This window comes from Bubalus bubalis, chromosome 15 (genome assembly GCF_019923935.1).
Source record: "Bubalus bubalis isolate 160015118507 breed Murrah chromosome 15, NDDB_SH_1, whole genome shotgun sequence".
NCBI classification, from domain to species: domain Eukaryota; kingdom Metazoa; phylum Chordata; class Mammalia; order Artiodactyla; family Bovidae; genus Bubalus; species Bubalus bubalis.
In genome coordinates, this window is record NC_059171.1 from 1,325,874 (window position 1) to 1,614,231 (window position 288,358).

The 288,358-nt window shown below is 41.7% G+C and overlaps 6 protein-coding genes across 23 annotated transcripts; 1 reads left to right on the forward strand and 5 right to left on the reverse strand.

Annotated features, from left to right (window-relative positions):
* Nucleotides 1-1,348: 1,348 nt before the first annotated feature.
* On the reverse strand, nt 1,349-32,915 carry IMPA1 (inositol monophosphatase 1). Of its 4 annotated transcripts, none has more exons than XM_006074707.4 (9): nt 32,853-32,915; nt 21,315-21,377; nt 20,809-20,942; nt 18,960-19,064; nt 17,662-17,707; nt 15,236-15,344; nt 11,744-11,852; nt 3,988-4,139; nt 1,349-2,922 (listed from the first exon to the last, which is right to left on the reverse strand). In XM_006074707.4, exons 2-9 carry the CDS (start codon nt 21,375-21,377, stop codon nt 2,807-2,809), a joined length of 834 nt encoding a protein of 277 aa, XP_006074769.1. In that variant the 5' UTR covers nt 32,853-32,915; the 3' UTR covers nt 1,349-2,806. The 4 variants fall into 4 exon arrangements, 3 of the variants coding, with proteins under 3 accessions (XP_006074769.1, XP_006074767.1, XP_006074768.1); XM_006074705.4 differs by lacking the exon at nt 32,853-32,915 and adding an exon at nt 26,650-27,766; XM_006074706.4 differs by lacking the exon at nt 32,853-32,915 and adding an exon at nt 24,214-24,335.
* On the reverse strand, nt 30,635-36,465 carry SLC10A5 (solute carrier family 10 member 5). Its single transcript, XM_045162768.1, has one exon. The coding sequence runs from the start codon at nt 33,172-33,174 to the stop codon at nt 31,858-31,860; it is 1,317 nt and encodes a 438-aa protein (XP_045018703.1). The 5' UTR covers nt 33,175-36,465; the 3' UTR covers nt 30,635-31,857.
* Nucleotides 36,466-36,622: 157 nt separating this feature from the next.
* ZFAND1 (zinc finger AN1-type containing 1) lies at nt 36,623-60,145 on the reverse strand. 2 transcript variants are annotated; one of them, XM_025264966.3, is made up of 8 exons: nt 60,034-60,145; nt 56,642-56,684; nt 55,669-55,708; nt 52,628-52,755; nt 52,453-52,544; nt 51,064-51,185; nt 37,052-37,207; nt 36,623-36,960 (listed from the first exon to the last, which is right to left on the reverse strand). In XM_025264966.3, exons 1-8 carry the CDS (start codon nt 60,086-60,088, stop codon nt 36,790-36,792), a joined length of 807 nt encoding a protein of 268 aa, XP_025120751.3. In that variant the 5' UTR covers nt 60,089-60,145; the 3' UTR covers nt 36,623-36,789. The 2 variants fall into 2 exon arrangements, with proteins under 2 accessions (XP_025120751.3, XP_044784432.2); XM_044928497.2 differs by lacking the exon at nt 60,034-60,145 and adding an exon at nt 59,156-59,464.
* A 10,205-nt stretch (nt 60,146-70,350) lies between these two features.
* On the forward strand, nt 70,351-102,913 carry CHMP4C (charged multivesicular body protein 4C). The gene is made up of 5 exons (XM_006074709.4): nt 70,351-70,728; nt 94,489-94,666; nt 97,167-97,281; nt 100,457-100,619; nt 101,171-102,913. Exons 1-5 carry the CDS (start codon nt 70,368-70,370, stop codon nt 101,233-101,235), a joined length of 882 nt encoding a protein of 293 aa, XP_006074771.3. The 5' UTR covers nt 70,351-70,367; the 3' UTR covers nt 101,236-102,913.
* On the reverse strand, nt 97,168-115,118 carry LOC102395080 (metacaspase-1B). 8 transcript variants are annotated; one of them, XR_006544807.2, is made up of 6 exons: nt 114,356-114,564; nt 112,760-112,845; nt 112,306-112,477; nt 99,927-99,972; nt 98,517-98,639; nt 97,168-97,446 (listed from the first exon to the last, which is right to left on the reverse strand). XR_006544807.2 is itself a non-coding variant. In XM_044928498.2 (6 exons), exons 3-6 carry the CDS (start codon nt 113,629-113,631, stop codon nt 112,430-112,432), a joined length of 480 nt encoding a protein of 159 aa, XP_044784433.2. In that variant the 5' UTR covers nt 113,632-113,682; nt 114,356-114,467; nt 114,984-115,118; the 3' UTR covers nt 108,734-112,429. The 8 variants fall into 8 exon arrangements, 2 of the variants coding, with proteins under 2 accessions (XP_044784433.2, XP_025120752.3); XM_044928498.2 differs by lacking the exons at nt 97,168-97,446; nt 98,517-98,639; nt 99,927-99,972 and adding exons at nt 113,055-113,291; nt 113,523-113,682; nt 114,984-115,118 and having other exon boundaries at nt 108,734-112,477; nt 114,356-114,467; XR_006544809.2 differs by lacking the exon at nt 98,517-98,639 and having other exon boundaries at nt 114,356-114,561.
* A 12,358-nt stretch (nt 115,119-127,476) lies between these two features.
* On the reverse strand, nt 127,477-164,523 carry SNX16 (sorting nexin 16). 7 transcript variants are annotated; one of them, XM_044928500.2, is made up of 9 exons: nt 164,385-164,523; nt 161,735-161,982; nt 161,508-161,647; nt 151,617-151,703; nt 144,129-144,277; nt 135,193-135,262; nt 130,866-131,002; nt 130,215-130,334; nt 127,477-129,497 (listed from the first exon to the last, which is right to left on the reverse strand). In XM_044928500.2, the coding sequence occupies exons 2-9, from the start codon at nt 161,880-161,882 to the stop codon at nt 129,404-129,406; spliced, it is 945 nt and encodes a 314-aa protein (XP_044784435.1). In that variant the 5' UTR covers nt 161,883-161,982; nt 164,385-164,523; the 3' UTR covers nt 127,477-129,403. The 7 variants fall into 7 exon arrangements, with proteins under 7 accessions (XP_044784435.1, XP_006074775.1, XP_044784434.1 ...); XM_006074713.4 differs by having other exon boundaries at nt 161,508-161,982; XM_044928499.2 differs by having other exon boundaries at nt 161,508-161,982; nt 164,290-164,400.
* Nucleotides 164,524-288,358: the final 123,835 nt, after the last annotated feature.

Here is a 288,358-nt window from a genome sequence, read left to right on the forward strand (position 1 = left end):
CAAAATATTGACATTTACTGCTTGACAGTCAGAAAACTGACTTACTCATGATCCTTGCTCCCAAAGTGCTCAGAGTATTGTGGGGATACAGACATACAAACAAAAACTCTTACTCACTGAGACAAATTCAATACGGGTTTGCATACAATCCTAAAGAGGTGAGCCAAAGGGGTGGAGAGGCGGTGACCTTTGGCTTATGTTTTGGAGGCTGAGTCTGGTAGGAGGAGGGGATTCCAGGCAGATGAAGCTTGGGTTGGAGGCGTACTCTGGCACTTTCTGGTGGTGGCTTGGTCACAGACTGCCTGTGGGGCTTTGGCCAAAAGCAGCTGGAAGGAGCGAGTACAGGAGTCCAACGGTGCAAGGAAGCGGGCATCAGTGAGGGATTCAGGTTCGCATGTTGGAAATGATGGATCAGAGATAAATTCAATCTGGTGAGAGGTAGTTGCTCTTGCAACCGTAGCTGCAGCCCACCAGGCTCCTCTGACCGCGCGATTCCCCAGGCCAGAACACTGGAGTGCTTCCACCTTCCAGCTCCTCCTCCGGGACCTTCCCCGCCCAGTCGAACCCGGGTCTCCTGCACTGCAGGCGGCTTCTTTGTTGACTGAGCCACAGGGAAGCCCAGGTGTATGTTACATGGGCTTCCACCCCAGGATCCTTGCCTGGGGAGGGACTGGATCTGAGAACATGCTTTCTGCAGCTGCGCTGTCTCAGTTGCAGCACGCAGGCCCCTCTGTTGCTGCGGGCAGGCATCCCTCTACCTGTGGACTGAGCTGCCCCACAGCAGGGGGATCTTAGCTGGGTCTCAGTCGAGCACACAGGCCCCTCTGTCGCTGCGGGCAGGCATCTCTCTAGTGGACCTCACTGCCCCACAGCAGGGGGATCTCACCTGGGCTCCTCTGTCACTGTGGGCAGGAGTCTCTCTGGTTGTGGACTTGCTGCCAGACAACAGGGGGGATCTTGGCTCCCCGAGCAGGGCTTGAACCCGAGTTCCCTGAATTGCAAGGGGACTTGGAGATTCTTAACCACCGGACCACCACAGAAGTCCTTTTTTTTTTTTCATATTTATGTGAGTGATTAGATTTTAAGTGAGAAATCTGGGTGTTGGCGTGGAGGCGAGACTGGAGGGGGCTCTAGTGACCCGACTGCTGTAATAACTCAGGAGGTGACTGTCCAGGTGTTGCAATGGAGATGCGGAACTGGAGGAAACTTCCAGAGAGACTTTCTTGTACATCCGAACACGACTGATGGCCACCTGCGTGTAGGAGGCGAGAGGCAGGGGAGGGTGAAAGTACCGTCTGTCTGCCTGGGTAAACGCTATTCACTAAGAGAGAAATGTAAGAGGAACAGAGGGAGCATGGATTGAGTTTATTTGGAGACACGTTCAGTATGAGACATCTTCCACACATTGAGAGAGAGTTCACTTGGCCTCTGGAAGCATGAGTCTGGAGCTCAAGAGAGAGAATTCTAGAATGATGCTATCTATTCGGGGAATTTCCCAGCCTTTGAGTGTGGCTGACTTAAAGAGTCACATCTATTGAACAGAAAAGAATGGAAGTGATGGTGATACTTCACAGACTAGGTTACAAGAGGCACAGCCGTTTCCTGCTTGTCTCCGCTCTCGGTTCACTTCCGGGGGAAGGCCGTCGCCAGGCGATGAGGACACTCAGCTACGAAGATGGAGAGGAAGGCAACCCTCCGGCCGCCAGACAGCAAGGAGCTGCCGCCACCAGCCACACAAGCGAGACTGAGGAGGAGCTTCAGCCCCGTCGGACTCTGAGATACTCCAGCTCCATTCAACGTCTCGACTGCAAGCTCACGGAAGCCCCTCGGGACAGGATGCTCGCTAAGGTGCCGGAACTCCTGACCCCAGAACCGCGCCACAATAAGCAGGCCCCACTGGACGCTACTAGGCCTGCGGACCGCGTGTTCTGTGCAAGAGGAAACCGACACACGCGGCCCCACGCGGGCGCGAGGACGGCGCCTCTGGCTCGCTGGGCTCTCCTCTGCTCTAACTGCGGCCACTGAACACTTAAAAGCACAGCCCGACAGTGGCGAGGCGAGCTCTGTTCGGTGCAGTCGCTGGAATGGCATGGTAATATGAAATGTGAGCAGGAACGGTAGTGTGAAATATAAAAAGGATGACCAGATAGTTCTTACGTCCAAACCTGAAGTAAAATCACAGAGCGATCAGCTCATTACTTTCTGTAGCAACTAGGAATTCCTGCCTTCAGAATATCACTCTTCCGATGCTGCTTTTTGGATCGCCTCCTATTTGACAGGTACCATGCTGGGTGCTACACTGATGAATAAAGCAAGGTTTTCTGCAGAGAAAGAAATCTTGGTCTTGGTAGTATTCATTATACACTTCTTACAAATTTAATTTACTATGGCTTTTGAAACTAAAAAAAAAATTTTTCCAAAAAGTTAACCATCTCATTAGGAATGCATATCCACAGAAATAGTAAGTCAAAATTTCACAGGCTCATAAATACTTAGAAACTCTAAATTGCTAACTGGCTATTTCAGTTGACGTGATAACCTGTCTCACCAACGGCCTGCGTACTTTCTCAGAGGACATTCTTACCACGCAGACATTTTGAAAACAATGGACTGTTTCATCCACTCCTGCACACCTACTCTTAGTAAAACACAGAACAAGTTGTAGTTTTTAAATATGGACGCGGAAAGCAATTTACACCAATCATATTATTCAAGTGAAACAGAAGTCCTGAATTTTGTAACACCATGAATGCATCAGAAAACCTGGAGAGACGCAACTGTGATTGAATGTGTGAAGCCGTCGGAGTTAATCTTCATCATCTCTTTGAAGAGGTATTATCTGAATTTCTTTGGCTATCCTTTCTGCTAATGTTTTATTGCTTGAAGCAATTACTCTTCGTGACATCAAATCAAATGGTCCACCTAAAATCAAAAATGGAAAATAGTTATATCTTGTAAAAAATAATTTCTATAAAACAAGCATAACAGTGTAAACTATGGTTGATCATAACATTTAAAATTTTCTATTATCTTGAAAAAAAACTACACTGTGTCATAACCAGAATGTCTAAGCTTTGCTAGTACATAATGAGTTTCTAAGCATCTTTTAGAAACCCGTTTTGAAGGGAGTGCGGGTCTGCACCGCCATCTTTCTCCTTTGATGTGCTCCACTCTTGCTTTCATTACTCTCACTGCCTCTTTAATGTTTGGAACCTCTCGACAGAAAACCCGAGGCCAGGGATTGGCACACTACTCTCCTGCCCACCTCCTTAATTCTTTGCTGCTTTTCTCCCAGACTGCTGGTAAACTGTTTTAACCCAGGCTCACTCTTTACTTTTAAACATGTCATCATCAGTGCAGAGAAAGTATGTAACTCCCCCAGGGCCAAGGCAGAAAGTGCTGGTGGAGGAAGCCCATACTCAGCTGCCACCACGGTCACCACTCAAAGGGGTCCTGGTACGACCTCAGATCCGGTGCCTTTCTACACTTTTTCTACAGCCTCTCAAGAGTTCCTGGTACTCACAGTTGAAGAGGCTTGAGAGTGAGAGTGAAAGTTGCTCGGTCATGTGTGACTCTTTGTGACCTCATGGACTATACAGTCCTTGGAATTCTCCAGGCCAGAATACTGGAGTGGGTAGCCTTTCCCTTCTCCAGGGGAATCCTTCCAACCCAGGGATTGAACCTGCATTGCAGGCGGATTCTTTACCAGCTGAGCCACCAGGGAAGCCCTGAAGAGGCTTAGCCATTTATTATTATTAATTGTACACTACCATTAGCTTCTCATTTTTGCCTCTGTCTCCCAATATCTGCTATTTTGATTCTGCAGAAAATTACATGGTTTGTGTTGCCTGAAGAGCTGAGGTGTAAACATTGAAAAAAATATTAAAGGGAAACATTAAAAGATACATCTAAAAAAAACTGCCATATTTGGAGGACAGTCCCATAGGTATGGAAAGAAAACAACGCCTTCCTGTTCCGCAGTTTTACCTGTGACATCCAGGAGCACTCCGCCAGCTTCAGTCACAATGATGCCGGCGCCTGCAACATCCCAGCAATGGATCCCCATTTCATAATACGCGTCCGCAGCCCCAGCGGCCACCAGGCACATGTTCAGAGCTGCTGTTCCAACACCCCGGATCCTAACAGACAAAACGGGGAAAAATAATTCTTCAAATAAGGCATTCCTCCTTAGCTGCAGTTTCAAGTGTGGACTGAGATCACTTGAACCAATCCACAGACTGTTAAAAAGAAAAAGGTGGTACTTAAATTTAAAATCAAAATATGTAAATCCTAATTATCATGATATACTATATAAATGACAGAATGAAGCCTAACAAAGCAATCATGTGTAAGATAAACATTAAAATGATGATACTTTGGGAAGAAAAACACTGAAGAAAATGCATTAATTCTGCCACCATGGCATGCATGCCTTGTCACTGTGATCTAAACCCAGGGACGAGAGCCCCACAACACAAGGAGTCTGTAGGAGTTCCGTGCAAGTGCGCCCTGGCCACCCCCAGCGGCGCGGGCATCGGCGCGTGTGCCCAGGAGGTGACAGCCCTGCTGGGCTCTGCTGGCACCGAGGCCTGCCCGCGAGGCCTGCTTCACATCTGCTTCTCACTGAACCTCGTCCTCGGAAATATACCAAGTTAGGGTAAATACAGACATCACTTTATCAGCCATTATAATAATAACTGATGCAGGAAAGAATCATCAATAAATGCTAAAATGATTGATATTTACACATCAGAGTATCTCCCTATAAGATACATAATAATTATGATGGAAAAGATGGCAAGATCACTACCAAGTGATCAAAGTTAGCATCCAGTAATGGGACAAAGGGTGTCCCTGGTGGCTCAGCTGGTAAAGAATCCGCCTGCAATGCAAGAGACCTGGGTTCATCCCTGGGTCGGGGGATTCCCTGGAGGAGGGCATGACAGCTCGCTGCAGTGTTCTTGCCTGGAGAATCCCATGGACAGAGGAGCCTGGTGGGCTACAGTCCATGGGGTCACAAAGAGTTGGACACGACTGAGCAACACACACAATGGAACAAAGGTCCCCGTGTCTCCTGACAGAATGCACTGAGGAGGAGGACATAACAGTACTTCTGTTGCATTCCTGCCAAAAATGCATAACTCAAATCTAATCAAGAGGAAACCAACAAACTCAAATCAAAAGGCGTGCTGTAAAGCAACCACCCTACAGTTTTCAAAAATGTCAAGGTCATAAAAGATAAAGGCTAAGCACCTGTTCTAGATTAAAAGGCACTGCTGAGGGCTTCCCTGCTGGTTCAGTGGTAAAGAATCCGCCTGCCAGTGCAGGGATACAGGTTCGATCCTCGGTCCGGGAAGACCCCACGTGCCAAAGAGCAACTAAGCCCAAGCACCACAACTACTGAGCCAGGGCTCTAGAGCCTGGGAGCTGCAACTTCTTCACCCGTGAGGGGGACTGTGCGCCCGGACCAGAGGAGGCCCTGCAGGGAGGAGCCCCCGCACCCCCGTGCAGAGCAGCCCCCACTGCCACAACCAAGACCTAGCACAGCCAAATTATATAAATCTTAAAAAAAAAAAAGCTTGATGAGAATAACACTTAAAGTGCAGCATATGATTCTGGCTTGGAGCTTGGATTAGAATTCTTTCAAAATTTAATTGTCACTATATTAGACAATATATCAAAGCTAATTTCCTGATTTTTATAACTGTGTTGTGGTTATCTTAGCATATGTCCCTTTTATCAAAAATATACACACTGAAGTATTTAAGAAAAAGGAATTGTCATGTCTGTAAATTAACTACTTTCAAATGGTTTTTACTCAAAGTTCTTTTTTTAATTGTTTGAAAGTGAAAGTGAAAATCACTTAGTCTTGTCTGACTCTCCATGGAATTCTCCAGGCCAGAATACTGGAGTGGGTAGTCATTTCCTTCTCCAGGGGATCTTCCCAACCCAGGGGTCGAATCCAGGTCTGCCGCATTGTGGGCAGACGCTTTACCCTCTAAGCCACCAGGGAAGTCCTCTGAAAATAAAGCAGTCAGGTCTGTTCACTGAGACCCTTCATTATTTTTTAAGAAATAAAAGGATTCCACATGTCAGTGATATTGTATGATACGTGGAATCTAATTTTAAAAAATTGAGACAAATGAACTTACAAAACAGACAGATACTGAAAGCAAGCTTACAGTCCACAGGGGAAACATGGGGGAGGGATCAATCAGGGCTGAGATGAGCACACGCCACTGTACGTAAGACAGACAACCAACAAGGGCCTACTGTCTAGCACAGCGAAGTCTACTCAATATTCTGGATAACCCATATGAGAAAAGAATCTAAAAAAGAACGAATATGAGTGTGCGTAACTGAATCACTTTGCTATACACCTGAAACTAACACAACACTGTGAATCAACTATACTCCAATAAAATTAAAATTAAAAAAGAAGCAATGGCAAAAAAAAAAATTAAAAAATAAATATAAACTAGTACTGTGCCTAGTACAACCTTCATGCGAAAACAGTTTAACAACAAAAAAGGACCAGAATTACATGATGCCCTTGATTTTTAAATACATTTTACTGCCTACAGTTTTATTATATATCAAAATTAAGAACTAGCAATTCCAAAAATGTCCATAGATATATAAACCCAAATTAACATTATGGCTTTTTTCAGTTATCAAGAATGGTGCACTTTCCCCACTTTCTCAGGGGATATGTGATAGTTCATATCTCACATCATAGAAAGAAAATACCAAGATCTTCCACAAATCATCTCTTGGCATTCTATTCAGACACGGAATAGAATGGTCTTCCTGGGCTGGAAGACCAACGCTAGATGCAATGCTTCTGTCTACTTCTGATGTATCTCAACAGCTCTCTGGCAAGAGGTCTTTTGATCAGTAAGTATATTCTTTTATGGGTAAGTATTACTAAAGATAGTACTTAATCACCAAACAACTGAGGCTGTGGCCTAGATTTTGCAAATGTGTTCTGTCTGAACCCTGTGTTAGTCTGATCCTCCTTTACAGTTAGGGTGGTTCTTGCCTGGAGAATCCCATGGACAGAGAAGCCTGGTGGGCTGCAGTCCATGGCGTCGCACAGAGTCGGACACGACTGAAGCAACTTAGCAGCAGCAGCAGCAGCAGTGCTAAGAAGAATCTATCTTCAGAATCACAAAGCTTTGAGTTTGCTCCCCTGCTCAGCTGCTTAAAAGCTGTAATTTTGAAAGAAGTTTCTTCTTCAAGTTTTAGTCTTCTTGTCATCGAAATGGGGATAACCAACTTGGCTACGGCTGCAATGATTAGAAACAACAGAAGCAAAGCGCCCAGCAGAGGGCCTAGCAGATTAGAGGGCCTCAAAAGAGGAGCATGTCATGATCAAATCATTCCCTAAAGCAACACAAAAGAAACATCATTGAAGTAAACAAACATAGTGCATTTCATTAAATGAATCCCAAAAAATTAAAAAAAGGAAATTGATCCGTAATGATTTACTTTGCCTCATTAATCTCACTTACAATTAATATACAATTATACTTCAACATAAAATAAAGGAAGTGGTGAGCTTCCCTGGTTATCTAGTGGTAAAGAATCCACCTGCCAATACATGGTATGCGGGTTCAATCCCTGGTCTGGGAAGACCCCACACGCCACGGAGCAGCTAAGCCTGGAAACCACAACTACTGACCCACGTTCCAGAGCCCGAGAGCCACAGCCACTGAGCCCGTGAGCCACAGCCACTGAGCCCGAGAGCCACAGCCACTGAGCCCGAGAGCCCCAGCCACTGAGCCCGAGAGCCACAGCCACTGAGCCCGAGAGCCACCGCCACTGAGCCCGAGAGCCACCGCCACTGAGCCCGAGAGCCACAGCCACTGAGCCCGAGAGCCACAGCCACTGAGCCCGAGAGCCCCAGCCACTGAGCCCGAGAGCCACCGCTACTGAGCCCGAGAGCCCCAGCTACTGAGCCCGAGAGCCCCAGCCACTGAGCCCGAGAGCCACCGCCACTGAGCCCGAGAGCCCCAGCCACTGAGCCCGAGAGCCACAGCCACTGAGCCCGAGAGCCACCGCCACTGAGCCCGAGAGCCACAGCCACTGAGCCCGAGAGCCCCAGCCACTGAGCCCGAGAGCCACAGCCACTGAGCCCGAGAGCCACAGCCACTGAGCCCGAGAGCCACCGCTACTGAGCCCGAGAGCCACAGCTACTGAGCCCATGAACCACAGCTACTGAGCCGGTGTGCCCCAGAGCCTGTGGCCCACCGTGGAGAGCAGCCCCCGCTCGCCACAACTAGAGAAAGCCTGAGCACAGCAACGAAGACCCAGCACAGCCAGAAATAAATAAATAAGTCTTTAAAAAGTAAAAGAAATGAAAAACCCTGAGAAATGAAAGAGAAAATGACATGCCAATCCCCGCCTCCTACACCTAACAGAGATTCATAACAGAAACTACACAGAAGAACAGAACTAACGGAAGAAGAACTGAAACCAGGAACCCAGATCACCAAGTGAACAGAGACAGAAAGAAGCAGACACGGCCGCACGTAGCTACAGTGAAACATCAAACATCATCAATAATTAAGTGTTTGGGTTTTTTCTGGCTGATAAAGTTGCTCTGCAAAAGGAAAAGTAAGCCCAGAAGTGAACAAAATAAAAGAAGGATAAAATAATATAAGAGATAATAGAACTCAGAAATGAAGGGGAATAAAAAAAGACAAAACTTTATCAGAAATTAAGACTGAATCACAAGGTACCCTTAAAGAGAACAGATGCAAATGAAAACTTGAAAAAGGGCAGTGAGAAAAAAAAACAGTAAAAGTAAAAAGGGCCAGGGAGAAAGGAACAGAAGAGAAGATACAAAGGAGGTTGAATGTTCCTGCTGGTGTCTTTGAAGAAGAAAATGAAAACAGCATAAGTGAACTAATATTTAAAATTCAAGAAAACTTGCCAGAAAAAAAAGAAAAGAGACATTAATCTACCAATTAAAGGGAGAAAACCATCCCACACAAGCAACTCTAAGAATTCCAAGATATACCCTTATAAAAGTGTCAGCCATGAAAGATTAAAAGAAAACAAAAATGTCTCAGAGACTCCAAACAAAACATGAAATAATTTAAAAGCCAATAAAATCAGACTGGCACCAGATTTCTCAAAAACAACATACAAAGCAAAGCAACAGTGAAATAGCATTTTTAAAGAAATATTCTTCATACTTTCTTTCACTAAGGATGTTCTATTCAGCCAAGCTGCCCTTGGAGTTTCAAGACCATAGGAAAACAGTTTGGAATATGCCAGAAATCATGGCATACCATGCACAGGTGCCCTTCCCACGGAATCTACTAGAGGATGAGCTTCACCAATCCAAAGGTGATAGGTGTTAAAGCAAAAAACAGAGACCAGTTTTGAAAATTCCCTGAGCAGACCAAATCAGTTTAGTCATGAAAACAAAGCTTAATTTAGCACATTTTGCAAAAGTAACTAGACCTGGATCATCCCTTGCTTATGCTTCTGAAAATTACAAGCAAACCTTCAATTGTTTCTCAAGGTAGATATGAGTTAACCACTAATCAATTCCCTGTCATTTAAGAAAACTCTATTATAGCCAATCGTTTTGAAGAATAAGTAGTCACTGTCTTCTCACTGTATAAGCTGCTTTATAACAACACATGGCTGAGCCTCATCCCATGTTTTGGTCTGGGTGTTCCTGGTTTGCAAAGTATCTTTTTGGTGTGTGCACAATAAATATTGAATTCAGTGATTCAATGGTTTTACTTCTATTATTTCTGAACTTTTGACACCAGGAAAACGTCACAAGACAGTGACCATTTTATAAAGGAAAAACTAAGACCACAGGATGGGACTATGGGTGAAACAATACGTAGTAATAATATGCCCGACAAACTAGAAAGAATGCAACTTAAAAAAAAAAAAAAAACTAGATTAAGAGGGAGAGAAAAAGAGAAAAGCAGAGTAAAATCACTGAATGTTATATAGCCAACAGGCGGAAGCTAAGCAGTTCTGGAGTCTTTACAGAACTAACAGAACGGTTAAGTAAGAAAAGAGAATATTAAGGGCATTATAAAGAGTTTTAATATAAAAGAAACCCATGAGAATAAAATTGAAACTTTTATAAATAGAAAAAGAGAAAAAAGAGGATACACTATCACAATACAATTACAGCATAATACAAAATTGAGACCAAACAAAACGGTCATATAAATAAATGAACAAGCCTAACTTTTTTATTAAAAAGAAAAGATTTTCAAATTGATTATAGAGCAAAACTCCACTCTATGCTGTATTCAAGAGGTGCACTTAAAATGCACTGATTTCAAAAACACTAAAAATAAAGGTGGACAAAGATTAACCAGACAAATGGAAACAATGAGAAGAGCAGGGACTGCAATTCTGATGTCAAAGTAGATTTCAAGCCCAAACATCAAAGTACAAAATGTACTTTTTTCCAGTGCATATAGAAGTTCCACAAAAACTGATCATATACTGGGCACAAAGGAAACATAAAGCTCCATAAAATATATTTATTATAATGTAATAAAACTACAAATTAAAAAACAAAACTAAGAAAGCACAAAAAGCATTTCCCCATGGAAGTTTAATACAACTCTTGGGTAAAAGGGGAAATACAAACAGAAGTTACCAGAAAAATAACTGCAATGAAAACACATCACAATCTGTGAGATACATTTAAAGCAGCAATCAGATAAAAACTCAAGCCTAAATACTCACCTCAATAAAAATCAAAGCATAAAAATAAATTCTCTACTTAAAAAGGAAAAAAAAAAACAGGAAACAACAAAATGAATGACAAGAAAGCACAATGATGAAAATAATAAAGCAGGGAGGATAAAGACAGCAGACCAGATTAATAATCAAAATCCTGGCTCTTTCTTTGAAAAAAAAAAACTGACAAACTGCCAAGTAATTTAATCAAGATTTTTAAAAAAGAAGAAGAAATAACATAAAATAAGAAGTGATAAGGGGGGAAGAAAACTACTGATACAGACAGGCCAGAAATAAACTGTGAGTCTACCTTGCATACCTTGTGCAAATAACTTGAAAACTCAGAGAAAGTGGGTAACGCTTAGGCTACGGAAATGTTCCAGATTAAAGGCAGTGAAATAGACATGACAACCAAATGTAAAGCTAACCCTAGACTGAATCTTGCCCTGGAGGAAAAAAATGCTATAGACGACATAGTTAGATCAACTGACAAAACTAAGTATGTATGGATAGATAAAATTATGAAGTCAATAGTTGTACTGTGATTATGGAAGAGAATATGCCTATTCTTAGGAAATAACAAACTGAATTATTTAGGGATAAAGAGCCACACACTAAGTAATTTACCATGAAATAGTTGAGGGGAAAAAAAGGAGAATATTTACACAAACACACACACATACACAAAGAAAAAGACAGAGAAGAAGGAGTGAGAAAATGATAAAGCAAGGGGTACAATGTTAACAATAGCTGAATTGTTTCTTATAGGTTTTTAACTGCATACTGCTATTTCTTATAGGTTTTTATTTCTGCAAATTTTTTAAAATTTCAAATTATTTTCAAATAACAGTTTTAAAAATCACATTTTAAAATTAGAATTATGGTACTGACTCCATGTCTATTAATTAAAAGTTCATTTCTAAATAAAAATTCATTCCTTAGGATGTCAAATTATCTATAGCATTAATATAATAGAATGTTCAACTTTAGGGATAAAGTGAAGAGAGCTTACCCATGGATGGGAAGGCAAAGAAGCCTTTCTATATTAGAAAGAATAATTCTCACAGTCTCTGGTGTTCTGGAAGAGCCCAACTCTGTCACCAAGAGAGATTTGGTAATATCTAAAAGAAAAAGTTTCAAATAATTACTACAGTTTATCAATAAGAACCTGATAAAAAAATTCGACACTTGAAGCTCACCAAATTGGACAATTTTATCCTTCTTTCTAGTTGAATATTTCTTTCTTTCTAAGGCTTTAAATATTTATGAACTTTTCTTCTCTTCTAGTCATTTTATCATCATTTTTATGATCATCAAAAGGCGTCTAGCTTCTTAGACTACCTCCCCAAAAGTGCAGAATATAACCAGTTTGGCTACACGCATGATACATTTAGCCACCAATGCCTTATATATTTTTTTAAAAAGTAGAATTTAGAAATAATTTATATATAGATTTGAAATAAAACAAAAATTAAAACTAAATCGTACCACTGTTAAGTGAAGAAAAACTAAAGAGCCTTTTGATGAAAGTGAAAGAGAAGAGTGAAAAAGTTGGCTTAAAACTCAATATTCAAAAAATTAAGATCATAGCATCCGGTCCTATCACTTCATGGCAAATAGATAGGGAAACAATGGAAACTGTGAGACTTTATTTTTTTAGGCTCCAAGATTACTGCAGATGGTGACTGCAGCCATGAAATTAAAAGATGCTTGCTCCTTGGAAGGAAAGCTATGACAAACCTAGATAGCATAATAAAAAGCTGAGATATCACTTTGCCAACAAAGGTCCATCTAGTCAAGGCTATGGTTTTTCCAGTAGTCATGTATGGATGTGAGAGTTGGACTTAAAAGAAAGCTGAGCCCCAAAGAATTGATGCTTTTGAACTGTGGTGTTGGAGAAGACTCTTGAGAGTCCCTTGGACTGCAAGGAGATCCAACCAGTCCATCCTGAAGGAGATCAGTCCTGGGTGTTCATGGGAAGGACTGATGCTGAAGCTGAAACTCTAATACTTTGACCACCTGATGCGAAGAACTGACTCATTGGAAAAGACACTGATGCTGGGAAAGATTGAAGGCGGGAGGAGAAGGGGATGACAAAGGATGAGATGGTTGGATGGCTTCACTGACTCAAAGGACATGAGTCTGAGTGAACTCCGGGAGTTGGTGATGGACAGGGAGGCCTGGCGTGCTGCAGTCCATGGGGTCTCAAAGAGTTGCACACGACTAAGTGAATGAACTGACTGACTAGACTGACTGACTGTTGGTAGAAAGGTAAACAGGTGTAAGCACTATGGAAAATATTACAGAGGTTCTTCAGAATACTAAAAATGGAGTTGCCATATGATCTAGCTGGACGTATATCCACACAAAACTGCAATTTGAAAAGATACATGCACTCCTGCATGCACTGCAGCACTATTTACAACAGCCACGATATGGAAGCAACCTAAATGCCCATCAACAGATGAGTGGGTAAAGAGGATGCGGTACATATACACAAGGGGATACTGCTCGACCGCAAAATACTGCCATCTGCAGCTACATGGATGAGCCTAGAGGTTATCATACTAAGAGAAGTGAGAGAGAGAAAGACAGACATCATAAGGCGTTGCTTACACGTGGAGTCTAAAACATGGCACATAAATAAACCTGTGAAGCAGAAGCAGGCTCAGACACAGAGAAAGGCTTTGGGGTCGCCCAAGGGGAGAAGGGTGGGGCAGGGAGGACTGGGAGTTTGGGATTGGAGAACACAAGCTACTACATATAGAACAGATAAACAAGGCCCTACTGTACAGCACAGTGAGCCACGCTCAAGATCCTGTGATCAACCACAATGGAAAAGAATATGGGAAACAATACAAATATGTACAGTGGAACCACTTTGCTGTATAGCAGAAATCAACACACTGTAAATCAACTATACGCCAATAAAATTAAAATAAATCATCTGACCTCCATTTACTAACTTGACAAATTATCCTGTATTTTCCATTTTCTCTTTGAAACATCGTGACCAACGCTCACGACACACTCAACCCTCCTGGCTCACAGGCTACTCTTGGGACACCTCACACTTCATCTCCACCCACAGCTGAGATGTATGCCCACCACCTTGTTCTGAGCCTTGTTTATAACTGTGAACTCTTCTAACAATCACATAACCTGTTTAAGTGAGATAAAATAACAGAAAAGGGGAAAGACTTCTTTCTATGAAAGCTGCCACATTCCTTCAGTTCTAAAATGCACATTTGTTTCACGTTAACATCTCAAGAATTAGGATGTATCTTCTAATCTCTGGGGTCTTAGAGTTCAATAAAAAGAAAACAAATTCAAAATCTGCCCTCAAATTAAGTGCCTGAGGAGAAATATTATAAAAGCGGAGGAGTATTCTCAAGTTTTTGCTGCACGTAAAAGAATCTGAAAAAAGGAGAAAAGAAACGAATCTACAAGTGTAAACTGTGGGAATGTTGGGACTGCTTTAGGGAAGGTAAGCACCTCCAAAACCCAGGGAGCCATCCCAGAGAAAGCAGACTTAAAAGGCCAATCACTAAGCTCGTTACAAAAAGTTTTATGCCTCATTTAAGAAAAATGTATTATGGTGACTTTTTATATGCCCTCTATCCCAAGACTATGGCCAGAGGGATGTTAAGGTCACCAAGGATAATTTGGAGGTGACCAAGGACTTGTTTTTAAAGTGTTTTCAAGTCTTACTGATAACTCTTGACATTTAGAAATGAATAAGATATGAATGTTTAAAATTAAAATAAATAAATAAAAATAAAATAAAAAAATGTATTGAAGTATAGTTGATTTACTATGTTGTGTTAGTTTCTGTTGTACAGCAAAGTGATTCAGTTATAGCTTTATATATACACACACATATATACACACACACATATACACACACATATATACACACACATATCTAGGTATTCTTTTTCGTATTCTTTTCCATCATGGTTTACCATGGGACCCTGAATATAGTTCTCTGCGCTATACAGTAGAAAGGTGCTGTTTACCATCCTATATATTTAATAGCTTTATGTCTCATTTTTAATGATTCCCAACTTGAAGGGCCTTTTCCCTTTCAATTTACTAATAACTAGTCCCAATGGCATCAGAGCAGAGGAATTCTAGAAAGAATCTGAGACGCAGGGGCTGAAGCAGTGACCCAATACCGCAGTGAGGCTGGGAGGCACTCTGGCTCCTCCAGGTCCCCTGACAAAGCTGGAGCCCCGTGTACACACCGTCTGCTCCACTGCCCTTGCCGGAGCCCCGTGTACACACCGTCTGCTCCACTGCCCTTGCCGGAGCCCCGTGTACACACCATCTGCTCCACTGCCCTTGCCTCCCCAGCCTCCACGACCACATCCACAACCGCGGTCACGATGAGAAAGTACAGAGAAAACAGACACACTTATGAGTCAGTAACACTTGGAGAGCTCTAAGGTTACCATACGAGTACATGGTATGAATCACACCAAAAATTAGAGGGTAAACCTACCTTCTTGGTGTGAAACCTGTAGTTTTTGACCATTACAAAAGGCACCTTTTCCTTTCCGGCCAGTGTACATCTTATCCTCCAGGCAACTGTACACAATTCCAAACTCCATCTGTGGAAGGAACGCAAGCTTTCTTTACCAAACCTGAGTCTTTTTCTTCATTCAATCAATACTTTTTCTAAGAAAGCAGCAAGAATATGTGGTATGTTAATGTTTTTAACATATGGTTAGACCACGGTTAGACCGTGGACTATGTAAAATGCTAATTCCCAACCGAGTCGAGGAAGAGCTCATCAGGTCTGAACCCTGACTCCCCTCCCATCAGTTTCCAAACTCGGGGCATACGTTTTGACCTCTTTCCTTCCCACCTCAGATGAAGGCAATCTTCCCTGTTTTCTAAGGTGAATCCTTCTCTGAAACACTGCTCCATCAACGGCTCCCTGCCTCTTGGGCTTTGGTTCTGGTACTTTCTCGCCACAGTGGCCCTCCCTCACCAAGCCTTCATTACCTTCTCCATTTCTCCTCATTGCCACAGAGTGGTCGAGACTTTGCGTCTCTCATTCTCTTTCTACATTACAATCTGGCTTCTGCTCTGACCATGCATCTCTTGAAACTCCCTGCAAAGAGATCATGAATGGACTCTTACGGACCAAACGTCTTCTCCGAAGACCTGGAGGCTGCGGACCACCAACAGTTAAGCCCGTACTCTGTGTTCCTGGTGGTGTCCTCCTACCTCCGATCTCTCTTAGGGTCACTTTTTTTCTGACTTTCTTCTCTGCCTAACCCCCAACAGTTGTGTGTCTCAGGGGTTTTCACTTTTCCTTTTCTTCCAATTCCCTTTTAGCTCTCTCGATTCTGACAGGTTTTTCTTTCTGGTCCCTCTATGTGGCTCCTACCAACCCCATCAACACAGGTTAGGACTGTGCTTCGGAACCTAGGCATGCAGAACTTCAGCCAAAGAGGCCACACTCACTTGCTACCTGATCACGCACGCCTCAGTCCTTCCCCATGAGTCAATTTTATCTTGAAAACACTTCCTGATTTTGGCCATTTCTTCAGTTATTCTCACCACCTCCATCTCAGCTCAGAACTACCCACCCCTCTGGTGTGACCTCTAATGTTGCTGGAATTATCTGGCACTCTGCACTGAAAAACCTCTCCTGATTTCCAACCACCTCGAAGCCACTAAGTGTTCCAGCACAGACAGGCCACAGTGCCTCACAGCCTGACCACAGCGAGCTCACCTCACCAGTTTTGCTCCAACCATTTCCAGAGTTTCACGCACAATGAACATCTCACTGTCGCCCATACACATCCTGCTCGTCCCCAAACTGTTCTTTCTGATTAAAATGCTTTCCTTTTCTTTTTTACCTGGAAAATTCCCAACATGACCCAACTCACATGACCAAATTCTAAGATCCCTTCTATTTATTATGAAGATTTCCTCAAACCGCTGCTGGCAGGAGGTGTTATACCCTCTTCATGTTCTTAGAGTAGTTTTTAAAAATTTTTTCATAGTTCGACATCTAACTTTTGCACTGAACTGGGAATTCAACAGCCCAGAACTGATGATAAGAGAAATGCTCACTTATCTCCTTTTGAAGGTTCTCACTGATGAATACAATCCTGTGCCTAAGATTTCGTTTGCACTAATTTATGTTTTTATTTTCAGGGTTTTCTTAACTCTTTTGTGTACATGTTGATCAAACATATCGCAAGCTCCTTGAAGACAGTTACATAAGGTATTAGTAAACATTCTTTTTTTTTTTTTTTTTTTAATTTTCTTGGCGGGCGGCGTGGGGACAAGGGGGGCGCCTCGGTAGGGCAAAGGGGTGGGGCTGAGGCGCTCCGGTCGACCGCGCCTCCGTGGCTCCAGGTGGGTTTGGGCAGCGGGCAGGTGCCGGGCAAGTTGGGCGCTCAAGATTCGCTGCGCCCAAATACTCAAATAGCATGGAAATGCAACAGGTGTAGAGTGTACTCTACTGGGCTTTAAATACAGCAAGTATTTAGGTTCCTGAATATACTCTGTATTTTCTCATCATACTTGGCCCCTACCACTTCCTGGTCTTTCCCTTCACTAAAATGTCTACTAAAGCATTCCTAGCTCAGCACCCAACTCTTCCATTACACATTTCAGATCCTACATCAATTCCTATCATATTCACATATATAATGGTGATTAAATACTGAATTGTATTTCAGTTACTTGTGCATATTTTTTCCTTGTAAAATCTTCTCGGAAGACATTATATTTTCTTCACTGGAAAAAAGTATCATAACAAGTTTAGCAGGTTTGTATTTTATTTCAAAATAATGCAGCTACATATATTGAATAGAGACAAACCTAAATTTATTACAGAGACTCATTTACTCTTTCTCAGAAAATGAGAGCAAGGCATTCTACCAACCATAAATTTAAACAACATACCTTTTTATTTACCACAAAGCCAATTGAAACAGCTACAAAAGGAAATCTTAAAAAAAAAAAAAAAAAACACAAATTTACCAAGATAGAACTTCTTTTCAACAAACTTGTTTTCATAATATAACTGCTTACAATTTTTTTCCTGTGAACAGTCTCATCCCTCCCCAGAACTGTGTATACAACATGCAGTTCTCTGTGTAAGTGCAGGGGTTGGGGGTTGTGGGGGAGAATACACAGATGCATACACGCATAACGCTCCTCCAGGCAGGAGACATCTCTGAAAGGATTCACAAGAAACTGATAACAATAGCTGCCTCCAGAAATGGGCTCTGAGAAGCTGGGGTTGGAAGTGGGAAGGCCACTTGGCACCGCATGCCTTTCTATACTTTTGGAATGCCAAGTTCCACGAATATAGCTTAAATGTCAACAAAAATGGGATCATACTATCCACTGTACTATAATCTTCTGTATGTTACCTCATATCATGAGCATCTTTCTGCACTAACATTCCATCATACATAGATCCTACCTCTTAGCTTTATGGCTTTAACAGTTCTATTCGTAAAGATACGTACAGCCACATACGGCAACTTCAAACATAACAATTACGTGTCATCCCACCAAACTCGGCTACTTGTTGAAACTCTTAATTCCATCAGGCTTTCTTCTATATATCTGGACTTACATACTTAATTTGTGTGTGTGTATGTATATATATATATATATTTTTTTTTTTTAACATATTCTTCTCAGCATATACTGAATTACATACTTACTTTGTGCCAGGCACTATATTAAGTTTTTATATAAATGTACAACTCATTAGGTCCCATAAACAATCCTATGAGGCAGGTACCATCAGTGTGCCCATTTTAGAGAATGAAAAAAATAAAACTGCAGCTTAAAAAGATTAAGTAACTTGCCCAAGGTCACAAGGTCACACATTCTAAACTCATGTTCTTTTTAACAGTTTTTTCTCCTGGATTAAATGCATTCTATAAAGGCACACACTAGTACTGAGTTAGTCAGTTCCTTAATTGATTTCAAAGCAGCAATGTTGCTTGCATACATTTTTATGTGGTTTCAACAATGAGGAAAAGAACAGTGAACAGGGCACTTGACTGCGCATGTCTATAACATTAATCGTTCATTACCTCATCCACAGCTGATGAAAACTATACATAACATATTTTACAATCACAGAATTCTCTAAAGTATATGTGATTATGAAAACTATATTGAACAGTCCATTCAGTTAATATACAAACAGTAATTACAATATTAAAATTTTAAAAACATACCCATGTACAAAGTTAGTTGTTCCATCAATAGGGTCAATGATCCATGTAGGGTTGTCGGTTAAGATACTTTTTTCCCCAGCTGCCACAGATTCCTCACCAATGAAACTAAAAGCAAATATGACAAATTCTGAATCTTTATACTGTTTTCAACAATTTTCAAACTTTTAGTCTACTATAAAACATAACAAAAGTCTACACAACTACACTTTTCTATTGTTTTTCCTTCAGACAGATCAAAGTGAGAAAATTTTATTTCCCCCAGAACAAGTCATGTGAAAGATGACAGAATTCAAAATTCTCAAATGTATTATCAAGATAAGAAAAGAGACACGCTGAAAAAGGCTTTTATTGCAGATGATAACTTACTAAGGAAATGTGGAGGTTTAAGTCTACCAATTCTCTCATAACCCTGTCTTCAAGAGGTAGAGCTTAATGTCCCTGCCTTGAGTGTGAATTTGGACTTAGAGACTCATTTCTAGCCAAAAGAACAAAGTGTACGTGACAACGTGCAATTCTGAAAACTCTTTGACAGAACGACACTGAGGTTTCGTCTTATTCACTCTATTTCTGCCCCCTTCCCCTCCCCTCTGCTTCCTAGGCGAAGCCACTCACCACACCGTGAGCCGCTCTGTGGAGGGGCCCGCGTGGTGAGGAAACTGGAGGAAGCTGCCAGCAGGCAAGCCACGAGGAACCGAGGCCACCAACAGCCACAAGCGAACAGGCCCTTCAGCCCCGGCTGAGCCTTGAGGAGACCCACAGTGTGCCTGTGACTCTACAAGACCCTTGCCAGAACCACGCTCTCCAGCTACTCCCATATTCCTGATCCTAGAAAACTCTATGTTATCTAGAGCTGTTAAGTGTTTAAAGAGTAACTTGCTATGCAGCAACAGATAATACAGAGAACATGAAATAAGTTAAAGAGAAAGAAAATCACCCACCAAAATTACTGTTATCAATATGCATTCCTAAAACATACTGCGCAGTAAATGTCAGGCAAACTCTGTAAATGGTGTCTGAATTCATAGGATTTCTTCTTCCCTTTCCTACTTTCTTTGTTATTTATGTCCTTTATTCAAAACTGAAAAGTCCTAATAAGCATTACCATGAATTTCTTTTATGTCTTTTTCTCTTAGCTATAAACCTTTTTACTGAGAGAAAGCATATGCAGCTTTAAATAATATTTTTTTCTCCTCAGTGGCTGAAATACCAGGAAAGGCTGATGGCATGATCAAGAAGAACTGGCGAATGACAATGTTAAAACTTTAAAATGATGACAATATTTCAGTTGTATTTCTATGCCCATAAGAGAGACAGATTTTAGTATTTTCTCTCAAACTCAAAGCTACCACTTCTTTAGCACCTAAAAATGTTTGCAATGTAGAGACTAAAACTGAACTTTCAAATCTTCTCCATGACAGACATTTGTCACATTAACTTCCCAGCATCCAACACTCCTCTTTCTATAAAGGAATCCAAATATCCCCTGTTCACTGCTCCCTGAAAGTTTGAGCTTAGGGGGAAAAAACCCCTAAGTTCAGCAAGGGATGTTTTTGCCCACGATTTGTAACCTTGAGCTAATGGGGTAAGACATCCAAAGAGAACAGTCAGGAGTGAGGCCACCAGCAGCTTCTGAACGATGGCGCCTAACCCTGACCCAACCCTGACCCAACCCTAACCAGCTCTGCCTTCCTCGCTGGTTGCTCAGTCCTACTCTCAGGGATTCTGACACCCTCCAAATAAATTCCAGTTCAGCTTAAATTAAGCACAGTCAATTTCTGAGTCTAAAGGCAAAATCTTGGAGACCAACCTAGATTTCATTTTTATCACACGAAACTGACATAAGCAGTACCTGTGAGATGGATACTTTTCCTTTATGGATGTGATAAGCATTTTTTCAACTTTTTGGTCAGTAGCAGTTACCAAATCAGCCGGAGAACTTTTAACCATAATATTCATTTCATTCTTGAGCGCTTCACGAACCACCTAAAAAGATTTTTTTGGTAAGCAAATAAGAAAAGCATATAAGTCATTTTAAATCGAATTAAAAGATGAATAATAGAAATGATTTGAAACAATCAATCTGTCTGGAATGGTATTCTTAAATATTTCTTACCACAATGTATATAAAATAAACCCTTAGTGGTTACGACTTTCTACGTATAAAACCATAGAATCTTACAGCCATTTTAGATACACAACCGTTATTACAAAATGTTTAATGACATAAAATGGAAGTATTCACCCATTAAGTAAATTGAAAACAAATCCAGATCAATAAAAATACATGTTTTGTTTAAGAAGACAACCACATACTGCCCACATCCATCACATCGTGGCTGAGATTTCAGTTCGTACCTCTCCAGCTTGTCCTGCCAGGGTTACTGCATAATCCATGCATTCCTGCCAAGGATCAGCCATCTTCTCAACAGATTCAACACATACAAAGACAAAGCAGTTACAAATTGCTTACAAAGTCTTAATTACAGAAGTTTGTTCACAAAAACATCTCAATTTGCAAAATACTTCCATTCAGGATTCACCCTCCTTCCTGATTCTAGAATTCATTTTTTTTTTTTTCAATATTCATTCACAGGTCCATTAAGAAACATTTTTAACCTAGCTTCATTCACTTCTATTATAGAAACATTTTCATAACAAAAAGTACTCTATGAAAGTGTTTCTCAAAGGGCCCATACCATATCACACTTTAAAAAACAACAATCATTTGAGGAACGGAGAAGAAATGACACAAGAAATATTCTAAAAGATAGATGCATATTTGGGTTTAAGAATAAAGTAAAAATTAGAAAAAGAATACAGGGAACAGTCAGCCCTCAGTATCTGCAGTTTTGGAATCCATGGATTCAACTGACCATGGATGGAAATTAAAGAAGTTTTAAAGGGAAGGGGGAGAAAGCACTAACTGAGTATCAGGCAGTATGGTGCTTTGCACATGTAAAATTATTTTTAAAGAGATTGTAAAGATGAAGAACTTAAAGCTCAGTGAATATAACTAATTTGCCCAAGGTTTTATAGACAGATGACACAACTAGAATTTGAACTCAATTCTGAATTGAAAGTCCACTGCTCTTTCCACTGTGACATTCTGAGGGAAGAAAATTCCAGGACTAAAAAAATGTATAAAGCTAAAAAGGAATTGCTGCAGGTTTCAGAGAGGACAAAAAATAAAACAGTTTTGTCTTCTGAACTGTCCAACTTTCCACTGACTTTCGCAGAGAAGACTAAAATAACTCACCACAGGCTTAACCACATTCTAAAATCTGTACCTAGGACAGTGAAGCCTTTTAAGCTGTCAGAGTCAGAAATGTGTGGCATCATTTATAAAGCAACCCTAATTGTGTAATCTTTACAGTTGAGAATAACTGACAGAATTTCACCCTGGAGACTGGTCTGAAATCCCAATCATGGTGCTCACAGTATCTGAATGGGGAGGAGAGGGAGTGGGGGTGGGGGCAAAAGACAGATACTTTGAGCTGTTTCTGCTAGCTGTTTCTTCTTAATATATATATATATTATATGCATGCGTGCTCAGTCGTGTCCGACTCTTTGCAACCCCATGGACTGTAGCCCGCCAGGCTCCTCTGCCCATGGGGTTCTCCAGGCAAGAGTACTGGAATGGGTTGCCATTTCCTTCTCCAGGGGATCTTCCGGACCCAGGGATCGATCCAGGGTCTCCTGCAACGTCTGCCTGGCGGGCAGGTTCTTTTCCCACTGAGCCACGTGGGGAGCCTGTTTCTTAATATAAGCATTTAAATGATTTTAGAAGGAAGCCACTTTTTGAGTTACTCAGAGCAGTTCAAGAATTGTTTCTAAGATTTTCTTTTCATTCTTACTCCCGTTCCCTTCTTCTAGGCTTCAACAGAACTGGATGTTCTCACGGTGAATCTGCTTTCTAGCGGGAAACTGTGCATAAGCCACTCACATCTCCCCCTTCTCACAGCACTGATATGTGTAACTCCTACCAATTCTTCCAGGCTCATTTCAACCGTTACCCTTTCTTTTGGGGATTCTCCACCCAGAGTCTGTACTTGTTTAATCATTCGAGAGCTATGCACTGAGTATTTATTCAATGAGAAGCACCTAACAGAGAACACTGACCTGGTCTTAGGTACCAGATGTCATTTCCCTAAGAACACGATTCAACCAAGATTTGAAGGACTAACTCAACTGCAGGACTCCCGGTACGTGAAGAGGAACCAAAAGGCCTAAGTGACACGACAGCTCGGAGATGAAGAGGAACAGGAGGAGGGATGTGGCTGGGGGTCATGCCATGATGATCACCCCTTAGAGGCATGACTTCGATTTGGGAGCCATGAGGAAGCATTACATGGGGGCTGCAGGACAAGGGACGGGAGGGTGGAGGGAGGAACCGACGGTAGGGAAACGGCTCTGGGAGGAAAAGGTGAGGGCACTCGGCAATAGAGTGCATGCGGGGCTTGAGGGCGGGGGAGAGTTTAACGAGGCCCAGGTTTCCCACTTAGGCAAGTAAATGGATAACGTGACATTAACCGCAGCATGGAACGATAGAAGAGAGTCAAATCTGAGATCTGGGTAGGAGGTGGGGAGATCGAAAGTTGAATTAGGAGAGCGTGAGGAGCCTTTGTGAAGCAAAAGGCGAGGTCCATCAGGCCGCTGAACACACGATCCTGACCTCAAAAGAGAGGCACGGCCTGCAGATACCCACACGTAAGTTCCGTGAGCAGGCAGCCCCCGAGCGCCGCCTCTGACGGACCTCTGAGGAGGCCGCCGCGCCTGGAAGCCCACGGGCCGCCGTGCGTCAGCCCTGGGCACCCGGGGGTCTTCCCCACACTGTGCCCCGCTGTGCGCGCGCCTTCGCCTTCAACCAGTCTCACAACAAGCCCAAAGGCAGCACCGTAGTCCGCCTCCGCCTGCTCGGAGACGAACCCCTGAGGCGCGGCGGGCGTCTCTGCCCCGCTCGCCGCCTCCTGCCGCCCGTCCGCGGAAGCGCGACACGCGGTCGGGGGCTGGCGGGGACCGCCCGCCCCGGACACGGACCGGGCCTCCGGGACCGGCGGGACGAGAGCCAGTGGGTCGCCCCGCACGCGCCGCTCAGAGGCCCCGCGGTGCGGGGGCCGTCCCGGGCCCTCAACCGCTCGACCGAGGCCTCCGCGCCGGGTGGCCCCGGCCGAGCCCACCCCCTGACCCGCTGTCCGGGGCCGCAGGCGCCAGCCGACCCCACGCCCGCCCAAGTGCAGCAGGAGACCGGGCTCACCTCAGGGCGGCGGCGCACCAGCCTGTCAGACGCGCGGCGCTTCCGCAGCGAGAGGGCAGCGAGCGCGGCCGCCCGACAGGAAGGCCCGCGCCCGCGGCCCGCCCCTGGGCGGGGCCTGCTCACGCCCCGCCCACCCCGCTCACCTCTGCGCCCAGCCCCCAGCCCCCAGCCCCCAGCGCCGCGGCTCAGGTCTGCCGGGGCCGCCCCGCCCTGCCTAGGCCTTCCGGGTCTGCACCTTCTCTTTCATCTGTGCTTCTTTCTCCTGCCCATACATTTGTCTGTAATTAAAAGAAAATTCCTCTCTTCTATTTTGCCATCTCTCGCGTTTTTCATTCCTTCCAGTTTTCCTATTTCCATTTCTTTCTCCTTTTTATTCCATACTACTCTTTTGACAAAACACAAACTGGAGGTATGTCTCTAGCTTTTCAACTTTCATTTGTTAAACCCATGTTGCATGAAGGCAGTGGCAGCCCACTGCAGTACTCTTGTCTGGAAAATTCTATGGACGGAGGAGCCTGGTGGGCTGCAGTCCATGGGGTCGCACAGAGTCCAACACGAGTGAGGCGACTTAGCAGCAGCAGCATGCTGAGTGAAAGTGAAAGAGAGTGAAAACGTTGGCCTAAAACTCAACATTCAGAAAAGGAAGATCACGGCATCTGGTCCCATCACTTCATGGCAAATAGATGGGGGAACAGTGGAAACAGTGAGAGACTTTATGCTTTTGGGCTCCAAAATCACTGCAGATGGTGACTGCAGCCATGAAATTAAAAGACGCTTGCTCCTTGGAAGAAAAGCTATGACCAATCTAGACAGCATATTTAAAAGCAGAGACATCACTTTGCCAACAAAGATCCATCTAGTCAAGGCTATGGTCTTTCCAGTAGTCATGTATGGATGTGAGAGTTGGACTATAAAGAAAGCTGAGCCCCAAAGAACTGATGCTTTTGAACTGTGGTGTTGGAGACTATTGAAAGTCCCTTGGACTGCAAGGAGATAACCAGTCAATCCTAAAGGAAATCAGTCCTGAATATTCATTAGAAGGACTGATGCTGAAGCTCCAATACATTGGCCACCTGATGTGAAGAACTGACTCACTGGAAAAGACTCTGATGCTGGGAAGGATTGAAGGCGAGAGAAGGGTGAGACGGTTGGATGGCATCACCAACTCAATGGACAGGAGTTTGAGTAAGCTCTGCAAGTTGGTGATGGACAGGGAGGCCTGGCGTGCTGCAGTCCATGGGATCACAAAGAGTCGGACATGACTGAACTGATGCTGTGTAAACCTACACTATATGTTTGCATGTTATAGGGATTCATAAGGAGCCTCTTCCAAATGTTCCACTTTTGCAAGAGGATTATTTTGAGCTAAAGGCAACTGAGACCTGGTGAATGCAAGAGAAATTACTGTCCCTCCCTTAACTACCTAGAAGAATTTAAATTGGGGGGTTTTCTCAGAAAACAGTTTATTACTGGAGATATACTTTATCTAAAGGGCCCATCTATATGGTAGGGCAAATATCTAATTACCAAACATCTGCTTTTCTTCTTATCATTTGCCTATCCTTGGAAGCTTCCAGGACCCATCCCATTCCTTAGCTCAGGATGGTGTATCAGTTCAGTTCAGTTGCTCAGTGGTGTCTTGACTCTTTGTGACCCCATGAACCTCAGCACGCCAGGCCTCCCTGTCCATCACCAACTCCCAGAGCTTACCCAAATGCATGTCCATTGAGTTGGTGATGCCACAACCATCTCATCCTCTGTCATCCCCTTCTCCTCTCGCCTTCAATCTTTCCCAGCATTAGGGTCTTTTCAGATGAGTCATTTCTTCACATCAGGTGGCCAAAGTATTGGAATTTCCACTTCAGCATCAGTCCTTCCAATGAACACCCAGGACTGATCTCCTTTAGGATGGTATATAGTCCTCATTTTACTTTTCTGCCTCTGACCCTCTCCTGCATGTGGGGTCTCTGGCCCTCTTATGTTTGTGGAATTCTCCTAAGTATAAAATTAAATTTGATTTTCTCCTGTTACCTCTGTCTCATGTCATTTTAAGGCTTCCCTGATGGCCCTGCTGGTAAAGAATCCACCTGCAATGCAGGAGACCTGGGTTCAATCCCTGGGTTGGGAAGATCCCCTGGAGAAGGGAAAGGCTACCCACTCCAGTATTCTGGCTTGGAGAATTCCATGGACTCTATAGTCCATGGGGTTGCAAAGAGCCAGACATGACTGAGCAACTTTCACGTCAATGTAATTCTTAGTCCAGCCAGAAGAACTTAGAAGGTTTCCTAGAGGCAAGTTTTCTTTCTTCTGAACAATAAACACTATAGTTAACCCATGATTAATAGATAGTTGATAGACAGATAGGTATTTGTTGGCCAGAACCAACTGCCCCTATTAAGAATTATTTTGGTTACTTACCATTTACTGAGGACTTACCATGCTTCAGGCACTTGTTTTTTCACATGCATTATTTTACTTGAATGTTGCAACAGTTCCATGAGAAGATATAATCAGCTGCATCATATGGATGAGGAAACTGAGGCTCAGGGAGTTTATTTATCCTCAAGTCGCACAGCAAGAGCAAAGCGTAGAAAACACTGACTCCCAAGTCCACACTCAGGGAATATGGAGTGTTGGCATGATGAGGCTGCATCACATGAGGTGCAAGGACTAGTCTACAGTCCTTCAAATGTTTCCTCTTCTTGAAATAACACATCTGGCATCATATACCATTATAATGCAAATGGCACAGATATAAGATGTCACAACAGGATCAAGGAAGCAGGTTATTTGGCTTTTTGTATTTGCAGTGATTTCTTCTCTTAGCTTGAGCAGAAGATGGGATATTGTCACCAATGTATTGCAAATGAGAATTCTCAAAGGTAAATGACATGAAGCGTGGGACCAATTCTCAAATCTCACAAAGAGCCAGAACGTTGTCTCCTTTGAAAGAATGATGCTGTATCTGATTTGACAACCTTGATTTGTCTAATAAAAGTTGCTTTTGTTTTCTTGATGGAAAAAAACTTCAGAAATTAGATTTTTGGTTCTTCATTGTCAGTTATCTTAAAATAACAATCTTGCCAACTATGTGATGACAAGTGTTGGGTTTTAACCAAATAAAAATTTCCAGGCATTTGCAGAAATGTGATGAGTCCTCTTTAAATCTCATTTAAATAAACGTGGTCCCACTGCTTTGGCAAAGCTGCTAAAATCAGAGTACTGGAAGTGAAATAAGATGGATGGACTATCTCACTCCTTCAAATTAAAAACTATTTCAAGCTCCTTACCTCAAATGAGCAGAACGTACGGCCTTTTTCTAGTGGCCTCAGCTGCTAGTTTACCATTGTCTTCAAGTAACTTGGAAATTTCTCAGTCCAAGGAAGCTGTTCTGCTTTCAGATGCCTGACCGAAAGTGAAATGAAGAGTCCCCTAGTGCACAGAGAGGTCTAGTGCTCAGATCTGGTTTTGGCAGTGTTGCACACTGGTTCCCCGCTATCCACAAGGCTTCTGTCTTTCAGTGCTGAGCGGTTCAGATGGCTGCCAGATGGCTGCGGAGACTGGTGCCTGGAGACTGGTGCCTGGTGCGTTGCTCTTCGTTTCCCAAAGGGGTAATTTTTAAAGTTACAGTCGCGCCTGCAGGTTTTGTTCCCAACTCTCGATTGTGTACTATGCCAGAGTGCTTGGGGGTTATAGAGGGCTCAGCTTCCACTGCCTCAGGATGGAATCTGCTCCCTGGCATGGTGTCCAGGTCACCACTCCAGGTTTCCCTAATGAGATCCCTCTTAGGGGCTGTTGATACCTTTTCCTACTAGCTGACTTCCATCCATAAGAACCTGGAGGAGAGGTGAGATGCAGTGCCGATGACACCTGCTGAGACCTGAGTGTTCATGGAGAGGTGCCGGGAAGGATGGCCTTTGTCAAGCAGAGTGCTCCGTGGTCACCTGCCTGAGTGGTGGGCGTCCAGCTGCATTGTATTTGTGTAATAAAGAGTGACCTTCATCGTGATTCCTCCCCCGGCAGTCCTGGGTATCTTGCTAACTCTACTTAGTCTCTGGAGTGGATTTCTTTTAAATGGAATCTCCTTTCTCTCTCTCTCTCTCTCTCTCTCACACACACACACACACACACACACACACACAAACATTCTACATACCAAGATTTTCTTAATTAATAATTAATTGTTTAGTGGACTTTGATTAAAAATGACAAGAATTTATACACACAAAATGGGGGTCTTCATGAGTGGAATCTTCAGGATTTTGACATAACATAGGCTGAAATTGCTGACAGTTTTTAGTTGCAAAATATATATATATATATATCAATATATATCATAGAATCATCTCTATTAAAGATTGGGATGAAACTTTTTTTTAAACATGACTTATCTCTTTACCCCTGGATCTTTTGTCTGACCAATTATGGCTGTGTGAAATGTGTGAAAAGAAAATCAAGATGGAGCTGGTAGTCAGGATGCCATCGAGGAAGTGTGATTTACGTCTCAGCCCAAATACACCTCAATATCTTAACACATGCACCCAGAACATCTACCCAGTGTTCCAGAAACTCAAGATATTATTGAGCCCTTAACCTAAAATGACTCACAACAGCCTGTCCCTTAAGGACAATTATTTCCTTTCTTGAATCAAGGTTAGTCAAAATTTGCAAACATCCTTGTAACTTTCACCTGTATAAGCTCCTGACTCTTTTTCTCCCCTATGATACTCTTTCAAGCTTACCCAAATCTGTGTCTCTTGAACTGCAGTCTTAAAACCTCAAATAAAGCTCCTTGTTCTCTGCAGCCTTGATACTGATTATTGCTGGACAAGTTGTTGGTCTGAACTCAAACAATTAGGTAGACTGCTTTATGTCTCTCATTCTTAAAGAACAAGTAAGTAGCTTGAATAACTTCATCCCCATCTAAATCAGACAAACTGTCTCATGTAAAATTTCAGTCTTTCCCTGATACATCTGTAAGATAAATGAAATACATTTCAAGTTCCATTCATACACATTTGTCTGCTTTTAGGTGCAAGATCAAACATGCATAGAGTAACCATAATAATTAGAGTTTACTGTGTGTTAGGCATTATTCTGAGGATCTTACTAATGTTAACTCATTTACTCCTCATGAAAATACCATTAGGTATGTATTATCATTATCCCCACTTTCCACATCAATTTAGGCACAGAGAGATTAAGTAACTTGACCAATGTCACCCAGCTGGTGATAGAGCTGGAAATGAAGACCCAGGCATAACCTGGCCCCTAAGTATATGATATTGACTTTTACAGACATTAATGATTAATTAACTCAATGTTTTCTGAGCACCAACTTGATTAAAGGCATTGGTTAAAAACTACAGGGAATTCAAAGAATAATATGTGGTCTCTGCCTTCAAGAAACTCCTATTTTGGTTTTTGCCTCCAGTAGAAAGCAGCTGCTGTGGGTGGTTATTACTGTCAACCTGAATCCATCACCATCTATGGTGTCAATGACCCAGAGTTTCATGCCAGAATTACAGGCGTAGGAGTTGAGCAATATCTTAAATTTCAACTGAATCTCTTCCTTTTACAAATTTGAAAACTGAACTGCAGAGAAACGTCTTGTTTCTCTGCAAGGTAAAGGATAAAGTACAACTAGAAAGGCAATTTCTTATCTCCCTATCAGTAAAATATGTTCATGAAAATGTGCAAAAGTCAAATGTATGCAAGCTTAATTATAATTTAATGTCCTAAGTGGAGATTTCTGTTTTAATGGAGTCAACAGTAAAGTGTTTCATGTAGGCAATTATCATTTTATAAAATGAATAATAACCATCCACCAACCATGCCAAACCAGGGCGTTGATAAATCTTGGTATTCAAATACTGGATTTGGTAAAATACGAAAAAAAAAAACCAAAAAAAACTATGGTTGTCTTGTCAGTTGGCAAACTGAACAAAAGTTCCCAAATACTATAAGTAAGATGGTGAATGACACTGACAGGAAAATGTTCAAAGTTTTAGCTTCCATACTAAAGTCATCAGATTGGTATTTCAAAACAATAGTAGGTACACCAGGGTCAAAAGTTTGAAGTGTGGTAAAATAATTATAGCAGCTAACACTTGAGGAGCATGTACCCTGTTCTAAGTACACTGTCCATAAGATCTCAGTTAACTCCTATGACAATTTGATGGCGTTTACACTATCATCTCCATTTTTTAGGTGAAAACATGGTACTACAGAGTGATTAAGTACTTTGCCTACAACTACAGGCCTGTGAAATGTGGGAAGCAGATTTATTTAGTGATGTTTCTCTTTCTTGATGCCCACACTCTCTTTGGAAAAAAGTGAAAACTGAAACTAGATACTAAAAATTGCCTTTAAAAACTCAATGTTAGTATAAAAACAAGCATACTATTCATTTGGGCCCTAGTCTGTGCTTCAACACTTTATTTGAATAAGCACATAGGAAATGTGCTAGACATTATGTAAAGTATCAAAATAAATATTATTTGCATTAGCATATTCTACTGTTTATATTCTACTGTTTATGCTATTATATAAACTTATTATATTGCATTGTTTACATGTTATGTTTATAAAATACATGTTCAAAGACTTATAGCAAGATAAGGAGGATACAATAGCAACACAAAGAACTGTAATGCAAGCCAGACTGGCTAAATACTATGAATGTAAAAAACTGATGAGAATTTAGAGGAAATTTCAATTCCCAGTAGCTAGCAGGGATTAGTTAAAGCTTGTGTTTGAGCCAGGTCTGTGAGAGTGGTCCGAGTTTAGACAGAGATGATGTGGGCCCCTCAGGTTGCAGGGACGATGTGAACAAAGGGCACAGTCATGAGTGACCCAGTTATCTGCTGATTGGAACAAAGCCTGCGTGTAAAAAGTAGGAGAGGAGATAAAACCGGAAAGCTAAAGTCAGCAGAGTAGGAAATGCCTCACTAGGAATACAGACTTTATTCAAGAGGTGACACGGCTTTGCAGCAGGGAAAGCACATGATCAAAGTTAAGTTTTAGGAACATTAATCTGCCAGTGATTGGAGAGTAGACAGGCCAAAAGCTGGGGAAGAAAGGTTTAGGGAGGCAGCAATCTAGGGCAGAACAAAAGCAGGACTGAGAATGGAGAGGAGACGGCTAGAGAGCTATTACAGGAGACGGTCTGTAGGAAACAGCTACTGCAATGAAGGAAAGAGGAGGGAAGAAGGGAGAAGAGTGGGGAGAGAGGACCCTGTGCCCCAAGGCAAACGGTGGAGACGACGGGAGGGACACCGAGGAGACCAGAGGTGCTGCATTTAAGATGGACTGATTTCAATAGGAATTTACATGTCCCTTCACTGTGTGAGTGGTTACCAAATGCCTATTGTGGAAGGGCAGCCCTCCTATAAATACTTGGGATATATCATAATAAAGTATTATATTCCAATCCAATGCTATAGTAGTCTCCTTCTGAATTCCTACACATTTAACAGTCTGGACTGTCCATTGGGTGTTAGGCACATATGACTGTATTTCTCCCCTAATGTCAAGTTTTCAATCAGAGCATAAGTGAGTTGAGAGCAGGAATCATCTTGGATATTCTTTGCATCTCCCACAGTATCTCATTCAGAGTAGGAAAATTCAGGAAAGCTTTAACCGTTAGACTGGGGGATTTTTCATTCTTTTTTCTTCTATGTTAAGGATACATCTTTTCTTAGCCTTGTAGAACAGAAGGATCAGTAACATTTCACATCCAGAACACATGGCCACTGTAAACGGAGCCACAGACGCTAAGTCTGCATCAGACTGTGAAAAGGAAAGCTGAATAATGGCAAGGGCTAAGAAACTATTCAGTACCCCACCTTCAATAGCAACAGTTTTACAAACAGGAAGAGGCAGCATAGAAATTTTAGCAAAAAAGTACCCGAACAACAAGCCCAAAGCAGGAACTAAGACACCCAACAGAAGCACGTCTAGGTTCACTGTTTTCAGAAACACCAATCCCATGCTGAAAGTCACATAAATCCCTATAAACATTAAAATAAAACTCAGAGGCCTAATGATCCTCTCCAAGAACTTTGCTTTGTCAGGTAGTCTATGCTTGATGACTATTCCCACTGACATTGGTGCGAGGATGAAAAGGAGGGTTGACATAATTTTAGAAATAGGAATATGCAGTGTACCCGATAACCCTAAGATTCTACTGTATATGTACGAATTGGTAGGCATCGTGACCAGTGCCAGAAACGTTGACGTGCAAGTCATCAGAATGGCCAAAGTGACATCTCCTTCTAGAAGCAGAGCAAAGAGGTAGCCCCCACCCCCACCTGGGCACGTACAGGTGACTATAAATCCAAACGCCTGGGCCTCAGGCAAGGCCAAAATCTGCGTTAGAAGGAATCCACAAAACGGCATAAGAAAAAACTGTATAACCGCCCCAAGAACTACCGGCAAAGGTCTCTTCCACACTGTTTCAAACACCTGGAACTCAATCTTGCAACCAAACGCACATTTATTTAACAGTATCATTGGCAGAAACAGCATTAAGATGTTTCTGTTGATGAGGTTTGATGCCTGGAAAGGACTGCCTTGTCTCTGTCTGAGCACTCTGACTCGGACATTCTTTATCTCTTCAATGAGCCTTTCGCGCCTACCTTCTGAATCCCACAGCTGAACGGTCAGATTTGTCTCTCCGTCTCCACCCATCACCAGGTGTATGGTAAAGTTGGTCACATCCGATAAGGCCTTGGTCACATTCACCACTTGGAGCATTTTATCGTCTTCCAGTTGCACACGGAGGTAGCTGGAGTTTGGTTGTTTATCTCTGTAACTTGACCTTACAACGACAGTTTCTTCCGTCTTTGTGATAAACAGTACTTCAGTCTTCTCTATGTTCAGGAAACTGAGAAAGGATTTCCTGGCTTCTCCAAGAGTCACAGATGACAAAAGCAGGACGATAAAAAGTTTTCTAATCATTTTAAAGTTTAAAAGAATCCCGTACGCAAAGCTAAACTGAAGGACATTCTTCGTACAGGTGTTCCAGTGATGGTCTGAAGTTGTTAGTTAACAGTTGTTTCTGCCGGATCAAAGTTCAGTAGGAGGGACTGTTGTACTATTCAAACAAGTGCAGAGCTGTCCAAGGAGTGACACAACCGGTTTAACCCAGTTATGAAACGTAAAAGACACAGCATTTAACAGGTTCAGTTTATCACCATCGAAACCTAGCTCTTTCCCGCCCAACCCCACCCCTTTCCTCATTTCTGCCACTGGAAAAACAGCCTCCTATTTACCTGAATTTAACACCTTAGTGTCATCGTCTTTGAGTTCTGTTCCCTCCTATGCTAAAAGCAGACAGGATCCAAAAATTTAAATAGATGGTGAGGAGGCCTAAAGTTGAGTACTATTATTTTATTCATTCAGGTCAAAATCAAATAAAAATTTACTAAACGCATGTGCTGGGGGCCTGGGCCAGGAGCAGGGTACACCACAGTAACCAAGCCAGCTGATTCTTCTCTCCTGGAGCTTAGTCCTGGCGGCTCTTTAACATTACTTACGAAACTGCGGAGCCCATAACCTGGCCTTGCAGCAACCTTAGGCTAGTAAGTTTTCCCACAACTCTAAACAGTGATCCTATCAGTGAGGCAAAAACTGAAACTGTCTGTGGTGTCCTTAGGTAGAAAAACAATTTCCTGGGTGGTTACCCCATAGCTTGGCATCTAGAGAAAGCATATAGCCGTATGCACGGCCAAAGAAACAGTCTGGTTAGTGGACCACTGCGGCTGGGCGCTCGGACTCTGATCCAATGGGGTGACGGAAGGCCACTGGGACTAACTCTGAACTCTTCTTCCCTCCTTGTAACACTACTCCTGGTTCACAGCTAAGAACAAAGATAGTTCAACTGACCCAACTTAGGCCATATGCTTGAGGGCTGCCAAAAATAAGGAAAGGTATCAGGCTTTTTGGACTGCAATCCATAGACTCACAAATGCTTTCAATTTTCCAGACAAGAGGAGGGGTTTGTGATGCTAAGCAGGAAAAAAAAAAGACAAAACAACAAAAAACCCTTTATAGTTATCTACTACCGGGCCTATAGAACTAGTAGTCTCTGATCATATAACCATTTCAGCAGACCCTTCATGTAATCATGACAATGTGTCTCATCTAACAATGACAGTTATGTACTGAGTATTTCAGATCATAAAACATTTGCTCTTCAAAAACTCTCCAAGCAATTTTTATTGCACATTTTTACAAGTTTTTGAAAATTTGATTTATGTAGGTTAATATTTCAAATGCAATACATTATAGTTCATAAATTTTATTTCCATGTATCACATTAAGAAAAACAAGATACAGTGTACCAATACTGAAAATAGCAACTGGAACTGTTTCTGTGATATCTCAATTAAATTCTCAGGGAACTTCCCTGGTTTAAAAAGATGAGAACAACAGACATGAAGGACTTGAAGCCAAAGCTGCCTTCATGTTATGTGACCAAATATCTTCATTCACAGTCATTGTCTCCCACGTCAAAGAGGTATGACATGTAAATTTTACTTTCCTCAGATTCTTCCATCTGCAGCCTTTCCCCTTCTCCTTAAGAATTATCTAGAATAGAATCTGACAAATCTGGGGAAAATCTAGTAGTTCATCATTCACATGTCTTTACTGGCTGCTTACATGACAACTCATTTCCATCATCATGTACGTTAAATATTTATCTGAGTTTAAAACTTATTTCAATTTGTGGGTTTTCTACTTTTAGTTCTAGTTGCCTGTGAGCAGTGAAAAGATTCTAAAGGGCAAGGTGGGTACAGTCAACCTTAGAACTCCTCCGCCCATGGGATTTTCCAGGCAAGAGTACTGGAGTGGGGTGCCACTGCCTTCTCTGTATTAAGCAGACACAAAGCCTTAAAAGAAAGCCTGAGAAAGGGGTCGGATTTCAAGAGTCATTTGGAAATGAGACCCTCGAGGGACTTCCTCTCCTGCCCACAATGCATCTGGATCCTCCCAGCATCTGGATCCATAGAGCCTCCAAGAATGCTGGCAACTGTGTCTCTTCCAACTAGTCCACTCAACTATCCGAGATAAGATTTCTGATGATTTAAGTAAGTCCTTCCACCACACTGCTTTCTCTTTTCTAATCATGACAGGCATGACAGGACCTGTTCTTTGGTCTCCTCAAGTTTAGCTCAATCTCTGCAGCCTCTCTCTTTTCAACCCCATTGGTATTTTTTCTGGCACATTTAGCTTTTGTTCAGTTCATGGTCAGCTTACTCTGTGCAAGTAATTATGACAGATGCTAAGGTATTAGTTGGTATTAAAACTTTCTGGTATTTGGTAATATATTTAAGGATTATTTTTACTTCTGGTCTTCTGGTTTCTGATAAAAGAGTTATTAGAGCATGACGACACTTACTATATATTCATTTGGCACTTGCCATACTGCTTTGTATTTTAGTTTTAATTAAGTATGCATTTCTTCATTGTATCCACCATGGCAGTTAGAATCAAATCCTTACATTTAGAAGGTACTTGAATAACTTGGTTAATAAATGAATGTATAAGCAGCTGATAGAAATCAGAAGTTATCTCCATTCACTGCATGAAAACAGTATGAAGAAAGAATTAGAGATGAAATAAACATTCTGAGTTTATTCCCTTAATTAAACCTAAAGCCACTACCCCTGTCTATTGCAAAGTAGGAAAGGGACAGATAACAAACAGAAATAATTTCCATTCCTTCTCTATAGTGGTACTTTGTGGAGTATAGATGGAAGACATGAGTCAGGAGCATTAATTTTAATGTGTTGGTACAAGGTTGTTACTTTTGGCATGTGTTGTGCTTGGGTATATATAAAGGGCCTGTAATGAACTTCAGCTATCCCATCTTCCTTTTTATTGTAATATATCCATACCAACAAAATGATGAAGTCACTGGAGGGGGTTTTTATCAGAGATATGCCCCAAAGCACTTAGGTGGCAACAAAAAAATAATTTCTTCTTCCTAGGCCTGAGATTCCTCATCTACAAACTTTGTAGAGTGAATGAGATGACCTCTAAGTTTCTATGATTCATGTATACACACCAATTTACACATCATAATGGAGGCAGATACTAAGGCTATACTTCCCCACCCCATGAGACTAGGCTTGGTCATGTGTCTTGCTTAAAGCAAAAGGTCATGCATCTTATCTTCTAAGAGCCATTTCTTTCTTCTACCATAAGAACAGCAATGTCCCCCAAAACGGTCATTGCCTCATCTTAGGTTCTGGGTAGAGCAGACTCACGGCCCATCAAAGCTGACATTTAACCAAATGAGAAATATATCTTTGTTGTAATTACAGCATAAACTAATAAAAGTTAATTAGATACAAGCATGTGTTTAACTGGATGTCAGTTCATGGTTACACATGAAAACACAAAAATTCAAATTCAATTTAATAGAAGACTAATAATATAAATTATGACATAATGGCATTCGAAAGGAACTTTTATACACACACACACACACACACATAGTATTTGTAGTAAAAGAAGTTGACGAACGATGAATTTTCCTCGTGATTTCTGGCTTGAGTCCCTGCATGGCTATTCCAAGTAAGAATCAACATTTTTTAAAAACTGTTCTTCATCACTCAGATATTCCAAGATAATATTTCCACCACTGTACAAAGGACAATCCTCCTTAGCAATCCACGTTTCCAAAATATGATCCAAGGGTAATGCCTCTCCTGAGACACTGTGACATAACCTCAATTTCTGTTAAGACAGAAATACATCATATGCAGTAAATAAACATGCTTTATAGAGTATTCTACAACTTCCAGGGAAAGTTACACCCTGTTGTTACCTTAGCTGTTAGTCTGTTGTTGTCATTTTTAAGGCTGGCTAAAGAAGCTGCGAAGTCTGTGGCCTTTCCGACGCTCCACCCTCGGCAGAAGAACATAGCTTTCCTCTTCTCTTTGCTCCCCTTAGGTAAGAAAACCTGAAAGTAAATTCTTTCCGTCTGTAAAGATAAAAAGTTAAAATACAGGTTATACACATGAGGTAGACATCTGGTTTTGTCTGGTGACATCTCTTCCTTGCTTCTCCTGGCCAGAGAAGGCTTATCCTCTGATGACACACCTTTGAGTGGGAAGACAATCATAGAGCCCAGCATCCATCTAAATGCATGGGCAGAGGACCCAAGTCCCTAGTGAAAGGTTGTTGTTGAATCATGTGAAGACACCGGGATTCTTGGCCCCCGGAGTAGAAGATTTCAATCCGGGGCCAGCGATGAGGCTTGACTGCTCAGAGCTTTTGTGTAATAAAGTTTTATTAAAGTATAAAGGAGATAGAGAAAGCTTCTGACATAGGCATCAGAAGGGGGCAGAAAGAGTACCCACTTGCTAGTGTTAGCAATGAAGTCTTATACTCTCCAATGAATCCAAAGAATGTCTGGAGGTTGTAAAGACCTCACCAGACCTACTCCCATAATTTACATATTAAGATAACAGAATTAGCCAGAAGGTTTAATCCAGAGACTGTCCTCAGGCAGGATACATTAATGTTATATAATCCTAAGGAATGTAAAGAAGGAAAAAAAACATTTGTCCTTTCTTCCTCCTTGAGAATTCCAGACCCCTCTCTCCTTGGGGACCCCTAGACTCCTTATCAACCTGCCTAGGAAATGACTCTCTCACTAGTCTGGATGATCTGTGCAAAAATAGGCATGTGACCTAAATTAGGCTAACCATTTCCTGGGATTTTGCATTCAAAACCTGGGGGTAGGGAGGAGCAACATTTTTTTCAGAGGGTTTTTTTTTTTTAAGTCTTGCTAAATTACATCCAAAAGTTTCTACAGTTATCCCCCATGCCTCTCAGCCACTCCTGAACCAATGTAGAAAAGTTTTTTCAGAGGAAAAACAGTGAGTCTAACAGAAAGAGAGAAGTTAAGAAAACAGATGGCGTCTCTCAACAGCATTTGAGTCCTGGACTTCAGTCATCCCGTGAGACCAGATTAATGCATTACTTCTCATTATACAAGAGAAGATATGGCTAGTGAGTTTCAGTCACGTTTCTGTCTCTTACAACTGAAAAATTCCTGATACATATACATTTCTGTTCACCTGAAAGACCTTGTTGGGAAGCATAGTACAAAATAGCCGAATTAGGAGAAAGTCCTTGGGAAAATGGCAAAGGGCCAGAAGCACCCCGGCTTTGTGTACTGCGGACAGAAAAACATCTCCTGCCTTTGGTTATGTTCAGCGCCAAGATTTAATAATAAATAGGGATGTTACTTGAGAAAACGGGTTGTAGGATAAGCACATGAGTCACTTAGAGTGCGCTGTCCTTGAAATGTTTTTGCCGATTATGTGTTAACCCTGTATGCACTCTGCTGGCCGTATACTTTAAGCTCTTTGTTCCTGCTTATATAAAAAGGCTTGACGGCAGAAATAAACTTGTCAGTCCTTGCAAGAGACTGTCCGAGTGTCATTCTTTCAGGTTCGTCGCTTCCAAGTTCCGGGGAGAAAATCCCCAACAGACCTCACTACATACTTAGATAGCAGGGCCTTTGAGAAAAAAAGAAACTTTAAAAATCAGAAAAGTACCACATCAACAAAAGAGAAAGACTCAGAAATTCAGAGATGGTTCCTCTAGTATTCTATACCCTATATGCTTCCTTTATATTGCATTTTCTTGCAAAATTACAAATGTAAGAAACAAGAATAGAAGCAAGGGTATTTAGCTTCTGAGCTACTCTTTTTTCCTAAAATCACTTTTAAAAAGTGCTGGCTTTATAGACCAATTCCTGCTACAATAAATATTTTGGCATAACTGGAAGGTCTCTCAGTTATAGGGAAAGATCACAATTATTTTAAGAAATACTAGATTCAACACAATTTCCATCTCAGCACTAAGAAATTTAGATTTGTTAAAGACCAGTGGAATGTGTTATTACATATAACAGGCAAAGAAGAAATTACGGGAAATTCAAGCTTTGGGACAACTCTGTAACCTCACAGTTCTTGCTCCAGAAACATGGCAATAAAAGCATACACATGAAAAGAGAAATTTTAAAAGATATACCCTCACCTAAAAGTAAAAAAATAACTATGTCTGAGTATCCAAAATGAAACAGAAATGCAGAGTGACAGCAGGAGGGCTGAGCCACAGGCCCCAGGGCCCAGAAGAGGCGGGTTAAGGAGAAAAAGCAAGGCCACAGGGCGAGGGGCCCCTGCCTCTGGCTGACTGCCTGGAGGCAGCGGCCTGTTTGGGATGGGCCCAGCAGAGGAGGCTGAGGAAGTCACTGCTGCAGGCCGGCTTAGGCTGCTGCTCACAAAGCTGCCATTCAGGGAGGCGAGACAGCGCAGACACAACCTCCTGAGGGGGAACAAAGCCAAAGCCTTCTAGCTCAGTAGTGGATCTGCAGTAGGCTGAAAATCTGTGCAGAGCAAAAGCAAAAACTGTCAGTCTCAGACTTGGGTTTGGAACAGAGGGCGTGGGTAGGTGAGCCTGTGGAAGAAAAGGCAAGACTCGGGGAGAGGTGAGTGAGACAGTTAGGAGAGACACAGAATCTCTTCCTCAACACAAACATGCAGAAGCTAGAAGCTGAAACTTCCAAACACATCAGAGCTTAGCTTATTATGGGTAGGAGAAACTAAACTTGAAAAAGACATTTTAAAGAGTTGTTTAGGATATCTGTGGGTCCTCAGTCACTTAGTCGTGTCTCTTTGTGACCCCACGGACTGTAGCCTTCTGGGCTCCTCTGTCCATGGGATTTTCCAGGCAAGAATATTGGAGTGGGTTGTCCTTTCTTCCTCCAGGGAAGCTTCCTGACCCAGGGATCGAACTGGCATTTCTTGTGTCCCCTGAATTGGCAAACAGATTCTTTCACCACTGAGCTACCTGGGAAGCCCCTATTTAGGATGAACAATGAGAAAAATTAAAGAATAATATTCATAAAAACAGAACAAACAGTTATAAAACCAAAACAGGCAGAAATGAACCATGAAAAGCTATGAAGAACCAATTAGAAATTTAAAAAAACTTAAAAATACAGTTTCTGAAATAAACTTAAACAATAAATTTCTATAATATTCAATAAAAAGGTTTAATTAATTGAAAGATGGATTTGAGGCAGTCATCTAGAAGGCAACACAAACAGACATAAAGGTAGAAATTATAAATCCCCAAAACATGTCCAATAAGAATTTCAGAAAAGAAGAGAAGGAAGCAATGTTCAGAAAGAAAACAACAATAATTTTCTAAGGGTAAGGGATCAACAGCTAAAATGTACCTCAAGGGTCAAGCTGTGTCATTGAAACAAATCATACCTAGAAACCTTGCACTGAAACTGCAAATATCATAGACAAAAATCTTAAGTTACAAAAAAGGTATAGATTACCCATAGAGCAACAAGAGCAAGATCCACAGCACATACTTCCCAAACAATAAACAAAAGAGGCCAGTGAACAGTCTATTAGAAGAGCTGAGAGGCAAACGGACAATCCAGCTCAAGTGAGGGAAAATAAGCACAGTTTCAGACAAAAAAGACTGAGTTTACCACAATGACCCTTGACGAATGAACTACTAAAGAATGTGCTTGAGCCAAATTAAAAGTGAGTCTTAAGAAAAAAAGAAACTCAAAAAATATACTGCAAATTTAAACAGCAACTGATTTAAAAACAATCATGTGTAAACAAAGTCAATGAGATGGGAGATACTCAACTGCAGAAAACATGTCAAATTCTTGGTCTTATTCAAGAGGATACAATCTCAAGTAACTTTAGGTTTTGAGAGAAGAATTGGTATTTAATCATTAAAATTTTAAATACAAGCACATGCCTCTTATCACCATTATTACAAAACATTATATTGGAGATTATATATAACATAGTACAAGAAAATGAACTAATTATTGAAAGGTGAAAACTAAAGCTGTTTGTCAATGGGATGTAATTGTATACCTAGGAAATCAAAGGCAAAAACAAAACAACTTATAAAATAAATAAAAGAACTTGATGATTCGATGCTGTGACTGAATACAATGAATATACAGAAATCAAGACCTTTTTTCCTCCTATGTGAACAGTAAGTTCTGGAAACAGGTACAGGGAAATATTCTGTTCACCAAAGAAAGAAAATCTGTAAGATAATTAGAGATGTTTTTATGTGTGCTCAGTGGCTTCAGTCATGTTCGACTCTCTGTGACCCTATGGACAGCAACCCACCAGGCTCCTCTGCCCATGCAAGGAGCCTCTCCTCTCCAGGCAAGAATACTGGAGAGGGTTGCCCCTCCTCCAGGGGATCTTCCAAACTCACACTTCCTGCATTGCAGGCAGATTCAACAAGGAATAAGACTTAGATGAAGAAAAACATATAAAATGTTACAGATGGCAATAAAATATCTAAATAAAAGAGAAGACATAAAGTTCGTAGACAGGAAGATAATGTTATAAAAATGTCATTTCTCTCAAAATTAATATATATCATGTAAAGCAAAATCAGAGAAACCCTCAGGAATGATCCTCAGTAATAGACGCTGCTGGGAAATTGAGTTTACTTTACCTAACTTTGCAGAAATCACCTAATAATACGAAGGAGGTCTTGTACCAATTACTTACACCTGGTGGGTAGGGAGGGAGCCAGAATCCCCAGCACAAAGAGGAGGAAGCCAACAAGGTAAGAAATCCTCCTGAGAAGGCAGTCAGGCTTCTGTAGGCACTGTTATTCACAGCCTACATCCTTGTGGGAAACAGTGACAGATAAAAGAAACTACATTCTACGATCAAGCTGTGTTCTTTTTTGCTTTTCATAATGATTTCTCTCCGTTTCTCCATTTTGGCTTTTAAAGAGCCTACATCCTTCAGCAGTATTTGCTGGAGTCTGTCACTGACAACCTTGTCCCATTATGACAACCATAGAGATCCCAAGATGGATTTAAAAAAAAAAGTGTATATAATAATCGTAAGGTTCATATGGATGAATAAACCAAAAGAAAAAAAAGAAGTGCTAAGACAAAATATGGGAAAATATGGATGGGATTTACATGGTCATATGTTAGAACATTCTATAAAGTTATTACATGAAGTCAACTTGGTATTAACATACAAGTAAAAAACAGATAAGGGATTAGAATAGGAAATCCAAAAACAAACCTAGTAAAAAATAAATCTTGAACTTAACATGAAGGTGATATTTGGTATTTCAATTTACTAGGACAAAAATGATTTATTTAATAATTAGTGGGCAAAGGAGCTAAACAACCGGAAGAAAATATCCTTAGCTCATAGAATATGTTAAAATCAAATTCCAGACCAATTAAAGACAGATGAACACAAAAAATTAAAACCCTAAGAAAACCAAACCAGAAATGAAAGAAAAGACAGACCCTAGAAAAATTTAGAACACTGATATGTCAATAAGGTACATAAGTAAAATCAAGATTATTTGATAGATTTTGAAAAAAAGTTTCCAAAGCAGACTGATTATAGGTAAAGGATCAATATCTATTCTATTCCAATATCCACAGTTGACCAAGCAAAATAAAAGTGAAATAAAAATAACAATGTAAAAGAAAAATGATCACAAGATATGCACGGGCAGTTCAGGGAAGAGCATTCATATATGGCCAATGAACATAATAAGATACTTAAACTGAACAATACTTTGGCTACTGAATGCAAGGACCCAAAGAGCCGACTTATTGGAAAAGACCCTGATGCGGGGAAAGATTGAGGGCAGGAGGAGAAGGGGGCAACAGAGGATGAGATGGTTGGATGTCATCACTGCTCAATGGACATGAGTTTGAGCAAGCTCCAGGAGACAGTGAAGGACAGGGAAGCCTGGTGTGCGGCTGTCCATGTGGTCACAAAGAGTTGGACTCGATTTAGTGACTGAACAACAACAACAAACTCAACAATGGTCAAGGAAACCCACAGTATACAACAATTAGAAGATATCTTTTCACAGCCATTAGACTGAACACATCTAAAAAGATTATCTAAACGGTTACTGGACACCACGGGAGGGGCGAGGTGTGCTCATGAGCGACCACAAGAGGCAGTGTACCAAACAGGGCAGATGGCAGGTTCTGACCAGGCAAGTGATCCTAACACTTCAGATTATTCATCTGTAAAATGAGGATAATGATATATCATGGGATAGTCATGAGTATTAAGGGAGGTAAAAAACCCAGAGCCACAAGACAATGCTTGGCATGATACAGTCAGTCAATAAAAGTTCACTATCCTAATTACTGATGGTAAAAATGTAAATTGTTGCAACTTCTTTGTAAAGCAGCTTGACAACATCTATAAGGATTTAAAATCGACATACCCTTGGACTCGGCAAACATACTCCAGGGAATCTATCTCACAGACAAAAGAAATCAGAAATAGGAAACTAGTCACCCAAATGGGAAACGAAGTGAATGTTCATTAACAGGAAAAGGCAACGAAACTCAGGATACCTTGGATTATCCATCTTTCAAAGAAAATGATTTAAAACCATACTATTTCCCTTGGAGGAACTGCTGTTAGAAACTTATAGAGGAATATACAGAGCTGAAAGAACATATTATCTATCTGAAAACTGCTTTATTTTCATTTCTAGGCTTTATCACTATCTAAAAATTGTAGTATACATTAAATAACCATCTCCTCCTACTAGAATATAAACTCTATATGGCAGGGACTTTAACAATTTACTGTCATATCCCCAGGGCCTGATTTATAGCAGGTATTCAAAAAAAGTGTTGACTAAATGAATATGATGCCCTTTTTATGAAATAATGATCCTAAAGCACTCTTTATATCTTTGCATACATATACCAGTAGATACTTTGCTTTATGTAAAATATATATACATATATAAATATATACATGGGTGTGGATATATATAAATAACTTATGTCAGTACATACATGTATACACACACACAAATCTTAACGATGCAGGGGGAAAAGTTCTATGTACAGACCTGCACGCTCTGTGGTAAAGTGTTAAGTGTGCTAAGAACATGGTTTCTGAGCCAGTCCACCTGATTCCAGTTCGCAATTTTCACTTACTAGCTGTGTTACTACCAAGTTACTTAACATTTTTGTGCCTCAATTATCTCATCTATTAGGCAGAGATAATAGTATATATTTCACAAGCCTGCTGCGAGGATGAAATGTGTTAGAAGAGGGCCTGGAACAAAGTAAGTGCTACAGAAATTTCTGCTACTATGTTTTAAGTCATAAAAGAACTGGACACTCTAGAGCAGGCCTCTCAGTTATGTCACTGCTGACACCTCGTGCTGGACAGTGCTTTCCTGCGGGTGCTGTCCCGTGCCGAGAGCACCCCTGGCCTCTGCCTCCTGTGCCAGTAGCGTCCCCGTGCGCAGGGGTGACAACCAAAACTGTCTGCAGACACTGTCAGGCCTCCCCGAGGGGCACAACCACCCTCACTTGACAACCATGCTTTAGTGGGATGAACGTGGACACAGGAGGGTGTGTTTGGCTTTTTCCCCGATATAGCTTTTTAAATTACCCTTGTTAAAAGTATGTAGTATTTCTATAACTGAAAAATAAGGAAGGCTTCGAAAAAGAAACATTAAAAAAATTATTGAAAGAAGTTTATAATCAATGGTTTCTAGACCAGCAGAATAAAAGAGAATATAGAAAATTCAATCACTACAAAAGATGACTGGAAGGAAATAAATAACAACAGCAAAAGGACAATCAGCAAAAAAACGTAAGACAGAAGAAATATATTTAGATGCTCGTGATCATAGTAAATATAAATGGGTTCAACTCACCTATAAAAGACAGATATTATCAGATTGGATTAAAAAAACAAAGTCCAGCTACATACAGCTTACAAGAAACACTCTAAAAATAAAACAACACAGAAAGTTGAATACAAAGGAATACACACATAGTAGTAAATATTCACCAAAAGAAACGTAGTGAAACATCATAATTCAAAATAGATTTAAGGCAAAAAATTCATACTGAGGACATAATGATGAAAAAACTACATGTACTTGATAATATAGAACTCAGCAAAACTATTAAGAATTATAGGGGAAAAACTGACAAAACCACAGCTACAGTGAGAGATTTTATTTAATACCATCTGTTTCAGAACCTGATAGATCAGGCTGACCAAAAGTTAGTGAGCGCACACACACATATACACGTGGACAAACAGAATGACTGCACATTAAAAAACGAACACGACAAAATGTAAGTGATTGGAACATCTGGGTAACCAGTATGAAAACATTCTTTGTACTATTCCAGAATTTTTCTGCGTTTGAAATTGTATTAAAATAAAGTTGCATGCATGTGTGCTAAGTCACTTCAGTCATGTCCAACTCTTTGTGACCTCATAGACTGCAGCCCGCCAGGCTCCTCTGTCCATGGAATTTCCCAGGCAAGAATACTGGAAGGGGTTGCCATGCCCTCCTCCAGGGGATCTTCCTGACCCGGGGACTGAACCCACATCTCTTGTGTCTCCTACAGTGGCAGGCGGAGTCTCTACCACTAGTGCCACACGGGAAACCCAAAATAAAGTTACCTCCCCTAGGAAAAACACCTAAATAAGTAGGTTGAAAAAGTAAGCTCACCATTCAATGTGAGAAGTTAGAAAAACAACATCAGAGACAATCTGAGCAAAGCAAAAAAAGGAAATAATAATATAAAAACAAAATCAGTAAAGCAGAAAGCAAAGAAACGATAGAGAAGTCAATAAAACCAAAACATGACTCTTTGAAAAAACTAAAATGCAAATTAAAGAAGTAAACACAAACCCCTAGCAAGACTGTTCAAAGGGAAATCAAAGTACAAGTGAAAAATATGAAGAAGGACTAATGAAAGACACAACAGAGATGTGGGAACGTAACAATAAGCTGAAAAATCTGTATTAAACAGAAATTTTTAAGAAAAATGTTATTTACCAACATATATTTCAGAAGACATAGATTATCCAAATAAACCAAGGAACTATTTAACAGATTAATTAGTATTCAAAACTCTCCCCCTACAAAAGGCAACAAACCTGAAGGTTGTAACAACCATTACCAAACCTTCAAGAACAATATGCCTCTATTTCAAAGAAGAGAAGAGGAAAGCTACTCAACTAGTTTTTTTTGTTACTAATGTCAGGACAAAACAGTAAATAATATATGAGTGAATCAGTTTAGCAGTACATTTCAGAAGAATTATATACCAGAGTCAAGTGGATTATCTGAGAATATGTGGGTGATTCACAACAGAAGATGATCAATGTAATTCATTACATTAATAAGGGAAAAAAACTATATAATCATCTTACTGCTGCTGCTGCTGCTGCTAAGTCGCTTCAGTGGTGTCCGTGAGACCCCATAGACGGCAGCCCACCAGGCTCCCCCGTCCCTGGGATTCTCCAGGCAAGAACACTGGAGTGGGTTGCCATTTCCTTCTCCAATGCATGAAAGTGAAAAGTGAAAGTGAAGTCACTCAGTCGTGTCCGACTCTTAGCGACCCCATGGACTGCAGCCCACCAGGCTCCTCCACCCATGGGATTTTCCAGGCAAGAGTACTGGAGTGGGGTGCCACTGCCTTCTCCAGATAATCATCTTACTAGATGGAGGAAAAAAATTATAGCAATATTTAATACCCATTCCTGATACAAATTCCTAGAAAACTAGGAATAGAAAAATACTGTTAACCCAAGGAAGGCTACTATCAAAAATCCACAGCAAATATAATATTTAGTGATGAAACTTTAGAATTATTTGCACTGAAGTCAGAAACAAGACGGGAAAAAAAAAAAAAAAAATTAAAAAAAAGAAAGAAACAAGGCGGAGAGCCTGCTGTCACTTCCGTGGTCTGACCCTGTGGCGGGGGCTCAGCCAACGCAGTGACACAAGAGTAGTAAGGAGGAGCAAGAGTGACGGAGAAGGAAATTTGAAAACAAAAACCACACAAAATTACCATTTGCAGAAGATGTGACTACACAGAAAACCAGACAGGAAATCTACAAAATATGGGAACCATCAGAGTTTATTTGCTAGATAGAAAGACATTATACAACAACCACCAATAACCAAATTAGGAAAATGTTAATTTAAAAAAATTACCATTTATAATGGCAGCAAAAGTTATGAAGAGCCAAATAAACTTAAGACATCTAAATGTGTATGGTAGGCATTATAGAATGTTATTTAAAGACATAAAGACCTAAATAGAGTTGGGATAGACTATGGAGATGAATAGGAGGAATGAAATTTTAAAGATGTCCACTGTCTCTTACTTAAAATTTAGCACAATTTCTATCAAAATCAGCATTTCACAGAACAGGACGAAGTGATCCTAAAATTTTTACAAAAGAATAAATGGCCAAGAATAGACACAGTTGGAAGCCAAGAATGAGGAGGACAGCCTTCTACTTACTACTGTAAAAGCTACTACGATTAACACAGTACAATATTGATGCCGAGAGTCAGACCAAAGGAGCACAACTGAGATGCCCAGATGAGTCCCACATTCACAGAACAAGCTGGCGTGTAGCAGGAGCAACATTACAAGGATGAACGCTTCACTTTCTTACGTTATGACAAGTAGCCCATTGGTTGAGAGGGGGAGGAATAAATCTCTACCTCTACTTACTTACAATTAAGTTCCAGATGGAATAAAAAGCTAAACAAAAAAATGCAATAAAACTTTTAAAGGAAAATGTAAGTAAAAAACTCATTTTAAGAATTACAATCCTAAAGAAATAATTAATAGATTTGAGTGCATTAAAATTTAAAAAGTCTGTATCACTAAAGAGATCAAAAACAAAGTAAACACAAGCTATAGACTGAGAGAAGATATGTGCAACGTATTTAATCAAGAAAAGATCAGAACTTAGAATATACACCCTTATCAGTTCAGTTAGTCGCTCAGTTGTGTCCGACTCTTTGCGACCCCATGAACTGCAGCACGCCAGGCCTCCCTGTCCATCACTAACTCCCGGGGTTCACTCAGACTCATGTCCATCGAGTCGGTGATACTATCGAGCCATCTCATCCTCTGTCGTCCCCTTCTCCTCCTGCTCCCAATCCCTCCCAGCATCAGAGTCTTTTCCAATGAGTCAACTCTTCGCATGAGGTGGCCAAAGTACTGGAGTTTCAGCTTTAGCATCATTCCTTCCAAAGAAATCCCAGGGCTGATCTCCTTCAGAATGGACTGGTTGGATCTCCTTGCAGTCCAAGGGACTCTCAAGAGTCTTCTCCAACACCACAGTTCAAAAGCATCAATTCTTTGGTGCTCAGCTTTCTTCACAGTCCAACTCTCACATCCATACATGACCACAGGAAAACCATAGCCTTGACTAGACGGACTTTTGTTGGCAAAGTAATGTCTCTGCTTTTGAATATGCTATCTAGGTTGGTCATAACTTTCCTTCCAAGGAGTAAGCGTCTTTTAATTTCATGGCTGCAGTCACCATCTGCAGTGATTTTGGAGCCCCCAAAAATAAAGTCTAACACTGTTTCCACTGTTTCCACTGTTTCCCCATGTATTTCCCATGAAGTGATGGGACCGGATGCCATGATCTTCATTTTCTGAATGTTGAGCTTTAAGCCAACTTTTTCACTCTCCACTTTCACTTTCACCAAGAGGCTTTTGAGTTCCTCTTCACTTTCTGCCATAAGGGTGGTGTCATCTGCATATCTGAGGTTATTGATATTTCTCCCGGCAATCTTGATTCCAGCTTGTGCTTCTTCCAGTCCAGTGTTTCTCATGATGTACTCTGCATATAAGTTAAATAAGCAGGGTGACAATATACAGCCTTGACATACTCCTTTTCCTATTTGGAACCAGTCTGTTGTTCCATGTCCAGTTCTAACTGTTGCTTCCTGACCTGCATATTGGTTTCTCAAGAAGCAGGTCAGGTGGTCTGGTATTCCCATCTCTTGAAGAATTTTCCACAGTTTATTGTGATCCACACAAAGGCTTTGGCATAGTCAATAAAGCAGAAATAGATGTTTTTCTGGAACTCTCTTGCTTTTTCCATGATCCAGCGGATGTTGGCAATTTGATCTCTCGTTCCTCTGCCTTTTCTAAAACCAGCTTGAACATCAGGAAGTTCACGGTTCACATATTGCTGAAGCCTGGCTTGGAGAATTTTGAGTATTACTTTACTAGCGTGTGAGATGAGTGCAATTGTGCAGTAGTTTGAGCATTCTTTGACATTGCCTTTCTTTGGGACTGGAATGAAAACTGACCTTTTCCAGTCCTGTGGTCACTGCTGAGTTTTCCAAATTTGCTGGCATATTGAGTGCATCACTTTCACAGCATCATCTTTCAGGATTTGAAATAGCTCAACTGGAATTCCATCACCTCCACTAGCTTTGTTCCTAGTGATGCTTTCTAAGGCCCACTTGACTTCACATTCCAGGATGTCTGGCTCTAGATGAGTGATCACAGCATCGTGATTATCTTGGTCTTGAAGATCTTTTTGTACAGTTCTTCTGTGTATTCTTGCCACCTCTTCTTAATATCTTCTGCTTCTGTTAGGTCCATACCATTTCTGTCCTTTATTGAGCCCATCTTTGCGTGAAATGTTCCCTTGGTATCTCTAATTTTCTTGAAGAGATCTCTAGTCTTTCCCATTCTGTTGTTTTCCTCTATTTCTTTGCACTGATCGCTGAAGAAGGCTTTCTTATCTCTTCTTGCTCTTCTTTGGAACTCTGCATTCTCTTCTTTTCACAGCTATTTGTAAGGCCTCCCCAGACAGCCATTTTGCTTTTTTGCATTTCCTTTCCATGGGGATGGTCTTGATCCCTGTCTCCTGTACAATGTCACGAACCTCAGTCCACAGTTCATCAGATCTAGTCCCTTAAATCTATTTCTCACTTCCACTGTATAATCATAAGGGATTTGATTTAATCAAGAAAAGATCAGAACTTAGAATATACAGACCCTTATAGACCTTTTTAAAAGTTCCAAACAACCCAGCAGAAGATACGCAATTCACAGGAGAAAGTCAAAAGCCAATAAACATATGCAAAGGAGCTGAACCGCACTCATCACAGGGAAATTCAACTTTAAACCTCAGTGATGTGTCATTTCAATCTGTCAGACTGGTAATAATGAATAATACCCAACACTGTCAGGAAACTCAGACACTGCAAGAAGGAGATAAATTAGTACAATTACTGACAATAAAAAACTGACAATATCTAATAAAGCCAAAGATGAGCAAACCCCATTCTCCAGTTTTCTATTTCTAGGTATGTTCCCTGGAATATCATTTTTCAAGTTGATGGTCTCAATCCTTCAGGGGCTATAAAGTCAACAGTCTTTAAATATCAGAGTAGATACACATCCTCATGAGGCTAGATCTTACTTACTAAAACTGTGTTAAGGTATGTATGTAGGTACATATGCACTGGATAGTTATAGAAAATGTAGTTGATAATACGGAGCTTGAAAGAAACTGCCTTAGAGAAATGTTCCCATGTATACACAGGGTGTTCATTGTTGAACAGTTTATAACAGCAAACAGCTTGGAAAAGGAATCTGAATCGTGTTCACTAAGAGAATAGATAAACTGGTACATACGTACTACAGAAAAATGTGAGCTACCAAAATGAATGAAAGAGACTAAACATATCAGCACGGATATATGTTTAAAAACATGATACCAAGGGTAAAAGAAAAAGGTTGAATGATACACATGGCTTACAGCCATTTCTACAATGCAAAAAAAACTTGCAAGACTATTATTTATGCAGGCTTATACCTTCTAATATCAAAAATGATACACATCGAGTTCAGGTTTAGCTGTTACTCATGAAAGGGAAGACTACAAAGGGGGCTCCAATCGTATCTGGAACTTTTTTGTTTCCTAAATATCTAAAACCAACCTGTGGCAATGATTTGTCTCCAGCAGCATGCATCTTTAATTTCATCAGTGCTACCTTTGCAGCTGTTTCACTATTTTTTGCACCTTTCCGTCGTTTACTTGTTGTCTCTCCTGTCTTGGAATCTAAGAAGCAAGCATAAGGATATAAGCAAATAGGAACTTGCACATTTTCCAAAGTTTTATTAACTGTGGCCTTGAAACATATATGAATTACATATACTAGAGTCGGACACGACTGAAGCGACTTAGCAGCAGCAGCAGCAGCAGCAGAGATATATGGAGACCACATTCATTTTGTAGATATTTACAAGAACAATGGAAAAATAGCACTGAGTGGACGTGAGCTGCACATTAAAAAACTTAAGTTACATGTGCTTCTTTCCAACTTAAATCTATTTAATCCAAAGCAATCACTAACACTTCTACAGAGAAGTGTTACAGAAGATTTTTTACTTAATTAATAGAATTTAAATTATTATGGCATCACTGACTCGATGGACATGAGTCTGAGTGAACTATGGGAGTTGGTGATGGACAGGGAGGCCTGGCGTGCTGTGATTCATGGGGTTGCAAAGAGTCGGACACGACTGAGCAACTGATCTGATCTGATTATCCTTAATATAAAATGAAAATTCAGTTGAGTATGTTGGCAGTGACACTGGTCAACATCACAAATACTATTCTTTCCTCATATGTCAGATTATCAGCAGCATTCAGAGGACAGCTGACTCGGCTTAAACTTTAGTCTTTTTATTTAAAAGGGATCTTTTTCTTTCATTTTCTTAGATTTTTTCTAATAGTTTTACATTTTATTTTTTCATTTAATTTTTACTTATTTATTTTTTGGCTGTGCTGGGTTTTCGCTGTAGCACACGGGCTTTCTCTAGTTGTGTTGAGAGAGGGCTCCTCTCTAGTTGCGGTGTTTAGGCTTCTCTTGAGGAACACAGACTCTAGGGCACACAGGCTTGGCTGCCCCACAGCATGTGGGATATTCTCGCGTCAGGGATTAAACCCGTGTCCCCTGCATTGGCAGGAGGATTCTTAACCACTGGACCACCAGGAAGTCCTAACTTTAGTCTTTGGAGAACGTAAACCACTACTTTAGCTTCATGAATGTAACTTCTAGCCAAGATGGTTAACCAGCTGATAGAAGTGGTCCAGCAAAAGAGAACATCTACCGGATATTTCCATGGAATTTCCAAATTTCCACTGGCTAGGTAAGACTTGTGAAAAATACTGTCACAAGAATGTCCTCAAAATCTACAGCAAGTTATAACCATCAGGGCTGCTAACAGCACCTTCCATAACCGGCAAGCTGACAGAAGCAGGGCTCTGAACTCAAGAGTATACGGCAGTAAGTCAACAACAAACACGCTTTCCAGATACTTGCCAATAATGTCTTTAACGAGTTTCTGAGTGGCAGCCATACGAGGCTTAGGGACTTCCAGGTTTTCACATTCGTGATCTGACTGGTGACGGTGTCTGCGAGCGACAGGAGAGGGACAGTAGTTCATGTGCTTGCATGTGACTTTAACAGACACAGTTTGAACGGTCTTAGTGGTCACCTCAGGCAAAAGCTCTTCTCACAGGAAGGACACATAATGGGCACAAGCCCTCTCTCAGCACAGTCCCTGAAGGAGCATGGGTGAGATGTACCGGTGTCTGACTTCAGTCTCTCGTTGATTACAGTCACCTGAAAAGGTGGAAGGGGGGTATGGCATCATATTTCACATTAAACGCAAATCAACAAATCTATTCTCGATATCCAGAGCATTTTTGCTTCAACTTGTAAAAGCAACCCACACAATCTTGCACAGATTAGAACAATTGTGTGCAGAACGATTACTATGCTGACTGCCCCACATTTTCAAATTTTCCCTACTGTGGCGTGTTTATCTTCTAAGTCAGGTTAAAACGACTACTCTGTCCTCCTCCACGATTTTAGTCTTCTACTTTGTAACGTACTACACAGCAATGGCCCAATAATAGCTCAGTTGGTGAAGAGTCCTCCTGCAATGCAGGAGACCCTAGTTTGATTCCTGGGTCGGGAAGATCTGCTGGAGAAGGGACAGGCTATTCACTCCAGTATTCTGGCCTGGAGAATTCCATGGATTGTATATAGTCTGTGGGGTTGCAAAGAGTTGGACACAACTGAGTGACTTTCACAGACTGGGAAATCAGCCCATCACTCCTCACATGAAAAGTCATATCCACTTTCCACACTGATTTTAGAGGCTTAAATATATGTAAAAGAACACTTAAAATTATATTTTTCCATGATACACAGAGTTAAAAACAGTTTCCACAAAGATATAATATTCTTTGTGTGTATGCTCAGTTGGTTCCTATCTTTGCAACCTCATGGACCGGGGATCGCCAGGCTCCTGTCCATTCGATTTCCCAGGCAAGATTACTGCAGTAAGTTGCCATTTTCTTTTTCCAGAGAATCCTCCTGACCCGGGGGTAGAGCCCACGCCTCTTACGCCTGCTGCACTGGAGGGTTACTGGAGGGTTACTCTTACGCCTCCTGCACATGACCCGGGGGTAGAGCCCACGCCTCTTACGCCTGCTGCACTGGAGGGTTACTGGAGGGTTACTCTTACGCCTCCTGCACATGACCCGGGGGTAGAGCCCACGCCTCTTACGCCTGCTGCACTGGAGGGTTACTGGAGGGTTACTCTTGCGCCTCCTGCACATGACCCGGGGGTAGAGCCCACGCCTCTTACGCCTCCTGCACTGGCGGCAGGCTCTTTACCACTAGTGCCACCTGCTGCATTACCAGCAAATATTACACCAGAGGAAAGAGACTTTATGAAATTAAGAAAAAAAAATCCAGGTCACTTAGGCTATTGTGAGTACTAAGTAACCAGGTTTCTAGAGTTAAATGAACTCAGCTGACTCTTGGACAACTCAGGAGTTAGGGTACAAACTCCCCACACTGTTAAAAATCCAAGTATGTCTTCACAGTTAGCTTTCCATAGCTGCAGTTCTGCATATGCAGGTTCATCGCTTTGTGCAGCACATATTTAGTGGAAAAAAAAAAGATCCACGTGTAAGGGGACACACACAGTTCAAACCTGTGTCATTCAAGGGTCAATGGTAATTGCTTGAAATCCATGACCAAAGGGTATCCTCTATAAAAATATAGTTACATCTCATTGGAAGTAATTTCTTAACCATTTTTCCAAATTCATTTCAATGGTCTAAAGGTAGAAGATTTTTATTTCACTATTTAATTAATAAGATCTAACTGAGAGACATTCTATGAGACATTCACAGAAAGCAAATTATATCACAAGAAAAAAGAAAGCACAGAGATTTATAAGCTACGTGAGAAATAATGTTTACTATATGACTCTGAGTATTTCTCTCCAGTTAATCCTGAGTAATACCAGTATGTTAATTAATTTTTATTTCCCTCAAATCACCAAAACTTCAGAAGGCCAGATTTTGACTGAAGCTCATTTAATCTTAATTTTTAAAATTGAGAGAACAGATGTAAAAATCCTTGGTAAAGTGTTTGGTAAATGGTGGGAAGGAATAAATATCAACTGCAAAATGGCAGGCAAATGCTTCTTTCCAAATGGAGTGAATTCAGTTTAACTTCCAGCCGACCTCTGACCCAAAGGAGGTGGAGCAACTTCTCTGATTACAAATTCAGGAAAATTAATTAGGCTCAGCTTTCTCTTTATTTCCTAAGAGGCCTAACCTGGTGCAGCACTGCTGTGACAGGTGGCAAATCCACCTAATTCTGGATTTTCTTTGAAGATCTTTTTGGCTCTACATTAAGCTTCATCATTCAACTTATTCTTTACATGTCATAAAGATGGTATTTTGGCTTTTATCTAACAGCTCTTTTTAATCTTTGACGTGGTCAGAATTAGGGTAGGGATTTTGCTGGACTGCAGGTTTGCTCCTGATGATCTAAGGCTGATGGAGTCAGCACAGTTTATTACCACAAAATCCTAACCCCGGGCACCGGTGAAAATGAGCACAACAGTGAAGCGAACTGGAGGGAGCACATGAGGATGTTAATTCCATTACATATTTAGAAATACAGAGCCTGAAGCTAAAAGCGGGCTACCTCCACAGAACGGTAGTATAAAGGAATGAGAATTATAAGAATAAAAATTTATAAATACCAAGTAGGCAAGTTTATTTTTAAAACAAATTGGGAAAAAATATTAAGTAACAGTCTCTTATAAATCAGTTTAGTATGCCAAATTTTAATCAGAATCAAGACTTCCCTGGCAAAACAGTGGACAGGAGTTCGCCTGCCAATGCAGGGGACGTGTGTTCGATCCTTGGTCCAGAAAGACCCCACAGGCCGTGGAGCAACTGAAGCCCATGCGCCACAGCTACCGGAGCCTGTGCCTTCTGGGGCCTGGGAGTCACCGCCACTGAAGCCCACGAGCCCGAATCTGAACACAGCACCCACTGCAGCTCGGTGCCTAGAGCCCACGCCCTGCAACCAGAGAGAAGTCCCTGCTCTCTGCAATTACAGAAGGCCTGTGAGCAGCAAGGAAGACACAGCACAACCAAAGTAAACAGATAAATAGAATCTAATTCTGAAATACAAACACGTTTGTAGGAGATATTAACATACCTCAGGACAGCTATGGGACTCTCTGCTCCTGTGTTCAAGGCTTAAATAACAACAACAAAAAAGTGTTTATTTAAATGTAATCAAATAACGTACTTAAAGATAACTGCAGAAATTTGAGATATTTTAATGGTTAAATCCTTAAGATTAATTACACTCACACCACATTAACAACTCTGCATACAAGAATTAGCTGAAAAGACAAACAAAAGACAGAGTGCCTATAGTCTCATAAGTTTTAAAACCCAACTACTGTTCCACTTCAATGTGAGTGCAAATAATTCACCTCAATTACCTTTTTACTTTGAGTGTTCTAAGGTATGTGAAAACACAGAGGCTCTTTTGATTCCTTTTATTTCTCAAAAATAACCAATAATAATATGTCAAAGCAGTATTCTAGTTCTGAATGACTTAAACATATGTACTATATTTATTTACTTCTAATAAGTCTTTCTGAACTATTGTCTGAAAAGAATTTATTTTCAGTGCTCTATTAAATATATTAAATGCCTGATACTTGAGAGTTTAATTGAAAATACATTTTCCAAAATTCTTGTTTCTTCCCAGGTTTTACATTGCATGTAATATATATGCAAAGGCCATATAGTACCCAATTTAAGAAATATATAGGTTGGACTCTTTTCATTGTACTAATAAAAATAAAAACTAATAATCATAATTGGATTTTAAAAGCCATATTCTTTATATTCTGGATATATTCTCTCCTTGTGATTAATACACAGAACTTTTACATAAAACTCACACACGTAACTCTAGAAAGTTTAAAGACTAGCCACATATATGCATAAGTAATCAGAGCCTATGACTAATCTGTTTTTCCCTCAAGTGATTATTCTAGTGAATATCAGATATCAATGGCTAAAGTACAAACTATTTAAATCATTCTGCTTTTTAGAAATAAATCTCATATCAACACTAAAATTACTCCTAAATCCTGCATAAAAACTTAACTTACCAAAATACTCCTGAACATCCATCACATACGAATGGAAGAAAATCTAAAATAAAGGGAAAATGTTATATGTTCTGGTCAGTAACTGATTTTGACTCAGGTTTCTTAAGTAAAAAGGAGTCAGGCACTGAACTGTGGCTACAGAGCTTTCCTTTTGAACAGAATCCTAGTGCAGCGAGCGGTGCTGCAGCAAAAGCCAACACAACCTCAAGTGCTCTGAATAACCAGATTATCAGGAGAGAAATGTTACTTGCAGTAACAGACTAAATCAGAAAAAAAGAAGTTCTGTGAGTGTTTTTCCCATATTTACCAGATGTTGCTTCTGAGGAACATATATCACAGAAATCCTGCATTTGAAGTGACAATCTTGGATTTCAATTTTGATTGCACTGCTTACTAATCTAGCAATGCTAGGCAAGTTACTTAACAGTAGAGCTCTGGGTTATATATATATATACACACACACTAGATATATATATGGATATAGATACAGTATATGGTATTGTATATGTATACAAAATCAAAAATATATTGTTAGGTAATATAGATAAAAATAGGATATAAGCACATTGCACCTGTGTAGATATGTATACGTGTGTGTATGTATATCTATTGTGTGTACATACCTGTGTTATATGCAACACTTACTTCATAGGGTAATTGTAAAAACTAAATGAGATATGTAAAAGATAATAGTAAGATAAGAACTGTAATTAACAAGAATAATTACAACAATTCACTTGTTTTGAATAGACTCAAACTCTGAGAAAAATCCTGGGGTGACTAGGTAGAGACATGTTCAAAGACATTCCAGAAATTAAATAGATGGATTGATAGTGAAAAATTTAGTCCTGCATTGTTTCTTTCCTTGCTGTTAAGGAACAACTAAGTTAGGACTAAGCAACAATTAAGTCAGGAAATGAATTTTTGGAAAGCACACGAAAGTATCTGTTTTTAGACGTGGCAACTGACCACAAATCACTGAATATAATCATCCATTCTCTAATCTGTTTTCAATGTACCTCATAGTAAATTACAGAACACAGACAAGTGAGGCTGGATGTATCTAATCACACTGCCTTTACAAAATGAAAACAGAAAGTACTGCACTCACGAGAAAGCCACTATTACTCCAAAAGATCTCATCCCACAGGGTATCTTAACCCGTAAGAAAAAAGAGGTCCTACTGTAACCCAGGGCTTCCCTGTTGGTGCTAGTGGTAAAGAGCCTGCCTGCTAATGCAGGAGATGTAATAGACACAGGTTCAATCCCTGGGTCAGGAAGATCTCCTAGAGGAGGGCATGGCAACCCACTCCAGTATTCTTGCCTGGAGAAACCCATGGACCGAGGCTGGAGGCTATAGCCCATAAGGTCACAAAGAATCAGACATGAAAGAAGTGACTTAACACACATGCACAGTAACCCAAAGGGACCCGTGGCTACTTGCTGCTTGTGGGACAAGAGGACTCTAATATAGTTCCTCCCTCACCTGAGAAGTGAGCTTAATGCATTGTCACTATTGTCCTGAAAGCATGATATTGTAAGCATCTGTTCCATACCAGGTATGTAGATAAACATTTGTCAAAGAGAAGAAAACTGAAATATACATTACTCTGCAAAACTCGTATGTCTCTTTAAAACGGGGAAAATGTGCATGATTGTTACTTTTAGAGACTTTGGTGACCAACTAAGTATTAGATGGAAACTAAGAGGACCCAGGGGTAAGAGTTAAGGTAACTTCCTAACACTTGACACCATGCTTCTATTCATCCGGAAGCTAAATGAAATCTAGTACACTCACTGCTAAGTCACTTCAGTTGTGTCCAACTCTGTGGGACCCCATAGACAGCAGCCCACCAGGCTCCCCTGTCCCTGGGATTCTCCAGGCAAGAACACTGGAGTGGGTTGCCATTTCCTTCTCCAAAGCATGAAAGTGAAAAGTGAAAGTGAAGTCCCTCAGTCGTGTCCGACTCTTAGTGGACCCCAAGGACTGCAGCCTTCCAGGCTCCTCTGTCCATGGGATTTGCCAGGCAAGAGTACTGGAGTGGGGTGCCATTGCCTTCTCCGAGTACACTCACAATATCCTCTAAATCTTAACTGCTCTCCACTAGAGACTGCGAGAAATCCAAACTCCAAAAGAGCCAGACCCTGGCCTCATTTCAGTGCATACATTTTAAGAGACACCTGAAGTTGGAAGGGAAGATGAACTATGTCACAGATGGTAGATATCATGGACTTGATAATCAGGTATACCAGAATTACATCACTTATGGTCAAAACCCAATAGGCTAAGCTTCCCTATGAGAGTCTGCAAAGAAACATCGGTCCTTGCCTACTGAATGGCAGAGGATCACAGCCAGTGGTGAAAGCTACAATCAGAGTCCTGTAAGTAACAAGAACCTGGTAGGGATTGAGCCCTTTAGCCCATCGTCCACAACAGGTCATCACTGATCAACTGGAGCACCCCCACTAATTCTGGGCTAACCCCCAGAGCCCTTCTCAATAGTGACAGGGTACCTGCTACCAACGACTGAAGCTGCAATGGGAGAGAAAACTTGTTTGGCCCCGAGATGTGTAACAGCACGAGCCAGATGTGATAGCACCGATTTGGAGTGCAAGCCGGGTACCAGAGACAGACGGCGTTGTGTGTGGCTCTCGGCTTCAGGACTTGCCTGCTGCACATTCCTAGGGCCTGTGCCACACGCCCACTGGCCGTGAGCTTGGACTCCGTGTGTCACAAGGCCTCTCAGTTCAGCAGAGACAGAACATCACCTGACTAAAGCTCTAAAACGCAGCGAACTACCCTGAGAGCTTTTCTGTGGAAATGGCGATGTCTTGGACCCTTACGTGGGCCAGAAGCAAGGCAGGTGCTCAGTAAACGTCTACTGAGTCAGATACAGTCAGAGCCGAAGAAGACAGAGCTGAGAGCGCACAGACACGCTCCCAAGGCAATGCTTGCGGCCTTTTCACTGGAAGTCCGTCCCCTGAGCAGCCAGCAAAAACGAGGCTCAAAGCTGACCCAGCCCAGTCCTTCCCTGACAACGGAAGGGCTGTGGACGACCCAGATCGCCGCGGCGGGACGGGGCACCTTCCCGGTTTCCACACCGAAACGCGCTCCCTCCCGGGCGCGCGCGGCTCGTCGGCGAGGCGGCCTTGGAAACCGGAGCGGGCGCTGCCGGGTATGCTTCCAGGAGTCGCGCAGGCCCCTCAGGGGGACAAGCCGCTCCCAGGCCCCAGGGCCGCCAGAAAGGCTCCGACCCGGCCAACTGCAGGGCCCGCGGGACACGCCCTGCCCCTTCTCAGCCTCCGCCCCGCGCCGCGGCCCTCACGCCCCGCCGCCCCGGAGGCAGAGCGCGGCCCAGACCCCCGAGGCCGGGGCTGGGGCGCCGCATCACCTAGCCGCCTGCAGCGTTCCACCTGGCAGTGCCGCCCGACGTCCAGCTCCGCCATCTCCGCGCGCGCGAGGGGCAAGGCGAGGGGAGGGGCGGCGGGGCGAGGGGCGGGGCGAGGGGGCGAGGCGGTGCGCGGCGCCCGCTGGGAACAGGCGGGGAGGGGGCGGGGCATGAAGGTGGGGGCGGGAGGAGGGGGAGGGACGGGGGCGGGCTGGTGCAGAGGGGGCGGGGCGAGGGGAGGGGCGGCGGGGCGAGGGGCGGGGCGAGGGGGCGGGGCGGTGCGCGGCGCCCGCTGGGAACAGGCGGGGAGGGGGCGGGGCATGAAGGTGGGGGCGGGAGGAGGGGGAGGGACGGGGGCGGGCTGGTGCAGAGGGGGCGGGGCGAGGCGGCGCGCGGCGCCCTCTGGGAACGGGCGGGGTGGGGCGGGGCCTGCACGTAGGGCGGGGGCGGGGCGAGGCGGTCCCCGCGGGGAATGGGCGGGGAGGGGGCGGGGCCTACAGGTGGGGGTGTGGCCCGTGCCGAGGGGGACTGGGCACTCCGAGCGTCCGGAGCCAGAGGAGGGGTTGTTGATCTGTTCGGCGTTTCTTCGGGTGGAAGTCCTGTCGCCTAGTCCTTAGAAAAAATACCCGGTTTTCTGGGAGATTGCGTGCTTGTGTGCCCTCTGTGCTTATCTTCCTTCCGCGAAATTGGAGTTGTGGAAGGCTTCCTCAGGAGTGTGTGTGTGTGTGTCTGAATTCCTGACTCATTCTACACCAGTGTTACTTGATGATATAAGAACGTTCTGGCAGAAAAAAAGGTCTCTAGCTCTTCAAGTCCTGAGTGTGCACTGAGCTGCCTAGGGCCCCTCAGTTGAGAGAACACAGACTCATTTAACACATATCCTGAAGAAAGCTTGTGGTCATTCCATGGGGAGGTAGGAAGCTTCATGTGCTTGATGAGTCACTTCAAAGGTACTGAGAAAAGAGAGGCTCTTCTAGGTGGGGTTAAAGGGATGCCATGCCACTGACGTGACACCACACGACTCAGAGTGGATGAGTGACAAAGCTGTGCTAAGGACAAGAACTGTAAAAGTATCCAGTGCACCCTATATAACTTTGAATATTTCCCAACAAATATTCATTGAGGAAGGGGGAGTGTGGATTGGGAAACACGTATCCTTACTTCAAGATTTGCTCTTCAAAAATCTGTTTAAAATTTTCATCTCAGGCTTGTTTGGGTCTGGAGAGAAACTTTAGATTTTAGAGCTGGAAGTAGCAGAAGATATCTAGCTATCCCAGCTTCCTTCTTTTTTCTTTTTTTAAGATAGATAAACAGGTTCAGAGAAATTCTTTTTGTGTGTGAATTCTTTTTTAAATTTTAATTGGAGGCTAATTACTTTACAATACTGTGGTGGTTTTTGCCATACATTCACGTGAGACAGCCATGGGTGTACATGTGTTTCCTGTCCTGAACCTCCCTCCCACCTCCTCCCCATTCCATCCCCCAGGGTCATCCCAGTGCACCAGCCCTGAGCACCCTGTCTCATGCATTGCAGGTTCAGAGAAATTAAATGATTTGCCCAAGTTAGTAGAAGAGTTCGGACTAAAATCCAAGCGTCAACAGCTTCCGGTATTTTGAAGAACCAGTGGCTTGGAGGAGATTGGTGATTTAGTCACTAAGTTGTGTCTGGCTTTTGTGACCCCATGGACTGTAACCTACCAGGCTCCTCTGTCCATGGTATTTCCCAGGCAAAAGTACTGGAGTGGGTTGCCCTTTCTTTCTCCAGGGGATCTTCCCGACACAGGAATCAAACCCCTATCCCCTGCATTGCAGGCAAATTCTTCACCCACTGAGCCACAGGGAAGCTCAGCTTGGGAGAAGGGATAACTTGGGAGGTTGGGATGACATGCTCACTGCTATATATAAAAGAGATAACTAGTCAGAACCTACTGAATAGCTCAGGGAACTTTACTCAATACTCTTTAATGACTTATATGGGAAAAGAACCTAAAAAAAGAGTGGATATATGTATAACTGATTCACTTTGCTGTATAGCAGAAGGTAAAACAATATTGTAAATCAACTATACTCCAATAAAAAATAAAGAAATTTAAAATTAAAAACCAGTGGCTTATATAGATTTTGTATGTTTCTTTATCTGATAGCATTAACCAAGGGCAGATTTTCTAGAATTTTACTGTTAAATGTTCTAGATGGGTGGCAAATATTTATTTATCAGTGCAATAATAATGGAAATGTTTTTGTTCTTTCAGTTCACTAGCATGGGAGTATAGGAAGCATTAGATGTTTCCACAAACCGGAGAACAATTATACCAAAGAAGTTCTCACACTGTTGTGAAAGTTCTAGGACCCACAACAGATTTCCCAACCTGGGGATCTGGCAAAGGGACTGAGAACCTCCAGGGAATTTGACTTTGAAGGCCGGTGGGATTTGTTACAGAACTTCCGCACGACTGGGGAAGCAGAAGCAAACCCTCGTGCGCACCAGGACCCAGGAGAAAGGAGCAGTGGCCCCAATGAGACTGAGCCAGACTTGCTGTGAGTGTCCAGGAGTCTCCAGCAGAGGTGTGGGTCGGTGGTGGCCTGCTGTGGGGTCAGAGGCAATGAGTACAACAGTCCTGGCATAAGCCCTTTTGAAGGAGGTTGCCAGTAGATGGTGAGGACAGCCGAGACCACAGTTGCTAACTCTTCCGTCTCCATCGAGTCTCTTTGCTGATTTCTCCCCTTGTTGCTGTTTGGTTGCTGAGTTGTGTCCTGCTCTTTTGTGACCCCGTGAACTGCAGCTTGCCAGGCGCCTCTGTCCATGGGATTTTCAGGCAGGAGTACTGGAGTGGGTAGCTGTTCCTTTCTCCGGGGGATCTTCCCGACCCAGGGATGGAACCTACATCTCCTGAGTCTCCTGCACTGGCAGGTGTGTTCTTTATCACAGAGCCACCTGGGAAGGACTTCTGTAAGTGCTACTTAAACATGCCCATTTCCCCTTAATTTTGTGCTTGGACCATTTATCAATTTACATCCTCGTACAAGTGACACTCCCATGGTTCCAATGACTTCCTTAACCATATTCTCTGCCTTGAGAACTTCCTCCCAAATTGGAGGTTTCTCCTTCTGTATTTCTAAGTCTAAAATGGAATGCTTTCTTACCACATCATCTGCTCCCTAACAAAGGCACTCTGCCACATGAGAAGCCTTGGATTCATTCTCCACCTCTCCTTTCTCACTTCTCTCATAAAAGTAGCCATTAAGCACTCTCAATTATTTCTCAAAAATGTCTCTCAAACCTGTACTTTTCCATTTCTTGAATTATTTCCTCCCCCAAACCTCACTTCCTTGCCTAAGATCTTCCATTGGGTCTCCATCATTCACAAGATTTTTCAGCTTAGCGAGGACAAACTTTACCAGTAAAGCTTTTCACAATTTCCAGCCTCAGTAACAACCACTTCCTCTCAGACGCCCTATTCCCCAGTCATTTTCATAATATACCTTCTGGCTCTTTCAGATGTTCATACTTCTGCACATGCCTTTCCGTTGCCCTTAAAGGTCCTCCATACCAGAGTTTTCCAAACCTGCTTGAGAAGAAGAATCAGGTAAAGTGCGTGTCAATAAATACAGCTGCACACAGCTTTTCCGGAGTCTTGTTTACAGGGTCTAGGATGGGTCCTGGGAAGCTATGTTTTTAACAAGTGGCCTCACTGTCATTCTTATCATTGGACCAGTTTAGCAGACAGGTTTCACTCTTACTCCACCTTCAGAGTGTAATGCTTTTATCCTTTCACCTGGGAAAGACTTCTGAATGCACAGGCAAAAATTCAGTCCTCCAGGACATTAGCTGTCTGCTATAGTAAGTAAGTGGGACTTGAAACATATGTTTCTTACTAACACTAACCAGGCAAGATTATAATTTACCTGTCCCCCCTGCCAAAAAAAACCTTCAGTGGCTTCTATTAGCTACAAAATGAAATCTGCACTTAAGTCAACTTAGCAAGTCCTTTGAGTATCTATTATATATCAAAAAAGATTCTAGGTTTGATATAGAATCAAAGATTCTAGGTTTGATTAAGACCCAATCTCAAGGAGCTCACATGATCTGGAAAGGAATGCCTTTGCTTGGCATTTAAAGTCTTACAAATCTTGGCCCAACCCGTCTTTCTCTTCTGTTTATCTCCCCGGGGCCTCTTCATATTCAGTCTCAGGCCCTTCACACTTGGTGCTCTTCGTGCCTGGAACACTCTGCCCTCTCCCATTTGATCTGGCCCACTTCTGCTGCTCCTTTAGCGGTTCCCACAAGCACGTTTTCCTTAGGAAATGCTTTGTTCTTCCTGTCTAGGACAAACCCTGCTATTGTGACATTCACCTCGTATCCCTCCAAGACAGTTGTCCCAGATTTGATTTTCTACTTGTTTATACGATTATTTGATTAATGTTTGTCTTCCCCTCTGTACTGCAAGCTCCACGAGGACAGGGGGCTGTGCTGTGGTTACACAGATGTTCACTGTGTAGCTGTTCGTTAATCTGTCTCGTATGTTTATGTAACATTCAGTAGATTTGATCTATCCCTAACACTAATCTTGCACAATATATTCAAAATCAAATCTTGAACATTTATTCAAACCTAACAATACTGGAGAAGACTCTTGAGAGTCCCTTGGACTGCAAGGAGATCCAACCAGTCAATCCTAAAGGAAATCAATCCTGAATATTCATTGGAAGGACTGATGTGGAAGCTGAAACTCCAATACTTTGGTCATCTGATGTGAAGAGCTGACTCATTGGAAAAGACCCTGATGCTGGGAAAGATTGAAGGCTGGAGGAGAAGGGGACGACAGAGGATGACATGGTTGGATGGCATCTCTGACTTGATGGACATGAGTTTGAACAAGCTCCAGGAGTTGGTGATGGACAGGGAGGCCTGGCCTGCTGCAGTTCATGGGGTCGAAAAGAGTCAGACACGGCTGAGCGGCTGAACTGAACTGAACAATAATAACAGCTAAAATTTTGGATTATTTTATTATGTACCAGGCTCCTAAATGAATTATTTAATCTTTATCATGAAACTTTAAGATATATTCTATTATTACTCCCATTTCATAGAATGGCTTAAAAAATTACCCACCTCCTGCTTCCCTGTCCCTAGCATCTGAAACTACTCTCCTTCTCTGTCTTCCCACTGACGTCTTAAGTAATTGTACTCATCAGCTATTCTGCTCCACCACATGGACTAGTCTCTCAGTCTGGGATGCTCTCTCCTTTCCTCACTTACTTACTTTTCTCCTCCTCATCGTCCAGCTCTCAAAAGAGTTTCTAGGACCCGCCCTAGATCAGATCAGCTCCTTGTTATATGTACTAGTTTTCTATTGTTACTACAATAAATTCCCACAAATTTAATGGCTTAAAAAAACACAAATTTATCATCGCACAGTACTGGATGTGAAAACTCCTACAACCAACGTGTTGGCATAACTGTGTTCCTTCTGCAGGCTCTTGGGGGAGAATCCAATTCTCCAATGATCTTTGTTAAGAATCAGGGGCTTCCTAGGTAGATGTAAGAGACGCAGGTTCAATCCCTGCATCGGGAAGATCCCCTGAAGGAGGGCACAGCAACCCACTCCAGTATTCTTGCCTGGAGAACCCTATGGACAGAGGAGCCTGGCGGGCTATAGTCATAGACTCACAAAGAGTCAGACACGACTAAAGTGACTTAGCACGCATCAAAAATCAACTTTGGGAAGCTTATGTGATAAAGATGATGCTGAGGTAGATGGGTTACCTCTCCTTTTATATTCATTAAGTGGCTGGTGTAGAAAACACTTTATAGCTCAATCTGAGAACCCTTAGATTCTTTAATTTCTTTCTAATCAGGCATGGACAGAGATATGAGAAAATATGCATACAGAGCTATGCAGGCAAAACTCAGTCAGAGGCACCGTAGATCTTCATTATCAATTAGGGCAATAAAACTTATTTTTTCAAAATTATTGTTTTTCATAATGGCTACTTTTGTATTTATTACTGTGATTGTGTTATATACAATGAATATCTAGTTCTGAGAAACAAACAAAAAACTGCTGATGGAAAGAATGTGTACATGCTCGTTGAGCTGTTTAATAAATAACTATTTGATGATTCTTCAGTGTGTTTAAAGGGTAATTCTTCTGCTGCTGCTTTGGAGAGTTCATTTGGCATTCTAAAAATGGATGTAATTTCAAGGGGTGACCAAAATGTATCAATTAGCCTGACATCTAAGTCTTTTTAACAGATCTATAAATTTCCAATTTCCTTTGCCATCTTAACCATGGTAAATCATTCTGAACAAGATCATTCTTTTGAACAAGAGCCTCCTTATTAGCTGAGATCAATTGAGATTAAAAAATGAAAAACACACTAGCTGCTGAGAACTCTTTATGAAACCACATTTATAGGATGAGTATTGAATGAAGATTAATGTGTTATTTTCAGCTTCTACATCATTGATTTAAACATTTATTCTCTAAATCCCACTGCTGGATTAAACACTAATATATATTTGGATGGATGGCTTGCTTGCCAGTAGTATTTTTTCCCTATTGAATTTACATATTAATGGAAGGGAACAATTTTTAATTCAAATGTAGCTTGCTTTGCACACCACGTGTGTTTCTGAAAGTGTGACACACTAAATTGAGTAAAATAGATTTTTCCATTGAATTTTAAATTAATAATTACATCCTTTCTTTTAAATTCTGACTGATTTTCATTTGCTGTTTGGATACAAAACAAGATCCTTAGAACATCAGGTGGCCCCTATGTGACCAGGACTCAGCTGACGTTTAGAGACAATCTCACAGCTCTTCTGTCACCAGAAACCTGGCTTTATGTCAAAACCTAATTCTTTAGACTCGATGTTTTTCCACATATTGTCTGGATCATTAATTCTCTAACACTACCTGCTTTATTTTTCCCATCGAGTACATTGCTTTCTTAATTAATTGTCCATCATTTCCTGACTAGAAAGTAGGCTTCAAAAATGCATGGATTTTAGTTTCTCTTTCTTCACTGCTGAGTCTCCAGCATCCGGATCTGTACTGGCTACATCGTATGCACTCAGCCAAAAATAATGAATGAATGATTCCTTATCTTGGAATACCAGTTTCCCTTCTCTATACCAAGCTATTCTCTATTCATCATTCAAATTCCAGGTTAAATGTCACTTTTTCAAGCCACCTTTTTTTGACACCCAAGACAAAATCAACTTTATCTACAATTTGTTCTGACAGGTCTCTGTCCTTCCGAGTTCTCCATAGCACTTATTAAAACTTTAACTTATAAAATCTATTATTTGTGGGATAAGTTGCTTACGTCCTATCTTCTCTCCTAACCTGTAAAATGCCTTCATCTTGTTCTTAATCATCTCCTCACTGTCTACCATAATGTCCGAAACAGAGATGCTCCATAAGTAGCTGTTGAATGAAACTATCTATCCAATGGATAGATGGATGACTAAGTAGCTCATTATAACTTTCCGTCCCTCTGTTCTATTTCTTCAATGTTCTGTCAACAAAAATACAGAGTCTAGTGAGCCAGAAAGGAATGTTTTTTTTCTATACTGGAGAGGTTCTTATCTAAACATACCCCTCTATGGACTCAGTAATGCTTGTATGATCTCTGAAAGTTGATACCTCATATCAGCCTCTTTACTCCCCCTGTTATTTAATTAAATAAATGCTCTGTGAGTTTCTCCTCTGGTCCGAACCACACAGAGGGAAAGGTCATGTAAACAGCAGAAAGACCAGAAGCTTTAAAACAAAAGGATCTTTTACACTCACTACCTATGTGAACTTGTCCAAGTCACCAGCTGAGCCGGGTTGTTTATCTGTCAGAAGAGTGGCAGTACCTGTTTTGTGTGGTTGATGTAGGGGTTATTAAGAAGACATGTGGCATGCTTGCCATATAATAGGTGCTCAAATATGGCACCTGTTGCTACAATTACTATAAGCTGAGCTCCCAGATGGCAGACTATACTTGCATTCCCAGAACCTTATGTGTAGAATACTCTCAGTAAACTTTGGTTAAACTGACCAACAGAACATGTGCGATTTCTCCACTCTCAAAGGGCTTAAAATCTAAGCAAGAAAATAAGTTCCAAAACAGATTTATGAACCATTTAGATAATAACAAAAGATAATGCTTATTATAGTGTAATATACACAAGATTAGATGTATTACAGTTCATAAGTGCTTTGGATGGCCAGGCAGGAAATGGTAAGAGACGGCAGGCTATAGTTATTGGGAAATTATAAGTTCACATGTTTGTGTGTCTAAGATATAGGACACTAAGCCTCTTACAAAATTTTCCAATTTCTTTGTCAAGATGTAATGCTGGATCTACCAATGTTGGGTAAAATGGACTGAACTGATGCTTCTGGGTTGGTGTGATAGCGGACAAAAGTGGGTTATTGGTCTTGAATAGCAAGGTGTGTCTGTCAGAGTAATGGGTGCTTCCCCCCCTTTAATAATCAGTGGGTAGCTAATGATCACAAACAGGTCCTGATGGCAGTGGGTAATGTTGCTCAAATAGGCCTGTATTATGTGGAGGCCATCAGAGCCCTGGAAAAGTAGGACACAGACTCAGTCCCGTATCCCACATCTTTGTAACATGCTCTGCACAGATTCTCAGTTGAATTGCATCATCCATAATCATTACCCACTGCTGTGCTTTCATCTTACCAAATTCTTTGTTTGCAGCTCTAATAGACGGGACTGAGATATTGAAAAGGAACAAGAGAATGTTGCTTTTCTCTAAGACATTCTTTCCCTTTTGTTACTGAGGTGTCTCTGCAAAGGCATCTGATATAGATCCAAACACAAGGACGCCCCATTAAAGGCTTTGTATATACTAACAGCTGGAGCAGGAAATGGCAACCCTCTCCAGTGTTCTTGCCTGGAGAACTCCATGGTCGGAGGAGCCTGGCGGGCTACAGTCCCTGGGGTCGCAAGAGTCGGACCTGACTTAGTGACTAAAGAGAGAGAGATACTTAAAGTGACGCTGAATTGAATGCGGCCACGAAACACACTCCCAAGTCCCCACGTTAGGAAAAGAGATGCTCCCCGCCTCCCTCACTGCAAGCCGTGTGTGGGGGGTGGTGATCTAGAATCCACCCGTGCCCACGGGCAGCCAGCACACATCAACATGCCCAGTCTACACCTGCGGCAATGCGCCCAGTCAGACCAGGTGCTCTGAGAATAAGCCACTTGCCATCACACCTGCATCACAGAGGCACACAAACGTCCCTGCAAGCCAGCGTCCCCCACCCTCCCTACCCGCACCATGCACCCCGGCACGAGCCTACCTGAATATTCTTATTCACAGAGACCTGGCCCTGTGCTCATACGCAGTCACAGACAAAAACACAGGACGCACGCGTGGGGCACCAGCATCTTGTCCTTCCAGGCCAGGTCGGCAAGGTGCACGTACATTACACACCGGCTTTCAGGGAAACAGTGGAAACAGTGTCAGACTTTATTTTCTGGGGCTCCAAAATCACTGCAGATGGTAACTGCCGCCATGAAATTAAAAGATGCTTGCTCCTTGGAAGAAAAGTTATGACCAATCCAGAAAGCATATTGAAAAGCAGAGACATTACTTTGCCAACAAAGGTCCGTCTAGTCAAGGCTATGGTTTTTCCAGTGGTCATGTATGGATGTGAGGGTTGGACTGTGAAGAAAGCTGAGCGCGGAAGAATTGATGCTTTTGAACTGTGGTGTTGGAGAAGAGTCTTGAGAGTCCCTTGGACTGCAAGAAGATCCAACCAGTCCATCCTAAAGGAAGTCAGTCCTGAACATTCATTGGAAGGACTGATGCTGAAGCTGAAACTCCAATACTTTGGCCACCTGATGCAAACAGCTGATTCATTGGAAAAGACCCTGAAGCTGGGAAAGATTGAAGACAGAAAGAGAAGGGGACAACAGAGGATGAGATGGTTGGATGGCATCACCGACTCGATGGACATGGGTTTGGGTGGACTCCGGGAGTTGGTGATGGGCAGGGAGGCCTGGCGTGCTGCGGTCCATGGGGTCGCAGAGTCGCACACGACTGAGCGACTGAACTGAACTGAACTCAACTTCGGGCCCCGCACTAGACCCCCGACAGCGGTCTGGGCTTCTCTGGGCCGGCATCAAACCGGTCACTGGCCCCGGGTGAGTCCCCAGCTTGGGTACAGCAACCCTGGGCTACGGCCCCGGCGGCCTTTCCAGCTCTTTCCTTCTCTTTCCTCCCGATGCCCGGGGCCCGGGCGGGGCCGCCGCGTCCGCCTGCGGTACCCTCCCCTCCCGGCGCGCGGGGCGGGCTCGGCCGCCAGGAAATGCCCGGGAGAGGGAGTCACCTGCGCCCGACGGCGTGTGGACTCGGGGGCGCCGCCTCCCCGGGCCTGGCCGAGACCCGGGCGGACGTCGCTCACCTGCTCGCAGGCGCGCCCGGAGCCCCGAGCCCCGAGCCCCGAGCCCCGCGGACCGCTGCCCGGCCCCCCAGCACCATGAGCAAGTTAGGCAAGTTCTTCAAAGGCGGAGGCTCTTCCAAGAGCCGCGCGGCCCCCAGCGCCCAGGAAGCTCTGGCCCGACTTCGGGAGACGGAGGAGATGCTGGGCAAGAAGCAGGAGTACCTGGAAGGCCGCATCCAGAGAGAGCTCAGCCTGGCCAGGAAGCACGGGACGCAGAACAAACGAGGTAGGCACCCCCTGGCCTGGGGCAGCCCCGTCCGCCCGGCGCCTGGCCCGGCCTTTCTGGGAACCGGTGATGATCCCCCGGCCCGGACTGGGAGAGGGCTGAGCGCAGCACCATCCTCGATGGCGAAAGAGGAAGACACACCAAAAATCTCAGTGATCAAGGCGAATCGCATTTTTAATGCAATCTTTAGAAAGCTCAAAGTTGACACAGAAGCATCTGTGATGAACAAAACATCAACATTTAAAGTAAAGACTGGATTGGTGTTATTGGTTCTTTTCTTTTGCAGTTGGCTCCTATGTGTTCTGGAGAAGGAAATGGCAACCCACTCCAGTGTTCTTGCCTGGAGAATCCCATGGACAGAGGAGCCTGGTGGGCTCATAAAGAGTCGGACAGGACTGAGCGACTAACACACACACCTATGTGTTCTGTACAGACTTAAAAAAAAAATCAAATTCATTTTAAAATGTGATGTTTTGTTCATCATCGAGTTTTTTGCCTTAATTTTGAATTTCAAAAATATTCCAATAAAATCTTACTTATCTGGGTTATAAGATAATCTTTTTTTTGGGGGGGGTGCCGCTTTAAAGTTTGCCCCCGGCTTGTCTCACCCTGGTCCAGTCCTGCTGACTCCAGCTGCACGTATCAACTTTCCTGCCCTGCGTTTGTGTTTTGACTCACACAGTTTAACTTGCCTGTAAGTCTCCAGGGACGCATATTCTGGTGTGTTCCGGTTCCCTTCGCTGTGGAAGACTTTAGCTGGTGGTGCAGTTGAGATATGAAAAAAAAAAAAAAAAAAAGAGAGATTTAAATATTAATTCTACCACTGGCTATTGCCACTTGGGAAGGACTTTGAGTCAGTAATCATTCTGGGTGCTTCTCTTGCACCTTGAACCCTTTGTTCTTTGCCAGGGTGAATTGCTTTCTTCAGTGAATGGCTGAACAAATCTAAACAGCCCCCGTGGCGCATATAAAAACCCAGCAAGAAGTTGAAATGATTTGCTCTTGTAACACAAGGTCAATGGCAGACCCAGAAATAGGGCTGGCAATTCAGGACTCTGCTCACCACCGAACCCTGAACTTGCATCCCCAAGAAGTTAGGCTTTCTGAGTCATAATGAAACCTTGGGAAGGTTTAGTTTGCCCTAAATGCCCTGCCATTGTTTAATGCTGGAAAGGAACCACGTCTTGGAATTGGCCTTCAAAGTCTTGCTCTCCCCCAAGAATGTGCGTGCTACACTTGAGCCCGTTTTATAACCAACAATAAAGAAACCGAGTTTCATTTTCCTCTGCTCTGGCGTACAACTCTTGTCCCCATTATGGCCTGTTTTAGAGTTAAGTGCTGGTTTCTATTTTTACTTCATGTCTGAAAATATTTTGGGGTGTTATTCAATGGCAGTTTATGCGGAGAGACTCTGACATTAAGACTTGCTAAAAAGCCATTGGTTGTTCTTTTCCTGGGTCCCTCCTCTTCAGTTTGATAGGCACTCCGACATTTGCTTAGTGTCTGTCAAGGTTTGTTTTGTTTTGTTTTGTTATCCATTTGGATCTGTTTGTAGCTTTATCCACAGTGGTTGTTAAGTAAATATTGGCTTAAAAAATCTGAAAAATAAAAAACATCTGCTTCTGTGAAGTGGTGGAAATATAGATTTGCTTTCAGAAGAAAATAATGTAAAATAATATAGAAATGTTCTTGAGGTGGCAATACGCTAAAGTGTCTATAAGTAGACTTTATAGAGATTCACACAAAGACAACACTCATAAGAATGTCAATCTAACTTCCTTAAATCAGAGGAGCTACAGATATAAGTCTCAAGTTCAAATATTAATAATCAATTGATGTCAGAAAGGCCATTTATCTTTTGTCATTTATCCGTGGGACCTTCACTGGTGTGGCCCTCACCTGGTTCTGCAGTGGGCCTTGAATAGGGAGAGTGTGGTTGGCTGAGGCCATCTGTAATCTAAGCTGTGAAAGAATCTGGTCATAGACCGCGCGCTGGATACACTGCCAGTATCAGCATCTTCCAAATAAACCAGTAACTTCACATGCTCATGGCTACTATTTTCCATTAGCCACTAAGAAATATTTTCACACATGTAATAAAACCAAATATACTTAGTACTAAAAGGGCCTCGTGCTACACAATTTCAGTGTTAGAACAGCTGTAAATTACCTGGTAATCCGAGTGACATATGTACCCGCAGTGAAAGTTTTACTTCTAGAGGTGGTTAGTCCGATAACATGCTGTCAAGAACACTCGTTGGGTGTCCAGTTAATATCATTTCAGAAAGGGCCACGCTCCCAGACAGAACAATTAAAAAAAAAAACTTTTTATTTTGTATTGGAGAATAGCCGATAACAATGCTGTGATAGTTTCAGGTGAGCAGTAAAGGGACTCAGCCACACGTATCCATGCATCCATTCTCCCCCAATTCCCCTCCCATCCAGACTGCTTATGACACGGAGCAGAGTTCCCTGTGCTCTGCAGTAGGTCCCTGTTGGTCGTCCACTTTAAATACAGATGTGTGTACACATCAATTCCAAACTCCCTCACTATCTCTTCCTCCTGTTCTTATCCCTCTGGCAACCATAACTATGTTCTCTAAGTCTGTGAGTTTGTTTCTGTTTTGTAAATAAGTTCATTTGTATCATTTCTTTTTAGATTCTTTTTTAGATTTCTTTTTATATTCTGCATATAGAGAATATCATACTATTCCTCCTTCTTTTTGTTACTTCACTCACTATGACAATCTCTAGGTCCATCCTTGCTGCTGCAAATTATTTCACTCTTTTTGATGGCTGAGTAATATTCCACTCCAGAAGGAAATGGCAGTCCACACCAGTGTTCTTGCCTGGGAAATCCCATGGGCAGAGGAGCCTGGCAGGCTAGAGTCCATGGGATTGTGAAAGAGTTAGCTATGACTGAGTGACTAAACAAGAATGATATTCCACCATATCTTCTTTATCCGTTCCCTGTCGGTGGACACTTAGGTTGCTTCTGTGTCTTGGCTGTTGTGAGCAGTGCTGCAGTGGACACTGCACATTCCTGGCCACTTCACTTTCTTCCATGGTCTCCACAACAGAAGTTTTGACAGCTGGCATCCTCAATGTCAAAAATGGGTTTTATTGGTAAAATGAGTAACTGTTGTATTAGCATAATAAACATTAGAAATGGGGTCTCATTGGTGAAATTGTGGCTATCCTAAACATGTGGGTTGGCTAAGAGTTTAGAGGTACTTCCTTGCTCGCAATGTCAGGACAGGCATCAAGGATGTATGAGGTTTATAACTAACATTAGGATGGCGCCTGGGGTTTGGTCAGATCAGTGCAGCGTCCAGTCCTGGGTCCAGGTGGGTGTCTGACCTTCCATAGAGCATGGCACCCTGCCAGTGAAGGTCATTGTCTGTGTTCAGTGAGCCTTGCATATCACGTATATTGGACTAAAAGACATGGAGCTGGGGCTTCAGTGAGCTGATAAAACTGGTTGACGAACTGTTTTGGCCCACGTGGCCAAGATGTGTTTGTTTAATAGGCGTGTCTGCAGATCCGAGTCTGAAACTCGCTTTCGCTGTAACTCAGAACAAGGCCGTGCAGTGGAGGCTGATGCTCCCTTCAGACTTCTCTGGCAGTTTCCATGTTCTACCTAGACGAGCCTGAGTGAAAACAACCATGATATCAAGGCCCTGTTGACCTGAAAGAGTAACATTTGGAAGCAAGGTCTATAGTCTGGTTAAAAACTGGAGAAGAGTAGAAGGTCTTTAGCACAGTTCATTCACATTACTATGACAGAACTCCTTTATAACCAGCAATCCACTTTGTGGGAAAGCACATTTTTTAGATACCACTTAATTCCTTTTTCTGCTTCTGCTGAGCACTGTCCTCGAGAGCAGTCTTCAATCCTGGCTCTATGTGAAAGTCGCCTTGATGCTTGGAGGATCCCACCCCCACAGATTCTAGTGTAACTGGCTGGAGTGGGGCTGGGACATCCGTTTTTGAAAGTGCCTCCAGGGGTGACTCTGCCCTGTGGCCAGGGTTAGGGATGAGGAAACCGAATCCATGGTCATGTTAATGGGGTGGAAATACAAGTGCTTCCTGGCCATTTTCGTATCAGGGCAGCCGTGAGCACTGATGACACTTGTGTGTCAAGGGGGCGGCCGAGGACCAGCGGCTGGAGGGCTTTAAAAAATTGTTTTTATTCATTTATCTAAAAAATGTTATTGGAGTATAGTTGCTTTACAATGTTGTGTTAGTTTCTACTGTAAGGCAAAGTGAATCAGCTATATATGTATATATATATACACACATACATATCAGAGAAGGCAATGGCACCCCACTGCAGTGCTCTTGCCTGGAAAATCCCATGGACGGAGGAGCCTGGTAGGCTGCAGTTCATGGTGTTGGAAGAGTCGGACACGACTGAGCGACTTCACTTTCACTTTTCACTTTTATGCATTGGAGAAGGAAATGGCAACCCACTCCAGTGTTCCTGCCTGGAGAATCCCAGGGACGGGGGAGCCTGGTGGGCTGCCATCTATGGGGTCGCACAGAGTCAGACACGACTGAAGCAACTTAGCAGCATATACACATATATTCCCTCTTTTTTTGGATTTCCTTCCCATTTAAGTGAAGTTCTCTGTGTTATTCAGTAGGTTCTCACTGCTGCTGCTGCTGTTGCTAAGTCGCTTCAGTTGTGTCCGACTCTTTGCGACCCCATGGACTGCAGCCCACCAGGCTCCTACGTCCATGGGATTTTCCAGGCAAGAGTACTGGAGTGGGTTGCCATTGCTCACTAGTTATCTATTTTTAAAAAATGCATTTTAATTGGAGGATAGTTGCTTTACGGTGTTGTGATGGTTTCTGCCGTACATCAGCATGAACCAGGCACAGGTGTTCACGTGTCCCCTCCCTCCGCCCGTCCCATCCCACCCTCCAGGTATTGGCAGAGCTCGGAGTGGGGTCTCTGTGTCACCCAGCAAGCTCCCACCCGCTGTCTCTGTTACACGTGGCCGTGTGTTTGCACGCTGCTCTCTCAGTCTGCCCCACCCTGTCCCTCCCGGCTGTGTCCACAAGTCTGTGCTCCGCATCTGCGTCCCCACTGCAAACGGACAGTAACAGCCCTGTGTCCAAGGACTGTTGACCCCGAAGCGGGGGCCTCAGCGTTTCAGTGCCTTGCAGTCCCCTCCTGCGGCACCTGTCGGTGGAACCCTTAGACCTTAGGTCCCGGTTCTAACCTCCCTTATGAGGCTTTTCTTTTCTTTTTTTTTTTTAAGCTAGTGTCATTAAAAGATGGTACGCAGGGATTCACTTAACTGTAATACACCTCTTCAGCTTCCATCAAACGTGTAAACATTTGACAGAAAGTAACTTGTTGTTGTAGTCGGGAGCCTGGGCTTCCGGGCACGTAGCCCTGGATGTGATCCTGGCCCCGTCCTGCCACTTAGAAGCTGGTGAGTTTCAACCTTTGGCTGGGCCGGCCTGAGTCTCAGTTTCGTTACCTGCGTGAAGTTCAAGATAAGGTTGATCCTCAGGGCTGAGGGCGCTTGACTTTACTGTTTAAAGCCCTTAACTCAGTGCTCTGTAAGCATCCGCCTTTGTGATACCGCGGCGGTTTGTTAAAGGTGAGGTCGGCCCCACACGGGCTCGAGTCTTTCTGAGACGACGCGGTGAATGCAGCCCTCGGTCCCTTGCAGGCGGTCGGCGTCTGGAGGCCGCGGTCGGCCAGCCCCAGGCTGCCTGCGCTGCAGCCCCAGGTCTGTCACTGTCTCGCCCCTCGCAGGGGGTCGCTCGGCCCGAGAGCGGCGCGCGGCGCCTGGGCCCTCTCTGCCCTCTCCTCTCAGCCTGGGGCGGCCTCCCAGGCCGAGCAGGAAACCAGACTCGTCTCCATGCGGGAAGGGGCGGCCCGGGGCGGAGGGGCTCCGGCCACGGCCGTCCGCGTCACAGGGCGCTGACCGCGGGGCTGAGGCCGGCCACCCTGCTGCAGGCCTGGGTGAAATGAGAGCCCCCGGGTGGGGAGTCCGCTGTGGGCGTCGTTCGCTCACGCTGAGCCCCGCTGCTGGCGGCAAGGATGACTTGGTCTTGAGTCAGGATGCGGGCCGGGCTTCCTCGGAGTCGGCTGTGCGCACAGCCCTCCCGGCTTAGCTCCGTGTTGGACTCCCTTTGGGCTTTTTGTGACAGTGGTCACAGAGCTGAACCCTGCAGCCGCACACCAGGGCCGCGAAGAACTGGGCGAAGAGAACGACCCCAGTGCCAGCGGGGCCAGTGCCAGGGGCTCAGGTAACAGGAGACAGACCGGCGGGGGGGGAAGGTCCCCGGGGAGGCCTCACCGAAGGGGCGGCCTCCTTTCTGAACAAAGCTCCCACCACGGGGGCCTCAGTCCAGCCGCACCGGAACCCCGAGGGTCCTGGTGAAGGGGTGCACTTACAAGGAGGCCCCTAAAACTTTCAGTTCAGTGGGTGAGTGGAGGGGTCGGAAACCTGAACTCTGAGCAGACAGCGCGGTGACTCGGATGCCGTCTGAGGGTCTGTGACGTGTTCAGCGGCCGGGAAACGGGGGGCACCGTCTCCGCTCTGCTTTTCCGTCATCCGTCCCTCTGTTTCTCCCCTCAGCCTGCCGCCTCTCAGATACTAGGACGGGAAACGTTCACTGCCCCCCGCAGGAGGGCTGTCAGGGGACATTTCCCGAGCTCCTGGCAAGGCCTTTCAGGCACCCGCATTAGCTTCCAGTAGGAAAGCCACACGGTCCTGTAACTCCACAGTCATCGTGAAGGGCCTCAGGGACCCCCAGTATTCAGATCGCCCCCAAGCATCTCAGAATGAAGCGTTCTGTTGGTCTCTGGTTGTCCGATTATTTTTACCACACTATACTCCGAGTCAGGGAAAGGAACTTTATTCCTGGAGCACTACGGGGCACAGTCGTGTCCGACTGTTTGCAACCCCGTGGACTGTGGCCCACCAGCTCCTCCGTCCATGGGATTCTCCAGGCAAGAGTCCTGGAGTGGGTTGCCATGCCCTTCTCCAGGGGATCTTCCCGACCCAGGGATCAAACTTGCCTCTCCTGCATTGGCAGGTGGATTCTTTACCACGGAGCCACCTGGGAAACCCCTAACAAACAGTATCTAGGTTTTATTCTCCTGTCGACTGCCTCGCTCTCTCTTGGAAAAGACAGATCAATATAAACGTGATATTTTCTTAACCCCTACGCTCAATTTCCCTCCCTCACCTCTGGAGCCCGTCGGGCTTTACCCCGTGGGGTGTGTGATGTATGCTAAGTCACTGCAGTCGTGTTCAGTCTTTGCGACCCCATGGACTGTAGCCCGCCAGGCTCCTCTGTGCATGGGATTCTTGAGGCAAGAATCCTGGAGTGGGTTAACATTTCCTCCTTCAGGGGATCTTCTCGACCCAAGGATCAAACCTATGTCTCCTGCATGGGCAGGCAGGTTCCTTACCGAGACCTAAAATACCTGAACCAGCCCTGGGAGCTCTATTCACTTAAGCTGTAATTTTAAAAACTTCTTGCTTTCCTAATCTCTCCTTCTCCCATCTGGCCCTGCATAGATTTACATACTTACTTACACACTTAGGTACTGACCAGCTCAGAGTCATGTCTCTTTTTTGCTGACACAGTTTGAGTTTGTATCTGCTTTTTCCAGATGCCATTTTAGTTGCTTTTTGTTCAACTGGACTTGGAAAGAGTTAAAAAAATCCCAGCCAGATTTACCTTTGCCCCTTTATGTAAATCAATATGTTAAGCTTGCATTCCGCATTTTATATTTGTCTATTCAATATCATCTTATTTTCAGTTGTCTTAAAATTAAGATTTTTAAATTGCAATTTCATTATCTTATGTATGAGACATAAGACATATTGATAAACCAGTCAATCTTAAGGGAAAACAACCCTGAATGCTCACTGGAAAGACTGATGCTGAAGCTGAAACTCCAGTATTTTTGTCATCTGATGCAAACAGCTGACTCATTGGAAAAGTCCCTGATACTGGAAAAGATTGACAGCAGAAGGAGAATAGGGCATCACAGGATGAGATGGCTGGATGGCTGCCAGGGTCCAGCCCCGGCTGATCCAGGGTATTCGAAGCGGGGACGGCGTCGGCGAGGATCAGGATACAATAGCTTCAATTAGATATTAATTAGAGATGTTAAGAGTAATAGAATGAAGATAGCTCAGTAGGAAAATTCAGTGGAGAAAAGAGGCTGAGTAGCCTGGTTTACACGGGAGACCAATAAAACTTCAAGACAAGAAGTTTGCACCACTTACGTAGGCCACAGGCGTCCTTCTGTTCTCCCGAAGGAGAGGAGACACTGAGGCCTCCCTGGTCGGATCTTAGAAGCCCAGGCAAAATTAGTAAGCATGGTGGGTTCCGTGCTCCAGATGGAGACTCAGCCAGAGTTTGAGAAGGAGAAAGACATTGGGAGACCAGTATTTTGAGGAACTGATCCCCATTCTTTATTTTCCATGGTCTACTTTTATACACTGAGATGTTATGCAAAAGTCACGCGGGGTCAGCAGACCTGACTTTTATCAAAGTCAGGTGCTTCATACAAATGTATACAGAGGTCTTAGGGGTGTTACATCATCTTTTGGCCAGGGGGGGCTGCTGACAATTTATGACCCTCTCCTTGTGACAGCGGTCAGTCAACCAGAACACTTATTTCTCCAGGGTGATTATTCTCAAAACAGACGCCACCCAAATAAAGTTACATCCCTATAGGGTGAGGGTGTAGTGGGTTTTAGTTAAAGAAAGAATTTACTTAGCGTAAGGTCTAACATGATTAATATCAAAGGTTAATACTTATTTCTTCTATATATTCATTAATGTGTGTAAGGGCAGGGGATATGGAGACTTAGCAACAAACATTGGCTCAACAAATGAAAAACCCCTCACCAATACAATTTCTAATCAGCCCACTATACTTATACCAATAGTTTTCTAACTTTTCTAAGGAACCTGTTTTTAGAAGGTTTAAAGCATCTCGTGCCTCTCACGGTTGGGAGGCTGTGAGCAATCACATGTGGCCGGACAAGCCTGTCAGGCAGGCTAGAGAACCTTCAGAGGAGTTTGTAGGTTGAAACACTCCTGTCACGCCCAGGAATTATTATTAACTGGAGCTCGAAGTTAACTCCTTCTCCAGAAGAGGTGGTGGGGGACAGCCCCCCGTAAAGTCAGAGGTGTTGGTGAGAGCACAAAGTAGTAAAGTAGGCAGGCTCTGGTTATGGGGGTAGATGCTCGAGGATTTCCAGGGGGACTCCTGAGGCTCGATCCCGCCTTTGCGTATGTCGAGCCTCCTTCCTCATGACCTTTGCCACGGGCGGAGTGCCTCACTCTGGCCCCCAACAGATGGCATCACTGATGCAATGGGCATGAGCTTGGGCAAACTTTGGGAGATGGTGAGGGCCTGGCGTGCTGTGGTCCATGGTGTGGCAAAGAGTTGGACACGACTGGGCAACTGAACAACAAAAAGAATGTATGAGCGATTTCTTTTAGTTGAATCAGCTGCCCTTTTCTTCTTGTTGTTGTCAAAGTATTTGTTAAAATATACTGAATAAAACTTCCCAGGTGGTGCTAGTGGTAAAGAATCACCTGCCAATGCAGGAGATGCAAGAGATTAGATCCCTGGGTCTGGAAGATCCCCTGGAGGAGGAAATGGCAACCCCCTCCAGTGTTCTTGCCTGAAAAATGCCGTGGACAGAGGAGCCTGGCGGGCTGCAGTCCATGGGGTCACAAGAGAGTGGGACACGACTGAAGCGACTGCGCACACACTCACAAGGACAGAGCCTGGTGGACGCTCCCAGAGCCTTCAGTCCAGGGTCCTGTCTGCACGGAGCAGCTGTTTCACGTGAGGTTCAGCTAAGGCGACATTACCAGTTTGACAGCTCAGCACTCAGTGAGTTCAGTCACTCATCTAGCTGTGAATGCACCTGACCTCTATCTCTGGCCCATATACCTTACTCCTCTGTTTTTTTCTCTTTTCCCTAACAATGCCTCAGCATACCTTGTGAATTATCTTCCTAAAACCAAACTATATTCACACGCCTCTGGTTCACAAATGCCAGTTTATGAATAGATAGTGTGTTAGCTTCATCAGCTTCACCTGGAGAGCTTTTAAACTGCCCCAGCAGGAGATTCTGAGATCTGGGATAAGTGGTACTCATAGCTTTCTGGGTGATTTTGATATATTCAAGGTTAGAAAGCCAGTGGGTGGTCCATATTTTTTCTTAGGGTCAGCTTTGAGTAACCCAAAGAAAAGAAGCCTATAAGATTAGGTTTTGAACTCATTTTTCATCTTTGTGAACTTGAATTGACTTCTAGTTACCACTGGCTTCTTTTCTACTTCCTCGGAAACTAGAGTATATAGTGTTTCTCTTCTAGAATCATTCTTTCAAGTACCTGTGGCACAAATTTTGACAGTTTGCTGATGTATTATAGTTCCTTATATGAGGCTAATTGTTGCTATTTTTGTATTATATAACATTTTATATATACAGTTAACTTTTTCTGTCATGAATTTGAAGCAATATTATAAATATAGGAGCATGCATTTGTTATTATTCTTCATCTAAATTCCACAAAGCTGAAAAAAAGAGCACCTTATTTTAGGAAATATTTCCAGTCAGCAAAAATATAATTTTCCATTATTTATGCTATCTTACAGTTTATTGAGTCAGCCACAATAAAATAGAATAAGATAGAAAAGTTACTGCTAATACCATGATTATGCCAAAATCCCATGACGTGTTGTAGCTTTAAGAAACTGGCAGGAGAAGACCCTGAGCTTGTCCTCAGGTGTGCTTAGTATTATTAGTACGTTTCTCAGTATTTAGGACTACTTATTTCAGATCAGATTTTATTTTCAAGATAACACAATAAAACACAACTCAAAACATATGAGATATAAGGCAAGAGCTCCAATTCTGAGTTTTAAAGTTTATGATGCCTTGCTTTGGGGCTCTGGTTTGGAAAGGACATAATTAATCCAATTTGGCACTCAATTTTTGTTATATGCTTAAGTACACATGGATTTATTTGTGCTTTTAAGGGACAAAATTACCACCAATGCTTAAAATATATAGATAACATTGAGGATTTATTTTCTAAAGTCACACTCTCAGTCTTCTGCTTTAGGAAGCTGTAGTCATAACTTCTAGTATATACTGGTAATTTTAGTTTCTCCTACTTTTTCTATCATTTGATAGAAGTTCTAATATACACAATTGGCTCAAAAATTTGCAGAAGGTGAAGGAACACCAACAACAAAAAAACAATATGGAATAAATATAAAGCAAATAGTAAACCATTTCCTGAGTAACTAACTTTCTTGTACCAGAGATTTTAATTACTTACCTCAAAGAAATGGTGCTAATAGGGAATTGTTGTTGTTCTATTGCTAAGTTGTAGCCAACTCTTTGTGACCCCATGGACTACAGCACATCAGGCTTCTCTGTCCTTCACTATCTCCTGGAGTTTGCTCAAACTCATGTCTATTGAGTTGGTGACTCCATCCAACCATTTTATCCTCCATGGCCACCTTCTCCTTCTGTCCTCAATCTTTCCCAGCATCAGGGTCTTTTCCAAACTCACTGGAAATATCTAGTACTTAGTCTGAAGTTTATATGTTTATACTTTAAAGCAGTAAGAACTCTTAAACCTGGACCAGAGGCTTTCTCAGCTCACGCTAAGCCTTTGTCTCAAATAGTTCTACCTTGTGGGTATTTCCAGTGAGGATGGGAAAAAGCTAAAGCCCCACCCGTCACCTGCTCTGTGCAGCCTCCGTCAGCTCTTCTGAATCCAGCAGTCTAGTGACTGAAATACCAACGGTGTAACTGCTACCCTCAGACAAAACAAGCTCTCCAAGAGCAAGCAAGCAAGAGTGGTGACTTTAGAAGTATAGGAAAGGAAAAGTGGGTTATTCTCTGCTACAAGTTGGGAATCCCTGCATTAGAAGTTCTTTATTTGCAAATTAAAATTTAATGCCAACTATCTAGTTTAAATGAATGAAGTTTACACTTTTGTATTTGATCACTCATAAAAGAGACAATTGTATGGCCAAACATTTGGCAAGCACTTTGGATATTCCATTCTCTGTTTGAACATGAGCTTCTAGCAACTCTGTTTGCTTCTCTCACATAGTGCTGCGTGTTGCTTGTCATAGTGGGTGTGCCTTTTTTGCCTTAGCAGGAACCTTGTTCAGCAGTCTTTCTCAGTGAGCAGAACTATTTACATTACCAGTTCTTTCCATCTATTTCATTCCTGTAAAGTGGAAGTCAATATAACCTTGGAGTTTGAATAAAGATATTATCCTAACTCAGAACTTCTACTGTGTTAACTGCAGGAAGAAAAAAAGTTGCGATTATGTTAAGCCAATTTATACTGATATGTAGCTCAAAGGTCATACACCCAAGAACCTGTTTTATCATTTTTTGAGCAACTGGACTGCTTTATTTTTGTGAACTATATTTGCTGAGTGTTTTTCTCTCACGTTTGAAAAACTAAAGAATAGTGCTTATCGTTCATCACCGATGTCAAGTTAAATGTGTTGTTTAAGAATTAAAGGTATTGATAGTGGTAGCTTGCTTTGGGGATAGGAGCTATGGAGTGCTCCAGATTTGCTGATCACAGGATCTCTGGGGAACAGTCATTGAGTCACAGGCAGTGGGAGCAAAGGGGGCTCTAGGGTCAAGGTCTGTTGCCTGTGAGGAGCACCTACAAGGCACAGCGACAGTCGTTGGAAATACTGGTTCATCATGTGAACAAGCAATACTCATTGACAAGTATAAAAGAGAGGCACATCACACACACATATATACACACACAGATACGCACAGGCGTATACATGTATGCACATGCACACATGTACACATGCATGTATATACATACACACATGTCTTCATATGTACAGACGTACACAAATGTACACACACACCACACAAAGTTCCATCACAGGTGCCTGTGTCTACCCTGTAGAATGGAGCGTAATCAGCTGTTTCAGAGTTTTTCTGCTCAGCGTTGGCTGGGGCCAGGTTTCTCCTTTTCTCCCTGTACTCTCGGCAGTGGCCCACGGAGCTGCCAGCGTGTAAGGCTACGAGTAATACTAGTGCGAGAAGACACATTCATTCAGTTGGTTGTGTATTCTGCCGGTCACTTAACTGGGTTTTTACAAAGAATATCAAGTAGCCCTTAATGAATAGTTCGGTATCATGTTCCAACATCAAGTTAATTTACTTGCCTGGAAACTGACCTTGGAAGCAATTAATTATTTAAAAAAAAAGGAATTTCAGTGGATATTTAAAATGAGTCTTTTATGCAAGCCTTTCTTCCTTTTTTGTCAACTCAAGGCTGATGGCACTTTGAGGTCATGACCTTCTCCTCTCAGATTTATCTCCTCTCATGATCTCTTGGGTGACATCCTGACAGTAAGCACTCACTCATCTCCGAAAGAGTCTGAGCTTTCTAGGATGACAAGATGGACATTTCTATTGGAAAACAACTTCCGCTTCCCTTGTCTCTTTCTTTCTGCGGATGGGTGAGGACACCTCACTGTAATCTTTCACACTGTAGAGTATTAATCAATACTCTTTTTTTTTTCTTTTTACACAAAATTCAGCCCAACCTTACTAGCTGCTTAGTAACATTCTTCTTCCAAATGCCCTTTCCTCATAATGTCTCTTACTTACTTTGTCCAGTCTCATTCCTCTTTACTGTTTTCTTGGGCATCTGCTTTGCCACTGTATAATCCGCTACATCATTTCTGTGGGCTAGTCTCCTTTTAACTTGCTGCTGCTGCTGCTAAGTCACTTCAATCGTGTCCGATTCTGTGCGACCCCATAGACAGCAGCCCACCAGGCTCCCCCGTCCCTGGGATTCTCCAGGCAAGAACACTGGAGTGGGTTGCCATTTCCTTCTCTGATGCGTGAAAGTGAAAAGTGAAAGTGAAGTCACTCAGTCGTGTCTGACCCTCAGTGACCCCATGGACTGCAGCCTTCCAGGCTCCTCCGTCCATGGGATTTTCCAGGCAAGAGTACTGGAGTGGGTGCCATTGTCTTCTCCGTTTAACTTGCTGGTCATCCTTTTTTCGTGACATTTAATATTGGTGAGACCTCCAAAAATGGGATCTTGCTTCTAAGTTTCAGCTAGTGTGGCAAGCTGGCGTGATTTGCTCTGGTGTCTAATGTATCTCAGCCAGAAACTTTGCATCATTGAGTAGGAGACTTGCAATAGGGAAGAGGGTGGAGGGCCTTTGTGTAATACCTTTCCTCACTCATGGTCCTTACTGGGCTGTGTGTTTGAGAATCCGTGTAGACAGTCACCCTGACCCTGGCTTCATCTGCGTCACCTCCTCTGTGAGAGTGTCCCTTGCCCTCCGGAGAGTTGATGCGCTCCTCCGTGTACCTTCTGTGCCTCGTACTTGGCTCATTCTTTTCCTCTGTGCCTCCTCTGCTGCTTGAAGGGAGCGTGTTAGTCGCTCAGTCATGTCCGACTCTTTGCGACCCCATGGACTGCAGCCGGCTAGGCTCCTCTGTCCATGGGATTCTCCAGGCAGGAATACTTGAGTGGGCTGCCATTTCCTTCTCCGGGGGATCTTCCTGAGCCAGGCATTGAACCCTTGTCTCCTGCATTGCAGGCAGACTGCTAACCATCTGAAGCACCAGGGCAGTGAAGGAGGCACCTTATACACACTAGTATCCATTGAGACAGTTCTGTAAGATGGTGCTGTTGCTGAGTGATGGATAAGTGATTGAACGCCCGTTTTATCTTTTGCTTCCTCTGAGATCGTAGCCTTCTTTCTTCGTCCCTGCAGTGGCCTAACACAATGATGCTTCAGTACATATTTGTGGAGTGACTGAAAATGAACAGATGAGCAATATATATTTTATATAAATATAAAATATATATATATATTAACGAAGAAGGCCAGGGAGAATTCATTAAGGCCTGGCCCTGGACAAATAAATGAGTGTTAGAATTCTGTAATATTTCACGGCTGTTTCCCATCTAACCTGTGACTTTGAAGAGAGACATTTTGTTTTTATTCCGTTTATGGAATGCTCGTGGTGGTGCTTACTCAGATTGTGTTTTTTTGAGAACAATAGCAGGGAGCCATAAATTGAAGCTACTGGATAATAAATCAAGTGAGTTTTATGTGAGTCACAGGACTTGCGTTAAAGTTTCTCATATAAAACAGCACAATTATGAGACTACTCAGTTAAAAACAAAAGAGAACCGTGAGCAATTATGCGTGGCATGCGTCAATTAAGCGCTGTCTAGGATTAAATCTTCAGGCTTCGTCTTTTTAGGCCGTCTCCAGAAATCACCCATTCCTGGGAGACAGAGGAGCTGCATAACGCAGTTGCATATTTCACAAACAGTTTTGTCTATAGTTCCTGGGTATGATGGTTCCGAAAAGGTTTTTTTGCCACCTGATGGATGAACAATGGACATGTTTCTACATCTGGAATGAGCAAAGAACAAATCGACCTTTCTAACCGGGATGCCCTGTACCTTATCTGAGCAGTGAAACTGCCGCTCTTCTCGGCTGTTTGAAGTTATTTTTTTAGTGGGTGACTGAAAGCCTTCCTCCTCTGGCAATGTGATAAAGTCGCATAGGGCTAGTTGAATTTTGGTTCAAGTGGGTAGTTCTTACATTTCAGCCCCAAATGCTCAGTGCATGTACAAGAAGGGCTCTTCCTGGATCCTTCGGCAGAACACATACGGCGCGTTGTTCCGCAACTCCATCGCTGAACGAACATCACTGTTAGGCAAAGAGACAAAACCCCTTCAAGATTTTCCCCTCAATGAGTACAGCAGATTCCTTTGCTTTCAAAACGATGTTCCCCAGGTTTCATCAGCTGTCTGAAACCACATGTAGGAGCTTGGAAGATTGAGTTGCACATTTTACGCAGGTTAAATTACAGGATTCTAAAAGTGTCCTTCTTTGCGGAATCTGGAGGCATGGTTGATTTGCAACATTTGTTGCATGTCTTTGGGGAAAAAAAATACAGCTGTTTCCTTCCTAGATTGGTTATTAGGAAACAAAGCCTGTCCAACTCATGGTGGGCGGTAGCATCATCATTTCATGAGAAACAGTTCACAGAGAGACTCCTGACATGTACACCTCTTGGCTCTGAAACAGAAGCCTCTTGTCTTAGCTTACTGTGCCAGATGGAAGCTACAATGAGTGCCCGTTGTCCTGGGGCTGGGTTCAGCCATGCAGACCTCATCAATTTGGCTCACACAAGGTTTTTTTGAAAATGTAGCTTAGTTTTTAAATTTGAAGGATTTGGGATGCAAACCCAGATGTCCGGCTTGTTTTGAGCGTGCGGAGAGCTGGGTGTGCAGCTTGACGGCAGCGGTGGGCGGGAGCCCAGCTGTGTGGCCTCCAGGGGTCGGGCTCGACCTCTCCTGAGGGCCCACTTGTTCCTGCGGCCCCGGGTGCTGGGCAGCGTCCACTGCCGTTCACTGTCACTCTTGCACTGTTTTGTGATAGCCGTGAAACACCGCCCTGTCTCTTCCTCAAAGGTGAGAAAACGAAGAACGCTCTTCCCCTTGACCTCTTTCTCAGTCACTTACCTTCATTACCTGCTGGCTTTCAGAATTTAGGATTCTGATTCAGGCCACTGTGTAGCTTGCAGTATGTGGATTATAGTGTAAGTTGAGACCTCACATACTGGTGAATTTTCAAATTTCTCCCAATTACTTTGAAGAGCCAAATCCATATGTGAACACAAACATTGAAAACTGTGTCCAAACCAAAACTTATTATTATTAATTAAAAAACATTGGCAAGGTTGGGCGTGACAGCATGTGGCTTCCACCATGTGGTCTGACATCTTGTGAAGGAGATGGTGATAATGATGAAGGTTTCTAATATTTATGAATCACTCACCAGGCGCCAGTCTACGTACTTTACATACCTTATTTAATTTAATCTTCAACAATAATGTGAGTTTTATTCCCATTTTCCCATAAGCAACTGTGTAAGGCCACGCAGCAGTGGAGGGGTGGAGGCTGATTTGAAAGGAGGCAGCCTGACTCCAGAGTACAGTGTCCTGTTTACATCCTCCGTATGTTATTGTTGTTGTTCGTGGGGGCTTCCTAGGTGGCTTAGTGGTGAAGAATCTGACTGCCAGTGCAGGAGATGTGGGTTTTATCCCTGAGTCTGAAAGACCCCCTGGAGAAGGGAGTGGCAACCCACTGCAGCATTTTTGCCTGGAGAACCCATGGGCAGAGGAGTCAGGCAGGCTGCAGTCCATGGGTTGCAAAAGAGTTAATGTGACTTAGCAACTAAGCACAACAGTTATTGTGCAAGTGAGGAAGCATCGTTTAAGCCGAGTTAAGGTCACACACTAAGGGTATTACACACAGGTTTTAATTGGTATAGGTAGGATTAAAATGTCGATCTAGTGACCCCAAGGAGAAGGCAATGGCAACCCACTCCAGTGTTCTTGCCTGGAGAACCCCAGGGACAGAGGAGCCTGGTGGGCTGCTGTCTATGGGGTTGCACAGAGTCGGACACGACTGACGTGACTTAGCAGCAGCAGGAGTGATCCCAAAGCCCCGTCTTTTCTACCAAATTATATTTCTAGATTTGTAGAAAGTAATCTAAAATCAATTCTTACTAGGAAATGTGGCATATTTTTAAATGAAAAAGTTTTGTAAAGTTCTCAAAAAGAAAATGTCTTGGGGTTGGTGGTCCCAAAAGAGCATAAACACTGAGCCTGCTCGGCAAGGCAGGGAGGAGGCGGACGCTGACATTCCCCTTCGGGGCTGTTGGGTGGAGACGTGTGTTTAGAGTTTAACTTCTGAGGATACTCTGCTGTATCGCAGTGTTTCGTACTGTACCACTGAAATGTAGAGCTGTTCCGTAATAGTGTATTCCTGTTATGGTGAGCTATGGTGAAAAAACAGGTGACTTGTTGCCCCGAGGGTCTCAGAAACAAGATATCCACGGCCTGAGAGTTTGAGATTAGCGGATGCAAGCTGTGATAAGCACGGATAAACAACATGGTCCTGCTCTCCAGTGCGGGGACTGTACTCAACACCTCAAGTAAATCATAATGGAAAAGAGTATAAGAACGAACGTGGAAGGGTGTAATGGAGTCACTTTGCTATCCAGCAGAAACTAATGCAACATTGTAAATCAACTATTTTGTTGTTTAGTGGCTAAGTCATGCCAGACTCTTTGCTACCCCAAGGACTGTAACCCGCCAGGCTCCTCTGTGCATACTTCAGTAAAAAAAGAAACAAAAAAGAAATAAGATATACAGTCTCATTAACTAAGGAATGTTATATAAATCATGGTTGTTAGTAACAATATTTAGTTGCTCAGTCTAAGGCGGTTTCCATAAATGATCACTAATTCTTAGAATAATCGCCCAGCCTCTGGGGGATTCTGTCTTCCTTTTCCAGCACAGCAGACTGAAGCTCAGAGAAGGGAACTGACTTATCCAAGAATATACATCTATTAAGTCACGGAAGAAAAATTCACGCTCTGGCCTTGAAGGTCAAAGCCTTTCCAGTATACTGTGCTGTCACGGCGCACACAACTGTCAGGTTTATTCACTTAACATTCCTTCATCCTGTCTTCTGTGAAATGGATCCATGACGGTGTTTACTCCTGCAGTTTTTGTGAGAGCTAACCGTATCGCATGATGCGCTCGAAGCAATTCACACCAGCTTGGCGTGTAACAAACTGTGGCTCAGCTGCTGCAGAATCCGCCTGCATCGCGGGAGACCTGGGCTTGATCCCTGGGTCGGGAAGATCCCCTGGCGAAGCATAGGCTACCCACACCAGTATTCTGGCCTGGAGGATTCCGAGGAGTGTATAGTCCACGGAGTTGCAAAGAGTCAGACCCGACTGAGCGACTCTGACTTCACTTGACTTCAAATGCTCCATAAAAGTTGGTTTTTGTTTTGTGTTTCGTTTGGCCGTGTGCCCTGAGCTGGGTCAGGTGCTGGGGAGAAAGGGGAATAAGATACTGTATCTTTCCACAGGGGCTTGCACTCAGTGTGGGGGAGATGGGGTCGGATAGATTTTATTAACACAGAATTGTAGTCCTGTATGAGGCCCGCTCACAGTTGTGGCCCCCGGACGGATAGCACGGCTCTGCTGGTCCACCGTGCTGAGCTGCTCCGCAGAGCAGCTCTGTGTGATTTTGTAGGAAGGCCCTTGTGCCAGAGGCCTCTTTTTTTTTTTACTTTCCTTCCTAAAGGAAAGATTAAATAAATACACAAAAACTGTTCTTAAAGTTAGGAGTAAGTGCTGTTCATGCGATCCTGGAAACTGTGGTGTTGGCCCCGGGGAGGAGGCGAGATGACCCTGGACCTTCCCCGCTGGCGGAAGGGCTGGGGAGGAAGAGTTACCACCACGAGGGAAGCAGAAGAATGTCCACACCTACAGCGTCCTTGGCAACTGCAGGAATGCCCGGCCTGTGTGCTTCCTCCCCACCCCCGAAAGCAGGCCTGCGCATTGGCGCGCCCTGCCCAGGTCTCTGGGGAGGCCTCATGGAGAAGCACGCCTCTGTGCTTCTGATCACAGCAGCTATTGACATCAAACCACGGTGTCTGCTGGCTCATTTCCTTAATGTTGCTTCCGATATCCTAGATTGTCCTAAGACTTTTTTTCTTTTTCTTTTTAGTTTTACTGGAGTAAAACCTAAAAGAATTCTTTTTCAGAAATGGTTCATAAATATAAACTCTCTAAATACCTATGCGTCTCAAGATGACTTCATTTGTTTCAAACTTAAATAATTGCTTGGATTTTTACAGAATGCTAGCTTCAGCACATTGCCAAAGTTACAATGCTGTTGCTGTTGGAGAGCCAACATGTCTTAAGTTTACTAATAGTATCAGTCTCATCCGTTTGTCAATAAACGTTTCGTTTGTTTCCTCTCTGGAAACATTTAAGATTTTCTTTTTTTTTTTTTTCGCGGTGGAGGTCTAGGTATGTGCCTTTTATTTTTTGTTTTCCCATCTATGTGTTCAGTGAGTATTTTTATTCTGAAGAATCATCTTCCTTCGTCTTGGGGAAACTGTACTCTTTAATTTCTTTTTCATCATGTCATCAGCAGTAACTGTCTTTCATTTATTTGGCCACAGGACATGGCTCCCAGGGTCTTAATTCCCCAACCTGGGATCAAACCCCGGGCCTCTGCAGTGGCAGGCTGAGTCCTAAGCGCTGGGTGTGCAGAAAAAGTTCCAGCGCATTCTGTGATTTCTTTATTGCTACTTCCCCTCCATTATTTCTGCCTATTTTCTACTAAAACTGCTGCTTATTTTTATATTAGTATCCACACTTGCCCTGAAACATTCTCTCTCTTTTGAACTTCCTGTAAGATGGATGTTGGATTCGTTGGTTCTGTCCTCTAATTTATTAAATTATCTGTCTTTTTGTTCTCTGTTCTGGGAGAATTCTCTAACTTTATATTCCAGGTCACTAATTTGGTCTTCAGCTGTATTTATTATTCTACCTTTTAAACATTTTAATTAATTTTTAGTTATGTCTTTAATTTCTAAGAACTGTTTCTTATTTTCTAGTTGCTCATTTTTAAGACAGCCCATTCTTGTCTTATAACACAATAGCCTCTTGATCTCCCTGTAGGCAGTAATGTAACTTTTGTTTTTAACAGATTTTATTTAACATATTTTATTCTCTACATTATCTCTCTTCTCTTGGGTTCATGATATTATAGGATACAAGAAGCAGTAGTAAGAAAGCAAGCCAGCAGACACACTCAGTTTAGTGTAAGTAACTGTTGAAATTGTGTCTATGAAGCTTAATGCAGTTGTTAAGAAATATTTCCTTAAAAATTGAAAGAATAATTTTAAAAACTGGTAGTCATCTGGAACTAATAAAAGTAAGATTATTTTGTCACGCAAGTGTATGTTCCTCGGTTCTATGTCTCGTCACAACAAAGATTTGGAGCAACGGACATTAAAGCCCTCGGCGCATCACAGCTCTCGGGTCTTGGACAAACCGTGTTACAGCTTTAGGCAAATCAGTGTTACAGCTCCATTTTATTTAGAAGATAGCAGGAGAGTGAGTGACAGAGAGAGAGAAAGAAAAGAGCACAGGCACGCGGGAGAGAAAGTCCGAGAGAAAGCGCTTTGGCTCCTCCTTTTATATGTCTTTTCCTCCACCTGGGCCTGCACTATGCAAGTTGGGCTTAGCCAGGAGTGCTGTTTGTTCTGCCTGAAGTCTTCACTCTGGTCCTCGGACCTTCCTCTGACCTTCCTTGTCTTTTAGCCACTGCCATTTTGGACTCTTTTTCCCTATTCTACCTACCTAACAATTTCAATCAAACACTTGGGGTTTTGGGGTGTTAAGACAATCTTGCTTAGGAACAATTAGTTTTATGATGCTGCTGTGTCGCTTCAGTCGTGTCCGACTCTGTCCAACCCCATAGACAGCAGCCCACCAGGCTTCTCCGTCCATGGGATTCTCCAGGCAAGAACACTGGAGTGGGGTGCCATTTCCTTCTCCAATGTGTGAAAGTGAAAAGTGAAAGTGAAGTCGCTCAGTCCTGTCCGACTCTTAGTGACCCCATGGACTAGCCCACCAGGCTCCTCGGTCCATGGGATTTTCCAGGCAAGAGTACTGGAGTGGGGTGCCATTGCCTTCTCCAAATTAGTTTTATAGATACTGATTAATTTTCAACATGTATAGAAAGCTTAAGTTTAATTTTAAGCATATTATTTAAATACAAGAGTATCCAGTAGGAGAATAAATTTAGTATGTGTAACTATCATACAATTAAAGGGGGATAAAATAAACAAAGGAAAATTAATCTTTATATAGACAAGAAAGCAAAAAGAAAATAAAAAAGCATAATAGAAAACACAAAAAATGATGGTAAAAAGACCATTTTGGACCAATATCAGTTATTATAATAAATAAAAATAACTTAAAAACTTACCTTAAAAGTTGGAGACTATCCAAATGGTTAAAAATAATCATACACATTAAACATTCAAATATATTCTACCTGTTATAGGCATACCAAAAAAAAAAATTAGAAAAAATTTTGAAATTGAGGTACACATAGAACTATTACAGGTAAATTAAAAAAAAAAGTTGAAATATTAATTTTCTTTAATCCTAGTATATAGTATATAAGTATTAATTTTATATTAAGTATTAATATAAAACAAAATGGAATTTAAGGTAAAAAGGATTAAATGCACAGCAAGTAATAGGTCAGCCCACTCTAGGATTCTTGCCTGGGAAATCTCGTGGACAGAGGAGCCTGGTTAGCCACAGTCCATGGGGTCACAAAAGAGCTGGACATGAATTAGTGATTAAACAATAAACAATCACAACAAAGAAATATTTATTTATTGATCACTAATAAAAATCCAACAAGAAAGTATAATGGCTAGGAGTCTTTGTGCACCAAACAAAAAGCATTGGAATAAATATACTAAATCTGTTGGAAGTGCAAGAAGAAACTGTTCAAAACAGAGAAGAGCCTTCTCTCAGAAATCTCTGTTGCAATCCCGTTTCACTCTGAAACCATAAAACTGTTTGCGTTCTTTTGTCAGCTCCATTTGATTATCTTCACGTTGGCATTCTTCTGCTGCTCTTTCCTGTACTTTCTGTAAATGCCTTTTCAAAACTCACATTTTAAGGCCTGTTTTTCAGGGTGCCTTCAAAGGTGCTGTAGTCAAATGGACTCGTTAGCTTTGTGATTTCTGAAAGATGCGTGTTAAGATTTTGCTGAGTGCTGATGAGAGGGAATTTGGATATCATTTTTCTGAAGGCAACAGTCTTTTCCCTCAGCAGTCCGCCATCTAATCCTCGAGGATGACTCTTGATTTCATGACATTTAAGATTAGATGTAACCTTACTGATTGTCTCATAGTCACTTCAGATCAAGACACGGTTGGCTTGCTAGGTTTTGGACTGTTACTAAATTCAGGCAACTCATAACTGTTCTGGGTCTCAACTAACTTGTCTTTGAAATAAGAATAACTTTGCACAGTGGCAGTATCATAGCCAGTGACGCTTATTCGAGGCGCCATTATTGCTAACTGAAATAAGAATATAGGGCTCAGATAGATATCCCTTCAGGCTCTTTCTTTCTCTAAAGCTTTATTTTCATATTGCACAATAGGTACTTCTATTTTTACCTAGTCTTTTTCTAAAATCCAACTTTAACAAAAATGTTTCTGTGGTATATATTATAGAATATGGCATTCTGACTTTTCATCCTCTGACACCTGGCAGATTTTTGGGAGAATAACAAAATGTTTTAGGGAGTGATAGTTTGTGCAAGCAATTGCAAGGACAGATGCTGCCTCTACGTTCCTCAGGTTTATTTGGAGTCCACTTTATAGGCCTAGCCGCTGTTAACGGAGAAGGCAATGGCACCCCACTCCAGTACTCTTGCCTGGAAAATCCCATGGACGGAGGGCCTGGTGGGCTGTAGTCCATGGGGTCGCTAAGAGTCGGACACGACTGAGAGACTTCACTTTTGTGGGTTTCTACAGTGCCGAGTCCATGGTTCACTCACTCACTCATCTGGCACTCGGTTGTGTCTGACTCTTTGCATCGCCATGGACTCTAGCCCCCTGGGCCTTTCTGTCCATGGGATTCTTCAGGCAAGAACACTGGAGCGGGTTGCCATTCTCTTCTCCAGGGGATCTTCCCCACCCAGGAATTGAACCTGGGTCTCCACGGTTGATGCTGAGTAAATGTCTTTTGAGTAAGTGAGCTTATGTAAAGCTCCTTATAAATGTGGCTTCTCCCTTATTTAGCTGCATTACAGGCCCTGAAGAGGAAGAAGAGGCTTGAGAAGCAGCTCACTCAGATTGATGGCACACTTTCCACCATTGAGTTCCAGAGAGAAGCCTTGGAAAACTCATATACCAACACGGAAGTGTTAAAGAATATGGGCCTTGCAGCGAAAGCCATGAAAGCCGTTCATGAGGACATGTGAGTGACCGCGATCTCCCTCTGAGTCTTACGTTCCCTCAGAGCTTTGGAACTCTGATGGCTTGGGCAGGGATGGGCTTACTCATTTGAGACTCTTTGACATGTTGGAATGGAATGCTCCCACAGAGAAAGAGCAGAAGTTTTAATATATTAGCCAAAGAAGAAAAGATCATGAGAAAATAAAGGGCACTCATTTTGCCTTTAATGTTTTCCAGGCCTCACTGTTCTCTGATACTCCACCTGCAAATATTTTCATCCTGTAGTTTCAAAAAGGCTTAAGTGGTAACATCCGTGCGGGTATTAGAACTGTACATTGTGGCTGTCAAACTTGGCAGAAGTGAAGCTGCTCAGTCATGCCCGACTCTTTGCGACCCCACGGACTGTAGCCTACCAGGCTCCTCCATCCCTGAAATTTTCCAGGCAAGAGTACTGTGAGTGGCTTGCTGTTTCCTTCTCCAGGGGATCTTCCCCTCCCAGGGTCAAACTTTGGGAGGACTCAGAAATCATTACTAAAGAGAAATGAGATGCCCACGCTCCTTTGAGGAAGCTTGGGACTGGGCCTTTTTGTTTTCAACCAAGTTCTCCAGGTGATTCTGATACTAACAGGGTTCGAGAACCACTGGCATACAATATAATAGATACAAACATGGATTTGGGGCAGATTTTCTGGATTGTAATCCCAGATCCTGGCTGACTGCCCTTGGACAATACTTTGTCTCTTCCTGATTCAGTTTCCTTGTCTATAAGTTGAAGATAATAATCATACTTACCTCATGTGGTTCTTGTGAGAGTTGATGAGAAACTAGATTCACTGCCGTTAGGAGTTCCTGGCATAAAGTAAGCACTCAGTCATCAGTAACCATAGCGATAGTGGGGCTCGTGACTGTTTGCTTTTTATTTGCACAGAGAATCTAGTCCTTTCCTGAGCTTAAATATGACGGTGAAGTTTGGGCCAAAGGCGTACAAGGGCAACGAGTGTCTGAGGGACTCGTGGAGAAGGTTCTGTGGATTGGAGAGGGGGGAGAGAGGCTGCGACCAGTGAAGGCGGCTTTGTTGACCTTTTCCTGTCCTGATAACCAGCTGACCACCAGCCGTCACTCTGACAGCTTCTGAGGGATCATCGATTCACGCTCAGAGTCACCACCCACTGTCGTTGCTGTGAGTGAGGTGCTAACTCTGTTCCAGAATCACAGCCCTTCTCCCAGGCGGTTCAGCCGCATCCTCCCCGGGTGTTCCTTTTGGGAAAAATTTACTGCTGGGCCCACATTTTAGCTGTACATTTCACATATGATTTTTAAATACATGATCCTACTATCTTTGTTATGAATATAAGAAGTGGAAATAAGGGGTGGGTGGAGGGCGGCTGGAGGAGGAACTGGCGGCCCACGCTCGTGTCCTGCCTAGAGATCCAGGGACAGAGGAGCCCGGTGGGCTGTGGTCCCTGGGGTCGCAAAGAGGTGGACACGCCTGAGCAACTTAGCACAGCACAGCACGGCACAGCAAGATGGCAAAGTTCTCTTTTTGATTACTGCGTGAAATGCTGTCAAATATTCAGCTTTTCCTATATGTGGAGTCTGGAAAACATGCAAAGCATTTAATTCCACTAGGAGTGAAAATGTCAGCGTTAGCGGCTCAGTAATGAGTAACCTTGTCACTTCCCCGGTACCCATCAGCGTGGCCTGGCCTCAGAGCTGGAGGGATGATTTGGAGATGGGATGCAGACACGGCTGCCGGGACACTCGGACCCGAGCCCATGGGGCTGCAGGGGCCAGAGGGGCTCGGGCACCAGGAGCTGGCTTGAGAGCTCTCTGCTGAAGCTGCTGATTCTTCTGAGGCCTTCACAGGCCTAACCCTTCTGTCGCCCGTTGTCTCCCGGCCCCTCAGCAGCCGTGGGGAAGTTCTCAGGGAGTCAGAATCTCAGGGCTGTGTGGCATTCTGGAAAATAGATCTCTGGTCTCCAGTCCATCTTCTACAAAAAGCTGCCCTGATGGCGGCTCCTGCTTATCTCACTCACCGTGGTCCTTGATGACCCGGGCGTCGCTTCCTGCAGTTAATACATAGCATGTATTTAACCGTTTCATATGCCCTTCCACCCTGGAGCAGGAAATGGCAACCTGCCTAGGAAATCCCGTGGACAAAGTCTGAGTCTGGTGGGCTACAGTCCATGGGGTCGCAAAGAGTCGGACACGACTTAGCACCTGAGCGTGCCCTACCAGACAAAATTTCGAAATGGGTCTACAGATATACCCCCAGTGACTCCCAAACGTAATGGCTATCAATTTAACTTACATAATTTAAAATATGTGCATATACAGAATTATTAATTTCTTGAAATGTAAATTCTTCAAGTTGATAAATCTTACCACCAGGGACGTTTATAATCCTAGTGAAATAACCAAGAGTTTATGTTAAGTTGACTCACTTTTCATAGGGGATTGTGTCTAAATTCATACTTTTAAAGTAAAATTCTACAATATTTTAACAAAACATTGTTTCCCAGGGACCTGAACAAAATAGACGATTTGATGCAAGAGATCACAGAGCAACAGGATATTGCCCAAGAAATCTCTGAAGCATTTTCTCAACGGGTTGGATTTGGCGATGACTTTGATGAGGTGGGTGACGCAGTGTAAAGAATGGAGCACGTGGCTGCTGAGAGGGACAGCTCTTCCCTGGGACTTCCCTGGCCCGCTGGTCACGGCTTCACATCCCAGCGCAGGGGCTGTGGGTTCCATCCCTGGTTGGAGGGCTAAGATCCCACTGCTTCAGGGCCAAAAACCCTAGACATAAAACAAGCAATATTGTAACAAATTCAATAAACACTTTAAAAGTGGTCCACCTCAAAAAAAAAAAAAATCTTGACAAAAAAGATAGCTTCCCACCACATGAAGCAAGCAGGTTTTCTTACACATGTCCTTTAATATCACTAAAGAATAAATGATATGTTAGAGAAACACCTGTCTTAAGAGGGAAATGAAGTGTTGGCAGCTCTGATTTAAAGGAAAGATTAATATAGTTTGGCAAACAGCCCCCAATTAAGTTCTCAGCTATTAAAGAAAAGCAGCATGTGCTTATGTGAAGTCAGTGAGTTTTAATTGTTGACGGGTGCGTAAATAGCCCCATTGTGAGAAACTGAGTGCTCACACATCTGGGCGAGAGAGAGCAGACTGTGTCACTCTGCACGGGACAGGCAGATCACGCTCCTGTTAAATCACGGCTTATGCTGCCTCTGTTTATTACCCGGGCTATGAAACAAATGTGGAGTGGCATTATTAACACACACATTCCATTGAGATTAATCAGTCCAGTAATAACAGACTATAATTATACTGGTGAAGTCTGCGCTGTGAATTTCAATTGTCCTCCTCAAAGCACACACAAGAAGGACTGGTGCATGTTCTGAAACGTTTCAGATTAGCGTGGCAAAGAATCTGACCTCCTGCATTCACGTACTGTTAAACACAGCACGTCTAGGAAGTAAGACGTAGTTCCACAGAGTCCTTGAAAGTGAGGATTGGGTGTCAGCAGCTCTTTTGTTTCTATACTTATTTTATTTCATCTCATTTTCCTCCATTCTCCTTTTTAAAAAAAATTGAGGTATAGTTGATTTACCAATATTATCTAGTTTCGGGTGTGCAGCAATATGATTCTGTTATACATACACATAACTATTTTTTCAGACTCTTTTCTCTTATAGGTTATCATAAAACATTGAGTAGAGCTCCCTGTGCCATGATGCTTGTGGGCCATCTGTTTCATTTATAACACTGTGTCTACGTTACTCCCGACTCTATGTTACTCCCGACTCCTCATTTAACCCCCGCCCGCTTTTTCCCCTTTGGTAACTAACCATGAGCTTGTTTGCTGCGTCTGCTGGTCTGTTTCTTCAGCAGCTTTTTAAGTGATGTAGGCCATGGCTTGGAAAAGGGTGGCTTTCAGGCCAGATCTTTCCCGAGTTCTGTTTCTGTTTGGCCTGTGGAGCCAGATGGTTTTTATATGTTTAAATGGCTGCGGGAATCCGCAGCGGCAATGGCAGCAGCGACCAGAAGGCCGCTCTACAGGACCGTCTGTGGTCTGCAGAGCCTGAGCATCGCTGTCCGGGCCTTCCCAGACCTGCGCCTGCCCCCGGCCGGCTAGTGAGCGTCTGGAGCCTTTAGGCCGCTCTGGGGAGGGCCTGGGCGCCTGGGGACACCCCGCTCTGCCACGTACGCTGAGCCCGTGAGGCCCCTTCACTTTCGGACCCTCAGTTTTCTCATTCATAAAATGAACGACGATCACTAGACGATTCTGACGAACCTTAAATTCTAAAATTCTTTTACCAATGAATGAATGAGTGTTCACTACCTGAAATCTGAAAATGATGGAAATGATTATTTTGTGATCACATATTTGTTACAGAAAATATCAGTCTTTTCAGTGCTGGTAATGACCGTCAAGCAGTGCTGGCGATTCTGGGGTACATTCAGGGTGGGGTGGTGTGTTCTGCTATTACTACATTTGCTATATTCACTCCTAATTGTTCTTTTAGCAGAAATAGGATGTCAGAATATTCATCCTGAAGGCATTTTATTTCTTCAGCCTGTGGAGAACTGAAAAGCCAGCACCTAGCCTCAGGCACTATTTCACATGGCCTCCTGCTGTACTTTTTCGTATTTATTTCCTTTTTTGAGGTAGATATACCAGTTCTCAGACAGCCCAGCTCGCGTATGTCTGATACATGCTGACTTGATCCAGTGTTGTGCTTGGCTTCAAGATCTCCACTCTTGGCCATGGTATTGTTACTCTCATTTTAAGATAGAATAATTATTTGTTTGTGAGCCTTACTCCTGCGTTCCAAAAAGCTCCTTACATGTAGGGACTGTTGATTGGACTTTGTCTCCCGAGCCCTGAGTTCATGCCTGGCCTGGAGTAAGCTCTCAATAAATTTGTTCAGTGACGAATGAATAAATGAAGAAATCTCCTTGGTGGAATATGAGTGTCTTAGGTCATTGCTCATGACAACGGCCTCAGAATTATAATGATGACAAGTTTAGTTTTGACTCCCAACCTCCCTCAGGGGGTTGGGCTCAACCTGAGGACTCTTGGAGCCAGTTAGACCTGAACTAGTCATCTCAAGTCATATCATTTCTGTCATAAGGCGGCTTTTACCCTCAAAGTCTCAAGCTGGACTTGCTTTTCAGGGTTCTTGGGACAGAGTAATTTAAGATTAAGCCAGACTGTCGGGGACTATTGCTAACAGAAAGAAATACAATTTACCCACCTGGAGTTATTCTTCACTCAGACACACAGCATGGTTTTCATTGGCTCTGGAAATTTAACAAAGGAGCCAGAGTATCTTTGATTCTTTTTACATTTGGTATGTTAAGGTTTTGCTATATCTGTTTTCTTTTCAGTAGCATTAGCCAAAATGAAAATATATATTTCCTGTAATTAAAGTTTCACAGATTCTGAATTCTTAACAGTAGAACATAAAAGTTACATTGCAAAAATGACAGGCAAAGTGTAAAATTTCTAGAAGCTCTGGAGGTTATATATTCAGCTAGCACAAATTACTTAAAAAAAAACTGTTGACTGAAGTATAAGATTAGCTACAACAAATTTGCACAGCCCCAAATATTCATATTTTAATTATTGCTCAGTGTTGCAAAAAAGACTTAGTCTTAAAATAAATATTCCATTTCACTGGATTCTCACATATCAATTGGGTAGCAGATGTTTTTGTTATTGTGTTTGAGGAAACCCACGTCTTGAAACGTTAACTCCATAATTCTTTCTTTCTCCTATGTTCAGGATGAGCTGATGGCAGAACTTGAAGAACTGGAGCAGGAAGAATTAAATAAGAAGATGACAAATATCCGACTCCCGAATGCGCCTTCCTCCTCGCTCCCGGCTCAGCCGGACAGAGGGTCGGGCAGGATGCCCAGCGCGCCCTCGGCACGCCGCTCTCGAGCAGGTCTGTGCCTCACCCCGGCCCCCGTGGTCAAGCGCTGGCCTGAAATCATGGCCAGGCCCATCTCGGGGGGTCCTCTCCTGTAGACTTCCCTGGTGGCCTAGTGGTTCAGACTCAGGGCTTCCACCGCAGGGCGTGGGCTTGATTCCTGGTCAGGGCAGTGCTACTCCTCAGGCCCTGCACAGCCAAGAAAAGCAACTCTCAAGAGTACTGACATGCCTGGGCCTCCAGGTGGCGCTAGTGGTGACGAGCCTGCCTGCCCTGCAGGAGACGGAGGGACGCAGGTTTGTCCCCGGGTCGGGAAGATCCCCTGGAGGAGGGCACGGCGACCCACTGCAGTGTTCCTGCCTGGAGAGTCCCGTGGACACAGGAGCCGGGTCCATGGGGTCGCAACGAGTCGGACACGACTGAAGCGACTTAGCACACATATCTCTTTTAGCACTTATTTTCCATTTCATAAATATACACCTTTTAATGAATAATTCTAATTTGTTTTCTGTGCTGAAGGTGTGAATTCGCCAGTGACTGATTTTTATCCTTTTTTGTTGTTCCAGCATCTTCTAGAAGGACAGAAGGAGAGGATGATGACATCCAACATTTGGCAGCTTGGGCTACTTAGAACGGAAGTTTTGGACACGGCTGTACATAAGACACGAAGATGTTTTTGCCAAATACAGAAGCTAACACAGATTGTTTTATATTTATACTGGATGAATGATTGTCTTTTAAGCCTCATAGGTAAAAGTTAAAGGAGTCGTGTGTAGATTTAGGATCCCTTTAAGATGAAAAGGGACGTCCCGGCAGCATTTTGGAGGATCTCTTCCTCCCGACAGGAGGGACCCTTCTGCCTGGTTCCCCGATGTATTTCCAGTCCTGGCACGTGTTGGTACTCTCTATGTATTTGTTGAAAGAAAACGGAATCTTATTAACATGTGAAACCTATAATCAACTGTAAGCCACTTCAGAGTGACGTGTTCTGCACTTTCCTCCCCGTGCGAAGGTTTGCAGTGTGTCCGTGTTAGGAGATTTGTAGCCCAGAGTAAATGTACAAGAAATACAACTTTTCTTGTAAAGAAGTCTTGTGTGAGTTTACACATAAATAGTTTCATTGAGTTTTGCGATTTAAAATCTTAAAGGCGTTTTAATTGACATTTATTATGCCAATTAAGCTTGGAATGGGCAATGGCTGCGTTTCCCCAAATGTCTGAAAGCGCTAACGCTTCCACTGCTGAGCGGGAATCTCCTGGGTGTCATCCAGCCACTTAGGGAGCTGCGTTACCCTTCCCGGGCCATTATGATGCTATTATGGCTTCAGCGTGCTAAATGTGTGTGTTCATTCTTTTCTGTTTTGGGCTCTCTCGTACATTTATTTACAATTTGTGTCATATTCTTTGTAAATACATAAAAATATAGGCAATTAAAAATATATCTTAGATAAAATTTGACCATAATGATTTTTAAATGGAGGTAAAATTCAAAATTATGTGTTGCCCATAATGTATCATGGGCCATAAAATGACAAATGTCATTATAGAAAATGATCTAGTAATTCCCAACATTAGCTTAGGGAATACAAGGTCAGTGGAATGGAAACAACACTAGACTTGGAGGTAGGAGTTCTGGATCCTATTTCCTGCTCTGCCATGAATACAGTACGACTAGGCAAGTCATAAACTCTGTTTTTTCACTGAGAAATCTAAGGGCTGGACGGTTCCGTCCTGCCACAGGCCTTTTGCGTATGACATCCTTCGTAGCAGTCTTTCCACCCCCCGCAACACAGATGCCACACCTTACATAGTTCTTCAATCTCAGTTAAAACGTCCTTTGTTTTGGGAAATATTTTCCTGATTGCAGACTAACTCAGGTCTTCCTTCTAAATGCTTTCACAGCCATCTGCTTTCTCCCCTGTCGCCTATCACAGTTTATGTTGCATATTTACTTAAATGATCACTCTTACTGTTTTTCCTCTCCTTTGCTGTTGTTCTTCAGTCCCTAAGTCGTGCCTCACTCTCATGGGGTTCTCGTGGCCAGAACACCAGCGTGGTCCCCGTTCCCTCCTCCGGTGGGCCACGTTTCGTCGGAACTCTTGAGTACGACCCGTCTGACTCGGGTGGCCGTGACCAGCATGGCTCTTAGCGTCACTGAGCTCCTCGAGGCCCTCTGCCACGACAAGGCGGTGATGCTGCACCGTGCTGCTTCGAGGGCAGGGACTGTGTCTCCGCCCATTCGATCCAACCCTGTATCTCTGCACAGCCTCTTTCAGGCAGCTGTCATTTAATAAAGATTTATCAATATTACACGAAAGACTATTTTTACCTCTTTTGGGTCATGATAGAATAACAGGAACTGGATTTACCTTCTACTGTCAAATAACTGGAAAGCTGGACAGAATATATGAAGCAACGGCTTTCAGACATTGGACAGAAGGCAGCAGAGAGGAGGGAGACAGATGAAACGCAGACTTGTGGTTCCCGCTCGCTGCCTCCACGGAGCCTGGTGGGCTTACCAAGGGATGAAATCCAAGGGGGAGATTTCTGGAAAGGAGGTTGCTACACGGAGAGGGAGAGAGCGTGCTGGAAATCCGCAGAGCCGCCCCTTCAAAGTTTGTGGCTCAGAACTGATCTGTATACACGTCTGAGGAAGCGACTGTCACAGGCGGGACAACTGGAAAGAAGCAAGCAGGTCAGTCCCGCGAGCTCACACAGGGCGGGCGAACGTGTCTCCATCAGCCACAGGGAGGACGTCCTACCAAGGGTATCAGATTGAGTCCTTGGAAGGATATTGCCTCATGCAGTTCAGTTCAGTTCAGTCGCTCAGTCGTGTCCGACTCTTTGTGACCCCATGGACTGTAGCCTGCTGGGCTCCTCTGTCCATGGGATTCTCCAGGCAAGAATACTGGAGTGGGTTGTCATTTCCTCCTCCAGGGGATCTTCCCAACCCAGAGATTGAACCAGGGTCTCCTGCGTCTCCCGGATTGGCAGGAAGATTCTTTACCACTGAGCCACTTGGGAAGCCCTACACAGAACGAGTATTTCTAATTAAAATTTGCATCTGAATTGAGATGTGCTCTGAGTGTAAAACATATATTGGATTTCAAAGACTGAGTATAAAAAGGATGCAGAAAATCTTATTAATACCTTTATATAGAGTTTATGTTGAAATATTGTTTTAAATGTATTAAGTAAAATATATTAACATTAATTTCAGCTGTTTCTTTTCACCATTTTAAAATGTGGCTACTTGGAAATTAAAAATTACATATGTGGTTCACATTATATTTCTATTGGTTAGCCTTGGGCAAGAAGACCAGTTTCTCATTATCAATGAGTGCACAGGTAGATTTGAAGTACTAAAATACTTGTGTTCAAAATAAAACAAATTTTGTAGAAGGTGACCTCTTATTCTGAAAAGAAACAAAATACATTGAAATAAAATCATAATGTTGCCCCTCTGTTGACAATAAGGAAGGAGTGAAAGGCATGAGAGAAAAGGTATAAAAGTAAACCATCCTTAGATTGAAGAGGTATTGAAAAGAATAAAGGTACTAACCAGTCAGCTAAACATGCTTCCAGCAAGGCATCTTAGAATGGAAAAGCTTCTGTTTGGAAGCTACGAAGTCCGGGATGTTTGCTAAGACCTGGCTTCACTGCAACTCAGTGGCACCTCAGGGGTGGATCTCCATTTGGTCAGGGCTGTTTTGTATTTTTAAATAAAGTGTTTTCCAATATATCCCTCAGGTTTTTCTCCTTCTTTTTGGTTATAAGGAACACCTGATGGCTCAGCAGTAAAGAATCCACCCGCCAGTGCAGGAGACAGGTTTGATCCCTGGGTCGGAAGATCCCCTGCAGGAGGGCATGGCAGCCTGCTCCAGTGCTCTTGCCTGGAGAATCCTGTGGACAGAGGAGCCTGGAGGGCCACAGGCCATGGGGTCGCAGAGTCAGACACTACTGAAGCAACTGAGCCTGCGTGCATGCAACACATTCAGCGTAACTTACGATTTTTTAGAAGTGATTTGGATAGTTCCCATAATCAAAGAAAATGCTGGAAATGCAAATCAGAGGAATGCTAGAAGCCAGAGACTCTGGAGCTCAGACTAAGGGACTCCATTTTCTCAGTCCCCCACAGCAAGGAAAGGTAAGCTGCGGCCATTGTGAAGAAGCTGTTATTCTGTTCAGGATCAAATTTCAAAGCCAGAATATTTAATTGGCCAATCTCCCTGGATCCTCATGAGCTGAGAAGCAGGAAGGGAGGTTTGCTAAAGCGTAATCAAGGTTCTCTTACCTGAAGAAGACGGAATGGATGTTGGCCTTCTCGATCTAAAATACCACCTCAAACAGCAAATGCCCACAAACCCAATGAGAATGATTAAGTTGGAACTGCAGCATTTCCTCCTTCTTGGCAAACACTGAGTCTGAGCACTGATTTATTTAGCAGAAACTGGAGTAGTAGATACTTTACACACCACAATCGTATATGTCTTACTAAAACAAACTGAATAATCTGTTAAAGTTAGGCATCCAATCAAGAAGGAAGAAAAAGAGAAAGGAAAAATTCCAGAGAAGCTAGGACCAATAAGGACACCTTGGTAGCATTACATTATAGCCCAGTGGAACCAACCTATGAACTGTTGGTCAAAGTCTAGTTCATGTCTCTACTTCTTTTTGTTTCTTCAATTTAAGATACAAACTGATGTTTCTTCTGGAGAAAGTATTTCTTATTGCTGTTCAGTTGCTAAGTAATGGCTGACTCTTTTTGACCTGGACTTGGCATGCCAGGCTCCTCTGTCCTCTACTACCTTCCAGAATTTGCTCAAATTCATGTCCATTGAGTAGGTGATGCCATCCAACCATCTCATCCTGCCTTCTGTCGTCCCCTTCTCCTCCTGCCTTCAATCTTGCCCAGCATTAGGGTCTTTTTTAATAAGTCACTCTTTCCAACAGGTGGCCAAAGTATTGAAGCTTCAGCTTTAGCAATAGTCCTTCCAATAAATATTCAGGGTTGATTTCTTTTAGCATTGAATGGTTTGATCTCCTTGCTGTCCAAGGGACTCTCAAGAGCCTTCTCCTGTACGTCAATTTGAAAGCATCAATTCTTCAGTATTCAGCCTTCTAGTTTATGGTCCAACTCTCACATCCGTACATGACTACTGGAAAAACCACTGTTTTGACTATAGGGATCTTTGTCAGTAAAGTAATGTCTCTGCTTTTAAATATGCTGTCCAGGTTTGTCATAGCTTTCCCTCCAAGGAACAAGTGTCTTTTAATTTCATTGCTACAGTTACCATCTGCAATGATTTTGGAGCTCAAGAAAATAAAATCTGTCACTGCTTCCACTTTTTCCCCTTCTGTTTGCTATTAAGTAATGGGACTGGATGCCATGATCTTAGTTTTTTGAATGTTGAGTTGTAAGCCAGCCTTTTCACTCTCCTCTCTCACCTTCATCAAGAGGCTCTTCAGTTCCTCTTTGCTTCCTGCCATTGAGTGGTATATCTCACACTTGTGTTTGTTGGTATTTCTCTGGGAAATCTCAATTCCAGCCTGTGATTCATGCAACTTGGCATTTTGCATGATGCATTCTGCATAAAATGGGCTTCTCAGATGGCTCAGCAGCTAAGAATCTGCCTGCAATGCAGGAGTGGTAGGAGTCTCAGGTTCGATCCCTGGGCTGGGAAGATCCCCTGGAGGAGAGCATGACAACCCGCTCCAGTGTTCCTGCCTGGAGAATCCCATGGACAGAGGAGCCTGGTGGCTACAGTCCATGGAGTCGCAAAGAGTAGGACCCGACTGAGTGGCTTAGCACGCACTCTGCGTATAAAATAAATAAGCAGGTGACAATATGCAGCCTTGTCATCCTCCTTTCCCAACTTGGAACCAGTCAGTTGTTCCATTTCTGGTTCTAACTGTTGCTTCTTGATCTACATATGGTTTTCTCAGGAGACAAGTAAGGTGGTTGGGTATTCCCCTCTCTTCAAGAATTTTCCAGTTTGTTGTGATCCACAGTATTTCTTAAATTAGCTAAAATACCCCAACTTCAAATTTACTTTACATCATTTGTTTCCTGGCTGGCCAGAAGTTTTATTGAACTTTATACAAGACATTGGAACTATTGTTTTGGAAAAAGAAGACAGTGTATATTGACGGAGTACAGACAGGGCAAAACAATAAAACTGCTATTCAGAAGAGAGGTGTTCAAACGCTGAGCAAGTAGGCAATGCCTCTGTGAATCCTTCTCCTGAACATTTCTGATATTCACAGGCTACTGAAGGCTGTCTATACACTATTACTTATGCTATCAGGAGGGTTAAATGTTCCTTTTCAGCATCCAGAAAGTCTCCAATTCAGACTTCTGCGTGAAGCACCAAAAGGGTGACATGTGGGTGGTGTGTGGCATGCTTTTATGTAATATGTATATCTGAAATGTGTCTAAGTGGATCATATATGCTCATGTACAAATTATACACGTGTGTTAAGACACATATAGCTGCGGTTGTGTCTGACTCTTTGTAACCCCGTGGACTGCTGCCCACCAGGCTCCCCTGTCCATGGGATTCCCCAGGCAAGAACACTGCAGTGGGTCACCTTCTCCAGCAATCACACTCACTCTCTACATTAATACAGTGTGCGTGTCCCGGACTCTTTGGAAAGTCTGCCGCTTCTCGCCCTCCAGAATTCTCCTGTACTCCCTCAATCCCAACTCTTGCATCTTTTTCTCTTTGGAGGGTTCAATCTTCTTCCTGGCTCATAAATGTGAATCTTTCCCAGATTTTTAATAATTTAGTTATTTGCTCTCTCCTTTCTGTACTATTCATAGGTATCAAATTATAGCTTCAACTATCCTTTCTATGAAAAAGTTGGCTTAAAGCTCAACATTCAGAAAACAAATATCATGGCATCCGGTCCCATCACTTCATGAGAAATAGATGGGGAAACAGTGGAAACAGTGTCAGACTATTTTTTTGGGCTCCAAAATCACTGCAGATGGTGACTGCAGCCATGAAATTAAGACTCTTACTCCTTGGAAGGAAAGTTTTGACCAACCTAGACAGCATATTCAAAAGCAGAGACATTACTTTGCCAACAAAGGTCTGTCTAGTCAAGGCTATGGTTTTTCCAGTGGTCATGTATGGGTGTGAGAGTTAGACTGTGAAGAAAGCTGAGTGCTGAAGAATTGATGCTTTTGAACTGTGGTGTTGGAGAAGACTCTTGAGAGTCCCTTGGACTGCAAGGAGATGCAACCAGTCCATTCTGAAGGAGATCAGCCCTGGGATTTCTTTGGAGGGAGTGATGCTGAAGCTGAAACTCCAGTACTTTGGCCACCTCATGCTAAGAGTTGACTCATTGGAAAAGAATCTGATGCTGGGAGGGATTGGGGGCAGGAGGAGAAGGGGACGACAGAGGATGAGATGGCTGGATGGCATCACTGACTCGGACGTGAGTCTGAGTGAACTCTGGGAGTTGGTGATGGACAGGGAGGCCTGGCGTGCTGCGATTCATGGGGTCGCAAAGAGTCGGACACGACTGAGCGACTGAACTGAAGTGAATCCTTTCTGTGAGAGAATGACTTAAATTGCTCGTATGAATTTATTCATTCAATCAACTGATGCTTACTACACACTGCCCTCTGCGCTCTGAGTCAGTGTGGGCGTTAAGCTTGAAGCAGTGCGGCAGCCGCGTGCATATCTAGCTGCGGCCTCTGTCCCAAGCTCCAGTCAGCTAGAGGCCAGAGGTTCACTTTAGTTTTCCGGGCGTCACTTACATATCGACATCTTTGTCTCAAAGTACACTTTGTCTGGTGTTTGTAGTAGCTACTCTCCTCAGCTCTCTTTTGATTACATTTTGCATAGAATATCTTTTCCCATCTTTTTACTCTCAATCTATATTTGTGCTTGAATCACCGTGAGTCTTTTGTAGATAGAATAAAATTAGATATTTCTTTTTTTAAATCCATTCCCCAATCTCTGCCTTTTAATTGGAGAGGTTAATCGTTCCTATGTAATGTATTTACTGTATTTGCCATTTTAGTGCTTGTTTTCTATAATTTATGTCTTACGTCTTTTTTCCCTTAATTTCTCCATTACTTCCTTCTTTCAAAAAGTTAATAAATAAATAGCAAATAAATACATTCTAGTGTACTAATTCCCTTGCAGCTTCTTTCACTATGTAATTTATTTTCTTAGTGCTTTCTTTGGGGATTACAAATAACACTTTAATTATAACAAGCTAGTTCAAATTAATACAAACAACTTCAATATTACATAAAACTTTGCTTCTATATATCTCCCATCCCCCTTTATGGTGTATAAACTACATCTTTAGGCATGTGTGCCTGTAAACACAGACTTATAGTGATTACACCTGTCTTTTAAATAAAATGGAAAACAGAGGAGTTACAACTAAAGCCCTCAGGCTGGCTGCGTTCGCCTCCGCAGTCACCTGTGCTGCTCCTTGTTGCCTGCGTTGGCCCAGGTCGCCGTCTGGCGCCCTTCATCGCTGCTTGAAGGTCTCCTCTTACGTGTCTTGTGAGGCACGTCTACTAACAATGAATTCTTTCAGTTTTTCCTTATTAGGGAGTTCTCAATTTCTCCTTCATTTTTTTTTTTTTAAAGAATAGTTTTGCTAGTTAAAAATTTTGGATAACAACTTTTTTCTCCTAAAAATTTGAATATGCTACTTTCTTCTGGGCACCGTGGTTTTTGATGAGAAAACATCTGTTAATCTTATGGAGGATTCTTTGTATGTGATGAGTCTCTTCTGTCTTACTACTTTAAAGATTCTTTGTCTTTGGACAATTTGATTAAAATGTGTGTAGATGTTTTGAGTTTTTCCAACTTGAGTTTCATTGAGCTTCTTGGATTTGTTGATTCATATCTTTCATCAAAGTTGGGAAGTATTTGTCATTATTTTTTCAAATATTCTTTCTGCCCCTTCCTCTTCCTCTCTCCATCTCTTTCTCTTTACCCGGGCACCCAATTACACATGTTACTTTGCTTGGTGGTCTCACACAGGTCTCTAATGCTCTGTTCATTTTTTCCCCCATTTTTTTTTTTTAATTTTCAGACTAGATAATCTTAATTGATCTGTCTTCAAGTCTACTGATTCCTTCTCTCTGCCTGCTTGTTTGTTGCTGATTTCCTCTAGTGAACTTTCATTTCAGTTATTATATTGTGTTTTTCAACTTCAGAATTTCCATTTAGGTCTTTTTTCATGAAATCTCTCTCTTCATTGATATTTCCTATTGGTGAGAAATTATTCTCATGATTTCCTCTACTGTTTTAGAAATGGTTTGTTTTAGCTGTTTGAAGATATTTTAAATAGCCAATCTAAAATATCTAATAAGCCCAGCATCTGGTTTGTTCTGGGGACACTGGCTGCTCTCCCGTGTGTTTGGTGCACACTGGCTTATTTGTGTGTCGTATTATTTTGTTGTTGTTGAAAACAGAGCATTCTGATATCATACATGCGAATGTTATAGTCCTTCCCATAGTGTTGTTGTTTCTTGAACTTGTCTGCTCCTTGCTTACTTTCCTGAACTCTTTTTTGTCTGCAGTCTCTGCTGTGTGTCCAGTGAAGTCTCCGTTCCATCAGTGGTCAGTTAATAATTGAACACAGATCTCCTTAAGTACTTGGAACTAAAATATGTTGTATAAAACAAAACATCCTGCACAAAGTGGTGGGCAGCGCTCTCTCTGTGCCTTTTATGAGAGCAGAGTAACAGGCCACGTGGTTTGCTAACATTTCAGCAAGGCTCCTGTTCCTTGAGTGTGACGCATGCACAGCTGCACTGCATGGGGAAATAAGGTTCATATCTACTTTAAGTGTCCCCCAGATTACTCACTTTTTCATATATTCTTTCACCAAAGACTACTTAATGATAGATATTGTGAGTTTAAGCAAGACACAGATCCTGCTCTTAGGTAGGTCACAGTCCAGCTCTGTGACCTTGGGAAAGTTTCTTAAGTTCTCTGAGGCTGAAATACCTTTATGATATAATAGGAAGACTATATCCTTGACATCACTGGATTATCATGAGAATTAAACAGGAATATATATGTAAAACTAGTACAGTACCTGGTACAAAATTAATGCTTAATAATTACTTTCTTCCTCCTCTTCCAATTCTCAAAGCAACAGAGGCAATTTGGGTAACACTTGGCACCATCTGTCATGTGCTAATTCTATGCCAACTGAGTGCAAAAGGTCTTATTCAGTATTTCACTAGTTTGTAAAACATGGCTTTGAATTAGATATTAATTAATTGATATATGTAGTCATTAATAAATCTGAAAGTGGCTCAAAAAGATGAAGCAACTTTCTGAGGTCATACAATTGCTAATTGGGATGAAGAATTTGAAATCAAGTTTCCTTGGTGGCTCAGATGGTAAAGAATCTTCCTGCAACGTAGGAGATGTGGGTTCCATCCCTGGGTCGGGAAGATCCCCTGGAGAAGGGATGGCAACCCACTCCAGCGTTCTTGCCTGGGAAACCTCATGGACAGAGGAGCCTGTCAGGCTACAGTCACGGGGCTGCAAAGACTTGGCAAAACCGAGTGACTAACACTCTCACTTAGTTCAATACCTACATCCTTAACTTCTTCCCTGTATTTCTGCTGATACAAGTGCTTTCGTCACAAGATGACACGGGCATAAAATCCTTAAAAAAAAAAGTTCCAGACAAGTAGAACCTAAGAAAAGACCGTTCGTTGTCTTTCCTTGGCTGTAGAGGGCAGCAGAGGTCCAGACTGAGAAAAAAGGGGCAGGCGTCCCTCTAGTACAGCTCCAGGAAGGTTATTTTGTCCGCAGTCAGACATGACTTAGCAACTGAACCAGAACAAGAAGATTATTTTACTTGGGACAGTGCAAAATAACAAAATTACATAAGCCTAAAACTGTATCAGAAGCTCCTGGGAAACTGGGCCAGATTGGTTGCATTTCTAATATTAATTATTTTTCTGACAGAGTTTTTATTTTAATGAACATGTATGCTTTTTGCAGAGAAAGAAAGCAAACTTTAGCTGAGAAGACTGAGCCAATAATAGCTCAAACGCTGAGTCCCCTGAGTCCCTATTGGAAAATGTAGCCCTTCTGTAGTTCTTGGTCAAAATGGACAAGTTCAAGATGGTGTTTTCCAATGAAGGCTCAAAGGCATGTGAGTTGCTTTGGCTTTGACTTCTTTCCTGAAGATGCCAGTGGGCAGGATCTGGGGCACGGAGCCGTTGCCGTGGCTTCTGACGTCTGCAGCGCCTGAAGTCAGCGCCAGTTACAACATGCAGGACAGGATGTGTGTGACGCACACACCCTCCAGGCCCAGGGCGCTCGTGACTTCTCTCTCCTTCTCTTAAAACATTCCGTTCTCAACGGCTTTAAAGATATTTAGTTAATAACATCAATAAGACTTGGATCAGCCTTGTTATTTAGGGAGGAGAAATGTAATTGCTAAATGTTTGAGTTTCTGAAAACATTGATAAAGAAAACAAAGTCTAACATTAGAGGGTTTGGGTATTGCTTGAAGCAACTAAATTGACCACTTCTGACCTGATCCTAAATCACGAATTTAGAAGATCATTTGCCTGCCCCCTCGAGGCAGCAGACTTCATTGTGAGGCTTCTGAGGGCGAGAACTGTCAACAAACGAGCCTAAGCAACCAAGCCAGAACACAGAGCGGAGGCTGGCTGACAGATACTTGTTGAGTACCTGCACAGAGTCCCGGGGATACAAAGAACAGAAAGGCCTGTTTATCACAGGAGGGGGTGCAGTCCAGGGAACCACAAGCAGAGCGCTGAGGTGGGCCGCTGGTCTGGTCCCCGGGGTCCATCAATTACCGGCTGCCAGACTCCTCCCGGCGAGGCTCCCTGGGAAGCTGACTCTGAGACAGAAAAGAAATCAGGAAGCTGAATGAGGCCAACTGGCATCAATGCCCCAGGGAGGGATTGGACAGAGAAGCCGAGGGGCAGTGCGGTCTCACGGGAGGCCTTAGTGACTCCACGAGGGGACCAGGAAGTGGCGCCTGAGTGCGGGCGACCCCGTGGCGCTCACTCAGAGTGCGGCTGCCTGGCAGAGGGCATGGTCCTGGGGTGAGGAGAGCCAAAGGCAACGCTGCCAGGAGGCGAGCCCGTCAGTCCTCTGCTGGAGGGGATTCGGAAGTTACCTGACAGCTTCCACCGCAGTGACCTTCCATCACTGAACTTTGTTGATCTTCCTTTTCTTCATGTGTCAGATAAGTATTGAAGATATCTGTACATGGTCAAAATTAGGATTAAATATAACAATACAGGCAACAACATCCGTGTTGTGCCCGGCACATGAGACAAAAATTCTCCATTGTCATCTTGCTCACAGCTTCTCCAGTGCATACAACCAGCGCTCTGGAGGGTACTAGGTTTTCAGAAACGGGTAAGCACAGTTCCATGCCCTCAACGTCTGGTCAGGGGAGGCTGGCATACCCAAGGCAGCCCAGTATGATGTGTAAGGGTTCCAGCGTTGCTTGGCTGCCTTGGGCTGGCCTTCTGGACCAGCTGTTGCCTGGTTGCGTGCTGAAGGGTCTGGTCTGCGCTGCTGATGGGCATCGTGAAAGAGAACGCTGGGCTCCAGGGGGACCGGCACACCGGGAGGGGAAGGTGAGAGACGGCAGGTGGGGAAAGATGAGGTTCCTGGGAGCGGTGCTAAAGGCCTCAGAGGTCCTAGGGGAGGGTTTGGGTTAGGCGGAAGGTACTGGGGAGGCAAGGGAAGACTTTTAAGTGCTGATCAACTCGCGGTTCACAAAGTCCAGCCTGTCACAAAAACAGAGACACAACTGGAGAGGGCAAAGTGAACAGAGGAGGCCCACCGGGGGCTTCGTGAACCGAGCGCAGGGCACTGGGGTTTGGAAATGGAGGGCGGTCTGGAGGGACTGCAGAGTCAGATACACTCACCTTCTGGTTCAAGAGGCTCGGTGGACGCGGGGACCCTTTCCTGGGGGAGAGGGTACCCGGAGGCGGGCAGACCTGGGGGTGGGGCGGAGACCGGTGTGGGCTGGGCCATCCACACCGGGGTTTGGGGCCTGTTGGTGACCTCAGGGCTGCAGAGGGCGATCTGCGGAAAGGTCAGAGCATGGAGCTCGTGATTGCAGCCGTGGAGAAGGCGGTGGGCTGGGAGAGGACCAGCCAACAGCCCGGCGGTGGGAATCCCAACGGAGGAAGGAATGGGAGTAGGGAAAGTCCAGGAGGCTTTCTAGCTTCTACCGTGTATTTTGACAGTGTGGAAAAACGTCCTATTTCCTTGCAGTCAGGAAGCAGCTTTCTGTCTTTTAATTATTTGAACAAAGCCACTTTGTTCTGAATATCAACTTCTCCTTCAAAAGGAAGAAATGGAGTAAAGAGGAAGAACTTCATTTTTTCAAAATAAGGTGACAAAAGTTGTCAAGCATACAATGTTTAGAATACTAGCTGAGTAAAAAAGGAGCTAAAGCCCAAGAAAAGTTTTGAAAACAGAGTAAAGAGAATGTGAGAAAATGAAAAAGCTAATACAGGGAGTAGACTTATGAAAAACTTTTAGAAACAGACAACTTTCAAGCTTGTGTAGCTGGCATACTAAGTGAAAAATAGGTAAAAATACAAACGGACAGTCTGAAGTTTGCTACAGTGAAAAAGTAGTTGATAATGACTTTTGGAATTTCAAATATAAAAGTAAGGCAAAAGTCAATTTTATGTTCCTACCTTGTGAAGGTAACAACAATTCACCAAAAATTCTACAGTAAATAAAATACCTTCCTCTTTTGCTCTTGGAGGTCTGGATGGGATGGTGGCCCCGTTTTCTCAGATGAGACAGTCACTCAAGAGAAGCCTTCTGGGCTTCACCTCCTTTCGGTCAGACAGACCCTGGAGCAGCAGTCCGGCCCAGACCGCGGACCTAAGTTTGAGGCCTCCCGAGCCTCAGCTCGCTTCCCCGGGAGCCACGATGCTACCCGGGGCCGCGGGCGCCCCTCCCACCGGCGCCCCTCCCACCAACGCCCTTCCACCCGCGCCCCTCCCATCAAAGCCCCTCCCACTGGCGCCCCTCCACCCGGCTCCCCTCCCGCCACCGCCCCTCCCACCCCCTCCCTCCTCCCCCTCCCCCCTCCTCTCCCATCCCCCCCCACCCCCGCCCCGCCTCCCGCCGGCGCCCCTCCCGCCCCAGCCCCTCTCACAGGCGCCCCTCCCCCACAGGCCCCTCCCACCTAGGCCCCTCCCACCACCACCCCCGCCGCCCCTCCCTCCGGCGCCCCTTCCACCAGGCGGTCCTCCTAGCTCATCGCCAAGGCCAAGAGGAGCCTCTGGCTAAACTTGGCCAGAAGCAGCTCCTTTCCTGAAAAAGTGCTGTTTGTATTTTACTCATCGAAACTTTAGAACGGATACCTGCTTCTTTATAACCTAGGCAACAAGGCTGGCAGGATGGTTTAACTGAGCCTGAAAGTCGGCCGTCTTTGGGACCCTCTTTTGCTTCATCTCACGCTCCGTCTTGTGCACCAGTGAGGCGAGGCGGCCGGTGACCACCCCAAGTTTGCTGTGAGAGCGCTGGGGGCTCCTCCCCAGCACAGGGGCCTGCGACTGCGCTCCCTGGGGGTCGCCTGGGCTGACTGCTTCTCAAGGAACTGATAGGAGCCAACGTGCTTGCTCAGCCATGCGAGAGGCACCAGTAACTTCTCCAACAGGCGGCTCTCAGGGGCGGGGCTTTCACAGCTCAGGGGCAGAGAGGAATCAGGACGGCATGATTGCAGCAGCAGTTGAGGGCTCAACAGCTAAGCGCTTGGCTGCGAGCTTCCAGCGTTGGAATGGGCAGCGATTCTCAGCCATCAGGAAGGAGGATAGCATGCATCTCGGCTCAGGCTGGACGCTATTGACCCTGCTTATGAATACTGAGCTTCCCAGGGGGCGCTAGTAGTGAAGAACCCGCTTCCCAAGGCAGGAGACGTAAGAGACGCAGGTTCCATTCCTGAGTCTGCAAGATCCCCTGGAGGACGGCATGGCGCCCCACTCCAGTGTTCTTGCCTGGAGAATCCCATGGACAGAGGAGCCTGGTGGGCTACAGTCCCTGGGGTCGCAAAGGGCCGGACAGGACTGGAACAACTTAGCACGCACACACTCACACTTACTGGTATTAAAATGTGATGCGTGAAACCCAAGGAAGAGGGACTATATATATATATATGTGGCTGATTCACTTTTCTGCACAGCAGAAACTAACAACATTGTAAAGCAACTACACTCCAATTAAAAAGAATAAAATGTGCTGCATGAAATACAAGGAAGAGGGTATATATATATATACATATATACATACATATATAGTCTATCCCATATATACACACACATATATATATATGGCTGATTCGCTTTGCTGTGCAGCAGAAACTAAGACAACATTGTAAAGCAACTACATTCCAACTAAATAAGTAATTACTTAAAATATGTTGCATGACCTTTCTTCACCAACCTCTCCAATTGATGTAAGCCTGAAAGGTAGAACTGGAGTCTGGAATCCAGGACAAAATTGGGAACCTCTCTCCAGTGGCTGTGAAAAAGTTAACACTCAGATAGTGGCTATGATCCAATATTCATGCCATCTTTGTGGATATAACCAAACACAACAGCACTGGGCTGGGAACCAAAGAGACCTGTTTTCCACAGGGTTCTACTGCTCCACCAGCATTCAGATAATCTTCCTGGTGTGAGGTTTTACCTGTAAGATGAGGGGTTTGGAGCAGAAGACTTACTTGATGGGCTCCATCAGGCATGAAAGTCCTAGGATTCGGACCTAATGAAGTAGAGTCTGTCTGCAAACTTGCACCCCTCAACCGCTGTGGAAGAGCTTTTCGAATCACAGTAGCTTCTGGGGGAAAGGCAGATTTGATACCTACGGGATTCGTGCTGAGGGTCAGTTTAAACCAGCCAATTCTCAAAGTACTTCTAGTTATAATAGACCCTCTGAGTCCATTTTATTTTTTATTTTTTTCCATTTTAATCATAAGGTATTAATTGTCTGAGGGCTAAGAGGTTCAAATACCTTATTTTTAATTTCTAAGATTAATCCATCCATTCATATGAAACACATATCCGTAGAGCCTCTGGCGTGCGTATGCTTAGCGTCTACATGGGGAATGGACTTAAACAAGTACAACCCAAAGCAGTAAGTGCCCTACTAGAGGCACGCACGCGGTGCTGGGGCCCACCTGCCGGGGCGTCCTACTGGAGACGCGCCTTGCAGAGCTGGAAGACAGCGGGGCCTGCGGAAGTAGCTGAGTCGGGAGGGCCTTGTCCATTGAACGCATGTCAAGCGCAGGCTCGTTCAGGTGGGCGTACAGACCACAGAACGCTGGGTACTTGAGAGCAAAGGCTAAAATGTTCCTATGATGTTTCTGTAGACAGAATCCAAGGCCAGCATAGATTGTGCTTTTGTTGCCATAATTTTTCCAGAAATGCTATAGGCATGGGCAAGGCTTTCATGATTAAATTGGTTAAATTTAAGGAAATTCTTAGAACTTCCCAGGTGGCGTGTGGTAAAGAACCCGCCTGCCAATGCAGGAGACATAAGAGATGGGGGTTTGATTCCTGGGTCGGGAAGATCTCCTGGAGGAGGAAATGGTAATCCATTCCAGGATCTTTGCTTAGAGAATCCCATGGACAGAGAAGCCTGGCGGGCTACAGTCCATGGGGGTCACAAAGAGTCAGATACGACTGAAGCGACTTAGCATGTACACTGAACACAAGGAAATTCTTATTTACATATCTCAAAATACAAATTTCTCAGATGATGTCACTTCTTAGCAGAAGCTTGTGAACAAAGAATGGAATAACACTACTCAAATGATATTTGCTTTCAAACATTTTAGAATGAAAAACTCTCTATGCAGTTGAGTGAGGCACCGACCAAGGCACAAGGCATTCTGTCTGTCTGGTCACGGTGGCTGTTCTGTGCCTTGAAAATGAATTCAGGAAGTGACTTCTGTATCAGCTTCTTATGGCTTGACAGCACACTGAATCAATGGTATTCCTCTGACATATTTGAAAGGTGAGACTAAACCGAAAGAAAAATGCTTCCAAGAATGTTTGAAGGAATTTGGTATCTGACAACAAATAGATCAACTTCTCTCATTTCCCTATTTCTTTGTGTCCTTAAACAATATGCCTATTTGCTTTATGTATTTATATTTACATTTTAAATTTCAATGTTTATAGAACAGTTTGTAAGCATCACTCATAAAACAAGACTTATTGGGCAGACTGCAGAAGCAGGAAGTTGAGGTTTCCGTAGGTTTTGGCTTTATCCTTCTATTGAAAGAAAATGTAGCGATAATGTTGTCCCTGAAGGTTTGCGGTAGGCAAGTAGAACATTCCAGGTGCTGAGAAGGCTAGTATGACTAAGAAGTGAGCAGCGTGAGAGGCGACCTTGAGGAGGTGACCTCAGATTAACTGTCAATCAGGGTGCCTTAAACGTGCATGTCCGTGAACGTATTCAAACAGAGATCCCACCATCACCAGAGAAAACTGTGACTGGTAGGAATATGGACAGTTCAGCATTTCAGGGAGCTTTCTCTGCTCCTCTTAACTCTCCGGCTGTGGCTGAACTGCGACCTCTCAGGGACATAGCTTGGTGGGCACTGTGTGAGGCGGCAGTGTGTGCAAAAGAGCACACTGGGCACCCGTGCAAGCCCCCCGCTGCCCTGGGCTCGGCTGCTGGTTCCAAGCCACGGGTAATGCCAGGTCTGCAGCTGCACGCTTGACACACACTCCCAGGTGTCCTCCTTGCAACAAAACGAACTGGTGAGCACTCCCATTATCTCTATTCCAAATGAGCGCTGAGGCTCAGAGAGCTGAGGCAATTTGCTTTACTTGGTAAGAAGCAAGAACCCAAGCTTAGGTCTGTTTAATTTTAAAGTATATTCTTAACTAGCTTCGGATTAAGAGATAAGTGAAGAACTGGAGAACATAAGGAAACATTTTATAGATATGACATATTCAGAAAAGTAAACCCCACAGATTTTTACAAAATATTTTGAGGATGGCATTATGAATATATCCACGTAAACTATATCAGGGGCTTCCCTGGTGGCTCAGATGGTAAAGAATCTGCCTGCAATGCAGGAGATCTGGGTTCAATCCCTGGGTAGGGAAGATCCCCTAGAAAAGGACATGGCAACCCTCTCCAGTGTTCTTGGCTGGAGAATTCCATGGACAGAGGAGCCTGGCGGGCTACAGTCCATTGGGTTGCAAAGGGGCAGACACGACTGAGTGACTAAACACACACACACACACACACACAAAGGTTCCTCCATAAAGGAGAAATTAATGTATTGCCTAGCTAAAAGCTGGAAGACATTTCTAAACATCTATCTTTCAACACATACAGTAAAATGTTACTTTGAACATAAAGCCGTTCACGTACTATAAAACCAGTGTCTCCAAGATCCTGTAAATAAATCACTGATGGACTAGCTAAAGGATTGCGGTCTGAAACTGTGAATCATCAGCCTCCCACACCGAGTGCCCTCCTGTCTTTGTCTGTTCCACTCTTATCCACCATGCTTTTCTGCTCATCTTTCCTTCATTTCTGGGGCGTGGGCCCATATGGTGTTGTCACTTGCTCCTCCTTATGCATGCTTTCATTAGTTCACCTCGGGCCATCTTTCACTTCTTCCTCTGTCTTCCAATTCCTGTCTGTTTATCATAATCAAAGCATTATTAATCCATTTTAGGCAAAAGCACAGCCCTTATTTTGATTAATGAGTATAAAATTAGAGCTGGTGATTGATAGACTTTTGTGAAACATGAATGCATGAAGACATTAAAAAACAGAACGAGCCGTCAGATAATGGTGGCGCAGCAAGGGGTTCCCTTGCATGGTGGTAGGTGGGCTGATGGCGGACCGAACACAGGGCGGGAACCGGCGGTTTCTCTGCTTCCGTGACTTCGTGTGGTTGTTGCCTCGAGTGTGCTGCGTGAGTCGCCAGGCTGGAGGCTGGCTTGGAAGCGATCTGTATCCCTCTGGCAAACCGTTTGCCCTGCTTGTGGGCCCATTTAGTTGAGGTGGCCCGACGTGTCATTTTTGAGCAGACTCCAAATCTGTATCATCTCTTTGTGCTTGGCCTGGCTCACTTGGAAATCTCCCATTCGATTCTTTACAAAAGTCTCCACTTACCTTTCATCTCTAACTAATCTGCTTTCCTCAAGCCCTGTGCACGCATGCTAAATCGCTTCTGTCCTGTCCAACTCTTTGTGACCCCATGGACTGTAGCGCGCCAGGCTCCTCTGTCCATGGGATTCTCCAGGCAAGAATACTGGAGCGGGTTGCCATGCCCTCCTCCAGGGGATCTTCCCAATCCAGGAATCGAACCTGAGTCTCTTATGTCTCCTGTGTTGACAGATGGGTTCTTTACCACTAGCTCCACCTGGGAAGCCCCCTGAAGCCCTGTTTGTCCATACAAATATTTGCTTTAAATTATTCGTGCTTAATCACCAGTTCAAACTTTATAAATTGTCCCATTGCAATCATTATGCAGATTTCCATTATCTTATATATTGAAAGGCATTTTAAGATTAATCTGAAAGACCATCGTCTACCACAGGTGGCGCTAGTGAGTGTCCACCTGCCAACGCGGGAGACAGAGGAGAGGTGGGTTCGGTCCCTGGGTGGGGAAGATACCCTGGAGGAGGGCATGGCAATCCACCCACTCCCAAGGACAGAGGAGCCTGGAGGGCTACAGTCCATGGGGTCGCACAGAGTCGGACACGACTGAGGGACTTAACATGCAGTCTCAACGGATTAAGTATGGCGAAGCGTGGTTAGAACAAAAACCATTTGTAAACCAGACAGAGCCTACTCAAGCTTTCAAAATGTAAAATATAGAGTAAATGATGGAATAACAAGGTTAGTTAACGAATGACTTTCAGTCCGTCCACCAATGTCAGTTTAATGAAGGATTTCCAGTGTTTTTCCTGTTCACAGGTAGACTCCTGAAGGGCCAAGATGATGCTATTCAGTGCAGGGGGTCGTTTGTCAGAGTCTGTTCATTTACAAGTGCCTACTATGGGATTGGGGGCAGGAGGAGAAGGGGACGACAGAGGATGAGATGGCTGGATGGCATCACTGACTTGATGGACGTGAGTCTGAGTGAACTCCGGGAGTTGGTGATGGACGGGGAGGCCTGGCGTGCTGCGATTCATGGGGTTGCAAAGAGTCCGACACGACTGAGCGACTGAACTGAACTGACTATGGGATAGACCGAGTTGAGGATTTTCACACTCCATTTGGACCACCATAGTGCCATAGTGTGGACGGCACTGTCTCCCTTTGATAGGAGAAGTAGATGAAGGAATGGGCCTTGAGGCAAACACACTGTAGATGATGGGGTAACACACATACTAATTACTATTAGTTTGAAAATAATTTAAAAACTACAAAGACTTTTTTCAGTACATGCTTATTATAGAAAAGAGAGAGAATACAGATTCATGACAGGAAGGAAATAAGATTCCTTCATAATTCCATCAAGTAGATAACCATGACTATGATTTTATTTTTTTCTGTATACAAATGCATAAATGTTGAACACCTTTTTACTTCTAAAAGTGAGATAATACTATCTTGAAGTCTGCTTCTTTTAATTATATCATGAATATCTTTAAATCTTCTGTAACATTGCTTTATTGGGTACAAAGCAGTCCACTTTTTATCTATCATAAAATATTTGACAGAATCCCCTCAGTACTGGAAACTGGCTGACGTGTTCAAGATAAGCGTGATGTATATCCTTTAAACATCATATATATTTCTTTTGTATAAGTTCCTCAAAGTGTAATTTCTAGATTGAAGGCTATGAACCTTTTTAGTAGTTTGGCTGTATGTAGTCAAATCAACTCCAGAAATGCTATTCTTGAACCAGTCCACACTCCTACCAGCAATACACAGACTTCATTGCTCCAACTCTAGTGAAAATACATTAAAAAAAATAGCAACTATATCTGATTACTAGTGAGGCTGAAGGATTTAAATTTTACTGTATATTTGACTTTTTCTTAACCTTTAGTTTAAATGCTAAATACTAAAATTAGCCAAAACAAGACCAAACTGTGGTATGCTGCCCTTATTGTATCCCCTCTAAAGGAAGACGAGAACACAGTTCTCTCTGGTTACAAATTACTTTTGGAATGGAAAACAAACTACCTGGATGAGACAGCTGGGCCCAGGAAGCGTGTTTCTGTGATGCTTGTCACAGTGGTTCACCCGGGACCATGCGCTTCTGGTGTTCATTTTAGCACTGCTAACATACGAGGCCCTGACGGGGCTTAGATCAATGTAGACTAGGCAACGGGTGTGAAGAACAATTAGTCCTTATGAATCTGACTTGAGTTCTGCAAGGCAGACCGCTCGTCTGAATTCTGGACGCCTGCTCGAGAGCTCCACTTGGATGACCTACCTGCTCGAGTCCAGCGTGCCCCGGGCTGAGCCTGCCCCAGCCCCTCTTTACCTGCTCGAGTCCAGCGTGCCCCGGGCTGAGCCTGCCCCAGCCCCTCTTTACCTGCTCGAGTCCAGCGTGCCCCGGGCAGGGCCTGCCCCAGCCCCTCTTTACCTGCTCGAGTCCAGCGTGCCCCGAGCTGGGCCTGCCCCAGCCCCTCTTTACCTGCTCGAGTCCAGCGTGCCCCGGGCTGAGCCTGCCCCAGCCCCTCTTTACCTGCTCGAGTCCAGCGTGCCCCGGGCTGAGCCTGCCCCAGCCCCTCTTTACCTGCTCGAGTCCAGCGTGCCCCGGGCTGAGCCTGCCCCAGCCCCTCTTTACCTGCTCGAGTCCAGCGTGCCCCGGGCTGAGCCTGCCCCAGCCCCTCTTTACCTGCTCGAGTCCAGCGTGCCCCGGGCTGGGCCTGCCCCAGCCCCTCTTCCTGGCTATTCTCTTCCTCAGTTGGCAGCACAACCACCCACAAGAATCGATCCCCAAGACTTAAAATTTCCTTTCAAATACCTCTGTTTTCTCTAATATTGTCCTAACTTAGGTTATTCAATAAATATTTTGAGCATCTGCCATTTCTTTCTAAGCTTGGTAGTTGTGGGGCAGGCAGGGATTACAGGAAAACAGGCAAAGCCTTGCCTTTTGGGGCAAGCTTTGGGGAGGCGGGCAAGCGGAACAGATAATAAGAAAATAAGAAAATTGACATCGAAATTACTGTTTTGAGGAGTATTTTAGGTTGCCTGAGGTAACAGTTAACCTGAGACTTGGAGGAGAAGAGCCAGTTAGGACTTGGGGTATGGCTCTCTAGACAGGGGTTATGGGAAGATCAGGCAGCAGCAGACCTGAACCCGTCAAGGAACGGAAGGTGGCCCGTGGCGGGCGTGAAGGAGAGGGGTTGGCAGAGTGGAACCATGTTTGGAGACCACAGAGAGAGGTTTGGCTGTTCTAATATTAAAAGTGATGAGGAATCTTTGAAAATTTTTAGGTAGAGAGAAAAACATGGTATGATTAATGTTTTTCAAAAAGAACAGTAAGGCTGCTCTGGGAGACTGGATTAAAGTGGGGCAAAGGTGGAAGCTGACAGACCCTCCCAGTGCTGTATTTCATGAGGTGTTTTTGTGATTCGGGTCAGGGCGATGGCAGTGGAGACGGAGAGAACTGGATAGATTCAAGGCATAAGACAAGTGCTCCGCTGTCACCTCCAAGCTCAGAATACAGACATAATTTAGCCACTCAAGTTTTCCATGTTCTCTATAGAATGGGCTCACCAACACCCGTGATGAGCTGAATGGTCACGGCTGACTGCTTAGAACACCTACACTGCTGTGACTGATTACCAAACGATCAGTTTTGTTTTCAAAACTGTGTGTATCAGCCGTACTTAAACTAAGTTTAAATATATTTATTAATAGTATATAAAACAGTGAAATATGAGAATAAATAATTATTTCTAGGAAAAACCAGGTCAGATGACACTTGGTAAAATAAAGGTAAAATCACATTACAGGATTGAAAAAAACAGTAAGAAAATATGTTTTACATCACAGATTCCAAACCAAAGCTAAGATTCAGACATAAGCGCTGGGGGGGGGTGTGGCTTATCAAGAGAGAACCAGAAACTCTCATCCTAGTGAAGCTATACCAGGTAAAAGTTTGAACCGCTGTTAGAACACTGGTAAATGGATATACAGTACGTGCCCCACATTAAAACGCTTACCGTGTGCATCGCAGCATGTCTCTATTACATCAGGGAGGTGGACTTTTGCATTTCGTGGCTGTATCTAAGGCACGGGAAGAGGGAGGAGAGTTAGGGCTGACACTGAGCCTTGTGCAGGCTGGGCTGACACTAGCGCTTGGTGTGCCCTTCCTTCCACGTGAAAAAGCAGCTAAGGCACTGGACTCGTGCTGCTTGTCACTATTTGCCCCCGTCCAGTCCTCTCATTCCCCAGTTCATCACGAGTATCTCTATTATCACGTTTACCTCATGCCACCATAGATTATAAAAAAAATCCATTCACTCTAAACTCCTGGGAGGGATCACATACTTCTCAACAATTTTTATAGCCCAGAGAAGATACACAGTAGATACTTAGTGTTGTTGAATAAACAAATAAAAGAAAGAATAGGCTGTTTTTTTTTTTTTTTAGTGTATCTCCTTTTATCTTTTGAACTGAGAAAAATCTTTGTAGACATGTAATGATGTCATATTCATTCTGTACTGTTCGGGACTGAATGTTTACGTTCTTCCCAAATTCATATATTGAAGTCCTACCTCCCGAGTGTTGCCTGTGTTTGTAAATGGAGCCTCTGGCTTCTGAAGTGGCTCAGCAGCAAAGAATCCATCTGCAATGCAAGAGCCGTGGGTCCAATCCCTGGATTGGGAAGATCCCCTGGAGCAGAAAGCGGCAATGCACTCCAGTATTCTTGCCTGGGAAATCCCATGGACAGAGGAGCCTGCTGGGTTATAGTCCAGGGGTTTGCAAAGAGTCAGACACGCCTGAGCACACACACACACAGGCACGCATACTCACAGGGAGTAATTAAGGTTAAACGAGGTCACAAGGGTAGACCCCAATCCAACAGGACTACTGTACTTACGAGAGACGCCCTAAGGAAGGGCCACGTGAGGCCACAATGAGAAGGCAGCTGACCGCAGCGCCAGGGACAGTCTTCATCAGACGCCAACGCTGCTGGCCCCCAGATCTTGGTGCCCAGCCTCCACTGTAATTCACTGTCTCAGCCATCCAGTCTGTGCTGGTGTTTTAGTTACCTGACCAGACTAATATCTATACATAGAATAACAGATCTTTTCATTCATATTTGATTTGTCAAAAGGAGCCTCAAATGTAAAGTGACCTTTGATATGTCTAATAGACTTCTTATCTTCCCTCTAGCTTTCAAAACTTTTTTCTCCTTTTTTTCTTTGGTGATATACAGTATCATCACAGGAAGGGCTTTTATCTTCTCCTGAAGCCACAACCTACAATCCAAATTTAAGATAACTTTTATCTTGGCATAATTAACAAAAAGCTACATCTCAGGGTGGTTTAAGTGGCTGGAGTCTCTGTGATTCTCTTCCTCTTCCCCCACGCTTGTCACACACCTCCTCTGCAACGTGGTTTTCATGATACCTTTGGATAGCATCTGAGGTCAAAAAGGAGGAAGCTGGAGAGGCTAGGTCAGTGACACGTTTACCTTCTTACAAGAAAAGCGAGCCCTCTCCCAGAAGCTACCAGCAAACGCCCGTGAGGGTCAGTGACTGTATGTGTCACAGGCTCAAACCGAGCTGCAAGGGGCGCCGAGACACGTTTCTCCAGTTCTTATTTTGGAGGTGGCGAAGAAGAGGAACGGAAATACCTGTTGGGTTAGTCATTGCATGTTTGTTATATAGGGAACTGGAAAACTAGACTGGCAGATCAGGTCATTCCTGACTCTCTGCTCATGAGCTTAATCTCCCCGAGATGGGTTTTGTATTTCGCACTGCAGCAAAGGGTTTCAGGTACTAACACGAGTGGCCCTTTGACTGTAATTAGCTGGGCTGCAAACATTACACGAGGACGTGTGACGTCTGTATCTAATCTTCCCTCTATCTAAAATGCTGCCTTTCATCTACTGAGTACGCATTGGCTGTATTTTTAATTATTTGTTTTATCTGGAGATAACACAACACTGTTCTCTTGGGTTGGCCCAAAATTTCCTTCAGGTTTTTCTGTAACATCTTATGGAAAAGATCACTTTTGTCACTTTCTGAAATGGTAAGTAGCATCTGTTCTAATTTGAGGCAACAGTTCAAACCATAACTTGAGTTTATTAATATTGTGCTCTGGCCAAGAAGCTACCAATAGCTACCAACAGACAGCATGTCTAAATTTGCACTCACGTTTACTGATTTTACTTAAAGGCACCTTTTAAAATAATCTGTATAGTTACTGGTATCACTTAAGGGTGCAGTAATTGCTTCAGTGCAGGCTATGGCAAGTTCTTATCGAATGTAGTCTAAAATATTCAGATCTGAGACTTTAATTGCTCTAATTGAATAAGTTAAATAGTGAAGAAAATTTGAGTTAAGAGAAAATGAGAGAAAAATAAAGTCATATTCACTACACAAAAGTGTAACTCATAAGCTTCTATACAGTAGCTATAGGTGAACCACAATTTGGCTTAGAGCTGCCCAGAAAACAAAACAAGACAGTAATATAGTCTTTAAGATAAAAACAAATCACTTGTTTAGGAGAAGCACAGGTTTTACTGGAACTGAGACCTAAGAGAATTCTCTCCCATGAGTTCTCATAAACGGTACATAATGTGACAGAGAAGACATCAGTTTTAAACACACATGTATTGAAAATACAAGTTTTGGTGACCATTTTTGCCAGTACAAGCCAACAGCGTCGAAACAAACAGCAACGGAACAAAGCAACTTCTATGAAGAATCAAAATGTGGACCAAGTATGTAGCTCTTTGAAAATCTGCCAGAAAATTGATTCCTTTCTTTACTAGCTGGGAATACAAACTTGTTTTAATATCACTGGAAGTAATAAAAACCCATTTCAAAACCAGACTAATTATTCTTGGACCTAAGGCCACTGCTCCCTTCTAATCTCACAGACATGTGTAGTAAACTACATGATTTCTCTCAGGACCATGTTTTCTTCCTTTAAATAAACATTTGTTGATTAAAAAAAAAAATAGTCGTTACTGATTTGCCTGTGATGCGTCTCAGTTGTGGTGGGCGGAGCCTTTTAGTTGTGGCACGTGGGTTCTTAGTGGTGGCGTGTGGGAGCTAGCTCCCTCACCAGGGATTGAACCCAGGACCCAGCACTGGAGTGTGGAGTTGTAGCCACTGGGGATGTCCCCAACCATGGTTTTCTAAATGAATGTGCTTTAAATGGCTAATCTAAGTTTAGTAGATAGAAGAACACATTCTAAATGCTTAATTTTATGGCTGTGTTTCTTATACATGGACTTAATTTTCAAAAGGTTAAAAAACTATTCATAGAATGTTTTCTGTTTCAGTTATGTTCAAATTTTTTATTAATATTGGTTACATTTGAAGTGCACTGCACCTATTCACAGATACTTAAAATGACCAGTAATATAAAGCATAAACTTAAAAAGAAAATCTCAGACTCAGTCCCCATCTGTGAAATGCAGCAGACGCAGCTACCAGCGAATGTCCACGTGTGTCACTGACTATATATGTCACAGACTCAAACCTGGCTGCAAGGGGAGCTGAGAAAACAAGCTTCCCCATCTCTTATTTTGGAGGTGGCGAAGAAGGGGAACGCAAACACCTGTTGGGTTAGTCATTACAGTCCACTACAATTCGATTTACAAAAATTGTAGGGACAACAAGAACACAGAAACTGGAGGGGAAAAATGGCATTCATGATCTGACAAGACAGCTAATATTTACTGAAAAAATAATTTATTAAATGAATATAATACTGGGAATAAAATGCATTATAAAAGTAAAAAAAATTAAATTCTAAATATATATAAATAATAGTGATTTCCCTAATTAACAAGAGTTTTTCTTCACCCATTTAAGTTTTAAATACAATCTTCTGAAAGGCCAGATTTTGAAAGTGTATGGTTCATTTTAAAACAGACATATATGTAGCACTATAATACCTGAAATTTATTATCATGTTTTATTAGACTAAAAATGATATTAATTTAAATGATTGTTCTCTTTAAGACTTTTTAAACATTTTGAAATGAACAAGTAGACCATTTTATTATACTCTTTCTGTTTCCCAGGATAGCAAACCAATTTCTAATACAATTTGTCAAAAATATTCTGAGATAAAGCATACCTGTCCATTTTGATGAAAACTTTAAAAACGTTTTGGTACTTTGGTGAAAAGCAGTCTCCTTTTCAGGTCAAAGACTAACAACAGCCATTGTATCTGTTTATCTATGTCAGTAGAATTTTAAACCACCGCATCTTAATATGCTGTACATCAAGACACTGATACATTTTAGAGGAGGGAAAAAATGGAGATTGTTATTCTAATTCCCCAATAAGTTTCCTTCAGTTTCTAGAAAGCATATGCAGTTCAATATACCAACTGGAATTTCAAAATGCTAGAATGATTACCATGCTTATTAAGAGCAATATGCAAAACAGTAGAAATAAAAAATAAAATGAGTAACTTCATACTATAAAACGAAACAAGGCACTTTTGACAACTATATGCAAAGCTGAAATAAATATCTTTTTCGTAAAGCAGACTCACAGGACTCTAGGAGACTTTTGTAAAAGGTGAAATAGTGAAGGCAGTATATAATTCTTTTTCCTAACTCCACTTACTAAAGAAATTCACCCATTAAACTTGGCACAAAGGAGTTTAATTATCATAAAGTGCATCACTTAGCTAAATATATTAAGAAGAAAATCAGCATCAAGACATTATAGCAACATGTTTACATATACAGAAATAAAAACGCAATGCCAGGAGCTGACATAGGAACTCTGCAGGATATATGGCTTTTTGTCTCTTATTTTTTTGTATGACTGCCTATTTGCTTAGAATCTGTATTTTCAAAAGAGTATGCCCTGATTAGCTAAAAGAGGTAGTATTCTGAAAAAGGCAAACCCATTGATTCTATAGGTAGAGATTTAAGATAAAGATTACATGGAAAATAAATAAGTGTAACATATAATACATTGGTACACTTATTATAGTATTTGGATATTAATGGATTTGCTTTTCAAATCAAAGCTACTTTATCACTTTAGCTACGTTATTACAGCTCTTTCAGAGTTTTGCTTTGGTACTAGAAAGTTTTCTTCTTGTAAATAGTAACATTCCAAATAAGCAACTTTCATTTAGAGATAATAAACACATCAATATTTAAACTCATCTTTGCCACTCATTTAAACCATTAATAAAAATATATCAGGTCAGAGACATAAGGAAGTATATATTCAACAGACAGCAACATGCAATTTATGTCCACTGAACTAATACAACTGGTGATTTAAACACATACACACACAGTGTGCTCACCCATGTTAGTCTGGATCAATATATTGGCAAAATACCAAAATAATTTATGTACAGTATTTAAGGATGTGGGCCTTGATGACAGAACTCTTAACTAGATTGTTTTTAGTGTATTAAATACAAAGTTTGTCTAAAAGACAATTTAAAGCAACAGTGAATATATTTCCTACACCAATAACTTAAATTTTCCTTTATGTAAACTTTATACATGTGCAATCTGGCTGTTTAATGTAGATGCTTCAGTCTCTTTTTTTCTTTTTAAATATTTGTCACTCTATTCTAAATTCCGAGGAACGTAAAAATGGAAGGGACCGCTGGAGCTGCGTTAGTCTTCTGCATTATACGCCACTTCTGCTACTTCTATGTCTGATACGGAATTTTTAGGTTCATTAAAACTTGAGTATTGCTTATTATCAGCCCTGCAAAAAAAGAGAAACACAATGAAGAGACCAGATGCACACTTCTTCACTTATTACCTTATAATTTTTTTTACCTCCTGTAAAGAATATTAAATGGAAAAATACTCAATAAAAAAGAATATCTAAATATTCAATCAGAAATTTAATAAAGTTATCATTGCCAGATAACACCTTTGGGGATGTATTTTTAACTCTTTCAGCTTTCTGACCTATTATTTTTCAATAAAAATCTAGTTTGTAATGACCTTTACCAACATAAAATTTGTTCTCATGGTTATAAGCTTAACGACTATCACTGAAGTATTAATGATGACCTTGGATTTACATGCAATAAAAATTCTGTGTTCAAATATACTATTCATGATTCCTATTATGTAGACAAGCTGGATGCTATCACAGTGCCCCACTTTTTGCACGGAAAAGCCTGACACTGAGAGAGATTAAAGTGACTTGTCAAGGTTACAAAATCAATGAATTAATCGAGTCACACCCCTGTTAATTCAGACATATCTTCAAAATAAGTGTAATAAATTGTATAGCCTGGATGCCAAAGGTTCACTTTTAGGGACAGCCTAGAATATGTAGAGTCTCCCTGTGTTTGCTCATCAGATTCATGATACAGTGATACTGAATTCATAAAAAAAGACCCCATAGAGCATGACTATTTCCCACCAATTACTCAGATGATTAGGCTACAGTAAACCAAACGTTATATACCTAGATTCTTCATCCAGGACACCCTGATCAACCTCAAGCGCAGAGGGCTCCACCTTCAGGGTCTGTCTGCCTTCTGTTCCTGACGTGAGCAGTGATTCTTCAGGTTTCAGAGATAATGTCCTAGAGGTAAAGTACAGTGAAAAGTTGTTTTTTATGAATAAAATAGGTATATATTTATTGTTGTCGATGCATGTAGCTTTAGCAGCTTTTAGCTGCTCTAAGTGGAGTCATATACTTAATAAACTGTTGACTCTAAGTGTCAACAGTGAAATCAGTACTTATGATTAATTTAAAATGATTTTAACATCAATTTGATATATGCTGACAAGAGGGCAAATTAGAAGTTTCAATATGTGAAAAGTTGGTATAAATGACTAGAAACAAACATATCATTTAAATAGGTTAAAATAGATAATGTTTGCCTTGGTGAACAGCTACAGCCTTATTTTCCCGGTATTTCCTATCCTTCAAATTTTCAGCCTTCTAAATAAATAATCAGACAACAGTTTTCCCCATCTATGAGGATGTACACCATGAGCCTAAGACTTCTGGAGTCAGAAATTTCCTAAATTATATTAATGGACAAAAGGTATTTAGTCCAGAGTACTGAGCTGAACTTGTTGGACTGAAAATGCAGTCCACAGCACATACCTGATTCTGTTTTCTAGAGTGTCTATAAGAAGTTGCTTCTCACTGAGCAGTTTCTTCAGTGATTCCAACTCTTTTTGTTTTTCAAGTAGTTCTTTTTGAAAACGGTAGTTTGTCTCTTCTAAAGTTTCACAGAAAGCCTTAAAAACAAACAGCAAATAAAAACCACATGCAGAAAGAGAATAACATGAACTACTTATGCAGTACACTTCTGAAGAGTGTAACTGAAGAGTTCAAGAACTCAGATAATCAAAATAATATGGATACAACCCAGGTGCTTTGTTCTCCACTCTCATCTTTTTAGGTCTCTGCTACCTTAGCTCTCACTTACTGGGGAAATCATAAATAAATACAAGTCCCTTTTCCTGAGAATTATTAAATAGTAAGTCAGGGTGCCAGAAATGAATATGTGATATGTCTCCAGTGTACAACTTGGAAAAAATTACCAATAACCACTGTTTTAGTTTCTATTCTACTCAGTCTGCTTTTGCCCACTCTGAGATAATTATACTTAAAAAACAAAATGGAAACAAACTGTGGTTATTGATTCCATTTGTGTTAGCTCAGAAGACATATCCGATAATCAGAATTTCCATCATAGTACCTTCAATATTATTTCCCCTTACTTCTCCTTTCACTATATTCATGCAAGGACATTTTATCCTTTATACGAGGAAGCTAAAGTACTGAAATAAAAATTAAAATCATACTGACAGAATGATGTCATGAAAAAAATCTGGGTCACTTATGCACTGAAGTTTTCAGTATTGCTGATCAATTCTTTGAATGATCTCTTGTTATCTACCATTCCGTCTCCTGTGTGACTGTTTGAATTCTTCATTCCTGCAAACTTCCTACAGTATGTTACTCCTGGTTATCCCAAGCCCAGCAGATGATCTTTATGCCCATCCCAGAAAAAAAATGCTACCCTCCCAGAATCCTTTGGATGAAATTTTTTATCATCCAAATTTACCTCCTCCCTCCCATCCCTACTTATGGCCAAATTCACTAAGAGTCTTACTCTCTTTTCTATACTAACTGTGCCAAGGCAAATGCTAATAATAACTTCTAATTGTCAAATCCAAAATGCTGGTTTTCTCAACTACACAGCATGTAGTTAAAAAGTAAAAAAAATATACTTAAAAAGTAAAAAAAAAAAAAAAAAAAAGGCATCTGTGAAACTCTGTAGTTCCCCTAACTTTACAGTGAGATTTCTACTCGTTCTTTGCATGTGGGCATTCACAGTTTTGGCCTTGATGATATATTCTCTTGCTCTATATGACATCCTTGGGCAATTACTGTTACCACTTCAACTATAACGTATACTATTTGATATCAATTTTTTTTTTTTTCCCTGATAATCTCCAGCCCAGACCTTTCCTGAGTACACAGTTGTCATTCATATGCCTATTGGTCCTCTTCAACTGGATGGACCAACAGTAGGTTAGAATCCAAGGGAACATCTGCTCTACCTCCTAATCCCTCACCACCAACTCCACCAGGCAGGCCTTAGGCCACGGCATTTCACTGCTTTGTATGACCCAGGTAGCCCAGTCTTTTCCACTCCCCTCTTCTCCTCCTCCCCTGCTGTCTCATTAACATCTCGTATGTGTTTGTCATTTACTCATTTCCACTGTGCAGCACTGGCAGCATAAGGATAATTAATGAGGTCAATGAAAGAAGACCGTCCAGAAGTGAGCCCTGTTCTTTCACATTCACTTGACTTTTGATAAAGGTGCCAACATAACTCAACACAGGGCACTGACAAGTAAATATTTATAGAAACTCAAGATCATTATTTCACACCTTATACAAAATTAGCTCTGGATGGATGTAAGAGTTAAAACTATAAAGCTTCTAGAAAAAAAATAGGAGAAAATACTTGTGGTCATATGTTAGGCAGAGTTCTTGTGATACAATACCAAAAGCATAAGCGAAAATAGAAAAGTGATGAAATGAATATCTTAATAATTAAAAACATTAGTACTTTAAAATATACCATTAAGAAGATAAAAAGACACATACAGACTATGAGAAAATATATGCAAAATGTATTTGATAAAGGACTTGTATCTAAAGAATTCTTACAACTCAGTAAGACAAACAATCCAACTAAAAAAATAAGCAAAAAGCTTCATCAAGGAAATCATACAAATGGCATAAAAAGCACATGAAAAAGCAATTAACATGAAAACCATTACAGAAATAAAATTCAAAGTTTAATGAAATACCATGACATATCTACAAGAAAGGCTATAATCCAAAAGACAGATAACATCTAATGCCTGTGAGAATCTGGAGAAACTGGAACTCTCACACACGACAAGTGGGAATGTAAAATGGTATAGCCACTTGAGAATATTCTGCTTCTTAAAGTTAACATAAATGTTTGGTTACATGGCAAACATAATTTGTCATATAACCAGACATCCTACTCTCAGGAACCAACCTAAGAGAAAAGAAGACATCTGTCCACATTAAGTCTTCTTGAAATTGTTCATAGCTGCATTATTCGTAATAGTACAAATATGGAAATAATCCAAATATCCCTCAGCTGGTGACTGGATAAGCAAAATGTGGTTTATGTATACAATGAAAAACCTTTCAATAATAGAAAGTAATGAAACACTGAGAGACTGTAACACGGATGGGCTTCCCTGGTGGCACTTCCCAGTGGTAAAGAATCTGCCTGCCAGTGCAGGAGATACAAGAGACCTGGGTTCAATCCCTGGGTTGGGAAGATCCCTGGAGTAGAAAATGGCAACCCACTCCAGTATTTCTGCCTGAAAAATTTCACGGACAGAGGAGCCTGGGGGGGCTACAGTCCATGGGGTCACAAAGAGTCTGACATGACTGAGCACATTATTAGCACGCATAACATGGATGATGCTCAGAAACATTATGTTAAATTAAAAAAAAAAACATGCAAAGATTTTATACAAAATTTTTGCATCTTTTTTTTATATGCTATGCATATTGTACATATGGTATTATGTATTTATATAGACACATATACATTTACATGCATGTGAGCTGGTGATGGACAGGGAAGCCTGGTGTGCTGCAGTCCATGGGGTCGCAGAGTTGGACATGACTGAGTGACTGAACTGAACTGATATATATTTATATACACACGTGTGTGCTAAGCTGCTTTGCTGTCGCTGCTGCTAAGTCGCTTCAGTCGTGTCCGACTCTGTGCAACCAGTAGTGTCCAGTTCTTTGCAACCCTGTGGACTGTGGCTGCCAGGCTCCTCTGTCCATGGGATTCTCCAAGCAAGAATACTGGAATGGGTTGCTATGCCCTCCTCCAGGGGATCTTCCCCATTCAGGGATCGAACCTGTGTCTCCTGCATTGCAAGCAGATTCTTTACTGCTGAGCCACTGGGGAAGCACTATATACACACAATATGATTCTATCTATATGAAATAACCAGAAAAGATATTCGCAGACACTGACAGCAGAACAGTAGTCATCTGAGGCTGGCACTGAGGAATGACTGCAAAATGGCTTGTAGAATTTTTTTTGAGGTCGTGGAAATTTCTAAAACTGGAGTATGTTAATGAAGGCACAGCTCTAAAGATTTACTAAGTTATTAAATTGTACATTTACAATGAAATAGCAAATAACAAATTTTATGGATGAAAATTTTACTTCAATAAAGCTGTTTTTAAAAAAAGCTATGGCATGCTTCTAACACAAAAAACTGACTCAGTTTAACTGAAAACATTAACAATTAAATCTGTTCCACTTAAAAATCATTAAACATTTAGGGAAAAACTTGCATAAAATCCTAGCTAATCTATTATTACCAAATCTGTGAATCTAGCCAATTTCTTCAAGAAATAGGCCACTCTAAACGTCAATTAGCGTAATTCGAGTAGCATCAAGCTTGAGCTGAACTGATAACAAGATAGTAACTTCAACTTCTGGAGATTGGATTTTTAAATTTGATTTTAAATGTAGTTTCCTTACTTTGATACTTGGATGGAAGAAAATTCAACATACACATATTGCTTTTGAATGTAAAATAAATTTCCAAGTAGTTTTCTTTTTGTTTTCTGAAATGGTAAAAACACAGAGAATAAATGTAGGATTTAATTTTAGAGCTTCACTGACTATGTGATATGTACGAAATTTTACTTTTTTACTGAATTAGGTCCATGTACTTCAATGAAAGAAAGCTTTGACTCAAACATTAAAAGCTTTCTGTGCAAAACTACCAGTCTGAAATTATAATTTTGCTGTTTGCTATTCCATTCAAGAAACAATGAAGTTATTGTATGGTATTATTCGTTCCTCTTTTCATGTGATATATAATACAGCACTTACCCTGCTTTCTTCTAAGCTATCAAATGGACCTGGTGGATCATCCAGACAAAGAAAGTCTCTCACTGCAAGGCTTTCATAGGGGAAAAAAAAAAAAAAAAAAAAGCTGGGGTACAAATACGTTTACAAAAGACAGCAGAAAGCAAAAGGTATTCCGAAGCTATGTGTTTTAAGTAAGTTGGTTCTTTTGATAAGCAAGAAAATAAGCAAGATGGCTTATGTGTTTTCACACAGGTAACAAAATACAAATATAAAATCTATAGAAGATACAAAGATTTTAGGTTATTTCTAAGATCCTATGAACATAAACAGACATTCTGAATTTGTTACATAGTTTATATGACATAAAACATAAATCTGAATAACAGTACAAGAGAGCAACTTAAATGGTGAACAGGCATAGCATTCAGAGAAATGTTTATTTGAACTAGTCTAAAAAAGCCATTATCTTGTTATGAAGAAATACAATTTCTAATTTATACATCATTGTTTCCTCTTTAGGAGATGATTCTAAAGTAATTACAAATTAAAGGTTTTTCTTGCAATTATGTTTATTATATTAATTTACTTAAGTATTTTCTCTAGAGAGTTCAAGAGAAAGAATTCTGACCATACCATTTATGAATTACCAAAAATTTCAAAATAATGAAATGATAGTTATATTTATACTTTTCAATGATCAGAAACAGGTTAAGAAGGTAAAAACTGAACTTGTTATATGACATTCCTCTTTCTAAAAAGTAATTTAGGATTTAGAGACAGCTCTATGTGTGTGTTAAAAATTCGGATACTCAAAAAGTATGACTGGGCTTCCTCACTGGCTCAGCAATAAAGAACTCAGCTGCAATACAGGAGATGGTCAGGAAGATCCCCTGGAGAAGGAAATGACAATCCACTCCAGTATTCTTGCCTGGGAAATCCCCTGGACAGAGGAGCCTGGTGGGCTACAGTCCATGGGGTTGCAAACAGCTGGACACGACTTAGCGACTAAACAACAGGAGTTCTACTCAAATGAAGTCCAATGGATTCTCTAATTTTTTTTTCCCACTATAATTCTAAGGTTATATTCTATGTCCCACTTTGTTTAATCTGTGGCGTAAGAATGAAATTTAAAACTGGCATCACAACTGTAATTTACAAAACACTTCAGGGGTTCAATACATTTCTTCTGTTTCAATAGGACTCACTTGATGGAGGAAGAAAGTTAATACTCTCAAGCTTTTTTGCTTATCCAAGAAAAGGGGCAGTTAAGAATGTCTGACAGAGAGTAGTGTTTGAGAAAACAATTGCTTTATCAAAAACTCTGATATGTTTTTCCTGTCTAGAAAATCAAGCTCTTAGCCCTTCTTGAGAATCACTGACTAGAGAATTTTACTTAGATTTGATAAACATTTGATTGCCTATATGTGCCATGGCCTGCTCAGTGATTTCTTATACATTATCAATGTATAATTTATAAACAAATCAAGTAAATTCAAATAAAGTATAAGTACCAAAGAGTCTATATTATTAAATGACCTATGGATTAAATAAAAGTTAATTCTTTTAAACAGGTTTTATTTACTTGTTCACTGATAAGTTCAATATAACCCCTAATCTCTCCTCTGTATTCAATGCTTAATACTTTTCATTTGACCATGATAATAAAGGTAATATCAGGATAGGAGAGAAATCTATCTAAGACAAAATCCAATAATCTGGAATTCAAAGGTAAGGAAAGACCACCTTTCTGCTCTCTTTAGTACCCAGAGTTAACTTTTTAGAGTGGTTGGGAAATCCCTATTTTAAAATTGTGATCAATTGTTGACTTAATGTGCCCTACGATAAGGAAACCAGAGATGGTATCCCTCAGCATTATTTTTATCAGAGCAAATTTGTCCTGTAACTTAGACTCTTCCTTTGAGTCTCCTGAAAAAGTTTCCTTTAGAAGAGTTTCACTGTAATTTTCAAATTTCTTAAAAAACTATTTCACTCAGTGAATCTTCACCTTGTATTTCATAATGTATCTTTTTTCTTTCACGGGTATGTATTTGTTTACATCCCAGTTTTCTAACTCTTTATCTCAAAATTTATATTAAAAAAAGCTAAAACTAATGCCTACAATTCATTAAAAGGTCAATAAAGAGCTAAGTAAAAAATGTACTAAAATACTAGATACTAATTGTCAAAACCAAATTAAGCACAAAAAGTCACTGCATGAAAAAATTAATGAGGGATTTCAGATAGAAATGTTTTATCAGTTACTACTTCTCTTCAGTATTCTCAACTAGTAAAAAGAAAATAACAAAATTTGACATTGACTGTAGCCCTGAGGACAGGGACTCTCAAGGCTGGTGGTGGTGAGGGCTGCCGTGCAGGAGCTGGGCTGGTGGGTGGTGGGGCTGAAGGGCTCACGCTTCCGTTCCTGTGGCGGATGTGTGGGCCTGGTTTACACCTTGATTATGTCTCACCTGGTTACTTTCAGCTCATTTGTGTCCCGACCTACAGTTTTATTCCTTCTAACATGAAATGCTTCCAGAACAAATGTTTTATGTCAAACCCACCTTGAAACCCATCTGTGCGTCCTCTAACAAGAGGGAACAAAGCTGAGGTCTTGGTGTTGGCATAAAGTACCTGCGCACATTCAAACTTTAACTGCCTTCCTTATTTGACACTTCAGAAATGGTGTCGTCTCACGCCTGCCGCTATTATCCTGGCCCACCCTCTCCTCCACACGCTACCAGGCCCAGTGCTCTTACATGCATTACGACACCACCTTGAAGACATCCCTTTCACAGGACTTCCACACGGTCTTATTAGCATTATCTGTTTAACCAAGCAGTCTTCTGCTTCACCAAAAAGTAAATGACAAGTTTCAGGACTGTACAGAATCTGAACCAATTAATTAGCACAGCACAGAGTTAGTGTTCAAAAATAATGAATTTATTTGTAAGAGCCATGCAATTAGGAAAAAAAAAAAGGAATGAAACTCTTAAGAGCATCAGAACAAACTTCTATCCACTGTTGTAGATAAATAATACAGCAGAACTCTCAAATTTGAGATGGATTTTAGTTTTCAACAGATATTCCTACTTTCATGTGAAATTAAGCTTAGACAGCAAAATGTAAGACCAAAAGTCTTAAAAGAAGGTTAGAATTTGGTTGCTTCTGATGGTATGACTTCAAGATTTATAAAGAAGCACAACAAAAAGAGTAAGAAACTTAGAGCTAAAAGGGGATATTTTCAGAGAACATTTAGTCTAATTACTTCATTTTCTAATTGGAGACATTGATTAAAATCAGTTAAGTAATTGCTTAAAATTATTTCACTACCAAGCTCAGGAAACGGAATTTTGTGTAAGATCTTTGAGACCCAATTAGGTAAGAGTTTACATGTATCTGAATACAACATATTTAGCTTTAATGCATTAAAAGGAAAATTGTCCATAATTAAATGTCTACCAAACTAATATTTTGTGTAAAAATCACCCAACCAACCTTAGCAATGTGTTCATTCTCATGAGCTGGCATTATATAAGCTATTGCTTATATATAAGTTATTGCTTATATAACTGAATTCCTTCATTTTATAAAAATACTAAGGTTAACTCAACCTCTCGTGACAGTCTCTTTATATATAAAAACTTAAGACACATGAGAAGATATGAAAATGTATAAAAAAGTTACTTTAGATATTCTTCCTCAAAAATTATAATTTATTGACTTTTACAACTAGAAGAGACACCTAAGAAGTCATTAATTCAATATATCCCATGTAATAATTCCCTCTTTAATACCACTGGTAGTTACCTAGCCTAGTCTCTTCTAATACTTCAGGTAAACTCACTTACTCAAAAGGCAGAACACATTTCTATACCAGACAGCTTGAAAGGACATGTAACTTTTTTATCTGAGTTTACTGGGGGCTTCCTCTAACTTCTCATTTATTCTGAGTTTTACATGTTAGTCTTGCTATTCAAAATGAGGTCCTAGGCCAGCGGCATCGGCATCACTGGGAAACCGGTTAGAAACGCTGCATCTCCACTTCAGACCTTGCTAATTCAGAATCTGTGTTTGAACATGATGTGCCTGACAGTGGAGAAGCCTGGCTTTAGAGCTAACTATCATTTGATTAATTCTTTTCTGAATGTTTATTTATTTACTCATTTTTGTCCGTGATTGGTCTTCCCTGCTGCGTGGTATTTAGCTGTGGAGAGTAGGGGCTACTCTGGGTGCGGGGGTCTCTCTTGTGGAGCACTGGCTCTGGGGCAGGTGGGCTTCAGCGGTCGCAGCTCCCAGGCTCCAGGGCACAGGCTCACTAGCTGCGGTGCCTGGACTCAGTCGCCCGAGGCGTGTGGGATCTTCCCGGATCAGGAATTGAACCTGTGTCTCCTGCACTGGCAGGAGGATTCTTTACCACTGAGCCACCAGGGAAGTCCTCATTTGATTAATTCTTTTCCCCATCACAAGACTTTCAAACACCTGAATATAGTTACCATGTCTCTCCAAGTAAGTTTTCTTTTCAAAAGGTAAAGATTCTCATTTCTTTCAATTGATTCCTCATGTAAAATGTTTGGATAGTTATTTGTTTTAAATAATGAGCTTCCGTTAATTCAGATATACCTGGACTTTTTTCTTTTAAAATAGATGTAGAGTTTAAAACACTGAATTCTGGCACTGAACCTCTTATAGATGAATGGTAATATAAGGAAAATATATATAATTTTAACCCTTGCATTTTAAAGCATTAAGAAGAAAAATATGGTAAATCAGGATATATGTGTAGTAATTCTGAAAACATGGAGTAGTAAGATATTTGCTGTGCTGATTAAATGATGTAATTATTTCAAAATAGCAGAAGCTAGGATAAAACAATAGCTATATTTTAACTATACAGCTATGAGAGACCTTCCCCCTCCATCCATCTTTACACATTTGACAAGCTAAGTTAGATGCTGTTTCGGGTACAGGACTGTGCCTGCTTGCTTCTGCATTTTGATGTAATATTCCTTTTCATTTGGAAAGTCCTTCTTTACTTTCTGTCAGTTCAAATATCAGTAATTTTTCAAAACCCAGCTTAAATACTACCATCTAGGAAGCCTCCTCTAACTCCTCCAGTTAAAATTTTTCTCTTTTCTTCCCCTGCTGAAAAAGGCAGATATCCAACTTTTAGTTTTATGGTGTGTCTTTTTTCTTCCTATTTAGTTTTCTTAAATAAAGGATTAGCATCTAATGAACCTTTGTGTAGCTGCAATACCTTATATACCATAAAAGACCTAAATAAACATTTATTGAACAAACAAAACCAAAGATTTTATCATGAAAATATTAACATTTTTGTTTTATTCTGTATTCTCTAAATGTACCTGAAAATATTATTCTCTTAAAACACTTAAACCAACAATTCTTAATACCCCTTGGATCTCAACTGCGTTGTGAGGTGCTAAGGAATCAAAAAGAAAAGTGAAAGAACTGCATAAAGAATTAATCTCAAACAATTATTTGGCCATATAAAGACAGTAACTTTCTGTGCTGCCATTCCAACTGTAACAGGATGCTAACAGGCGTACCAATAGGTAATGTAAACTAACTGACACTTTAAATAGTGATTCTTAAATATGCAATTTCATGTTTGTATAAAGAAGAGTTGGGATTCTGTCTTTTCCCTCTTCCTCCCTTAGAAGAAATTCCTAGACGGACCTGTAATCTTAATCTATCATTCACAGTTTCAAACCCCACTCGCTACTTGCAGTGCTATTTGGTTCACTGCAAACAGGACTGATCTTCCCCTTCTCTGAATTCCTTTTACTTTTACCATCTGTATCATGTCAAGTAGAAGTTTATAATCTCCCTTATTTTGTTAGAAGAGAAGCCTAATGTCTTCAAAGGAATTAAGATTAGTAAATAGATCCTCAATTTCTGTTATACCCTTCTTAGTATGAAAAGGGACAAATTCTTAAGATATAGATTAATAACTCTTCCCTCTGCCAAGTCATGTTTTAAATACTAATTAAGAAACTGCTTAAAATGTGAAATAAAAAATGCTACTCATCACTCACGAAAAAGACAGTACCCTAGAACAAACATAAGGTTTCTAAACTTATCTTACTTCCATGGAGTTGCAAAGAGTTGGACATGAATTAGCGACTGAACAACAATAACAACACATACATTATTTAGAGTTCTACTTAAATTATCTTACCAAATTCCTTCAGTATCTCAGATATATGACCAAAATACATAGGCAAGTAAGCGTGAGGCACACTATAGGTTTTTGTGCAAGACTTTAGAACCTTTAATATTCTAGGAATGTCAAAGGAAACCTTTCCCCAACTTACTTGACCAAGCAATCTTTCTTTTCCTGAAAACATCTATCTGTGAACTGAGCAAGACCACTATCACTGTTCTAAGGACAGTTTTAGAAACAGGATCTTGAATGTTTACTCTACAGAGATCTAGTACCAATAATTAAAAAAAGATACAGCTCAACTAAGATACACTTTTAATGTTTAAAAAAATCAATAAATCATGAGTTTTTCAAGTGGTTCATACTATATTTCATTAAATAAAGATGATGTAGTCATAGAATAAATTCAATTTTAATTTGCCATATTTTCAATACAAATATATAAAGATTTACTGAATAAGGAGTAAGAGAAAAGGGATAGGATTTGTTGATTTCTTAGAGATAAAAGTCTTTTATGGTATGGTATAAAATATATTTTCTTCAAGGTTTTCTCTATGATTTTAGAGTTTGTTTCCCTTTGGAGAGATATTAAAAAAAATACAGAAAAGTAGGGAGCATCCATCTGCCCACCACCTAGACAAGAACACACAATTGCTAAGTTTGATCATATTTGTTTCACCCTCTTTTTCTTATAAACAGTATAATAACAACTATCAACAGTTCTGCCACTCATTCAACAAGGACTTTTCGACATGGACTGTTGCATTATGCTAACAGGCCCTGCACACTGAATGGTGGGTCAAAGAGCCTCATGACCTACTCCTGTGTATGTACCTTTCAGACTGGTGGGAGAACACAATCAAATAATCACAGAAATAGTTACAAACTGAAAGGCTACTAAAGTAAAGTTCCAACCAGCCTTTTTCAACTGGGACTCCACATGAGGATTAAATCCTATTGCCAATGATATGAGTGACTATTTTCTCAGTTCTCTTAAGACTGGTGGTATATGGCTAGTATCATCCTAAAGAGAAGTTAGTTATATGCAACGGGAGTCTTAAGGCATTAGGAACTGAGTTTCAGAACCAGCAGAGAAGATACTACGAGAAAGACTTGACCTAATTTTTAGTGGTGGTGATGGATGAGGGGTTGGTCAGGAGACCAACCTAAGGAAGTGAAGTCTGTTTGAAGCCTGAAAGAGTCATCTAGGCTGGGGCTGGGGGAGCAAGGGCAGTAGTGTGAAATGCCTTTCTAGGAACAGCTTATTAAAAAAGGAACAGGCGACTGTGAAAAAGTACAAGACCAATTCGGTCTGATGTAGAGAACAGGGGCAGGGAGGAATAATGAAACATAAGGTTGGAAAGACAGACATGTATAGTCAGGGCCCAGAAAGGATGACTTAAATTGCCTTACAAAAGGTCACTGTGGCTCCAGTGGGCTACAGAAATAGGAGTGGATGAGGAAGACAGTGGTGGAAAGGAGTGATTTAAGTGAGAGGCAACCCTTTAGACTAGAGTGGCAATGGCAGGATGGAGAAAAGCTGACAGATTTGAGTTGTATTGTATAAAGACAGGGATGTGTCCAGATGACTGGGTTTTGGGTAGACAATGAGCTGAATATTGGAGGAAAGTGAGACAATGAGCTGTGACGTCTGTTCTAGGTTTGAGGTCACACTGAGACGTCTGAAGGAGACGGCAGGGAGGCAACCGCAGCAGTGAGTCTGGGAACGGAGGAGGGGTCCGGCCTGCAGTTACCTTATTAGAGGAAAGTGAGGAGGGTGGCAGAGGTCTCACGTAGTCACTGAGCTTAGTGCACATTGGGAAGCAAGGTGTGTTTGTATAGTACGAGTGTCTTGCAATGTGAGGTGATATAAATAAAAGAAACACTAAGGAAAAAGGGTGAAGAATGCTGAAGATCGTTCCAAAAGCAGGTCTCTACACAACATGCTATTGCTGCACTGTAACTGCTCTCTGCTGTTGTTTGGTCACGAAGTCGTGTCTGAGTCTTTTGCAACCCCATGGACTGCAGCCCGCCAGGCTCCTCTGTCCATAGATTCTCCAGGCAACAACACTGGAGTGGGTTGCCATTTCCTCCTCCAGGGGATCTTCCTGACCCAGGGATCCAACCCCTGTCTCATATACTGGCAGGTGGATTCTTTACCACCGAGGCACCTGGGAAGCTGTAAATGCTAATTTTTTTCAAAATGGTTCTAATTTATCTGATAATGTAAGTGCCAAGATTAGATACCCAGATGCAATCAGATCATATAGCAATTTTCTTGTAAATATATTCAGATACAAAAAATAAAGAAAGGATATTGATCCTTTCTTTCTCTAAAAGTTTCTGGTATTTTTACTTCACTCTCTGTATAAATTAACCTGATTTCAAGATTTTTGTATTACTTTGGAGAATTAAAAATATTGTCAAAATTATATAGTGTCATAGTTACCAAAAATCTACCAATATGTTAGCTACTGTTTTAAGTTATTACTAAAATACCAAAATCAAGTTTACAGCTCAGTGGATGGTTTGACTATATGGCACACAAAGTCTCACTTTGCTAGACTTTTTGGAAGTGTTAATATAAATCAAACACCAAATAAGTCCTTACTGAAAAAAAGCCAAGAAAATCACAGTTACTGCTTTTAGACAGGATAAGTAATTATACTCCTACCTTATATTTTTTGTGCTTGAATAAATATGGTCCTAGATTTATTCTCTAGTTTAAACCAGTTATTGGAATGCACAAACTCTTATTCAATTTGTTACATACCAGTTAGCAATGTCCTTGTGAGCTACTAAATTCTGAAGAAACGCTTGTAATCCTAATTGCCTATCTTCTAAAAAGTCCGCATTGTAATTATCTCTAAACCAGCGTTTTGGTGGAAGGGCTAATCGAAAGCCTGGAAACATCTCTTTTAACTGAAAAAGAAGAAAAAAGAAAATACAATGTTCAACTAAATCACTTGAATTCTACAAAATCTAACCTGTCGACTCTATGAAACTATTCATAAAACAAGCTTACAAAAAAAGATTTAAATTCAGATGCTTTTTACGCCTTGCCTGTTTTACTTTGATTTCTACCAGTTGTGTATGCACAGGAGTTACAGGTGCTCCTTGTCCCTGCTAACACTTGGTATTGTCCATCTTTTTAATGTTAGCCATCTTACTAGGTGTGTAGCAGTATTTCATTGCGGCTTTAATTTGCATACCTCTGTTGACAAATGGTGTTAAGTATCTTCTCATGTACTTGGATCTATTCAGATCTTCTGAACCCTCTGCTTTTCAAAAAACTGGGTACTTGTCTTTGAATTAAGTTGTCAGAGTTCTTTATATAGTCTAGCTACAAGGCCTTTGTCAGGTATATGTACGATGAACATATTCTCCCAAACTATGTTTTGACTTTTCATGTTATTCTTAACAGAGTACATTAAAAAATCTTTACTGTTTCCTAACTCATCCTTTTTTTTTTTTTCAAATTTTCTGGTTTATGCTGTTTTACACACTATCTAAGAAACCTTTGCTCACTCCAGGGCTGTAAAAACTTTCTTCCATGTTTTTTCCTAGATGTTCATAGTTTCAACGTTTACATTTTGGCTTATAATCCATTTTGCATATTTGGCTTACATTTTACTTTCTTAGGGAGGCTTTTCCACCTTCTAAGCTGGGTGAGATGTCCCTTTATACACTCTGATTAACTGACTATATTAATATAACTGGATAACAAGGTACCTCAAAATTCAGTGGTGGAAAATAATCATTTATTAGGCTATGGACTCTGTGGGCTGGCAATTCCTAAAGGGGAGGGTGAGGATGGATTATTTCTTTCACAATGAGTTAGAACTTTAGCTGGACACCTGAGGTTGAGAAGCATCTGAAGTTCACTCCCACGTATTTATACGGGAATAGGCTGTTTGCTGCTGAGACCTTAGCTGGGGCTGTCAATCACAAGCCTGACATGGACTCTCCATGTATTGTGGACTTTCTCACCACACAGAGACTGGGTTTCAAAGAGGGAGCATCGCAAGAGAGAAAGCCAGGATGAAGCCGTATACTTCTTACGATCTAGCCTCATTCACACAGCATCAGTTCCACTGTCCTCTTTAGTTAGATCAGGCATAAGCTCAGCCATGTTCGAGATGGAGAGGAAACAAGATCCTACCCCTTGATGGTAAGTGGGAAGGTTCTGGGAGAGCATGTGGGGCTGAGAGTGCTGCTGCAGACATTTTTGGAAAACACAAGCCGCCACACATTGTCAAATCCTTCACTTATTTCTCGAATGATATTTATCATGAGGCAAATTAAGTAATGTTTACTTAATTTTGGACTCTCATTCTAAATGTTGGCTGCATACTGGAATCACCCAAGGAACTTTTGAGTAGGAACTCACAGAGATTCTGAGAGGGCTCCACTGTAGAACAGCTCCCTTTTGTCTGAAGATGATTAATCAGGATTTATATTAATGACTGTGTCCTACCTCTGACATATTTGGATTTTAAGTGGTTGGGATACGGCCTGGGCATTGTAATTTTAAAAAGCTTTCCAGGGAAGTGCAAAGTACAGCTAAGACTGAGAACCATTTTACACACAGTTGCACCCCCCAATGCCTAACATAATGCCTGCTACATTACAAGTAGTCAACAATCTATGTTCAATAAATGGATGAATGAAATGGAACCACGTACATTCACATTTCTCTACTTAAATACAAGACAAAACATTACAATGTAAGAAAAAAGACTTAGCAAAGGAGAAAAATTCACAGGGTAAAAAGCTAAATAAAAATATAAAACATTCTGTCAACATTTCTATACTAAAAATTCTGATTTGATTTCAAGATGTAAATATTTTTGGCCTTGGAGTCTGATTTTTTACTGTTTGAAAGTAATAAAAGCTATAAGGATGAAATAAAAAGTCTTTTTTAAAAAAATTAATTTTAAGCTTTAAAATTTAAACATAACATATGTCCACATGCATGGTTAGATTTTTTTTCCCCTTAAAAAATAAATCCTCAGAAAAGAGTGAGTTGTTCCATAATTAGGCCTTCACAAAGTGTTTATAAGTGCTTATTCAATAACTTTATTTTGAACAAAGTACAATTTGGGAACTATACATTAGCTTGAAATAACCAATAAATGGTAGCTTTTATATTTCATTAAACTTTAATAGATTTCCTGTGAAATGACATCAAAATAGGCATTTGATATTTCTATAAAAAAGCCTTTAAAAAAAGGACACACATGCTGTGGGATTAAGATGCAGAACTGAGCACATTCATCTAATTCTTTCTTTCTGAGTTCTGCTAATATTATAGTAAAGAGGAAAAACACTTAAAACAACATATTGGAAACTAAAAAGCACCGAGGAGAGCAGCAATGACTCAAGAGAGCCAAGAAACCTGAGGTGTAGAAACACTTACTCCAAGTTTGTAGTTACCGAGACCTCAAACTGCTCACAAACTGGCAGCACAAGGCAGGAGACTGGAAAGCACCTCTGGAGGCTGATCAACTCAACAGGAATGACTCTAAGATCCTGAAATCACAAGTTCTCCAGCAAAAGCCCACCTTTCCCACTATACAGTGAATCTTGAAGTCAACACAAGACTCTACCATGAAGTAAGAGATTCCAATCAGTTATTAGTACCCAACTTTTAATCATGAGCAAACAACCAAGAATTACTACACACTAGTACTAACATGGAAGACAAAGACAAATATCACAAGGAGAAAAACAAAGACAACACAAAGAGGAAAAAGTATGAATAAAAATACAATCACTGATGCAGTCAATGGATTAAGATACTACATTAAGAAATAAGAATAAGATGACCAAAAGAGAGGACATTCAGAGAAAAGATGGTCTTAGAAAGAGAAAGGAAAATTGCCTTCAAAATAGCAACAACAACAAAAAATAGTAAATGGGGAGGAAAAGATCCAGAATCATATAGAATCAGCCCAAAGGTCTGTTTTACAAGGTGACAGACAGAACATAGAAGGGAGGAATTCATTAATAAAGCAATTCAAAAACACTTCTTTGAACTGAAAGACATGGACTGCCCACAGAGTGTCTAAGTTAATACTAGAAAAGAACCTACAAAAAGTCATCATGTGTCCCCTTCCTCTTGAACCTCCCTCCTCCCTCCCTCCCCAACCCACCCTACAGGTTGTTAGAGAGCCCTGGTTTGAGTACCCTGAGTCATACAGCAAGTTCCCATTGGCTGCTCATGTTGATGGTTAGCAGAAACCAACACAATTCTGTAAAGAAATTTTTCTTCAATTAAAAAATAAATTTAGAAGGTGGCAAAAAAAAAGTTACTGTGAAATTTCAGATTAATTACACAGAGAAGATTCAAAAGACTTCTAAAGAAGAAAAAAACAGGTGACATGCAAGTGATAAGGAGCAAGAACAGCTTTGGACTTCTCAAGGGCAATACGCAACACCAAGAACAAGATAAAACAGCTTAATGTCTTCAAAATTCTGAAAGAACATTTTCCAACTTAGAATTCTATACCCAGCCCACGTTTCAACCAAGTGTGAAAATGGAGTGAGCATTTTAGACGTGTGGGGTCTGAAGGACACCACTTCCCATGTGGTCTTCGTCAAAAAGCCACTGAAGGGTTAGTTCTGCCACGAGGAGACCGTGATCCAAGAAAGAAGACACAACACAAAGGAAACAAAACCCAACAACGGAAAAAGTGAACAAACCCTAGAAAGATAGTGAAAGGCAGCTTTGTAACCGCCTGATGTCAGTCAGTTTGGGGCAGTTCAGGACAGTGTGACCCAAGAGACAGACATGTTGAAGATTACCATGAATTTCTTTTTAATAGAAGGACTGAATGCTTGGTTGAGCTTAGCCCAGATTTTCATATGAGCTCTGCTTGTCTTGACAGTGGGCTGATAATGGTTCTGCTTCCTCTCTATGTTCTGCTGGGTGGGACCAATTGAGAATAATCATTTTACCTCAGAGAATTACTCAGCTTTAAACTACTTCTGCAAACTGGAAGTAGAAAATAGTGAGTTTTCTAGTAGAAAATAAAGAAAACCCCACTCTCACAGCCACATTTCTGCAAACTATTCATCACCAGTCTGCTCTACAACTCTGCCAGATGCTGCAACTCTGAGAACTGTGTTTCAGACCTTGCTCATGACTTTGCCCTCTAACTTTCTCAGAAGAGGCTCTTAAAAACTCCTAGAGAAGCTGAAGCCAGATTATAACCCAGTAAGTTAAAATAAGAGGAAGAAAAAATTTCTCTTTCTAAACAGTGTTATTTTAACTAAAATGATTTTCACATTGTCAACTGGCTATTTTTTTCTCACTGCTATAGAACAATGAAAAATGTAAACTCCTCAAAGTTAGAATCAGATCTGTATAGTTTCTATATGATACCAAATTCCTAGCACAGTGATGAACTCAAAAATTTCATGATTTAAAGATGCTAAGATTTTACTTTAACAATTATAAAAATAATAACTACCATTTAAACTGTGTGGCTGCTGCTGTCTGACACACATTTTTGACTCTTGCCAGTAAAATCAGGTGATGAATGGAGCTCTTTCTGGTACCTAGAAGACTGACATATACACTTATTAATTTTAAGTGCCCAACTTAAGAGTATCAAGGAGATATTTACAAGACTTAAATTAAACTTCTATTAACATCTTTTTTCAAAAACTTAAGAGCAATCTAAATCCCAGCTTGCCTAAGGCAAGAAATATTTTGGCAATAAAGATGAATCCAGAGAGATAAAAGGAAGCAAACACTAAATAATAGTTGAGTCCTGAGGAGAACAAAAGTCATAAAGGATGAAATAGCTCTGAACTGAGACTGTTAGAAATGAGTCTGTATAAACAAAAATTATAACAATTTCATAAGAAAGCTAAGAATTTCAATTAAGTATGTGGTAACTTAATGAATCACTTTGGTATTCTTGTGTGTTTTAACTATTTAAAAAGATGAACAGAAGTAAAGAATTACAGGTTTTTAAATCAACCATGTAAAATAAAAATTCAGGTACAGAAAATAAAATTTATATATTATGTAAATATCTTAGAAATAATATTAAGTACTTTGGCATGTTGCCATAAGTCATCTTAACAATACCTTAATTAAGAATAAAACACTTTAGCATTTTATATTTTACCTTTTCATTGAAACTGAGGTTTAAGAATGGTGGAAGCTTTTTGGCATCCTAGCGGTTGCCAAGTCACATAAATGGAATTTCCCATAACCAAAAGTTTTAAGAACATACCAACCTGAGAAGTTCTGAGAGTCCAAGAAAGCAATAGGAAATATGGCAGGTGGGAAAGTAGGACCCATGAAGTTCCCTCTACTCAACATCTATCAAAATTAGGGAGTAATCCGTGGTCCAAGGTCATCTTATTTGGCCTCTCCGAAGCATCATAAACTGCTTGCTTCTTTTGGAAAAATGCTTTTTCTCTTGGTTTCTTAAATACCAGTTACCCCTATCTGTCCTACCTGATTTTCCTCCAGCCCTGTGAACACTTCAGCTGCTGTTTCTCTACTGAAATCTTACTGCAATTTACTCAATCAGTTCCCTAGTGTTAGAAATTTAGGTTGGTTCTAAAATTTTTAACTATTTAAAACAAAATAAAAAATGAAAAAAGAGAAGAACAATACATAAAACATCATGAGAAGTATCCTTAGGGCTATATCCTGCCCATATGAATAATTTATTATATAGGATAAATCCCAGAAATGTAATTATCATGTCAAATTATGTATAGCTTTAGGATGTCCTCTAGGAAGACTTATATTTCTAACAATAGATATACCACTTCAAGGCTGTCAACCTGACAGGTGAAAATTAAAATAGTTTTTCTTTCTTTTCTTTAACTGTAATTTTATTTACTTATTGGTGGTGCTGGGTCTTCATGGCTGTGCCGATTTTCCTCTAGTTGCAGAGAGAGGGGGCCGCTCTCCAGTGGCAGTATGTGAACCTCTTGCTGGGGCGGCCTCTGCTGTTGGGGAGCACGGGCTCCAGGGCACACTGCCTTCAGCAGCGGCAGCACATGGCCTCAGCAGCGGTGGCTCCCGGGCTATGGAGCACAGGCTCAGCAGCTGTGGTGCACGGGTTCAGCCGCTCCATGGTGTATGGGATCCTCCCAGACCAGGGCCTGAACCCATGTCTGCTGCAATGGCAGGCGGATTCTTTACCACCAGGGAAGCCCAACAGGTGAAAAATAGTGTCTTAATTTTCTTTTCTTGGGGTACTTGTGATAGTAAATGGTTTCCAAATTTAGTGGTCATTTGTATTTCTTCTGTGGATTACACTGTTCATATCAATTGCTGAATTTTCTATTTTGGGGTGCTTCTTGTTACTTATTTTTAAGGGTACTTAATGTACTGCAGTTTATTATTATTTTGTCTGTTTCACATGTGCAGTGAAAAAGATTTTGTACATGCAATTAGGGTTACTATTGAGTTGACCTTAAGACAGGAAAACTATTTACATGAGCTTAATCTTATCACTCAAGCTCTATAAAGGTAAAGCTTCTTCCTGGCTGGTGACAAAAGAGAAAGCCAGAGATATTCTAGCACAAGAAAAACTTGACCAACTCTTGCTGACTTTAAAGATGGAAGGGTCATGTGCAAGAGCTGAAGAATAGTATCTATGGGCCAAGAACAACCTTTGGCTGACAACCAGCAAGGAAACAGGGACCTTGTCTCACAATCACAAGAAACCAAACTCTGCCAACAACGATACTGAAAGCTGATTCTTTCCCAGAGCCTCCAGATAAGAGGCCAGTCAATATTTTGATTTTGACCTTGTTTGACCCTTAGCAGCAAACCCAGCTGAGCACTCCAAATCTCTAAATAACGAAGAGGTGTGTTTTAAGCCACAAAGTTTGTGATAATTTGTAACACAGTAAAGAAAACTAACCATAATGTGTTAAATTTTTTTTTCATTCTTCTACAGTCGTATGATTTTGGGGTCTTATACACATACATTTTTTCAAAGTTATAAGATTATGTAAATAATCGTATTTCTGTTGCCAATTTTAAGGTTTTCATATTTTTAATATTAAAAATAATTTTTTGTTTCCAACAAAAGGAAGTTATATGTAGAGATGGGAATTCAGACTCTTAAAATTAAATGAAACAGTTGTTAGGAAATAGCAAAGATTCGACTTCACTTAAATAATTAACAAAGGAGAAAAAGCAAGTAACAACAGGAGAACTCCAGGAACAGATTATAATTCCAGACTGAAAAGTCAGGTTTAGATTTATTAAAGTACTTACTTTATCATTAAGCCTAGAGAAATCAGTGTATCTTCTAAAAACTACCCAGCTTTCTTCTGGGGTCTTCTTTACTAATATTTTATATACCTATGGAGAGAGTGAGAGACAGAGAGCTTTAAAATATATTTCTATAAATATTTTAAAATTTAAGCCAAATAATTTTAAAACTTTTATTTGAAAAAGCAGATGGTAACATTATGTTAAAAAATTCAGAAACTATTTAGGCCATCAAATGTTCAATCAAATGTAGGAACCAAAAGCAAAGATTTTTTTCTCAGGACTGACAAATTTGAGGCAAAATGCTTTTCTGAAGCACGCTAATAATAAATAAACTCATCAGCCTCTAAAATATATTTTATGCTGCTGCTGCTGCTGAAGTCACTTCAGTCATGTCCAACTCTGTGTGGCCCCATAGACGGCAGCCCACCAGGCTCCCCTGTCCCTGGGATTCTCCAGGCAAGAGTACTGGAGTGGGGTGCCATTGCCTTCTCTGATATTTTATGCTAATATATTCTAAAATTAATATGAAAAGTAGCCACTATTGTCTTACACAGTCAATTTAATTTTTAAACTCAATAACTGCCAAGCAAAGTTTTCTAATAAATTAGATGTTTTAATCTTCAAGGATGAAATACAAGGTAGAAAATATCCATATTAGATGAAAGTTTACATTTCTATAATTATGTACAATTTTCTAGGCTACTGCATAGAAAAATTTGGTTGCAGCAAGTCAATATTTTAAAAGGTACTTAAGAAAAAGCTAGATTCTATATTTCCTAAGGATAATTTTAGAATTTATTGAGAGGAAATACTATTTACAACGGAATCTCAGAGAAACAATTCCTAGTAGTTTTTGGTACAGTGGTTTGAGCTAAGCTAAATACGTGACACACAAAATGTACTCAATAACTATCTACTGAATGAGTAAAACTCTCTTAAAAACAGTAACTTTTTCCCTTCAAGTTAAGGTGTGGAATAACTTTCAATTGTAGTTCTAGAGCTGCACTCTAGCTGCAAATGGCTATAGAATACTTGAAATGTGACTTTGACACATGCTGTGAGTATAATATAGACCAGATTTCAAAGACTTAGTATGAAAAAAGATGTAAAAATACTTCATTAAAAACATTATATATTGATTAATGTTGAAATGATCATACTTTAAATATATTAAACAAAATACATTACTAAATATAATTTCATCGTTTCTTTTTACCTTTTTTAACACTAAAAATTAGGAAATTTTAAATTACAAGTATGATCCAAATTCTAGTGGATGATCAAGAGACAATTTATTAGTTAGGGATTGTTGATCATCCTTACCATTTGATTCTTCTCCCTTACAGACTTATTTTTCAGCTTTGAAGGGAGAGAATCAGCAAGGGTTAGATTGGATTCTTTAGTTTTCAAGTAAAAAGTAAATAATTTATCTTTGCAACATATAAAGGTGAGGATGGAGATTATTTGGATGCCCTGTAAAGTATCCAGAAAGTCCTGATGTAAAATAGTCATGCAGGGAATAAAAAGTAAATTTTCTTTTTTAGTTCAGTTCAGTCGCACAGTCGTGTCCAACTCTTTGCGATCCCATGAATCGCAGCACGCCAGGCCTCCCTGTCCATCACCAAATCCTGGAGTTCACTCAGACTCACGTCCATCGAGTTGGTGATGGCATCCAGCCATCTCATCCTCTGTTGTCCCCTTCTCCTCCTGCCCCCAATCCCTACCAGCATCAGAGTCTTTTCCAATGAGTCAACTCTTCGACCAGGTGGCCAAAGTACTGGAGTTTCAGCGTTAGCATCATTCCTTCCAAAGAAATCCCAGGGCTGATCTCCTTCACAATGGACTGGTTGGATCTCCTTGCAGTCCAAGGGACTCTCAGGAGTCTTCTCCAACACCACAGTTCAAAAGCATCAATTCTTCGGTGCTCAGCCTTCTTCACAGTCCAACTCTCACATCCATACATGACCACTGGAAAAACCATAGCCTTGACTAGACGGACCTTTGTTGGCAAAGTAATGTCTCTGCTTTTGAATATGCTATCTAAGTTGGACATAACTTTCCTTCCAAGAAGTAAGCGTCTTTTAATTTCATGGCTGCAGTCACCATCTGCAGTGATTTTTGGAGCCCCCCAAAATAAAGTCTGACACTGTTTCCACTGTTTCCCCATCTACTTCCCATGAAGTGATGGGATCAGATGCCATGATCTTCGTTTTCTGAATGTTGAGCTTTAAGCCAACTTTTTCACTCTCCACTTTCACCTTCATCAAGAGGCTTTTTAGTTCCTCTTCACTTTCTGCCATAAGGGTGGTGTCATCTGCATATCTGAGGTTATTGATATTTCTCCCAGAAATCTTGATTTCAGCTTGTGTTTCTTCCAGTCCAGCGTTTCTCATGATGTACTCTGCATATAAATTAAGCAAGCAGGGTGACAATATACAGCCTGGACGTACTCCTTTTCCTATTTGGAAACAGTCTGTTGTTCCATGTCCAGTTCTAACTGTTGCTTCCTGACATGCATACAAATTTCTCAAGAGGCAGGTCAGGTGGTCTGGTATCCCATCTCTTTCAGAATTTCCCACAGTTTATTGTGATCCACACAGTCAAAGGCTTTGGCATAGTCAATAAAGCAGAAATAGATGTTTTTCTGGAACTCTCTTGCTTTTTCCATGATCCAGCGGATGTTGGTAATTTGATCTCTGGTTCCTCTGCCTTTTCTAAAACCAGCTTGAACATCAGGAAGTTCACGGTTCACGTATTGCTGAAGCCTGGCTTGGAGAATTTTGAGCATTACTTTACTAGCATGTGAGATGAGTGCAATTGTGCGGTAGTTTGAGCATTCTTTGGCATTGCCTTTCTTTGGGATTGGAATGAAAACTGACCTTTTCCAGTTCTGTGGCCACTGCTGACTTTTCCAAATTTGCTGGCATATCGAGTGCAGCACTTTCACAGCATCATCTTTCAGGATTTGAAATAGCTCAACTGGAATTCCACCACCTCCACTAGCTTTGTTCGTAGTGATGCTTTCTAAGGCCCACTTGACTTCACATTCCAAGTTGTCTGGCTCTAGGTCAGTGATCACACCATCATGATTATCTTGGTCGTGAAGATCTTTTTTGTACAGTTCTGTGTATTCTTGCCACCTCTCTTGATATCTTCTGCTTCTGTTAGGCCCATACCATTTCTGTCCTTTATCGAGCCCATCTTTGCATGAAATGTTCCTTTGGTATCTCTAATTTTATTGAAGAGATCTCTAGTCTTTCACATTCTGTTGTTTTCCTCTATTTCTTTGCATTGATCGCTGAAGAAGGCTTTCTTATCTCTTCTTGCTATTCTTTGGAACTCTGCATTCAAATGCTTATATCTTTCCTTTTCTCCTTTGGTTTTCGCTTCTCTTCTTTTCACAGCTATTTGTAAGGCCTCCCCAGACAGCCATTTTGCTTTTTTGCATTTCTTTTCCATGGGGATGGTCTTGATTCCTGTCTCCTGTACAATGTCACGAACCTCAGTCCATAGTTCATCAGGCACTCTATCTATCAGATCTAGGCCCTTAAATCTATTTCTCACTTCCACTGTATAATCATAAGGGATTTGGTTTAGGTCATACCTGAATGGTGTAGTGGTTTTCCCTACTTTCTTCAATTTCAGTCTGAATTTGGCAATAAGGAGTTCATGGTCTGAGCCACAGTCAGCTCCTGGTCTTGTTTTTGCTGACTGTATAGAGCTTCTCCATCTTTGGCTGCAAAGAACATAATCAATCTGATTTCAGTGTTGACCATCTGGTGATGTCCATGTATAGAGTCCTCTCTTGTGTTGTTGGGAGAGGGTGTTTGTTATGACCAGTGCATTTTCTTGGCAAAACTCTATTAGTCTTTGTCCTGCTTCATTTCGTATTCCAAGGCCAAATTTGCCTGTTACTCCAGGTGTTTCTTGACTTCCTACTTTTGCATTCCAGTCCCCTATAATGAAAAGGACATCTTTTTTGGGTGTTAGTTTGAAAAGGTCTTGTAGGTTTTCCTAGAACCGTTCAACTTCAGCTTCTTCAGCGTTACTGGTTGGGGCATAGACTTGGATTACTGTGATACTGAATGGTTTACCTTGGAAACGAACAGAGATCATTCTGTTGTTTTTGAGACTGCATCCAAGTACTGCATTTTGGACTCTTTTGTTGACCATGATGGCTACTCCATTTCTTCTGAGGGATTCCTGCCCGCAGTAGTAGATATAATGGTCATCTGAGTTAAATTCACCCATTCCAGTCCATTTTAGTTCGCTGATTCCTAGAATGTCGTCATTCACCCTTGCCATCTCTTGTTTGACCACTTCCAATTTGCCTTGATTCATGGACCTGATATTCCAGGTTCGTATGCAATATTGCTCTTATAGCATCGGACCTTGCTTTTATCACCAGTCACATCCACAACTGGGTATTGTTTTTGCTTTGGCTCTGTCTCTTCATTCTTTCTGGAGTTATTTCTCCACTGATCTCCAGTAGCACATTGGGCACCTACTGACCTGGGGAGTTCCTCTTTCAGTATCCTATCATTTTGCCTTTTCATACTGTTCACGGGGTTCTCAAGGCAAGAATACTGAAGTGGTTTGCCATTCCCTTGTCCAGTGGACCACATTCTGTCAGATCTCTCCACCATGACCCTACGCCTGAGACCAGGGGTGGCGGCCGGGAGGACCAACCCCACGTCCAAGGAGCGGTGGCTGCGAGGGCGCAGGAGGGCCTAGAGGAGCTATCCCACGTTGAAGGTCAGGAAGGGTGGCGGTGAGGAGATACCCCTCGTCCAAGGTAAGGAGCAACGGCTGCGCTTTGCTGGAGCAGCCGTGAAAAGATACCCCACGCCCAAGGTAAGAGAAACCCAAGTCAGATCGTAGGTGTTGCAAGAGGGCATCAGAGGGCAGACACACTGAAACCATACTCACAGAAAACTAGTCAATATTCTTTTTAGAAGTTACTAATTCAAAAAGGGATAAACTGACTTTAATACTTTTGACTGTGAATAACTGATGCATGATAAAAGTCAACTTCATATGATAATTACTTCAACTGTACACAATACACATTGACTTTATTTTTTCTGTTTTAAAAAAAATGAGCCCTTTTCTAACTGCTACCCTTCACAGTGGTCTCTAAACACTCCTTTTTTCTCTAGGAAAAACACAGGATAGATTTTTGCTTTATTTTTTCTAGAAAGCTCTCCTATCTACTTGTTTAAGTAGTACTTCAATGAAAACTATGTACAATACTGATCATTGCTTCCTCTAAATTCTAACAGCAGTTATTGTCTCTACCCTTTATTTGAAACTTAGTGTATACTACACTTTGTACTCTTGTTTTAGGTAGCCTGTGCTTTAAGTAAACAAATGTAGACACATACACTGATCATAAAATATATACAGAAAAGCACAAAAACTTCAGTATACCCCTTAATGGATTTTCACAGAGTAAACACACCATGTACCGAGTAAAAGAGGAAGAAAGAAAACATTACCAAAGAAGTCCACCCCGTGACTCTTTCTGGAACCTGCTCACCACCCCTCTCTACTTTTTGTTTTTAATCACTTTTCAAAGATGTGACACTCTCTCTATATATAAGACCTTGCCAGTTTTTCCTAAACTTTCTTCAGTTAAGAGATCAATTCAAAGAAATATACCAAGGTGAAATTATTTGACAAACCTAACACTCTCAAGCTTGTAACTCTAGCTTAGACCTCTCCCCTAAAGTGAACACTGAATATATGACTAAAAAGTCTGTTGATGAAAGTGAAAGAGGAGAGTGAAAAAGTTGGCTTAAAGCTCAACATTCAGAAAACGAAGATCATGGCATCTGATCCCATCACTTCATGGGAAATAGATGGGGAAACAGTGGAAACAGTGTCAGACTTTATTTTTGTGGGGGCTCCAAAATCACTGCAGATGGTGACTGCAGCCATGAAATTAAAAGACGCTTACTCCTTGGAAGGAAAGTTATGACCAACCTAGATAGCATATTCAAAAGCAGAGACATTACTTTGCCAACAAACGTCTGTCTAGTCAAGGCTATGGTTTTTCCTGTGGTCATGTATGGATGTGAGAGTTGGACTGTGAAGATAGCTGAGCGCTGAGGAATTGATGCTTTTGAACTGTGGTGTTGGAGAAGACTCTTGAGAGTCCCTTGGACTGCAAGGAGATTCAATCAGTCCATTCTAAAGGAGATCGGTCCTGGATGTTCTTTGGAAGGAATGATGCTAACGCTGAAACTCCAGTACTTTGGCCACCTTGTGCGAAGAGTTGACTCATTGGAAAAAACTCTGATGCTGGGAGGGATTGGGGGCAGGAGGAGAAGGGGACGACAGAGGATGAGATGGCTGGATGCCATCACCAACTCGATGGACGTGAGTTTGAGTGAACTCCAGGAGTTGGTGATGGACAGGGAGGCCTGGCGTGCTGCGATTCATGGGGTCGCAAAGAGTCGGACATGACTGAGCAACTGAACTGAACTGAATATATATATATATAGTGAGATAAAATATATATATATGCGTACACCCTCATACATACACGTAACTGACATCTCCACTTGACGTCTAACAAACATTTCAAACCTAGCATGTGCAAAAACAAATTCTGGTCTTTCCCTCAAAATCTGCCATTTCATTAAATGGCAACTCTACTTTTCACATTGTTTAGGTGAGAAGCATTGGGATCATTTTTGCTTTCTCCATCTCCCCCATCCAAAGGCTCTCTCTTCAAGACATCTCCAGAATCTGACAATTTCTCAGGCCCCCTTCCCTCACCTGGTGCACATCACCATATGTCCCATGGATTACTGCAAGAACCTAATCACCTCCTGCCTTCCTTTTTCTCCCACAAAATCTAGTCTCAATTCAGCAGCCAGAATGAGCCTTTAAAAAGCTTAAGTCAGATCATCTGATTTTCCCTTTTACAATCTTTTTGAGATTCCCAGCTCAAAATGGGGGAAACTCTAAAGGCCTTATAAAGGCTTCTGTGCTCTATTTGAACTGGGGGTCACACTCCCTTGCTGTTACCTCAGTTCCTACATCTCTCCCCACTGATTATCCTGCTGTTAGCCATGAGGGTCTTGGCAGTTACACCACCTGTATGGGAAGCCCCTCCCCTCCCCTCTCAATGTCCTGGGTATTGTCATGGCTCATTTTCTCTTCAGTTCAGTGGCTCAGTTGTGTCCGACTCTTTGCGACCCCATGGACTGCAGCATGCCAGGCCTCCCTGTCTGTTCCTGTCATTTTCTCCCAGTGCTACATCTTTCCTGTGAGGCCATGGCTGGCAGTGCCACTTAAATTGCAACTCTGGTTTCAAGAAACTATTTCTTTCCCTCTTTTGATTCTCCTCTATAGCACTTATCACCATGTGACAAACTAATATTAAGAATAAAATTGCTTATCTATCTTTCATACGTTCAGTTGAGCTCCTGTACCACTATTACCTGGAAGAGGGCTTGGCACATAACTTGTACTCCAAAAACGCTAAATTAATAAATAGGTGAATATGATTGATTTTATATGTGTCATTTATTTCTTCCTCTGTATTGTCTTAAAAGACTATATACAAACTTTTCACACATATTACCTCAGTGAATGCTTATTCTTGCATAGAGAAGGTAGGTCACCGTACAGAAATGAGCTACCAATTTATTATAATTTCCAAAAATCACTCACAAAAAAGTCAGATCCATGCAGATTTGCCATCCATATCATGTCTTACAATATTTTAACTCTAAAAACTGCCTCTTTATAATTTCAATATTCTTTTTCCTAGAAGATCCTTCCATACTGTCATTAACTATACAACATGAAATGTTGAAGTAAATATGAAATCATTACTTCCAGAAAATCCAAGAGAAAGAAAAAACAGTTTCAAAGAACAAGCTTATACGTGGATTTAACAAGGTCATTGGATATATAAATACGTAATATATAATGAGGACAAAATAGATTAAACTAGCAATGAACAAACAGAAACATTAAAAGATGTAGAGAATATCAAACAATATGCATACCCAGTAATCAATCTTAGCAAAAGAGGTTAAGATTTCTGCCCTGAAAACTATTATTTAAAATATTATTTAATAACTTATTAAAATATTATTTAAAATTATTTAAAATTAATTAAATATTATTTAAATAAGTTAAAGACTTAATGACATGGTTTAGGTTCATAGATTCAAAGACTCGGTACTATAAATATGTCAGATCTCCCTAGATAGATTTAATACAATCTCAATGCAAAGGGCCAAGACAACCCTGAAGAGGAACAGCAAAGCTACAGTACTTAGCTACCAGATGTCAATACTACCATCGGGCCTTAGTAATTAAGACAGGGTGAAACCAGTAAAGAAGGGAGAAATGGAACACAGAATCAGACCCATACATTTATGGTCACCTGATTGTGACATAGGCAACAAAACAAATGCAAAGGAGATAGAGTTGTCTTTTCAATAAAAACCTGATTTTAGGGAGGAAAAAATGTGTCTTGACTCTTACTTCATACCATGGACAAAAATCAATTCCAGACAGTTTATAGCTCCAACTTTGAAAGGTCCAACAATAAAGCTCTTAGAAGAAAACATAGGACAACATACTTGTAACCTGGAAGGAGGCAGATTTTAAAAAGGGCTAACTGTAAAAAAAAATTTAATATGCTGGACTATATTAAAACTAAGAACTCTTGATTATTGAATGAACCATTAAGGAAGGCAAATCACAGAGTGAGAGATGCTAGTCACAACACATGTTCTGAAAAAGGACTTATGTACAAAATGCACAAGAAACTATAAATCAAAGTAGAAAAGACCTCCCAAAAGAAAAATGAACAAAAGTCTTGAACAGACATTTCAGAAAAGAGAATACTCAAATGGGCAAAAAAAAAAAAAAAAAAAAAAAAAGTCTTAAAGGCACATTAAAACCACAATGTATCATTCTACTCAGTAGAAAAGCTAAAATGAAAAAAAAAAAATACTACATGTTGGGAAGGTGTGGAATAACTAGAATTCTGAAGGTGGGAGGAGAAGGGGACGTCAGAGGATGAGATGGTTGGATAGCATCACAGACTCAATGGACATCAGTCTGAGTAAGCTCCAGGAGTTGGTGATGGAGGGAAGCTTGCTGCGGTCCATGGGGTCACAGAGGACATGACTGAGTGACTGAACTGAACTGGGAAGGTGTGGAATAACTAGAATTCTCATACACTACTTAAAGGAGTATAACTTAGTATGGCCGCTCTGGTACATTGTTCATCAGTATCTTCTAAATCTGGGCAGATGATCCAGAAACTTTATTCTTAGGACTTTAACAGAAGTGAGTACATGTGTTTACTGAGGGACAAGTACTAACAGGTTTGCAGCAGTATCTGTAAAAGTCCCAAACTGGAAATGATTAAAATGCCCTTCAGCAGTAGGACGGATAAGCTGTAGTATATTCACATAAAGGAGTAACATCAGTAATAAAAGTGAGCTGCCTACAATTACATGTCAGATCAAGGATGAATCTTATAAACGTATGCTGAAGAGACCATATCCAAGAGTAAATACTCCATAATTCCACTAACATCAAGTACAGAAACAGGCAAAATTAACCTAGGCCATCAGGAGAGTGGGTATTGACTGACAGAGCATGAGGGGAGGCCTTCATGATGTTGTAATGGTCTATTCTTGATTTGTGTGCTGGTTTCACAACTGTGTCTGGTTTGCAAAAATTCATTCAAGTAAAGCAAAAGTATATCAACAGCATGACAACTTAAGGGGTATAAACCAACTGACTTTTATGTTCAAGAAATTACAAGTATAGGCTAACATTATTCAACACAAGTTTAGAGCACTGGTTAATAAATCTTTCATCTAATGATGGATAGTAGAAGTCAATACTCACAGTAAATTTAGCTCTTTCTTCCATCACCTCATAACCCAGGATAATAGGTGTTGAAGGTCTATCTTCAAAATTCACTGTTTCAGGACTTTGTTCTTCACTTTCTCTTGGTCTAGCAGAATACTCAATGGAAGAATCTGCACCTGTAAATTTAGTCCTAATGAGGGGACTGCTACAGACAGATGAAGTGCTTTCCATTTGGTCAGATACACTGGTCTGTTTAAAATTACCCATATTTGAGTCTTCTAGCTGGCCTTTGGAAGAATTTGAGCTTGTTGAGATACTCCCAAAAGAAGAACTTCTTTGGTTTCTGGTGGTTGCAAAACTGGAAGCAGAGTTCCCTAGGGGCATAGGAACTGGAACATAAGGAGTTGCCATCTTCTTTTGGCTTTTGTAACAAACTTGCACACTTCTGAGTCCGAACAATTAGAGAACAAGTAATAAGCAATGCATTATTTTCTTCTTAGGAATTCACTCTCTAAAAATGAGAGGAACACATGAAAGATTAGTGTTTGATCAGGAGCATTATCCAAAAGAAAACAAAATGCTCATATCCATTTCTTTTAATTTTGTGACACTGTATTATTTTGTTTAGAAAGAAAACACACCCTAAACTTCTGTCTTTAATCCACAAACATCACCTCTAAGAACTCCTGTTTGCAAGATGAGGAGAGCAGAAGTATTCTACACTCTTTTTCTTAATCCTAATATTACATGTTATCCTTTTTCCCTCTCTTTCTTCGTGATGGATTGCTGTTAAGGGTCATTGTAACCTGACGTCAAGGACATAAAGGAGTTGAAAAGAGGAAAAGTGATAAAGATGGTCCTGAAACTTTATTCTCTTTATTATGATCCTGACACTACTAAATATCGTACAGGCAGTGGAGGGTAAAGGGAAGGAAAGAAAGGGACAAAAATTATTTATATTTCCTTCCGATTTAACTAGGGAAACTAAAAAATTACCCAGAGTAATGACAGTCAACCAGAAGCTTAGATAGCTTGTAAGGTAAATAATAAATAGTTCTTCAAGTAACAGTTCATTAAAACCAGGATCAAACGGATTTGGGGGGAGGGGAAACTTGGTCAAATTAAATTAATCAAATAAACTGCTGCTGCTGCTGCTGCTAAGTCGCTTCAGTCGTGTTCGACTCTGTGCGACCCCATAGACGGAAGCCCACCAGGCTCCCCAGTCCCTGGGATTCTCCAGGCAAGAACACTGGAGTGGGTTGCCATTTCCTTCTCCAATGCATGAAAGTGAAAAGTGAAAGTGAAGTCGCTCAGTCGTGTCCGACCCTCAGCGACCCCATGGACTGCAGCCTACCAGGCTCCTCCGTCCATGGGATTTTCCAGGCAAGAGTACTGGAGTGGGGTGCCATTGCCTTCTCCAAAATAAACCGCAATGAACGTTAAACATATCGAACAAGATTAAACAATTAAAAAGTTTAAACGTTCTTCCTAGTTTCCAGACCATCCCTAATTCCGCTACACCATAAACTGCAGGTACTGAACAAATGTTCAAAACCTATACTTCATAAGCTCTGCTGTCAAAAGGAGGAGTTTATCTTGTCTCATAATTTCACAGTGATACAGGAAAAAAGGTTTCCCCGAGGCTGCGAAATGGCAGTAAATTACAGATCCGGGAAATGGCACATAACAACGGGTCTACCTATCCAACTACGTCTACGCAACTCTACTGGTGAGAAAGGTAAAGAGACAAGCCGCTCAGAGTCCGAGAGACGCGGAGACATTTCTAACCCAGCACGTGGCTCTGGGCACCCTTCCCCATCATCAGGCACTCGGGAAGCCCGAGCTGCTGATTCACCGCTCCTCGCTTCCGCCCGACGGCTTCCCCCCAAAGAAGTAAATGACAGCCTGAACTCTCAGCCTCCTGACGGCCGGCGGGGTCGCCCCGCCCTCGGCCACTCGGCCACCTGAAGCCTCAGGGCCGGGGAGCACCGGACCCGCACAGCCTCTGACCTCGCGAGGCCCTCAGCGCTGCCCGGCGGGAAGACAGCAAGCGGGGCTCGCGCCGCGGCCTCGACCTGCTCTGAGAAGAACCTCTCGGTCCTCTGGAGGACCACGGGCAGGTGAGGTGGCCAGAGCAGCTCGGCGAGCGAGACAGGTCGCGCGTGCTGGCAGCGCAGAGCCGGGACTACCCAGGACGGTCTGGTCCGGTCTGCGCAGGCCAGGGCCCCTCGGCTCGGGACGGCGAGCCCCCGCTCCCGGGCTCCCCGGGGCCCCAAGACGCCCCCGCCTCCGCCCCGGCGCGCGGCAGAGCCGGCGGCCGCCCGGGCTCTGTCGCACTCCCGGCCCTCCGTGGGAGTTCCCCCCGCCCGCCACCGGGGCGCAGGTGTCAGCCGCCGCGCGCTCCCCACCTCAGCGCGCCCCCTAACTGCCTCAGCGCGCTCCCCACCCACCTCAGCGCGCTCCCCACCTCAGCGCGCTCCCCACCTACCTCACCGCGCTCCCCACCTCAGCGCGCTCCCCACCTCAGCGCGCTCCCCACCTACCTCAGCCCGCTCCCCACCTCAGCGCGCTCCCCACCTCAGCGCGCTCCCCACCTCAGCGCGCTCCCCACCTCAGCGCGCTCCCCACCTACCTCAACCCGCTCCCCACCTCAGCGCGCTCCCCACCTCCCTCAGCGCGCTCCCCACCTCAGCCCGCTCCCCACCTCAGCGCGCTCCCCACCTACCTCACCGCGCTCCCCACCTCCCTCAGCGCGCTCCCCACCTACCTCAGCCCGCTCCCCACCTATGCGCGCTCCGTACGTCAGCGCGCTCCCCTCCTCAGCCCGCTCGGGCGCGCTGCCCCGGGAGGGTTAACTCCGACCCTGCCTCACCGCAGCTTTCCGTCTCCACCCACAGCGCCCGGAGAACTCACGTGACCCCTTCCAGAAAACAGTGGCTCCTCGCCCGCCTCGGCGCGGGCCGCGGGCCCAGGGTCCTCGCCAGGAGGAGGGAGGGGCTGGGTTGCCGCCGCTCCCGGAAGTGACGTCACGCGGAGGGCGCCCGCCTCAGGGGCATGAGTTGTGGTCTCAGGGGTCCTCGGCGCCTGGGTCGAGCCTAGTTTTGTGGTAAGGATTTTACCTTCTTTCCCATAGCTTTATTTTTTATCAGTTAACTTTGAGAAATGGAGGCTACGGTCCCTGGTTTGAGCGACAGGTGATGAGAAGACTACAATTCCCGGGAGCAACTGCGGCCAATGTGGGCCGGGGCTCGCTTTGCGTCATGGGACTCGTAGTCATCCCCTGCGGGGCTGGTTCTACCGGCTTACAGGCTGTTTTCCAAAAGGAGCAGCGTTTCAGGGGAGGACAGCTGATTCTAAAAGGGGGGCGCAGGATGCTTCACTACAGCCTGTTCCTCCTCCTACTGTTCCTCACTATTCCTCCAATGAGGAGGAGTAATTTCAGAGAACTCCTGAAGTTGTTCAGTGTGGCGGTGTTTTTTTATTTATTTTTTATTATCTCGAGAGAAATTTTGATTCAAATAATATAGTATTAGGCTTGTTAGGGGCTTCCTTGGTGTCTTAGATGGTAAAGAATATGCCTGTGGGGACACCCTGGTTCCATTCCTGGGTCCCGTGGAGAAGGCCATGACAACCCACTCCAGTGTTCTTCCCGTGGACACAGGAGCTTGGTGGGCTACAGTCCATGGAGTCGCAAAGAGTTGTCAGGACTGAAACAACTTAGCACACAGGCTTGTTGGACGTGCATGTCTAAAGACCTGAAGATTATCAGAAAAATGGTTCTTTGATCAGATCAGATCAGATCAGTCGCTCAGTCGTGTCCGACTCTTTGCGACCCCATGAATCGCAGCACGCCAGGCCTCCCTGTCCATCACCAACTCCCGGAGTTCACCCAGACTCACGTCCATCGAGTCAGCGATGCCATCCAGCCATCTCATCCTCTGTCGTCCCCTTCTCCTCCTGCCCCCAATCCCTCCCAGCATCAGAGTCTTTTCCAATGAGTCAACTCTTCGCATGAGGTGGCTAAAATACTGGAGTTTCAGCTTTAGCATCATTCCTTCCAAAGAAATCCCAGGGCTGATCTCCTTCCGAATGGACTGGTTGGATCTCCTTGCAGTCCAAGGGACTCTCAAGAGTCTTCTCCAACACCACAGTTCAAAAGCATCAATTCTTTGGCGCTCAGCCTTCTTCACAGTCCAACTCTCACATCCATACATGACCACAGGAAAAACCATAGCCTTGACTAGACGGACCTTTGTTGGCAAAGTAATGTCTCTGCTTTTGAATATGCTATCTAGGTTGGACATAACTTTCCTTCCAAGAAGTAAGCGTCTTTTAATTTTATGGCTGCAGTCACCATCTGCAGTGATTTTTGGAGCTCCCCCAAAATAAAGTCTGACACTGTTTCCACTGTTTCCCCATCTATTTCCCATGAAGTGGTAGGACCAGATGCCATGATCTTCGTTTTCTGAATGTTGAGCTTTAAGCCAACTTTTTCACTCTCTTCTTTCACTTTCATCAAGAGGCTTTTTAGTTCCTCTTCACTTTCTGCCATAAGGGTGGTGTCATCTGCATATCTGAGGTTATTGATATTTCTCCCGGCAATCTTGATTCCAGTTTGTGTTTCTTCCAGTCCAGTGTTTCTCATGATGTACTCTGCATATAAGTTAAATAAACAGGGTGACAATATACAGCCTTGATGAACTCCTTTTCCTATTTGGAACCAGTCTGTTGTTCCATGTCCAGTTCTAACCGTTGCTTCCTGACCTGCATACAAATTTCTCAAGAGGCAGATCAGGTGGTCTGGTATTCCCATCTCTTTCAGAATTTTCCACAGTTTATTGTGATCCACACAGTCAAAGGCTTTGGCATAGTCAATAAAGCAGAAATAGATGTTTTTCTGGAACTCTCTTGCTTTTTCTATGATCCAGCGGATGTTCTCTGCAGGCCTATTTATCATTAGAATTGAGCAATTTGATACAAAAATCATTCCATGAGTTCTAAGCCGTTGGAATAGTCCCAAGACTGGGAAAACATGATAACTTGTAATTTCAAAGTGAACATAGGAAGATAATCTGGCTTGTGGCATATTGATGGTTTTCGATTGATAATATTGCTCTTTCAGTGTGAATGAGACATAAAAAGAGAATTCTAGGGACTTCCCTGGCAGTGGAGTAGTTAAGACTCTGTGCTTCCAGTGCAGAAGGCAAAGTTTCCATCCCTGGTGGAGAAACTAAGATCCCACATGCTGCCTCCTACAGTGGAAAAAATAAATAAAATTGAAAAATAAAAAAGAATTCTGTAGAGATGGTAAACTAAAACATGAGGTAGTTTTCAGGATAGACTTGGCAGCCTTGGCTGAGAGGTGGCAGATATATCCTTGAGTTCTGTAAGTTAATAAATGTGTAGAAAAGAAAAAAGAGCTTTGGAATATTTCCCTCACTTGTTGTCAGGACTGCAGCAAAAGATAAGTTTGAAAATGGAAAATCTTATAATCTAATATCCAGGAAGCAAAGGAATATTAAACTTTCAAGAAGCAAAGTATACACATACCTCAGTTAGGGATAGAGAAAAGATTTAGAAAAGATCATTGGAATTGTCCAAGAAGAAACTCCTTCACAAATTATTTAAAGGCGCATACAGGACATGCATACTATATGTATCCTTTGTCTTCCAGAATATCTGGCATAGATGAATGTCTAGATTTTACTTGTAGAAAATGAACTGAACATTTCTTAAAAATATTTTAATGAGATTCCAATTAACAGTATAAATTATACTAGTTTCAAGTATGCAGCATAATGACTTAATATTTGTACTCATTGTGAAGCGATCACCATAGTAAGTCTAGAGAATTCCAGAAAAATATCTACTTTTGTTTCATCGACTATGTTAAACCCTTGACTGTGTGGATCACAACAAACTGTGGAAATACCAGACCAGAGTACCAGGACCACCTTGCTTGTCTTCTGAGAAACCTGTATGTGGGTCAAGAAGCAACCGTTAGGACTGGACATGGAATAACTGACTGGTTCCAGATTGGGAAAGGAGTATGTCAGGGTTTTATATTGTCACCCTACTGATTTAACTTCTGTGCAGAGTACATCATGTGAAATTCTGGGCTGGATGAATCACAAGCTGGAATCAGTGTTGCCAGAAGAAATATCAACAACCTCAGATACGCAGATGATACTACTCTAATGGCAGAAAGTGAAGAGGAGCTAAAGAGCTTCTTGATGAAAGTGAAAGAGGAGAGTGAAAAAGCTAGCTTAAAACTCAACATGAAAAAAATTTAGATCATGGCATTCAATGCCATCAATTCATGGCAAATAGAAGGAGAAAAAGTGGAAGCAGTGACAGATTTTTTTCTTAGGCTCCAAAATCAGTGTGGACAGTGACTGCAGCCATGAAATTAAAAGATGCTTGAAAGGAAAGCTATGGCAAACCTAGACAGTATATTAAAAAGCAGAAACATCACTTTGCTGATAAAGGTCCATATCGTCAAAGCTATGATTTTTCCAGTAGACATGTACAGGTGTAAGAGTTGGACCATAAAGGAGGCTGAGCACTGAAGAATTGATGTTTTTGAATTGTTCTGGGGAAAACTCTTGAGAGTCCCTTGGACTGCAAGGAAATCAAACCAGTCGACTCTAAAGGAAATCAACCCTGAATATTCAGTGGAAGGACTGATGCTGAAGCTGAAGCTTTAAGTCAATTCTCTGGCCACCTGATGTGAAGAGCTGATGCACTGGAAAAGACCCTGATGCTGGGAAAGACTAAAGGCAAATGGAAAAGCGGTGACAGAGGAGTCCATGGTTAGATAGCATCACTGATTCAATGGATTTGAGTGAACTCTGGGAGATAGTGGAGACAGAGGAGCCTGATGTACTGCAGTCCATGGGGTCACAAAGAGTTGGACATGACTTAGTGACTGAAAAACAACAATAACAATATTCTTGGCTCCTTTGTTATAAATTAATTGGCCATATGCATATGGGTTTACTTCTGAACTCCAGGACATCCTTAACAATCAAGAAAGAATATCTGCGATTGTCAAAATAAAAGTTATATTAACACAGATAGCATCTAATGGCTAGTCTCTGTGTATGGAATATTTTATTTGAGCTATGATGACTTTATACAGTGCACACAATCAAATTGAATTGCATTCATTTTAATTTTTAAAGTAACAGAAGACCATTTTTTCTGCCCTTTCATCATTTTAATTTTGTATAAAACGTATACACGTAGCAGGACATATGGAGCCCGCTCAAGGTATGATTTTATACAGTGGTACGTAGATATTGGTACATAGGGGTAGAGGGTTTAAGGGAGAGGGAGAATGAATGTAAGAAAAAACACAGCAGAATAAGGTATGTGCAACAGGCGTAGCTTCTCAGATCCCAACATTTCCCCCTTCTGTGATGTTTGTCCCTCTTCTACAAGGATGGGTCCTCGTGGTCATGCTCATAATATGTCACTCTTATAACAGAAGTTGTTTGGTCATAGTTGATTGTGTCTGAAGAGGATTTTGAGCCAGTTGTGGCCAAACGACACTCTCTTGTACTGTCTTGTGGGAAGGCGAGCATACAGACTGGAAGTCACAGGAGCTGCAGTCAGACAAAGGGAGTTTTGTGTGAAGGCCCATAAAGTCCCATGGCTGAGGTCCCTGGAGTTGGTCTGGTTCTTCCCCATTATCCACTTTTTTTGGAGTTCATGAGTACCTTAATGTTCTTCCAGTAGATTTGCTTTTTACTTAAATCTAGCCTGAGTTGCTTATTTTGCTTATAACTGAGAGTACAACTAATATGGCACATTGAAATGAGACAAGCTGAATGCTCAAAGTAAAAGTTGATAAAATACAAACAATCCCTTATCAATGATTTGAAATAACTGAAATAACATAAAATGACTCTTTTCCAATTATTGTTGTTGTTGTTCAGTCGCCCAGTTGTGTCCAACTCCTTGGGACTTCTTGGACTGCAACACACCAGGCTTCCCTGTCCCTCACCATCTCCTGGAGTTTGCCCAAGTTCATGTTCATTGTATCAGTGATGCCATCCAGCTATCTCATCCCCTGATGCCCTGTTCTTCTGTCCTCAATCTTTCCCAGAATCAGGGACTTTTCCAGTGAGTCGTCTGTTCACATCAGATGACCAAAATCCTGGAGCTTCAGCTTCAGCATCAGTCCTTCCAGTGAATATTCAGGGTTGATCTCCCTTAAGATTGACTGGCTTGATCTCCTTGCTGTTCAAGGGACTTTCAGCAGTCTTCTCCAGCATCACAGTTCGAAGGCGTCAATTCTTTGGTTTTCTGCCTTCTTTACGGTCCAGCTCTTAACCGTACATGACCACTGGGGCGACCATATCCTTGACTATATGGACCTTTGTTGGCAGAGTAACGTCTCTGCTTTTCTACGCACTGTCTAGGTTTGTCATCACTTTCCTGCCAAGAAGCAATTGTCTTGTGGTTTCATGGCTGCAGTCATTACTTTGGTATAATTTCATGGATTCCTTGTTTTCCATAGGCAGTGTTTCTATAATCTTAATAGTCAGGATCTGAACTCCACCTGCCCTCTGTTTTCTCCCTGTCATGAAATTTTAAAAGTTCAGAAAAGGAACTATAGGTAGTCTGTTCTTAGAGTGACAGGAGGTGACCAAAGTAGCAATGGAGCAACATGATAGCCAACTTTATTACAGTGAATTTGTGACCTGTGGAATATCCTAAATCCAGGGTAGGAATTACATGGCATTTATAATGGCACAGAGAAGAGCCTTTCATACTACTAGCATGGATTTGTGATCTTTCTACTCCTATTACATAAGAAAGACTTTGAAAGCATGTGTGGAAATCCTACTGGAAATATAACAAAGAGACCAAATTGCTTCACAAAATCACAGTTAGTCTTCGAACTGAAAGGGACCATAATGATCTTGAAGATAAGTCTCCATTTTAGAGCTGAGACTCTAAAATGACTCTAAAATTACTCTTTCATTTCCTCAAAAACTGAAAGGAAAACAGAAGCTAAAAGGTCTGCTTGTAATCATTTCCATTGCCCATGAACTCTTGGTTCTCAAACTGATAAGCTTCTTATCCAGGATAGTAAGACACCCTTTTCTGAGCACTTTTGCACTTGGGTCCTAAATGTCTGTCATCCTTCCCACAGTGCCTTGCCCCTGGTACGTTCTCAGTTAACATTTGATGCCTGGGAAGTCTTCATGGATTTTGTGCATGAGGAGGACCTACATTGGGCTTAAAGGGTTGCTAGGAATTGAATAAGTAAAGGATGCAGGCAGGGCAAAAAACGAAAATGAAAGTGAAGTCACTCAGTTGTGTCTGACTCTGTGACCCCATGGACTGTAACCTGCCAGGCTCCTCCATCCATGGGATTCTCCAGGCAAGAATACTGGGGTGGGTTGCCATTTGCTTCTCCAGGGGATCGTCCTGATCCAGGGGTTGAACCTGGATCTCCTGCATTATGGGCAGACTCTTTATGGCCTGAGCCACCAGGCAGAACACACTGGGCAAAGTAAAAAACTCGAGAAAGGGTGTAACTGTGTGGAGTGTTGTGAAACACTGAGGAGACCAGCCTGATTGAAGTGAAGGGCCTTTGAATGTAGCTGGAAATAGAGATACGAGCTCCTACTCATCCCTCAAGTCCATCTCAAATATAACTTCATTAGTAATACCTTCCTGCTTTCTTCAGATGGAATTAAGTAAGCACTTATACAAGCCTCTGTGAGTGCCTTGTATTTGGTACATGAGTGGAGGCAGTCATTGCATTATTTGTGAGGACTTCCTTGGTGGCTCAGACAGTAAAGACTCCTCCTGCAATGCAGGAGACTCGGGTTTGATCCCTGGGTTGAGAAGATCCCCTGGAGAAGGGAACAGCAACCCACTCCAGTATTCTTGCCTGGAGAATCCCATGGACAGAGAAGTCTGGCGGGCTTCAGTCCATGGGGCTGCAAAGAGTTGGAAATGACTGAGCAACTAACACTTTGACTTTCATTAAATGTACAGCATAAGGGCCAGGATTGTGTATTGGACTTCAAAACGAAGATCATGGCATCCAGTCCCATCACTTCATGGGAAATAGATGGGAAAACAGTGGAAACAGTGTCAGACTTTATTTTTCTGGGCTCCAAAATCACTGCAGATGGTGACTGCAGCCATGAAATTAAAAGACGCTTACTCCTTGGAAGGAAAGTTATGACTAACCTAGATAGCATATTCAAAAGCAGAGACATTACTTTGCCAACAAAGGTCCGTCTAGTCAAGGCTATGGTTTTTCCTGTGGTCCTGTATGGATGTGAGAGTTGGACTGTGAAGAAGGCTGAGCCCTGAAGAATTGATGCTTTTGAACTGTGGTGTTGGAGAAGACTCTTGAGAGTCCCTTGGACTGCAAGGAGATCCAACCAGTCCATTCTAAAGGAGATCAGCCCTGGGATTTCTTTGGAAGGAATGATGCTAAAGCTGAAACTCCAGTACTTTGGCCACCTCATGCGAAGAGTTGACTCACTGGAAAAGACTGATGCTGGGAGGGATTGGGGGCAAGAGGAGAAGGGGACGACAGAGGATGAGATGGCTGGATGGCATCACTGACTTGATGGACGTGAGTCTGGGTGAACTCCGGGAGTTGGTGATGGACAGGGAGGCCTGGCGTGCTGCGATTCATGGGGTCGCAAAGAGTCGGACACGACTGGGCAACTGATCTGATCTGATCTGATACTGACCTTATATAGTACCTGAATAAGGCAGGTACTTTGGGTATAGTCTCCATAATAAGTACTTTTTAAAATACCTGGCTCATCTTACTGGTGCACATTTCCTATAATATTCTTCTAGATTTACACATTTTCCACTCCTGGTTTAGAGAATAAAATCTAAATTTTTGAGTAGGTCCATGAGTCCCTTCATGTAATGACTTTTATCTCTTTTATGGTCTATTTCTTCTAGATGAATTAATTAGTTAATTAATTTACCAGCCATTTATTGAGTACCTATCATATGCAATGCATCTCAAAGTCCAGCTTTATCAATAATTATCTTCCATTCTAAGCTTTTCATTTTTCTGTTTGCTAGCTTTTCCTACAACTTTTGCCTGGAATTCTACTTCTCTTGTCCCATTTCTGAGACTCAGTTTTAGGTGCCATGCTCTCCAAAGGTGGTCTGACTCCCTCTCCACCATGTTCTCACAGTCCCCTTTTCAAGCTTCTGTTATGGCTTTGCCCCCGTTGAACGTGGTTATCGCTATATGACTGCCTTTCTGACTAGAACGTGTGCTCTTTGAGGCAGAGACCATATCTTTTTCTTCTTCACTGGCTCATAGAACCTCCAGCATCTGCTGTGGCTATATCGAATACATGAATGAAAGCGGCTGACTACAGTCTTCTTACTGGATCAGCTCGGTAGTTTAATAGAAACAAGCAAACACACATGCACACATTCTCAGTGGAATTTGGTTTCAAAGAAATGTAAAAGGGAAATTTAGTCTGTGAACCAAAGTGAAACAACTCTGCTTAGAGAGAAAGGATCCCTTCATTTGCCCAGAGTAATCTGTCAATCACTGCATTAGATAGATATCTCCAATGGCAACCCACTCCAGTGTTCTTGCCTGGAGAATCCCAGGGACAGGAGGGCCTGGTGGGCTGCTGTCTATGGGGTCGCACAGAGTTGGACACGACTAAAGCGACTTAGCAGCAGCAGCAGCAAGGTCCACTTCAGATCTAATGTTTTATGAGTTTATGAGTACCATTTGAAACCTTAAGGAGATACTGAAACAAACACCACAGCCTGGTTCAGATCTATCAAGTGCATTAGGCAGAGCAAAAATCAAATGAAATGCAAAAAAGCTGAACTATGAAATTAAACAGACCAATGAGTCAGGTGTTATTGTTCTTTTAAGTCTCTGGCTTAATTAAGTTTGGGATGTGCTGCAATTCCTGGGATAAACATAGAGAAGGAATTCTGAGGTCCTAGTTCCAGGTTTCAACATCCCGCCATGCAAGAGATCCTTCCAAAAAAAGTAAAAAAATGTATTCAAGGAAAAACTATAGTGTTGGAAGAAGTAGCAAGTCTTTGGTCCATCGACACCAAGATTCCTGCTCATCTTTCAGGTGAGGTATTAACCTCTTCAGTGAGGGCTTAAATTATCTGGGTTATCCATGGTCTTTTGTTTGGATTACTTCCAGCTTTTTTTCATCTGTAATATGTGATGATAATAGTCCTTCCTCATAGGGTTGTTTTGAAAAAAAAAAAAAAAAATCGATCTTGTTTGGTAAGTGCTTAGCACAGTACCTGGCAAAATGAACAATAGATATTATTATCTGGGGTCAACTGGGTAGCTCAACTACTTTAAGAAGATAGACAATATTGATAGTAATGAATATGGATATTTGTTGAATGAATGACTGAATAGTAGTTAACTATGAACAGAGATCTGCACTATATATTTTATGTACATTAACTTATTTAACCCTCAAAATAATCCCATGAGTCAGATAGTGTTGTTATGATTGATTCTTTCCAGACTGAGTCTCTAAGAGGCCAAATGGCAGCTCTTTATATATGAAAAGTTCTTCTCTGAGAATTTATCTTGTTTGGAGGAGAAGGAAATGGCAACCCATTCCAGCATTCTTGCCTGGGAAGTCCCATGGACAGAGGAGCTTGGTGGGCTACAGTCCATGGGTTGCAAAGAGTCAGACACGACCCAGCAGTTAAGCCACAAGAACAGCCTTGTTTGGAAAGGTTAAAGGACTCAAGCCCGGTTCTGTCTGTCTCGGAAGCCCATGCTCAGATTTCTCCTCCACCATCCTCTCTCTGTCATCTCATGGGATGAAGCCTCGCCCCTCAGAAGGCCATCCTTGGCAAGACAAGAGATTGAAAGTGAAGTCTTTAGACTTAGTTCCAGAAACGCATGGGGTCCCACTTCATTTAACGCTATGGGAGCTGACCCGAGTGATTTCGTTTCTTTTATCTTTCTCTTTGACTCTTACCTAGCTGTAGTATAATTCACGCATCCTGGGTTTGGCTCCTGGGTGATCTGTCTTGGTAGACTGATGTTCTCCTGTGCCTCTCCTGTCCTCAGATGCCCTCCTGTTGGCATTTGCTGTTTATGTTGGTTCTGAGCCCTGGCTTCTCTCATCCTTTGTGAAAGACTGGATGGACCAGAAGGATTGGGAAGGAATTAAGCAGGTAGAGTATGTGTCTGGATAGGAATGGGGGGGGGGTGCAGTTGGGAAGAGGAATATCCTAGGCAGAAAAGGTGTAGAGGATTTTATACAGAGATTTTTTAATAATGAGAGACACAGTTGTTTGAATTGAAATAAAGACAGACCTGCAGTTTTAATGTTTGTGTGATACTGAATAGCCTTAACTCTGAGGAGCCCGCCCTCCTCTTCATTTGACAGGGCTTTGTTGCCCGCCTTCTGTACGCTCCAGTTATTGTTCTAAGCCTCTAGGAATTTATCAGGAACAATATAATTTATCAAGAACCACTCTTCTCATGGAGTCCACATTTGGTAAATGTTTACATGGGGAAGGACAATAAACGTAACAAGAAATAAGTGTTAAGAATTTATCTAGGTTTATATTCTTTGAAGACAATAGAATGAGCTGTATGATCAGAGTCGCTGGGGCCAGGGAAGGCGCAGCAGTTATCCACTGGGGCATCGAAGCAGACCCCTCTCAACATGTGTCTTGATTGCTGAGATTTGGACGTGTAGAAGAAAACAACTTTACAAACCTGAGGATGTAGGCAGAGCATTCTAGGAAGGCTGCCTCACGTGCTCTGTAGGAGGAAAAAGGAAACCACTTAGCCAGAGCGCTCTTTCTTCCTTTTCCTAAGAGCGCTGGTCCCAGAAGTAAGACGCCAGATGTTTCTGCAGTTGCATATGTGATCCATGTGTTTCTGACACGTTGAATTTTAACACTAATATCCCAGTCTTGCTAGTTTCAAGCTCCCACTTCATTTTAAGGAAGTCTAGTCTCGTGTCACTTTTCCCTTTTCTGCTCCTTGAACTCCCCAGGAGACGTCTTCTGTGCGCCAGGGGCTCTGCTTCGGTTGTCACTCCCGGCGTGGCTGGCTGAGCTGCTGCCCCTGCTTTGCCACCAGCAGGATCTTGCTTGTAGGGACAGCTCCACAGCAGCCTTTCCATGAACAGGGCTGAGACACTCAGGGCCGCTGGGGCCAAGCTCTCACGCGGACGCCAGCTGGAGGACGTCCAGCAGGGCTCCCTGCCCCACTGAGCAGGAGGCCCACCGAGCAGCAGTCTGCTGCCAGCTGAAATGGAGAACTTTCACTTTTGCCTAAATCCCCACATGTTGCAGAGTTAGTCGGGCACCCCCTTTGAGCTTTGTTCATGTAGTCCTCTTTTCCCCAGGGAGTGTCATCCACGTGGGTGGCTGAGTTGGTTGAAGCTCCTGTAACATTTCTGCAGTGGACTTCATCGGACGCCAACTCTCTGAGTGTCTTTCTGCGTCTAGGGAATTCCTGCTCTGTGAATCTTGGTGAGAGGTCAGAGCCCATTTCCCACTCTCAAATTCTAGATTGCCGTATCCTTGCTTTCTCAGCCTCATTCCAGCTAGGGTACAGAACATGCCTCAGCATTACCAATCAGAGGACTCTTCCCACGTCTGCTGTGTTGTTTGAAGTGCAGGGTCTAATGCTCAGAGGTAGTGGCTTGCTCACAAGACTCATTTTATGGTTTGGTTTTGGGCTTTCCGGGCCAAGAAGGTGGAAGACCAGGTCTCAGAGGGCCCTGAAAGCAAGGCTGAGAAACAGAAGTTTCCTCTTGGGAGTGGGCAGTGGGCAGACAGAGAGAAAGTCCCAGGATCACACCTGCATTTCAGATGGATTCCTCTGTCTCTGGCATCTGGAAGAAATGGAGAGGTAAGACTCAAGGCAGGGGGGTGATTTGCTAGGGTATAGAGCAATCCTTTGAAGGCAAGGGTTGTTATTTACCTTGATTTTCCAGGTGGAAAAGCAGAGCTCAGGGAGGTGTTTGGCAGTAAACAGGATTAAGACTTTGGACTATGACTCCAAAGTCCACACCTTTTCTTAGTAGGTCACACTGTCCCTGTGTACTCACTGTACTCCTCCTTAAAGGAAGAAGCTGTGTCTTCTTGTTTATGGGTTCAGTGCCTGTTCTGGTTATCCATTAGTGAGTGACTAAACATGCAAATGTAGTGGCTTAAAGCGACAGCATTTATTTTGCTCATGCCTCTGCAAAGGGAGCAGGCATGGCTTGGGAAAGACAGGTTGGCTCTGTTCTACTGAGCAACGCCCAGGGCAGCTTGAAGGTGGGACTGGGGTCACCTGTGGGCTCCTTCACACACATCTGCCAGCTGATGCTCATTGTTGCCTGGAACCTTAGTTGGGGCTCTTGCCCAGGACACCTCCACCTGGACTTTCCTTGTGTCTTATTCCTTGTTTCCTTACAATATGGCATCTGGCTTCCAAGGGTGAGCATCCTAAGAAAGAGTGGACCATGCTGAGGTTGTATTGCTTTCTTAAACTAACCTTGCATTTCTGCTTGTTGGGAATACCTTATTAAGGCTTGCTCATACCTAAAGTGGAGAAGGCAATGGCACCCCACTCCAGTACTCTTGCCTGGAGAATCCCATGGACAGAGGAGCCTGGTAGGCTGCAGTCCATGGGGTCACGAAGAGTTGGACACAACTGAGCCACTTCACTTTCACTTTTCACTTTCATACATTGGAGAAGGAAATGGCAACCTACTCCAGTGTTCTTGCCTGGAGAATCCCAGGGACAGGGGAGCCTGGTGGGCTACCGTCTCTGGGGTCGCACAGAGTCGGACATGACTGAAGCGACTTAGCAGCAGCAGCAGCATACCTAAAGAAATGAAAATAAATATTTTGATGGGAGGAGTGTCAAGGAATTTGCTGATGTGATTTAAATTAACTACAGTGCCTAATTTTATAGCTAATACTTAAGTACTTAAACTTAGAAAGTGCTCTTTTATACTTTTTACTTATGTTGAGTATTTGATTCTCATGATAACCTTGTATTGGTGAGTGGTGGTTTAGTAGCTAAGTCGTGTCTGACTCTTGCAACCCCATGGGTTGTAGCCCGCCAGGCTCCTCTGTCCATAGAATTCTCCAGGCAGGAATACTGGAGGGGTTTCCTTCCAGTAGGAGCCATTTCCTTCTCCAGAGGATCTTTCCGACTCAGGGATCAAATCTGGGTCTCCTGCGCTGCTTGCAGATTCTTTACTGACTGAGCTCCAAGGGAGGCTTATATAGCTTGTATTACTGGGCCCATTTCATATGTGAGTAAATATAGGTACAAGCAGTTAAGTATTTCTGAGACACAGATAGTGAGGTGGGGGAGACTACTAGTGGAACTTGATAATTTGGCTCCAGGGTCTGTGTTCTGAACCCTTCTGTTATGTTGACTATTGCAGAGTCTGGAGTGTGGTCAGAACCAATATATAACTGTTGCATGGATGAATGTTTTGTATTGATAATTTGGGCTTCTCTCAAATGTTAGTTAAGACATTCCTTAAGTAAATTATTTCATATCTGACATTTTGTATCCTATATCCAACACTGAATTGGAAATACACTCTTGGAAATATACAAGTGAGAAAGGTTAAATCATGGATTTTCAAGTCAAGTTGCCCTCTCTCCTCCGCCATGAACACACCAAAATCATTGAAAGAGTATGTAGTTGAATATATTATATTTTTCTCCTTTCCCAGACTGGCTTTATTTCAGTAGTATTCATTTTAAAAGAACATATAAGAAATAATATAATCTCTATGGAAATTGTTTTTTCAGTGCTACTTACATGATACAGTTAATTTAGAATATAAGAAGAGCCACCTTGTGGTAATATTTAGCATTTCACAGTTATAAATATATATGCTGAGCAAAAAATTATAAGCAGCTTTAAAAGGAATCACTGGATAGCAAAACAAAAGGTATTTGAATATATATTAATATATGTTATGTGCAAGTCACTTGATATGGTTTCTGATATGTACAGTTTGCTTTTAACATTGGAAAATTTTATCCAAAAGTATTTATCAGGAATTCAAAAAGACTAGAGTGATTCATTAGTATATTGCATACAACACTAATGGATTTATATGTAAAATGCTTGTTTCAAGGTTTCAGCTGCTTCCTAGTATGCTCAGTTTCAACACTGATTTGGACCTTAAAAATGACACTTTACTTATATTTTAATATATTTATATAATAGTAGTTGTATACTAAATTTCCTTTTTGGTTCAATTATTATGTTGACACCTTCGCAGTTTTTCCTGTTTCTTTCTTACATCCCAGCAACTCACTGAATTCTCCTTCCTTTAGCTGATTCTCACATGTTCATGTCTTCCGTAAAAATCTTCCCCATTTAATTGAACATGGTAGTAAAGAGTCTGCAGCTCTTAATGAGTGTTCATGATGTGTACTGACGTATGAATTGGCACTCCATTTTGGTAGAGCTTCCTCTCTTTTTCCTTCTTCACTGACACTTTGAGAATTTATGGAAGTTAAGAGGTTAATTTGGCATCGCACTGTCTGTCCGTTTCTCGTTTCCTTCATTCCTGTTCCCAGATTTCATCTGACAGTCTGATCCCTGTCTGGCAGTGGTGGAGTTGAGTGGGAGGTTGATGGCCTGGAAGTGTAGCAGGGGGATCTGAAGGGTAAACTACCCTAGTCTGGGGGAAGAAGTAGGTGAGCGGGACTGAAAGGAGGAGAAAAGGGAGGCAGCGGCACAGGCAGCTGTTCCTCACTAACAAAACCCTCTCCCCCGACTCCTGCTTCCCCTCTCATTTCCAAGTGTATTTATCCCTCTCAGATCCCCAAAGATGTGTGGCTTTTGTTTGGGCTTTTTGTTTGTGTATGTCTGTTGGCATTTCTGAGTTGCCAGTTCTTCACCTCCAAATCTGGGGCATATGAGTTTAAAAGAGAACACAGGTTAACTCTTCTCTGGTTCCTCTGTCATATGTACTTAGCTAGTTTGCCTTCTCTCCACTTTTCAGAGTCTTCTTAGGTTTGTTTTATGTACAGTTTCCAGGGTTTTCAGTTGTACTTCATGTTAGAAATAAGGGGAAGAAGATCTCCTTTTTCTTTTTAAAGCAGAAGTTTCAAATTACTTTTTTTGTTTTCAAATTTACTTTTTATAAATTACTTTTGTTACTATGTAGAGAACAAATTCAGGGGGGAAGGGAGTAGGTTCCACTTCAAGAAGAGCAGTGTAGGAAGACCCTGAATTCACGTGCTTCCATGGACCCATTGAATTTATACTCACTTAATAGAGCTGCTTCTCCTGAAGAAGCGCTAAGGACTAGCTGAACAGCTTCTGCACAATAAAGGAGAGAGCGACTGCCTCCAGAGGGTAGGAGGGATGGAGGCGCAGCCTCAGTGGGAACCCCTCCTCGTGGTACCTCCAGGGGGAAGGGATAGCTGGGAGGGCCGATGTGCAGACTTGCCTGGGCTGGGGTATGCGGCGAGAGGACTGTACATGCAGGAAGTCCACTCATGGGTGCTAACCCTGGAGCATCGGCCTGTCGGTGTTGCCTGCGCTGGGGTACGGGGCGAGAGGACTGTACATGCAGGAAGTCCACTCATCGGTGCTAACTGGAGCATCAGCCTGTCGGTGGGGGTTTTCTGGAGCTCTCCTGGGCAGACGAGACGTGCTGGTGAGCAGAACGCTGTTTTCCTGTGTTCCCCTGCCGCTTTGTTCGCGTAAGCAGGAACGTGTTTGGGCTGGCATACCAGAGCCCTGTCAGTGTGCCTCCAGGCCCTGGCTCAAACCAGCTCCCACTGTCCCCCAGAGGGGGCCCTGGTGTGCCATGCTCTGCGGTCTCCCCCTAGTGTGCCCACCGCAGTCATCCTGCCAAGGTGGGCCTCACGTGGCATACCCTGGACCCTTCCCCGCCCTGTCTGCACCTGCCCCAGCTCCAGCCGTCTTGTGAAGGCAACCCTTGGACGCCACCCTCAGCTGGGGCCCACTTCAGCGCCAGCCAACACATGCGGTCTACATAGGAGGCTCGCCTACACACACATGTCAAGACTGGGAGAGGTAATTGTTTTGCTTAATTCATAGAAACAGAGAAAGACAAAATGAAGAGACAGAAAATATGTTCCCTATGGAAGAACAAGGTAAAACCCCAGGAAGAAATCCTATGGAAATGGAGATAAATAATTTACCTGATAAAGTGTTCAAAGTAATAGCCATACACACGCTCCCTGAAATTTGGAGGAGAATGGAGAAACAGAAGGAGATGTCAACAGGGACTTAGAAAACAAAAGAAAAAACCAGTCAGAGCTGAAAAATACAAAAATTGAAATAAAAAATACACTATGGGGAATAAACAGCATATAAAATGATAAGAATCGATCAGTGATCTAGAAGATAAAGTACTGCAAAGCACCCAATGAGAACAGCAAAAAGAAGAGAGAACTTGAAACGAGAGTAGTTTAAGGGACTGCAGAGACAACATCAAGCATACTAACATTCGCATTATAGGAGTCTCAAAAAGAGAGGAAAGAAAAAGGGACAAAAAGCATGTTTGATGAAATAGTGACTGACAACTTCCCTAACCTGGGCAGGGAAACAAATATCCAGGTCGAGGAATTACACAAAGTCCCAAGTCAGATAAAGGCAAAGAGATTCACATGAATACATATCATAATTAAGATGGCACAAGCTAAAGAGAACGTTTTAAAAGCAGCAAAGGAAAACAGCTAGTCCCATACAAGGGAGCCCCCATAAGGCTAACAGTTGATTTCTCAGTAGAAAACTGGCGGGCTAGAAGGGAGGGATAAAAGGGAAAAAAAATTGCAGCCAAGATTATTCTACCTGCCAAGAGTATCATTCAGAATCGAAGGAGAGAGAGAGTTTCTTAGACAGGCAAAGACTAGAGGGGTTCACAACCACTAAACTGACCTTACAAGAAAATTTAAGAGAGTGTTCTTTAAGCAGGAAAGAAAAAACCATAACTTGGAAAAAGAAACTATATGAAAGAAAAAAAATCTCACTGGTAACAGCAAATATATAGTGAAGGCAGTGCTTCAGCCACCTAAAAAGGTCGTATGAATGTTGATAGACAAAGTCCTAGCATCCACTCTCCTAACTAACTAAGAGACAAAGTCCTAGCATCCACTCTCCTAACTAACTAAGAGACAAAGTCCTAGCATCCACTCTCCTAACTAACTAAGAGACAAAACCCTAGCATCCACTTTCCTAACTAAGAGACAAAGTCCTAGCATCCACTCTCCTACTAACTAAGAGACAAAGTCCTAGCATCCACTCTCCTAACTAACTAAGAGACAAAGTCCTAGCATCCACTCTCCTAACTAACTAAGAGACAAAGTCCTAGGATCCACTCTCCTAACTAACTAAGAGACAAAATCCTAGCATCCAATCTCCTAACTAAGAGACAAAGTCCTAGCATCCACTCTCCTAACTAACTAAGAGACAAAGTCCTAGCATCCACTCTCCTACTAACTAAGAGACAAAGTCCTAGCATCCACTCTCCTAACTAACTAAGAGACAAAGTCCTAGCATCCACTCTCCTAACTAACTAAGAGACAAAGTCCTAGGATCCACTCTCCTAACTAACTAAGAGACAAAGTCCTAGCATCCACTCTCCTACTAACTAAGAGACAAAACCCTAGCATCCACTCTCCTAACTAAGAGACAAAGTCCTAGCATCCACTCTACTAACTAACTAAGAGACAAAGTCCTAGCATCCACTCTCCTAACTAACTAAGAGACAAAGTCCTAGCATCCACTCTAATAAGTACATGAGACACAAACTAATAGACAAAGTCCTAGCATCCACTCTCCTAACTAACTAAGAGATAAAGTCCTAGCATCCACTCTCCTAACTAAGAGACAAAGTCCTAGCATCCACTCTCCTAACTAACTAAGAGACAAAGTCCTAGCATCCACTCTCCTAACTAACTAAGAGACAAAGTCCTAGCATCCACTCTCCTAACTAACTAAGAGACAAAGTCCTAGCATCCACTCTCCTAACTAAGAGACAAAGTCCTAGGATCCACTCTCCTAACTAACTAAGAGACAAAGTCCTAGCATCCACTCTCCTAACTAACTAAGAGACAAAGTCCTAGCATCCACTCTCCTAACTAAGAGACAAAGTCCTAGCATCCACTCTCCTAACTAAGAGACAAAGTCCTAGCATCCACTCTCCTACTAACTAAGAGACAAAGTCCTAGCATCCACTCTCCTACTAACTAAGAGACAAAGTCCTAGCATCCACTCTCCTAACTAACTAAGAGACAAAGTCCTAGCATCCACTCTCCTAACTAACTAAGAGACAAAGTCCTAGCATCCACTCTCCTAACTAAGAGACAAAGTCCTAGCATCCACTCTCCTAACTAACTAAGAGACAAAGTCCTAGCATCCACTCTCCTAACTAACTAAGAGACAAAGTCCTAGCATCCACTCTCCTAACTAAGAGACAAAGTCCTAGCATCCACTCTCCTACTAACTAAGAGACAAAATCCTAGCATCCACTCTCCTAACTAACTAAGAGACAAAGTCCTAGCATCCACTCTCCTAACTAACTAAGAGACAAAGTCCTAGCATCCACTCTCCTAACTAACTAAGAGACAAAGTCCTAGCATCCACTCTCCTACTAACTAAGAGACAAAGTCCTAGCATCCACTCTCCTACTAACTAAGAGACAAAGTCCTAGCATCCACTCTCCTACTAACTAAGAGACAAAATCCTAGCATCCACTCTACTAACTAACTAATAGACAAAGTCCTAGCATCCACTCTAATAAGTACATGAGACACAAACTAATAGACAAAGTCCTAGCATCCACTCTCCTAACTAACTAAGAGACAAAGTCCTAGCATCCACTCTCCTAACTAACTAAGAGACAAAGTCCTAGCATCCACTCTCCTACTAACTAAGAGACAAAGTCCTAGCATCCACTCTCCTAACTAACTAAGAGACAAAGTCCTAGCATCCACTCTCCTACTAACTAAGAGACAAAATCCTAGCATCCACTCTCCTAACTAACTAAGAGACAAAGTCCTAGCATCCACTCTCCTACTAACTAAGAGACAAAGTCCTAGCATCCACTCTCCTAACTAACTAAGAGACAAAGTCCTAGCATCCACTCTCCTACTAACTAAGAGACAAAGTCCTAGCATCCACTCTACTAACTAACTAAGAGACAAAGTCCTAGCATCCAGTCTACTAACTAACTAATAGACAAAGTCCTAGCATCCACTCTAATAAGTACATGAGACACAAACTAATAGACAAAGTCCTAGCATCCACTCTAATAAGTACATGAGACACAAACTAATAGACAAAGTCATAGCATCCACTCTAATAAGTACATGAGACACAAACTAATAGACAAAGTCCTAGCATCCACTCTAATAAGTACACGAGACACAAACTAAAAAGACATAAAAAGATATGACATAAAAATGTGGAAAGGTGAACTAAAAATGTAGTGCCTTTAGAAAGCATTTTAAGTTATGCAACTATTAGCTTAAAGTAAACCACTGTATACAGGTTGATATATATGAACTGTGTGCTAAACCACAAACCAAAATGTGCAATAGGTTCACATGGACAAAATAGAAAGGAGTCTAAACAGCATAAAAGAAAGTTATCCAATCACAAGGGAGAAGATCACAAAAAGGACGGAGCAGTTATAAACTAACAACAGTTGACAATATGACAGTAAGTAATACCTGTCAATAGCACTTCAATGTCAATGGGAGAAACACTCCAGTCAAAAGACAGAGGGTGGCTGATTGGATATGCTGCCTACAGTAGATTCACTCCAGATCTAGAGGCACGCAAAGACTGAGAACGAAGGGAAGGAGAAAGAAGCTCCATGGAAATGGAAAGAAAGTTGGGGTACCAATATTCATATCAAACAGAGTGAACTTTAAAAGAAAGACTGTAGCCAAAAACAGAGAAGGGCATTACATAATGATAAAGGAGGTCAGAGCAAGACGTGGATATCGTATTGGTGTTTATCCACACAGCACAGGAGCACCTGAACGTGTAAAGTGAATAGTAACTTTAGATGTAAAGGGAGAGATCGACAGTAATGTAATAACAGTAGGGGACTTTAATAGCCCACTTATATCCGTGGATAGATCATCCAGACAAAAAATCAGTCAGTAAGCATTGGCCTTAAACAATACATTAGATCAGATGTGTTTCATAATACCTGTAGAATATGCCACTCAAAAACTTCAGACTGCTATCAGGGGTACATGGAATGGATGTTGGAATGGAGGACTGGAACAGAGACTGGATCTATCCAGTCTCCTGGATAGATCATGTTAGGCCTCAAAACAAGTCTCAGTAATTTTTTTTTTAATTGAAATATAGTTTATTGATGTTATTAACTTCAGGTGTACCTCATAGTGATTCAATATTTTTATAGATTATATTTCACTTAAAGTTATTAAAAATCGGTGAGTATATTTTTCTGTGCTGTACATTATACCCTTGTTGCTTATCTATTTTATATATTACTATGTATTTGTATTTCTTAATTCCATACCACTCTCTTGCCCCTACTCTCTCCTCACTTTGTTCTGATGAGGAAATTGGGTGTTCTAGTTACTCTACCCTTGTTACAGATTACATCAATCAACCATTTGTTATGCTCATGGATTTGTGGACAAGAAATTCAGATGGGGATGGCTTATCTCTCCATTCCACAGTGTCCAAGACCTCAGTTGGAAGCCTGGAAAGCAGAGCCTGTGGTCATCTGAAGGCTCGTCCACTGACGAGTTGAGTAGTTGGTGCTGAGGGATGCTGAGGACTGTGAGCGTGGTGGGTGGATTTCAGGGGTGAGCGTTAGGAGTGGAGAGGGAGGACGAGATGGAAAGAGACGGAGGGAGAGGGCGGGGGGCGGAGGGAGGTCGCTGGTGTCAGCAGCCTTGAAAGGAGCGGCAGTGCAGCTTGCAGCATTCTGCTCCCTGGGTGACTGTGTGAGTATGGGGGCACCCAGATGCAAGGTGGGGAGACTGGCGTCTCCTCTTGGTGCAGAAGCGACAAGGTTCTGAAGAGAAGTGGTGGTGCGATCACTTTTATAAAACCCAGTTTACCACGCGGAGGCTCGGAGGGTCTAGATGATGCTCCCAAACAGCTGGTGAGTGGAGCTGCCTCAGCGGATCCGCCTCCCTTGTCTCTGACTTTGTGTGCTTGTCCCTTGGTTCTGTCGCAGAGTAGAGTGTTGTGGGATCAGTACCATCTTAAAAGAACTGTTGTGAATAAACAAGCAAAGAAAGTGACATGAACAACTTGAATTCGGAGTTTTGACTCTTACAAAAGACCCCTAGGCTTCGAGATTTGCACATCATTGAGACCATAGTTTGTATGTTTTTGGTACCTTTTTGATGTCATCTATTCCCTTTTTCCTTAAATTACGTTCTTTGTGCGTATATCTTGTAACTCACTGCTTCTCCCAACACATACACTCTGGTTGCTCATTTTATTCAGTGTAGGATCTTTGTCCAATCTGATTCATCTTTCTACCCTGACAACACATATTATGAGGAGCAGGCTCATAGTAAACCCTCCATAAATGCTTGTCAAATGAATAAATATGAGTTTATATTAGCATAAAATGGCAGAATAGTATAACATGGCTTTTGTCTGCTCTGGGATACTTTGGTTATGGATATTGTGAGAACTGAGCAAAAGTGCTTTTGGTAAATGTCAGATGTATTTTACAATGAATATAGTAGTCGTGGATTCAATCTTGAAGCTCCAATAGACCCGTGAGGGAAACATTTTAACTCTTGGTTTTTAAAATGTAATGTGGGCTCTTTTCTAGGAATAAAGATAAATCAGGTTGCAAGATCTTTGGATGGTAAGAACGTCTCTTTCTCAATATGTCTATCAATTTATCTATCTCAATTTATCTATCAATATTCTATTTGTAATTTAACATAACTCATAAATAAGATCATGTTACTTGTAATATTCTATTTTTCTTTTAAAGATACATCTTAGAGATGTTTTTATGTACGTACGTGTAGAATCACCATAATCTTACATTGTTATGTAAAATTTTGTGGTGTAGGCACACTTTATGAATGAAATAGTTCCTTATTTCTGGACAGTAAGGTGAGCCTACATTTTATTGTTGAATATTATAATTAATGTTGCAATGGTGTACTTGTCCATAACAAGAATTTCTATAGGATGGTTCCCTAAAAGTGAATTACTGGGTAAAAGGATAAACGTTTTTTATGTTTAAAATTTTGATAGCTACTAGTGCATTACTGAGTGACTTCACTTTCACTTTTCACTTTCATGCATTGGAGAAGGAAAGGACAACCCACTCCAGTGTTCTTGCCTGGAGAATCCCAGGGACGGGGGAGCCTGGTGTGCTGCCGTCTATGGGGTTGCACAGAGTCAGACACGACTGAAGTGACTCAGCAGCAGCAGCAGCAGCAGCAGCAGCACATTACTCTCTTAAATGGCTATCAATATTTTCTTATGTCTTTTCAGTGCTGGCTTCATTGTACTTTATCTAGGTAAATTATAGTATAGTACGTTAAAGAATCCTTATGTCAGTAAGGGAAGGATTTTTAATTGATATCTGGTTTGAAATTTTTACTTTGCCACAATTTGTATGATCTTGGGTAATTTGCTCCTTTTTTTTCTTTTCAGCTTCACTTTCTTCATCCATAAAATAAAGGCAGTGATAACAACCTTCCTTACTGAACTGTTGAAAAGATTTAATGACTTAACTGCATATGTAAAGTGGTGAAATTCTTGGAGCTAAGAATTATAGTTAAATTTTTTCCTTTCCTTTATTAAATTTTAATATATTTTAATTTATATTATTATATGAATAATATATAATAATTTAATTATATAATAAACATATACTATTTTATTAATATATTATTGAATATTATTTTAATTTAATATATTTAATATATTTTAAATAAAAACTTGATAAAGGAAAGGAAAAAAATTTAACTATAATGTATAAGCTCTATTTTGGCTCTTCCACATGGTGTTATAAAGTCCTGCTTGATTACTAAATTTTCAGGGAGTAGCATTTCCTCTGAACTTACAGCTTAAACACACATACACACACATGCATAGACATATGAAGAATACATTTTTATTTTCCTGACTTTAAAAATCCACACACCTGGGATTGTTTTTTTTTTAACTTCCTTTAAATTGCTCTCTTTGATCATACACCAATCACTGTTTCTTGACAACATTCGTGTCTTACAAAGCATGTTTTAATGGTGCTATATTATGCTAATCCTGGAGAAAAATTATGGTTTTCCTGAATATTGTTTTTCACTGCAAACGTACTACCCTAGGGAAATATTTTCAAAAGCTGGAGCTTCTACCTGTTAATGTACAATGTTCCCTAGAAAAAGATACACTAAAAATTAAAAATTCATGTTTATACTGTAACTCTTGATTGTGTTTTCAGAAATTGCCTGGTCTGAATGAAATAATTTAGTTTATAATGAGTTTTAGAAGAAATGAAGAAAATGGAGGTATTGGAAAATGAAATGTCTCTTAATTGAAAAGTGACTATGATTGTTTCTTTCCAATCTAAATCGAATTATTATGACAGTGGTTTCAAGCAATTGGACAGAAGAATTATTGTCTGGAAATAATGACTTCATTATATAACCTAAAAACACAAATAAAAAACTTTAGTTGTCTTTCTACTGAAATAAATGATTTAAAATGAACATATTTTTATTCCTGTCCCTCTGCAGAATCCATTTTTAAAGTAATATTTATATTACTTTGAGTATATTATATATAGTATATATTATATTATACTATATTATATTATAATATTTATATTACCATTAGAAGACAAGTGTCTGGTTCTGTACTGAAATTTTCATTTGGGCTACCAAGAGATATAAGCTACCTAGGTAAAAGAAGTGAAAGTGTATGTATATATATACTATATATATATCACATATGTATTAGGGTAAATAAAATATATGTGATTTTAATTGAGTTGCTTTCATAGGAGTTTTAACAATTTTTAAGTTTACTATTTGAGATGAATATAATTTAATTTTTCAGAAATATAATTTTCATTTTGTATCATATATACACACATGTACACAATCCCAGTACATGAAAAGGCTCTACATTGGATGTAATAGGATGCCCCAAATGTTGATGCTTATAAAAGAAGCATGATGAATTCATTTTTCTCACATGATGAAAGAAAGAATACTTTTAACTGTTTTTTTACCTTTTAGGGAAAATGATCTCCCCAACTCCAATACTCACTAGATTTTTAATATTGTGAAATAGTACCCAATTTTCACCTCAATAACAAATGCTAATTGTCCAAATCCAGATGTTAGAAATAATTACTAAAGCCTTCAGTCATTTTCCTTTTCCCATTTACTGGTACATGGACCATGCAAATCATTATTCAGGCATAGCCCTTACACTCTTGGAGTCTTGATTGGGTTCTCACATTTTGGAAATTGGGAAATTTGTTAAAAAATGTAATAATACTTATCTGCCTATTTGCGTGGATGTTCATGTATCTAGTTAATATCTGCCTATCGTATGAAGGGCTTTCCAGGTGGCGCTAGTGGTACAGAGCCCACCTGCCAATGCAGGAGATGTGAGAGATGCAGGTTTGACCCCTGGGTGGGGAAGATCCCCTAAAGTAGGGCCTGGCAACCCGCTCCTGTATTCTTGCCTGGAGAGTCCACATGGACAGAGGATCCTGGTGGGCTACAGTCTAGGGTTGCAGAGCTGGACATGGCTAGAGTGGCTGAGCACGCGTGGATCCTAGGAATCTCTGTCCATCTCTCACCAGCTTACCTATAGTGTGTGTACTGTGTATGTTGCTCTTTTACTAAACATTTACTATCTACTCTGTGTGTGTGTGTGTGTGTGTATGTATGTATATGCTCTGTCAGTTACATTTCTTTCCCATTTTTGTGTGACGTTGAGTAGATTAACTTTTAGAATATAGGAATTTGGGAACAAATGCCCATAGAATCACACTTGTGGAGTTGTAATTCTTTGAAAATTCTTTCTTGTTTTGAACTGAAATTTCTGTCCATTGAGCTCACTTTACTAGTAAGCAGCATGCCAGTCTTTCCTGAAACACTGATCTCATTTCATAGTCCTACTGTTCCTTCCTTCTTTCATCTTTAACTTAATCCGCTCCTATAGGGTTTCACCCTCGGCTTTGGGGCTTTGTCGTAGATACCTATCTCTAAACAAGAAATATTTATATGTTCAAATATCTGTGTGTATCTCCCTCCCTGGTAACTTTCTTTTTCTACATTCTGATTGTTAATCTTATTCTCCATAAATCTCAGTTGCAGGCAATTCTAAAAAATGTCACCTACATTTATATCAATGTGTAGAGTAAAGGTAGCAAGCATAATGAATTAGAGATTATAAACCAGTACGATTAAAACAACCTTTAAGTCTAATTCTGACTCCTTCTGTATGCTTCTCTCAAAGATAAATCTTTTGAAAATAAGACTTGCCCAAATCAATATCTCAAAACCCCTCACTAAGTCTGTGCCGTGTCGCAAATGAAGTATGAATGTTGTATAAGGTATTGCAGACCCTTTAATCCATCTTGCCAACTTTATCTACAGCTATTCTCCCATCAAAAACTTGACCAAAATAAATCTGCTCATTATTCCCTGATGGGCAGTGTATTTAGATAGACCAGGTTGTCTGTATTTTATTCTTGCTCTGCTACTTTCTCACTGTATAGCTTGGGTAAATTAAGTAAACTATCTATGTCTCACTAAAAGAGAACTAATAACAGTATCTACTATGTAGGGTTATTATGGGGAGTAAAATGTTCTTACATAAAAATCACAGAAAACCATACATGACATGTGGATAGAGTTCAATACATTATATCAGCAAAAATGCCAGATTTGACCTTATTTTCACATGCCACTTCTTTTTCTGATAATCATTACATTTTCCCTTTATTTCAGCTCTCTTTTGCTTCAAGACGCATTTCAGAACCGATCTCCATTCTTCAGTGATGTCTGCTCTCCTGAAGCAGCGTGTTTCTTTTCTTTGTCACTGATGCTGTGCTCAGTTAGAGAAGTTGCATTATTTATTATTCAAGCTGGGACTCTTTTGATAGTGAAAGTGCGTACCACTGCTAATTACGCTGGGACAACTGGCATAAATTGGGACTGACCTGGGCAAAGAGACAGACGGTTACCTTCTGAATAGTGCAGCCCTAAGTTATCAGATCTGTTATTATCAAGTCACAGCAAACTATCTTTATATGCAAATTGGTATGGCAAATCTCCCATAAATTTCTGTGACAGAAAATGAGATTCATTAAAGAGAACCTTTAGAGTCAGACACGGCTGAGCGACTAAGCACTCAGCACACACAATGAACCTTAGCTATCTCTGGCCACTCCAAGAATACTGTTTCTCGACTGTTCAGACCCAAACACCCCAGTTTCTTCTGCTCAGTCTTCTTCATGAACAGAGCTTGATCCTTAGGCGTCTTCTGCCTTCCTGATCACTGGTAACTTAGGAGATAGCCGCTCCACGTGGTGCTCCTACGTTGCCCAGCCCCCTGACTCCCTGCCTTACCCCTCCTGATCCTCTGCAGGATGGGGAAGAACTACCCTCATTCCTGTCATTCTTTCCCACAGTGCTTGTGCTAGGTCTTTCTAAATGATCCTCAACCTAACTGAGACCCTTGCTTTTTTGATGCACCATGGTAAAAGAAAAAAGAGTAGGGAGGTTTAAGTTAGAGAATTCCTAACAGTCATTGCCTAAACCTCTGCTCACACCTCTGATCACTTATAGCCTCATTCATTGCCTAGCTCTCAGCCTGTGTCCTCTGACCAGGGACAACTCACGCCTCACTGTTAGAACCACTCCAGAATTCTCAGTCATCTTTGTACATCAGATGCCCCTTCCCAGAAAGAGACTAGTGCCCCTCATACCCAAGTTCCCTACCACCCCCTTCCCATCCCAGCTCTCTGGTTTAACCTCTTTTTGTATGATTGGCACAGGAAAACTCCTTTTTTTCTGGAAAAACTATACCAGTACTCAAGGATGTTGGTTTGGTTCTATTATTAAAATAATTCTACTAGCCCCATATTGGTTTATTTCCCTAAAACTGGGATATTTGGCTTTCTTCATTATTGCCTGTTACATACTTTTGAACTTTGGTATTGGAGAAGACTCTTTAGAGTCCCTTGGATTGCAAGGAGATCCAACCAGTCCATCCTAAAGGAAATCAGTCCTGAATATTCATTGGAAGGACTGATGCTGAAGCTGAAACTCCAATACTTTGGCCACCTGATGTGGGAAACTGACTCATTTGAAAAGACCCTGATGCTGGGAAAAATTGAAAGCAGGAGGAGAAGGGGACAGAGGATGAGATGGTTGGATGGCATCACTGACATGATGGACATGAGTTTGAGCAAGTTCTGGGAGTTAGTGAAGGACAGGGAAGCCTGGCATGCTGTAGTCCATGGGGTTGCAAAGAGTCAGACATGACCGAGTGACTGAACTGACTGACCTGTTATGTAGTATCTACTACTTTATTATGTTGTTTGACGCTTCATAAATATGTTCTGTATCCTCAACTTGACTGTTCCTTGAGAGCAGGTATTTCCGTTGCCTGGCAAAGTTCCTGACACTGAGCTGATGTTGGATGAAAGTTGATGGTTGATGAGCACGGGGTGATACAGTAATGCAGAACACTCCTCATTTGTGAAATACCCCTTCCTTCCTCAAACATTGTTTTTTCCGTGTTGTTCTCTTTCAGTCTCTAAGTTGGGTGTGACTCTTTGAGACCGACCCCATGGACTGCAGCACGCCAGGCTCCCCTGTTCATCACCATCTCCCAGAGTTTGCTCACATTCATGTCCATTGAATTGGCGATACAGTATAACCTCGTCCTCTGCCGCCCCCTTCTCCTTTTGCCTTCAATCTTTCCCAGTATCAGGGTCTTTTCCAATGAGTCATCTTTCCTTGCAAGATGTAGTTTATGAGTAGAACAACTTCCCATGAATCTCTGGGTTCTCCTGGCAGAGCTGCGTCGTCTCTTGGTGTACTCAGAGCATTCTCCCTCTGGTCCACACTGCTTGCATTGTGACTTGCTGCCCCTCCTGGGACAAGTCAGTCTTGTGTTCTTGGTATCAAGTGCAGACTGGCTCAAACCTTGCTGAAAAAAGGGTTTGTTCAGGAAGTGAAGTCCACCACCAGAGAGACGTGTCACTAAATCACCAGTACCAGTGCTGGGCTCACGGGGACTCGTGTTGGGAAATTCCCCACCAGCCTTGTCTTTTTCTCAACAGGGCTGTCGATGGCCCTCCAGTGGCCTGCTCTGGCAGCTCTTCAATTGTTTAACCCAGAAATATTCCTCCCAAGCAGAAATCTTCCTCGTTTGAACTCTGATAGTTTTCACATAATAGCGTATCTTTGTCAACCAGCACTTACCCTGTGTGCTCCGCTGGCTATCAGACACGACACAAAACAAGGAAGGTCTGACTCTCTTATCAGCGCAACGCTTTTTTCTGTCATTTGAACTGACCTGGTGTCAGCCGCTCCTTCCCTGACGCCCTCATCAGCAGTCGCAGTTACCACAGAGATGCACACTCAGATTTTGACCTTTATTCTCCACACTGAGGACAAAGAAGAAGAAACAAAGCTGGTAGTTTATCTGAACAGAAAATGATGGAAGACTCAGGAGAGGTAACTCTAAGTGAAAAATTCCACCATTTATTTTAATTCCGTTTTCAAGGTGGTTTTTTCAAGAATTACATGCTCATTTTGGCTTACTAAATTGAAATCTTCCAAACAATAGCAGATATATTATTTTTGGTTTTTCCTTGATTGCTATATAATTTAATGCTTTGTGTTTTTCCTGGGAATTATAGCATTTACCTTTCTTATGAAACAAATAATGAAATCACAACTTAGTCTTTGATGGTGCATGCCTGCCAAGTCACTTGAGTTGTATCCAACTCTTCGATGCTATTATGGACTGTAGCCCACCAGGCTCCTCTGTCCATGGAATTCTTCAGGCAAGAATATTGGGGTGGGTTTCTGAGCCCTCTTCTAGAGGATTTTCCCAACTCAGGGATCAAACCTGCATCTCGTGCATTGGCCAGAGAATTCTTTACCACTGAGCCCCCGGGGAAAGCCAGTCTTTGATGGTAGGTTAATGATATCAACTTTATTAGTATTTACTTAGTATAAATGCCAAGAAATCATGTTAGCAAAATACAGAATTTGGTTTGAGAAACTTTTAACTTTTTTTGAGATCATGGAGGATGACAAATAAATACTACCTCTGTTCTCCAAGGAGCAAGGCAGATGGAAGTCCAAATATTATCTCTGATCCACATAAAGCTTTTACTTTAGAATATGGCCTGTGTTTGTATACAAATATGTTTCTTTATACTGAATTCTGGAATTAGATCAGTTTCCTCACCAAGTCGTAACTGCCTGGATTAAGGCAGGCTTCTGCACACACAGCGCAAACCAAAGGGTGGGAATCCGTGGCTGGAGCTGAACGGACTGCCTGCTCACTGTCGGCAGAGGCCTCCTGAAAGAACGCCCAGCCCGGAGGAAGGGGTTCATACCCACTTTCTCATGGACTCACCAGTCATGTGACATCATTTAGGGGGTCGGGAACTGGGGGGCAGTGGGTAAAGAGAGGCCAGCAGCGTTTCACTAATGAGGTTCCTTCTGCATCCAGGGGAACATCGGGAGTGGCCAGTCAACTTCTCTCACCATGAGAACTGCCTAAGCTTCTGCACCTTAATCCATTGGGAAGTGAAAGTGTTAGTCATTCAGTTGTGTCTGACTCTGTGCAACCCATGGACTGTAGCCCACCTAGCTCCTCTGTCCATGGGATTCTCCAGGCAAGAATACTGGAGTGGTTGCCATTCCCTTCTCCAGGGGATCTTCCTGACCTAGGGGTTGAACCCGGGTCTTCTGCATTGCAGGCAGATGCTTTAACATCTGGGGCTTAACTATTAAGTCTTTGGTCAGCCATAGTTATAGCCCTGTCAGCCAGAAAGGGAAGCAGGCATCTCTCAGGATGACCCTTCTCCTGAGGCTGCTCTGCGAATACTGGTTACTGCTCCTTTGAGTACCCCCTGGGACCACTTGTAGGCAGTATAGATTTTACACTCAAATGGCTCTAGGACAAAACAATAACCAATTAAATTACCTCCTCCAAGACTTCTCTGCACTGAAGGCTGAAGTTCACTTATATGTTACTTCACATCCAAATGTATCCAACCACATATCCAGAAGGGGCGATCAGACGTTCTTCAAAGAGAGCAAATGAAAAATCATAAAATACAATCCTCTTCTTATTATCAGATTCCCAGGGAGAAATACAACTTGTCCACTGAACTCCCTTCCAGGCTGTATCCATTAACTTCTAGTAGGAAGCAGATGGCAGCTCACGCTGGGCAGTAGAGAAGGGTTTAACAAAAGAACTGTTGCCCACAGTGGAGACAAGGCGTCCGAAGTGAAGAAGGATGAACAGCCTCCTGGGGTTATCAGGAGCGGGTACTTGATACCACCCTGGGCCTGAAGGGACCCACGGAGCGGGGGAGCCTCAGACTCTGGAGAAAGGAGCTGCATGGAGAGGGCCACCTTACACAGAGAGAGAAAAGAAACCGCGGCCTGGGAGGAACAGAGGGGATAGACACGTGCGCTAAGTTCCCTCTTGTCCTGCTGGTGCTTCCCTGGGGGTGAGTTCAGTGGGGAGTCAGAGGGCCAAGCACCTGCGCCGCCTCTGGGGCAAGAAGTAAACAGAGAGATCTGGAGAGCAGGCAGAAAAGAACCAGCTCATCAATTCAAGTTTAAGAAAAAGCGTGAAGGAAATAAAGTCCAAAATCAAATTCTGTTGCCCTTGTGTTGTAGAATGCCAGAGAAATTTAAGTGCAAAATCCATTCTGTTTAACTTAATATTCTGCTCAGTCTCAGCTAGAGTCATTTCTCAGTCCTTGGCAGACTTGGGTTTCTTTTAAAAGCTACAGGCTGGACTCTTTCCTCCTGCAATGGGTGTAGGTCCTTCAGAGTTGCAGAAGTTATATTTGTTTAATGCCAAATGTTTGTTTTATGAGCTGCACTTTTTTTTTTTTTAAAGAGACCAAATGCACATCAGAAAGTGTCGGTTTTAGGCAGACACAACAAATTGTGAAATGAGCCAATCCCTAGTTCCTAGAACAGTTATACAAGGCAAAGTAATATTTCCAAAATCCAGAACTCAGGATCTAGTCTAAGTAAGTGTTGTTTGTCAAAGACCACAGCATTGACTCAAGGATATGTAAGTGAAGGAACGCAGAAAAAAATATTCTTTTTTTTTTCATTTTTGTTAATGTATTTAGTTTAAACTTTATTCCTCAGAAAATCTCTGAAATCAAAATATCTAAATTTTGAAGCTTTCCCAGAAGACAAAACTGAATCTAGCATTGGAAGTATGAAAAAGAAAGATTTTGACTTTAAAAAAAGCTACATGCGTAAAAACTGCTGTATTTAAAATAGGTAACCAGAAAGGAGCTACTGTATAGCACATGGAACTCTGCTCAGTGTTATGTGGCAGCCTGGATGGGAGGGGATTGGAGGAGAATGGATACATGTATCCATGTACGTATGGCTGAGTCCCTTCTGTGTTCACCTGAAACTCTCACATTAATCAGCTATCTCCCAATTCAGGGCTTCCCAGGTGGCTCAGTGATAAAGAATCTGCCTGCCAATGTAGGAGACATGGGTTTGAGCCCTTGGTCAGGAAGATCCCCTGGAGGAGGAAATGGCAGACCACTCCAGTATTCTTGCCTGGAAGATCCCATGGACAGAGGAAGCTGGCGGGCTGCATTTCACGGGGTTGCAGAGTTGGACATGACTGAGCGACTGAGCATGAACATGATACCCTAATATAAAATAAAAAGGTTTTTTTTTTTTTAAAGCTAGAGATTTTTATCAATTAGGAAATAAGAAATGACTTAAGAAGGATTCTTCATTGGTAGATGTTCCAAATGATAATTTTCTGATGTTATGACTCTTGTCCTGGTTTTTCTTTGATAACTATTTTCTCTAAACTCCTACAGGTTTTATCTCATCCAAAATATAAATTAGCCATATGTTTAACTGCCTATCACAGAAAATATTCTTGATCTAGCTTTGCTGTAAAGCCAGGCTTGATAGTTGGTCCAGAAGTCGTAAACTCAAATGGGAGAAATCAGTAAGAGTTTCACTTTTCCTTTAGTGTTCAGTTCAGTTCAGTTCAGTTCAGTCGCTCAGTCGTGTCCGACTCTTTGCGACCCATGAATCGCAGCACACCAGGCCTCCCTGTCCATCATCAACTCCCGGAGTTCACCCAGACTCACGTCCATCGAGTCAGTGATGCCATCCAGCCATCTCATCCTCTGTCGTCCCCTTCTCCTCTTGCCCCCAATCCCTCCCAGCATCAGAGTCTTTTCCAATGAGTCAACTCTTCACATGAGGTGGCCAAAGTACTGGAGTTTCAGCTTTAGCATCATTACTTCCAAAGAAATCCCAGGGCTGATCTCCTTTAGAATGGACTGGTTAGATCTCCTTGCAGTCCAAGGGACTCTCAAGAGTCTTCTCCAACACCACAGTTCAAAAGCATCAATTCTTTGGCACTCAGCTTTCTTCACAGTCCAACTCTCATATCCATACATGACCACTGGAAAAACCATAGCCTTGACTAGATGGACCTTTGTTGGCAAAGTAATGTCTCTGCTTTTCAATATGCTATCTAGGTTGGTCATAAGTTTCCTTCCAAGGAGTAAGCATCTTTTAATTTCATGGCTGCAGTCACCATCTGCAGTGATTTTGGAGCCCCAGAAAATAAAGTCTGACACTGTTTCTACTGTTTCCGCATCTATTTCCCATGAAGTGATGGGACCAGATGCCATGATCTTCGTTTTCTGAATGTTCAGCTTTAAGCCAATCTTTTCACTCTCCTCTTTCACTTTCATCAAGAGGCTTTTGAGTTCCTCTTCACTTTCTGCCATAAGGGTGGTGTCATCTGCATATCTGAGGTTATTGATATTTCTCCCGGCAATCTTGATTCCACCTTGTGCTTCTTCCAGCCCAGTGTTTCTCATGATGTACTCTGCATACTATTTAAATAAGCAGGGTGACAATATACAGCCTTGACGTACTCCTTTTCCTATTTGGAACCAGTCTGTTGTTCCATGTCCAGTTCTAACTGTTGCCTCCTGACCTGCATATAGGTTTCTCAAGAGGCATGTCAGGTGGTCTGGTAGTCCCATCTCTTTCAGAATTGTCCATAGTTTATTGTGATCCACACAGTCAAAGGCTTTGGCATAGTCAATAAAGCAGAAATAGATGTTTTTCTGGAACTCTCTTGCTTTTTCCATGATCCAGCAGATGTTGGCAATTTGATCTCTGGTTCCTCTGCCTTTTCTAAAACCAGCTTGAACATCTGGAAGTTCACGGTTCATGTTTTGCTGAAGCCTGACTTGGAGAATTTTGAGCATGGAGCAAAATCCACTTCTGTGGACCATGTCCTTTTCCAGATCTTGCATTTGAGACATGGCTGCTGCTTTTCAAAGTTCAGAAACTTTTAATGGTGAACAGAAATTTTCAGACAGAAAATCTTAGGGAGTCTCTCATTTCCATCCCATAGTCAAAGCCTCTAGTTTTTGCCTGTCTTCTTTGTACTGTTTATCTGTGCCTGACATTGAAAATCTAAACCTGGAAACTCATTAGTGTAGTGTAGCATAGGCAAAACTCGGGTTAGCATGAGCTAAATCCTTTAAGCACAAGAGAAGCAAATGTTCTGTCTCCTGTCCAATTTTAGGGCCTCTGTGTAAAAAGACTGCTTCTTGCAGCTGAGCTTTGTCTCAGCCACGGCTGCCTAGGAAGCCATACCTGTGTGATCTAAGGAACCCTCCTCCTGAGCCTGTTGTAGCCTTCCTGAGTCAGCTGTAGATCTTCCTTAGATGAAGCCGCAACCCCGCCTTTGTTACGGCCATCATCGTGTTAGTCCTGGGGCAGATGTCACTGCCCTCCCAAAGAAAGCACCTCTGTAAGCTGTGATCAACGGCAAGTGAAAAAACACCATTGTGCTTGAAGCTCACAGTCTCTCAGGCAAGGGCAGGAACAGCAAAACAAAACAAATGCATAATTGTAGTAGATTTCAAGGTTGATAATTTCTACACATGGTCAAAGTAAACAAACAAACAAAAAAGCCTGAAGTCATGGGTCATAGCTTATCCCACAAGCCTTCATCACTCCTGGTATATGTCAGTCCCCAAAGATTCATCCTCCTTTCTGTTACAAAGATATTTCCTCCCTGAAAAATAAACACAGGACTCCTTGCCCTCCATAGGGTAGATCTTATGTCCTGACCTGGAGCAGTAAAGTGTCTCCCAATAAAAGTGTCTTGGGAAGTCTGGTTCCCAAGAAAAGGAGGGGGAAGGTGCGAGACAGCGCATGCTCCGTCTCTCCGGTGCTGAGCAACGGATGCGGTGCTTGGGTCTTCTGTGGCAGGGAGCGTGATTGGCTGACTGCCCCACTTTCTGTCCTTTCTGGAGCCAGCTCTGCGCTCCTGGGGCTGCTCCCACCGCTGACTGAGCAGGGCTTGCGGACTAGTGCCACTCCTTCCTCAGGCTTTTTCGTGGGCAGCGTCCTTGTGAGGGCCCTGTTAACCTTGCCTAGACTCTCGGAATGGTACTGTGGTCTGAGACTTACTGACGCTCCTTAGCAGCTGTCAGACCCGCACTGCATTATGAAGGCTCTCTCTGCCTTCCCTGTCTCCTCTCCCCTCATCCTTAACGGGCACTTCCTCCAGTAACCTCTTGCGTGTCTCATCCCATCTTGCATAAACTTCCCGGAGGACTTGAACTAACATTTTAATAGTTTCCAAACTCAGTGACTTGTTAGGTAATTCAGCCCATCTCCCCTAGACTGAGTGCGGGGGAGGAGTAAGATAAATGTGAAGCTGAACAAGTATCCCTTTACATGGACTGTGACATCAGGATTGGAAAATAAGCTTCACGCCCTATGGTTTCATTACAAGAAGTAAGGGAAGCTAAAGGTTATCCCATCTCTAACTTGTGTCTATATCAAACTATGTCTTATTGGTGTTTTCAGGAGCAGAATATTAAACAGGCCCTTTATCGGCCTCATATGGCTTTTCATTGTGATGAGAAAATAGAGTTGATTGATTTACTAGTTGAATGAAAATTAAACCAATCAATTATTTAGTTTTCAAATTTTGAGTACTTGCTGTTGTGTCTTACTAATGCTATGATCTCCTGACTCTCAATGCTATGATCTCCTGACTCTCTTTTTAGTGCATTTCAGTTTGGTTAAAGTTGCCAGGCATCCATTCAGTCGCTCAGCCGAGGAATTTCACTCCAGGTCTTTCTTTAAGGTCCATAGTTAATCAGTCGCCAAGGGCTTTAGAAGGTACTCTTCAAAGCTATCCAGAATCTGCTCCCTCCTTTCTATTCTTTCTGATAATGTTCTTGTCATCAAATTTGACCTGTTTAAATAACCTTCTTATTATCTGTCTTTAGTCTCTCCATTATTCCAATTGATTCTTTTTTCTAATCTATAAAGCAAATTATACTAGTTTCCAGCTTAGAAATTGGTTTCCATTACCTGGGAGATGAGGTTAAACTCTTTATCATGATGCAAAATGTTCTTCATAATCTGAGCCCAGCTCTACTTTCGAGAATCATGCTGGGGAAGTGTCCGTTCTTCATGTCCCCTGTTCTACTCACACAACACCGTTGGACGCGCCTTATGTTTGTCAGCTGTTACACCTTTTTTGTGTATAATTGTGCATGTTTTTCCTTAGGTCTTGAGCTTTATTTCTTTCCTTTAATCTGATGACTTCCTCCATATGCCTTGAAGCCTGGCTCAAAATCACCTCTTCTAAAAAATACCTCAAAGGATTCCTAGGCAGAATTAATAATCTCTAATATTCACCCTTAAAATATTGTATATAGAGATCTACAATGGTACTTTTCAATCATATTTTAATTTTTTCCCCCTTTGTCCTTTTAGACTGAAAATTCCAATCAGGGTGGCCAATTCTGCTTGGCACACAATAAATATTACTGAATTTAAGTAGAAATTTCAAGATATTATAGAAGAAGGATCTAGGAATAATCAACATTAAAATGTATTTCTCCTTTAATAAATATATTTCTGTTCAATAAATAGTAAACATTCTAAATAAATATAATAAATTATATAAATTGCAGTAGCAGAGCCTTGCTACAACCTACTTTTCAATATTATGAAATTTTAAAGATTTTTGGTTTTCTTCAAAAGGATCGTATGTAACATACAGAATTAGTTAAATTATATTATTGCACCCAAGTGTCTCTTACATATTTCACTCCAAAGAAAAGTTTTAGCTTAGGGTATAGTGAAGCCATATGTCCCAAACTGACTGAATATTTTATATATATTATTTCTTCTTCTTGTCTTTTTTCTTCTTGTTTTATTATCAACAAACAGTAGCAAAAGTAGCTATATCTTATTTAGCAAAAAGAACCTAAATGCAGTTGAGTGTACTTGTCAATATTAAACTAAATTACTAGAGCAAATACTAAAAATGTATATGGAGGTGATAAACCATAGGCATATACATTAATAACATAAGCAACATTAATGAAACATTCATGCTGAGTACAGATCCATCTTAGCAGCCTCTTAGTTGTTCTTTCTGACGATAGGAGAAGATGTATGACCTCTCTGGGTCTCAGTTTCCTTAGTTGTAAAATAAAAGGGTTGGTCTAGGCTCATTCATTTATTCAGAATGCTTATGTGCCTGATGCTAGTGTTGGAAATACAGAGATGAGCAAGATAGAGTGCCTGTCTTCTACTGATTTAAAAGGCTTATGTGAAGTTAAAATGCTTTCTCCTTTAGAGTTTCATAGATGTGGCATAATGGTTAATTAAGATGGATAATGAAATATCCATATTTTCTTTTTTATTCAGAAGCATATTTTACTGATGTTCATATGATTAAAAGTTCTCATTAGAAGACAAGTCTTAATGGTTGCTGCTGCTGCTTCTAAGTCGCTTCAGTTGTATCCGACTCTGTGCCACCCCATAGAAGGAAGCCCACCAGGCTCCCCCGTCTCTGGGATTCTCCAGGCAAGAACACTGGAGTGGGTTGCCATTTCCTTCTCCAATGCATGAAAGTGAAAAGTGAAAGTGAAGTCACTCAGTCGTGTCCAACTCTTCTTGACCCCATGGACTGCAGCCCACCAGGCTCCTTCATCCATGGGATTTTCCAGACAAGAGTACTGGTGTGGGTTGCCATTGCCTTCTCTGGTCTTAATGGTTAAATAGTGATAAACATATTGTCGCTATTTTATAGTAATTGGCCCTTGTTTTAATTTTCTTTTTTTTTGGCCCTTGACTTTAAACAACAGAAAATTGGTTAATATATTGATCACACATAGACTAGGGTTTAGTCAGACATATGTATTTTAAATCCAAGAGTCCATTAGAGAGATCACTCCACGCATTGACTTTTATTCAATTCCAGATTGGCATTATTGTCTGTAGCCTTACATATGACCTGGGGATGGGGAATTTTTCTGTTGCTTTTTTAGTGCTGTACAGAAGGGACAACTGATTCAAAAATATAAATAATCTTGCCCATTTAAAAAATGGGCAACACAATGGATAAGGAGGACAAAAATAAGCAAATATTCACTGTTTTAGTAAATTTGCCCCACGGAAGTTCTGGGAATTACCAGAATGACATAAAGACACTAAGAGGAAGATGCTCTTTGAATCCATATTGTAAAGGATTTTCGTTTCACCTGCTAATTATGTATTTATTAATACTGTGTGAGATGTCTTCACTCTTACACTCTGATCATATCCAGAGGATATGAAATCCACATCCAAAGGAATCAGAAAACCTGCCACTGCACTTTAAAAAATATCATCCCAATATGTTGCAGTCAGATTATGTCTCCTGAGTGAAACAACTCAGTGGTAAAGCAGGTCCCTTTCTGCTCACTTTTCCATTTAAAGATTAAAAAACTTTAACATTCCATGTTGTAACAGGAATGATATTTTCATGGTATTAAGCCAAAATGGACTTTTTTCCTAGTAGTTTTATGACTTTCATATGAAGAGCCATGCCTGGGATGTTCAGATTATATGATCTTTTAGTGTAGAGAAAACCCCTCTTCTATTATTGAGGCTGGGAACTGAGGTTTCATGTCTCCTGGGAAGGAGTTATCAACAGATAAAATGAAGAAGTGTTTGCTTGGGAAAAATATATGTAGGATACTCTCCTTTTCTGAACATGTGGATTTAGGAAGAGAAAAGAGAGAGAGAGATGTGGTCAAGAGGTTAGGTTTTCATGCCTTCATTTTTCTCCTCTTGGGAGTGGAGCCCAGCGTCTGTGGTAGAAACGTGCATGCGTGTGTGGAAGAATCTGACCACGTCAGAGGGTCAAGTAGAAGCGAGCTCAGGGGAGACTGAAAATTCAGAGAAAGTCTCACCTATATGGCAAGGGAGAGAGCACAGGCATGGTGAAGGGATGGCACAGGTGGCCTTCTCACTTCCCGGGTACGCCTGGGGTGTGAAGAAATGAAAGTTCCTTATCCTCTAGAGAGGAGATGTGGAGGGACTGGTGGTGTCAATGGCCCATCAGAGGCCCAGAGTTGAGATGAAGACCTGAGTGTCTGAGTGTAAAGGACCTCAGACCTATATACAGGTTTCTCAGGAGACAGGCAAGGCAGTCTGGTGTTCCCATCTCTTTTAAGAATTTTCCACAGTTCTTTTGTGATCTACACAAAGGCTTTAGTGTAGTCAATAAAGCAGAAGTAGATGTTTTCCTGGAGTGGTTCTTTTTCTATGATCCAATGGATGTTGGCACTTTGATTTCTGGTTCCTGTGCCTTTTCTAAATCCAGCTTGTACACCTGGAAGTTCTCAGTTCACATAGTGTTGAAGCCTAGCTTGAAGGATTTTCAACATTACCTTGTTAGCATGTGAAATGAATGCAGTTGTATGGTACTTTGAACATTCCTTGGTATTGCCTTTCTTTGAGATTGAAATGAAAACTGAACTTTCCCAGTCCTGTGGTCATTGCTTAGTTTTCCAAATTTCTGCACAAAGAGAGTGCAGCACTTTCACAGCATCATCTTTTAGGATCTGAAATAGCTCAGCTGAAATTCCATCACCTCCACTAGATTTGTTTGTTGTGATGCTTCCTAAGGCCAACTTGACTTCACATTCCAGGGTGTCTGCCTGTAGGTTAATGACCACACTGTCATGGTTATCCAAGTCATTAAGATCTTTTTAATACAGTTTCTTTATATATTCTTGCCACCTTTTCTTGACCTCTACTGCTTCTGTTAGGTCCTTGCAGTTTCTGTCCTTTATTGTGCCCATCTTTGCTTGCAATGTTCCCTTGGTATCTCCAGTTTTCTTGAAGTGATCTCTAGCCTTTCCCATTTTATTGTTTTCCTCTATTTCTTCACCTTGTTTGTTTAATAAGGCTTTCTATCTTTGGAACTCTGCATTCAGTTGGGTATGTCTTTCCTTTTCTCCTTTGCCTTTCCCTTCTCTTCTTTTCTCAGCTATTTGTAAGGCCTCCTCAGGTAACCACTTGCCTTCCTGTATTTCTCTTTCTTGAGGATGGCTTTAGTCACCACCCCCTGTACACGAGCTTCCATCCATAGCTCTTCAGGCACTCTGTCTACCAGATCTAATCCCTTGAATCTATTTGTCACCTCCACTGTATAATCATAAGGGATTTGATTTAGATCATACCTTAATGGTCTAGTGGTTTCCCTTACTTTCTTCAATTTAAGCCTGAATTTTGCAATAGGAGTAGATTATTTGAGCCATAGTCAGCTCTAGGTCTTGTTTTTGCTGACTTTATAGAGCTTCTCCATCTTCATTTGCAAAGAACATATAATCAGTTTGATTTCATTATTGATGATCCAGTGATGTCCATGTGTAGTATCATCTCTTGTGTTGTTGGAAGAGGGTGTTTGCTATGACCAGTGTGTTCTCTTGGCAAAACCTTGTTAGCCTTTGCCCTGTTTCATATTGTACTACAAGGCCAAACTTGCCTGTTATTCCAGATATCTCTTGACTTCCTACTTTTGAATTCCAATTCCCCATGATGAGAAGATACCTTTTTTTGGTGTTACTTCTAGAAGGTGTTGTAGGTCTTCATAGAACCATTCAGTGTCAACTTCTTTGGCATTAGTGGTTGGGGCATAGACTTGGATTACTGTGATATTGCATGGTTTGCCTTGGGAAGGAGCTGAGCTCATTCTTTTGTTTTTGAGACTGCACCCAAGTACTACATTTCGAACTCTTCTGTTGACTTTGACGGCTACTCCATTTCTTCTAAGGGATTCTTGCCCACAGTAGTAGATATAATGGCCATAAATTAAATTCCCTGCTTCTCATCCATTTTAGTTCACTGATTCCTAAAATATTGATGTTCACTCTTGCCATCTCCTGCTGGACCACATCCAATTTACCTTGATTCATGGACCTAACATTCCAGGTGTCTATGCAATATTGTTTACAGCATTAGACTTCACTTTCATCAGACACAGCCACAACTGAGCATCATTTCCGCTTTGGCCCAGCCTCTTCATTCTGTCTGGAGTCATTTCTCCGCTCTTCCCCAGTAGCATATTGGATCCCTACTGCCTTGTGGGGCTCAGCTTTTGGTGTCATATCTTTTTTGCCTTTTCATACTGTTAATGGGATTCTTGAGGCAGAATCCCGGAGTGGTTTGCCATTGCCTACTCCAGTGGACCCCATTTTGTCAGAACTCTCTCCACCATGACCCGTCCATCTTGGGTGGCCCTGCATGGCATGGCTTGTAGCTTCATTGTGTCGCAGAAGGCTGTGATCCATGTGATCGTGTGGTTAGCTCTCTGTGATTGTGTTTTTCACTCTGGAGTCTGTGGGATTGTAGTTCTTGCTTCTTCTATCTGAGATTCCACATAGATGTGATATCATATGGTCTCTTTCTCTTTCTGACTTACTATATTTACTCTAATAATCTGTAGGTCCATCCATGTTGCCAGAAATGGCATTATTTCATTTTTTTTATGGCTAAGTAGTACTCTTGCCTGGAAAATCCCATGGACGGAGGAACCTGGTAGGCTGCAGTCCATGGGGTCACCAAGAGTTGGACACTACTGAGTGACCTCACTTTCACTTTTCACTTTCATGCATTGGAGAAAGAAATGGCAACCCACTCCAGTGTTCTTTCCTGGAGAATCCCAGGGACTGGGGAGCCTGGTGGGCTGCTGTCTATGGGGTCGCACAGGGTCGGACACGACTGAAGCGACTTAGAAGCAATACCAGCAACCATTAAGACTTGTCTTCTAATGAGAACTGAAGTGATGTAGCAGCAGCAGCAGCAGCAGCAGCAGTATTCCATTACACACACATTTTCTTTATCCATTCACTTGTCAATGGACATTATTTTGCTTTCATGTCCTGGTTATGGTAAATAGTGCCCCTATGAACACTGGGGTGAAAATATCATTTCACATTATAGTTTTTTCTGACTATTTGCCCAGGAATGGGATTGCAGGATCATATGGCAACTCTACTTTTATTTATTTTTCTTTTTTTGAGAAGCCTCCATACTGTTTTCCATACTAGCTGTACAAATTGGCATTCCTACCAACAGTGTAAGATGGTTCATTTTTCTCTGCACCCTCTTCAGCATTTGTCACTTGTAGACTCTTTGGTGATAGCCATTATGGTGGTATGTGGTGGCACCTTATTGCAGTTTTCAAAACTAATTTTTTTTTGGTATAGTTGATTTACCATGTTGTGTTAGTTTCAGGGGTACAGCGTAGTGGATGACTTATGCATATCAGATCAGATCAGTCGCTCAGTCATGTCCGACTCTTTGCGACCCTATGAATCGCAGCAGGCCAGGCCTCCCTGTCCATCACCAACTCCCGGAGTTCACCCAGACTCATGTCCATCGAGTCAGTGATGCCATCCAGCCATCTCATCCTCTGTCGTCCCCTTCTCCTCTTGCCCCTGATCCCTCCCAGCATCAGAGTCTTTTCCAATGAGTCAACTCTTCGCATGAGGTGGCCAAAGTACTGGAGTTTCAGCTTTAGCATCATTCCTTCCAAAGAAATCCCAGGGCTGATCTTTAGAATGGACTGGTTGGATCTCCTTGAAGTCCAAGGGACTCTCAAGAGTCTTCTCCAACACCACAGTTCAAAAGCATCAATTCTTCGGCACTCAGCCTTCTTCGCAGTCCAATTTCACATCCATACATGACCACAGGAAAAACCATAGCCTTGACTGGACAAACCTTTGTTGGCAAAGTAATGTCTCTGCTTTTGAATATGCTATCTAGATTGGTCATAACTTTCCTTCCAAGGAGTAAGCGTCTTTTAATTTCATGGCTGCAGTCACCATCTGCAGTGATTTTGGAGCCCAGCAAAATAAAGTCTAACACTGTTTCCACTGTTTCTCCATCTATTTCCCATGAAGTGATGGGACCGGATGCCATGATTTTCATTTTCTGAATGTTGAGCCTTAAGCCAACTTTTTCACTCTCCACTTTTACCTTCATCAAGAGGCTTTTTAGTTCCTCTTCACTTTCTGCCATAAGGGTGGTGTCATCTGTATATCTGAGGTTAGACTTACACATATAGCCACTCATTTTTTGGATTCTTTTCCCATATTAACTATTACAGAATACTGAGTAGAGTTCCCTGTCCTATATAGTAGGTTCTTATTGCTACTGCTACTGCTAAGTCACTTCAGTCGTGTCTGACTCTGTGCAACCCCATAGACGGCAGCCCACCAGGCTCCCCTGTCCCTGGGATTCTCCAGGCAAGAACACTGGCGTGGGTTGCCATTTCCTTCTCCAGTGCATGAAAGTGAAAAGTGAAAGTGAAGTCGCTCAGTCATGTCTGACTCTTAGCGACCCCATGGACCACAGCCTACCGGACTCCTCTGTCCTTGGGATTTTCCAGGCAAGAGTACTAGAGTGGGGTGCCATTGCCTTCTCCAAGGTTCTTATTAGTTATGTGTTTTATCTATAGTAGTGTTATGTGTCAATCCTAGTCTCCCATCTCCCAGTTTATGCCCCCTCCCTTATTCCCTGGTAACCATAAATTTAATTTCTACATCTGTTTTGTAACTAAGCTCATTTGTACCCCTTTTCAGATTTCACATATAAGGGGTATCATATGATATTTGTCTTTGTGTGTCTGACTCTCTTCACTCAGTATGACAACCTCTAGGTCCATCCACATTGCTGCTAATGGCATTACTTCATTATTTTGTTCTTTTTTTGTAGCTGAGTGATATTCCATTATATATGTGTGTGTATGCATGTGTATGTGTGTGTATATGTGCGTATGCTATGTATGTGTGTATATGGGTGTGTGTGTATATGTGTGTGTGTGTATGTGTATATGTGTGTATGTGTATGCATGTGTGTATGTGTGTATTGCATATGTGTGTATATGTATATGTATGTGTGTATGTATATGTGTATGCGTGTGTATGCGTGTGTGTATATGTATGTATGTGTGTATGCGCGTGTGTATGTATGTGTATGTGTGTATGTATGCATGTGTATGTGTGAGTGTGTTATGTGTGTGTGTGTATGGGTGTGTGTGTGTATGTGTGTGTATGTGTGCATGTGTGTGTATATGTGTGTGTCTGTATGTGTGTGCACACGTGTGTATATGTGTTATATGTGTGTGTATGGGTATGTGTGTATATGTGTGTGTTTACGTGTGTGTACGTGTGTGTATGTGTGTATGTGTGCATGTGTGTATGTGTGCATGTGTGTATGTGTGTGTGTTATGTGTGTGTGTGTGTGTATGTGGGTGTGTACAGGTGTGTGTATGTGTGTGTGTGTGTGTATACAGCACATCTTCTCTATCCATTCCTCTGTTGATGGATGTTTAGGTTGTCTCCATGTCCTGGCTTTTGTAAATGGTGCTGCTGTGAACGTTTTGGTACATGTATCTTTTCAAATTATGGTTTTCTCCAGGTATAAGCCCAGAAGTGGGATTGTTGGATCATAATGTAGTCCCATTTTTAGTTTTTTAAGGAACCTCCATACTATTCTGCATAGTAGCTGTACCAATTTACATTCCCACCAACAGCAAAAGAGAGTTCCATTTTCCCCACACCCTCTCTAGTGTTTATTGTTTGTAGATTTTTTTTTTTTGATGATGGCTGTTCTGAGTGGTGTGAGTTATTGTAATTTTAATTTGCATTACTCTAACACTAAGCAGTGTTGAACATCATTTCATGTGCCATCTGTATATCTTCTTTGGAGAAATTAGACCCCATTTCTTGATGGTATGTGGTAAGGTCACATTGTAGAAGAGAAGGTGAAATGGGAGATATTCTGGTAGTCTTTGGAAAGTACAGGGAGAATCCTTGAACCACAGTTACTTGAAAGGAAATGTTGTATACGAAAAGGAGACAAGTTAAACTTGAAATGACTGAGATAGTATTAATTGGAAAGTATAAATTTCCTTGTTACTCAGTGGAATGTGGTTCACTGGAAAGATTAGATTTGCTTTCATTTCCCCATATTGTAGTAATAGAGATTTATTTTGTAATCCCACTATGTTAGCCTAATTGATTTGGGTTTAATTTTGAAACCGCTATGTTCTCTGTCAATGACATTTTGATAGCTAGCCTATATCTCTAGTGCCTAGTATCAGTTTCAACTGTCCATGAACAAACGTTTCCCTCTTGAGCTACAGTCAGTCTTTTGAGTACCTCCAAATGATTGCCTATTTCTTAAGGTGCTCGAAAGTTCTTCGCCTTAAATAACAGTCTATGATGTTTTTGAGAATACATGTCTCTTTTCAGTTGTCAGCAAATTCTGATTAAACAGCCTTTTATTCCCTTTTAAAAATGATTTCCTTCCTTACTAGTTTTCAGGTGAATTTTCCTCTCCACCCCCTTGCCTGCCGTACCAGGTGGATTTTGCGTGTGCTATCTTGCCTGTTTGCTAGACTTTCTGACTGTCCCTGGGGACTTCCCAGGGGCACAGTGGTGACGAATCCGTCTGCTGGTGCAGGAAACGCAGGAGATGTGGGCTTCATCCCTGAGTCAGGAAGATCCCCTGAAGGAGGAGACGGCAACCCACCCTAATATTGTTGCCTGGAAAATTCCATGGACTGAGGAGCCTGGTGGGCTACAGTCCAGGGGGTCACAATGAGTGAACACGGCTGAGCACGCCTGCAAGGAGGAGAGTGACTGTCCCTCAGTCTGCTGAAAACCATTCTCTGAAAGTTAGAGATGATTCCTGCAACAAACCCTGGAAATGGTAAAGGTGCCAGTGTGCCAGTGCCTGACGGGAGAGCTCGGGCCTCCTCGGCCAGAGTGGGAGGGACGCCGAGGAGCCGTCTGCTTCTTGGTCGTGCCTAAGCAGAGAGATGTTCCAAAGATGGGAAAGTTTGTGATAAATAGCTAAGCAGTTGGCTTAGTATCTGCCTGTCATTTTCGCATTTAATGCTTGCTATCTATATTTCAAGTGGACCTTAGAAAGCATCACTACGAACAAAGCTAGTGGAGGTGATGGAATTCCAGTTGAGCTATTTCAAATCCTGAAAGATGATGCTGTGAAAGTGCTGCACTCGATATGCCAGCAAATTTGGAAAACTCAGCAGTGGCCACAGGACTGAAGGAGGTCAGTTTTCATTCCAATCCCAAAGAAAGGCAATGCCAAAGAATGCTCAAACTACCACACAATTGCACTCATCTCACACACTAGTAAAGTAATGCTCAAAATTCTCCAAGCCAGGCTTCAGCAATACGTGAACCATGAAATTTCAGATGTTCAAGCTGGTTTTAGAAAAGGCAGAGGAACCAGAGATCAAATTGCCAACATCCGCTGGATCATGGAAAAAGCAAGAGAGTTCCAGAAAAACATCTATTTCTGCTTTATTGACTATGCCAAAGCCTTTGACTGTGTGGATCACAACAAACTATGGAAAATTCTTCAAGAGATGGGAATACCAGACCACCTGACCTTCCTCTTGAGAAATCTGTGTGCAGGTCAGGAAGCAACAGTTAGAACTGGACATTGAACAACAGACTGGCTCCAAATAGGAAAAGGAGTACGTCCAGGCTGTATATTGTCACCCTGTTTATTTAACTTCTATGCAGAGTACATCATGAGAAACGCTGGGCTGGAAGAAACACAAGCTGAAATCAAGATTTCTGGGAGAAATATCAATAACCTCAGATATGCAGATGACACCACACTTATGGCAGAAAGTGAAGAGGAACTCAAAAGCCTCTTGATGAAAGTGAAAGAGGAGAGTGAAAAAGTTGGCTTAAAGCTCAACATTCAGAAAACGAAGATCATGGCATCTGGTCCCATCACTTCATGGGAAATAGATGGGGAAACAGTGGAAACAGTGTCAGACTTTATTTTCTGGGGCTCCAAAATCACTGCAGATGGTGACTGCAGCCATGAAATTAAAAGACGCTTACTTCTTGGAAGGAAAGTTATGACCAACCTAGACAGCATATTGAAAAGCAGAGACATTACTTTGCCAACAAAGGTCAGTCTAGTCAAGGCTATGGTTTTTCCAGTGGTCAGGTATGGATGTGAGAATTGGATTGTGAAGAAAGCTGAGCCCTGAAGAATTGATGCTGTTGAACTGTGGTATTGGAGAAGACTCTTGAGAGTCCCTTGGACTGCAAGGAGATCCAACCAGTCCATCCTAAAGGAGATCAGTCCTGGGTGTTATTGGAAGGACTGATGCTGAAGCTGAAACTCCAGTACTTTGGGCCACCTCATGCGAAGAGTTGACTCATTGGAAAAGACCCTGATGCTGGGAGGGATTGGGGGTGGGAGGAGAAGGGGACGACAGAGGATGAGATGGCTGGATGGCATCATCGGCTCGATGGATGTGGGTTTGAGTGAACTCTGGGAGTTGGTGATGGCCAAGAAGGCCTGGCGTGCTGCGATTCATGGGGTTGCAAAGGGTCAGACACGACTGAGCGACTGAACTGAACTGAACTGATCTATATTTTTATGTTAATAGCTATTCTTATAATCTTCTGGTAAATATATTTAAATAGAACATGTCTTGTGTGCTTTGGTTATTGTTATAATTTCTGTTTGAGGGTAGGAATTCATGGAAGGCTGTCTTGACATGCAGCTACATTCAATGTATGCCATCGTCTATAGTATTCTGTTTTATGATAATGTAATTGGAAGGGCTTTAGATAGAAGAGTTTTGGGGGACTTTAAATTCACCATGTTAAACAATATAACAATGTATTAGATAAACTAATTTCAAAGTTTCTATCCAGTGTTGTCAATCTATTAATTTCCCATATTTTAAGGAGGTGATGAAGAATAAAAAAAGATCTACATACAGTTTAATTCTGTATAAAACGTTTCTCACAACTCACACATGTTGATCACCTATTGACATTTATGAAGGAATTGTGTTGATGAGATTTTGACTACTTCTTATCTCTATAACTTTAAATGGAATCCTGATGAAATTACTGAGGTATTTTCATTATAAATATGGAAACATTTTTCTGTACAATAAGATAGCACTTCAAATAAATTTAGAAATACCACAAATGAATAAATGTAAAATTAAATTGTCCTTGAACTTCAGGCATATAACATAATTTAATTTTGTTGTATGATAGGAATGCCTCATTTTTATTCACATAGAATAATAGAAAAATAAACTAGTGGAGACAGTAGAATACTTTGGAGAGAAAATAGTCAATTTAAGTGCAAATAACTAAGAAACATTATTGATAGGTATGAAAAACAAAAGAAAAATTTATCTCATTTTGATGATTATTGTGAAAGGTAATATATTTGTTTTAGGAAAAGATGTCTAAATATCTAGATTTTTTTTTTAGGTTAAAAGTGTGACTTAAATGTTTTGTGATATTTGATTACATTTGAGATTCACTTAATATGAAATTACCTAAACCAATAGCTGAGCATAATTGAAGCACATTATCTTGGAAACCACTAAAAATAATTATCATTTTTACAGGGTGAAGACTAGAATTAGATTTGGAGTATTTTCCTTTGGCAGAACAGAATTCCATTAGAGGTAATTTACCTATTTTTTTAGCTAGAAATTATTTTTCTCCCCAAAATGTTGTATGTAAGACTGTAATTTATGATAGATTTAAAAATTGATTACAATGATGCTTGTGGGCCCAGTTCCCTTGGCCATTTAGTTCTCTTCATCTTTTTCACCCAAATAGACTCCTTACACATCCCAGAACCCTGGGCTTCAGGAGAGCAGTTTGAAAATCAATACCTTACTGTGTAAAGTAATTCTATGTTAGTACATAAATGGCAACATTATCTTGTTACAACATGACCAATATTTAAGAATGAGACATTATTGTGGAAATGTCTTCTTTTATGTATATAGAATTCAAATGATTGTTGCCTTATTAATAGATATTAAATCTTTATATCTCAAAGAGATTGGCATGTGAAAGAAGGGAGTGTGCATGCACGATAAGTCACTTCAGTTGTGTCTGACTCTTTGTGAACCTACAGACTATAGCCCGCCAGGCTCTTCTGTCCCTGGGATTCTTCAGACGAGGAGTGGGTTGTCATACTCTCCTCCAGGGAATCTACCCAAACTAGGGATCAGACCCATGTCTCTTAGGTCTAACCTGCATTGGTAGGTGGGTTCTTTACCACTAGCACCACCTGGGAAGCCTGAAAGAAGGGTAGTTAACTTTAAAATGGTGTTCTGGATCACCTAGAAATAATTAAATGAACTAGGGAGTTTATATGTAAGAAATCAACAGGTATCTTCAAACAAATGAAATAAAATATTGCTTGTAAGTCGGTTTAGATTGCTACACTGAAGTTCTGTCTACAGTCAGATATTTGTGAAAAACACAATACTGTTGATTTATCAAATAGTAGGAAACAGACTTTGTTTTGGTGATTTTTATTGACTCTTTTCACTTTTGAAAGGTTTAAAATGACTGGAGTGTCAGATGTGGATGGTTCTCTGGATGTTAATGAACTGTTCAGATTTGCTCAGATGAGGTTAGCAGTGGCTGGAAATCTCTCCAACACATTTTACGGCATTTATATAATGTGTTTGTCTCTGCGGAATGTTTACCACTTAGCATCTTCCTGAGAAGCAGTCGATGAATATTGGACTGACAGGACACCGAGCTTGCAGGCTGACAGATGTTTCTATTGGCAGTCTCAGTAGAGCAGAAGCTGCCTTGCTTGTCGTGGTTTATGGGCTTTCCTTGCTTCCTCAGCTTTTTTGTCATCCTTAGTCATAAACGCTGTACCATCTCCTCTGAGTATGTGATCTCCGATTCACCTCACCTTTTTCTCATCTCATATTCCAGCCGTTGGGGAATCAAGAAAAGTTATTATTTCCCTACTCCACAGAACCATGACTGTATTTTTGTGTGTTTTTTTAATTTATTTATTATTTTACTTCCTGACTCTGCTGGCTCTTTGTTGGTGGCTTTCCTCTAGTCTCAGCAAGCAGGGCCCTTCTCTAGTTGTGGCGTGTGCTCCTCACGGTGGTACTTCTCCTGTTGTAGAGAACGGCTTCTCGGGCGCTCGGGCTTCAGTGGCTGCGGCACGTGGGCTCCTTAGTCGTGGCTGCCAGGCTCCAGAGCACAGCTTAGTGGTTGTGGCACCCGGGCTTAGTTGCTCTGCAGTATGTGGGTTCTTCCTGGACCAGGGGTCAAACCCACGTCTCTTGCGTTGGAAGGTGGATTCTTTACCCCTGAGCCACTGGGGAAGCCCGTAACCGTAGTTTTCAACCAAGACCTCCATGCTCTTGAATCTGCACTGGGTTATCTACGGGAAACTGGGGAAAGGCCTGTTGCTCCTCGGATTAGCTGGTGTTTTTCTAGAAAGGGAAAAACAGCACCACCTGCTAACTGGAACAGTTTTGCCCTTGGTAATGACATTACATGGGACATCACAAATCCTTGAAAGCATTCAAGGCAGTTTCATGTTATAAAACTTGCCCAAGCGTCAGAGAAGTTCTCATGTAGATACTTGTATTTGTGAGCTAATGGTGTAACCACATCATGCTAGGAACTGCTAGAGAAAAACCAAACAAGTTCTCTCATTTTAGGAGTGTCCAGATAACTGGGGAGGCAGTGCTGCGCTTTGGTTCAGAAAGCAGGTTGTAGAGCCACACTGCCCGAGTTCAAGGCCGTCACTGTGCAACTCTGGGCAAGTTACCCAGCTGTTCTACCCCTTGACTTCCATAGGTCTTAAATGAGGGTTATGAAAATCACCATCTCATGGAGTAGTGAGAATTAAATGAATTGCTGTAGGTAAGACTTTGTCCTAGTACTTGGTAAGCACTGTGTTCTTGCTGTTGTCTTTAGTTGGCAGGGCATTTCTTTGTCTGCTCTTTTCTCCATTTGGGGCTCACTGAGCTAAACTACAAAAATAATAATGCAAAACCTGCCTCCACCAGTATTTATTTGTACCAGTTGGTATGCTTCTCTGTGTGTGTGTGTGTTGCATATGAAAGAAAAGGAGCTGAGAATGAAGCCAGTGTTTGGAATCTGTTTCCAAGCAGGCAAACGAACTGGGTTTGAATTGAATTCAGTTCAGTTCAGTTTAATCACTCAGTCGTGTCCGACTCTTTGTGACCCCATGGACCACAGCACGCCAGGCCTCCCTGTCCATCACCAACTCCGGGAGTGTACTCAAACTCATGTCCATTGAGTTGGTGATGCCATCCAACCATCTCATCCTCTGTCGTCCCCTTCTCCTCCTGTCTTCAATCTTTCCCAGCATAAGGGTGTTTTCAAATGAGTCAGTTCTTTGCATCAGGTGGCTAAAATATTGGAGTTTCAGCTTCAACATCAGTCTTTCCAATGAATATTCAGGACTGATTTCCTGGGTTTGAATTAGCCGTGTTTAAAGACTTAACAGAACTGCTGGTCTAAGATGTGGGGAGGTGCCAGGAAGAGGCGATGGTCAGAAGCTGAGAGGCCTCTCAAGCAGGACCTTGTGAACAGCAGAGTTACTTTGGAGTGTTTCAGAAGAGCTTCTAAAGGTTGACTTTATTGATTTACCATTCCTTTTCCATTTCACTCTAGTCTACTTGCCTAGTTCAAGTAAATCAATACCCTTTTAACACCGGGCACTTAAACAAACAAACGAAAAAGAAACCCATTTAGTAAGTGTAGGCCCCAAACAGGGAACCTAGGAATGAGTCCTTCCCAGGCCCCGTTCTGCCCTTCTGGCTCTGGCGCTGATTCTCGGGAATAAGGCGTCCTATCCCTGGGCAGAGATGAGCTGGGTAGCTGCAGTGCGAATGGCTTCCCCTGGACCATGGCTGAATGGCCTGGACCATCGTCGTGCTAGTCCTAGGAGAGCTGGAGAAGGGTCCATCTGAGGTATGGACGATACCACCGGTAGCAGCCTACGGCTCGGACCTTTGGAGCTTTCCCGCATTGCGTTCTCAAGAACTTCTGTCACAGCAGAGTCAGAATCTCACTAGTTCTTGTCTCCCCAGCCTGTCCCAGTGAGCTTACGTCTCCCTGGCTTATTTTCCCCTAGTGCCCAAAGAAGAGGCCCCTCAACTGTAATAAATCAGACTCTGGTACATTCTTATGATTCGCTTCTGTTGTTGAGGTGTTTTCAGGAACACTGAGTTAGAGAAGAGGAATCATTGCCCCGGAGGAAATACAGGGTTAGATGCCAGTGAGCCTATAGTCACAGCATTTTCATCAACCAATCAGTACGTAACCTTCTTTTATACGTGTTTCTGTTTTTAAAAAACCCTTATTTAATATGTAATCTTGATTCATCAGCAGCGAACTTGCAGCCAGTACTCTGTAAGCCCTGCCTGAAGGAAGCTTGTCTAGCGCGTGTATTTTCTCCATAAGACGTATCACAGCCCCCCCGTGCTTGGTTGGAAGCACTAGCCAGCCCTTCAGCACTGTGGCCAGGCCCACTGTCCACAGGGAAATGACCAACAGAAAGCACGATGTGTGAAAAGTGTGGCACTAAGTACCCTTGAGAGGGACACTTGTTTAAAAGGACACCGTTTACACTGTGAGATCAGGGAGGCACAGTGTCTCTGCCTTCCACCGGGAACGTGCGCAGATGACGTATTTTCACCACTCTCAGTGTCTCCATGTTGGAGAATTACCTCAGAAGCACCGTATGTATGGATTTGGGGGCTACAAATAAATTGTAAGCAAGTGGGCAAATTTGCAGCTACAGAATCTGCGAATGATGAAGATTGACTGTATTTTTCAGATGAGTACAAAGTTACTTTGATTCAAGAAACATTTGATTCTAAACATGCCCACTACTTGAATCTTAAGCATTTAGAATGGCTTTAGCTCCTCTTTTTACCAAGGGCAGATAAACTAGCTGCAGTAATTCCCATACACAGACTAAAACCTGCCTCATTAAAAAAAAAAAAGTTGACTCTCAGTTTCCTAACTTAAATTATCCCCCTCCCCCACCCCCAGATAACCCTCACAGATCTTGTCTGTAGTCTGATGCGGGACAGGGCTCCTCTTTCCCTCTGCGCTCTCACCCCATTGCCTCTTCACGCCGAGTCTTCCCTCAGGCCCTGTAGGTCACGGGAAGTGGTGGGGGACCTGGTCTGGAGGGTTCTCAGGCGCCTCACGGGCAGGACCTTGAGGAGCAGTGTGGAGTGATGGTTTCTGGACAATTGCCAGGGCTCTTTGGATGACCCAAAATAACTGGGGACATTTAGGGGTACCATTTTTTGGTTAATAAAGCTTATGGACAGTTGGATCATGATAATTTAAACTTTAAAAGGATACATGGCCTTGTTTTGTAGACCTTTGAATTTATGGGCACTCGGATTACAAAATTCTGATGAAGATACCATAGAAATCCATCATGTAATGGATGTAATAAAATATCCATCATTTATTGAATACCTACTGCATGCTATGCACACCACAAGATGTTTATGTGCATTATTTTATACATTAATGGAATTGCTATCATTTTAAAGATGAGAAAATATAGGTTAGAGAAATTAATAAATATACTTAAGCTAGAAAGTTAGAAAACAAGAGTTCAAAGTTAAGTCTATCTGGCTTCAAATTCCACTCTCTTTCCAGTTTGCTGCTACTGCTGCTGCTAAGTCGCTTCAGTCGTGTCCGACTGTGTGCGACCCCATGGACTGCAGCCTACCAGGCTCCTCCATCCATGGGATTTTCAGGCAACAGTACTTACGTCTCCTCAAATATCATGTCAGACGGTGAGTAAGTGGAGGTTTGTAGTGGGAAGATTTTCGCAAATTGGTTAATATATGGAAGAAATGTAGAAGTAAAGTGATAATCCTTTACAGTTCTCCACCGTAAGATAAAGGTTCTTTCTAGGGCCGTGTGCCAGTGGTTAATACATATCAACCTTCAACAGTAATACACAGAGGAGACTGACTGTCAGAAAATGACAGTATTGATCTTCTGAGAAAACCGGAGCCCTTTTTAAATAAAGTGTGACATTTGAAAAAAGACGTCTTTGATAAACTTACTGAACTTATTTTGAGCCTTATTGAACTTTAGAAAAGCAATCTGAATTTTCATCAGTCCAATATATGTAGGGTTCAAAATCACACAGTTTAAAAGCTTACGACTGAGTGCAGCCATTTTCTACATCCCTCCTCTCTACTCCAGATCCTGTCCCTTCAAGGGGGACTGCGTGTCCTCTCTGTGCATTTCCTGTCATTTCCTTCATACATCCAAAGAAGCTGTTTCTATTCGTTTATTGATTTTAGATTTCTACTACATCTTGTTACTGTCAGGTTGGCCGAAAAGTTGGTTTGGGTTTTTCTGTAAGGTGGTATGGAAAACCAAACAAACTTTTCGGCCAGTCGATATTAAAGACTGACCTTAGTTACCTAAGACTTCTCCTTCCCACTGTCTCTCGGTGTAATTTGTCGCTCTTCTTGGTTTTCACTACCCTGTCGATATCTACGATATTTTGACTGCTGAGTTGTACCACGTTTTGTACCGTGATTGTGTTTTCTACCTTTTGCGTTAGTTCTGACATCTCTCATTTTCTGTCTGTACCTTCCAGTTCTCTGTGTTCTTGTGGAATTATATTTTTCATCCTTTACTGTTAATTTTGAGGGCTTGGGAGTAGGTATGCTGCTGCTGCTGCCGCTAAATCGCTTCAGTCGTGTCCGACTCTGTGCGACCCCATAGACGGCAGCCCACTAGGCTCCCCCGTCCCTGGGATTTCCAGGCAAGAACACTGGAGTGGGTTGTCATTTCCTTCTTCAATGCAGGAAAGTGAAAAGTGAAAGTGAAGTCGCTCAGTCGTGTCCGACTCTTCGTGACCCCATGGACTGCAGCCCACCAGGTTCCTCCGTCCATGGGATTTTCCAGGCAAGAGTGCTGGAGTGGGGTGCCATCGCCTTCTCCGGGAGTAGGTATAACATCATGTTAAAGTGCAATTCCTATTTTATTTTTCTTTTATGGCGGTTGTTGGCTTGGAGATGTGACTTACAGACCTTTGCCTCCAGGTGTGAGTAAAAGTCAGAGCTCACTTCTGTCCTTAAGACATGACTGAGGAAGTGCCGTGTTCCTCTTTGAGACAGTGCATGAGGCACCAGTGTACTTTTTAGAGTCTGGAATTTGCATTTTCTTGGCCTTTCATTAGCTAAAATGTTATAACATTTTTCTCAGTCATTTTGAGTTAATTTGTTTCTTATTAAAAAAAAAAAAACACAACATTACTGACTGTGTTTATGATGGGAGTGATGTAGCTACGAAACAAAGAATACTGGTAGCCACCAGAAATGGGAAAACAAGATGCATCTGAATGCTTGTCTGTTCTGAAGACCTGCTAAATATTTAGAGCAAAAGTTTGTAACATATTCAGATATCTAGATAATAGATGATCCTTATGTCGATTTGTGAGCTTTTTCCATGCAGCTTCCTAGTCTACAATATCCAGCTCCACAGACTTTACTTTCTTCGGCAACTTCAGGCTTTGATCCCTCAGCTCAGTGGTATTGCCGTACTTTGCTGGACTCCACCTCCCTGCATTGTAATCTGGAAATTTTCCCTGGGGCAGAAATTCAGGGCAATTATGGGACTTCTTATGGCACCCCACTCCAGTACTCTTGCCTGGAAAAATCCCATGGACTGAGGAGCCTGGTAGGCCTCAGTCCATGGGGTCGCTAAGAGTCGGGCACGACTGAGTGACTTCACTTTCACTTTTCCCTTTCATGCATTGGAGAAGGAAATGGCAACCCACTCCAGTGTTCTTGCCTGGAGAATCCCAGGGACGGGGGAGCCTGGTGGGCTGCCGTCTATGGGGTCGCACAGAGTCAGACACGACTGAAGTGATTTAGCAGCAGCAGCAGCAGCAGCATGGGACTTCTTTTGTGTATTTCCTTTCTCAGGGATTAGAGTTCAGTGCTGCCTTTTTGACCAAGATCTGAAAATACTATTTCATATATTTTGTCAGTTTTATAATCATTTACTATGGGAAGAGTAGACTGGTACCAGTTAATTTGTTAAACTTAAAATTAGACATTTTCTCACTGTGAACTTGATACCTTTATTTGAATATTTTAAGAGAGGGAAAGAGAGAGGGGCAAAATAAGGTAGGAATTGAGAGGTACAAATGGCATAAATGATCTCATTTGCAAAGCAGAGATAGAGACACAGGCATAGAGAACACCCCCAGGGAAGCCCCAAGAACACTGGAGTGGGTTGCTGTTCCCTTCTACAGGGGATCTTCTCGACTCAGGGATGGAACCCAGGTCTCCTGGATTGCAGGCAGATTCTCTACTGTCTGCGCCACCAGGGAAGGCCAAATATATGGACACCAAGGGGCAGGAGGAGAAGGGGACGACAGAGGATGAGATGACTGGATGGCATCACTGACTTGATGGACGTGAGTTTGAGTGAACTCCTGGAGTTGGTGATGGACAGGGAGGCCTGGCGTGCTGCGATTCATGGGGTCGCAAAAAGTCGGACACGACTGAGCAACTGAACTGAACTGAAGGGTTTGGAAAGGGGGTGGAACTGGGAGCTGGAGACTGATGCGCGTGCACTGCTGGTATACGTCTGGAGTCGATACCGAGTGAGAACGCACCTGATGCGCTGTGCGGACCCGAGCAGAAGAAATCCAAAAGGGAGAGGGCACGTGTCTATGTATATGTATGGCAGAGTCATTCTGCTGTATGGCAGAAACTAACACAGCATTGTAAAGCAACTATTCTCCAACAAAAATTAATTTAAAAACAATAAATTAAAAAAATAAAGCCAAAGGATATATTGTGTAGCACAAAATATTGGAAATATAACCAATATTTTATAACTTTAAATGGACTATAATCTACAAAAATATTGAATCACTATGTTGTACACCTGAAACCAATATAATATTGTAAATCAACCGTACTTCAAATTAAAAGAAAAAGAACAGAAAAAACCAACACACACAGAAAAGAATTTCAAATTCAGTAATCCCCCCGCTGCTCAAAATTCATGATTTTTCCCTCCCTAAATCTGGTATAGTTATGCAAGTCAGAGAGTTAGAAATTACTTTTGACCCCTCTTCTTCCTCACCTCCCACATCCAGTGAATCAAGATTCCTAAGTGTCTCTTGAATTTATACCTCTTTCCATCTCCACCTGGGAGCTCAAGGCAGCATATTTAAATAGTCTCCCTACTGACTGACTTAACTTTACCTCCTTCTCTCCCTGTCTGTCTTCTTCTCCTTGTAGGCCTACTAATTTGCTGTGAAGTCAAACCTGATCATGTTTGTTCCCTCCTCACCTCCTGGTTAGAATCCTTCAGTGGATTTTATGGCTGTATGATGTGGGTAAGGTTCCTTAGCGTAGCCTAATATCGCAGTATGGTCTGTTCTCTACCTACCATTCCAGCTTTATTGATGATCTCATTTGCCTTGTTCTCTTCATTTCATCCCATGAAACTTTGCTCATGCTGTTTCTAGGATGGTTAACTTCCTTACACCTTCAGGCATCTGTTCAGTCCTCTCTTCTCTAGGGAAAATTCCTTAATCTCTCGACTAGATCACATCTTCAATTAATATGCTCAAATACATTCATATAAATCAGTTGAAGTTTCACATTTCTGTGATTTTTTTTTGTTAATGTCTTTATCCTTTACTAGAGTAAAGGATAAAATGTCATGAAAGCCATTTTGGTGCTAATGTTACTGCTCATACTTAGTAATAAAGGTGAATAAAATAAAAGAAAGAGGTGAAATGGAGGTGACTTAGGAGCATTGGTTGACTGAATAGGCAAGTTTGCTCAGAATGAATAATGTGGTGCAGTGAGCATAGCAACATCACTGCCCATAACTGTTACCACCACGAGAATTGCAGGCATCCTTTCCATTAGGAAGACAAAGCTCTTGTCTGTATCCATTACTGAGGTATCACAACACCAATCTCCAATCTGAGTGAAAACCCCTTTTCTGTGAATTCTCTTTATATAAAATTACAATGAACATTTTAAATTTTACTGCTATTTCTAGAATCTAAATACTACAGTCTCAAAGGTATGTGTAAGAAGTGTTTCTAAGATCACGCAAGTGTTAAATATACACATAAAGTTTATAATACCTAGAGTTCTAGTCAACACGTGTATACTATGATTCCATGTACTTAGGCTAGGTTTCTTTATGCCAGGCACTGTTTTTAAGTGCTTTACAAATATTAACTTATTTAATTTTCAAAACAACATTATAGGGTAGGTAGTATTAGTATCCCTATTTTTTAGACGAAGAAGCAGAGGTACAGACATGTTCAATAATTGTCTAATGTTCAACAATAGAATCAAGATTCAAACTCAGGTTCTCTGGCTTTAGAGAGCTGAGCATTTGCTTAGATTCTCTTTATGTGGCCTCTATCATCTAGCCAGTTACTTGAAAGCCATAAAAACTTGAGGGTAAAAGTTTGGTGTTTCTTTTTGGTTTTTTAATGTGTAGTACACTCTAGGTTTTAAAAATCTACATCTCCTTTTTCATCTCAGCAAAGAAGCAGGTGCTAAAAGTGAGTACTCATATGAGGGCAGGGAGAGATACCTTGCTAACACTCTCAAAGAGGTGTTTCTCTCACCTCATACTTTACCTGTAGAAAGGTAGTGTTAATTGCAAAACATTTGTGGAAGTTGTGAAATCACCGAAACTTAAGAATTTCAATGTGACTCGCTAGATTGAATGAGAGAAGCCAGAAAATTAAAGATACTCAATTTGGTAAATGGTCTGTCAGGATTTGATTTTAAAAAATCCTTTTAAGCAGAGTGTAGCTTTTTGTAGGTTTGGCAAAGTGTCAAAACTTATGAAATATTTGGAGGTCTCAGTTCTGCAGTGGTTTCAAAATAGATTCTCTTTAATGAGAGTTAAACGTTAAAAGGCAGAACTGAATACAGCCTGCCTTAATGTTTCACAAAATTGCCAGATTGCCAGATGATACTTAATTGGAAGCTCAGAAAATAATGATGAGCAACCTAATCAGGAAAAATCTATTTGGTCTAAATCTCTGGAGAAGGAGGTTGAACAGACAGTCAACAGTAAATTGGCGACATTTAAAGATTAGTCACACGGTGGAAAACGAAACAAAACCGGCCCCTCTTGACAAAACCAGGCACAGAAACAACAACGAAAAACAGAAAACAACTGTTTAACTTAATATAGATCTACAGTATTTTTGAGAAAGAAAAATTAGACTTTATCTAGCTAAGGAGTTATGAAGAAGGAAAAAGTAGCTCGTGTCTGACTCTTTGCGATCCCATGGACTATAGTCCACCAGGCTCCTCTGTCCATGGAATTCTCCAGGCAGGAATACTGCAGTGGGTAGCCATTTCCCTCTCTAGGGTATCTTCCCAAAGCAGAGATTGAACCCAGGTCTCCCGCATTGCCGGCAGATTCTTTACAGTCTGAGCCACCAGAGAAGCCTCTGTATAATAGGGTCTCTCTGAAATTAGCAGTAGCTGCTAAAAAAATCTTTATTTGATGTCTGTGATGTGTGTGTGCATGCTAAGTCACTCAGTCGTGTCCGACTCTTTGCAACCCTATGAACTGTAGCACGCCAGGCTCCTCTGTTCATGGGATTCTCTAGGCAAGAATACTGGAGTGAGTTGTCATGCCTTCCTCCAGGGGATCTTCCCTACCTAGAGATCAAACTAGTCTCCCCTGTGGCTTCTGCATTGCAGGTGGATTCTTTACTGCTGAGCTACCAGGGAAGCCCATAATACGGATGATACATTTGCTCTATTTAAGAATTAGAGCTTGGAGTGCCATGAGTGCAATTTTGTCAGAACTTGAGGGAGAGGAAAAGTATGGTCAATAAAGTAGAAATCTTACGCAGGAAATTCAGAGTTGCGTTGATGTAACAACCATCTTAACCCCTGGGTATATTTTATTAGAAGCACAAAGAAAATTCCTGGGGTACTTTAGATCTGTACTAACGAATACAAATGGATATTTAAATGAGAATTTAAGCTAATTAAATTTAAATAAAATAGGAAAATCCCTCAGTTGCATTAGTTACATTCCAATTGTTCACTAGCTGCTTGTGGCTAGCGGCTACCATGTGAGACAGAAAACACATAGATATTGAACATTTCCATCATTCTAGAAAGTTCCATTGCAGAGTCATGCTTTTGAGCATTTATACTGGCCATATCAGTGTTGTTTTCAATTTCCATGGTCCTATTCAGTCTGTCTGAAGCCCAAGGTTCTATTAGTTTCCCAGGTGGGCATCCTGTAAGAGAAATATCTTTCACTGTTCACTTCTTAAAACTCAATTTCCAATCTGTGGAGACTAAGACTTAACCTGTAGGGTTGTAAGAATTAATGTGAAAATAATGTAAGAAAACTGCCTGACATATAGCAGATTCTCAGTAAACACTAATTTGTATTCTCTATAATGTAGTAATTTTTTCAGTGATAATAGATCTGTATTCTTGGAAAATCAGGAGAAGATGATAGGAGAAATCAATATACTCTGAATTTACAGAAAGCTTGTTCTGACCTCTATGTAACCCTCCTCTGTGATTCTTTTGTCTTTTAATTTTTTCTTGTCCTGCCACAGTACGTTTTAGGGCGTATAGTCACGTACCTAGTCATTTATGGCCTTCTCTAGTCATGATTTCTATACTTGTCTGCTTACCATCAAAACTGAGCAAGGGAGGAACAAGCAATGTCTAAGGGCGCCAAACATATTTCTCCCTGCCTCCAGGATATGATAGTAGCTTTATCTCTTTTTAATGACCAACTGCCTCTGCCCAGTCTGGTAACTTCTTGCCTGCTGGTTCTTTGTCATGTGAAGCTTAAGGTGCTAGAGAGATAACCAGAGCTTAAAGTTTAGTGAGATTTTTGTCGTTTCCTCTGGTAGAATTCCTGCTTTGGGAGTCAGGACTTCTCAACCCATAGAGCCCCAAAGCAAAAATTCTCCAAGTTCTTCCCTGGGAGGGATATAAGTAAGGCTATCTCTTATTTCTGGCTTTCCAGGTGGCTCAGTGGTAAAGAATCTGCCTGCCAATTCAAGAGATGAAGGAGACTCTGGTTTGATCCCTGGGTTGGAAAGATCCCCCTGGAGGAGGAAATGTCAACTCACTCCAGTATTCTTGCCTGGAAAATTCCATGGACAAAGGAGCCTGGCGGGCTACAGTCCATGGAGTCACAAAGAGTCAGACACAACTGAAGCGACTTAGCACGCATGCATCACTCTACTTCTGGGAACTGTTTATATTCTGCCTATGCCCAGATATGGGCTCCTCACTGCCAGCCGTCCAGTAGGTAACTAGTTCCAGAATCCACTGACGATTGCAGGTTGCATTCCCTGGGAGGCCAGCCCTGAAATGGAATTGGTGTGAAGGAAGTTTACTAGGAAGTGCTCTCAGGATTAATACCTGTGGATAAAGTTGCCAGATTTAGCAAGTAAAAATAAAGGATGTGCAGTTAAAAATTTCTGGCAAGCAACGAGTACTTTTTAATTAGAAACGCAGTCTTCAGAATGTGATTGTCTGAAATTCAGGCCTGTCCTGTGTGTGACGCCCCTGTGTGAGGAAGAAGGGGAGGGGGTGGACAGAGAGGTTGGACTGCTGGTCCACAGCGACCACGGCCTCCGCTGGCTCTCCAGGGACCTGGAACTGGAATGGCAGTTCAGCCCGCCCGTGGGGCACAGAGGCCGGATTTCTGGGTCCTTGCATTGACCAGTCATGGGATACAGACCATAGCAGGGAATGAATCATCACCTTGGGGACGGCACCTCTCTTCTGCAGAGATTCCTTTGCCTTGAGGGTTCGCTGCCTTCTCGGCAGCCAGGGGACTGCGGTTCTGAAGGGAGTTCCTGTGTGTAGGGGGCAGGGCGGGTGGGTTAGGGTGGGGGTGGAGAGGTATCTGTCAGGACATATGTTTTAATCGTCATCATTGTAATTAACATTCTCATGTGTATCCCCCGCATGTAAATTCTCTGAATGCTATGTGACAGCTTGCATTGATAACAAGGTCTTCAGTGACTGTTCCCTAACCAGGGTCTTTGTCACTGGTGGTGGTGGTGGTAGTTTAGTCTCTAAGTGTGTCCGACTCTTGAGATCCCATGGATTGTAGTGTCCATGGGATTCTCCAGGCAAGAATACTGGAGTTGGTTGCCATTTCCTCTTCCAGGGGATCTTCTCCACCCAGGGATTGACCTTGGGTCTCCTGCATTGCAGGCAGTCTCCTGCATTGCAAGCAGATTCTTTACTGACTGAGCCAACAAGAAAGCACTGTAAAGGCTTTGAATGAAAGCTGTCTCTCAGAATAAGGCCCTTGCCCTCAGTTTCCGACACCCTTGCTCTCTCTTCCCAACCTCTATAGCAGTCTATCCTTAGGTCAAGGTCTTGTCACTGCTCCGGAAACAGGTGGGAACCCTCGGTCAGAACAAACCTGTATGGGCTTCGTTGCTAATTTATATGTTCTTTCCTCTGACACCAGTGGAGATTAAGGCTCTTGATCGAGGCTAATCTATCCTTCTGTGTTCTTGACTTCATCTTGGCCTCTCTCTTCTGTGACCTTAATCCATTTTCTCTGCCCTCTCCTGTATTTTTAAGTTCCTCTCTTCAGCTTTCAGGAATTCAAGTCTCATATACTAAAGGTATTATTCTCTCCTGATCCACACGTGTCTTCCTGAGCTTTCTTCAGCCTTTAAAGGAGTAGGCTTTACTTGTTCTCTGTTCCCCCTCATGTTCTTTGCCTGTTGGCATTTGGCTTTCGGCTACACTTACCTACTGAGTGAGTAATGGTCTTCTGCTTCTTTAATTGCATAAGCAAATGACCATTCTCTTAGCTTTTACTTAGCTAGAGCTCTCATTTGAAATCGTAGTCTTCGTTACCTTGATAACTCTGCAGTCTCCTGGTTCTCTTCATTTCAGAGGACTTCTCCAGCTCCACCTTATCCCTTTCATCCTTAAATGTTAGTGTGCTTATTTCCCCTGTGTTGTCTTAGGGGTCCATATATTCTTCCTGAACAATAGTATTTCCTCTACAGTTTCTGTATACTATGTGCTCATTCTTGTGATTTTATTTCTTCCAACCAAAAGCTTATCCCCTGAGTTTCAGGTTTGTGTATTCAAGTCTTCAAAGGTTCTCTCCATTTGGGTGTTCCAAAGATGCCTCATAGACAATATGAACCACAGAACTGCCATCAGCTAGGTCCCCTTTCTCGTATAAGCTGATGCCACTCAGACACCCAAGCTTAAGTCCTTCACAGCTATTTCTGACCCCTTCCTCTCACATTTAAAAATAACCATCTCATCCTGATGGTTTCAGCTGCCAAATATGTCTGGAGCATCTCCCTTTATCAGTCTAATCCTTTTCACCTTCTCCTTCCACAGGACGGCTACAGTCATCTGAGATACAAAGCTAACCATGTCAGTCTTCTGATTAAAACCCTCTGTTGGCTCTCCATCAACTGTAATTTAAGGTCCAAGATAAAGCTTTCCCTCTGGGGCTGGACTTACCTTCCTCCCATAAATAATGATAAAACTGGACAATATATATGCTGTAACAATTTTTGGACATTGGTCAAATAGTTGGCACAATAATGAAAGAAGGAAAACCAGATGAGCCTACGGTTATTCTGTCTTCAAACACTTTCCGGACTACAGTGTAGAGAGGGGGTCTTGAACAGAGCACAGTGGTATTACTGAGCTGAGTAGACAGAACTGTTGTCCAGGAACCTTGAGGCATCTGGAATTTATGGAGCAAAATAGCAGGAAGGTAGAGGCTGCATGGAGAAAAAAATGTCAGAAATTTGTTTAGGGGCTTGAATTTGTTGCTAAATACTAAGTTGTACATGTGTATGACGAAACTGCTTGAGGTCAGGCAAAGAAGAGCTATGAAGCTGTAAGTTGAAAAGTTTCCAGAATTCACACATGGTTGGGAAACATTTGAGTTTTAGTTCGAATGAGGGGTCCTCCTTAAACACCTGGACCTTCCGAGAAACTTTGAAAGGGTCATGCCTTAGTAGTGCCGCTGAACCATTGGTGTTTCTCAACTGGCATTCTGTGGAAAAAAAATTTGAATAACTCTTTTCTTGTTTCTTTCAGGGTTGATATAATACCATTCTAAATACATTAGATATAAATTAATTCATTATGTTCAATATTGCCTTAGGCACTAGGGTTTAATTTTCTTGCAGAAACCTAACTGAGAAGGAGTATTTTATATCCACTCTGCAGAGTTTAAAAAAAAATTTCAAAAGTATCGTGTAAGTTAACTGCCTGTCAGATCAAAAGCTAATCTCCAAAAATGGGAAAACACACACAATATCTATCAATAAATAAAAAATTACCAGACTTATGAAGAAGGAAATTGTGACCATAGCTAGGAGAAAAATCAGGCTATAGCAACATGCCCAAAATGATGAGTATTATAACCTTAGCAAATGACATCACATCATAAATACACTCAGAGATTTCAAAGGAAACGTGAACAAAATACTGGCTATATTCCCAGTGCTGTGCATTACCTGCTCTTATTTTATCTATGTTATGCGTATTAGTTTGTTCTTCATACTCTCCTTTTCCAATCTTGCCCCGCCCCTCCTCCTCTGCCCAGTGGTGACCACTAGTCTGTTCTCTGTGTCTGTTTCTGTTTTGTTACATTCATTCGTTTTATTCTTTAGATTCTACAAGTGAAAATATGCACTATTTGTCTCTCTCTGCCTGACATTTATAAAAATTTTGATCACTCTGTTGCACACCTAATGCCAATGTAATATTGTAAATTAACTCTGCTGAGTCTCTCAGTCATGTCCAGCTCTTTGTGACCTCATGGACTGTAGCCTGCCAGGTTGCTCTGTCCATGAGATTCTCCAGGCAGGAAGTGGGCAGCCATTCCCTCCTCCAGGGATCTTCCCCACCCAGGGAGTGAACCTGGGCCTCCTGCACTGCAGGTGGGTTCTTTACCATCTGAGCCACTAGGCAAGCCCAAGTCAACTATGCTTCAATACAAAAAAGGCTTAAAAAGCAGAAAAAAGGAAATGAGCATAAAGAGAAGAGAAGTAAAGGATACAAAGTGAGGTGGAAGTTTTAGAGATAAAAATAAAATCAGAAAACAATCCCCTGGATTGACTTTATAGCAGGTGAGACACTGCAGAAGGGGTCAGTGAGCCTGAGTATATGGATGTAGAGAGCGCAGACAGCGAGGCCTGAGGAGAGGAAACTGAAACGTGTGTGATCTCAGTGACTGTGGGGGTATTACCAACCGGTCTAGCAAACCTGTAACTGGAGTCCCGGGAGAAGGGAAGAGCAAAGTAAAAAGTATTTAAAATCCAAGGCAGTTCACATGTCTTACCAGGCATTTAATGATCTGACTTTTGCCTGTCTTCAAGTTTCAAATCTAAACCAATTCCTGACACTGGTTTTTCTCTTCAGGTCACTGAATTACTCACAGTTTATCTCACAAACCATGCTTTTTCTTGTCTCCATATCTTTGTTCATTCTGGTGTCTCTGCCTACAATCCTCTTAACTCATACTCTTGAGCAATCTAACTCATACTTCTATTTAAAGTCTCAATCCATGAGTCATGTCCAAGAAGTCTTCTTGTCACTATCCCTTCATTTTGTACCCAACCAGAGATAGTTGTACTCTTTGGTGCTTCTGATATACCTTTGCCTATATTTACTGCATTATGTTACAGAGATCTGTTTTTTGTGTTTGTTGTACTAGCCAGAGTATATCTAATTCATGTTTCTATCTCCAGCACTTAGTAGAAGGATTGACACGGATCAGCTAAAGAATGAATGAGCAATGAGTTCATTGACCTAACTTTTGGTCCTGAATTCGATATTTTCATATCCATGTTAAAAAGAATAAGAATCTCAATCCCTTTAAGTTTCATTTAGTATGGCTTACCTTTTTATTTGAAAATTAAAAAAAAATCTTATAGTTAATGGGTCTGAGTTTGAAGTCTTGAAGTTTGATTATAATATTTTACTAACTTATTATATATATATGTGCACATAAATTTTTATATATATACATGTTTATTTTTTCACTTCTTCATAAAGCTTCAATTAATAAGTCTACAATCAAGATGAGGAATTATGGAATTTATAATTTAATACTTTCAAATTTTAATATGTCCAAAAAGCTTTTGTGAAGCTTGTTAAAATGCAATTTATCTTGCCTCCTTTTCAGAGATTCTGATCCAGTAAATCTGAAATAAAGAGAACTCCCCAGGAGATTCTGTTGTAAGTGATAGATGATTTCTGGAGAGAAACAGACATTTATGTTCCATGGCTAGAGAAATGTAGTTTAACAGTGGATCCTACATTTGTATTTTGACTAGATAAGGAAAAAAATGAGGCTTGGAAAAGTAACATTTAGAAAAACCTCTTCTGTTGTAATGAATCCACATCAATTATGTTGAAGTTCTGAATAACCTTTGTAGTTGAACAATTAATGGGGACTGAGTGTGACCAGTATTTTTGTAGAGAAAGGAAGAAAATAGTAAATTTAGCAGGAGAATCCTCTTTATTCTCTTTTAAAGTCTGTGCTCTAGAGAAGAAAATATTGTTTTAAAACTTTTATTTGATTTGGAGCACTTGATTCCAGGGGGAACAAATTGCCCCTGCAAGCTCAGGATAAAAGCCTGGAGGGAAATGCTACCATCTGTGCTCAGCAGTCACTATAGTCAAGAGCATGATTTCCCAGCTGACTGCACCATTCTAAATATTGTATTAAGCCAGTTACTTAAGGGTGTTTTAGAGAACACATTAACCGGCAGTCTTGTCATATTGTATTACATGTAGCAATCACACTGTGCTAACTGGCAATATCTGAGAGAAACTTGTGGGAACCTGAGCCAACTCGAGAAAAAAAAGAGTTAAAAAGCTGTTTTTACATATGAAGGTGACAAGCCATGAGGTGTCCCACTGACACAGAATATTACGTTTGGTCTGTGTAACTTGAGTAAATAATTTATTGGTGAAATCTCAAAAGTGAATTATTTTGGATAGAATTTTGAGTTTAATTCTTTCCTTTTGACTACACTGTTTTTTTTTTTTTTTTTTTTTACATCATAGTTTACATTCTATGTTCACAAGTTTTCTTAGAAATCAGTCAGTCTACCTACCTGTCTTTTCACCTATTCATCTATTAATCTAATATTTAAATGTATTTATAACTCTTAGAAAACAAAATTCTCAAAGAAGATAGTATTTCAACTCCAAATGGTCTTGAAAAAATTTCTGTCCCAAAGTAGATCCAGAGTTATAGAATCTTGAGTCTTTTCAATTAGGTTGGGCTTACTCTATTCTCCAAAAGGCTAGATAATTCCTTCTTCTGAAAGACTACTGAGGGTCTTATGGGTATCAGGTTCAAAGTTCAGCAAATAGGGAAAATGTAGTTGCAGCCATAATGCTTACAGAAAAAGAGAAAAACGAATGTCAGATTGAACACAGAAATAGATATTAATGACCTATTAAACCTCTGTAAAACTGAACCTCATAATTTCATCACCTCCCTTTACCATACAAATCTCTGTATATCAGTCTTTTTAAAATAAGATTAGACCCTTTAGTTTTTTAAATATACTTTCTCTTTTCCTTTCATAATACTTTGTTTATGCATAGAAATAAATTTAACTTGTTTTATTAAAAAGTGAAAGTATTAGTCACTTAGTCATGTCCGACTCTTGGCTACCCTATGGACTGTAGCCCACTAGGCTCCTGTGTCCATGCAGTTTTCCAGGCAAGAACACTGGAGCAGGTTGCCAGTCCCTTCTTCAGAGGATCTTCTTGACCCAGGGATCAAAGTCAGGTCTCCTGTATTGCAGACAGATTCTTTACTGCCTGATCCACCAAGGGAAGCCCTTATTAAAATATGCTATTCAATTAAAATTGCTTACAAATAAACTCTTAAAATATGTTCAGCCTTACCTCTGCCTTTCTCGTATTTTGTTAATTGTGATTTATACCTAACTACTTCCTGTATCGGTCTTGAGTTTTGGGAGATATTTACAAAAGAGATTAAGGCACTTTTAAATTTTTCTTCGTACTAGCTCAACAGGTTGTTAACCCCTCTTTTCTTATTTTACTTTATAACCCTTTTTTTTGGATCCCTAATGCATATCTTTTAGCTCAGCTTCAGTAAAATCAGTCATCTACTCTTTATACGTAAGTCTTTGTCTTGACCCATGTTGTTGTTTAGTCACTAAGTCTTCTCTGACCCCATGGACTGTCACCCACCAGGCTCCTCTGTCCATGTGGTTTCCCAGGCAAGAATACTGGAGTGGGTTGCTATTTCCTTCTCCAGGGGATCTTCTCAACCCAAGGATCGAATCTCTGTCTCCTGCATTTTAGGCAGATTCTTTACCACCGAACCACCGGGGAAGCCCCCTTGAGCTATGCAGGCGCTGAGTGCTTAATCATGTCAGATTTGGAAATCTACTGTCTGGATTTGAATCGCTGTTATACCATTTGCGAGGGATGGGCAAGTTAGATATCCTCTCCAAGTCTCTGTTTCCTCATCAATGAAATGCGGGCTGTGATAGCACTTAGTGCACAGGGTTTTTTGAGATTAAATAAGATAATATAGATAAACATAAGTATAGGTGAACAATAAGATTCATAAGTACTCAATACTTGTCGTTTAATTGTTGATCCTGTTAACTGTTACTGCCTGTGTTTCTCGGGCTTTCTTGGGTTTTGCATCGTGTTTCTTGTTGGAGCTTTGCAGTTGAGTCATGCTGCAGTGCTTTACGAGAAGTTACAAATCTGTTTGGAGTACCAGTTACTATAACTGTTACGTTACATAATATGACTTATGATCTCCTCCCGCTCCCTCCTTCTAGTAGCTTTAATAACGCCTGGCCTCCCAGGACCATGAACAGAGCGCACACACACAGATTTCCCGCTCCATTTCCCCATCTGGCACGAGCACTGTAAGCCAGCTGGCCATGCAGTCCTGCAGCAACTAACATAACAGAATCCACTTGAATGCGTTTCAGAGCAGAAAGAGTCTTTGGACCATACTACTCACCATAAGATATTGAGTAGCACCTAGATGGCTGTGTGAGAATAGTAGATTTTCCCTGAAATCAAGTTGCAGATGTGGAGTACAGAAAATGTGCTTATTTTTCAAGGTTGTGGTCAGAAATAGAATACCTACTCCTAGGAAGCAGGTGGGAACAAGTGTGTCCTGATAAGCACCTGATGCATCATGGATGTGTTCACAGCTGAATCCAGTTTACGTGGAGAAGGGGTGAAGCTGAGAAGTCCAGTCGCTCATTCGTGTCCGACTCTCTGTGACCCCATGGACTGCAGCACTCCAGGCCTCCCTGCCCATCGCCAACTCCCAGAGCTGGCTGAAACTCGTTTGAAGCTGAGAAGACTGTAAGACAATTGGTGTTTTCAGTATTTAAGCTTGTTGAATATAAAATTGTGAACTTTTACATTGCATCTTACTTACGTAGTTTGGGGTCTGAGGTTTCTAAAACTGTTAAAATAGTCTGGGCATTTAGGTGACATAGAGTAAAAGACTGCAAGTAAAGAGAAAGGCCTCTGGAGCCTAAGGTCTTAGCTTTGAAGGAGACGTTTTCTCTATTATATTAATTGGTGACAGTCAAACTTTAATAAAAGCGTTGTGGATGGCTCAGAAATTCTGCTGGAGACTGTTCTGGCTGACATTTTTCATTATTTATATATCTCATTATTGGAATAGAATTAAACCTTCTTATGCTATTAAGAATTTGTTGCAGTCCTTGATTTACTGATGACCTGGATCTTTTCAGGGCTGACTTAGCCCGGAAGCTGCTCTGCAGTGTTTTGACTCAACATTTCCTTTAGCTTGTACAAGAGCATTGCTTGCAGAACTTTTAGAAGTAGAATTATTCTTGCTGTATCAATTTTTGTTTTATTGCTAATGAAATTGCATATAGAATAATTTATATGAATTATAGCCATTGTCTACCTCTTAAAAAAATTTGTTCTATTCTTGCCTTTATAGGCTTTTTTTGCTCATGTCAATGGCAATATATTCAGAGTATTCATTTGTTAGTCAAGGTTATATGCTATTATCTGTGAAATACTCTTTCCCTTTGTTTTATATTTTATTTAAAATTATTTGTTGCAATCAAAACAGAATGGGTATGCTAAAAATTCCAGCAGTACAGAAAAGCTTATAATGAAAAGCTCTATCCTTTATACTCCCTTGTCAGAAACAATCATTTTCAGCTGTTATTATTAGATCTTTTGTTGGATAATCCCATGCATCTAAATAATAAGGTATTTCTTGAAATATCAACTTTGGAAATATCAACTCTATTGCCTCTACTAGGAAAGATTGGTATTTAACTCATATTTTTCCATCCCTTCCTCTTTTCTCAATCATTGTTATTGGTATTATTAATTATCTTTTATTAGCTCCTATTATAACTTTAAGCATTATTTGTCAACTTATACTTACTATTCCTCAAATTCAGACAGTAACTCTTCTCTGGTGACTCAGATGGTAAAGAATCTGCCTGTAATGCTGGAGATCTGGGTTCAGTCCCTGTGTCAGGAAGATTCCCTGGCAAAGGGAATGGCTACCCCCACTCCAGTGTTCTTGCCTGGAGAATCCCATGGACAGAGTTGCCTCACAGGCTAAAGTCCATGGGGTTGCAAAGAGTCAGACATGACTGAGTAACTAACACTTTCACTTTCGTGACATTAAGCATTATTTATCAACTTACACTTATTATTTCAGCAAAATCAGGCAGTAACTCTTCTTAGTTTTGCACTAATGTAAGACATAATTGTTAGTACCCTTATCATTCCTCTCCTAACTGTGCCATCTATAGTTTTACTTTCACATTATTATTACTAATAATATTTATATTTGATTTTGCAAGCATAATGGGGTCTTTCACTGTTAATCTAGAGGTTGACTTGAGGTAACTACCCTATCCTTTGCCTACATCTGGATAAATATTTCATGTATTGTCTATATTTAAATGAATACTTTAGGATCTTTCATATATTGATTCTAAATAAATTTTGTTTTAATATTTTTGGTTTTGGAATCATTACCACTTGCTAGAATTCCTTCCTAAAGGTCCACTGTTAATACTTCATGGTTAGAAAAAGAATATCACCAAGATTAAGGACAAATGGATTCACTTTTTCTTTTGGATGTACCAGAGCAGCATGTGAGATCTCAGGTCCCTGACCAGAGATTGAACCCATGCCCCTGCAGTGGAATTTCAGAGTCAACCACTGGGCTGCCAGGGAAGTCCCTGGGTTAGCTTTTCCAACCCTTCATAAATTTCTGTAAATCACGCCACACTGTCATTGACTTCACATAACAAAGATGAGTTTTTCATACACTGTATTTCTGTGTTGTTTCTTATGGCTTTATTTAGGAGGAATTTCTTCCTCAGTTCAGTTCAGTTCCATTCGGTTGCTCAGTCGCGTCCGACTCTTTGTGACCCCATGAATCGAAGCATGCCAGGCCTCCCTGTCCATCACCAACTCCCAGAGTCTACTCAAACTCATGTCCTTCGAGTTGGTGATGCCATCTAGCCATCTCATTCTCTGTCGTCCCCTTCTCCTCCTGCCCCCAATCCCTCCCAGCAGCAGGGTCGTTTCCAATGAGTCAACTCTTCGCATGAGGTGGCCGAAGTATCGGAGTTTCAGCTCCAACATCAGTCCTCCCAATGAACACCCAGGACTGATCTCCTTTAGGATGGACTGGTTGGACCTCCTTGCCGTCCAAGGGACTCTCAAGAGTCTTCTCCAACACCACAGTTCAAAAGCATCAATTCTTCGGCACTTAGCTTTCTTCACAGTGCAACTCTCACATCCAAATTTCTTCCTAGAGCCCACTAAGTTCCTCTTCTCATTTGGACCTCTTATTTCCTAGACCTGCTGCACAGCTGTTATTTTCACACTTCATTCTATCAGAATCCTGGGAAAGCTTTTATTTCATATCCCAAGTCTTTTTTCTTATCTTCCACTCTTATTTAAGTGGGTTTCTTGGAAAGAAATCTGGGGGCTTCGCAGGCAGCACCAGTGGTGAGAACCCGCCTGCCAACACAGGAGACCTAAGAGACTCCACTTCTATCCCTGGGTCGGGAAGATCGCCTGGAGGAGGACATGGCAACCCACCCCAGTATTCTTGCCTGGAGAATCTGCAGGGACAGAGAAGCCTGGTGGGCTGCAGTCCATGGGGTCGCACAGAGTTGGACACGACTGAATATGCATGCACACATGCTTGGAAAGAATAGTCAATTGACGTTTTAAGTTCTTGAATATCTGAAAATATTTTGGATTTGTATTCACATTGGATTTATAATTTGCCATGGTACAGAAGTGAGCATATAATTTCACATAGAAATTGGAAATTTGCTCCATTATCATTTAGCATTTTTAAAATTAATAATTGAAGGATAGTTGCTTTATAGTATTTTGTCGTTTTCTGTCAAACCTCAACATGAATCAGCCATAGGTACACATATAGCCCCTTCTTGAACCTCCCTCCCTCCCCCTCCGCATCCCACCCCTCTAGGTTGATACAGAGCCCCTGTTTGAGTTCCTTGAGACATATAGCAAATTCCTGTTGGCTATCTATTTTACATATGGTAATGTAAGTTTCCATGTTACTCTTCCCATACGTCTCACCCTTTCCTCCTCTCTCCCCATGTCCATAAGTCTGTTCTCTATGTCTGTTTCTCCATTGCTGCCTTGCAAATAAATTCATCAGTACCATTTTTCTAGATTCCATATATATGTGTTAGTATACGATATTTTTCTTTCTTTTTCTGACTTACTTCGCTCTGTATAATAGGCTCTAGGTTCACCCTCAGAAGTAAGGGTATATTACAATTTCACATGGAAAATGGAAAATTTTCTCCACTGTCATTTAGCATTTTGATGATAAGAAGTCTGAGCCCAGATGATTTTTGGTTGATGTTTTAGAAATGTAATTAATTTAACTAAGTAATTAATTACATTTTCAGCATGATTTATTTGTCTGTTAAATCCATTAAACATAATTTAAATCTGTTAAATTCATTGTTAGTCTGTTAAATCCATTTAATTTATATACAAATTATAAATTTGTGAATTAAATTTATATTCTATACATTGGGGTATAGATATATAGCAGTTAACAATTTAAAAGTAATTTGGTTAAAAATAATTTGGATACACTCACTTTAGAGAACAGTATGGCGGTTACTTAAAAAACTAAAAAAGACCCAGCAATCCCACTACCATGCATGTACCTTAAGAACACCATAATTCAAAAAGAAACATGCACCTCAGTTTTCACTGCAACACTATTTGCAGTAGTCAGGACTTGGAAGCAGCCTAAATGTCCACTGACAGATGAATGGATGAAAAAGATGTGGTACATATACACAGTGGAATATTACTCAGTAATAGAAAGGAGCAAAACTGGTCACTTGCAGTGATGTAGAAGAACCTAGTCTGCCATACAGAGTGAAGGAAGTCAGAGAGAGGAAACTGAATGTAATATATTAAAGCACATCTATGGAATCCAGAAAAATGGTGCAGGTGAACCTATTTGCAGGGCAGGAATAGAGATGCAGACAGAGAGAGTGAATCTATGCACACAGCTGGGGAAGGGTGGGGTGAGTTGAGAGAGCCGCACTGACGTATATGCCACCGAGCGTGAATAGACAGCGGGTGGCCAGCTGCTGGAGCCGCGGGGCTCTGTGATGCCCTGGGGGTGGAACGGGGCAGGGGCGGGAGGGAGATTCACGAGGGAGGGGCTATGTGTATACGTACGGTTGATTCACTTTGTCGTTCGGCACAAGCTAACACAACACCGTAAAGGAATTATATGCCAATAAAAATAAATAAGTAATTTGGATGGCACTGAATTTTTATGGCAAGTGTCAGGGGAGGATGTAATTTCCTCGGTTCTGTCTCGTCACAACAAAAATTTGAAGCGACGGATCAGCTTTACAGCCCTTGGATGGACCAGTGTTATGGCTCCGTGTTACAGCTCAGTTTTATTTAGAAAATAAAGGAAAATACATCCTCGAGGCGTGTGCTGACCCAAAGGACGGGAAGAGAAGAGAGAAAGAGAGCGTGAGACAAAGAGAGAGGGACCCCGGCCCTGTGGCGCCTCTTTTTGTGTGTTTTTTCCTCTCCCCCCAGGCCTGCGCTGTGTAAACTGGGCTACCCAAGAGTGCTTCCTTTGTTCTATTTTCGAAGGCTTTTCCCTTCCATGTCTTTTAGCCACCGCCATTCTGGATTCCTGTTTCCTATTCTAACTACCTAATAGCAAGTATTAAGCTGTATGAAACCAACTTCCTGACCTAGAGAAGTTACTATGATTATGGTTATTTTATTATGTTCATAGTACTTAAAATTTAGTTGTAATTTTAGAATTTTAAAGTGCAAATTATTATCCTGTATTTTTAAATTTAAAAGTAAAATTAAAAAATTTTTTCACAATATACAATTTTGACAACTAGAACGTTAGGAGTAATAAGAAAACAGAATAATATTTAGATATAATTTTTTACAGGCATCCACTAAGGTAAACTGTATCTATTACTAAAGCATCATGTTATATCATTTAAAAGGCATAGGCTTTGTTGTTCTGAAACTGGGCTTGTGAAATGAAACCATCTCCTGCCACATCAGTACACAAGCAATGTCGCAGCTCTCAGGACGTCCGGTCTCCAACTGTGAATGCGGGCTCCCCAAACTGCTATCCAGAGGATGCTGGCACCCCACCCACACGGTGATTGCGGAGGAGCCCGGGGAATGCAGGACGCAGCCTTCGGCCACTCCTTAGGGTGAACAGGGAAACAGGATTTGAGCTGTGGTGCATACGAAAGGAATGAAACCAGTAAGCCCAGCGGCTTGCATCTTCCCCAACAGAGAACACTAAATTCCTTCCCCCATACCTGATCTTTGATGTCCAGACTGCCTGCTCCCTTTGTGGCAAACTTGTATATTGCCTGACTCCCCCTCCAGCCTCCTTGGAGCAGTTTTCTCAGAGCTACCGAGATACTGTCTCCCTGGCTTGGAGTCCTAAAAATTCCCACCAAATAAAATAACTCTCTACTTTCAGATTGCGGCTATAATTTTCAGCCGACAGTCTCAAACTGGAATGCCTTTGAGGACAGGTTCTTCCATAGAGGTCCTTTGACTTTAATAGTTCAGTGTCCATATTAAGCTTTATGTCAGTGTCCATTCAGGACCCTAACCTTAAGTTCAGTTGCTCAGTAGTGTCTGACTCTTTGCGACCCATGGACTGCAGCACATCAGGCTTCCCTGTCCATCACCAACTCCCAGAGTTTACCCAAACTCATACCCATTGAGTCAGTGATGCCACCCAACCATCTCATCCTCTGTTGTCCCCTTCTCCTCCTGCCTTCAGTTTTTCCCAGCATCAGGGTCTTTTCCAATGAGTCAGTTCTTCGCATCAGGTGGCCAAAGTATTGGAGTTTCAGCTTCAGTATCAGTCCTTCCGATGAATATTCAGGACTGATTTCCTTTAGGATGGACTGGTTGGATCTCCTTGCAGTCCAAGGGACTCTCTTATCTTCTCCAACTCCACAGTTCAAAAGTATCAGTTCTACAGCGCTCAGCTTTCTTTATAGTCAAACTCTCACATCCATTCACTATTACTGGAAAAACCATAGTTTTGACTAGATGGACCTTTGTTGGCAAAGTAATGTCTCTGCTTTTTAATATGCTGTCTAGGTTGGTCATAGCTTTTCTTCCAAGGAGAAAGTGTCTTTTAATTTCATGGCAGCAGTCACCATCTTCAGTGATTTTGGAGCCAAAAAGATAAAGTCTTGCTGTTTCCACCATTTCCTCATCTATTTTCCATGAAGTGATGGGACTGGATGCCATGATCTTAGTTTTCTGAATGTTGAGCTTTAAGCCAACTCTTTCACTCTTCTCTTTCACTTTCTTCAAGAGGATCTTTAGTTCTTTGTTTTCAGCCATAAGGGTGGTGTCATCTGCATATCTGAGGTTATTGACATTTCCCTCAGCAATTTTGAGTCCAGCTTTTGCTTCATCCAGCCTGGCATTTCGCATGATATACTCTGCATATAAGTTAAATAAGCAGGGTGACAGTATACAGCTTAGATGTACTCCTTTCCTGATTTGGAACTAGTCTGTTGTTCCATGTCCAGTTCTAACTGTTGCTTCTTGACCTGCATACAGATTTCTCAGGGGGCAGGTCAGGTGGTCTGGTATTCCCATCTCTTTAAGTGTTTTCCACAGTTTGTAGTGATCCAACTCAATGGACATGAGTTTGAGTGAGTTACGGGAGTTGGCGATGGACAGGGAAGCCTGGCATGCTGCAGTCCATGGGGTTGCAAAAAGTTGGACATGACTGAGTGACTGAACTGATCAGAACTGAACTGAACACAGTCAAAGGCTTTGACATAGTCAATAAAGCAGAAGTTGATATTTTTCTGGAATTCTCTTGCTTTTTCGATGATCCAATCAGTTCAGTTGGCCAAAGTATTGGAGTTTCAGCTTCAGCATCAGTCCTTCCAATGGATATTCAGGAATGCTTTCCTTTAGAATGGATGTTGGCAATTTGATCTCTGGTTCCTCTGCCTTTTCTAAATCCAGCTTGAGCATCTGGAAATTCATGGTTAACGTACTCTTGAAGCCTGGCTTGGAGAATTTGGAGCATTACTTTGCTAGCATATGAGATGAGTGCAGTTGTGCAGTAGTTTGAACCTTCTTTGCAATTGCCTTTCTTTGGGATTGGAATGAAAACTGACCTTTTCCAGTCCCGTGGCTACTGCTGAGTTTTCCAAATTTGCTGGCATATTGAATGTAACACTTTCACAGCATCATCTTTTAGGATTTGAAATAGCTCCACTGGAATTCCATCACCTCCACTAGCTTTGTTCATAGTGATGCTTCCTAAGGCCCACTTGACTTCACATTCCAGGATGTCTGGCTCTAGGTGAGTGATCACACCCTCATTTATCTGGGTCATGAAGATCTTTTTTGTACAGTTCTTCTGTGTATTCTTGCCACTTCTTCTTAATATCTTCTGCTTCTGTTAGGTCCATACCATTTATATCCTTTATTGTGCCCATCTTTGCATGAAATGCTCCCTTTGTATCTCTAATTTTCTTGAGGAGATCTCTAGTTTTTCCCATTCTAATGTTTTCCTCTATTTCTTTGCACTGATCACTGAGGAAGGCTTTCTTATCTCTTCTTGCTATTCTTTGGAACTCTGCATTCAAACGGGTATAATATCTTTCCTTTTCTCCTTTGTCTTTTGCTTCTCTTCTTTTCTCAGCTATTTGTAAGGCTTCCTCAGACAACAATTTTGCCTTTTTGCATTTCTTTTTCTTGGGGATGGTCTTGATCACTGCCTCCTGTACAATGTCACGAACCTCCATCCATAGTTCCTCAGGCACTCTGTCTATCAGATCTAATCCCTTGAATATATTTGTCACTTCTACTGTATAATCATAAGGGATTTGATTTAGGTCATACCTGAATGGCCTAGCGATTTTCCCTACTTTCTTCAATAAGTCTGAATTTGGCAATAAGGAGTTCATGATCTGAGCCACAGTCAGCTCCTGGTCTTGTTTTTCTGACTGTATAGAGCTTCTCCATCTTTGGCTGCAAAGAATATAATCAATCTGATTTTGGTATTGACCATCTGGTGATGTCCATGTGTAGAGTCTTCTCTTGTGTTGTTGGAAGAGGGTATTTTCTGGGACCAGTGCGTTCTCTTGGCAGAACTCTGTTAGCCTCTGCCCTGCTTCATTGTGTACTCCAAGGCCAAATTTGCCTGTTACTCCAGGTATCTCTTGACTTCCTACTTTTGCATTCTAATCATAGCCCCTAAGAAAGAATGTGACTTTAATATTGGTGTTTGCTGGGGTGCTTGAGCGTTCACTAGTTCCTTTTCTTTAAACCATAGTGAAAGTGAAAAGTGAAAGACACTCAGTCGCGTCCAACTTTTTTTGACCCCATGGACTATAGAGTCCTTGGAATTCTCCAGGCCAGAATACTGGAGTGGGTATCCTTTCCCTTCTCTAGGGGATCCTACCAACCCAGGGATCGAACCCAGGTCTCCTGCATTGCAGGCGGATTCTTTACCAGATGAGCCACAAGGGATGCCCAAGAATACTGGAGTGGGCAGCCTATCCTTTCTCCAGGGGATCTTCCTGACCTAGGGATCAAACCCAGGTCTCCTGCATTGCAAGTGAAGTTTTTACCAGCTGAGCTATCAAGGAAGCCCATAGACATATTGTAAATTTTCTGCTGTGTTATGGTTCCCTTTTATTCATGGGCATGTAGTGGGTGTTTCTTGGAAACAGCCAAGTTTTACTGAAATGTTTCTGGAAGAAAAGAAGGCATAAACTTTAGAGCCAAGTAGACATTGGGTTCAAATAACAACTCTTCTTTGTTTTCTGTGTAAACCGGAAAATTAGTTATTATTTTTAAGTTCCTCTTTTCTCACTTATTAAGTGAATTATTCCTGCCCATGGAATTAAGAGGCTGTGTGAGAGATATAAGGCCTGACTTATTGTTGGCACCAATGTAACCTAAGCATTTTATATACATTTTCCTATATGCATTATTCTTTTCAACAGCTTCTCACAGTAGATATCAACTAGTCCAAATTGTTGGCATTCATTTATTCAAAATATTTCCCTTGAGGGCTCAGTCACTCAGTCATGTCTGACTGTGACCCTTTGGATTGTAGCCCTCCAGGCCACAGTCCGTGGGATTTTTCAGGCAAGAATACTGGAGTGGGTTGCTATTTCCTCCTCCAGGGGAATCTTCCTGACCCAGGGATCTAACCTAGTATACTGCATTTCAGGTGGATTCTTTACTTGCTGAGCCAAAATATTTCCTTATTGTCCTCTTAATGTCTTCTAGATCTGTAAGTGACAAGCCTTCTTTCAAAGCTGATCATGATAATTTACGTTCTATCTCTCTTTCTCTGAATCAGTATAGCCCGGGGTTGATAGATTTCTTTGATCTTTTCAAAGAAACAATTTTTGGCATTTTGAGATTTCTCAATTGCCAGTTTTCTGTTTCTTTGATTTCCACTCTTATGTTTGTTTTTTCCTTTTTTCTTGGTTTATTGAACGGTTTCTAGCTTCTTCTGGCAGAAGTTCAAGAAACTAGATTTAAATTAAGCATTAAAGTTAAACATTTCTTTATATGGATGATTTCATTTGCATGTGGAAAACTCTTAAAGAGTTGGAAATACCAGATCACCTTACCTGCCTCCTGAGAAAACTGTATGCTCTGTGCTGGTCAAGAAGCAACAGTTAGAACCAGACATGGAACAACAGACTGGTTTCAAATTGGGAAAGGAGTACCTCAAGGCTGCATATGGTCACCCTGCTTATTTAACTTCTATGCAGAGTACATCATGAGAAATGCTGAACTGGATGGAGCACAAGCTGGAATCAACATTGCCGGGAGAAATATCAATAACATCAGATATGCAGATAACACTACCCTAATAACAGAAAGCAAAGAGAAACCGAAGAGTCTCTTGCTCCTTGGAGGAAAAGCTATGGCAAACCTTGACAGCATATTGAAAAGGAGAGACATCACTTTGCTGACAAAGGTCTGTATAGTCAAAGCTATGATTTTTCCAGTAGTCATGTATGAATGTGAGAGTTGAACCATAAAGAAGGCTGAGTGCCGAAGAATTGATGCTTTTGAACTGTGGTGTTGGAGAAGACTCTGGAGAGTCCCTTGGACTGCAAGGAGATCCAACCAGTCAATCCTAAAGGAAATCAACCCTGACTCTTCATTGGAAGGACTGATGCTGAAGCTGAAGCTCTAATCCTTTGGCTACCTGATGCTAAGAACTGACTCACTGGAAAAGACTTTGATTCTGTGAAATATTGAGGGCAGGAGGAGAAGGGGGCAACAGAGGATGAGATGGTTGGATGGCATCATCAACTCAGTGGACATGAGTTTGAGCAAGCTCTGGGAGATAGTGAAGGACAGGGAAGCCTGGTTTGCTGCAGTCCATTGGGTTGCAAAGAGTTGGACACAACTAAGCAACTAAGCAACAATAGCAGTATTTGTATCCTACTTATTTCATATAATGTATTTTTATTGTCACTCAGGTCATAGAGAGGATACACTTTGTCTTGAAATATATTTTGTCTGCTATAACATTACCTCAGTCTTTTCCTGCTCACTGTTAGCAATCCATTATGTTTCCCACCTATTTACTTTCAGTGTACATGTTCTTTATCTTCAAAGTTTATGTGTGCAATAGCCAGCATGTAGTTGGGATTTCCTTTTTTAAAATTGAATTTGATATTTGAATTCTGTTAATTGGCATGTTCAGTCTATTAATATTTAACGTAATTATTGGTTTTGTTGGATTTAGTCTATCAATTTGTTATTTATTTTCTCTTTGCCACTTCTGTTTTTTGTTCCTCTGCTCCTCCTTTCTTGTCATTTATGATTAATCAAATTTTTTTTTTAAATCCATGTTTTCCTAACTTTGTCATTGGCATTTCCACATTACTTTTTAAGGATTTGCTGTAGGAATTATAACATATATTCTTAACTTTCCACACCATACTTAATAGTAATATTTTGCTGTTTTACATAAAATGTAAAGTTAAGATGAATTCTCAAACATAAAAGAACATGCCTTTAGAATCTTAAGGTCTGGGATTTCCCTAGTGTTCCAGTGGTTGAGAATCAGCCTTGCAATGCAGGGACACAGATTTGATCCTTGACCGGGGAACAAAGATCCCACATGACTCAGGGCAAATAAATCCAAGCGTTGCGTGGAAAGATCCCATATAATGCAACTAAAACCCCATAAAGCCAAATAAGGAAATAATTTAAAAAAGAATCTTAAGAGCATGCTATGCAAATAGTTGCCTTTAAACAGTAACACTTTGAAGGGCGTGGGGGTCTTACAACAGCTTCAGAGGTAGCTGAAGATAGAGGCGGCTGGCTCTGGCTGGGTTTGTGGGTGTGGCGTTTGTGTGATAGACGGAACCACACAGTGTTCCCAACAGTAATGTCACTGTTGCGAACGTGAAGAACTGGAACCGATAGGGATGAAGTTAGTTAAAAATAAAATAAAATGATGAAAAGAGGCTCTTGCACCTCTAAATCTATTGGATAGAAAGCACGCTGAGATGTATACTATCCGCTTTATAATTTTGTCTAGGTTAGTCGTGGATAGAGCAATTAATTAAGATTAATTCTGAGAATGTCTTATATTTCACTTGGTGAACTTTACATATTGAGGCACATTTGTAAACCCAAATAATTTTGCAATTTAAAATAGACCACACAGAAAAAGACATTGATTAATTAATTTGCAGAGAAACTATTTCAATTTCCTTAATAAGTGTTTCTACTAGGTCTTTATTAACAACATCTGTAAGTGAATAATAATGGGGTTGCTAGCTGTGGTTATGAGCATCAGCGCATTTTAGAAGGTTCAGAACTGGCTATTAACAGTTACTAATTGTGGTTGTTTAGAATCCTACTTTGTCAGAGGCTACTAATGAGACACTCAATGAACAACAAAGCTGTCATATATCTTCTTGTGAAGATTAGAAATGCCCATTAATGCACTAAAATTAAAAAGGAAACAGTTACATATGGAATACTAATTATAAAACAGATTTTTTATTTCGATGAAAATGTTCACTGCCTCTTTGGGATACATCTGAAACATTTGCTGAAATCATTTTTTTCCTCCTGGTGGTGGCAGCCAGGCTGTTGAAGTTCATGACATGTAATTTTCCAGACATCCTTAAAAAGGCTGCTCACTTGGATCATTTGCATGTGGATCAAGGCAGGTATGGACGCCACACACTCTACTCGAAGCTGCATAACAAATAAGATACCTCCAGAAGTGTCCTTTGGCAATCCATATTGTTGAAAGATGGTCAGTTACCTACCTGAAATGATGAGGTGTCAGCCACAGGACAAGTTAAATACTGTGTTCATGTGCCGTCTGCTCGTGTGGAGAACACACCAGCGAACGTGGGCAACCCGTATGTGTGGGGAATTCAGGCTGAACAGTGCTTTTGATTTGAGAAAAACACGTACCCAGGAAGTCTGAATCATGGAGAGTGCCTCGAGTCTTTTCACTGTGTGGACGACTTGTATGAAGGTGTGTAGGATGTGTGTGTGTCTGGCTGTGTGCCCAGGCTCAGTCACTCCGTCTGTCGGACTCCTTGCAGCCCCAGGGATTGTAGCTCGCAAGGCTTCTCTCTCCCTGGAGTTTTCCAGGCAAGGATACTGGAGTGGGTTGTCATTTCCTACTCCAGGGGATCTTCCTGACCCAGGGATCAAACCCACGTCTCTTGTATCTCCTGCATTGACAGGTGGATTCTTTACCACTGTGGCACCTGGGAAGCCCCTGGGTATGCATCCGTGGACCAAATACAGAAGGAATTTTGTAAGAGGTATCTCTTGTGTTGAATTTGGCCTCACCATAAGAATCTTGACTCTAGTTTTCTCTGATTCAATCCAAGAGTCTCTATCAGGGTGTTTCAACCTTGGCCCAATTGACATTTGGGGCTTTCTTGATCTGGCCTACCTTGTACATTCTAGGCTGTTCCATATCATCCTTGACCTCTACTTACTAGGTAACTTGGTGGTAACAGCCAAGTGGAAAGTCCCCAGATATTGCCAAATGTTCCATGTGGGGGGTGGAGAGGTGTCAAAATTGACCCTAGTTGAGAATCACTGGTCTATACATAAACTTGCTCTAATGAAATGGTGTATAAGGACAATTAAGCATTAAAAAGAAACACTGTACTTTAATTTGTATTTGATCAAAAAGTTAACTGGAATTTAGAAGACGATGCTGTTTAACTGCTGTAGTCAATATGAATATGTGAGCAAATATTGAAACTCAGCTGTTGCCACAGGACTAGAAAAAGCCAGTTTTCATTCCAATCCCAAAGAAGGGCAATGCTAAAGAATGTTCAGACTACCACACAGACTACCTCATTTCGTGTGCTAGCAAGATAATGCTCAAAATCCTTCAAGCTAGGCTTTAGCAGTATGTGGACTGAGACCTTCCATATATACAAGTTGCATTTAGAAAAGGCAGAGGAACCAGAGATCAAGTTGCCAACATGCTTTGGATCATGCAGAAAGCAAGGGAATACCAGAAAAAACATCTGTTTGCTTCACTGGCTATGCTAAAGCCTTTGACTGTGTGCATCACAAAAAACTGGAAAATTCTTAAAGAGATGGGAATATCAGAACGCCTTACCTGTCTCCTGAGAAATCTGTGTGTGGTCAAGAAGCAACAGTTAGAACCGGACATGGAACAATGGACTGATTGAAAATTGGGAAAAGAGTGTGACAAGGTTGTATATTGTCACCTGGCTTATTGAATTTATATGCAGAGTACGTTATGCAAAGTGCCAGGCTGGATTAATCACAAGCTGGAATTAAGACTGCCAGGAGAAACATCAAAGCCTCAGATATGCAGATGATACCACCCTTATGGCAAAAAGTGAAGAGGAACTAAAGAGCCTCTTGATGAGGGAGAAAGAGGAGAGTGAAAAAGCTGAGTTCAAACTCAGCATTCAAAAGCGAAGATCATGGCACCCAGTCCCATCACTTCATGGCAAATAGATGAGGAAAAAAATGGAAACAGTGACAGACTTTATTTTCTTGGGCTCTAAATTCACAGTGGATAGTGACTGCAACTATGTAATTAAAAGACACTTGCTCCTTGGAAGGAAAGCGATGACAAATCTTGCCAGCATATTAAAAAGCAGAGACATCACTTTGCTGACAAAGGTCTGTGTTGTCAGAGCTATGATTTTCCAGTAGTCACGTATCGATGTGAGAGTTGGACCATAAAGAAGGCTGAGCGCGGAGGAATTGATACTTTTGAACTGTAGTGTTGGAGAAGACTCTTGAGAGTCCCTTGGATGGCAAGGAGAGCCAACCAATCCATCCTAAAGGAAATCAGTCCTGAATATTTGTTGGAAGGACTGATGTTGAAGCTGAAGCTCCAATCTTTGGCCATCTGATGCGAAGAGCTGACTCATTCTAAAAGACCCTGATGCTGGGAAAGATTGAATGCAGGGGGAGAAGGGGGCGACAGAGGATGAGATGGTTGGATGGCATCATCGACTCAATGGACATGAGTTTGAGCAAACTCCAGGAGATAGTGAAGGACAGAGAAGCCTGGTGTCCTGCAGTCCATGGAGTCGCAAAGAGTCAGACACGACTCAAGACTGAACTCTGCTGCTGTCGTATGAAGACATTCACTTGGCAGTATGTAAACAAATGAACATGGTTGTCTACCAAGAAATCTTTCTCTTGCCAGCAGGTTACAATGGGACTAGCCTGTGGGTCTAAGTTTACCAACCCTTGTCCTGGAACACCAGGAATAGCTTTCATCTTTCAAGTTTCTTCCTTTATCATACATCTCTGCCTACCATGGTAATCACTATTCAAATTTCTGTTTCTACTTTCTATTTGGTTATAAGTGAATATGCATCATTCATTAGCTTTTCCCCCTAGTGGCTCAGTGGTAAAGAATCTGCCTGTGATTCAGAAGAGGCAGGAGACCCGGGTTCGATCCCTGGGTCGAGAAGATCCTCTGGAGCAGGGCCCAGCAACCCACTCCAGTGTTCTTGCCTGGAGAATCCCATGGACAGAGGAGCCTGGTGGGCTATAGTCTATGGGGTTGCACAGAGTTGGACGTGACTGAAAGGAATGAATGTGTATGCATATATTATAAATAATAAATTGTTTAATTTCCTTTGGTTTTGAGCTTTGTAAATACAGGTTATTGTGGAAACATGGTAAATTATGAAAGCATTTTTAGGAGTTGTTATTGTTGAAGATACAAATTATTTAGTAGTGATTGCCTTCCTACATCTTTGCATTCTGCTTCTTTTTGTTGTTTAGTTTAGCTTAATTTTAATCCTTTAAGAAAAACTGAATAGTTTTTTACTAAGTATATTAGAAGAAGCAATGATCAGAATGTAATGGGATGGATTTTTTTTTAGCATAAGACAGTAAATGCATGCTAAGTTGCTTCAGTCGTGTCTGACTCTGTGCGACCTTATGGACAGCAGCCCACCAGGCTCCTCCATCCATAGGATTCTCCAGGCAAGAACACTGGAGACAGTAAAAGCTCATGTCAAAATATAATCAGTTATACAAAGAAGTTCTATAATTAGTCAGAGATACAAAGTTAGCTTTTTATTCTTTTCATGCTCCCATTTTATTCCAGGCATAAGTTAGGTCTTCTTTAGCCATTTCAATTCAGCGTAATGAAGCATAAATCTAAAGAATGATGTATCACCACAGTGTATTGAAAGAATTAAAAGTGCATTCATAGCTGATTATCTTACTGGAATTCAGTTCACTCATAAGATACTCCTATATCAAAGCAGTGAAAGAGAGGAAAAACGCAAAGGATCAAATCCTGGCTCTTTTTATTTGTCTGTAGAGTTATTCAGCTTTCCCTCTTTTAGCCATTCACTCATGTCCTCTAGCCTAAAGTGCCTCTGTTTAGTACCAAATGAAGCTTATGGGTAGCAGCTGAAGCCATTGAAGTTCGCTTTTGGGAAACTGAACATTCAGAACTGTATAACATTGAACACATGAACATAAATCCACCTCATGCATTTGTTGTCAAAATGCAATATATAACTTGTATTCAGTTATGACTAACTGCAGAAAGCAACACTACCACTGGGCAAGTGTTATGCATTACCAAAGTGGAAACTTGTGAATCAGAAGTAATGGGTGTGAAAAATATGGGACCACAGTGGAGTGCTAACACTCTCTGAATGACAACTTTAAACAACTTCTCTAGGTTGGCCTGTTGCCATAGGGTTAATAACAGTTCCATAACTATGGATGGGTAATTTTACAGCCTTTTCACATTCTGTCTGCTGCATTTAATGTGATTTCTGTTTTAGGGCTCTGATCTCCTGGCTGTGAATAAGTAATGTGAATACATAAATAGATTTCAACAAAAGTATAAAATAGCGTGTGGCAAATTGTAAGATTCATTGGGGGAGGGTTGGGGGGTGTCATGCAGATTGTTAATGATTCTAAAAACAATTTTCATTCAGCTAATTCACGTCTTGACTTACTTGTTTTCCTAAAAAGCTCAATGTGTAATCATGTCTTAAGATTTGCTTTTTTAAAATACTAGTCTTAGAAGAAGAAAGTCAAATAATTTACTTCCATGGGTCTAATTCTGAAATATTTCCAGGCTAACTCAGAGACAAAGAGAAATATTGTTAGTGCTTTTTAAGGAAAAAAGTCTGTTTTTTCTTTTTTTCCCCTCTTCTCAGCAACAGTAGAGTCAAGTACGTAGCTGTCCGTATTGTGACGTGTCAGCAATGCCCAGTGGCATTACCGACTGGACGTTGACGCTGAGCTGTGGCGTCACTGACTCAACGGACACGAGTCTGAGCAAACTCCGGGAGATGGGGAGGGACAGGGAGGCCTCACGGGCCGCAGTCATGGGGTTGCAAAGAGTCGGACGCGACTGAGCGACTGAACAGCAGCAACAAATGTGACCTGAGGGCGTGAAAAGTGCTTTTTGGCCATAAATAAAGTTTCTCTTTGTAAGCTGATTGATCTTTGACATTCTATAGTTAGAAGTTCTTTGCTTAAGTTTTTGACATCTAGTGTCCTGGAAATGGAAACATTAAGTAGTCTTTTATTTATTTATTTATTTTGGCCCATTCTTTTTTTTTTTTTAATTTACTTATTTATTTTAATTGGAGGCTAATTACTTTTAAGTGGTCTTTTATAAAAATGAGCAATTAGCTTATTATGTGAGTTAGCATTTAGAGCAACGTTCACAGCTGATTTATATTAAGCACTTTAAATGTTCCAGGTATTCATGTCTCATCTCATTTGGTCCTCGCTTTAACATTATGAATGTGTTGATTACAGTACCCTATTTTTGCACGTAGGGAAAACTGACGCTCAAAGAGGTAAATAGTGCTGTTCAAGGTCAGAGAACTAATCGGCCAAAACTGAGGCTCCAATTCAAGTCTCTGACTCCAGTATTCATGTTCTTAAATGCTACACGGTGAGGTTAGGGAACTAGGGAGAGAAAAAATTAACAACTAGGCGCTGATGGAAGCACTCAAGTGGCTGATGGCCAGGAAGGGGCAAATGAGGATGCCGGAAGGTGATCCCGGCCTCTGCATGGTTCTTTACTTTTGCTCTTTTTCTTTTGGAAAGAGAAGGCATGGATTGAGAGCTCTGCTACTGAAGGTAATACAGGGTTTGTAAGCTATAAATTAGAACTTAGTAGGTCATGAAATCAACTTAGTAGATTATGAGCAGCATTTGGCGTGGGAGCTGGCAGTCTTAGGAGATTGTATTAAAATACGTCATAACCCACATGACAGGAGTTAATGTTAAGGACCAAAGCTCAGAAAAAGAGAATTTCCCAAAATATTTACTCACAGAGATGTGATAATATATGTATGATAGTGGATATTGGTGAGGTCTTCTCAACATCTTTCCCCCACCTCCCCCATCATGTAGCAGGATGCACTTTGGGGAATTTATCACAGCTCCAGGGGAAGGAACTGATTAATTTAAGCAATTCATTGTAACTCTGCCCAGCTTTCCCATCATCATTGTTTCAGGCTTCCAGGTCTAAGTCAAGAAGCTGAGACAGAAAAAAAAATAAATTCCCTAGAGGAACAGTTATGTGGCCATCATGTTAATAAAATCAAGTAGAAAATAATAGAAAATATTAGGGTGCATTATAGGCATTGTTAGCAAGAACAGGGCACTTTAGAATTTACGCTGTAGCCACTTGTGAGTTGTTATGAGACAGAATATTAGTGGAAAGGAGTTATAAATGCAGCCTACTAGCTAGAAAGAGCTTTGTTCTTTTGCTCATTACTGTCTTATCTGAATTTGTGGCATATATTTAATAATAATAGCTGCTGCTGCTGCTAAGTCGCTTCAGTCGTGTCCGACTCTGTGCGACCCCATAGAGGGCAGCCCACCAGGCTCCCCCATCCCTGGGATTCTCCAGGCAAGAACACTGGAGTGGGTTGCCATTTCCTTCTCCAATGCATGAAAGTGAAAAGTGAAAGTGAAGTCGTTCAGTCGTGTCCGACTCTTAGCGACCCCATGGACTTCAGCCTACTAGGCTCCTCCGTCCATGGGATTTTCCAGGCAAGAGTACTGGAGTGGGGTGCCATTGCCTTCTCCAATAATAAATAGCTAGTTAATGTCAATACAGTCTTTCTTTACATTACACCAGGGATGGTTCTAAAAACTTTCACTACATTAATTTTTAAATCTTTACAGCAAGTCTATAATCATAGGGACTCTTCTTAGTCCCATTTTACAGATGAAGAGATGAAGGACAAGAGAGATAAGTAACATGTCCAGTATACACAGCAAGAGTGAGGAGAAGCTGGGTTCAACACTTGGTGTTTGACTCTGCAATCTATATTTATAATCACGATGCTATACCAACCATCACTCGACTGAGGTGCCAATATTGTATGAATTAATTTTATATTAATGAGATTTACATTTAATTGTGAAACAAAGTAAAGAATAAACTGACTCACAGTTGGCAAAGCATTGAGACTGAGTTTCAGTGCTTGTATGAGTTTTATTGAAAGAATATCATGGAATATGACTTTTTAGAGTTTGGGATAAATACTAACACTTTAGTTGAAATAACACAATTACCTTTAGATAGATCAGATCAGATCAGTCGCTCAGTCATGTCCAACTCTTTGTGACCCCATGAATTGCAGCACGCCAGGCCTCCCTGTCCATCACCAACTCCCGGAGTTCACTCACACTCATGTCCATCGAGTCAGCGATGCCATCCAGCCATCTCATCCTCTGTTGTCCCCTTCTCCTCTTGCCCCCAATCCCTCACAGCATCAGAGTCTTTTCCAATGAGTCAACTCTTCGCATGAGGTAGCCAATCTACTGGAGTTTCAGCTTTAGCATCATTCCTTCCAAAGAAATCCCAGGGCTGATCTCCTTCAGAATGGACTGGTTGGATCTCCTTGAAGTCCAAGGGACTCTCAAGAGTCTTCTCCAACACCACAGTTCAAAAGCATCAATTCTTCGGTGCTCAGCCTTCTTCACAGTCCAACTCTCACATCCATACAGGACCACAGGAAAAACCATAGCCTTGACTAGACGGACCTTTGTTGGCAAAGTAATGTCTCTGCTTTTGAATATGCTATCTAGGTTGGTCATAACTTTCCTTCCAAGGAGTAAGCGTCTTTTAATTTCATGGCTGCAGTCACCATCTGCAGTGATTTTGGAGCCCAGAAAAATAAAGTCTGCCACTTTTTCCACTGTTTCCCCATCTATTTCCCATGAAGTGATGGGACCGGATGCCATGAAAGTGGAGAGTGAAAAAGTTGGCTTAAAGCTCAACATTCAGAAAACGAAGATCATGGTATCCAGTCCCACCTTTAGATAAGTAGTTTTTATTATTAGAATGAAGACAATGAAGTAAAAATACAGAGGCATGTTTATGTTTCAGCTGTGGGGTGTATGTGTGTTAGTCTCTCGGTCGTGTCCAGCTCTTTGAGACCCTGTGGACTACAGCCCACCAGATCCTCAGTCCATGGAATTCTCTAGGCAAGAATATTGGAGTGGGTAGTCTTTCTTTTCTGCAGGAGATCTTCCTGACTCAGGAACCAAATACAGGTCTCTTGCATTATAGGCTGATCCTTTACCATTTGAGCCATCAGGGAAGTCCTCAGCTGTTGGGTATGGAAATAGAAATGGTCAACAGTGAGAAAATGTTGACTATTGTCAAGGTTTGGTCAGGAAGGAACAACCAGCATGAGTGATATAGAATACTGTAGTCAGACGGTAAAGCAGTAAAGCGGCTGACTACAACGCGGGAGACCTGGGTTTGATCCCTGGGTTGGGAAGATGCCCTGGGGAAGGAAATGGTAACTCACTCTAGTACTCTTGTCTGAAAAATACCATGGATGCAGGAGCCTGGTAGGCTACAGTCTATGGGGTCGCAAAGAGTCGGACACGACTGAGAGACTTCACTTTCACTTTCTTTCACTTAGCTCTTATAATTATGAGACCTAATGGATATATCTAAGCAAGGATTCTTGAGTCTCGTGTTAGACCTGATGTTGCTGTGGGCCAGAGAATAGGACATGAAATAGGAGCAAGGACATGCTAGAATCTAGTCTTTCAGCATCTCCAACTCAGTGAGATGGGGTGGGTGACCTGCAGTAGAAGCTGGCATCCTTTTTATAGTACTACACACAGACCTTCCCAGCTTGTGGAGAAGCATAAGGAGGGAATCCCCTAGAAGCTGGGAAGCTGTAGGAGATGCCATGGGCCTGGCTGTTACCTCCTACCAGTAAGATGAGCTTGCAACAGATCAGCAGTAAGGTGCCTGAGCTGCTGTATTGCCTGACACTCTTACAATGACCTTCAAGATGAGAAAGAAGGAAGAGAAAAAAGGAGGAAAGGGGAGAGAAGGGGAGGAAAGTGTTGTTTCCTCACTTTCATTTTCAAATATTAATATCCTGCAAATTTCTATTGTGGTCAGTCTCAGTTGGAGCCACACAACATTGTAGGAAATGCTGATTTAGATTGGCTAAGCTGATACAGTCCAATGCCACTGTAGTTCTGGTTAGTAAACTTTTATTTCCTGTAAGCTATAGCCCCAAGAGACACCTTAAGGGCAAGACTTGAAAATGAATGTTATTTCAAATGTGATTTTATCAAAGTATAAAATTCAATGCAAATGCAAACCTCTTAGTGACAGGTCATTATACATGTTGTTGTTCAGTCGCCCAGTCACGTCCGACTCCTTGCAACCCCAGGGACTGCAGGACACCAGGCCTCCCTGGCCCTCACCCTCTCCCGAAGTTTGCCCAAGTTCAAGTCCATTGCATCAGTGATGCCACCTAGCCATCTCATCCTCTGACCCCCTCTTGTTCTCCTGCCCTCAATCTTTCCCAGAATCAGGGACTTTTCCAATGAGTCGGCTGTTCACATCAGGTGACCAAAATCCTGGCGCCTCAGTTTCAGCATCTGACCTTTCAATGAGTATTCAGGATTGATTTCCTTTAAGATTGACTGCTTGGATCTCCTTGCAGCCCAAGGGACTCTCAGGAGTCTTCTCCAGCACCACAGTTCGAAGGCATCAGTTCTTTAGCGCTTGGCCTTCTTTGCAGTCCAGCTCTCACAACTGTGTGTGCCCACTGGGAAGACCATGGCCTTGACTATACGGACGTTTGTCAGTAGAGTCATGTCTTTGCTTTTCAACACAAAGTCTGGTTTCTCATAGCTTTCCTGCCAAGCAGCAATCATCTTCGGATTTCATGGCTGCAGTCACCACCTGCAGTGATTTTAGAGCCCAAGAAGAGGAAACCTATCACTGCTTCTACCTTTTCCCTTCTATTTGCCATAAAATGATGGGACTGGATGCCATGATCTTGTGATTAGTCGCTCAGTCATGTCTGACTCTTTGTGACCCCATGGACTGTAGCCCACCAGGCTCCTCTGTCCATGGGATTCTCCTGGCAGGAATACTGAAGTGGGTTGCCATTCTCTTCTCCAGGGGATGGTCCTGACCCAGGGATCAAACCCATGTCTCCTGCCTTGCAGGTGAATTCTTTACCATTTGAGCCACCAGGAAAGCCATGATCTTAGTTTTTTTAATATTTAGTTTTAAGACATATTTTTCTCTCTCCTCCTTCACCCTTATCAAGAGGTTCTTTAGTTCCTCTTCACTTTCTGCCATTAGAGTGGTATCATCTGCATATCTGAGGTTGTTGATGTTTCCCCCGCCTATGTTGATTCCAGCTTGTAACGCATCCAGCCTGGCATTTCTCATGATGTGCTCAGTGTATAAGTTAAACAAACAGGGCGACAGCAGACAGCCCTGTCGTACTTATTTCTCAATCCTGAACCAATCAGTTGTTCCACACAGGGTTCTAACTGTTTCTACTTGACCTGTATACAGGTTTCTCAGAAGACACATAAGATGGTTTGGTAGTTCCATCTCTTTAAGAGCTTTCCACAGTTTATTGTGATCCACACAGTCAAAGGCTTTAGCGTCGTCAATGAAACAGAGATAGAAGTTTTTCTGGAATTCGCTAACTTTCTTTGTGATCCAGTGAATGTTGGCAATTTGATCTCTGGTTCCTCTGCCTTTTCTAAACCCAGCTTGGATGCCTGGAAGTTCTTGATTGGTGTAATGCTGAAGCCTAGCATGCAAGATTTTAAGCATGACCTTAGGACCGTGGGGGATGAGTGCAATTGTCTGATAGTTTGAGGTTGTTTAGTACTAGCCTTCTGGGAACTGGAATGAAGGTTGACCTTTTCCAGTCCTGTGGCCACTTCTGGGTCTTCCATATCTGCTGACATGTTGAGTGTAACACGTGTCATTATACATAGCTTGTACATACAGGCTTTCTCTCTTGTTTTTGTGTATCTATTATTTTTGATCTGTGATTACCTGGGGGTTGTATATGTTGACCTATAATTACATCTGCTTGTTTTAAACAGGTGTCACTTAAGTTCAAATACAATCTAAAAGATCTAAATAACACTCTCCCCCCCACGTTTTGTGTTTCTGATGTCTATTCTGCATCTTTACGTTTATCCTTTTCCTGATTATTGCAGTTACAGTGGATTTTACAATTTTTCTGTCTTTTAATCTTCATACTAGCTTACTTAAGTGGTTGATCCTTAGCCTTTATTTTATGTTTACTTTTACTAGTGGGAATTTTCTTTTCCCATAAGCTCTTACTTCTTGATATAATCTTTTCTTTTCTACTTAAGAAGACTCTAACATTTCTTTCTGGGTGGGTGTAGTATTGATGAACTCTTAGTTTCTGCTTGTCTGAGAATTTCCTTACCTTTCCTCAATTCTAAATGATGATCTTACTGTGTAAAGTATTCTAGGTTGCAGGTCTTCCCTTTCAGTGCTTTAAATGTCATGCCACTCCCTTCTGACCTGCACATTTTATGCAGAAAAATCACCTGATGGTCTTATGGGGGCGTTCCTTTGCATATGACTCTTTGTTTTCTCTTGTTGCCTTTGGATGCTCTTTAACTTTTGCCGTCTTAATTATGATATGTCTTGGTGTGGTTGTTGTTTGGGACCCTCTGTTTTTCCTGACTTGGATATCTGTTTCCTTCCTCAGGTTAGTAAAGTTTCAAGCCATAATTTCATAAAATACATGTTTGACCCCTTTCTTTTCTCCTGGGACCCAGATAATGCAAATGTTGGTATGCTTGACATTGTCCTAGAGATTCCTTAAACTATTCTCATTTAAAAAATGGTTTGTTATTATTTTACTGTTCTAATTCGGTGATTTCCATTATTTTGTCTTCTCGATGATCACTTAACGTGTTTTTCTGTATCACCTAGTTTTCTGTTAATTCCTTCTAGTGTGTTTTTTATTTCAGTTATGGTGTTCTTCAGTTCTGACTGCTTCTTTTCTGTGTTTCTCGTTCCTTGTTAACATTCTCCCTGTGCTCATCTATTCTGTTCCCTAAGTCAGTCAGCATTGCTCTTAGTAATGCTTTGAACTTTTTGGTGAAGTGTTTCTTTTTCACTAGTTTTTTTCAGAGACGTCTTCTTCCTCTTTCAGTTGAAACAAAGCCCTTTGTTTCCTTATCTGCTTATCTTCGTCTCTTATGGAAGCAGGCGGAGCAGTTATTATCGCGGTCCTGAAGGATGTCCGTGTAGGGGAGCGTTTCTGCAGTCCGTGTGCCGGGGGCTGCGGCGGGAGGGCTGGGTCAGGTGTGAGCGCAGGTCCCTCTTCCCGCAGCCTGTGCTGGCGGCCGTCACGTCGGTGGAGGCCGGGCTGGAGATGAGAGAAGCTCAGGCAGAGCCGGGCGCGGGCTCCTCCTCGCCCAGCCGGCGTCACCGCCCGTCAGCGGCCGGTGTTAGTCCAGAGCTGCTGGAGCAGAAGCCGAGGGTCGGGTCCGAGGGGCCGCGTTCCCCTGACGTGTGAGCGCTGCCCTCTCCCGGGCGCCCCTGGTGGCTCAGACTGGGAAGAACCCGCCTGCAGTGCGGGAGGCCCGGGTTCCATCCCTGGGTCGGGAAGATCCCCTGGAGGAGGGCATGGTGACCCACTGCAGTATTCTTGCCTGGAGAATCCCATGGACAGAGGAGCCTGGTGGGCCACAGTCCATGGGGTCGCAAACAGTCAGACTTCACACACACACACACACACACGCACGCACGCACGCACACACGTGTGTGCACATCCCTTGGTAGCAGAGACCAGGCTTCCGACAGGCGCCGCAGCCAGCCGCGCTGATCAGTCCCCGGGCTGCACCCCAGGCCGGGGTCCCCACTGTGTGGCTCTCAGCACTCACTCCCCAGGGGCCGCTCCCTGAGGGTCCCTCCCGTCCCGGGGCCCCTCCCAGGCGCGCAGGGCCCACCCCCATCGTCCCTTCCCTTCCTCCCCAGCCCCCTGGGACTCCTCCTCAGAGCTCGGGTCCTGCAGCAGCCGTCCTGCCAGCGTCCAGTTGGTTCCAGTGAGAATCCTTCCACGGGGACGTGCGTTTCTGATGTGTTCAGGGGACAAGGCGAGTCCTGTGTCCTGCTCGGCCCCCCTGACCTCGTCTGAGAAATCCTCAGTAGAGACAAATGTGGTTGTGATTGGGCGCCATTAGGAAAAACGTCTCATTAAGATGCTAAAAAGTTTTCTTTCAGTAGATACGGGTGTGGTACTTGGGATTTTGGTGATAAAACAACTTACGACTTAAAACTACATGGTTTACTAATAACCCGCTGTCCTCTCAAATATGCACAGTTGCAGAATGCTTAGAAGTAGTAGTTATTACACGAATAACAGCTGATGGAGATTTTATGCTATAAGTTGATGATAGCATCAGTTTTGCAGGTTACAAAATTTTAGGCCTGAGTTATATGGCAAGATGATTTTATAAACGTTTATTGTGTTTAAATTTAATCCACTACAACTGAATGAGATATATCTATAGAATGAGGATAATGTACTATCGATTAATATAAAGTGGAAAAACTGTGAAGGAATCAGAAGTTTGTGAAGCAGAGAGTATAACTAGAAAATACAGTGGAGTTAGTTACAAATATCGGAAACTGCCGGTGTCAGCGTGTTTGTCACAGCGGTAAGCTAACGACAATATTTAGATAAGAGAGCTCAGCATATTTAAAGAATAGTTTTGACAGCCTTAAGTCAACTAAATTTGAAATTACATGACATAGTTCAACAAATCAGATATATCTGAGATAAAAAATTCTTGTTACAGTGAGATTTACAAGGAATGGCCAGAGCTATTTTTTTCTCAGCATTGTAACTTTTAATGACAATTTGACAAAAGTAAAATTAGATACAGTATTACATTTCACTTTTCTATCCCAAATTTTTAATTGTTACTTCCAGAAGAGATATCTGAAAGATTAAGAGAAACATTTAAATAAAAGATGTACTTGATTTTCAAAGTCCTGAACAAATAATTGAGTTAAACCTAGTGTCTAAAGACATAAATGACATATTATAGCATAGTTCTTCATTTACACTGAAGGATGATCACAGAATTTAATTTTACTATTAATTTCAATTAACTTGAAGAATTTTCTTGTTATCTAGCATGTACTGCCCTTAATACTATTCGCAATGACTTGTTTGTATAAATTAGGGTTTTCAACCACGGCTTTCATTAAAAACAAAAGAAATAAGATCAATAGTGGGTCAGATCAGCAGGTATTCCACATGTGTTCCACACTGGATTGATCTGGTAACGAGGAAAGCAGGTACATGACGTTTAGTAAAATCACTCCAGCATGTTTGTATTGGGCATTATTTGCTGTGTTGTATTTAAATATTGAGACCATTCTCTTACATGTTAACATTGGTACAGCCTTACTTTATCACAGATAGTTGGATATATGTTTGGCTTTGTTTTTGAACTTGTGCGTATGTGTGTATAGTTTTATCCGTGTACGTATTTTTAAAAGTAAATTGTGTTTCTTTTTACCAGAGGGCGACAAATAAATTAACCAAAAGCAATATAATGAGGGAAGAGAACAGAGGCATAAAAACGCATGGTGGGCTTGTTGTGGCAAAGTTAAGATTCGTGCCGACATGGGTGCAGTAGTGGAACAGCGAAGAAAGGGAAGCGGCCCTGACTCAGGCTCGGAGCTGTATCAGGAGAATGTGCCAGAACGCGAGACTTCGGCGCCGCCGCAGCGCGCTTGCCTTCTGGTGCGGAAACAGCTGGGTTTGCTGCGGAGACAGCAAGCTCCTTGTGTTTAACAGACGTGGCCGTTTCTGTAGGAAATGGAGGAGACTCACCATTATGCTTACTCTATTTTTTAAGAAGTGACTCTGGTGAAATAGACGGAGAAAGAAGCACATATTACTTTTAATATCCTCTGTTCCACAGGATGTGAGGTCAAGAAGATCCAGAAAATCACTGTAACACGTTTCTCTGCAGCCATGCTTGTTTGTTGTGCCAGGAGTCTATTTCCCTAAGGTAAACGTGAAGGGTGTAGACTCAAGGGTTAGGATTAGGGACCAACTTCTTGCTGCATCTCTAGCCAGGTGATCTCTAGCTCCTTCAGTGATGGATTGGTAAGGTTATGGCTGAAATAATGTAAAGAGAAATGGAGATGAGACAGAGAGGAGAGAACAGAGACCTCAGGTACAGGGCTCAGATAACACAGGAGAGGGGTTTGTGTGTCTCTGAGGCAACCGCACAGACCTGTGAGTGCAGGGTGTAGGGAAGGGGGGCAGCTCTGCTTCGGGAGTTCCTCCCGGGCCGACATCCTTCCATCCCAGTGCTCCACTATCTCCTGCGGGGCTGTCCTCCTCCCGAGGCTGAAGTCAGCATCACATCCGCCTTGCAGCCCGCAGAAAGAGAGAGGGAGTAAGAAGGAAAGGGACCCTAATTATGGAATCTGGAGGTTTTACAGCTCAGTTCCACTTACTGCCTGGTGGTCAGAGCTTACTCAGATGGAAATGTAGTCTCTAGCTTGAGTGCCATGTACCTTGCTAAGCTTTGAGAGATTTTATTAAAACTAAGGGAGGATGGGAGGAAGGAGAGGGTGGGATGTATGGAGAGTAACATGGAAATATACATTACCATGTGTAAAATAGATAGCCAACGAGAATTTGCTATATGACTCAGGGAACTCAAACCCAGAGCTGTGTATCAACCTAGAGGGCGGGATGGGGAGGGAGGTGGGAGGGAGGTTCACAGGGAGGGGACATGTATACCTGTGACTGATTCATCTTGATGTTTGGGAGAAACCAACACAATTCTGTACAGCAATTATCTTTCAATTAAAAAATAATTAAAATTTTAAGAAACCACACACACATACACACCAAGGAGAATGAAGGAAAGTTCAGAAATGCTCAGTGAGTGCCATGAGTCGAAAATGAATACATACCAGTCAGGATTGGGGTCAGTTTCTTTACCTATGAAATGGGAATGAAGTCTTATTTCAGAGTATTAGTCTGAGAAGCATTTAACATGTATATTAGAAAAGTGCTAACTGTAAAATACTGTTATTATTGTTACATTTCTGCTAATTTTGATACTAGTATCCATAAGACATGTACACGTCTTAACCTATGGGCTTATTTGTTCTTTTATATGGTAGTCTGTCTTGCTTCTTAATTTTAGATTTCTTGATGGCAGTCTCAATTTAAGTTGTCATATATGAGACCTAACTCAGTGTTCTATAGAAATAATAAAACTTTATGGATAAAAATTACTTATCAAAATAATAATGTTTATAAAGCTTACAGTGCTTTGAGTACTCCAGTTCCTATGTAACCTGAGAAATGAATGAATAACGTTGAGTACAAGGGGAGAATCAGCTAAATCTGATTTGCCTACACCTATATGCCTTTGCCTGCTAGATTTATTGAACATTTAGAAGACTTCAGAAAATGTGCAAATTAATTTCCTTTTTATTTTATTTGTTTCTTTGGGGATGAAGGAAAATAAAATATTTAGCTATGAAATTTTGAAATATTCTCTTTTGGTGCATGCTTCATCATATTTATTTCTGTAATAAATGCATTACATGCATCTTAATAAAAATTTTTATTGGTCATTTGAGCATACTATTATTTTAGAGGTGCTTCATAGAATCTTTTGCTTTTTTCCATTTTTAGCTCAGTCTTTTTACTGATTCAAAAAACTTATTTACATACTATTTCTCCCCCTAATCTTTATTGAGGTATATTTGATAAATAAAAAGTATATATATGGATGTACAAAGTGATGGTTTAATATATGTATAGATTGTGAAAAGTGAAAGTGAAAGTCACTCAGTCATGTCCAACTCTTTGAGACCCCATGGACTATACAGTCCTTGGAATTCTCCAGGCCAGAATACTGGAGTGGGTAGCCTTTCCCTTTTCCAGGAGATCTTCCCAATCCAGGGATCAAACCCATGTCTCCCACACTGCAGGCAGATTCTTTACCAGTTGAGCCACAAGGGAAGCCCAAGAATACTGGAGTGGGTAGCTTATCCCTTCTCCAGTGAATGTTCCCAACCTGGAGAATCAAACTGGGGTCTCCTGCATTGCAGGCGGATCTTTACCAACTGAGCTATTAGGGAAGCCCAGACTGTGAAATGATGACCACAGTTGAGCTAATTAACATATCCATTGCCTCACGTAGATACCCTTATTGTTTCATTTTTTTGAGACCGTCCAAGGTCTAGCCTCTTAGCAAATGTCAAGTGTGTAATGCAGTGTCATTAACCACAGTCACCATGCTGCACATTAGATTACCAGAATTATTCACCCTGGACCGCTGAAATTTTGTACCTGGTGACCAGCATCTTCCCATTCCCTCCAGCACCTGTGACTTGGAAGCCACCAGCGTCGTTCATTTTGGTGTGTGGAAGTGTTGTTTTGGATGTTGATTTTGTGTATAACTTTACTAAATTTGTTCAAAGTTCTAACAGTTTTTTGGTGGCGTCTTTGTGGTTTTATAAAATATAGGTAAAACATCCAAGTGTAATCTGGCAATAACTTAACAACAGTTTAATCAGCCATGCTGGCCACTCAGCCTTCTGGCTGGGGAAGCAGAGGCCTCCTGGCAGTGTCCTTGCGGCTGTGAAGGTGAACATCAGTTTAATCAGCCATGCTGGCCACTCAGCCTTCTGGCTGGGGAAGCAGAGGCCTCCTGGCAGTGTCCTTGCGGCTGTGAACGTGGGCATTTACGATGCTGTCACTTTCTTCATGGCAGAAGTCATGGGCTGAGAGGCCTCTCTTAGCCCTGAACTGTACCATCATGGCAAAGGCTCCTATGGATAAAGTGAAACTTTCTCTTATCCTCTTTGATATATCTGTTCTCAGATTTTTTGCTTCAGTGGGGTGCAAGGACCTTTCCACTGTACTTCCAAGCTCTCACAAAGGTACTCTTATCTTTAAGTGTTTTGTCAAAATCTTTGTTTCTCTCGGTGGGAGAGAGGGCTAAAAAGTACTCTTCTACTATGTTGTTGCTGTCACTCTATTTCCCAAATAAAATCCTATCCCTGCCCACTCACTGAACTGCAGATCAAGTGTGTGGTGAGAGAAAAATTTCCATGATAATAATTACCCACTGAGTACTTCCTAGGGCTCCCCTGTGGGGCAGGGGTAAAGAATCCACCTTCCAAAGCAGGAGATGTGGATTCAATTCCTGGGTTCCGAATATCCCCTGGAGAAGGGAATGGCGACCCACTCCAGCATTCTTCCCTGGGCTACAGTCCATGGGGTCACAATAGTATCAGACACGACTTAGCAGCTAAACAGCAACAGTTTCCTGTATGCCGGGCACTGTGCATCGGTCATTCATCAGTGCAATAATCCTTTGAGATGGGCAAGATTACTACCCTCATCCATCCAAGGGGAAAACTTAAAGCCAGGGAGGAAATGTGAGTGTGACTTAAAGGCTTTAGGCATTGACTCGTCTGCAAGCTCAGACTGGTATCCATGTTCTTAAGTACAGTGATATATGATGATGAATAACATGTGCAGAGGTGATTTTGCCTGTAATTAGATCATTGAATCCATTCAAGGTCAATAGCCAAATAATAGTTAATTTCATGCTCACGGTGGACCCCCTCGGATAAATCCACATTGTAACAGTCATTGTGAAAGATGAGGTCGGACTCTTCAGTTGCATTCATGAGACTGTTGGATAGTTTTTTGTGTAACAAATTTTGAGTAAGCTTCTGGGTTTCATGTGAAAATATAATAATGAGATGATTTTTTGGGTCCTTTCTGTGCTTCAAGGGGAGCGCAGAGAGAAAAGGAAATTTATGCCATCTTCTGGTATAAGATCTCATATAAATTAGGCATAATAAAATTTCTGTTGAGAGAAACTTTCTGCTAAATAGCTTTAATAATTGCTTTTCCAATCTGTTCAATGATTTTAAGCTTTATAGTTTATAGAAAGGAGTAATCTTTTAATGGCTGGTTGTGATTATCAAATTTGAAAAACATTACTATAATCAATGGGCAACATTATGATATATATGCAAGTGAAAGGCTTTTGTCTCATTTGCAATTTGCAGCAGAAATTGATGGAGAAAATGTTGCAGCTCTTTTATGAAATGGACGTAAATAGTATTATAAATGATATATATAGAGGGCTGAATCATTGCAGTAATGAGGCTCTGACTCCAGAAATCTGTTATTCAAATTATACAGTGTGCCTTCAGGAAAAAAATTGGGAAATGGTAATAAATCAGTATTCCCAACTTTAGGTTGGCTTGTGAACTAGATTAGGCATGGGTAGGGAAGTCTGATGTTACGATTTTTCACTGACATTGCCCCGTTTAGGAGTGTGGTAGGCTTACTAATGGTGACGGGGCAATGATGAGTCTGTGTCACTGGTAATGACACTCTCCCCCCGCCCTTTTTCTTGGTGAGCTGCGCTTCCTGTTGCAGCTGCTGCCTCTACTTCAGGAGTCAGAGAAGCCGTATTAGATGAGAGTGCGTAAGACCGCCACACAGCTAGTAGAAATGTGGAAACAGCAAAAGTGAAGGGTGGTTAGAGTCGCAAAGGTGCTAGGAAATCAAATTTGTGCTTTCTCTTCCTTTCCTGACCACTTTAATTTATTTAGCATGCCTTTGCTCTTGATACTTTTTTAAAAAGATGCTATCACCAAGAAGCTTTGTTATATGGTAAAGTCTTTCCTTTAAATAAATGGGTGTGTATGTTTGAGGGTGTGTGTGTGTGTGGGTGTGTGTTGGTGCGTGTGTGTATTTTTTACCTATTTTGAGAATAATAGTTGGAAATGGCAAGGGGAAATAAGGACACCTAACCCACTCCTGGGTCCGGTGGCATGTGACATGAGAGGGAAAAAGCCTTGCTTTACCTCCAGGACTCAAAAATAAACAGTGTCGGACTTCCCTGGTGGTCCAGTGGCTAAGACTCCAGGCTTCCAATGCGGAGAACCCATGTGAGTTGATCCCTGGTCAGGAAACGAGATCCTGCACGCTGTGGCTAAAGATTCCCCATGCCTCCCGGAGAACAAAGACCTTCTGTCGCCCCGCTGAGACTCAGCACAGTCAAGTGAACGAATATATTTTTTTGAAAGGAAAGAAACAGTGTCAATATGGAATAGGTAGTATTTCCTTAGGCAGAAAAGGAGAAAAAAAATACCTAGAAAAATGTTGAAGGCATATATATATATATATATATATATATATATATATATATCAGAGGACTTTAGAAACAAATTACAGGGATTTTCTTGCTCATCTGCAGAGTGGAGAGCTTGGGCTTCCCTGCGCGCTTACTCACCATGGCTGTGCCTTTTCAGTCTTTGCAAGTTTGATAGATGAAACTGGCTAGCTTACTGCCTGACGTTTTATTAATTTTATTGGTGAAAATATTTGCTTTGTACATGACTATAGACATACATTCTTAATATGTGAGTCAAATAATTATCTTTGCCATACTAGTTTAAACAAAGTAAAATTGTTGAACTTGTACACCATTCTCCCCCCACATTGTGCTTTCAAAGTTAAGCTGTTCATTGCTTTCTTTTCATACTTTTATTAAATTATCAGCTCCTTAAAAAGATTTGATGGCTTATGAAGTTACATGAACTACTTTATTGAAGTCCTTAATAGTGTGTTATTCAGCCCAAAGACCCAACATTTTTGTTAAATGAAAAAGTAAGGGAAGATCTGAGGTTAAACCTGGACAAAAGTCACTGGAGACAAACAGATATTTAGTGACACGTGCTGGATATTTTGCTGTGCTGACATGCCTTCTTTAAAGGGTAATTGCATTAACCTCTGCTTTACTGTATCGAGAAACACGTTTCATGGATTTATAGCCTTTTTCACTGATTTTTGTTTTTTCACAATTTTTGTTTTGTTGAGGACACTTTTGTTCTTGAGGACAATAATTTTCATTTTTGACAAAGCACTTTATTTAGCCTTGAACGTTTGTACCATGAAGGGCCCAGGCCCCTTCCCCTGCCGCACACACCCACTGCGTTTTTCAGGTTAGTGGCTTGTGAATGGGCTCTGAGAGTGAATCGGTGTTTTCACCAGGCTGAAATTCATGAGGCAGACTGGGAAAAATCAACATCAGAGACTGCTGTATTTGGCAGCTTGTGGGAAGGTTCATAATTCTCATCAGTGATGTTCACACTAAAATGGTTTATGTAGCTAATGAAATAGAATCTTGTTTTCTACCCATTCCGATTCCCTTTAAAATTACCTTTTACCTGATATTTCATTGAACCATCCTAAGATTTCTCTTGTTAGTTTTTCCTTCATTTTTTTTTCTTTAAACTCTCTTTCCTGATGTTATTGCTTGATGTAACATTTAAATTTCACTTACTATGTGTTATTTGAGGTTGAGTAAAATAGGGAAATATAATAGGAGGAAGAAAAAAATACATGTCTTCCCCAAGGCCATAATAAATCATTCTTTATAGATACCCCAGCTAGATGCTGTGGCATAGCTTCGGTAGTTCTTGGCCTCAGAAACATGTTTATACTTCTTGACACACCATTGCCCTTTCCTTTGCTACTTCAAATGGTAAGACTCCCAAATTATTTCTCTTCACATTATGTATTAGAAATAAAAATCATTTAAATATATATTTATAAATAAAACATATCCAGATATTCCAGGACCCTCATCATCAGTTTTTATCATTAATTCATGTAACAAAATGATGACTGACATAAGTATGTGTCATATAATACGTAGATGCAAATGTACAGCTATTGGGCTGCACAGAGCATCTGGCCTCTAGCTGGGAAGGAAAGAGTACACTGTAAATGCTATGAAGGAACTGAGCTTGGAATGCTATGGCAACATTTGAGAAAATCGTCCAGTGTCGACAGGATGAGTGGCTTGTGGAAGTGCATCCTGAAAGAGAACATGGGATCTGACTCTCGAAGTTACAGGGGGAGTTAATCAGGAGAGGGATGCGGCTGGAGACGTGGGCGTCAGAAGTGGGGAAAACAACAAGAGAAAAGGATGAGCTGTGGGAAAGAAAGCAGGTTGCTTTCACAAAAGCAATTTGGCAAGATTAGGTCACAGCCTTGAAGGGTGAACATGAGGAAAGATGATCTGTAAGAGATATGTGAGAACTAAGTCATGATCTTGAATGTTACACTGAGGGGTGGGCCACTGCAGGTCAAAACATAGGGGAGTGATATGAACTCTTTGTGTTTTATTAAGATGGCTTTGTAATGGAATAATATATAAAGACTAAGATAAATACATTTAATTATTTGAACATAAAAGACTGCAGGTCCCAAATAACAAAGACTAAAGTGAAGAGTCAAGCTAAATTGGGACAACTATTTATAATAAATGTGAGGAAGGTTAATTGTTTTAGTATTTAAATAGTACTTTCAAATGGAGAACCACAGCATTAAGAAAATCCTGGAAGATAACCGTGTGACACTAACAGAAGAGAACTTAGCAGCGTGCAAGTTAAAACAAGAGGGAGGTCTCAGTGTTTGCTTTTTGTCAAATGAAGAAATTTTTGAAAAAAGAATGATAGACTGCCCAATGCTAACAAAAATATGGTATGAAAGGGGTTTTCATGCATCGATGGTGGGAGCATAAATTAATATAATCTTTGTAGATACAACTGTGTTTTGAGTTTGCAAACTGCCCACAATTAGTGACCCAGGAATCTCTCATCTTGGAATTTTACCTGAGGAAGAAATCTGAAGTACGTAATGAAATGGTCTTTCCTAATGCTTAAGTGAGATGATTTATTTTAAACACTGGTACATAGAAGCACAAAATGAATATTATTGTTATTGTTATTGGCACAAATATAGGCCATAAAATATGTTCAAAATTCACTTCCAGTAGCATTCATTTAGAATATTGTGATACAAATAATAACACAATTTAAATTTGTTGCACCACATTATATTATTTTAAAAGAGGTCTCAGGAGATAATTTGACAATCATGACAAAAAATATCTGTCTTGAGACATTTTGCATCTAGAAGGATCCTCTTACATGATCATTAGTAATATTATACTTAATTGTTATGAAGAGTGACACAGTTTGAAGAGAAATTTGAAATAAAAAAAAATTCAGTCTAACATCTAGTCAGAGAAAGGAGAATAGTACAGTCGACTCTCAAACAAATATGTGCTCTTATCTGAAATTATCTTAAAATGGGAGAATTAAGGTAAGACTTGAGGCAATTTTTCTTATGGCCAGGAGGTTGTAACCTAGCTGGAAGCAGGAGAGTAGAAAGCAAAATTATAAGTGAATGATGGAAAATGACTTAAATTATACTTCTGGAAACTGCATGTGGTCCAAGATTTGGGACAAGTCATTTTTTCTTTTTCTTTTTTTTCTGTTTGAAAGAACTTTCTCAGGCTTGAAACTGCATAATGAATCAGACTCACTCAAATCAGGTAGCAAATAGGGATTGACATTTGGTAAAATATACACAGTTGCAAGTTTCAGTGTTCAAGACTAATTTTTCTTTTGAAATGCATTTGTCCCAAAGAACTGTGATGTGCACAGCATGTTATAGCCGATAAAGTGGAAGAGAAATTGACCTGTTAGATGGGCTCCCACCTACACACTTACAGAGAGGCACACACCTGCCTCCCGTAATTGCTGCCCCCGTGGAGTTATTTTGCACTTGAAATGCACCCGGGGTGGAGTGGGGCAGGGACTGCTGCTCTTCTGGGTCCCTGCCAGCCCCTCCTGTTCCCATGCCCTCCTTCCCTCTTTCCTTCCCTTCCTTCTTTCTTTCCTTCAGCATTTCACGTTAGGTTCCTGGCTCACCCGACCTAACTCCGGGTCAGTCTCGCTTAGGGAGGGTTTGGCCTCGGACAGTGACGGGCGCCCCCAAAGGTGGATGGCATGTGTCTTGATACTGTGCATCACCATTTTTGTGAAGTGACCGTAAGCTTTAGAGTGAGATGGTTCTAGCTGATTCCCGGTTCTACTGCTTATTAGCTGTGTAGTGTTCACAAGTCACTGGCTTTCACTCAGCTTCAGTTTTCTTAATTACAAGTTGGATTCCACAAGACCCAGTTTGCAAGGCTGTGGGTAAGATTTTGGCATACAGTAAATGTTTAATATTTGGTACCAAATACTTCTATACCCCCAAACAAAAACGCCTTGGATTTCATTAAAGAAGAGTTGATGCACAGATTGAAAAATAATTATCCACCTTTCTTGTCACCATAGTAGATGGCTCAGCTAACAGTCACAAAAACCTACTCCTAAGGTGTAAACATAGTTTTGAAATTCCTACCTCTAAATGTGTACCATCCTTTTATCTCCCATTTAGGAAAGAATATCATAAAAAATTATAGTTTCAATGTTCCAGAAATAACCTTGGATGTGATCCAACTTATTTTTAAAAGGGTCCATAAACTTTTTCTTAAAATTGTACATTGTTATTGAAGTGGTAAAGAACCTGCCTGCCAGTGCAGCAGACTTAAGAGACACCAGTTCGATCCCTGGGTCAGGACGATCCCCTGGAGGAGGGCATGGCAGCCCACTCCAGTATTCTTGCCTGGAGAACCCCACGGGCAGAGGAACCTGGCGGGGTACGGTCCACAGGGTTGCAGAGAGTCGGATATGACTGAAGAGACTTAGCACATTAAAAGTGCTTAAGAGTGCTCAACTGACCATCGGTGGGTCATTATGAAAGAAACCGTGGCTGAGAAGGGCTCGGGCTGAAGATACATTCAACTCCCTGCTGGTAGCCTTATCGCATGAAACATCATCCTGACTGCCTCTGATTGAAGAGGAGAAGAGCAAAAGTTTTGAGATGTAGATTTTTTTAAAAGAAATAGCTAAAGGCAGAGACAGAGCTTTTATAGTTCAAAGAAAACAGATAGGAAGATAACAGAAACAGCAAGATTAAAGACCTGGAAGTCACTTTTAAGATGCCAGTAGTTTCAACTTTATATCACCGGGTTATTTATAGCAGAAAGAAAGGGAGAGTGAGATAAAAAGGCAGCAGAAGGTATTCTTATGGTAAGTATTTAAAAATTTTAAAAGTTGGTAGGAATAGAAATTCCAAAAACTTCCTTATAATTTTATTTACTTTTGCCACCAGATTTGAAAAGAAAATGAGAAAGCAAAGTCACTTTACTGTTGATATAAATCAGGCTCATCTTTGCCTTTGTGGGTGACAGCAGACAGCAGGCTTCTGTGCGGCGCTTGCGGCCCTTTCGGTGAACGGAACGGCTGTAGTGAGTGCAGCTCCCTGCATCTCCTCAGCCCCCTGCATCTCCTCAGCTCCCTGCATCTCCTCAGCTCCCTGCATCTCCTCAGCCCCCTGCATCTCCTCAGCCCCCTGCATCTCCTCAGCTCCCTGCATCTCCTCAGCTCCCTGCATCTCCTCAGCTCCCTGCATCTCCTCAGCTCCCTGCATCTCCTCAGCCCCCTGCATCTCCTCAGCCCCCTGCATCTCCTCAGCTCCCTGCATCTCCTCAGCTCCCTGCATCTCCTCAGCTCCCTGCATCTCCTCAGCTCCCTGCATCTCCTCAGCTCCCTGCATCTCCTCAGCTCCCTGCATCTCCTCAGCTCCCTGCATCTCCTCAGCTCCCTGCATCTCCTCAGCTCCCTGCATCTCCTCAGCTCCCTGCATCTCCTCAGCTCCCTGCATCTCCTCAGCTCCCTGCATCTCCTCAGCCCCCTGCATCTCCTCAGCCCCCTGCATCTCCTCAGCTCCCTGCATCTCCTCAGCTCCCTGCATCTCCTCAGCTCCCTGCATCTCCTCAGCTCCCTGCATCTCCTCAGCTCCCTGCATCTCCTCAGCTCCCTGCATCTCCTCAGCTCCCTGCATCTCCTCAGCTCCCTGCATCTCCTCAGCTCCCTGCATCTCCTCAGCTCCCTGCATCTCCTCAGCTCCCTGCATCTCCTCAGCTCCCTGCATCTCCTCAGCTCCCTGCATCTCCTCAGCTCCCTGCATCTCCTCAGCTCCCTGCATCTCCTCTGTCTTATTGTCTCGTCTGCTCTTTGAAGGGAGAGATGAGTTGATATAAGGTAGCTTGCTGCAATATTTGATATTTCTATGAATATAAATGATCAGAAGGGCTTCTTGCAGCTACAAAACCAAACCATCTAATCATAAATGGGAATCCACAGTTCCTACAAAGATGCAGAGAGTCAGTGTGGTTGGAAGAAGGAGCAGTGAACTGGCTCTGTCGGCAGCAACGCAATTGGGGCGAGTCGCTTCGACTCAACAGCTCGGCACTGCCTGTCCAGAGAACAGGGTGTTCACGAAGCTGAAAGAGGTGAAGCGAAAACACTTTTCAAATCAGAAGACTGTTAGCTGTCATCCGATTAGGTGAAATAGAGCAGTGCAGTAATGACCAATCCCCAAAATTAAATAAACAAGGAGAGCAACAACATCATTTTTACCTGTCATCCAATTTTAACTTGAAATGAGAAATAGATGCTTCTTCCTTAATAAGCAGTGTATCATATCCGCCAGGCTTATTATTCCCTTATGTAACTAGCAGATTACTGCAAGCATTTAATATGAAAAATTGAAAACAATTCTTCCAGTGAGAAATTTTTTCCATTTGGGTATTCACTTATGATGCAAATAAAGTTTTAAAAGTTATTTGTTACTTACAATAGAAATATTATATTTTCATATGAAACATTACTGACTCCTTATCTATAAAGGTGGGCTTCCCTAGTGGCTGAGTGGTAAAGAATCCACTTGCAATGCAGGAGATGCAGGAGACATGGGTTCCATCCCCGGGTTGAAGATTCCCTGGAGGAGGGAATGGCAACCTGCTCCAGTGTTCTTCCCTGGACAGTGCCATGGACAGAGGAGCCTGGAGGGCTATAGTCCACACCATTGCAGAGTCAGACACCACCGAAGGGACTGAGCACATGCGTCTGTAAAGGTTGATACTGAGGTAGCCTTCCCCACTTCTTCCTCCCTCCCCCCAGCCTCCCTTCCCCCTCCATTTCTTCCTTTCTTCCCTGCTCCCCACCTCCTCCTCTCTCCTTGCCTTATCTTCCTCTTTTCTCATTGTTATTGCTGTTCAGTTGCTAAGTCACATCCAGCTCTTTGCAACCCGGTGGACTGCAGCACACCAGGCTCCTCTGTCCTCCACTGTCTCCTGGAGCTTGCTCAAACCCATGTCCATTGACGCCATCCAACCATCTCACCATCTGCGCCTCCTTCTCCCTTGTCTTCAGTCTTTCCCGCAGGGTCTTTTCTAGTGAGTCCTCTCCCATCAGGTGGCCAAGGTACGGGAGCTTCTGTTTATCTCAGATCATCTCAAATTTTCTTATGGTTTGCTGCTGAGGAGACATAACCCAAATCATCCCTCTTAAATAGTCTGCTGTATACTTTGCACTCAGGCATAGAATGTTTTCTTTAATTGACTCTCAAGAGGAAGGCAATATTAAGATACCACAGAGTTTTGGGTCAGACACATTAAGATTTTTAAAACTTGACTGTAAAGGCAAGGGGGACCAGAATGTTCCCAGCAATGAAATGGTAAGATCAGATGTTCTTTGGAGGCTAGATTTGAGAGAGGCAAGCCGTGGGGTGGATATCGACTTAGGAGTATGCTCCTGTGGTATAGGCGAGAAATGGAATGGTGATTTTGAGAAACATTATGTAATAGAATTGACAGAGCTTGGTTATTGGCATTAAGTAGGTGTTGAAAGTGAGGGAATAACAGGGTGAATGTTGGTGCTATTTTTCTTCTTAAGGAAAGAGAAAGTTTGGGGAATGGGAGGAGAAGCTTTTGTTTTTAACTTGTTATACTTGAGGTCTGTGTGTGAGCCTGAAGAAGCAGATGCTGTTTTAGAGTGAATGTAAGTAAAGCATGTTTATGAAGCTGATACATAACTTTCATCTTACTTGTTCCGAAGCGCCTTCCACTTTCTCTCTATAGCGTTTGTTATCTGTATAATTTTTAAATCAGCAGTGTTTGATATTTTCCCATTACTAAAAATTATATCATGATGTAGCTATTCAGACTAATTTACATTTGCATATCAGTTTACACCTCTTGGGTCCCAGGAGATTAGATACAGCATCAAAGACATTTAAATAGATGAAATAATTATGATGTGTTTTTGTGCAAGATAATGGTATGTATATAGACAACTTGGAAAAATAACTAGAATTGAAGAAGAAAACATGTTTCATAAAATTTGACAACTCTCTTTGGTCCTCTGCTAAGATGAGACAAGTACTATTTTTTAAAATGTATTTTATTGAATATAGTAGATTTTCAATGCTGTGTTAATTTCTACTGTACAGAAAAGTGATTCTGTTATATATATATATATATATATATATATATACACATACACTTTTTCAAATTCTTTTCCATATGGTTCATCACAAGATAACTGAATATAGTTCCCTGGGCTATACCATAGGATGGGCAAGTACTATTTGATATAAATAAACATTATGTTATGAAATAATTTTCTTTTTCTTCCTTTTAACATGTGTTCCTTTATAGATCTAGCACTGTTTGATGAACAAAACAGAGAAAAGCACCCATCCTCATGCAGCTTACACGAGGGAGGGGGAATAGACACAAGACAACTGAACAACGAGTGGATAAATATTACTATGATTGGTGCTGGTGTGCTTGGGAAAAGGGAAGGAACACACGAGGGTAGAGGGAGTTGGAGAAGCGGTCAAGGTGGAGGGAGGAGTCAGTAGCACTAGGATGGGTCTGCTGAGAAAACGCGATCTGAGGGAAGTGGCGGGAATTAGTCACCGAAGAGTCCTCTTGGAGGAAGAGCATTCCAGGTGGGGGGATCAGCAGAGCCAGGGCCCTAAGATGGAAACCGATCTGGGATAGCGGAGAAACAGCAAGGAGGTCGGTGAGCTGGAACAGGGTGAGTGAGGGTAGAACCAGGGTGTCAGGTGATGTAGGGTCTTACAGGTATTGTAAGAACTCTTGTTGTTGTTGCTCACCTGCTCAGTCATGTCTTACTCTTTGTGACCCCATGGACTGCAGCTTGTTAGGCTTCCCCATCCTTCAATACCTCCTGGAGCTTGCTCAGACTCAAGTCTGTTGAGTAGGTGATGCCATGTAACCATCTCATCCTCTCCCACCCCCTTCTCCTCCTGCCTTCAATCTTTCCCAGCATCATGGTCTTTCAAATGAGTCAGCTCTTCACATCAGGTGGCCAAAGTATTGGAGTTTCAGCTTCAGCATCAGCCCTTCCAGTGAATATTCAGGACTGATTTCCTTTAGGATGGACTGGTTGGATCTGCTTGTTGTAAAAGGGACTCTCAAGAGTCTTCTCCAACACCACAGTTCAAAAGCATCAATTCTTTGGCACTCAGCCTTCTTTATGGTCTAAATCTCACATCCATACACGACTACTGGAAAAATCGTAACTTTGACTAGATGGACCTTTGTCGACAGGGAAGGTACAGGACTTCCCTGTAGCTCAGTTGGTAAAGAATATGTCTGCAACACAGGAGACCCGGGTTCGATCCCTGGGTCAGGAAGATCCCCTGGAGAAGGAAATGGCAACCCACTCCAGTATTCTTGCCCAGAGAATCCCATGGACAGAGGAGCCTGGCAGGTTGCAGTCCATGGGGTCACAAGAGTTGGACACGACTTAGTGACTAAAACCACCAAACCACCACCTTTGTCGACAAAGTAATGTCTCTGCTTTCTAATATACTGTCTAGGTTGGCCATAGTTTTTCTTCCAAGGAGCAAGTGTCTTTTAATTTCACGGCTGCAGTCACCATCTGCAGGGATTTTGGAGCCCGAGAAAGTAAAATGTGTCACTGCTTCCACTTTTCCCCTTCTATTTGCCATGAAGTGAAGGGAGCAGATCCTAGCTTTTACTATGAGTGAGATGGGAAGCAGTACATGGCTAAGACCAGAGCAAAGATATTTTCTGATTTATATTTTTAGAGGATCACACAGGCTTCTTTACTAAGAATAGACAATGAATGGTCTGTTGTGGAAGCAGTGAGCACTTGAGGGTTTTTTATAATTGCCCAGGTGAGAGGTGATGAGAGACCTGAGTCAGCATCGCTGTGATAGAAACGATGAATTGTCACTGGATTCTAAATTTATTTTGTATGTAGAGTCAAAGGGATTTGCTCTTGGATTGCGTGTGAAATGTGAGAAGCAGCAGAGCCAAAGGTGGCGTTTAGGTTCTTGGGTTGGGCGTGGGCTGAAGAATCAAGAGTTCATTTTTCGATGTGCTGTGTTTGAGCTGCTTATTAGATAACCAAGAGGTTAAAAATAGAATAATGCTGAATATCTGAGTATGATAACTTACCTACATTCAAGCTTTTTCCTCATCATTTATTCATTTTGTTTTGTACCAAATAAATGGCAGTTTATTTATAGCAGGAGGCTCAAGGCAATATCATTATAAGCCTGAATTTGTGTGAGTAGATCAGACTAGGTGTGTGGAAAGATACATTTTGAAAGACAGACTGAAGGACCTCCTAGAGAATAATCCACATTAATAGGAAAGGCAAAGAAAACAAACCTGACCCAATAGCAAAGTACAGAATTGACCCAGTAGCAGGACTGGGTCAGTTGCCCCAGAGTGGCGATTCTGCCACAGAATGGTGCCCATCTCTCAGATTTGTTTCAAGCCCAGCTTCCTTCCTTCCTTCCTTCCTTCCGGGGCAGGCTCATTTTTGGATATTATGAGCATGAGGGCTGTGCATAAAAAGTGAAAGGATTATTTCCTCTAAAATCTCTGTAAGTTATTAGGACAGAAGAGCTGATTGCATTGGTTCACTTCTGGCAGATTGTTGTGGGCGAGAAAAGGGATCCATTTGTCCCCGTGTCGGCCTAGAACACTGAGCGGCTTTGGCCATCAGCTGGCAAAGGCCGTGCGGGAAGGGCCAGCCGTGTCAAGCGCAGGGGCCTCGAGGAGGTGGTGCCCGCGGGAGCGGCAGCCGAGTGTGGGCAAGACGGCGGCGCCCAGTCACAGGGCGGACGCTGCGGACGCAACGTCTGTGGCTGCCGCAGGTTCCTGTATGCTGTCCTAACCCCGCAGGTGTGCTCTTTGGGAGATATTTAGGTTTTGGAGGGTGGGGCCCTCGTGAGTAGGATTAGTGTTCTTTGAGACACAGTAATTCCCTCTCTCTCTCTCCACCATGAGAGGAGCAATTAGACAATGGCCGTCTACAAAACCGGAAGAGTGCCTTCAACAAGAACTCAAGCATGAGAGCACCTGATCTCAGACGTCCAGCCTCCAGAGCTGTGAGGAACAATCGTTTATTATTTAAGTCTCTCCTTTTCTGGCACTTTGTTTTAGTAGTCAGTCCTAACGGACTATAGCCGTAGATCCTCAGGCTTGAGTGAGATTCCCACTGCAGACTCATAGCCGTACTTATGGGGTGTGTGTGTGTGTGTGTGTGTGTGTGTGTGTGTGTGTGTGACTGTGCAGACTGCTGGCTGAAAAATAGCAGATGGGTTTGAAAACCAGAGAAATATTAGTTGTTACTCTCAAAGTGATTTGATTATGGCCTCAGTCTGGGATGGACTAGCGAGTTTACATCTCATTCTGCAAAAAGATGCTTTATTTTTGGTCACCTTGGTTATTTAGCAAATGGAGCTACTGAAATAAAAATCACGAGTCCCATTTCTGTATGTGCTGGTTGGGAAAGAGTTATTAGAAAAGAGATGTTGATGAGATTCTACTTTGTGTAAGACCCTACCATGGATGTTTCACAGGAGTTCTTTCATGATACGAGCTACCATTGACTCAGTGAGGCCTCAACTATTATAGGAGAAATGCCTTGATTATAACAATGATGATGATGATGACGGGAGCTATTTACAGAGGAATTTCTTGGGCCTAGCCGGTTTGTTTTACATACACTGTGCTATTTAATCTTTACAGCAATGCTAGTAGGTTGACATCGTTACACTTAGATTTACAAAATGAGGGAACTAAGAGTCAGGTAGATTAAGAAGTTTGCACAGTTGCACAGTTAAGCTTCAGAATAAGTGTTCCTATCGAGACCTCTCTGACTTTGGAATCCACATTCTAAACATTTAAGACAGCTATTGTTTCAATAATGCTAACCATCCCAGCATTCAGAAGCTTTCAATTACCCATCCTTACTGTCTTCATCTCTGCACCTGGGGGCCTGCCGGGTCAGCTCTGTTTCAGGCTGTATAGGTCAGCAGGGTTAACTCCAGCTGTGAGTTGGGTTCAAGTCTGCTCATGTATCTCATTTTTGTTGTGCTAAGGGTGTACTTTCATCACAACATCAGAGGTGCCCAGGTGACCACACGTAGGGGGAGGAATTGGTTTCAGGACCCCCTACGGGTGCAAATTCTGAGGTTGTTAAGTCCCTTAGTCAGCCCTCTGTAACTACAGAGTCTGCATCTGTTGATTCAACCAATCACATACTGTAAGCATAGCACTGGACCTGTGGCTGAATCTAGGGATGTGGAACCTGGGGACGTGGAGGGGCCACTGTGCACTCTCCTCTGCTCTGTCACCCCATAGACACTTCAAAGAGAGTCAGGTGGCCATGCCCAATGTCAGTGGGAGTGAGGAAGCATCCCCAGAGAGGGAAGAATTATAAAATGACACAGCTAAAGGAATAGATTGATAATTTTATAGTATGGAAGGAAAAAGGAATTGAGAACAATGGTCTGATTTACACAGTACTGCATCACACTGCTTTCCTGCAGCAAGGAAAGTGATCACTACTTCAAAACAGTCATTCCAACTGTATTATCCACTGACAGTGGTTTGAAAGTGCCATCTTTCTAAATGAAGAGATACATCATGCAAAATATTAGGTCTTAATACATGCTTGAAAAGGCTAATGATGACACAGAGTTTTCTAGTTAACTGGCAAGTGCAGAGGCATATTTTCTTCTTTTATTACTTATATGCATTTCTCTTTGAATAAGATTAAATTAAATTTTAGCATTACCATCAATGTTCAAGTTGGATCACTTTATAGTTGCTAGACTTACTCCTCACCCACTCCGCATAATCGTCAATTTCATATACATCCGAGTGTATCTATAATACTGAGCTTTACCTCTAAAGTTTTTCCTGTATGATAAGAAAGCAACTGTTTGATTCACCAAAATCAGAAAAACAGTATGATCCAACAAGTTATTTTGCCTTATCCCTACCAAGCAGTACTTGTATTGATTGAGGCTTTTATTTTTCATCTCACGTGGTTATTATGACTTCACACAGACATTGCTTTTAGTTTATGGAGATTATGCACATTCAGTACCGCTGGCACATTATTTAACCTCCAAGTTCTGTGATTTTGAAATCTTTTAGGAGGTAAATTTAGTAACTGAATTATTGTTTGTTTGAACCATGCTAGATGGAAGTGTATTCATCAATGTTCAGCTGGACTCTGAGCTTCTTTTCTTGAATAATCTTCCAGCTGAGTCTCTGAATGTTTGTAGAACTTTCCAAATAAATCTAAAGCATTTTAGAGGAGAGTTGTGGCATGGATTTTTGTTCTCTGTTTGTATCTATGGCTTTGTAAGGGGTCCTTTTCAAGAGTGCACCATGGTGGAGCTAGAGGTAGTTACAATAGAAGATAGTTTCTCGCACAGAGAAAGCTTAGCTTAGACATTTCACTTCTTTAACATTTCTTTCCAACGTTCTATCAAAAGTGTCCATCAGGGGGCTGTTAGAGCACGTGGGGAATATGCTGTGAAAGACTGTCCACCTTTGATAGCCAAGAGCAAAAATCAGTCAAAGGTGACCTTTTTCCCTGTTATGTAGCTCAGCTGAGGAACTGCTTTTTGAACTTGGGCAACTTAGCTTCTCCAACCCTACAGTCCTCTCAATAGTCCGTATATGACAGCTCAGCAGGTGACTTAATTGCTTCTCATTGTAAAAAGCTGCAAAGTCCACTTTGCAAAACACCCCACAGTTGGTGTGAAACTCGCCTCCAAAAATTGGACGGCAGTCCTGGTGACCAGGAAACAGGTCTTCTGCTCATTCCCTTTGAGCCCAAGGACGGCGTGGTTTACCTGCACCTCTGCTCCTTGCCCGGCTCTGAGCCAAGGGCGTATGAAGCAGGCAGTATCCTTCGACCCATTTTATAGGTGAGGAGTCTGAGATGTAGAGAAGTTACAATTTGCTCGAGGTCACACAGCGCTGAAGTGGAGGAATCAAGCTTTTGACTCTAAAATATGTTTATAACCGCCACAACCGTCTGGCCTCTTTCTCATCACGTCATCTCATTGGGAATGCATCATACATGCACAAGAGTCCACGACACATGATTAAATGTCTTAACTTTAAAACCTTTTGCATATCTTTGTATGTGCATGAGCATGTGTGCACACACGTGCGTGTATGTGTGGTGTTTCTGTGCCAGAACTAATTTGAGGGAAAATGTGAGGCTCTCCTGATTTCCTGAAATGTTGTTTCAAGAACAAAGCTCCTGGAAAAACAAACATAAAAAGAACAAAGCTCTAAAAAAGTAGAGTCATGGTGTATAAATAAATAGCTTGTAGAAGCAAAGCACTTGAATTCATATCCAGATTCCACCTTCCTAGTTGACTGATCTTTGGAAAAATCACCTTATGTATGAGACTCATTTTCCTCCTCTGTAAAAATAGAAATATTAATATTTATATCCCCTTTTTGTGAGGAGTCAATGAGATAAAACACACTGTAATATAAGCCTGTAAGCCTAATGATAGTAGGACTCTGGCAACATCAGATGATTTCCATTTTCTGTAATTAAATATGTCCTGTGTGTGTGTGTGGAGAAGAAAGGGGGACTGTTTAACCCATTGTTTTGACCAGAATGTCAACTTAATTTTTATAACGTATTTTATAACAAATGATTTCTGAAGGAGCTGATCAGTGACCCATATTAAGAATAGGAAAACAGTGGAGAAAAATGTTAATACCACTGCTTAATAGAATTTTTCTTGGACCACAATTATATTAGTTATACATTGATGCTTATGAGGTTTTAGTATGATTGCCTTGTAGTAGATGTCTTATTTGCCAAATTCACCTCATTTGAGTTTTTTAAAAGGTACCGTTGTTAGAAATTTTTTATTTTTTCACTTGGTAAAAGAACAGCTCTTTTATATAAAATTTTATATTAGGAAAGAGCAATAATAATACTAAATAAAAGTTACATAGACTTTTTCATGTATTTGACATTGTTAAACAATGTTGCTTTTTTGATATTTCCAAAAGAAAGAAAAATTCAATTCTATCTTAAAATAAAACTACGCATTAGCGAATGCACTGGTTGGATGGCATCACTGACTCAATGGACATGGGTTTGGGTGGACTCTGGGAGTTGGTGATGGACAGGGAGGCCTGGCGTGCTGCGGCCCATGGGGTCACAAAGAGTTGGGCATGACTGAGCGACTGAACTGACTGAACTGAACATAGTTATAACAGTCTGAAAACTGCATGATGGTATGTATTTTTAGCTTCTCTTGGCGCACAGTATATCAGCATTCCCTATAAAGAATACATCCTTTCCCATTCAAAACCAAGACTTTTGTGAGTATAAGATTCATATCCTCTCTAGAATATTGCTCATTTGACTCTTAGAAAGGGATGTGTTGGGCCATAGGAAATGCTGTAGATAGTTGAGAACCTGAGATGCATTTGGTAGAATACTTCTGACACCCAGGTCATTCACTAAGCAGTCATAAATGACTGAAAGAATTGAAAGAAAGACTAAGGTGTCCGCTATTCTCAGTGCTGGGGATTGTTGAAAATGGGGATGAAAGAGACACAGTCTTATTATAGATCTTATATGTAACCAGATCAACTTTCATGAACTTTCTATTCCACTTAATTATAGGACTGATGTTACATCTTCTTTCTGCATGAAGGTAGCACAGGAGCCTGTGATGAAATTATCTATATTATATTTTTAGCTTTAATAAGGTCTGATCTTATGTAAAACAATAAGAATTCACATCTAACCATGATTTTGGTTAATCTGGAAAGTTTCTGGAAAAAAACTCAGCTCTTAAAATTCCCAAAACTGATTCATGTGCTGGACAGGTCGTTTAATTTGGCACATTTCATTGACCTTGACAAAACAGACTTTCAAATACCACTAAAAATCCTTAGCACTGGGCAGCCCTTTAGGGACTCAGGGTTTAAGACCTCTCAGTGTTTGGCAGGAGTTTCTAACATATCAACTGAACAGATTTTCCATTCTGGATTTTTGATCTCATAATATTAGATTGCCCATACCTGTGTTTTTGATCCTATTACCTCTTCTTTCACATTTATAGCTGCTTCCTGGCCAGGTGTGCATATCTGTCTCTTGCAGCTGATTCATGGGCACTCTGGCTGGCCTCAGAAAGGACAGAGTGAAATTTCATAGAGCACTTTGGCATGTCTCTCTCCACCATTTCTCATAGACTCTGGACATAAATAATTTGTTAGGCACGGAATGTGCAGAAATATAAAGAGGAGTGGCTGATGAGATAGTGAGTCAGGAAGACATTATTATGTATGGGCATCCGATGGAAGATTTAAGATGCCAAGGAGTTTGGAGTTGCTCTGATAGTAGCAAGGAAGTCCTTGATTATGGGAAGACTGTAATAAAAACTACATTTTGTAAGAAGACCTTGATGTAGTGTCTTGGGTAAGCTAACATGAGAAAAAAGTAGGACGTAATTACAAGTTATTATAGTGTGGACAGGAGATAATGAGCTTTTAATGATTATTTTCCGATTCCTCTGCTTATGTAGAATATGATTAAAGGTAGAGATGATATTTCTAAAATTTTGAACAACTTTGAAGCAAAAAGATTTAGACAGTCTTGAAAAAATTGAAGTAATGAATTTAAGGTTCTACTGATCTTCACCTTCCATGGTCTGTCCTAGATTTTTTTTATGTCATGCCTCTGTATGTCTTGATTATACAGTTTCTACCCTGAATTGAATGATTTAGAAGTAATTTTAGGTTTCTGTAAATTTTACTTGGAGGAAAAGTTTTAGATAACCCATAGTAATATCTATCTGTGTTTGTTTATTTCACCATAAATGGTTTAACAGAACACATAATAAATCTTTACCAACAAAAATACAAACTATAAAGTTATGAAATATGAATTTTATCCAGTTATACCTTCTTCATCATCATCTCTTTGCTCATTCATTCAGCAAATATCTATCTTCTTAGATATTGTAATTAAAATTTAAAAGCATTTCAGGATGGTTTTTAAGGGCAGATTGCTGTGGGTTTTGATCTTGTACATCAGGTTTCCTCTTGAGAACCACTACTTCAGAATTCTCCCTGGTAGTTTTAGATAAACAGTTGCAGCCATTTATACCACCTGGATTATGCCCAGGAATTGAAATAGATTAAAAACTGACTAAAAAAAAAATACATTAGAGTTTGTTATCTCAAATGGTGCTAAATCGAGATATATGGTCATTAAAAAGGAACATAAAAATGCAGTCTACTTATATTATTTCATATCAGATCTTTAGTCCGAGCTAATTTACTAGCAACTGACTAAATGTGGTTAGTCTGAGTTGAGATGTGCTATATGTGTAAGCTGGCTTCCTAGGTGGTTCCGTGTTAAAGAATCCACCTGTCTATTCAGGAGACATGGATTTAATCTCTGGGATGAGATCCCCTGGAGGAAGAAATGGCAACCCACTCCTGTATTCTTTCCTGAGAAATCCCATGGACAGAGAAGCCTGGTGGGCTACAATCCATGAGGTCGCAAGAGTTGGACATGACTTAGTGACGTAGCAGACATGCATATGTATGAGATACCCTATAGATTCTTAAGATTAGTACAAAAGAAAGAGCGTAAAATATTTCATTAATACTTTTGTATTGATTACATTTTTTTCCTTTGGCTGCAACCTGTGACTTGCCAGATTTTAGCTCCCTGACCAGGGATTGAACTCAGCCTGGGCCCCCAGCAGTGAAAGTGCAGAGTCCTAACCACTAGATTGCCAGGGAACTTCCTGACTGCATCTTGAAATAATATTTTTGAAATATTGTGTTAAATCAGATATATTTTTTATTATGTCATTTATTTACTTTTTAATATAGCTACTAGAAAATCTAAAGTTCAACAAGTAGCTCACATATTTTTATGTGACAGTGCTAATCTAGATTAAATATTCTTGGGAATAGTTCTACAGATGAGTAGGCCTATGAACATTGTATTTGCCAGATTTTCTTTGGCTTTGTCCACAGTAAAATGCCACATTTGTTGAAGTCAACATCTGTTCTTCCAAAATACTACCCTAGTGATTCCCTATATCATTAGGTAAGAGAGTAGAAGCATCTGCTTGAAGCAAGCACAAATGTGTCTTTCTATGAAGACCAAACAGAAAGAATGATAGGAAGGAGAGGCAGCTATTCCCACTTTTAAAGCGTCACTGATTCGTTTCTAGCTGGCTTGTGTGTGCTCTTTCCTGCCAGCTCTCAGCGCAGTGTACTTGAGGCTGTCCTTGAGCGCGATCCCGTCTGCTACGGGCCATCATGTGGCACTAAATTCAGTGAATCTTGAGCAAGGGACATCGATCTACATAATCTCAGTAATACAGAACCCTGAGGCCCGAGAGAGGAAGAGCTTTTTCTTCCTTTTATTTTTTTCAACTTAGAAGTTATCCCAGTTGCCTTCACCTGACAAGATACATGTTGGAGCAGTCAGGCCTTTCCCAGGGTAGACCAGTTATCAGCTCAGCCTTCGCCTTTGCCCAGACCGTGGCAGCACAGACAGGAATTGTAGGAAGGTTGCACTGATCTCAGTGACACTAGTCTTAAAAGAGAAGCATGGCAACCTTTATCGAATATTTACTCTGTGCCAGGTGCTGAGGGATAGTGACACAATTCTCTCAATCCCTATTCCAAGCTCGTGAGAATTTTTTTTCCTAATACTTCTGTTTTGTTGGAACCACCCACCCCAGGAGTATCAGAGAGATCATCTAACTAGCATGGATGGAGCCTAGATTTGAAATCAGCTCTCTGTAAGCCCATTCATGGTTTTTCATGAATGATTTACACCCATTCATGCTTTTTCAAGCTATCATGTAGCGAGGAGTGTGTCCCTTGTTTCATTAGTTACTTTTCAATGATGGAATTATTAATACACCCTTTTGGGGTTTATTTATTATTTGTGCTTATTCCCCAATGATAAATAAGTTAGAATAAAAACAGATGATACTACAATTACTTTTTAAGTACCATTAGTTATCATTTATTCACACTTCATTAACTATAGACTTCAGGACTCACTTTTATTTATCTTGAACAATTCCTGGTCATTTGTAAACTGTTACTTCTTTAAAAAAAATAATGCCTAAGAGGTGTATATACTTTTAATTACATGCCAGGAACAATTTTCAGCACTTTATAGATATCCTCTCATTTAATTATTTGCCAAATCCTATGATGTAGGTACTATTATTATTCCCATTATACAAATAATGGAAGTTAATGACTACAAAGTAGAAAAGCCAGATCAAGACCAGGTAACCTACTTCCAGCATTTACAGGCTAAACTTCTATGTTATTCTGCTATTTTTAAATTGATGGGTTACCTGCTCTTTATGGTTCTCTCTTCAGAAATATTTCAGTTTATTGCCAGTTTCCATTTACCAGGAAGACATAGGACCAATCAGAGAGACACTGTGGAAGATGAACTGAATTTAAGTAGTTAAATTTCAGAAACAAACATTTACATCAATCTTAGTGTTTTTATTCTTGTGCATCTATATCTTGTGAATTACATGTATACTTTTAGTACTCAATAACAGTTCAAATTCAATTCAAATGTATCTAGTCTTAAGTTAATGGTAAACTATTGAGGAATTCTTGCTCATCACCAGTAGTTGGTATTTATGTTTTCCTCTGGGTCTCTGATCTTTCAGATCAAAAGACAAAACAGAATATAGTAGGGGAAAGACAGAATTCTCGAGACCAATCTCTGCCAAACCTCAACCCACCATGTTAGTGTTGTGACAAAAGTCTCACCTAAACCACTAAGATGTTTGGGTTTTAAAGCTGAAAAGACAAATGGGGAGGAAAATGGCAGGTTTTCTGTGTTTAGACAGCATATAAAGCCTTCTCAAGGTGATCAGTTAAGCTGAATTTTCAGCTTCTTTTTAAAGTCATCTTTTGCACCATATTTGTACAGGTATCTAACAAAATGTTCATTCAGTTGACCAGTTTTGCTTACTTTGAGCCAGTTTTTTTAATCTGATTTAATTCCTTTGACAAACTGACTTTCAGAATCACATCAGCTATATCTTTGAGCAGAGATTTCCTTTTGCTTTCATAAAATGTAGCTCAAAGTATATTAAAGGCTTTCAGGGGCATTAAGAACTTTGTTTTCAAAATGTACAGTAAATTGCACAGAAAATGGTTTTTAATTTTTCTGATCTAATTCTGGAAGTAATTTCCTGAGTTTTTTCCCCATTGTTCTGAGAATATGTGGAAAATTGCACAGAATTTAACAGATGAAAGGATTTAATGTATAGTCTATTTCCTTAATGTTTCTATGCTTTGAAATGTCTTAACATTATAGCTATTTTTGATTTTGAAGTCTGATGTATGAAATTTTAATTCAAATGTAACAATCCTCTCATTTGACTTTCTATTATGAGTGTGAGTTTGAAGACAGTAAAGGCAAGGCAACCTTGTTTTGAAATTTGGTTATTGTGTTGATAAAGACAATTAGCCTATGGGCTTCTGCATTTGTCAGAGAATGTAAGGTTTAATTGCCAATTTGTGATTCAAATTATTATTCAGGTTTTATAGCATTTGTATTATTTTTTCCCTGTTTCTGGAGTTCTCTGTTCCATTAAATGTACTTGGGAGTGTATATTATCGGGTAGCTGTAGTCTCTCCACTTTTATGCACCTGCAAAGCAAGTTAGAACAGGCTTAGTTACCTCAAAACAGTAAGGAAGCACTCAGCCTATTAGACAAGAGATGCTATACTATCATTCTGCTAAATTCCAAAGCTTCAAAATTTCTGTGCAAAAAGCAAATAAGCAAACACCTCAAGAATATATCATAATGAAATTACTGCTTCGTTTATCTTTTCTTTCTTTCCGGAAGACTCCCATGTCTCTTTGCTTCAGATTTTCTGGTATTGGTCTCCTGCACCCTGATGTAATCGAATCCTCTGCAGTGACCTGCAAAGCACTGGGTGACCTGGGCCCTGTCTACTCTTAGCACGTATCTCTGTGACTCCCCCCTCACTGACCCCCTTTCTGTTCTGACTGAGAGTCTTCACATTGCTTATTCCTTTTATCCCAACTATTTTCCCTTGGATCTTCTCAAGCCTGAGTCCTTCTTATCTTCATATTTCAGCTCAATATTCCTTTCCCAGGGAAGTACTGTCTCTCTACTCACTTTGAAGTAACTGCCATCCCTACCCTAAGTCATTTAACCCACTTTAAATTATCTTGTTTATTTATTTCCTTACTTTCATTCTTATCTCCCCACTATAGTCAATTCCATGAGATCAATAATCTTATAATTTTTGTTGACTTTTACGTTTCCTTATACTTCATGGCATATAGTAAGTGCCCAATACATACCTGATTGCTATGTGGAATAGTCACAGCACAGCTCACACTTTACATGGGTCTGCTTGTATTTGGGCAGGACTTGTACAAAGGCTATAAAATAGCTTTCATCAAAGGAGACAATGGAAGAAAAAATGTCTTTCAGAAGAATTGCAATTCATTAGAAAATGAGAGCTAACAAGTTTTCTTGAAGAAATTAAAAAAAATACAAAGCACTTCTAAGGCAAAAGGAGACTTAAATTAGTCACGTTGTAGCACCTCTAAAAGTTAAAGAAGAAATTGGGCTAATTGCATGAAGGAATTTCTGTATTTGACTGTAATCATTATTTGTAATCACCTGCACCCCAAATGTATCTTAGTAGATTACAGAAAGAGAAAGACAATTACTTGGGCACAAATGCATTTTCTTCCTTTCTTACTGTGAAGCTTCAGTGCTTTGGGCTTGATAAATTGCCTAAACTACCTGGCTGGCTTGAAGGGAAAGTTATGTTTTTACATTTATATTAAACAAAAAACTTGGGCTTTAAAAATAAATCATCACATCTGATGGTATTGCCTCTCTTTCATTCGTTTGCTATCCAGTGTGAGTTAAAGGTTACGTGCAGAGCAGTCCCAGGAGCGCGATTTACACTTGCAGGTAGCAGTGAAGCCCTGTAAGCAATAACCATCACAAACAGGGGCTGTCAGAGAGCAGATGCATGGCTCCCATTCCCAGAGTCCTTTTGTTTTTAGAAGACACTGAAATATGTTCTCTTTTCTTAGCCCACAAGAATTTCAGAGATGTCCTTTGACCTGTCTTTTGGCACCATGCAGTAAATACAGAAACGTCCCCAACGCTGCCATGAGAGCACTTGCTGGGGCATAGAGCGGGCACACAAAATGATACCGAATGACAAAGACTGTATCGTCTTAAATTTGATGCGGGGCGTGGACTCAGCATACTTTTTGGTCGGCAACATGTCCTTATTATAAGCCTTCCCCGGGAGGAGAAGAGAAACTGTGATACGTGCTAGCTTTGTTGTTGGCCTGCCTAAGGCACGCCGCCATTCCTAGCTCGGTGCTAGGAATTCCAAGGACCTGGGATGACTATGTACATCGAAGTTTGTGATGAATTTTTCCTAGCCTTTTCATCAAAGTTTTATCTTTCTAGTCTTTCCGAGTGACTATAATAATATTCAGCTTTCCAGCTGCTTGACTTTTACAATTCCTTTGATTTTTCTGGACCTAAAATTCTCATTTGTAGAACATTGCCCCTGCAGGCATTATCCAAGATCTTTTCCAGCGTTAAATACAAAGTCGAAGTCATCAGGGAACTTCTCCACATAAGACAGATATTTCTGACAAGATGTTAATAATATTAATATATGAGAGCCTGTATGTCATTTTTTTTTTTATCCAGGGAAGTGGAGTAATGGTTTT

Coding starts and splice junctions, on each gene's coding strand:
- CHMP4C (XM_006074709.4), top strand. CDS start 70,368: ATGCCCGGGAGAGGGAGTCACCTGCGCCCGACGGCGTGTGGACTCGGG. Junction 70,729..94,488: donor CGGGACGCAGAACAAACGAG/GTAGGCACCCCC, acceptor TCCCTTATTTAG/CTGCATTACAGGCCCTGAAG. Junction 100,620..101,170: donor GGCACGCCGCTCTCGAGCAG/GTCTGTGCCTCA, acceptor TTGTTGTTCCAG/CATCTTCTAGAAGGACAGAA.
- SNX16 (XM_006074713.4), bottom strand. CDS start 161,882: ATGGCAACTCCTTATGTTCCAGTTCCTATGCCCCTAGGGAACTCTGCT. Junction 135,263..144,128: donor CACAAGGACATTGCTAACTG/GTATGTAACAAA, acceptor CCCCTATGAAAG/CCTTGCAGTGAGAGACTTTC. Junction 130,335..130,865: donor ACTCTAGAAAACAGAATCAG/GTATGTGCTGTG, acceptor CTTTACCTCTAG/GACATTATCTCTGAAACCTG.
- IMPA1 (XM_006074705.4), bottom strand. Junction 11,853..15,235: donor ACAGGTTTCACACCAAGAAG/GTAGGTTTACCC, acceptor TTTTTCTTTTAG/ATATTACCAAATCTCTCTTG. Junction 2,923..3,987: donor AGTGCTCCTGGATGTCACAG/GTAAAACTGCGG, acceptor TTTTGATTTTAG/GTGGACCATTTGATTTGATG.
- ZFAND1 (XM_044928497.2), bottom strand. CDS start 59,321: ATGTGCAGCAGGCAAGTCCTGAAGCCGAGAGCCACACACAACGCCGTC. Junction 56,685..59,155: donor GCTTCAGTCGTTGGTAGCAG/GTACCCTGTCAC, acceptor CCTTTATTTTAG/ATTTTCTTCCATTCGTATGT. Junction 37,208..51,063: donor GAGACAAATCATTGCCACAG/GTTGGTTTTAGA, acceptor TTATCTTTACAG/ACGGAAAGAATTTACTTTCA.
- SLC10A5 (XM_045162768.1), bottom strand. CDS start 33,174: ATGATTAGAAAACTTTTTATCGTCCTGCTTTTGTCATCTGTGACTCTT.
- LOC102395080 (XM_044928498.2), bottom strand. CDS start 113,631: ATGGCCCAGCCCACACCGGTCTCCGCCCCACCCCCAGGTCTGCCCGCC. Junction 112,846..113,054: donor ATCATACTGGGCTGCCTTGG/GTATGCCAGCCT, acceptor GACCATGTACAG/ATATCTTCAATACTTATCTG. Junction 112,478..112,759: donor ACTGCGGTGGAAGCTGTCAG/GTAACTTCCGAA, acceptor TTTCTGTCTCAG/AGTCAGCTTCCCAGGGAGCC.